General features: G+C 35.4%; 1 non-coding gene and 1 pseudogene across 1 annotated transcript; both read right to left on the bottom strand.

Moving 5' to 3' along the window:
* Window positions 1–140,680: 140,680 nt before the first annotated feature.
* Window positions 140,681–241,263, bottom strand: LOC128108751 (phosducin-like protein 3; annotated as a pseudogene).
* A 4,110-nt stretch (window positions 241,264–245,373) lies between these two features.
* On the bottom strand, window positions 245,374–245,533 carry LOC128109212 (U1 spliceosomal RNA). Its single transcript, XR_008217749.1, has one exon. It is a non-coding gene; the product is annotated as a U1 spliceosomal RNA (small nuclear RNA).
* Between the last annotated feature and the right edge of the window lie 42,825 nt (window positions 245,534–288,358).

Here is a 288,358-nt window from a genome sequence, read left to right as displayed (position 1 = left end):
GAATTCTGGGGAGTCAGTTCTTCTCTTCTACCTTCACTTGAGAAGTTCACATTCAGCTAGTCAGGCTTACTCAGCAAGCACCTCTACCCACTCCATCTCACCAGTCCTTAATAACATGTTTCCTGATACCACTTGAAACTAAAAACAACACTTTGTATAAGTACCCAGTGGTGATCAATGACAGAAATCTAAATTGTTCTTAGTATACTGCCCTCAGTCAAGAGTCAAGGAAAATCAATGGATGTCACTAGTCTAATAGTAGAAAGGTTTTATGATGGACATTCTCTTGACAAAGGCAAACAACAAGTATAACAGCAACAACAATTTCATCTTGCATACACAGAAAAATATACCTAAAATATTATTTGTTTGCCGTAATGTTTTCGAGGGATTTCTTATGTAGCTTCAAACTGCTTTGCTTCTATTCTGGAACTACTGAGAGGTTACTAAGTGCCATGGTTCTGTAATATCAATAAATTGTACTCAAACTTGACAGGATTGAGATTTCACTTCTTCTTTTCCCTTTGATACTGGGAAACAGTAGTCTCTGCTTTTGGCAATATTCCCTGTCCCCTAAAGAACAAGTTATATGTCCCTTCACATGAACATTTCTCATGTTAGTTCAACTAGTAGCAAGAGTAACAGAGAGACCATAGATAACAGAAGTGATAGTCTTGGAAGCATTTTATTGGATTGAAAGTAATTCAGTGGAATTTAGATATTAACTAAAGATGCTCAATGTTATAGAGCTAGAGAGATGACTCAAACATTAAGGTCCCTGGTTTCTCTTGTGAAAGTCCTGGATTTGATACCAATTATTCACATGATGATTTATATAATATCATCCATAATGCCAATTCTAGTATATCTAAATCCTTTTTCTGACCTCTGCAGGGACCAGCCATGCACACACATGATACACAAACACACTTGCAGTTAAAGTGTTGACATGTAAAATAAAATTAATACATCTAAATTTAAATTTATTTTATTTTATTATTTTTGTATGAGTGTTTTTCTTGCATATATGTCTATGAACCACAGGTATGCAATGATTTGGAGGCCAGAAGAGGTCATTGGATCCCCTGGAAACTGGAGCTATGGGTGATTATAAGCCATCATGTGGGTAGTAGTAGTGGGAATCTAACCTAGTCCTCCACAAGATTTAAAAATTCTCTTAACCTCTGAGTCATGTCTACAACTACTCTAATTCTTTTAAAGATGCTTAATATTGAACCACTAGTTCATCAGACTTTTTGTATTAGCAATTACTTTAGGGTTTATTGAAACTTCACTCAGACATCTCCATTTGTTAATTCTTATTAGTACTGCAAAAGACATGATGTTATCAGTTATACTGAAGTTTCTGAACCATAGATTTTAATTGCATATGTACTTAATGGGCTCTGTAAAATTATTTTACTATTATGTTGCAATATGCAGTGACAACCTTATTTAAATATCCATGCATCATTTTCTGACAAAATGAAATTAACTTTTCTAGAAAACTAATCAAAATTGCTACATGTAAAACAATGATGTAACACCTCTTCTGATTCCCACATACTTCTCTATTTTCAAACTAGAAAGAGCATGCTAACTGATCCCTCTATTATTTTCTTTATCTCAGCCACTCTGAAATGAACTTGAAGAAGCTGTTCACATTCCTCATTGGTTATATTAACATGGTCCAGCAGTAGATATTTGTTTCTACAGGTCATGCTTGTCTTAATAATAAAACAACAGTAGAATACACCATGTTTCTTTCACTTCCCCTGTACAGAAGTAGGACAAGGTAGAATTTTGTGACTGACCTACTTACAGACACCTTGTTCAGAATTTCTCATAAAATTACATACAATGTACTTTCTGTTTGAAACCTGGCTGATACAAACTGGAAGTTATTTGAATAATATTTACTTTGACTTCCATCATATAATATTTATACTAAAATACCATGAGCTCTTTCTTCGTGTTTTCTGTCTTTAGTTTTTACAGATTATGACTCCTTTTTATTTATTCCATTAGTTATCTTCTTTTTAAAAAGTTAAATAATATTAATCTAATCTAACATTATTATTTTGAAGTACATAATTTCCCAGCACTATTACCTGGGGCAATGGTGACATCCAGATACGTCTGCATGAGGACCATGTCTGGGTCCAAGGTCCTACTGTGGCTGAAGAATGTGCTGAAGTCTGGGATTCACATTGTCACTAAAGTTCACAAAGAAGCCCAGATTTGGAGCCACAACCTGAGTCTTTGGTGGTATCCCGAGGCCATGCTACCACCATAACCATCCTACCCAGAGTGGTCAGTCCTTCCATCCAGAGCCAGGATGCTCTCCAGATCCAAATTCCTGCCAAGGTCCATGGCACACTTCCTCCAACTAGATCACATCTACTCTAGGAAGACCACAGCTCCTAATAGTGCCACTGTCTGTGATCCTGTGGGGGCTTTTTTTTTTATTCAAACAACCATATCTGTGCTTCAATTACTAACCCAATTCTTACAATGATGCACTGTGATCTATATAAGTTGAAGTAAAATCCTTCTTCCTCAAGTCGCCTTTTGTCAGAGTATTTTATCCCAGCACCCAAGTGAAATTAGGATGGATACTGGAGTTTGGCATGTGGAATGTTGCTGTGATGTTACTCCCCCCACCTTTTTTTTAGAATTGTGAAAATGTTCAGACCTTTAAACTGGAAAAGCCACTGAATATTCAATCAAAGCTTAAATGGAAGAATATTTGGAACTTAATGTTCTGTGGGGGCTTGGAATATGTGTGTGTGCCTCTCTCTCTCTCTCTCTCTCTCTCTCTCTCTCTCTCTCTCTCTCTCTCTCTCTCTCTCTGTGTGTGTGTGTGTGTGTGTGTGTGTGTGTGTGTGTGCATCTGAATTATAGAAGAAATGGTAATTCTAGAGGGAGGGGAAAAGATAGGAAATAAAATTGAAGGTGGAGAAAGAGAAATGACCTAACTAGAGGGTACTAGTGTATGAACTTGAAGCTTGAAAATTTTAAATTAGAAAACAATGTTGAGAAAAATGCAGAAAACAGAGGTAGTATATGAAGGTACATAGAGAAGTACATGATTTAATAAGTTGGGAGAAGTTGGAAGTGAAAGATTAATGTAGGAGAAGTTAGGATAAAGAGTAGCGTATCATACAATCAAAATACAATGTAACCATCATCTCAGAATTATCAAATTTATTATATTTAGAAAACAGTGTGATGTTGTTTCTCATCTGGAACTGAAAAATCATCTATAACTAATAAGAAACCAGCATCACTTAATTGAAACTTTCTGTGCTTTTCTAGAACAGTGGGTACTGAGAATGTGATGAATGCGAGAATAACATTATTGAGGTAGAAATTTCTATGATTCAATGTGTTAATATGTGTGGGGAAGTGTTTTCTAAGGATCAGCACACAGAAGCTGTGGTCCAAGGGGGCACTAATGGTCCACACTGAACTGGTAGCAAGGTGTGGTAAAGAATGCAGAGCTGTGTCCCATGTCCTGCTGGTTTTGAAGGAATAAAAGTACTATGGGAAAGCATATAAGGCACAGCACCTTATGGTAGGGTTGCAGTTTTTGTAGATAGGGGCCTATGTGGTCATTGTGAAAGTGGAGACTAAACTACATTGGAGAACTCATTATACTGGAGATGGTAGGCCTGTGGAATGGCTGTCAAGGGCAGTGATGCGTGTGGAGTAGAGCTGGCTTAAGCTAAATATCCAGGATGTGTTCTGAGAATGGCAGACATAGCGAGAGGAGCACACCAAAGATATTGGAACTCTGAGGATCCACAGTGAGTTCTCTATGTTAACTAGTGAGTTATTTTCAGTGCTTGTTTTTGGCAGTGCTTTGTTCCGAATGAAAGTATAATTTGGTAATTTTTTCCTAAAATAATAAAATATATTTGATTTCTAACGACTCAAAACACTTCAGTCAAGAGACCATAAACTTTTAAAAGAATGTTAAACTTTTCTATTAGCACTTTTGAAAAACTGAGACGTTTTTAAGTTGTTCTATGCTTATAATATTATAATAACAACAAGATATTTGGAGGACAATAAATGAAAAGTCATGGTTTAAAGTGATTTGCTTATGTGTCCATTGGACAGGGAGTAGGGTGTCCAGGTTAACTTCACTGTCAACTTGAAATAGTCTAGAGTCTTATAAGGAGTCTCAATTGAGGGAATGTCTGGATATGATTGGCCTATTGCCATGTCTGTGAGCAATTATCTTGATTTGGAGGGCATGGCTCACTATGGACAGCACCATAACTCACATTCCAGGGGATCTGATGTCTTCTTTTGGCATCTGTAGGTACAAAGTAAACATATGGTACAGATACAAACTTGAAAAAAAATACTCATACACATGAAAGAAAATCTTTTTTGAAATGTCTTCTATAGCTCAATAAATAATAGGTTAGTATCTAGAAATTAAAAGAAGTAAACAAAAAAGGAACAAAAAGAAAAATGAAACCTAAACACCTAGAAAGTAAATAACCTTGGTCTCATCAATTCTCGCTCATATAAACCCTCCTCATTCTCGCTAATTGGACTCCCAGAGATTCACCCGGGGCCTCGTCATGGATCTCTGCATCCAGATCCCTCAGTAGTTGGATGAGGTTTCTAGCACAACAGTTAGGGTGTTTGGCCATCCCATCACCAGAGTAGGTCAGTTCAGGCTGTCTCTCGACCATTGCCAGCAGTCTGTTGTGTGGGTATCTTTGTGGATTTCTGTGGGCCTCTCTAGCACTTTGCTTCTTCCTATTCTCATGTGGTCTTCATTTACCATGGTCTCCTATTCCTTGTTCTCCCTCTCTGTTGTTGATCCAGCTGGGATCTCCCGCTCCCCCAAGCTCTCTTTCCCTCAACCCTCGCCTTTCATTACCCCCACTCATGTCCAGGCTGTTCATGTAGATCTCATTCCATTTCTCTGAGGAGGGTTTATATGAGCGAGAATTGTTGAGACCAAGGTTGGATAAAGCACAGGGACAAATAGCCAAATGAATGGAAACACATGAACTATGAACCAATGGCTGAGGGGTCCCCAGTGGATCAGGCCCTCTGAATGGGTGAGACAGTTGATTGGCTTGATCTGTTTGGGAGGCATCCAGGCAGTGGGACCAGATCTTGTGCTCATTGCATGAGTTGGCTGTTTTTTTTTTTTTTTTTTTTTTGGTTTTTCGAGACAGGGTAAATATAAGAGTTGGCTGTTTGAAACCTGGGGCCTATGCAGGATTGTTTGGCTCGGCCTGGGAGGAGGGGACTAGACCTACCTGGACTGAGTCTACCAGGTTGACCTCAGTCTGTGGGGAAGGCTTTGCCCTGGAGGAGATGGGAATGGGGGGGGGGTTTGGGGGGAAGGTGAGGGGGACGGGAGGGGGGAGAACAAGGGAATCCGTGGCTGATATGTAGAACTGAATTGTATTGCAAAATAAATTAAAATAAATTAAAAAAAAAGAAAGTAAATAACTCAGAATTGGGTCATGGAATAAAACAAAATTCTCAAAAGAAAACTAAATGACTGAGAAATATCTTCAAAAATGTTCACTAGTTATAGCTATCAGCAAAATTCAAATTAAAACTACTTTGAGCTTTAATGTAATGCCAGTCAGAATGCTTAAGATATGTATTTAATAGTAAAGAAAAATTATAAAATATAAAATTGAAGCTTAATGAAAAAAATCAAAATATTCTGAGTGAAATACCCAGATCCAGGAAGACAAATACCACATACTCTCAGTTTTAGGTAGATGCCAGTGTTGAAACTCGAGATACATGTGTTTAAATAGGAGTTTCCATAGAGGCCCAGAAATGGCCATGGAGTAGTGGAATCTCCAGGAAAGGAGGATGAAATACAGTATGAAGGAAGAATAGGGAATATTGGAATGAGAAATGTTAAATGGAATAAGTGATGGAATGGTACCACAAAGAAGGGAGTAATCCTGAGCTTAATGTACAGCTGAGATTGTCCTCAAAAAGAGGCTTCCAACTCTGAACTGGGACAATGGGAATGGTTTCCTCAAGACAAGGCAACAAACAGATGGACTTTGAAGTTCTGAAAGGAAATCACCTAGGGAGTTTACTGCTTCTTGAAAACAAGAGCGTACAAGCCTGCTGAAAACGTAATTCACAGGTGTGATTGTCCTTCCCAAGATGGCTGTAGAGTTTGCTAGTGTTGTGCACATGCTATTGGCTTGGGAAGCATGAAAGATGAAAAGCAGAGGTGGCATTTTGTTTTCCTCTGCAGTTTCAGAGAACCACTGAAGCCATCTAAGTGTGGCAGGGGAGTCCTTGCAAAGCCATTAGAAACCAAAATGTGAAGCTATAGAGGTGAACCCTGGATTTCAATGCAGATCCCAAGTTGTTGGAAATCCCAGAGCCATGAAACATCCACTAAAGAGAACAAGCAATCCAAAAGATGCATGTTGCAAGCAGAATAGCTGAAGGTGCAAAGTGATATAAGTACTTTGAAATTAAAAGGAAGATACTGTATATGGTGCTACAAGAGTTGGTTATTGTCCTGCTATCTTTTGGTCTTGCTTCTAACATAATGGAATAGATTATTCTGTGACTTTTAATGATGAATGACCGTGTTTTGTGTTCACATCTACAAGAGTTAACAGTTAAGAGATTATCTTTAAATTCAAAAAAGACTGGACTTTTAATCAGTGATGAAACTGCTAATGGTTATGGAGACTTTCGAAGTTAGACTAAATGCATTTTTACAATAAAATGTGGTCACCAGCCCATGAGAGCAGGGGATTAGACAGTGAAGATTTAATAATAAATGTCCCACATATGTTCAGGCATTTCAACAATTTGTTTGCAGTTGGAGATGTTCTTTGAGGTTATGGATCCTTTAGGAGCTGTAACTTTGCTAGAAGAAGTGTGTCAACTGGCACAGGCCTTGCACATTTATAGCCTCATCCCATTAACTGTTTACTCTTTCTGCTCCTTGAATGTGTGAGGAAATATGTTTTATCAGATTCTTACTCTTGCTGCCTATTACCATGTTTCCTCCACCATTATGGACTCTCCCCCAGGACAGTAACTCAAAATAAACTCTCTTATCCATTAGTTTTCTTTGAGTATGTTGCTTTTTCATAGCAACAACAAAAAAAAATACAGGAAGTAGCCAACTACATTCTGAATATATTTAAAGTCTTATCCACAAGACACAGCTCATCCCTGGAACTGATAGATGAGACCAAATCCCATGACTGTCTAGGTCTTAGACTTTAAGCAAGAACTTATTCTACTAAATTAACATATTACTAAACTGACCACTACATTACAATCATCATATACATACATATACATATATTGCTGTATCTTGTAACCTTTTTAAGGGAAATGTCATTTTTTCCACAGAAAATTATTATAAAGGCCCACAACTTGTCTTGATGCAAAGAATAAGAGGCAAGTAGATAAGAGAATAAATAGAGTGCTCATCTCTAAATGGAATTTCTACATCATACCACCCCTTCTGGTGTCATTGAAGAACAGAGGAAAGCAAGATTCTAGAAGCCAGAAGTAATGGAAAGCTGCAAGTCAACATTATTTTGGACATGACAGGGCCATTGCACATAGCAGCTGTGACTCTATCTATGACCAAGAGCTGTACAAGATCAAACCAATCAAAAAATTCAGCATGATCCAGCAATGGGCTCATAGTATCCCACCACAAGACAATAGCAAAATGGGACTGATGTTTGATAGAAGAGGGAGAGTAATTTTTCTTCAGAGACATGGACCTGAAAGACTACTCCTGCTCCAGGAGATGGTCCTGCATACAAGCAGTTCTAAGTAGACTTAGTCAAAAACAGACAGACAGACAGGAAGGGAGATCACAATTAATTGGGGAGTGATATATGGTAAGGGATAGAGAAGGAATTGGAGGAGAGAAAATATGGCATAGATTTGATTAAAGTACTTTATAGCCATATATGAAGTTCTCAATTAAAAAAATAACTCTGTTTGTCTTTCTGAGTCTGGGTTACCTCACTCAGGATGATTTTTTCTAGATCCATCCATTTGTCTGCAAACCACATGATGTCATTGTTTTTCACTGCTGAGTAGTATTCCATTGTGTATATGTACCACATTTTATTTATCCATTCTTCAGTTGAAGGGCATCTAGGTTGTTTCCAGGTTCTGGCTATTACAAACAATGCTGATATGAACATAACTGAACAAGTGCTCTTATGGTGTGGTTGAGCATTTCTTGGGTATATGCCCAAGAGTAGTATAGATGGATCTTGGGGGAGATGGATTCCCAATTTTCTAAGAAAGTGCCATATTGATTTCCATAGTGGTTGTACAAGCTTGCATTCCCACCAGCAGTGGAGGAGAGTTCCCCTAGCTCCACATCCTCTCCAGCATAAGCTGTCTTTAGTGTTTTTGATCTTAGCTATTCTGACAGGCGTAAGGTGGTATCTCAGAGTTGTTTTGATTTGTATTTCCCTGATGATTAGGGATGTTGAGCAATTCCTTAAATGTCTTTCAGCCATTTGAGTTTCCTCTGTTGAGAATTCTCTGTTTAGTTCTATAGCCCATTTCTTAATTGGACTGTTGGGCATTTTGATGTCTAATTTCTTGAGTTCCTTATACATTCTGGATATCAGTCCTCTGTCAGATGTGGGGTTGGTGAAGATCTTTTCCCATTCTGTAGGCTGTCGCTTTGCCTTGTTGACCGTATCATATCCTTTGCTCTACAAAAGCTTCTCAGTTTCAAGAGGTCCCATTGATTGATTGTTTTTCTCAGTGTCTGTGCTACTGGTGTTATATTTAGGAAGTGATCTCCTATGCCAAAGCATTCAAGACTACTTCCTACTTTCTCTTCTAGCAGGTTCAGAGTAGCTGGATTTATGTTGAGGTCCTTGATCCACTTGGACTTAAGTTTTGTGCATGGTGATAGATATGGATCTATTTGCAGCCTTCTACATGCTGATATCCAGTTATGCCAGCACCATTTTTTGAAGATGCTTCCTTTTTTCCATTGTGCACTTTTGGCTTCTTTGTCAAAAATTATATGTTCATAGGTGTGTGGATTAATGTCAGGGTCTTCAATTCGATTCCATTGGTCCACATGTCGGTTTTTATGCCAGTACCAAGCTGTTTTTATTACTGTAGCTCTATAGTAGAGCTTGAAGTCAGGGATCGTGATGCCTCCAGCGGTTGTGTTATTGTACAGGATTCCTTTGGCTATCCTGGGTTTTTTGTTTTTCCATATGAAGTTGAGTATTATTCTTTCCAGGTCTGTGAAGAATTGTGTTGGTATTTTGATGGGGATTGCATTGAATCTGTAGATTGCTTTTGGTAAGATTGCCATTTTTACTATGTTAGCCTATCCATGAGCATGGGAGATCTTTCCATTTTCTGACATCTTCTTCAATTTCTTTTTTCAGGGACTTAAAGTTCTTGTCATATAGGTCCTTCACTTGCTTGGTTAGTGTTACCCCAAGGTATTTTATGTCATTTGTGGCTATTGTAAAGGGTGATTTATCTCTGATTTCCTTCTCAGCTTCTTTGTCCATTGTATATAGGAGGGCTACTGATTTTTTTTGAGTTGATCTTGTATCCTGCTATGTTGCTGAAAGCGTTTATAAGCTGTATCAGTTCCTTGGTGGAATCTTTGGGGTCGCTCAAGTATACTATCATGTCATCTGCAAATAGGGAAAGCTTTTGTATACCCTTAATTTCCTTATGTTGTCTTATTGCTCTGGCTAGAACTTCAAGTACTATATTGAATAAGTATGGGGAGAGCGGACAGCCTTGCCTCGTTCCTGATTTTAGTGGAATTGCTTTGAGTTTCTCTCCATTTAATTTGATGTTGACTGTTGGCTTGCTGTAAATTGCCTTTATTATGTTTAGGTATGTTCCCTGTATTCCTAATCGCTCCAAGGCCTTTATCATGAAGGGGTGTTGGATTTTGTCAAATGCCTTTTCTGCATCTAGTGAGATGATCATGTTTTTTTTCTTTGAGTTTGTTTATATGGTGTATTACATTGACGGACTTTTGTATGTTGAACCACCCTTGCATCCCTGGGATGAAGTCTACTTGATCATGGTGGATAATTGTTTTGATGTGTTCTTGGAGTCTGTTTGCCAGTATTTTATTGAGTATTTTTGCATCAATGTTAATGAGGGAGATTGGTCTGTAGTTCTCTTTCTTTGTTGTATCCTTGTTTGGTTTAGGAATCAGGGTAATTGGATACTAGATGTGGAACAAGGATGACTGGACTGCTACTCACATCACCAGGGAGGCTACCTGGAAAACAGGACACCAAGAAAGACACGAGGATCACCCAATGATGGAGAAATGGAAGAGATCTACATGAACAGCCTGGACATGAGTGGGGGTAATGAAGGGTGAGGGTCGAGGGAAAGAGAGCTTGGGGGAGCGGGAGATCCCAGCTGGATCAACAACAGAGAGGGAAAACAAGGAATAGGAGACCATGGTAAATGAAGACCACATGAGAATAGGAAGAAGCAAAGTGCTAGAGAGGCCCACAGAAATCCACAAAGATAACCACACAACAGACTGCTGGCAATGGTCGAGAGACAGCCCAAACTGACCTACTCTGGTGATGGGATGGCCAAACACCCTAATTGTCATGCTAGAAACCCCATCCAACTACTGAGGGATCTGGATGCAGAAATCCATGGCTAGGCCCCGGGTGGATCTCTGGGAGTCCAATTAGCGAGAATGAGGAGGGTTTATATGAGTGAGAATTGTTGAGACCAAGGTTGGATAAAGCACAGGGATAAATAGCCAAATGAATGGAAACACATGAACTATGAACCAATGGCTGAGGGGTCAACAACTTGATCAGGCCCTCTGAATGGGTGAGACAGTTGATTGGCTTGATCTGTTTGGGAGGCATCCAGGCAGTGGGACCGGGTCCTGTGCTCAGTGCATGAGTTGGCTGTTTGAAACCTGGGGCCTATGCAGGGTGGCTTGGCTCGGCCTGGGAGGAGGGGACTGGACCTACCTGGACTGAGTCTATCAGGTTGATCTCAGTCCGTGGGGGAGGCTTTGCCCTGAAGGAGGTGGGAATAGGGGGTGGTCTGGGGGAAAGGTGAGGGGGGCCGGAGGGGGGAGAACAAGGTAATCTGTGGCTGATATGTAGAACTGAATTGTATTGCAAAATAAAAAAAAAACTGTACTACTGAAACTATTTAATATTCTGTGAGCTTCTGCAATTACATTCAAATTATTGATAAACCTTTAATTTAGATTTCATTGGTCTTATACTTGGATTAATAAAAGAGCTTCCTATTTTCTTTAGAAAATCATTACTCTTTCATCTGTATATTTTGCTAATAAGAATTCTGTGAAAATGAAAAGATGTTTGCATCATTCACCTAAGTGACAGTTGAACTAATTAGGACATTTTGCAGTATTTCATTCTGATCTCAAATACAGTGCTCTAAAATTGTGTCTCTATTATTTTTTTACTCAGACTCCATTAATTGCTTCTCTGGCAATTGTACATAGTTCTAGACTTCCATCAATGTCTATATCTTACTAGCCTATAAAAACATGGGCATTTTTATTAGTCAAATTCCTATAAATCAACAGCTTCCTAATTTCGTTATTGTCACATATTCTGGCTTAAGTAGTTATCCACTCTAACATTTACCAGAACGGTAGAGTCTAACTCTTGTTACTCTTTTGTGAACATATGTATTTACTTATTTTTGTTCATTAAAGTTTGCCTTTCTTACTATATTCAGGGTTCATATAAAGAAAAATTATATTAGAATCCAAGAACTATTCAACATTAAAGACAAAATAGTTTAACAGGTAATTGAAAGAACCTGAATGATGCTGATATTCATTAAATTACAGATATCCAAACACCATCTACTATTTCATGTTTAAGAGTGGTGTATACATAATATGATTGACAATTTGAGAGTATGAGCTTACTAATATGCATATTAGAAAGAAAACAAGGATAAGAAGACTAAATAATGTATTTGGCAATGTTATTACTCTTTTTCTGAGAGTCCTTCTTGACCTCATCAATTCATGTTTTGTATTGAATCTGCTTCAAGGGTTTATGTGTAGCATTTTCACTGAATAAAAGAAAAAGAATCACTATTCCACAGAATGCTACAAATCTCTCCCCCTCCTTTCTTACTGTGTGTTTCTCCCCTCTCCATTCCACTTCTTTTTTCTCTCTTTTAGTCCTGCCTAGCATTCATTTTTTTAAAATGCTATTAAGAAAAAAATAGAGGGTTGGGGATTTTGTTCAGTGGTAGAGCACTTGCCTAGCAAGTGCAAGACCCTGGGTTTGGTCCTCAGCTCTAATAATAATAATAATAATAATAATAATAATAATAGTTAATTAGCTAGAGAGTTGATTTTTTGATATGGGAGGTGTGGCTCACAAAGTTAAGTTTAAGGATAGAAAATGTGAACCTATCTCAGAAATAATTTGTTGTAATACATCAAACTAACCATCCTGCTCACCATAGCTTTTTTTTTAAGTTAAGATAATTCTCCATGGTTAATAACATAGATTGAAAGTGAATAGTATTCTCACTAAAAACTTCATGTGATTTGCATTTTCCTTAATCACAATATTAATACCTTATAAATAGTTCTGTTAAGTGAATATTCATATTAAAATGACCAATAAAGATAAACATATGAAAAATAAATATCATAAAAATGATACTTTTCTGAATAGGGTATCCTTGAGTCTTTATATATTGTGAAGAATGTATGCAACGAAGAATCATGGATGAAATGCTGTTTCACACAAATTAAAATTACAAATTTTTAATAAATCAGTATAGACTCCTATCCATTGCAGCCACAGATGTAGGCCAGCAGGCAGGACTCTTGCAGGCAGGCCTGACTACCACCACCCTTCCACTGGACCCTGTAACCTACAAGCCCCAAGCCATGGCCCAAATCCACCCATCCCCTGAGTTGGCAGTAGTTCCTTGAGACACAACCTCTACCAGCTCTGACTGGACCAAGAGCTCCAATTGGACCGGGAGTGCCATTTGGACCAAGAGTGGCTCCATGACACTATTTGCACCAATTAGAGGAAGAGATGGGTAGATGCCAGTGCAAGAATACATTCAACAACATAAGAAGGAATATGGCACCACCAGAATCTAGTGGTCTACATAATCAAGAATTGAACATCCCAACATAGAAGAAACAGTAGAAAATGACCTTAAAAATGATTTTGTGGAGATGATAGAGGTCTTTAAAGAGGAAATGAAAAATCCCCTTTAAAAAAATTGAGGAAAAGACAAAAAAAGTTGGAAGAAATCAATAAATCCCTTAATGGAATCCAAGAAAAAACAATCAAACAGGTAAAGAAAACAGTTCAAGACTTGAAAACTGAAATAGAGGAAATAAAGAAGACACAAACTAAGAGAATGCTGGAAATACAAAATTTGAGTAAATGAATAGGAACTACAGATGCAAGCATAACCAACAGAATGCAAAAGATGGAAGAGAGAATCTCTGGCATTGAAGATATGATAAAGGAAATAGATTTGTCAGTCAAAGAACACATTAAAGCCAACAAAGCCATAACACAAAATGTCCAGGAAATCTGGGACACCATGGAAACACCAAACCTAAGAATAATAAAGACAGAAGAGAGAGAACAATACCAACTCAAATGTGCAGAGAATATATTCAACAAAATCACAGAAAAAAATTTTCCTAACATAAAGAAGGAAATGCCTATGAAGATACAAGAAGCTTACAGAACACCAAATAGACTGGACGACCCCCAAAAAAAGTCTTTTTGCCACATAATAATCAAACCACTAAACATACAGAATAAAGAAAAATTATTAAGAGCTGCAAAAGGAAAAAAGAACAAGTAACATATAAAGGCATAGTCATCAGAATAACACCTGACTTCTCAATAGAGAACCTGAAAGCCAGAAAATCCTGGATAGACATTATGCAGATACTAAGAGACCATGGATACCACCCATACTATTATACTCATCAAAACTCTCAATCACCATAGAGAAAGTAAACAAAATACTCCATGATAAAACCAGATTTAAACAATACTTATCCACAAATCCAGTCCTACAGAAAGCACTAGAAGGAAAATTCCAACCTAAGGAAGTTAGATGCACCCATGAAAACACAGACAATAGATAATCGCACAACAACATAGCCCAAAGAAGGGAAACACACAACATTATCACCAAAAAATAACAAGAATTAACAATCACTGGTCATTAATATCTCTTAATATCAATGGACTCAATTCACCTATAAAAAGACACAGGCTAACAGAATGGATACAAAGACCAGATCCATACTTCTCCTGCATACAAGAGACATACCTCAACCTCAAAGACAGGCACTACCTCAGAGTAAAGGGCTGGGAAAAGTCTTTCCAGTCAAATGGACTTAAGAAGTAAGCTGGTACAGCCATCCTAATATTTAGCAAAATAGACTTCCAACTAAAATTATCAAAAGAGATTGATAAGGATATTACATATTCATCACAGGAAAAGTAACATCAAGATGAAGTCTCAAATCTGAACATTTATGACCCAAATACCAAGGCAATCACAAATGTAAAAGAAATATTACTAAAGAATAAATTGCACATCAAACCCCACACACTAAGAATGGGAGACTTCAACATCTCATTCTCACCAATGGACAGATCTGCCAGTCAGAAACTTAAGAAAGAAATAAGGGAACTAACAGAAATTATGACTCAAATGGACTTAATAGACATCTACAGAACATTCCACCCAAACACAAGAGAATATACCTTTTTCTCGGTACCCCATGAAACCTTCTCTAAAATTGACCACATACTCAGTCACAAAGCAAATCTGGACAAATACAAAAAAAAAAAAAAAAAAAAAAAAATGGAATAGCCTCCTGTATTTTATCAGACCACTATGGTTTAAAGTCAGAAATCAACAATGACAAAAATTACAGAAAGCCTACAAACTCATGGAAATTGAATAATGCTCAACTGAGTTACACCTGGGTCAAGAAAGAAATAAAGAAATTAAAGACTTTCTAGAATTCAATGAAACAAGTGTACAACATACCCAACTTATGGGACATTGTGAAAGCAGTACTAAAAGGAAAGTTCATAGCTCCAAATGCCTACATAAAAAAGTTGGCCGGGCAGTGGTGGCGCACGCCTTTAATCCCAGCACTCGGGAGGCAGAGGCAGGCGGATCTCTGTGAGTTCGAGGCCAGCCTGGTCTACAGCGCGAGATCCAGGAAAAGCGCAAAGCTACACAGAGAAACCCTGTCTCGAAAAGAAAAAAAAAAAAAAAAAAGTTGAAGAAATTTCACACTAGCGACTTAACAGCACCTGCAAGCTCTAGAACAAGAAGCAAACTCACCCAGGAGGAGAAGATGAAAGGAAATAAATCAATAAAATAGAAACAAAGAGAACAGGACAAAGAATCAATGAAGCAAAGATTTGGTTCTTTGAGAAAATAAACAAGGTAGAAAAACTGTTATTGAAACTAACTAAAAGGCAGAGAGAATATTCATAATAACAAACTCAGAAACGCAAAGGGAGGCTTAACAACTGAAAAGAGGAAATCCAGATAATCATCAGATCATACTTCAAAAACCTGTACTTCACAAAATTGGAAAATCTAAAAGAAATGGACAATTTTCTAGATAGGTACCATATACCCAAATTATACCAAGACCAGATAAACAATTTAAATAGACCTATAACTCCTATGGAAATAGAAGCAGTCATTAAAAGTCTCCCAGCCAAAAGAAATCCCAGGGTCCCATGGTTTCAGTGCAGAATTTTATGAAAATTTCAAAGAAGAGTTAATAACCATACTCCTCAAATTGTTCCATGCAAGAGAAACAGAAGAAACATTGCCAAACTCTTTCTGTGAGGCTACAGTTACCCTGATACGCAAATCACACAAAGATGCGACAAAGAAAAGAAATTAGAGATCAATCTCCCTTATGAACATTGATGCAAAAATACTTAATAAAATACTGGCAAATAGAATCCAAGAACATATCAAAAAAATCATCCACTATGACTAACTAGGTTTCATCCTAGAGATGAATGGATGGTTCGACATATGAAAAGCTATCAATGTAATCTTTCATATAAACAAAGTGAAAGAAAAAAAAAACATGATTATCCCATTAGATGCTGAAAAAGCCTTTGACAAAATCCAATACACCTTCATGATAAAAGTCTTGAAAAGATCAGGAATACAAAGAACATACCTAAACATAATAAAGGCAATTTACAGCAAGCTGAGAGCCAACATCAAATTCAATGGAGGGAAACTCAAAGCAATTGCAGTATAATTAGGAACAAGACAAGGCTCTCCACTCTCACCATATCTATTCAATATAGTACTCAAAGTCCTAGCTAGAGCAATAAGACAACAAAAGGAAATTAAGGGGATACAAATTGGAAAAGAAGAAGTCAAACTTTCCCTATTTGCAGATGATATGATAGCATACATATGTGACCCCAAAAATTTGACCACAGTACTCCTACAGCTGATAAACATCTTCAGTAATGTGGCAGGATACAAGATTAAAAAAAAAATCAGCCGGGCGGTGGTGGCGCACGCCTTTAATCCCAGCACTCGGGAGGCAGAGGCAGGCGGATCTCTGTGAGTTCGAAGCCAGCCTGGGCTACCAAGTGAGTCCCAGGAAACGCGCAAAGCTACAGAGAAACCCTGTCTCGAAAAACCAAAAAAAAAAAAAAAGAAAAAAAAAATCAGTAGCCCTTCTATGCACAAATGATAAATGGGCCGAGAAATAAATCAAAGAAACATCACCCTTTATAATAGCCACAAGATGTAGCAGGGTCCTTGCTGTTGTTCCCTTTGGGGGCAGGGGCCAAGTAGGGGCAGAATCAAACCACACAGACTCTGGGAGAATGTCAAAACCACAAGCTCAGTTTATTTAGGAAGAGGCAAGCCTTATAGACCCTCCACCCCACCCTGGGGGAAGGTCTGATGAATATGCATCTACTGGTGTGACATGGCTGCCTCTCATTGGTCCAGGTCATCTCCAGATCATGTTTCAGCTGCTGTTGCTAAGACCCTAGGCAGACCCAGGCTGGCTCTCAGAAAGTATCTTTTTTACTTGTTTGGATGGTCTGGCCCTCAAGCCCGTTAGGGATGAGTCATCCCACAACAAATAATGTAAAATATCCTGGGGTTACTCTAACCAAACAAGTAAAAGACCTTTATGACAAGAACTTTAAGTCTTTGAAGAAAAAAACTGAAGAAGATATCAGGAAACAGAACGATTTCTCATGCTCATGGATAGATAAGATTAACATAGTAAAAATGGCAATCATAATGAAAGCAATCTACAGATTCAGTGCAATCTCTTTTAAAATCCCAACACGGTTCTTCACAGACCTCAAAAGAATAATACTCAACTTCATATGGAAAAAAAAACAAAAACAAAAACAAAAACAGAAAACCTAAAATATCTAAAACAACCATTTACATTAAAGCAACTTCTGGAGGCATCACCATTCCTAACTTTAAGCTCTACTATAGGGTTATAGTAATAAAAACAGTTTAGTATTGACATAAAAATAGACATGTGGACCAATGGATTCTAATTGAAGATCCTAACATTAGTCCACACACCTATGAACACCTGATTTTTTTTTTATTAAGGAATTTTTTATTCATTTTACATACCAATCACAGATCCCCCTCTCCTCCTTCCTCCTGCCCCTCCTACATCCCTCCCCAAACCTGCCCCCATTCCTTCCTCTAACAAGGAAACGTCTCCCATAGGGGAGTCTGCAGAACTTGGTGCATTCAGTAGAGGCAGGTCCAAGCCCTTCCTCCGGCATCAAGTCTGTGCAAGTTGTCTCACCATAGTGGACTCCAAAAAGCTAGCTCATGCACCAGGGATGGATCCTGACCCTACTGTCAGGGAACACCTGGTTTTTGATAAAGAAGCCAAAACTGTACAATAGAAAAAGTACAGCATCTTCAAAAAAACGGTGCTGGTATGACTGGATGTCAACATGTAGAAGACTGCAAATTGATCCATTTCTATCACCATGCACAAAACTCAGATCCAAGTGTATGGTGATATTTTATTTGTATTAAAATGTTATTTGTAGGTTAATAAATAAAGTTTCCTGGGGGTCAGAGCTATTAGCAAGCCATAGGAAAGCAGGGCAGTGGTGGCATACTCTTGTAATCTCAGCACTTGGTAGGCAGAGCTGGGTAAGTCTCTGTGTGTTCAGGGATACAGCCATTATTGGATACACATGCCTTTAATCAATACCAAGCATGGAAAACCTGGAGGCCTATACAGACAGGCCGTGAGGAGGCAGTCATGTGGTTGGGTTTACAACCATTGAGAAGGCAGAACAGGAACTCTATATAAAGACTTTAACACAGGGGTAGCTCTGGTTCAGAGAGGTAGGACCACCGCAGGAGGAAGGGTAAGGTTTTAGCTCTTAGCTCTGACCTCTTGGCTTTCTTCTTTGCATTGGTTCTGTGTTTCTTATTTAATAAGAAGGTTGGTTACATCTACACAAGTGGATCAAAGACCTCAACATAAATCCAGCTAAATTGAAACTGATAGAGGAGAAAGTAGGAGGTAGCCTAGAATACATTGGCACAGGAAACTACTTTCTAAACATAATACCAGTACCATAGACACTGAGGTCAACAATTAATAAATGGGACCCTCTGAAACTGAGAAGCTTCTGTAAGGAAAGAACATGGTAAATAAGATAAAATGACAGCCTACTGAATGGGAAAAGATCTTCACCAACCCCACACCTGACAGAGGGCTGATCTCCAAAATATAAAATGAACTCAAGAAACTAGACAGCAAAATGTGAAACCATCCATTTAAAAAAAAATAGGCTACAGAAATAAACAGAGAATTGTCAACAGAAGAATCCCAAATGGCCAAAAGACATTTAAGGAATTTTTCGACATCCTTAGTCATCAGGGAAATGCAAATCAAAATGACTCTCAGATACCATCTTATACCTGCCAGAAGGTCTAAGATCAAAAACATTAATGACAGCTTATGTTGGAGAGGATGTAGAACAAGGGGAACACTCCTCCACTGGTGGTAAGAGTGCAAACTTGTACAGCCTCTCTAGAAATCAGTATGGCTACTTCTCAGAAAGTTGGGAATCAATCTACCTTATTACCCAATGATACCATTCTTGGGCATATACATAAAGGATATTTAATCATACAACAAAGACATTTGCTAAATTATGTTCATAGTAGCATTTTCCATAATATCCAGAACCTGGAAGCAACCTAAATGCCTTCAACCAAAGACTGGATAAAGAAAATGTGGTACATATACACAATGGAGTATTACTCAGCTGTAAAAAAAAAAAAAAAAAAAACCAATCACATCAAGAAATTTGCAGGTAAATGGATGGAAGTAGAAAATATCATCCTGAGTGAGGTAACCCAGACTTAGAAAGACAAACATGGTATGTACTCACTCATAAGTAGATAATATATATAAAAAAAGGATAATAATACTGCAATGCACAGCTCTAAAGAAGTTAGGAAACAAGGAGAACCCTAAGAGGTTCATATGTATCATACAGATCACCTTAGGAAGGGGAAACAGAGGTCTCTATGAATTAACTGGGGATGGGGGGCAATAGAAGGGAGGGGATGGGGCCTGAGAACATAAGGGAACAGGGTGGTTGAGCTGGTAGAGGGATAGAATTGGAGAGCAATGAAAGAGATGCCTTGATAGAGGAAGACATTATGGGGTAAGCGAGAAACCTGGGAAATTCCCAGGAATCCACAAGGACGACCCTAGATTAGACTACTAGCAATAGTGGTGAGGGTGCCTGAACTGTTGTACCTTGGTAACACCTTAACTGTCACCGTAGAGCCTTCATCCAGTAACTGATGAAAGCAGATGCAGAGATCCACAACCAAGCACCAGGCTGAGCTCCAGGAGTCCAACTGAAGAGAGGGAAGAGGGATTATATGAGCAAGGGGGGTCAAGATCTTGATGGGGAAATCTACAGAGACAACTGAACCAAGCTCAAAGGAACTCATGAACTTTAGACCGACAGCTGTGGAACCTGCATGCTACTGAACTAGACCTCTGCATAAGGGAGACAGTAGTGTAGCTGGATCTGTATGAGGGGCCCCTGGCAGTATGATTAGGATCTATCCCTGGTACATGAGCTAGATTTCTGGATCCCACTACCTATGGTTGGACACCTTGCTCACCCTTAAGGCAGGGGATAGGGGCTGGGTCCTGCCTCAACTGAATGTACCATACTATACTGTCCCCCCATGGGAGAACTTACCCTTTTGAAGGAAGGGATGTGGGGTGGAGGGGGCTTGGCAAGCAGGAAGCAGGAGGAGGGATGGGGAGTCTGTAGTTGACATGTAAAATAAATAATAAATTTTTTAAATAAAAAATAAATCAGTATATAAAAAGCAGTAAATATGTAATAATTGTACTACCAAGAAAGACACAGGGATCGCCCAATGACAGAGAAATGGGTGAGATCTACATGTACTCTTTCCTAATAATGGATGATAAAGTTATTTTCAAGGCTGAACCACGGAAGTACCAATCCTAGAGTCTCACCCTTCTGAAAGGCAAGATTATATAGTATAGGTACATACAGCTATACCCACCTATTTGTATCTAAGTATTAATGGTAACAAACTATTCTATAAGTAAGCTCTAGAAGAATTCCTGAAGTTCCATCCACTCTCCCTCCTTTTTTGAGACAAGGCTTTTCACTGTACTTGGCACTCACTGATGGACACTCACTGGTGGCTGACAAGTGAGTCTTAGGGGGTCTTCCTGTAACCTTTTGTTCACTCTCTGGCCCAAACTCCCCCATTCCCTCTGTATGCTTGGATTTACAGCATCAACTACCCTACCCTTCCCTGCTTTTATGTGAAGCCTGGGTATCCCAACTAAGGTCCTAGTTTGTATGCATCAAGGACATTATCCATTAAATCGCCTCCCCAGTTTTATTTCTTTTAAGAAAGTTTATTTGTAGCTTTTACTGTTCTCAAAGTTGCTATAAAGCTAAAAATGGTCTTGTAGACCTGGTCTTCCAGGTTTTGCCTCCTAAATGTTAGGGTTACAGGAATGTAGTACAGTGACAGTGACTGGATCACTTTTTAAATTGTATATCCTCTAAGGTCTGTATTGTTTTGTTTTGTTTATACTTAAAATGATAACTATTCTTTCACAAGATGTATTTATGAGGTATTTCTAGGCATTGTGATCTGTCTTCTAAGGTACACATGCTGAATCTTCTGAGAAATAGACATATCACAGTTTGAAACTAAACCAAAGCATTATCTGCTCCTGAAAGTTGTCCCTGTGACTTTGGACCACAGCCTCTCTTTATGGAATTCTGTATGAACTTTTTTAGCTTGCATGGCTTCTTCTCTATTTATGTCTTACTTTAACCACATTGTATGTTTTAACTCCTGTAAGAAATATTTAAGCATGCCAATTGAATATGAAATCTGAATTTCCATTTCAGACTTTTAATGTAGAGAAATCAACACTACAAAATGAGTGTGTTTATATGAAGGCATGATAGGTGTGGTAGAAAGCAGTGATTCACCATCTCATTAGTGAAGTATCCTCAAAAACATTCAGAGGAGAGGCAAAGTGAGTTCACTAGTTTGGATGCCATGATGAGTAAGGGAAGTCACTAAAGAATCTGAACTGGTTACTTGAGGATTAGAGATCAGATTTTCTTTTCCTCTTGCTTTTGATATTTCTTTGAGTGTATGGGAGTGTTTGTTTATTTTCTTTTCTTACAGAAAAAGTTTACATTAAAATGAAATAATGGCAGTGATTGGATTATGAATGACATTCAAATAAAAGAATTCAGCAAACTAAAGCAGCCTTGTTGATAAAGAGAAGAAATTGAATGCAAGGAATTGATCATTGATCAGACGTTATAGAGCAGAGAAGTTTAATGAGGGTTGCATTGGCATTTTAACATTATGAGGACCTAAGTAGAATTTTTTGATTCTCAAAATCTTGTTTCTTTTTTGGGTAACATATATCATTATCGATAATGTTCCTTCACAATAGTTTGTAAAGATGGTAAAAATATTTGCAGCTTTTGGCCAAGTATCTATCACATAATAAACACATAATAAATGTTAATATAAGATAAAAATACAGGACCCAAGAGTCTAACAAAAAAATGCTCTTGACGATTTTGGTTTAGCCAAACTGACCCATAAATAATTACAGAAGATTCAGAACTTGAGGTGGTTCAAGTTAGAAATTTTCACATTTACAAAGATGTAAATGTGATAATAACTTCTTTTTAGGAATTTGATGCTGAATATTTATCCTTCTCAAGGATCTTGTCTTGAGATAAAATGCTATTTGTAGTCCATAGTGGTTATAGGATTTGTAGGTCATATCAGACAACTGATTATGAGTGTAAAGAAAAATTAAAACCTGCTATGCTGATAAGCTATTATGCTCAGAAGATTTAGTTGTGTTTAAGGCATTTCCTAATTATAGTATATTTAGTATACTGAAATTGAGGTGAATAAGACATAACCCACTGTAAATAGCAGGCCACCTGCATAAAAACTTGGGGATGAGCTTCTTCATCATTCCAAACATGGCATTTTCACAATCTCTGCATCATTCTTTTATTTGCTTTGCTCTCCACATCTGGTGATCTTTTATAAAACCCATCAGCCTTCAACTTGGAGCTGAGCCCAAAACAAGTTTATCTGATTTAATCACTGAGAATAAAAGATAGGTGAATTAGAAAATTCTCCCTGATAAAGAAACTCTAATAATTGTCACTTCTGAATAACACTGATTACAAGATGTAATATATGAAATAAATATGCTGTCAAGGTTGTTGAAGAATGACTATTAGGAGATACCTGTGGATTCTGACGCACACAATTAATATAATTTTACAATATGATTCATATGTGATTGCCAGTAATAAAGACGCAAATGCTTTGAAAGTTAGTTTTGTAATGGAGCATTAGAAGGGAATGTCATTCCTTCAGTGGTTTCTCTGACAAGTAATTGCTTTGTGTAGACCTATCAACATTGCTCAATAGTATTCTTGCTGCAGTGTCTGTCAAAGGCACATCACACTTCTTTGCAATAAACTCTATTTCCAAGACACCTATGCATTGGTCAGACAAGTAAATAGTGGCATGACATTTTTCTTGCAGAATATGGTCTTGTTCTGAAAGCAATTTTCCTTGTATAATTTCTGTTTGAAAACCCATTCATTTGTGACAGCAGTGTAAAGAGAACATTAATTTTAGTACATTCAGGATTGCTTTCCTTCATGGTCAATGTGACATTGTCAAAGAGAGTAAAGGAAGTAAAATTGGCAGCCTACTGGCCGTCTTGCAGGAAGAAGACCCTCCAAGAAACTGAGAAAGGAGTTTCATGCAAGTTGAATATGTCTACTTTGAGGCTCTACATATCAGAAAGTAAATATGCTTAAAGTTACACTCCTCCCATGATAGAAATGCCACATCTGTACTCCTATTGAGAGTGGCCAACTTTTTTTTTCTCAGTTTGAAGGAGTTTCTGAATGAAATTTACAGATTTAAAAGAATGAAAATAATGGATACATCATCCCTTTCAGATTCAGTTACTTGAAGTTTCAAGCCAATAAAATTTCACTTTTCCTGGTTTATGCAGACAATACTGAATAAGGTGAATGGTTCAAACCTGTCTGTGCGTAAGATTTACCCATAGTGATGGTTAAGTATAGACCAGAAGCTGCCAACCTAAGGACCCTATGAGATTAGGCTTACTTTTAAATTTATATGTTGTATATACCTTATATGTTGTTTGTAGTAATATGATGTTGCAAATAATAACAGTGTGGTGGTTAAAATTCCCAGAGTCTGAAGTATTTGCTGAAGAATGTAGGCAGACCTTCAAATTTCAATATGTCTCCTGAAACATCAAGAATAAATAAAAACTTACAGACCATGGTTTTGCTCATTGAGGTCCATTTTCTACCTTTGACCCTAGACCTTTAAGTGGTGATTTTTTTTTTTGGTGTTTTAAGCTATTTAGCTTGTGGTTATTTGCTAGATCTTTAATAGAATATTACCAGGGAGTAAATTGAAATGAGTATGTGGCATATTTATAATGTCAGCCACAGGTCATATTTTTCTCCCCTTGTGTATGATTCATATATATATATATATATATATATATATATATATATATATATATATTCTTTTACAGAAAATAGATTTGTTTTCCTCACACAGTATATACTGATTACGTTTTCCCATCCCTCTGCTCTTCCTAGTTCCTCTCCACCTCTGGATTCAATCTCTGTTTCCCAGTAGAGTACAAACTGGCTTGTAAGAATAATAAAATAAAATAAAATAAAATAAAATAAAATAAAATAAAATAAAATAAAATAAAATAAAATAAAATAAAATAAAGTAAAATAAAATAAAAATTAACACAGTCAGAATTGGACAAAACCAATAAACAGAAGGAAATGAGCACAATAGAAGGCACAGGGAACAGACCCACCCATTCACACCTTCAGAAATCTTATAAAAAAACACTAACATGGAAGCGATAATATATACATTAAGAATCTCTTGCAAACAAGGGCAAGCCCTGTGCATTCCCCTCCAGTATATCTGGGTTCATATGAGGTTTGATAATGCTGATTTGGATTTTCTTGTTTTCTGTGTGTCCTCTGTTCCCAATTGCTAATAACTCTTTCTCCTTCTTCTGCAAGGTTCTTTATCCCTGAGGGGAAAGATTTGAAGAAGATATCCCATTTAGTGTTGAGTGTTCCAAGGTGATTCATTGTCTGCCTAATGTCTATCTGTGAGTCTCGGTATTTGTTCCTATCTGCTGCAGTGATCTATGACAGTGATCTATAAGTATAGCAGAATGACATTAGGAGTCATTTTACTGCCACCATTTATTATTTATTTATTTACTTGTTTATTTATTATTTTTATTATTTTGTAGAATAGTAATATTTTCTTTTACCCTAGCTCCATATGCTGTTTAGTCTCTGTTTCTTATTCACCTTAGCGGTGTTGGGTATTGGTTCTATCTCATGGAGTGGGCCTTAAGTCAAATCAGATAACAGTTGTTTATTCCCACAAGCTTGGTAATACCATCTCCCTAGCCTATCTTTCAGGCAGGACATCCTTGTAAATCCAAGGGTTTGTTGCTTGGTTGGTGTTTCCATTTATCTTTTTTTTTTTTTTTTTTTAGTCTAAGAATGTATTGCTCAAGAATTAGTAGACAATCATCTGTTCTCACACTTCTCTGCTCTTCATAACTCCTCCTTCAGGCTTGGCACACATTCTTCTGACTTCCTAATCATCAAGAACTTACTATTGTTCAGTAAGCATACTTAAACACTTGAGTCCAGATTATTCATAGTAAAATGAGTAATGTTCTTTGTTGATCCTTTACTTAATTGGACATAGATAAATAAAAGACTAGGAGGCCTGATAGAACTGGATTACACATTAAATAGTAGTTTTTAATCGAAACAAACAACTTTTTGTTTGTTTTGGAGGACTGCCAGCTCAGTCACATGGCAGACCTCCAACTTTGAAACCTGGAAGTTGCTTCAGGATGATCCTCAGGACAATCCACCCCTTATATAAGATGAACTGTTTGGGTCAAGAGCTGTTAGCTCTTTACTGGTGGTTACAGGAGCCCAGACAATGTTTGCACTCTTTCCTGATGCGACTTGAGAGAGTAAAGACAAAGTGATGGTAAACGAAGTCCTAACAACAGAACAAGTCAATGTGACCATTTCTTCTGCACTACACACTACCGTATTGCTCAGGGGGCCTTTTGTTTTTTCAAATTTTAATATTTATTTACAAAGATTACTACATGAGTTTAGCTCCTTGTGGTAGAAGGGAACTAAAGTAGAAAAAAATAACTCTCAATAAGATCTTGGGAAATTTTTCTTACCATTTAATTTTATGCTTTAATTGAAAGGTTTGACCGAGTGGTTTATGATGTTGAGGTTCAATTTAAGGCTACGTATAATAGGAGATTAATGTTTATGGAAGGTATGTGTCTATGGTCCATGGGTGGGAGCATTAATTTCTACCTAAATGTACTGATTAAATGGAATTTTTAATCTTAGTAAATGTCAAATTCCAGAATATTACAAAGCTGTTTGTTTTGATTAAAAACTACTATTTAATGTGTAATCCAGTTCTATCAGGCCTCCTAGTCTTTTATTTATCTATGTCCAATTAAGTAAAGGATCAACAAAGAACATTACCCATTTTACTATGAATAATCTGGACTCAAGTGTTTAAGTATGCTTTCTGAGCAGTAGGACACTGCTTATTTTGAAGTAATTTGATAAAAATAATTTATATGTTCTTGTAAACTGTATATAAGTTCTTTTTCTTAGTAAAAATGTACATACACATTTCATATAAAAATCATCTTTGATCTCTGATGAATATTTTGGTTTATTCTCCACATTTCTTCTTGGGTTGTCTGTCTTTCCAAAACACAAAGCTGCTGTTCAATTGATATACCTTTTCAAATATAGGTGAAGTTTCACATGTATTTAAATTTTGTTTCACCCCATCTTCTGTGAATTGACACACAGAACTAAATACAAATAGATTGTTACCTCTACCAGTATCTTTAAACTTCCAGTTTCCAATAATCTCTAATATTATATTTCTATTGTAAATGAGAGAAAGAACAAAATAATTGTTCTTTAAATTAATATTGGAATGTCAATGGAAGGTCTAAAAACAAACAATCTGGCTTACCTCTCACTCTGAAGTTATCTAAAACCACAGTTTCTAGATCTAATGAAAGCAGGAGATGTCCATCCCTCTCCCTACTTTCTACTACAAAACTGACTCTCATACTCCACATGACATGGTGTGTTCTCCTGTACCCTCAAATACCATAGTGGCATTTGGAAGCATCAAATTCAACTGCTTTTACAATTAAAAAAAAACCCACATTCTATGGTAGATTCAAGATACTGTCACTGTTTTTTATTAATATGGAATTGTCTGATTTTTCTTTTCATAAAGTTTTATACATTTCAGTTTTCTTCATTTTTCTATTTCTTTTCTAAGACAACAAGCATTATCAAAAATTATCAAGGAACTGTGTTGCTTTCCCCCCTCCCCTAGCTTTACTAAGATATGAGGAAACATAAAATACTTGTAAATTTTGTACATATAACTTAATGTCCTTATGGGTCTACACATTATAAAATCATTGCCACAATAAAAAACCTATAGTCCTCCATGTAATGCTTAAGCTTCCTTTGTTGGTAGTTAGACACTTAAGCCCAATTCTCTTCGATAATAAAGTGCTATCCTTTAAAACTACAGTTACTTTAGAATATACTCACTCAACATAACTAAACAACAGCAGGCCAGTTTCTTTCCATTTTTCCAACCCTTAGTGTTTGGCAAGAACCTTTTAGTTCCGTCCTTCTGTGATTGCGGCTCATTTAGATTCCACTTAAAATTGAGATCATAAATCTATTGTTCTTTGTTCTCTGCATTATGCATCTGTATCTGGTCATCTGGTAATGGACATTTATGTTGTTTCCCTATCTTCATGATTGTGAATAGTGTTGCCATAAGTTTAGATTTATAGATGATTCCCCCTATATATAAATTTAATTCCCTTTGGATGGTATCCCAGAAATGGGATTTCTGGATCTTACATTAGTTCTGCTTGTACTTTTTCCACTGACATCATTCTGTTTTGCTCAGTGTACCATTTGTGTTTATATAAACAATATATGAATCTGATTTTCTCAATGTTATCAGCATTTGATATCATTTTAATATATAAGGTGTTCTATCAAAGATGCAATGACATCTCATTGTGGTTATTATTTGATTTTTCTAGACAATCAATTGATGATGAAGCCCTTTTCCTGATCTGTTGGCCAAATTTCATTATTTCTTTCTTTGATAAATGCCTGTGTACATTCTTATCATTTGTAAATCACTGTCCCTGATGTTTTTGTTTATTTGCTTGGTTGTTGTTTGTTTTATGTGCCTTCAAATTGCCTTAATGGTACAGACAGATAGAAAGATACAACTTCCTCCTCAGAAGTGTGGTTTGCAAATATTTATTTTATTAAATTGTTTTACTTTTTACCCTGTTGCTCTTATGGAAAAGACTTATGCATGGACATTTCCGTTTTTAAGATCTAAGCAGAAAGTCAATCAGGACATATCCTAATGATACCATTGTATACTATACATAGATAGGTGCAGATGTTTTCATAAGTCACTCAAGAACACATCATTTTTTTCCTCAAAGAAGTATGGAACATTTTACAAGATAAATCCCATGTTAGTTAACAAAGTTTTAAGAAATTCAGGAAGAGCGGGAAGTGGCTCTTACCCCTTTCGAAGCCCTCTTAGAAAAGAAGTTATTATTATCATTATCTCCCTTTTTACTTTCTAAATCCCCAGTTAGATGGTGATTTGGAGCTTCTACAAAATTCTGTTTTTTATGTAATGGCTATTAATTTGTCTAATTAATTATATAAAACATCAAAGCATTAAGGTAAATTAAATTATCAGAGATTACTCAGAACTGAGCATTGGTTCATTGGCTCTAATAAAATGAGGTATAAATGTAACTCTAACCACACAACTGGGTTTGGAGAATGTTGCTGTAGAGAAAAATAACTTACAGCTATAATTATTAAATTGCCAACCACCTATAATTTAAACACTCATATTGAAAATGAATAGCATTGTGAGACTAGATATCAATTCTTGAAGCCATTGTGGTAATTCAGAGAAGGCCTTAGTCTCTTAAAAAATGGATTTTAGAAATTATAGGAATGGATGTGTTTTCTTTTTACTTGGGTCTAAATTTAGTTACAAGAAGAACTCAATCTTAACAAAGAAAAACAGAGAAGTAGTGTCTTAATCAGAATTAAGAGAAAATAGGAGTTATAATAGTATCCAGAAGACTGGGCATAGCGGCATACTCTGGTGGCATAGGCAGACTGTTATCTGTGAATTTGAGGCTAGCTTGGTTTACATAGTGAGTTCTAAGTCAGCTAGGGCTATATAGGCATACTACCAAACCAAAATGGAGCTAGAGTATCTTTTGTGTTTATATGTCTTTATACACATAAGTGTATGTGCTTGTGGTCTTCTGAAGGCCAGAAAATGATATCCAGTGTCCTATTATTTTATTGTTCATTATTCCAACAATGGTCTCTCACAAAACCTACAGATGAGCTGACATCTAGGAAATATAAGACATTCTCCTGTCCTGTACCCCAGTTCTCCAGTACTAGGCTTACATGCACATAGACATGTTTGAGATTTATGTGGGTGTTAGGTTCTGTACCTTGGTTCCTCATACCTGCAGAGTAAGCCCTCTGTTCACTCACCCATCTTCAGCTTCACTGAAATAATTTTGTACTGATTGTAGAACTCTGTAGTTTTCTTTCTTGATTGTGACAAGTTGGACACCTCTAGATGCTGCAAGTAGACTTCCAATAGTAGATGTGAACAGAGATATGGTTTTGAAATTGTTTGCTCCAGAGCATCCCTTGACAACTAGAACTGTGCCTCTACCTGTCCAGTACCCTGCCAAGCTCACAGTCAGCAAAAAGAGGATCTACACAAGGATCCTCTTATATTTTACAAAGAATAAAACTTGAGTCAGTACCATATTTGTAGGCACTGAGTCGAAATTTCCAGAGTCTGACCTCAGGGTTTCTGCTTCTTCTTCTTCTTCTTCTTCTTCTTCTTCTTCTTCTTCTTCTTCTTCTTCTTCTTCTTCTTCTTCTTCTTCTTCTTCTTCTTCTTCTTCTTCTTTTTCTTCTTCTTCTTCTCCTCCTCCTCCTCCTCCTCCTCCTCCTCCTCCTCCTCCTCCTCCTCCTCCTCCTCCTTCTCCTTCTCCTCTTCTGTCTCCTCCTCCTCCTCCTCCTCTTCTTCCTCCTTCTTTTGATTTACTTATTTATTATATATAGTGTTCTGCCTGCATGTATGTCTTCAGGCCAGAAAAGGACACCAGATCTCCCTTTATAGATGATTATGAGCCACCATGTGATTGCTGGGAATTGAATGCAATACTTCAGAAAAAGCAGCCAATGCTCTTATCCACTGAGTAATCTCTCCAGTCCAGGTTTGTTCTTCTTGCACATTGAAGCAAGTAAAACTTGGGGAAAAGGTTTCCACATGACAATTATCACAACAAAGATTTAGGCAAAGGTACATAGATATTCCTTAGCAAAGTAGCAAATCACCTGTGATCTTTGCAATAAGGAAGCATCTATGATAAGCATCAGGGTAGATTCTATTTGTGTAGGATGCAAAGAAGATGGGGGCCTCTTTCAGAAAGATGGTTTTATTCACTGAGAGTCAGAGCTAAGGCTTAGGGCCTAAAAAAGGCTCACAATATTGTGGGAATTCAGGTGGAGTTTGGCTCCTAATAGAATAGCAAAGGATCAGCGGGGCGGTGGTGGCCGATGCCTTTAATCCCAGCACTTGGGAGGCAGAGGCAGGTGGATCTTTGTGAGTTCGAGGCCAGCCTGGTCTACAGAGCGAGATCCAGGAAAGGCACAAAACTACATAGAGAAACCGTGTCTCGAAAAACCAAAAAAAAAAAAAAAAAAGAATAGCAAAAGATCACCAGGTTATCTCACCACTTTCACTCTGGCATTCCAGGTGACCAGCCATCATTCATTTCCTTCCATTGAAGAATACAGGCCCATGTGACTGACAATCCTGGTTTCTCCAATGTTTACTCAAAGAAGTGCTTCCTATATCTACCAGACTAATAATTAGTAAAGTTAAAATATAGTTGACCTCACCATTAGAGCAGACACTAGATCAAACCATTGGTGAGCTAAAGAATTCAGTAGAAAAAAAAAAGTTTCTGGGCAGTGGTGGCACACGTCTTTAATCCCAGCACTCAGGAGGTAGAGGCAGGCAGATCTCTGTGAGTTCAAGGCCAGCCTGGTCTACAACTCGAGTTCCAGGAAAGGCACAAAGCTACATAGCGAAACCCTGTCTTGAAAAACCAAAAATAATAATAATAATAATAATAATAATAGTAATAATAATAATAATTATAATAATAAAAGTTAAGAATTGCCGTATCTGCATGGCAATTGAGCCCAAAATCTGGTGAGGGAAGTCAGAATGAACACAGCACACACCAGTCAAGTTGCAAGCATCAGGACAATGTTTATTCTTTCTTCCCCATCTTATATACCCTTTCAGGAGGAAGAAACAAAATTGATTATCAAGCACCCAGGGTCAAGGAATGGTCAGTATGCCCCAGGAAGCCACAGCTGCCAAACCAGGAGATATACCAAACAGCAAAACATCTGCAGAACAGCCTGACAGCGCATTCATAACAGTGGAGTTGGGGGCAATCTTAGAGGGGTCAGAGCCATTCTGATCCCAACAAAGAATGAAATAATTTACCCCTCATTAGATAATTCATGATTTGTCTCCTTTATTTTTCTCTGGCTTTGTTCTTTCTCTCCTTCCTTCTTTCCTTTCTTCATCCTTCCCTTCCTTTCTTCTTTTCCATTTGTAATGTATGTTCAAATTATGGACTTTGAAATATTCATTTTCTGTAACTCCTCGATTACCAGAGTTTCATTTATGAGAGCATCTTAAAGGAGATAAAAATGATGCCCTCTAATGAAGATAGTTGGGTAGATTGCTGTAGAGATTTTTGACACTTCCTCTTCCAAGAAGAAATATAAGATGATAATAAGAAGCTCCTTACAATTAGGACAATCACATTGAAAATAGCATTTTTACCTTGGAAACCCCAATTTTGTTTTACTGTGACATATAAGAGAATGATGTCAGGACATTAAGTAGAAGCTGGTTGATGATGGGCTACACCCATTGTGGAAAATTGTTATAGAGACAATTGACACTCAAGATATGTGCAGTCCAACTCTAAGCTAACCAATGACTTCTGAAAGGACTGTAGCTGACACTGAATTCCAACATGAAGCCTATAGAGATGAGGAAACTGTTTATCCACCTTGTCATGTTTAGTTTGGGAGGTGAGGAGGTGAGAAATTGGAGCTGCCAACAGTGACAAGTGACAAGTTATTTCGTTTTTAATCTCAAGTGTGTATGTGGTTAGCTGCACTGTCAGTGATGTGATCTCTCCTGTCATTGTAATAGAACTGAGTTTCATTCATCACCATGTGGATTCACTTTGACTTGAAATAAGTCAATGAGTTACAATCAGCCACTATTATCCCCCATTCTGGACATTGTACGGAAATATTGCAGGTGTCAAGAATATTTAAGTTTCTGAGGACAACAAAACATTTTGATATTATTTTTAAATGTTATTTCATTTTTTAAGATTTTAATACAATTATTTTCTTCTACTCTTTACTTCCTCTAATCCCTCCCATATACCCCTAGAGAAAACTAAAATAATGGCAGGTTAATTTTGCTAAGAATGGTAAATACCTTAGTTGCTACTTGTAACCCAATGAAAATTAAAGGGATATTTTGATCTCTTTTTTTCCCACATGTTAGTACATTCCATCTTAAGTCAACATTTCTGGAAGACAGTTTGGAAAACTTTTGTCACAATCCCAGGGCAGCAAACTACAACATCTGGAGAAATACACTATATTGTAAAATATGAAGAAACTTTGCTCAGGATGTGTGGTGTATTGGCCGAATGTTTCCAAACCTACATTTTTTATGTATTTTTCCTTTTCATAATTCCCTTCTTTTCATGACTCTCATCCAGTAGTATGTCAGCAGTAAGTAATCTTGGTTTGGTCATGTTGATGCTCCTTTGTAAATAGACACAAAATTTCCAGTTTAGGTTCATAGTTTTGTTAAAATATTTTAAAAATAAATTTAAAAGGAACATGGGGAGATATTTATTAGAGTATAAAGTGGCCAGCAAGGTACTAATCTTGTCTGCTGCCTTAAGGAGGAAAGCAGAGAAGAGATAGAGAGAGAAAGCCTTGCCTTCTGCAATGCAATTTGACAAACAGCAGCAAGAGAGAGTGGAAACAGGGCTACAGAGAAAGAGAGAGAAAAGTCACAGTGCTTCGAACAGCATGCCCAGGCTTTGCCCTGTACCTGAAAGAAAAAAGTACATAGAAGTAAGGAAAGGAAAAGTTACCCTTTCCTTAGGATGTCAAAGTACAGGCAGTTTGGCTGGAAGAGTGTCTGTCATCTGCTGCCTTCATAGCTCCATTATTGGATCACCAATAAAGGGCCTCCTTGGAAAGGTAAGTGTATTATCTCTTTAAGGGATAGTTAGTCCTCCCATATTCTTAGCATGTTCTATTGAATCATAGCAAGGAAAGTGATAGACTCCTGACCAAGCTGCATTAACTCTTAAAAAGAGGTAACATTATTTGAGTAGCTTAGAATGTCAATTCTCTTCCCAGGCCCCAAGTATAAATGCAGATGCTTTAGACCAACATCTCTGATGCCTGTGTCCTTTTAAGTGACAATTTGACCCTTAAGAGAGCACACTCTTCCAAGTTTTACCTAGGAAACCTAAGGTAAGATCCATCCTTAATCAATGACTTTCATGTCTACAAAACTTTCTTAGCAAGTTGACAATAATTATTCCAAAATTGTAGCACAAATCCTGATTGATCTTCAAAAAAAATTGAGCCAGATATCAGGGTAGATGCTGAAAGATCAGAGAGCAAAGGAACAAACACAGCCACCTCACCATCTCCTCAGCCTAAAGGACCTGAGCTCCTGTCTCCTCAGGCCTTATATTCCTTTCTCTGCCCAGCCATACCACACTTCCTGTCTCAACCTCCCAAGTACTGGGAGCAAAGGCAAAAGATCCCAAGTGCTGGGATTAAAGGTGTGTTACCACCACAGCCTGGCCTTTATGGTTAACTATTGGCTGACTTTGCCCTCTGATCTTCAGGTAAGATTTATTTGTTAGATCATACAAAAAATTTCATCACGCATAATAAAGCATAGCTATAAGTGGCATGAAATAACTATGCAATTATAAAAGGAATGTGTGTTTAAAGGAAAGGAGGTCAGCTGAGGTGTATGGTTATCCTCCTGATTAATTATCTATTTGAACTTCCTCTACATTCTTTCCTGTTGTGTTATCATTGTTGTTGACACTGTTGCTCTTCCTTCAATGTATACTCTCACGTCTGTAACTTGAACATGAAATTTGAAATATTTGAGTTTCAATTTGGTCTTTGTTTGTTGTTTTCTCAGTTGAAAAATGTTTTCCAGACACCTTATCTGAATATCCAACAATCTCATATAGAAAAGATGCCTTTCTGGAGCAACACAGGTAAGTTTTTCCAAGAGAAATATGTAGGTTCAGACGCATATTCATAATAATCTTTAAGTTCACTGCCTGAATTTCAATATCCTTGCTTCAACTATCTCATTCAATTTCATCCTAGAAAATGTTTGTGTTTAAGAACAGGGGACTGTGATTGCTAATTGTGTCTTCTTGTCAGAATTACAAAGGAGACAAGCATCAGCCAGCCATGTCTGTGAGGGTTTGAGAAGGCCCACCTTAACTGTGAGCAGCATCACTCCATAGGCTGAATAAAAGGAAAAAGCAAGCTGACTATGAGAATTCACCCCTGTCTTATTCCTGACTGGGAACAATGTGAAAAGCTAACTCCTTCTCCAAACATTGACCAAACATTCTTCTCTATGACATAGTGTATTCCTTGGAATTGTAAGAAGATGAATGAAAGACAAAGATATATGTAAACTGAAGTTTCTGCCCCACCAGCAACTCCCAAATATCCAGCAGCCACTTCTTAAAGTGTCACACAGTGGCTTATATTAATGATAAATATTTGCCCAATGGCTCAGGCTTATTATTAACTAGCTCTTACACTTAAATTAACCCATAATTTTTTATCTATGTTTAGCCACATGGCTTGGAACCTTTTCTCAGTATGACATTCTCATCTTGCTTCCTCCACATCTGACTGACATCTCCTGACTCCACCCTTCCTCTTCCCAGCATTCTTAGTTTGGTTGCCTTGCCTAATCTTCCTGCCTGGCTACTGACCAATCAGCATTTTATTAAACCAATTCGAGTGACAAATCTTTACACTGTATAAGAGGATTATTCCACAGCAGGTAGATCCCAGGAAGAAACATAATCACTAAAATGTAATCCAGAGAAGAATAGCTATCATTTTACTGCAGAACGCCCTTTGTATATTAGAAGACAAGCTGTTTATTCTCATATTGTTTCTTTGCCCCCTGCTTCAGGAAGAAAGAGAAAAATCAATTGGTAAAACAGTGAACTACAGGCATCAGGAAACTCTGTGTCAGCTACAAATTAAGGATATTGAGGTTCTAGTTCCTCTTCAAGACTCATGTTGCATGAGAACCTAGAAGATTGAGGGATAAAGAGTCAATGATGAGAACTAGTGTATTCCAAAGGAAGTTCTAAAGTTTTATTCTGCTTGACACATCTTTATTGATAATAACGCAGAAGGGAGACTAGAAAAATGAAGGCGAAGAGTCAAGAGGGTAATGAATAGGAGAAAGTAAAAAGCATTGGGGCCGAATATGGTAAATACGCATGGTTTATAGGATGAAATCTAGCACCATATAATGAATATGTTAATTAAAAGGGGTATCTATATACATAAGTTACAGATAAATACAAACTGACATTAATGTTATATGTTTATTAGGGGGTTCAGTAATAAACTAAGAGATGCACCCTTTAGGATTGATATCATCAACCTGTGACGGTACAAATTTTATTTGATTGGTCCCATACCTTTATCTTTATTTCGTGATTTCTTTTTTCTTACTGAAAAAACTTTTTACTGGGTTCTACCCCTCAACTGTCCTATTTTAATGCCCTTTTTCAAAGAGCTACTTGCACATAACTGGCAAGTAGTGAGCCACATTGGGTTTGTATATTTATCAAAATAATTATAAAACTAGGTATTGGGACCCAGTCAAGAAGATTTTCTAGTTACCTGAAATTGAAGCTCAAATTGTGGATGCAATTAAATAAAACTTGATGAGGTAAAAATAAGACTTCATCATCTCATTTAAAAAAAAAAAAGACATTTCTTATCATTGTTTCTCCTATCTTCAATTTTACAGGGTTCCAGGGTTACTGAAAGCAGAAAATGGGAATAGTCCACAAAGAGAATTGTAAGAAAATTCTAAGCACAAGCTTATTTGTTATTCATCTTATTGTTGTAATTTGTAAAATTAAAATTAGATAATCCCTAAGAGTATTTACTTAGATGCCAATAAGTTGTCCATCATTATAAAATTGGAAAGTTTTTTTTTTCCATAGACTTGACAGTGGTTTCTCATCGAATATCATGTCTTACACTGCAGCTGCTATTTACAGTCAAGTATCCTACTATTACCCTAGCGATTTCATGTGACTTTCAGGAATTCCTAGATAAATAGCAATTCATCCTGATAAGGAGAAGTAGTAAAACATTGTCCTGAATTAAGTTATAATTCTACTTTAATTTTTATTAACTATATACTTTATATAAATATATTGAGTACTCAGGCATATGAAATCCAAATTTTAATAGATTAGATGCAAATTTATGTCCTATGTTACTTCTAGATGAATACAGCTGTATAGTTTGCGTTATATTGTATTTCAAATGTTTCTTTGAGTTATGACTTTTTATGGCATATCATATGATTTTTTAAAAATTTTATTCTTTTTTACAGATAATTAAAATTTGCTATACCAACCACAGATCTCCCTGTCTTCCCTCCTCCAGCCCCTCCATCCTCTCCCCCAACCCCCACCAACACACCACTCATTTCCTCCTCCAACAAGGTAAGGCCTCTCATGGGGAGTAAGCAGAGTCTGGTACATTCAGGAGAGATAGGTCCAAGCACCTCCCCCTGCATCAAGGCTGTGAAAGGTGCCCCACCATAGGTATTTGAGATCTCCATGAGTAAACTGGGGGTGAGGGTGGCAATGGAGGACAGGAGGAGGGGGATGAGAAAATAAGAGTATGGGATGGTCAAGAAAGAACAATGATGGAGTGGGAGAACAAAAAAAGAGATCCCATGATAGAAGGAGACATCATGGGGATAGGGAGAAACTAGATGCTAGAGAAGTTCCCAGAAATCCACAAGAATGACCCCAGCTTAGACTGCTATCGATAGTGGAGAGGGTGCCTGAAGTGGCTTACCCCAGTAATCAGATCGCTGGATACTCTGAATGTCATCATGGAGCATTTCTCCACTAACTGATGGAAGCATGTAGCTAGAGTTTTCTTGCCTGGCCCACAGTCAGGACAAATCTCTCTCACCTGCCAGTCCCACAGCCGCTGAGACCCAACCAAGTAAACACAGAGACTTATGTTGCTTACAAACTGTATGGCCATGGCAGGCTTCTTACTAACTGTTCTTATGGCTTAAATTAATCCATTTCTGTAAATCTATACCTTGTCACATGGCTCGTGGCTTACCGGCATCTTCACATGCTGTTTGTCATCATGGCGGCTGGCAGTGTCTCTGACTCAGCCTTCCACTTCCCAGAATTCTTCTCCTCCTTGTCCCACCTATACTTCCTCCTTCCAGACTACTGGCTAATCAGTGTTTTATTTACTAACCAATCAGAGTAACACATTAGCCATACAGAACATCCCACAGCAGAAGCAGATGCAGAGATCTACAGCCAAAGAGCAAGCCGAGCTCCAGGAGTCCAGTTGAAGAGAGAGAAGTGAGTTTCTGTGAGCAAGGGGCATCAAGTTCGTGATGGGGAAACTTTCAGAGACAACAAAACCAAACTAGTGAGAACTCATGAACTTCAGATCAACAGCTATAGAGCCTCCATGGGACTGGACTAGGCCCTCTGCATATTCAAGACAGTTGTGTAGCCTGATCTGCTTAAGGGGCCCCCTGGCAATAGGATCAGGATCTATCTCTGGTAGGTGAGCTGGTTTTTTGAAGTCTTATGATGTTTTATCCTAATTCAAGTATCTGTTCCCAAACTTTGTTATTTGATTTTAGCAACCATTTAATAATGATGATGATGATGATGATAATGAAAAAATAAGAAAATGGTGACTTGTCCTCAGAAGGAAAATCATAACCTGGGAGATTAGACAAATAAATCCATGAATTTCAGCTAAAAATAAGCTAAAGCTAAAAGCATTGACAGATGAAATTATATTGTAGCGGCAATATGGTCCACCTGTGGACTAAAGTTGAATGATAATTGCTAATGCTTCTAAACCGAAGTCATTTGTGCGTGGCTCTGGACATGTCTGCAACATGCTGTAAAACATTGTTTGTCATACAGCCACTTAAAGGCATAATTACCCTTGAGGGAACAGGGCACACGGTGTTTCAGAATCAATGACGTTATATGAGAGAAGTTTGAGGATATTGGACTTATTCATCCTAAGAAATGAACATTAGCCTTTTTTGACCTTATCAAAACCATAGAATTCTGAGAGTAATAGATAAAGTTGATTTATTTCTTCTCTCTACTCTAAAAATCAATAGGAGGATGAAATGATCTTGAAATTGAGAAACCAAGATTAGCAACAAAACTCAGATGTAGGCTTTCCATTCACAGTGTGGGACAAACTGTAACCATGATTGAACCTGCCAGATCAGTAGAGCTGTGCCATGCCAGTATGCATGTGTGTGCTTTGTGTGTGTGTGTGTGTGTGTGTGTGTGTGTGTGTGTGTGTGTGTGTGTGTTTGTGTGTGTGTGTGTGTAAGTATGAAGGACTAAGAATTAGACAGATCCCTGAAACTCAGACAGATATGAATAGGGGCCATAGATAAATAGTCACCTTCCAGTGCTATGACAACGACCTGGAAACCTGAGACAGTGGTGTGGCATGTTTTTCTCCCTCCAGTTGGACCTTTTTCTCCTCCTGCCTGCTAGTTCTGCTTGTCTGATAAACTCAAAGCCAGACATGGATATGTTAGCTCAAATCTGTGATCCTGACTGCTCCCCTTAATATGTCACAGTTTACCTAAATAAATTAGGGAAGGTAGATTCCATTCCAGGCCACCAAAGGCCATAAAGTAACATGCCCTCCAGAAAAGTATGGACGTAAGGCAACCAGAGTCCCTGTAAACTATTCCAGAGTGTCTATTCTCTGTGTGCTTTTTTATATGTGTTTTGCCTCACCTTTAATGAAAGTACATTTCATCTGTTCATCACCTTTAATGAAAGTACATTTTATCTGTTCATACATTTGACTGTGTTTGAGATTTGCCATGATGTTATTTGTTGATTTGAGTTTTTTAACCTATCTTTTAATTTTTTAACAATCAGAGAAAGCAAAGCCAATCCAGATCCCTAGGTGATAATAAGGGTATGTACGTTGTTGTAGAATATTATTTTAAGGTGTGTTACATTTGTTTATGCTGTGGAACATTTGTTTAATGATAGAAAGATGTGTTGCATTCTTTTATGTTGCATTTGTTAATCTCAGTGAAGCTGTGTTATGTTGCCTGTCTAAAACACCTGATGGTCTAAAAAAGAGCTGAACAGCCAGCCAATAGTGAGGCAGTAGAAAGGATAGGTGGGGCTGGCAGACAGAAAGAATAAATAGAAGGAGAAATCTGGGGGAAAAGGAAGAAAAAGCTAGAGAAGAAGGAGAAGAGGACTTCAGGGGCCATCCACCAAGCCACCCAGCTACACAGTCAAACGTGGAGTAAGAAGGAAATAAAAGGTATACAGAAATAGAGAAACATAGAAGCCCAGAGGCAAACGATAGATGGTGATAATTTAAGAAAAGCTGGCTAGAAATGAGCCAAGCTTAGGCCGAGCATTTACAATTAAGAATAAGCTTCCATGTTGGTTTATTTGTGAGCTGGGTGGTGGTCCCCCAAAAGAACAAGAATCAAAGAGTAAAAACAACCAAAAACAGTTCATGTATGTGTTTATGTGAAAGTGTGTATGTGTATGTGACAGAATGGCCATGGGTCTGAGAATGCATATGAGTACATGTGTGAATGTATGTTTGTATATGGGTAAGTATAAGTCTCTGTTTATGTGTATGTATATTTGTGAATTGAATATATGTGTGTGTGTATGTGTTTGAAATGCAATTAGATGAAGACATGATGATTGACTCATAAACCCTTACAAATAGGGATACTACTTTTTTATTGTACAAAATTAATAAAACAAAAGATTTCTCTTGTGATGATAACCCCTCGGTTTGCCCTATAGCAAGTGTCTTGCCTATTATTCTCTCCTAATATCAATTGTGGAGTCATAAAACATCAGTGCCATGCCACTATTTCCCTGCATTTTAAGTTCAATATCATGTCTAAAGTTATTAAACCTAAACTTGATTTTATGGTAAAACATTGTAGAATTTGATATTGAAATATGATTTCTGTAGCTTCTCTGCTTCAATGTGTAGAAAGGTGTATTTTCAAACAATCAGCTCCAGGAAACAAACTTTACAATTACTGAAACTAGGTCTCCAAAATGAAAGTATACTATACATAGCATCACAAATTTATTTGGCAATATAATTTTGCTATGGAGTAGAATAAGGGAACATACACAGACCTGCTTTCCTAGGTACATTATGGTAAATGATCACTTATTACATAATTCCAGATCAATGCTCTGTTAATAACCTGTTTTTGTGTCCCACAGACAAAACTAAATTTCAAGAAACAATGAACTATATTATCAAATGCTTATTTTTATGAAACATAGCAAAATTCACAGATGCTCTAGTAACTGCCCAGTTTATAATTTTTCATGTTTCAGTTTGATAATTACTTTTAAAAAAGTAAACAGCAAACAAATAAATTCTGAGGAAAAAAATTAACTTCATAATGTATTACGTAATCTAAAGAGTGATTAATCTTGTCTGAAATAGCAAAGGATGATGACAGGTAGGATTTTTGGAAAGCAGTAAGGTAAAATAACACTGATATGTGAATTCAGCTATGAAGAAATATGTAGCTGGAGATTTTCTCTCCAGTTCCTGCCAAGCCCCAGCAGTGCCACAGCCCACTTATAAAATAAACACACAGACGATTATATTATTCATACTGTATGGCCTAATGGCTCAGGCTTCTTGCTATCTAGTTCCTATATCTTCAATTAACTCATTTCTATTAGTCTATAAGTTGCCATGTGGCTCGTGGCTTACCTGTATGGTGCCTTACAGCTCGCTTTTCATGGCGGTGGCTGGCAGCATCTCTCCACCTCAGCCTTGCATTCCCAGGCTTCTCCTCTCTCTTTGTCCCACCTATACTTCCTACCTGGCTACTGACCAATCAGCGTTTTATTTATCAATCATCCACAGCAGAAATATGTACATTAAACTATATGTCTTGACGAATGTAATTAAAATTTGATCTTTTTTAAAAAATGAAATTCTTTATGAAGAGATCTCATTCCACAAGATGGCATCTATACCAGGCACCCTTATTAGTGTCATGAAACTACAGCTTTGTTAAGTGGTAGGCCCTGGTGGAGAACTTACTACTATTACTCTATTAAACATAGAATTAAAATGACTCTTTCTGATTAATCACTATACCCATAGGTTAGTGGATCTCTTAACACTCATCATAGAAGCTCTTTTTCACATTGGGTGTCAATTAAAACATGGAAATACTAGTTAAGTGAAGAAAATAAGGGACTATGTAGGCTCAGTCCCCTGTGGGCAGTATATATGACACCCAAAGACTCTGGGATACTTGTGGAAAAAGAGACAGAAAGACTGAATGTAAGTACCACAGGCAGTGGATGACTACAACCAGGGTTTTCAAAAAAAATAACAGGGCAGTTGAATGTGTGAACTGTCAGTAGTTGTGATAACATGTACAAGACTTTCACAAAGTCAGGTCAGACAAAACCCAAGCATTGCATGGAGATAGTCATGAAGTGTCAACACTAATTAAGGATCTGTTGATGATTGACTGATACTGTGAGAGGGAGAGACAATTTTCTTTAAGGATGTATCTTGAGGTAGGTGAAACATACTCCAATGAACTGGACTCTAGTAATTTGACTGGATTTTATTTTAAAAAAATATTTAAAATAAGGATATAAAGTTGAGTCTCTATGGAATGGAGGGTAGACCTGGAAGAAGTTGTTGGATAGGATGAATATAATAAAAATGCATTGTAAGAGATTCTCTAAAAATATAAATATAACTTTGAAAATAAAATAAAAATACAACATTAAATTCTTAGTTATATGTTTTTGAATAATGTGTATCATTAGAAAATAAATATAATTAATTTTAACTATTCCGATTAAAAATTCAGCTCCAAATTCGATATGGTAAAGGTAAATTCATTACAACATTTTTTTGAAGATGAGTCAATGATATTTCTATTGTTAAAATTTTAAATTCATTTAATATCTATAATATCCATACTTAAAAGGTCCACAACTATGGATTGCTAGAATGTTTTGATTAGAAGGTATTTCATTCAAACTGAAAGCCCCTGGTAGATCCTGATGATCTCAAATAATCTGCCAGCCTTCTAGAATGTGTGTTAACTGTAACCCTGACTAGACTAGATTAATAATTACGTAAAAACATGTATTTTTCTAAAGCTCTGTTGGATGCATCGAAATAAATGGCTTTAAAAACCCCTGAAACTATTAACCTTATTCTCACAAAGATGAATTTGACAAGTTGAGCTTCTATTGATTTAAAAACATTTCTCTCAGAATCCATCCTGCTGATAGCTTTTAGATATTATTATGGCTCAAGGAATAATCAATATTGGTGAGACTGTGTGCTAAATCTGTTTGTGACTTTCTTTAATATTCCTCTGATACTAGATAGAAATCAAATTTTTACTTCAGAATATGATAGTCCTCAGGACAATAAAAAGATGGTATTGTCAATATAACTGAGTTTTAACTTGGATTGCTGTTGTCTTTTCTAATTCTTATTTACTTGCTTCTATATAAAGCTGAATAGTTTTTATAGTTTTAAATTTTTTTTCAAATTTTTAAAGTATTCTAACACAACACCCTGCAAACATTTTTACTAACATATATTTATTGTATCATGTTTCTCATTTAAATATACTAACAGTAAAATTGTTTTCCTAATAAGTCTGTACTTCATGTATCAACTCTCTGCAACATCAAGAAAGAGTGTACACTGCAGCTGGACCTTCACTTCAGGTGTGGGATGAGTTCACTGTAATGAGCCTGACCGGCAACACAATCATCCAGAGGTGGAGCCCAAAGATACTAATGCAAAGTCGAACAGCAGAAAGAGGGATAGACTCTCTCACACTACAATATCTAGAGAGGACCCTGTTGTTCATGTGCTTGAAGGGAGATGTTTCTGCTCATTAGCGGAGTAAAGTCATAACGGGACTGGGTCATTGCAAGAGCATTAATACCACAGGGGAGTTCAACACTTTGTCTTTCATGGTATACCTTACCATATATTACCTTACAATTTGTTGGGATCATAACTGTACCACATACATGTGATAAACCTTGCTTACCCTGTCCTTTTTCAAGATAAAAAAAGCAGTTCAATTTGCCTTCACCTGGCATTTGGTATTATATTTTTGAAACAGAGCATGAATTAGGGCAAAGTACAGGTAAACAGTCACAAATATACACACAAAACTATATTGTTAACATTAGCATATATACACAAATTATGTGTGTGTTTGTGTTGTGGCTATAGAAATAAAAATTTGCATTTCTACTATGAAATTTATTTAATAATCATTAATAAATGTATAATGGCTTCCTTGACGTCCTTCATGAAAACAATAACACTCAACTTGTTCCCTACAATTCAAAAGCAGCACAACTTTCCTTGGAGTGGTCCCTATGCTCTGAGAAAGCTTCATCCTAACTTTGTGTCACAAAGTTCTCGGGGGAAGAGAAAGTACCTACTGGCATCCTCATGGGGCATGATCACGGCAAAAGTCAAATAAAGGTGCACTTACTGTGTGAATTTAAGAATTTAAGCAGTCAGTCAACTGGATGTAAGGCACTGGATATAACAATGGTCTGCTTACAACCCCTGGCATGCACTGAGCCAAACATTTAAAGTCAAGAGGGATGAGCTTCAGTATTTTAGAGTTTTCCAAGACACACATCAATATTATTATTTCTCCAACCATCTCAAAGTATACACATCCCATGAGTAATTTTTAATCTGTATTCTGTGAATTCTACTTGTTAGACTATGATTTGGGCAAGATTTTATTATGACATTATTCTCCATTCACTTTTTGCTTTCTTGTTTTAGTAAAACCAAAACATATTCAATCTCAAACAGTATACTTCGTTTGAAACGTTAAAAATTATTTTGAAATAATTTGAATTTAAATGTACAGATGACCTGTATTTGTGAAAACTTTGTATTTTGAACATGTAGAATATCAGTTTTGTGATCATCTTAGCAATTTTCACCAACAATAAAATCATTCCTCAACATTTGAAGACAATTACTTCCAGGACTCCTCAGAGATACCAAAACTTATAGATGCTCAAATTCTGTGCATGAAATGGAACAGTATTTTCATATAACCTCCATAAAACCTCTACTGTCCTTTAAATTGTCTCTATGTTACTTGCATTATCTAATACAAAGAAAATGGTATGCAAGTAATTGTTTGGCAAAAATTACAAAAAAATCTGTACAATGTATACAGAACAGATATGACCAATGTTGGACTGAATGTGGTAGTCCAGGTCAGCAGCCAAGTAGCAGCATTCAGTGGGTAGCTGAATCCACAAAAGCAGACTCTGAAGGTATAAAGGGTCAATTCTAATATACTATGAATTAAATTAATGTTTCATCTATTTCTCTAATGAAGGTATAAGCTTTTGAGATTGAAACAACTCCACATCTTTATTCTGCTTGTTTTGTTTATTCACTTGATGAATCAACATTTTACATCTGAGCTTCAAAACAAATAACTGAATGATAAGTGGATACATATATTACTCATACTTGCCTTAACTAGCCATTTTGAAAGGCTTATAAATGTTCACATAAGGAGTAAAAATTAATCGGAATTGAAAGTCTGATGAAATTGACTTTTATTTATAAGTTCTGACTTTGTAGATAATTTTTATACATTTCATGTGAGTTTATTTTCATATGAATGAGAAATGAAATAGAAGTGTCATAGGTCAAGCCTTAAAGTTTTGGTTCTACCTGGTTTAAAATTAGAATAAAATTTAAGACCATATTTTCAAATTATAATTTTATCATAGGAATTTAAATTGGCAGCAAAATTTGTAAATATTTAAGTTTATGTGTATAAAATCGACATCTATCACCTGGAATGGACATAGGTCTTGGGGATCTATTGTGTAAGACATTGGTATCTCAGTTTATAAATCACAAAATGCTCTTGAGAAGGAACAAATTGTGACAAGTTCGTAATACAGACTCAAGGTGGCCACTAATAATACCCAAAAGAGAAAACAAAGGTCTAAATGTCATGGGTATATATACTTTAAATAATACTAATAATACATATGTAAGAGCCAGTGGAAAGTGGGGAGTGTTTTAGAATATTACTTTAAGGTGTGTTACTTTTTTTTAAGCTCTGAAACATTTGTTAATGTTAATGATGCAAAATGTGTTGTATTTGTATGATTAAATAAAATTCACCTGTGGTCAGGAGGCTGAGTCAACAACTGCCTGACAGGAAGGGGTAGTAAGGACCAAGGTGGAGAAGGTCTTTTAAGTGGGAGGAAGGAGAAAGATGAGGGCCTTTTGGGAGAGGAGAGAACAAAGAGAGTAGGATATTAGGGGGCCAGCTGCCCAGCTACATAGCAAGTCACAGAATAAGAAACAAAGAAAGTTATAGAGGAATAGAGAAAGAAAAGCCCAGAGGCAAATGGGAGATGAAATAAGTTAAGAAAAGCTGACTAGAAACAAGCCAAGATAAGGCTGGACATTTATAATTAAGGATAAACCTACGAGTATGATTTATTTGGGAGCTAGGTGGCTGGCCCCACAAAAGAGACAAAGAGCAAAAACAAACAACAACAGAAGAATGCTATAAAATATCCTCTGGATATGAACTTGCCAAAAACACACACGAACTTACAGCTGCTCTTATGACCTGAACAAGGTCAAGCTAGCTAAAAATCACAGAATAGATGTTGCAGATGTTTGCCAGGCCACACCCACTACTGAGGAGCTGTGATTTCCAATAGCACTGCTAGGGAAAGGAATCTCAAGGATGATGTGGTGTTCCTGCAGTCCAGTGGATGGTCTCACACCCATAAACTTATAGACAGCACTAATTGCACTTAGTATGTTATCAAAACAACAACAATGACAAAGCAAAACCAAACAAACTTGGAGTCGAATGGAAGGTGTGTGAGAGAGATTGGAGGAATTAGAGGGAGTAATGGGAGGATGATATTATATTTCATTCTATACATTCAAGGATTGTTTTCAAAAATAAAAAAATTCAAAAATCATCTTTAAATAATTAAGTAAATACTATAAGTGATTGTAGTTATTTCTAGCTGTTATTTTAAAGAATTGAGAATGAGGACTATCCTTATATATTTTTATTTTATTTAACAAAATGGCAGTAATATGTGGGCAACAGTTATGAAGTACTTGTGTATGTCTTGTGTATGAAGGAGACCATGATTTTAACACATTTGAAAACACAAAATTTCATAGCTTAAGAGGAAGACATGAAGTTTGCACCCACTTTGGGTAATATGAAGAGATCTTGTTAACAAAAAAGAAATAAGAGAGTAAGGAGGCTGAGGAGGAGAAAAGGGAGGAGGAGGAGAAAGCAGAGGAGGAAGGAGATGAAATGGTTTTACATGAAGATTTTAGTGTTTAACTTTAGCTATAGTCTAAAATTCTGAACTAAAAAATCTGAAAGTTTGACATTATGGTGTATAACTAAGATATTGCTGTTTATGGTTTGCACACACACAAAAAAACCTGCCATATAATTACATTAAGGAAATATTGCTGTTATTTTACAAAGACAAATTTCACTAAGGACACACAAACTTCTATCTGCTTACATATTTTCATGAAAGTATCCTTACATCTTGAACTAAAATCAAGGGATATCCATTTTCATTTATTGAATGAAAACAAAGATAAATACTTTCCACCAGATTATTATTCTAGGAAATGTAGTTGTTATTTGACAAACCCAGCCTATGTACTCCATGTTTGTTACAGTCCAATAACTATGGTAATGTTCATAAATTAGTGTTATTTAAATTGATGTTAGTATTGTTTTCATACAATGTGAATACATGATCCAGAATATCACAATATCTGTGATTTATAAACATTGAATGGTAAACAATTTCCCACACTCTGATCTCTTTCTAATTAGAAATCATATTAATCTTAAATGTCAAGAATTCAATTAAGACAGAAATATTCCAGCCAAGTACTTTCAGCTACCTCTTTATTTCAGGCATTATTGATTCTTCTAATTATCAAATTCTTTAGAAAGTTATTCTGTTATCAAAATGTATCCTTGAAGTTGTCTGTGCATTATTGAATGAATGGACTGATTAATTTAACTTTAGAATCTCAATGGCAAACACAGTGGTCTAAACAAAAAAAAAAATAATAAAGGACTTTTAACAGAAGCATTTTAATTAAGTTTATAATATAATAGTACTAAGTCCAGAGAGCCTGTCATGGAAATAATTTTATCATTTCCCAAGCTATGAAATAAGGCTGAGTCTTCACACAGATCACTAAATAATGTTCAATTTAAAACTAATAGCACTTTTGTAACAGTTGCATTTGGTTATATAGTTATGAAATTAATTTCAAGGTTACAGAAAATTTATTTATACTTAGTTTTATAATGGTGTCACCTTAGCATTTTAATGTAAATATGTGATAAAGTGAAGAGAATACAAAAATATTCCAGTGAGAACACATTCTGCATAAGAATGTGTTCCATTTGTTATTCATTTTAATGCACAGTAATTTTGAACATTTTATAGAAAAAGAAAAGTAATATTTGAATGAATATTGATGAATTCCTTATGCCTCTATCAATTATTTTGGCAGTCATCATACAACGGAGAGTGTTTGCCCTCTGGTTCAAATCAATATATTTTTGTTGTAAAATACAACATACCAAGTAGTTAAGTGTTAGTTTCAAATCTCTAGAATCATTAGTTTACAAAAATATTGAGGTAGGGATTCAATATGAGTATAGACATTGCTCCCTAGGAAAAACATGTATCTATTTCACAATAAAGGATGTAACAAAAAAAAAGTTATAAAAGAAGTATTGATGGACTTACTGGGCAAGAATATGTGATTTTAATTTGATGGATTTATTTAGAAAGCAGATTCAAGTGATGGCTGAAATAAAATAAGAGAAATGTAGAACATTTGTATTCATCCATAAAATGTTGACAGCTCAAACTTTTAATATCAAATAAGTTTATGGATCTCAGATATTTTTCTATGAAGGGTGATAATGCTGGCATGATGGTGAGGGGATCATAACATTTGATATGTGTTTGACATGTTTGCAAGTTTGTATTGGTTTGTAGAGGCCCAGGTTTTATTTCAATATACCCAATATTGGCAAAATTTTTATCTGATAATTTAGGTTTCTTGAATGAATATGCTATTAACATTTTCTGAATAATTTGTCTCCTTTGTGCCACGTGGGATAGAGAAGGGAATAAAGGGTTAGATTTTTGCAAATGAGTTTTCCCTTCCATGTACTCACTGTTAAAGAAAAATGAATGATAATCTAGTTCTGACTGAGAAGATATAGGATCTTAGTTACTTTCTTCTTGCTGTGGCAAAACCCCATGATCCAGGAAACTAATAAAACACGGCATTTAATGTGGTCTTAGAGTTGCAGAGGGTGAGTCCATGAGCACCATGGTGGGGAGCATGGTAGTACGCAGGCAGATTCATAGTAGAAGCAGTAGCTGATAACTTACATTTGATACACAATCAGGAGACACAGAGAGTTGAGTGCTAAGAACTTGGACTTTTGACCTCAAAGCCTATTCCCAGTGACACACCTCTTCCATTAATGCCTCTTGATAATTCTCAAAAATTCCATCAACCAAGCATTCAAATATATAAGCTTATAAGTGCCATTGTAATTCAAACTATCACACATACCTTTGTCAGTAACAAAAAGATGCCATAATTCATAATTAATTTGGAAAATTGCATAAATATTGAATTACAGATTAATTAAACTACAGAACTTCATAAAAGCATAAATTAGTCAAATATTTATTTTAGTAATAATCCAAGAGATGAATAGCTCTGAGAATGAAGTTCCCATCTTATCAACTCCCATCTGTAAGATTATATTCATGTCACATTAAATGAAACTTTACTTTATATCTGAGAATAAGGTCCTTTATAAAAGTAATTTCCCATACTTTATTATAATGATAATATCACAGGTGATGATAAGATGAATTAACTTACAATGGTGCAGAGGAAATGTAATTTGAACAGTAGCACTGTGCACAGGGCACTTCCTGCTCTAGGAGAGGACCAGATCAGGAGCATCCATATCTGGTTATCCATCCACAGATGACTGTAATTCTATCTCCGGGAGTTCTGGTTTCCTCTTCCAACCTCTGAGGGCATCTGCATGAACCTATGTGGATACGTGGACACACACACACACACACACACACACACACACACACACACAGGTATGTGCACACTTGTAGCTAAAGTTTTCTCCAGTCCTTCCTGGCCCAGGGTCAGGACAAATCTCTCTCACCCGCCAGTCCTGCAGCTGCTGAGACCCAACCAAGTAAACACACAGAGACTTATATTAACTTATAAACTGTATGGCCGTGGCAGGCTTCTTGCTAACTATTCTTATGTCTTAAATCAACCCATTTCTATTAATCTATAAGTTGCCATGTAGCCCGTGGCTTACCGGTATCTTAACATCTTCTCATGGTGGCAGCTGGAAGAGTTTCTCTGAATCAGCCTTCTACTTCCCAGAATTTTCCTCTCTGCTTGTTCGGCCTATACTTCTTGCCTGACTACCGGCCAATCAGGGTTTTATTCATTAACCAATCAGAGCAACACATTTAACATCCAGAACATCCTATGGCACACACACATACAAATAAATATAAATATTAAGAGTAATGTATAGAAGCAAAACTATTTTGTCAATGACTAGAATGATGTGAATTTGTATTTTATCACATCATATTGAATGATGTGAATTAGGTGGAAGGCACCAATTACTTGTTAAAAATACATTTAGCTTTAGTTCTAGAAACATATTTTAAAAAGCAAGTCTATGAAACCTGAGGCACATGGGTAAATGTGACAGAACAGTGCACTTTACTTCAGGTGTATACAATAACATCCCAGTGTCAAAGAACTTTGCGATCAACTGCAATATGTGTGTAGTAATCAGGTGGCATTCAACTCCTAACTAATTAAGTATTCTTCGATAATTAAACTATGCTCATTGTTTTTGCAAGTAGCCACATGGCACTGATGACCTAGGATGATGGTCTAGTTTTCTCCCCATGATGAAATTCTTCTAGAATGGCACTTGCCTCAGAGCTCTTTGTTCACATGGTCAAAACTCCTTTTGAGCTGCCATCTGATGGTCTTTCCTCCTTTCCCCCATTTTTATTTAAGAGTCATCAGATTGTGTTGCTTTTTAGCAAACGTATTCTGTGCATCTCCTTCCATTCCTTTTGTATTTCATAGGTATCACAAGCAATATATTCTTCCCTTTTAAATTCCTCTTCATATATACTTTAAAGACGACTCAACTGATCTGAATGTGCTCCTGCTAGTAATAGAAAAGTTGAAATGTGGCCTCTTAATCTGTTGAGTAAATTTTAATATTCTTCAGGCACGTTGGATTCATTGAAGTGTTCCATGGAGACTGACAATGGGGAATAGTGTATACACTTAAAGTTTGTGTAAAATTGTGTAGTAGTTTTCTCTGAGATTAACATTAAAAACACTAAGCTACAAGGTTATGACTTCAGAGTCATGGCATGTACACCCCAGCAACATCTTTTCTTTCTCTTTCACCATGGCATAAGTTCATACTGTACCACAGTAGCTCTACAAAGAAACATTCTACAGGCAGAGAGTTCAGTTTATTTTGTTAAATCTGGATTATATAGTTGCCTCATATTTAGAAAGTGCTCAACTGCTCTTCAATGAATATAGATTTTTTTGAATGGGATGTGAAACACTGGGGAAGTCCTATTGGTTTGAACATGGTGTTTTATATGAGGTACATTTTAGAAGTCCTAAACTTCTTTGTACAAGAGACTGAGAAAATATACAGAGTGGAAAGTTCATTGATAGGTAGATAAAGAATGCTGAACAAGCATGGCTGGGAACACAGTCATCCTTTGAGTATAAGATAAACAGTATGAGAGACAGATAGAAAACCTATAAGATTGTGTCTGCAAGCATATATTTTTGCCTTTAATTTGTCAACCTTTTTCTAAGTTATTAATTATACAAAATATTTCATGAGTTTTGTTTTTATCACGACATGCAAGATAGTATAGACTCTACTCTGTACCATTCTTTTAATAGTATTAATTTATTAATTATTTGAGGATTTCATACATTTACATTGTGTACTTTGACCTTAAATAGTTGTTTGTGTGGGAGCTCCTCCTCAACACGTGACATCCCTATACCCAAAGAGTCTGGTATGTTCTGGTGAAAGATCCACCTCACGTCCCCTCCCCAATCTCTTCCCCTAAACCCGCCCCTTCAAAGCCCACCAAACACAGCTCCTTCCCCAGAGAGGCTCAAGACCACTCCCACAGGGTATATAAGCTACATCCCAGAAAACAAACACTTGGCTCTTCTGGTTTCTCATCCCTGTGTCCTCTCTTCTGGGCTGAGAGGGTTGGAATCACCTGGAACACTTTACCCATTAAACTGGGCCTTTTCCTAATTTGGTCTGATTTGGATTGCTGCATTAGCAGCAAGGCCTATCAGGGTGCCAAAAAAAAAAAAAAAAAAAAAAAAAACCTTATCAATAGTATGTAAATTTAATAGAATTAAGTGGAAATATATAGCTATGTATATTATTTTGAGAAAATGAACAGAATATTTTGTTAATTGTATTAATTTCTCCTTACATGTTAGATTCCACTTATTATGAGCAAAGAATCCTCAGAGCACAAGGAATAACAAAAGCAATCTGAATGGAAACCTTTCAAAGTCATGCATTTTAGAGCAAGAAGAAAAAAAAATAAGCACCAAGATTTTACTAAAATTTCACCCTGGTGCTAAACCAAGGAAATAAATGAAACAAATTAAAAAGTGAAAGAGTTTGATAATGACTGGAGGCACTTTATGTAAATAATCATCAAAGAGCAATGGAAAGAGGTCGTTCAATGGCTGAGATATGAGATTGGAGGCTACTCATGGGGGAGAAACATTTATTTACCAGAGATTTGCACTTAATTAGTGCAAAATCATTACACAAGTTTGGAAATAAATATTTGACAACAAAAATCAATGCATACTGAATTAAGGATAAGGTTCTAAATATTTCAATATAATATAACATATCAACTGAATTTTGCTCATTAGAATAGTGAGATAACATGTCACAAAGAAGGAAACAATTGTGAAATTGCCTGGCCTAATGCAAAACTAAACCACTGAAAACGGCCTGGAGAACTGGCTCTTCGGTAGAGATATAACAGAGATGAGCACAGGTTTGTATCCCTAGCATCACAACAGAAAACAAAATCAAAATAAAATTGATCTCTTTCCTGATTATACATATTAGGTTTATAGTCTGGTAGAAGCATCCTTGAACTGACTTTTCTGAAACAGTTTGAAAGTTAACACCAGAAACAAGAAATAAAAAGATGCACTTACGAAAAGAGAAGAAATAAGTACAATCAGGCGAAATGTGAGGCATCACGCCAGATGTGGGTCAACTTTGAATTTTAGATGAATACTTGAACCACAATTCATCTGAATTAGGTCACCCATCCCTGGTGACACATGTATTTCAGAAATTAACATTGACTTTCATGTCATTGAAATATTTCTTTTTTTCATTATTTCTTTTTTTTCATAAGATTAAATTATAATCACATCAGTTAACCCTCCATTTCTCCCTCCAAATCCTCCTAGATACCCCTCTTTGCTCTCTTTGAAATTTATGTCTTTTCCATCAATTGTCATTACACACACACACACACACACACACACACACACACACACACACACTCCTAAATACATAAATAAAATCTGATTTGTCTGTACAATGTTACTTGTATGCATATTTGAGGGCTGACTCTGATATCGACCAGCCAGGACACAGAAAAACTTCAACTACAGCTGACTATTTGGTTTCCCTTAACCCTTTGGGTTGCTCTTCCCGGGGGGAAGACTACTTTTCTTGCTTTCAGCATTCCGTGGTTGTTTGTAGATCTTTGTGTAGGGTTGAAACCCCTCTTGTGTAGCAGTTTTCTCCCATATTGCAACATTCCATCCTGCAGAGAAGCTTCTCAAGGCAGAAGATAAACAACTCAAACTAGCATTAGGAAGTCCTCGAAACTGATCAGATTCTCTTGGTCTGCCTCCTGCCACCAGAGTAAGCAATAAAGATGGCTGAGAGTCACTGTTAGACAAACCTGCGACCCGCCCAGCCATCTGGAAGACATAGAAAGCAGAGGTGCCTGGGCTGAGTCAGCTGGAAAGGGCACTCTCAAACTTCTTGAGCTACAGCGTAGTGTGTACTAGGTTCCCAGCTTTTACTTCATTAAACATAAATATTAGCATTAAATCATGGAAGTACAGGGTAAATATTTCTATGATATGGATTTCTCTTGGGGCTGAAGACTTGGAGACTGTCTTTGAAGGGTTTAAAGATAACGTATTCCTATATATATTTGCTAGACACTAGATTTTTTATTATTTTTTTTTCTCGGTAATCTCCCTTTCCTCAATTTGACCCTATAGGTTTATTTCTCCGAGTGCCGATGTCAAAGTGCAAAGAGGAGATAGTATGAACTGTTTTTAAATCTCCATGAATGTGAGCCATTGTAGAGAGCAATTACCTGTTTTAAAATCTAAGTTTTTGTGAATTCAATATTAAATTACTTATGCAAGAAGTACTTTAAAAGTTCACTTGCAAGAATTTTATGAAGACTGAAGATGTTGGAGATACATTTTGCAAGACAAAGAAGGCTTTAAATTAATGTTATTAATCATTAGATTTCATGTTAATAATATATTCAAAATTAATTGAAAGCTATGATGTGGCTGGTTAAAGATTCTCTTTGAGACCAGAAGATAGTACCTGCCATTTCTCCTTTGTAATTTTATCATGAATTCTTTTTAATGTTTTAGGAAACCCTATTGCTATTACATTATGAAGTGAATTAATGAACTTTATTTCAGGTTATAGAATCATTACAAAATCCAGTTTTTAATTAGATTTGGATATTATATACACAACTTAATGATCATAGGCTAAAAACATTATCTACTTAATTTTGCTCTTAATCTGCTGTGAAATTTTTCTTACCTTGTAGTGTTTCTTTCAACTCTGCATTTTTATCATCATGTAGAAGTTACCAATGTGTATGTCATCACTTCTCAAAATACATCTGCTCTGCTTCTCAGAATGGAGACATTATAAGGGAGGTCTGTTACTCATCATTCCTCAAGGAGGGATGGAAATTCTTGAAATAAAGGGCAAACAAAGACAGTGAATCACGTTGCTTTACAATGTGTGACACTGCGAAAGTGCTATCTTTTTTGTTTGTTTGTTTGTTTGTTTTGTTTTTTTTTTTGTTTTTCGAGACAGGGTTTCTCTGTGTAGCTTTGCGCCTTTCCTGGATCTCGCTCTGTAGACCAGGCTGGCCTTGAACTCACAAAGATCCGCCTGCCTCTGCCTCCCAAGTGCTGGGATTAAAGGCGTGCGCCACCACCGCCCGGCGAAAGTGCTATCTTAATAGTTAGAAGCCCTGCATACTACAGCTAGCCTCTCACATTTCATCTTCCTTCACTTGTACAGTAAGACTTGAAAGCAAATGATGGACTGATGAAATCCCTGGTTTTTATTAGACAATAAATTGATGTTGTCCATGTATCACCTATATGCCAAATTGAAGAGTAAGCTACAAAGATTTTTATTTATCCCATTCTTCTCATTGAACATATCAGAAGGTTTCAATGCTTGACACAGTGCTGAAAATTTCCTCTACTACTTAGCATATATATGCTAAGTAGTTCTTGGAATAAAGCCATTAATGTCCTTCTTGCTGAATTTAAGGGCTTCTTTACTTTGGGTCCTAGGTGCTCATTTATACTTTCTCCTGAATGAACTATATGATCCAGAATGTGACTGGAAAATAATCATGCCATACTAATATTTAACACATATCCTCCTCCTTCTTTCCTGTCTGCGTTCCAGCTTTAGAAAATGTCTTTCTGGTAAATTAAACTTTCTTTACTTTAAACAAAATAACATCTTTGCATTTTCATTGAGTCCATTCTGCCCTTCTTTTCTCTTGTTTAGCCAATAACCCTTTTGATGCAATGATTATATCTATCAATAGTGTCTAATCCTGCATGCATGTATTTACCTGTCTCTTTACTCTTCTTCACTCTCCATCATTGTGACAAAAGTTACATATAAAGTAGACCCAGTTCTCATATAACTGTGGTTTTACAAAAGAAATTACTTAAGGATTTTAACCTTAAAATTAAATCTCCAAATTTCGTGTGGATAATGAATAGCAACTTTTCTTTTACAATAAAATTTGGAAATAATAAAATATTCTTTGCATTTAGGTGGAGAGAAATAACATTGTTTTTAGGATGCTGGAGAGAGGGGGATATGAGATTGTGATGCCCTTGGCTCTAAAACTGTAACAGGCTTCCTGAAGTCTTCTGCCACACAGCCATTCCAGTTTCTGTTCTGTTTCTTTGCAGACCTCAGTGCTTCTTCCACTCTAAGTCTCTTCCCTCCTCCAGCAGCCAGGCTCCAGTAGCATTTCTGCAGCCTGGCAAACCTCTCAGCTGTCACTGCTGTTGCTGATCATCTGCCTCTGCCTTCACTGCTGTTTTTTCCTTTTTGTTACTTCTTCCTTTCTGTTAACAACTCGAACTGCATTGCTCATAATAAGAAAGAAATGTTGGTGCGTCCCTCTCTTTCCTTTCGCTCCTTCCTTACATCTGTCCTCTCTCCCCTCTTCTCTTTCCGCTCTCTCCTTCTGTCTGTCCTCTCTCTCTCTTTCCCTCCCCCCCAATAAAGCTCTAAAAAGGTAAAAAAAAAAGAAAACAAAACAAAAAAAAAAAAAAAAGAAAGAAATGTTCTCCGGAGGGAATCTTTTTTGCTGGGACTAATATGCAAAACTAGGAAACATAACCAAGAGCTTTTTACCAAACTGACTCCAGCGTTAAATTAACAGTACATGTCACATGCAACTGAAGGTGTGTGTTTAGATCAAGCACAGCATTGTGTCCTTACTAACAGTCACTAGATGACTGAGTGAGAGAGCAAGGAAAGAGATACCATGATAGATGGAGACATCAAGGGAACAGGGTGCTAGGGAAGTTCCCAGAAATCCACAAGGATGACCCCAACTTAGACTACTAGCAATAGTGGAGAAGGTGCCTGAACTGGCCTACTCCAGTAATCACATTAGTGAATACCCTGTCACCACAGAGCCTTTCTCCAGTAACTGATGAAAGCAGATGCAGAGATCCAGGTCGAGCTCTAGGAGTCCAGTCAAAGAGAGAGAAGAGAGATTCTATGACCTAGGGGCATCAAGACCATGATGGGGAAGCTACAGAGACAACCAAACCAAACTAGTAGGAACTCATGAACTGTGGACCAATAGCTGTGGAGCCTCTATGGGACTGGACTAAGCCCTCTGCACAGGCAAGAGAGCTATATAGCTTGACCTGCTTAAAGGGCCCCCTGACAATAATATCAGGATCCATCCCTGGTGCATGAGCAGGGTTTTTGGAGCCCACTACCTATGGTGGGACACCTTACACAGCCATGGTTCAGGGGGAGGGGCTTGGACCTGCCTCAATTGAACGTACCACACTCTGCTGACTCCCCATGGGAAGCCTTGCCTTGGATGAGGTGTAATAGGGGGTGGGTGGCAGGGGAAGGCTGGGGAGTGGGAGAAAGGAAGAGGGGTATCTGTGGTTGATATGTAAAATGAATAGAAAATTTCTTAATAATAAAAATGTAAAATAAAGTAAAATATCCACTCTTAAAAAAAAAGAAAAACAATTCAACAGAACCTTTAAAACATCATTGGCTGACATTTCACCTTCAGGAGCCAGTGACTGTACAACTTTTTAAGGCAAATGTCTACTACCAAAATGATGATGTTGGAGTAAAAGCAGTCTATCTGCCTGTTTAACCAACAGTCAGTTTACTCAACACATATGGGGAAAACAAAACCAAAACAAACAAACAAACAAAGAGTCCAACAGCTGCAGATTAAGGAGTCAGCTTGCCCCATCACACACTGTCCTTGCTTATTTACAGGAAAATAAATCTCTCAATAATGCTTCTGATAAGAATTAAAAACTTGATCATTAAAACAAATTGAACTGAGTTTATAAACTTTATAAAATCTTGTGTGGGATTTATATTTCAGAACACATTTAGGGTTATAAATGTAACTGGAACAATTGAGCACTCTCCTATAGGTCTTTATGTTGTTCTGGTATGTTCTAAAACATCACCTCATTCCTACTAGTGAATGCTTCATTGCACCTGGTATATAACTAATTGTAAACAAACAAAAATCACCCTAACTGCTGAAAGCTGTCATCATTATTTTTTAGAGTATGGCTATAATAGCTTTGCATTTCTCTTTAATTACATCAGAGATTGCATAAGCAAGAGCAGTTTTTTAGTTCTCTCACTCATGATTTTGATTTTACTATTCATCATGAATCCTGTTCCATTTTTTTCTAATTTACTATTTTTAGACTTTTCTCATCCCTATCTATTCTAAATTGTTTCAAGTATTTCTTCTAAACAACAAGTAGATTCTCTTGTATTGTTTTAAGTTGGGGAGGTCAGAGAAAAAAAAAAGGACAGTATGAATAAAAGTTGTTGGAATACTATTAGTTTTTAGTGAAGAGCCAGAGAAACTGTTCTAACATTTTTTTTTCTCAAGACAAAAGTATGTTTTTTCAACCATGTTGTGCATGTTGTTTTCCCAGACCAGTTGGCCAGTTCTCTCCAACAACAACAGGGTATTCAGCAAGTTAATTGAATTCTGACACCATGTCAAGTTAGCAACTTAATGCTGACCTATCAGATAAGGGTCAGTCCCTCCAGACTGCTGCCACTTCAAAGGTCAGTCACAGGGGGAGTCTAGGATGCTCTTTTACTTCTCATTGGCTGGCACACAGAATTCAAGGAAATGTTCTTGAGAAATATGACAATATTCATTTATTGCAAAGGATACAGCCTAAGAATGTTCAAATTGCAGAGGTGTATGAGTCAGTTTTTATGCTCTCTCCAACACCTTAATGTGTTAACCAAGAAGGAGCTTCTCAGATGCTGCCCATCGGAGCTCCTGGACATGATTAGATTAAATGGGCATGGTGGATTCGGTCATTGGCCAGCTATGATTGTGGTCAGTCTCTATCCCTCCCCCTATTAAATTTATTTTATTTTTAAAAATCAGTTAGTTGGTCTGAAAGTTCCAGCTTTCTAATTGTGTGTTAGGTTCTCTATAAAGCAGCTCCATTATGAAAATGTGCATGGGTTTTGCCGAGAGTCACTTGATACCGTGAAAGAAGATATGCCTAAAATTAATTTATTATTAATAATAAGGGATGTTGTCAGTGTTCAGAAGCTTCCAAGTGTTTTATGATGTTCATTCACACCAGGAACCAAGCAGGGCACAGAAACAAGTACATATAATGTGCTCCAAAGGTAAGGGCTAAGATTTGTGACCCCTATCTGGACCAATTCCTGTCCCCTATCTGGTAATTTCTCCTTCCTTAAATATGAAAGATATGAGTTCTAGGTGAGCCTTTAATACTGAAAATGGGAAGATAACAGGGATTATTTAACTCTCTAATTTCTTCCTTCCCTTCAGCTTATGATACTGATAGTGTGGCACCTTGGCCTCACTCCCAGATGCTAGAGATGAACAGTATTTTAAATTCAATGATTACAAAGCATAGGCAAGGAAAGCATGGAAATTCTCTCTTTGTTCTGTTGGATTGCTCAATCTGGTAACAGTCTGCTCTATAGTAGCTATGACAGGAGGACATTCACTTTGCCCAAGAAGAGCTCCTATACTCTGAATCATATGAAGGCTACCCACCAGTAGCTAATGATAATTTGCAGGAGTATGAGAGAGCAACCTTAAAAACACTTAATATGTCTGCATCTCCAGTTCATATCTGAATACAGTCTCTTTAGAAATCCTGAGTCAGAAATCTGCCAGGATTCTCTTAAATTTATTACCCGCATGATGAATAATAATTGCTTTTTTAAGCCATCAAATCTCTAGATACTGTCTGATGGTAACACATAAATTCATTTAAATTATTAATATTTGAAAATAGCAATAAATTTAAAACAAACTTTGTACCCTTTTCTTGGTCTAAAATTCACTGTAAAATATTTGATTTCGTATATAATAGATGACTACTTATTTTTAGGTCTGTCTGTGTGACAAATTTGCTGGCAGAAAACATACAGAAGGAAGAATCTATTTTGATGCTGGTTCGTTGTTCCAGTCAATCATTGTATAGTTGGGGGGAGAGACATCTAGATAGAAGAGTATATTAACTCAAACTTTAGTAGAGAGGGAGGGGAGGGTCTGTGATACACCATAGCCACAAGAACAGCAAACTGTGGCCTTTTTCCTCTTTTTCTTAATCATTAATTTTCATTTTGTCTTGATATGGCAAGTGCTTTATCAGTAAGCTATCTTCTTAGGCAATGTTTTCTTAAATGTTTTTAGGATCAGATTATTCTATATAACTTAGAATAGTCTTGAACCCACTATGGAGCCCTAACTTGTCTTGAGTTCAAGATCTCTCTGCCTTAGTTTCTCACATTGTGAAGTTACAGATGTGTAGCACCATTCCTTGCTTAAAATAGTTTCTTAAAATAAAACATAATAATCTTGGTACAATTAAGTAGCTAGTCTGAAGCTTCTATTCTGCCTGTCTTTACTTTCTCAAACATCTCCCTGGCCTTTTTCATGCATACCTGGAATGTATCCACTATTGGACTTTTCCCTTGGCACTGGCTAAGCTCAGCAGTCAAGACAGGATATTCAGCATGTTTAATGATAACCTGGACCTCCACTGAATTCTTGGATAGCTCTCATAGTCATTTACATAGGGTATAACGGATATTTTGTTTGTTTTTGTTAGTCGCATGTCTGTGATCACAGCACATTGCAGGCCTACATTAGTCACCTTTCATAAAGAGGGGAGTCATGCATATCTCTGCATTGGAGGTCATGTCCAATGATCATGGATCCAAGCACCTTAGAGAGCCAGCAGAGAGTATGCAAGCTACTGTAGCAAAATTGACCATTACGCTGCTATTCCTTAATAGTGATGACATGAATAACAACTCTGAATTCAAAGATCTATTGAAAATTATTGCTTTCCTCTGTGAGAGGTAATTTAGAAATTACAAAAAAAAGACAGAAACAAAATGAATGTGAAAACACTACAAAGTATGTATAATTTTCCTCTACATGAAAGAGGAAGCAAAGACACATACACTTCACTTCTGTTAGGCATAAACAGTCATACTTCATTTTATGTGTCAATTTGACTATACCTAAGAGTGGCCAGAAACACTTTATTTCTCTACATTTCTCTGAGAATTTTCCATATTAACTTAGCATCTGAGTCATTGTATCACGTAGAAGAAGAGGGCTAGCTGTTCAAATCATGAAGAGACTACAAGAATAGAAAGGCAAGGGGGCAAAGGATCACATGATTTCACCTCTTTTGATTTGCTTTGCTCTTATTAAGCTAAGAAATTTACATTTTCCTATCTTGATATGGAAACTTCTGGTTCTCTGCCTTTCGATTATGGATTAAACCTTTGATCCTCCAGCTTCTTAATCCTTGAATTTGCCCTAGAACCACACTTTTTTTTTCTATTTCCCTGACAGACGTAGCCATGAAAAACAATATTCATAATGAATCATATTCTAATTGTTTTTCTTCCCAAGTAATTGGGAAGCATTGCAATGAGATCATCCAAGTTAATTGCCTTTGACAAATGCAAGGTATTTGAACAAAACAGCATAAATATCCTCTTCTTTGAATTGTAATTTCCTTTAAAATTATTTGTTTGTGATGGTAAGATTCTTCAGGCATGGGAATAAATGTGTTTTGAATTTTAATGTGTGCATAAAGGACCATATGACAGTACAAATAACCACAAAAATATAAATTTAAGGTAGACCATTTTTTAAGTTTTACCAAATAATGAATTTCTCATAAGCTCAAAAGAGGCTATGTATAAGGTTTGTTTGTATTATATTAAATGTTTTTTCTATATAAATAAATTATTTATAATTTATAGCACAGATAAATGTTTATAAATGGAAACTGACTTATTTGGAGTTTTATGCAGCAAAGAAAGTGTTTTCCATGCTATAAAGAACACATGTGAGAAAAATATACATTATATATTTTAGGGCTTTGTAGAAAAGCAGAATAATACATATTCCATTCCTACTGATGTAAAAATATATTATTATTCAGTCAAAAGAAATAAATTTTACTGGTCTTCAAATGAAGGATGACATCAAAAGGAAAGCAAGTGGTGATAAAGGACACAAAAACCTAGTGAGTAAAAGCTGGAGTGAATCAACAGATTCTAAAGGAGGTCATGGGTTAGTCACTTGAGTAGTTCCCTTTATAGAAATATGAATTTTTCATTTCCAGGGACTTATTTTTTCCTATTCATGATGTAAAATGAATTGAAATGGTGATTTCTGTAAAGGAAAGATCCAGGAAGTTATTTTGATATGTTTATGCTATATTTCTGTCTTATTGTTTCTTTTCCTGTAGGTGTCTGCTTCTTTACCCTTCCTCAGTTTGAGTTTCATTCATTTGGCTCCTTTCTCAAGAATGATCTCAGTGTTTGGTGCCAAGTTGGATGGCAATGGCTACATTTTACCAAATCTAGAATTGAGAGAGTTTCAATAAATACTTGCCTTGTCTCTTTGAAAAAAAAAAAAAAAAAAACATAGTCATTTTTCAACTTATATTGAATGGTTGACTATGAGGATGGAACACCTCAGATCGTGCTGTATCTTGTAGAACACTGGCAGCCCAGCTGTGTATCGGGGGTCAACTCATTGTAAACCATTTGGAGTTAGATGTAGGGTAGCTTGTTTTCCATGACGTGTTGTATTTATATATGTGTATATGTATGCATAAAAAGAAAGAACAAATAACAAATATTTGGAGAAAACAGCAGCAACTAAAATTTTTTATTGACTGTGCTTTCAGTGTTCCTAGAATAAGTGCTATTTTTAGAAAAACACATGTGGTTTCTCTCTCTCTCTCTTTCTCTCTGTCCCTCTCCCTCCTTCCTCCCTCTCTCTCCCTCCCTTTCTCTCCTCCCCCATTCTGTGTCTTTCTGTATCTCACTCTCTGTCACACATGCATGCACGCACGCACGCGCACACACGCACATGCACACACTAGGGCTTTCTTGTGGTGTATGCTTAATTTGAAAATGTTGCTAAAATTACAGAGTTTTCATTTTTTTACAAACTAACCATTGGTTGAATAAATATTAATAAATAACATCTTCCTTTCATGTATAGACAAGATTTTGAATCCACTTATGTCTCAGATGCATGTCATGATTTCTCCTACATCTAATTCTAGGTAACCTAGCAAAACTAGTAGCTGACAAAAGCGTTTTGCATGGAAGTTAAAAATGCAAGTTTCAAGGTCAGAGCAAAGTAATATGTAACATTTTCAGAAATAATATATGCTGAGTCGCTCCTGACAATATTGTTTTTCTAGGGCATTTGTAATTTATCTTTTCTCAAACATGTGCTTTTAATAATTACCATCTTAATACTTCATCCACTCACACACAAGGGTGGTTTAATATTGGTCTGCTTTTCTTAAGTCAACTAGGAGGTGTGTGGATAATAGTTCAAGTAGGCAACAGCAATAGGAAACAGTAAAGAGACTTTTTTTTCCTGGAAAAAAAAAAGCTTTTAAATTTTGGTGGCAATCTCTCTCTCTCTATCCAGTATTAATCTCCCTTTCACATTTCGAAATGTCAGCACTGTCTGTTTTAAGAGCTGATCCTCCACTTAAAAATATTTATTATATAGTTATTCCTCAGTTTACTTGGTCACTGTATGAGAAAAATTTTAAGGCTTTCAATAGGAAACTGTTTATTTGCATAAATAATTCCTATCTCTGTATTTCTGACATTTGATATATGGTGGAAAACAAAATTTGCTGGGCTTAAATTTATTCTTTCAATTACTTTGCTTCTCTTTTATTATAAATAGAGAAAAATAAGGATTTTTATTCAGATCCTGAACAGCCCTTCCAGCATGTGTTCAAATAAGGTTTTCATATACAAAATGGAATTAGATGATATGGAAAATAAAGAGATATAAATGATAGGAGCTAAGGATGAGAGAACATCAGAATGATACGTGAAATATTTTTATTAAAGGAAATAAAATCATCTGAGTCTATTGCACTAATAGCTATCATTTCAAAGTTAGAAAATTTGCTATATAAATGTATAGAAATATTTGACATTGATAAACCCAAGGCTTAAATTCAAATTCATCCTCCAGTAGAAAAACAAAAACAAGCAATAACAACAACAACAAAATGACTCTGTGATGTCTAATATACACTATTTAACAATGCTGTTTTAGAAAATGCTATATGTTTTAGACAAATTAGAGCCAACTCTCAACCTAGGTCCTGTTAGATAAGATTTGAATTGCTGGAATCAGGAATTCAAATGCCCAATATGACCGGTTAATAATTTGAAAGAATTATCAGGAATCCAGAGTCTCAGTGTTGTAGCCAATGAACCATATAGTTTCATTCAATTCTCTAAGTAGAGTTCTGTAATCATCATGTACCATTTTAGAAATGATTCTTTGTGAAATAGATTTGGGAAATTACTGGGTTTAAATATCATCAGAGATTCTGTTGTTCCTATGTAAAAGTGACTGAGAATCTAGCAGCTTGCATCTGAATACCATGGATTTCATCTTGCACCTGGACTTTCTGAATATATTCCTAAGGATTCTGTTGTCTGAGTTTACCAGATATTTTCTTGACCTGATGTGATGATGTTCTTCTACTTGAGTCAGAGTGATCTTTCTTATAAATGCTTAGGAATGCATTAACATCATCTTGAGGGTATTTTTTCAGCTACAAATACCAACTGGCTAAGAGCAGCCATATTCCCATTTACATGTAACAGAAGGAAGTGAATAGCATTTATACACTTAAGAAGGCACTTGTTTTAAATATTTCTTATCTTATTTTTCACAGTAATATGTACTTAAACTACCCAATTAATATACTGTTTCCCCCTCCCTGTAGGCTTTTTTAAATGGGTAATTTTATTTTTGTGTGTGAGGGCACCTGTGTGTCCTTCTAGATACTCTCCCATCCACTCAACATTTCTTTCTTAAAATAAATAAATGAATACAGAAACAAACCCCACAAACTAAGTAAGCAAAATAAAACAACATCTCAAAAGAATAAAGCAGAATAAAAAACAAAACAAAAACTGTAACCAGATAAACACACACACACACACACACACACACACACACACAAACACACACTAGAAAACACTGTGGTTGATATACCCAGTGTCACTCACCCTTATGGCTGGCTAGCTTTTCATTCATTAATTTTTTAAAATGTAACAAAATAAAATAAATAAGACAATTAGGGTGTTTGGCCATCCCATCACCAGAGTAGGTCAGTTCGGGCTGTATCTCGACCATTGCTAGCAGTCTGTTGTGGGGGGTATCTTTGTGGATTTCTGTGGGCCTCTCTAGCACTTTGCTTCTTCCTATTCTCATGTGGTCTTCATTTACCATGGTCTCCTATTCCTTGTTCTCCCTCTCTGTTGTTGATCCAGCTGGGATCTCCCGCTCCCCCAAGCTCTGCCAAACACCCTAATTGTCGTGCTAGAAACCCCATCCAACTACTGAGGGATCTGAATGCAGAGATCCATGGCTAGGCCCCGGGTGGATCTCTGGGAGTCCAATTAGCAAGAATGAGGAGGGTTTATATGAGCGAGAATTGTTGAGACCAAGGTTGGATAAAGCACAGGGACAAATGGCCAAACGAATGGAAACACATAAACTATGAACCAATGGCTGAGGGGCCCCCAACTGGATCAGGCCCTCTGAATGGGTGAGACAGTTGATTGGCTTGATCTGTTTGGGAGGCATCCAGGCAGTGGGACCAGGTCCTGTGCTCATTGCATGAGTTGGCTGTTTGAAACCTGGGGCCTATGCAGGATCGCTTGGCTCATCCTGGGAGGAGGGAACTGGACCTACCTGGACTGAGTCTACCAGGTTGATCTCAGTCCTTGGGGGAGGCTTTGGCCTGGAGGAGGTGGGAATGGGGGGTGGGATGGGGGGAAGGTGAGGGGGGTCGGAGGGGGGAAAACAAGGGAATCCGTGGCTGATATGTAGAACTGAATTGTATTGCAAAATAAAAATAAAAAAATTAAATAAAAAAAAATAAGACAAAACTTTCACATGAAAGTTGGAGAAAACAAACCAACAGAAAGAAAAGAGAAGGCACAAGAATCAAAATCCCACTCATTTGCACACACAGGAATCCCTTAAAAAGATGTTGTTCAGATGCAGAAGCAGATGTTGGATGGCTTTGGAAGAGACAGACACAGCTTTAGACGATTTTGATTCTTGACTTTGCATCTAGTTACAATTACAAGGTTCCTCCATGGATGTCCAACAGTTTATAGGGACCTTACTCTTCACCTACTTCAGAGAATATCAGCTGAAAACAACTGTATGTGCTGGAAGTAAACTACACCTTGTGTTTTTAAAAGAAATAATATCATAATCTTGGTGGATTTTTATCCTAATGCAAAGTACACACTGAACATAAAATTTCAAAAAAGACTATAATGAGAACAGTTTTTTTTTCTTCTATCTAAAATCAAATATCTTTCTCTCCGGTGATGTATAAAATTTCAGAATGCACAGTACACTTTTACAACCTCCACTATTCTCTCTACGCGGTGGTTATTTTTACCAATTACATTGAAGAGACTGATACAACCACTGTAGATTTAAGGACTTTGTCTCTTTTGGGAGTATCTACATTCACATTACTGAAAAACTTACCTTTCAAAAATGTCTGAATTTCTACATCTTAAGAGATAAAATATGAATAAAAACAAACATTCTGCTTATCTTTCTGTACCTCCATATCATAGAAGCATAAAACAACATATTGGAATATTTTTAATTTAATTTTAAATATAACAATTAAAATATTCTTAAATTTAAATTAATTTACAAGTTTCACATATTTTAAACTTACACCTATGTGTTATCATATTTAACTAAAATAGATATGGAGACTTGGAAAATAGGGCAATGTTTTTTTTAATGAAATAAACTGCTTTTAACAAAATTGTTAGGCTTATAGATGATTCCAGTTGTTTCTCAGCCTGCTTTCTATTTTGTAAACGTCGAATATGTCATTTGTATAAGAATTGTCAATGTTATTTTGTAGGGTGGTGAAAAAGGCATAAAGTGGGGATGCAAAGGGGAATATGTTTTGAAAATATAAAGTAACATTTTTTTTATTTATTAACCTAATTGGATAAATAACAGAATTTCAACATAGAAATAAGTTACTTAAACTGACTAATGTTCAGTTTAATTACTTCTGAGGTTAAGGGTACTGTAATCTCATCATTGGATATTACACTAAGCCTGAACGGAGCATTGTAAAAACAACTCAGCTGTGCCACGGTATGTGGAATTTCAGATGCAAACTGGTTAATGCTACAAAAGCAGCCTGAATACTAATAGAGCTGTTTTGGTGACATCAAGCTATATTACCAAAGAAAATCTTCAACATTTCATAAATAAATACCTGTTCCTTTTGGAAATTCTTTTAGTCTGGTATTTCACTTGTTTAGAAACCATCACCCTCAAAAACCTAAATCAGTTTTCCTGGACACATTTGATTGTTTATTGTTTATCAACCAGCAACAAGATGTTTCACTGAAATCCTATGGTGTAGCTGCAAAAAAAAAAAAAAAAAAAAAAAAAAAACTGTGTACCATGTAATATTTTTCCACATTCTTAAACAAAATTTTGCTTGATTCCTTCATTAGAAAAGGAAGCGGGTGATTGTCGTGCTAGAAACCCCATCCAACTACTGAAGGATCTGGATGCAGAGATCCATGGCTAGGCCCTGGGTGGAGCTCTGGGAGTCCAATTAGTGAGAATGAGGAGGGTTTATATGAGCAAGAATTGTTGAGACCAAGGTTGGATAAAGCACAGGGACAAATAGCCAAACGAATGGAAACACATGAACTATGAACCAATGGCTGAGGGGTCCCCAACTGGATCAGGCCCTCTGAGTGGGTGAGACAGTTGATTGGCTTGGTCTGTTTGGGAGGCATCCAGGCAGTGGGACCGGGTCCTGTGCTCATTGCATGAGTTGGCTGTTTGAAACCTGGGGCCTATGCAGGATCGCTTGGCTCGTCCTGGGAGGAGGGGACTGGACCTGCCTGGACTGAGTCTACCAGATTGATCTCAGTTTGCCCTGCAGGAGTTGGGAATGGGGGGGGGGGTGGGCTGGGGGGAAGGTGAGAGGGGCCGGAGGGGGGAGAACAAGGGAATCCGTGGCTGATATGTAGAACTGAATTGTACTGCAAAATAAATAATGAAAAAAAAAAAAAAAAAAAAAAAAGAAGTGGGAGGTAGTGGGGCACGCCTTCAATCCCAGCATTCGGAAGCCAGAGCCAGGCGGATCTCTGTGAGTTCAAAGCCAGCTTGGTCTACAGAGCGAGATCCAGGACAGGCACCCAAGCTACATAGAGAAACCCTGTCTTGAAAAAAAAGACAAGAAAAGAAAAAGAAGAAAGAGGATTAAAGTGAGTTTATGAGTTAAGCAATAACTTCAACCTAACACAAAGGATTGTTCTTATCCTTCATGGAGTATTTGGGAGTCAGGATAATTAGAAACCAGGAATAATGATTTTCTTCTATAAGTTAATAACAGTCTAAATTTGGAATGACGGTTGTTATTTATCATTGATAGAATACGTGAGAATTCGTAAAATTTTTGCAATTTAAAAAATTATCTTAAAGTTAAATGTAATCACATTTTATAAATACAAATAAGTTATTTTTTAATATAATTTCTCCACTCAGCAATTTTTACATAAGGATGCCAAATATGACAGATGTCAGAAGTAATTAGCAGCCTCTGCTGACTGAATACATACCCTACTTATCAGCCATTTCTCCTTCCTCATTAACCAAATTGTGTTCGGGTCATATATCACATCTCTGACAATAATACCACTTTTATGCTTGATTGTTTAGATAAATATGTAATTTTAGATCTATACTGACACTCTATAATAAATTCTTGTAACTATAGCCTTTGTTTGATGTAGGTTCAGATATATTTGATTTTCTGTAAAATATACTAGCACTAAGACTTCATGTAGTATTTGTTCAAAGCCAGTGAAGATACTTCCAAGTAGTTAATAATATTTGAGAAATAATCTAACAATATCAGTCGATTTTATTCTCAACAGTCCACTAAGTGCCAGAATCATAAATTTTAAAGAAAATATCTCTAGCACAAAGCCTTAAAAATGCAAATGATAACTTGTTACTAACAAGGAGACCAAAAAATTGACATATGGTAATTAGTAGAATTTATATCTTGGTGAGAAGTATTTACAATAATGACTATATTCTCAGAATAGTTTTGGATCATAGAAAATGTGAGCTCATTGAAAAAAAACAGGAAAATTATCTTAAAGGAAAAGAAAGGATATTAATAATTGTAAAATTTTTTTAACAAGTTCTCCTTCTAATTAACACTCCTTTAATGAGTGTGAAGAATATGATACTTGGACATACATTTTTTCCAAAAATAATGTCCTTCAATCCCCCCAAAGAGTAAAAAAAAAGACATATGGCAAAATATTAGTATAGTAATATTTTGAGTATGTTAGTATTGAGAATAAATTTCTATTTAAAATGTGAGAAGTGGAGTCATCTAGAATTCATTTTTTTAATCATTGAAGGCTCATTTAACTAAATTCATGTATCTAGTGAATTAGTCACTTCAGCTTGCTGTGACAAAATCCCTGGGGAGGTGTCTTAGACTGGATGAATTTATTTTGGCTCACTGTTTCAGTAAATATTCACAGGATCCATTGTTGTTAGAATTATGGAGAGCTCAGATATTGGAGTAGAAGGATGGGGTTGGAGTAGACCTGCTCACCTGTCACCTTTCTAAAGCAAATACAATGAATCACTTCCTTCAACATGATAACACCTTCTATAGTTCTATTACCTGCCTAAAGTGTATATGATTTTAAAGGTATGGTTATTCATATGTATTTGTATGTGCCTCTTTGTCCATATGTGTACAATGTGTGTGCAGTTGTCCAAGGAGGCCAGAAGAGGATATCAGATTTCTTGGAACTGGAATTATAGGCTCTTCAGTGCAATCAGTATGAGAGCTGGGAACAGAATCTAGGTTTTCTTCAGGAGCAGCAAAGGCTCTTAACTTTTGAGCCATTTCACTATCCCCATTATCTATTTGAATTTTGAATATAGTAATTGATTTAAAATGATGGTATCAGAGCACTCATGGTTTGAAAACATCTGGAATAGCTCCTACTGGCACAACTAGAGATGTGTTTTACTAGTGTGTGACGCATTCCAGTTTAAAGAAGTTGACAGTCATAACTGAAAATCACATATGCACATACACACACACTTACAAAAAGAAAAGCTGTGGCACAAACAAAGAAGATGAGTGTTTCTGTTTCATGTGAAAGAATTCAGGAACTTAGTAACTCAGTCCTAGCACAGAACTTTTCAGCTACCAAAGACACTGTAACAGAAAGTCAGTCATTTTTTATATTCTATTTCTTGTTTTAGATCAAGGAAACAAAACTTGAGGGGCCAGACAAGAAATAAATTAATATTTGCAGACCATTAAGCTTCTCTATCACACTATTCAACACTTTTTTTTAAAGAAGTACAGTTGCCTGGAGTGCCAGCCTCCACACAGCACTCAAGATATGCAAAAACATTCAGGAATGTGGAGAGGGCTAGACTTTTTCTATCTGAGGAGTATTAAAAAAGGAAACACACACTTTATGATGGTAATTTTCTTTTACTTCATCTTGAAAAATCTTTCTAAAAATTTCTCTGTTTCCACACAGCACATTTCTTTCTTCTACACTCTCTGTCCACACAAATCTCCTCTACACAGCTACATATCTCTCTTTACATACACACATCTCTTTCCTGCACAGTCACACATCTCTACACAGTTACATTTCTTTTCACGTGGCTATGTATTTCTCTCTACACACCTTTCTCTTCTACATGTCTTCTCTACATAGCTACACAAACTCTGTCTTCTACATAGCTACTCATCTTCTACACAGTTCTCTCTGCACACACATACCTTCTACACACAGCTCTACACAGCTCTTTAACACAGGTCTACATAGCTCTTTACATAGCTCTCTCTACATAGCTCTATACAGCTCTTTACATAGCTCTCTATATGGCTCTACACAACTCTTTCATATAGCTCTCTCTTATATACTTTCTGCCACACACACTTCTCTCTATGTTGCTACATTCCTTCATAAATTACTACATCATTCATTCATTTTTCATTCATTTACTTTCTCATTCATCCACTCTTATATTACTCACTCTCCTCTATATACACATCTCTGCTCTACATACACATCTCTTTCTCCACAGCAAAAACTCTGGAAAAATATGAGCTACATTTTTAGGATCACAAACCATTTCCTTAATGAACAATAAGAGATAGAGCCATTCTGATACATGTGAGGAATCACACGGTTTCTCTCAGACTTGGAATGTCACACTCACCATCTAGCAATGTTAGTCCATGGAGGTAGGAGGCTCATAGCCTGACAGATATCACAGAGAGAGACATTGAAATCCAAGATTTAAACAATAAACAGTTAGTTGGCTGAAACTTGAGACTTGTATTATAAACTAAGTTTAGAAGTACATGCAGAAAGTCAACTGCTGAGAGAATTATATCTTCTAAAGTTGCTTCATGCCTAACTTTGGTTCCATAAATACATACCTAGGAATCTATCCTTCACCATTTCATCTGCAGGGGCAACTAGTCTGTTTTGAATTTGTTTTGAGGTCTAAAATCAACCAAATGTGTAAAAGTCTGCTTTTGTAGTTGAGAGCATTGCTGTATTCCTACATCAGTCTGAGCCATGAAAAACATCCCAGTATTATTTTTATTCATTTGTACAGCTTAAGCAAAAAATATCTTCCTGACAACCCACAGCTATATGTGTACCCAGTAGATGGAATATATTCACAAGATAGACACACAAGCAGTGGAGAAAATACCCATGGCTGTTTTTAGGGAAGACATATAATGGCACATGAGAAAAATTACAAACAGAAACAACCAGTCATTCACAGTCTGTAACCACACAGTCTTTGCCAAATGGGGCTCCACATCATTTATCTGGTGGGTCAACACCAGAACTATCAATTGCATTTGCTGTATATTCCCAGCAAAGAAGTCAATTTGCCTTTATAGCATGGCAGTAGCCTTAGATTATGTTGATGTGTACATAGTGTACATAATGACATTACATTGAAACACTTTCAAAGAAAACTCTTGAGTTTAACTAATGGTCAATTTTAAGGCAATTTCTTGTGTGGGTTTCTATTGTTGAGGTCATTTCTTTATCTAGCATAACTGCTAGAGTTCCAATTCTAATATGTAAGATGGAACCCTGTCCACACAAGAACAATCACAAAAATAAGGAGAGAGAGAGAGAGAGAGAGAGAGAGAGAGAGAGAGAGAGGTGAGAGAGGGGTTCTTGAGATCAGTTGAGGTTGTGCATGGTGTACATATATGGAGGCCAGATAAACTTGTGGAAGTTGGTTTTCTCATTCCACCATGTGAATTCTGGTGATCAAAATCAGGATTTTTGCTTAGTGGCTGGCTGTGCCTTTATCTGTTGAGCCATCTTGCTGGTTCCAAAATTAATGCTTTAAAATTGATATACAAGGAGAACCACACAGCATTTTAAAACCTCTATGTGACACATTTTTATGTCATTTGTACATGGATTGTTGAGAGTTCATTATTAAGCCAGATGGGCTAAAACTTTTGTCAAACCTGGGTCCCTGATATTTTAAGAAAAGAGCATTCATCTTCTTTCAATTTTGTGAATGATAAGAGTACTTTATTAATCTTTCCAGAACTCATGGAATTTAACTTGGCATTTTTGATTAGTGTGATGATTCACGATTGGATCTTAGATTTTTATATGAAAACAAAATTACTGGGAATGAGGGCTATTGCTGATTGACTGTGAGTAAAGAGTCATGGCTTTGATCCATATCAACAGACAAATTTCTCAAGAGACATAAGAAGTACAGATTAAGCTAAAGGCACAATTGAATGATGACTCAATCAATAATCATGTTGTATGACACCAATTAAAAATTGAGACACTAGATGTTAGTTAAGTTTCCTGGAGGCAAATACCAGCAAATTGTTACCCAAAATGTGGCAGAACGATAGTACATGCTCAAAATCAGGAAGCAGCCTATTTGAAGTCATCATAGACCATGCCCAGGACATCTAGCCATTGGATGGATACTGATTTGTCTTTTTCTGTTATGATATAACGTTTTATCATAAGCAATCATGGGGCTCTTCTCAGAGGACTCATTTCTCCCACTCTAAGTATTCCTTAATTCATTGAGGTCAAGCCTTCATGAGCACCTCCCTTCCATTGGTTATTCTTGTTCAGCTCTTGTTTCAGCAACCATCTTGAAAAGATTTCATCTATATAACTTCCCTGATATTTCTACAAGATACAATCTTTCATAGAGGACATTCTGTCTCTGGTTCTCACAATCACTCTGCTCCCACTTTGACAATTACACCTCAATCTTAGGCTCAGGATTTATATTGCAAATATATTAGTTGGGACTGGGCACCACAAAATCTCTTGTCCTTAACCTTTTGATTCATTGCAGTTTTCTGTAAAGCTCTGTCTGTTACAAATGGAAGTTCGTTTGATAAGCATTGAGAACTACACTTATCTGTGATTATAAGGTTAAATATTTATATTGTAGTTAGGGATTATGCCATTCATTTCTGAAATCACATACATTCAAGTAACATTATATGGACTAAGCTATTTGTATTTACATATTTAGGAACATAATACATATATAAAACAATAATTAAAGAAAAAGAGGCCAAAAATTTGAAGGAGTAAAAGGAGACATGGCCTAGGGGGTTATAAGGATGGAACAGAAGTGGAAAATGATATGAGTTCAAAAAGTTAAAAAAAAGTATAATAAGCTTTTCTCATCCTTATAATATTGTCCTTGGTTTTGAAAATACTTCCAGAAACTTTCAAAGTTGAATAGGTAGTCAGACCCCAGAATTTGTTGTCAGCTTGGACTTCATAAGCCCTAAGTTGGGTTGATGAAGGCAATGTGAAAAGCCTACAAAATTTAGTCCAGTCACAAGTGCTTAATTACAATGATAATTATAATCTCATTTACCAGAATTTAGATATTTGGCTCTATCTGGAATCAAATAAAGTCTAAACTAATATGTGCCATAATATCATCACCTAAAAAGAAATGTAGCCAAAATGTCAAACAACTTTGAGCTATGCATTTTTTACTCCAGGAAAAAAAAATAACCTAGTTGTCATCATCTTCTAGATGGATAACATTTAAAAAGAAAAATTGCAGTGCTCCACAATTTAGCTTACTTGGATTGCTACTGGAAGTGGTACCTCCAAGGTAATTCAGCATCTTACTGACATTTACCTGTCTTCATGAGAGAGATAAAAAATAAGAAATCTTTGATCTTGTGTCTGTTAGATAGATTTACATGTAAGACATTGCTGCTAAGATGACAACCTGAGTTTAATCCCTAGGGCATGTATGGTGGAAGGAGATACTATATTTGAACTCCACACACACACTAGTGGCTCATGTGTACACACACATATGCACATGCATACAAACTCAAGAAAAGTGTAATGAAAAATACAGATTTTAAAGGAAACAAATCCTACATCTTCCTATCACAGTGTCAAAACATTCTTTCTCTTTATTTGTTTATTGATGCTTCTTTTATAAAGAAGCCTTTGAAACCTCTAGTTTGTAAAATAGTGTCATCTTAGTTTCTGGATCCCATCATATGTCAGTTTTAAGGGACTTTGCTCTGCAATGGATACACGCATCTTCTGTATTACAATAATATACTTCTGGCAAAGAAATCACTTCTCTTAAAACACACCAGACAAAATAAAATTAAACAAAACTTTGATCTTTGATCCTAACATTTTGACCCAGTCATTAGGCTATTAGTCATGTCTTCTGCTTATTAAAAGTCTGTCAATACATTTGCTTGGATTTAGTTGCTTTTGTTTCTGTATTACCAGTTTACCATGGTTCTAATGCCTAATGATGGATCAAGAAACTCTTTGTACTATAATCACTTATCTTATACTATAGGAAAGTTAGTCTTTGTCTTTTACACCAATTCATAATGCTGTTAACAAAGTCCCCAAACTCACTAAAAAGTTATCATCTCCATAATGAGATACCATATATACACCCTGGGTTTGTTTATTTTAGTTAGTTTATGTAGATACACTCTTCTTGTTGTCTCTGAGTTTAGTGCATTCGAGAGGAATGATATTGATTGATTATTGACATCTTATATATTTTTTTCTCTGCATATATTTACTATGGAGTTTCATTCAGGTTTCCACTTTGACTATAGTTTCAGGCCACATGATCAATAAATTTCTTCTGTACTTCTGGCTCAGCTAAGAAATTTACCTTTATTCCACAATTTTCACTTAGCACATTATTAGATAGCTAACAGATTACTGAGCTTATTGTTTTCAAGGACTCTGTTCATATTTCTTAATAACCATGCACCCAACCTATTTCCTTCTTGCATTCTTTTCAGGGAGACCAGGGCCACCTGACCAGAGGAATAACTTGAAACTTAAAGTTGTAATTCAGCCATATCCTTCCCTCTTTCTTCTATTATTCCAATTCTTGTTGAAATAATTTACAAAATGTTGATTATTTCTAGTTCTCTTTAACATTGGTATGACTGCTGAAGTCAAGGGCAGTTTGATCTCTTCTAAGGGTAAGGAGATGGATTCCCACTTTTCAGTCTCTGTGTCTCATTTTCTGGTTCTCACAATTCATCTTGCTAATGTTAATCTTAAAAGTTTCTGATCTAAGAGTTCTACCACTTGTAGTTAGTATAAATTACTAGTCCCTTGTCAAGAAGTAGACACACCCACGTATCAGCTTCATGAATATCTTTTCTGACCTGTTCATTTTCTCTTTAGTACCTACATTAAAGTCACAGCAGCTTTTTTTATTATCTGACCAAGTTAACACATTCCTATAACAGACTCTTTGTGGTTGGAAGATCTACTGAAATAGTTAACAAATTTCAAATTTTTTGGCATGCCATCTTCAATCCAAATGTTCAGCCGTCTTAGAACACTGCCTTGATAAACATGCTGAAAGTTGAAAAAAATCCCATTTACTTTCTAAAACTCATTTTGTTCTTCCTTAGTAGTTATCAATAAAATGTATTTCATTATTTTTCTGTCTTTCAGATTTAACTACCATATATACTTTGTTAAAATTGAATGTCTACGGGTGGATCTCTGGGAGTCCAATTAGCGAGAATGAGGAGGGTTTATATGAGCGAGAATTGTTGAGACCAAGGTTGGATAAAGCACAGGGACAAATAGCCAAATGAATGGAAACACATGAACTATGAACCAATGGCTGAGGGGTCCCCACTGGATCAGGCCCTCTGAACGGATGAGACAGTTGATTGGCTTGATCTGTTTGGGAGGCATCCAGGCAGTGGGACCGGGTCCTGTGCTCAGTGCATGAGTTGGCTGTTTGAAACCTGGGGCCTATGCAGGGTTGCTTGGCTCGGCCTGGGAGGAGGGGACTGGACCTACCTGGACTGAGTCTATCAGGTTGATCTCAGTCCGTGGGGGAGGCTTTGCCCTGGAGGAGGTGGGAATAGGGGGTGGTCTGGGGGGAAAGTGAGGGGGGCTGGAGGGGGGAGAACAAGGTAATCTGTGGCTGATATGTAGAACTGAATTGTATTGTATTCACATATTACTTTGATATTTGCTAAATATAATAAATTATGTATTTCTAATAAACATTCAGACTCTTTTGTTCCAATTTGATAATAATGCATAGATACCAGTAATGACTTCTTGAAGTTGCTTCAAAGGTATAATGGAAGGGAATATCCAAACACTATTATCGTGGCACCTGGGAAAAGCTGATGCTCCTTTGCTACTACTGAAACAGAAGGTACCACTCTGCATGTTCTACAGAATGGTGTCAATTATAGCTCCTTTATTTGCAACCTGAAAATAAATGTTACATATCCTTTTTCTGTACTTGGTTCAATTCAGATCCAAGACTTCATACATGTGTCAAAATCATGTTCAAATCCCTAGTGGCAAAGGAGTCAGAAATATAAACTTTAATTTTTTTCTGTTCTACTGATACTTTTAGAGACATGTCAAGACAGAGTAAATATAGAAGGGGTTAATCTAAGTTTAGCTACACAAAGTAGCACCCAAAGTGTGGCAGTCATGCTCCAGGGATATAATATTACTTCCATTTAATCATCCCTTACAATTCTGATTTATAATAACTCCATGTTTCTCCCTTGAGTTTGCATAGACAGAAATAATATTTTAATAGAGAATATTTAGTTATCTGAGACTAATAACTTAGTATAAAAGATGCTGCTGTCCTGTGAGTATCTGTTTTCAACAATTTGAAAACTCAGTATTTCACTATTGGAGTGAATTATATCATTAGATGGTTGTCCACTTGTTCATCTGGCTATGAACATACACATGATAGTCAATGCAAATTTAAATGCCCTATACAGTGAGTTAGGAAAACTACCATTTGAGGAAAATGTTCTCCAATATGAGATACCTGCATTTAAAAAAAATCTGTGAGTTCTCACATTTACCAAAGCCCTATGTATCATTTCATCTGGGTAAACATTCAAGGGTTGTTCCTACAGCTACTATCATATTCAATAATTTATTAGAATAACTCAATAAATGACTAGAAGTCTATATTTACAATGATAGAGTTGTAAATATATTATTATTGTTATACTTTTATTATTTAAAACATTTATTTGTATTTTCATCATATTCTTCCCTCCCCCTCAAGTCCTTCCAGATCTTCCCCTCCCTAACCATGCAACTTTAATTACTCTCCCAAGAAACAAACAAAACCAATACTACAATAATCCTCCCTGCAAAAAAAGACTAAGAAAACAATACCCAAGAAGAAACTACTACAGAATCCTTTATATATTAGTCAATTGCTCTTGAACATGAAGCCTGAACTAGAGTTGTTGATAGTGTCATTCCATTGGATAAAACTGATTTCTCTTCTCCCAGCAGATAGAGATAACAGTTCAGTTGTTAACCTTTACCCTAGTGACTAGCTTTTCATTGCTTCATTGCTTCATTCAACCATTTTTTAATACAGGAAGATAAAACAAAAACTATCACAATAAAGTTGAACACGACAGACCACCAGAAAGAAAAAGCCCAAGAGAAGGACAAGAATTGGAAACACATTTATTCATACACCCAGGAATCTGATTAAAATATAAAGCTGGAAAATATTATATAAATCTCAGATGACCTGGTGCCTACCCATGCATGCCCTATGCGTGCTGCCTCAGTCTCTGTAAGCTCATATGAGCTTTGTTCATGTTAATTTTGAGGACTTTGTCTTCTTGGTGTCTTCCATCTCTGGCTCTTACACTCTTTCCACCACAGGGTTGCAAGGTTCTTTGAAGACATCCCATTTAGAGCAGTGTGTTCCCATTTTATCATTACAACTTTTTTCTATTTTTAAACCAGCAGTATTTCATCTTACATTTTAATTAAAATAGAATTACATTATATTTCCCTTTCCTAGTTCTTCCCCCAGCATCTCCAAGGTACCCTCTAATCAACCCTTCTCTTGCCCCTTCCTACTTTTAAATTGATGGCATCTGTATTTGATTACTATTGTTATATAGATACATACATTCACAAGTATATAAATGCAAGCTAGTAAGTCCATTTCTGTTGTTTATATGTATATATTTTTTAGATTTGACCATGCTGTATTGGATAATAAATAAGGGAATTCATTTGTGGATGAGGAGAACTTCTCCGTCTCCAGAAAGTCTTTATTTTTTACTAGAAAAATGATTTCTTGGAGGCATGTAGTCCATAGGTTAAGTCTATGACCATCAAGGTATGGAATATGTTAGTAGTCAGGATAGTGTGGTACTAGGAGAAGTAGCTGAGAGGTTACATCCTAAGATAACAACCATGAGACAGAGAGATAGATGACTCAGATTGGCATTGGCTTTTGAATTCTGAAATCCCACCCCTAGTGAATGTCCTCCAGCAAGACCACAGTTCCTAATCTTTCCCAAATAGTTTCACCAACTGGTGACCAGATCAACACCCAGACCTATAGTCATCCCAAACCCAGATGTGTTAACACCAGTGTGTGAATACATTCAACAACAGAAAGGGCAATATGGCATGGCCAGAACCCAGTGATCCTACAGCAAAACCTGAACATTCCAATGCAGCTGAAGCACAAGAAAACAACTTTAAAAATAACTTTACGAATGTGATAAAGGCCCTCAAAAAGGAAATTAAAAATTCCTTTGGAGAAATAGCGGAAAAGACCAAAAAATGGAAGAAATCAATAAATCCCTTATAGAAAGCTAAGAAGGGTGTTAAGTGGGTGATATTGGAAGAGTTCCTCCGCTCTTTCTCTGCAAGAAATATTCACACCGTGGCCTCACATTTGTTATTGTTCTTCAATTCTAACCCCCCAATACACAGACTCTCTACATGCAAGAAAGATTCTAGTGTGATCTCAGCGATTTTATAAATCTCACATTGAGTAAAATAACTTAAAGACTAATCTTTGTTAATAGACAATTATGAAATAATTTTATGTAGAAAAAGACAATGCATTCTTTGTGAAAGTTGTCAAAATTTCAATGACATATTTGTTTCAGGTTTTAAGGTGGTTTCCTTTCTTTCTGAAGAGACTGAAGAAATGAAAATTAGATACAGCAGACAGAGTCAAAAGTAGAAGTTCAGATGGGCGAGTGAGAACAGTACATTCCTGCAGCTTACTGACAGAGACTCTGAAGTGATCAAAGCAGGTGCAATGTGCCTCCTCAGTGCCCTCTAAACAAAGTTGTCCTTTCCGTGCAAAACTTAACCAATATAATTGACTTACTACGATATGTTTTTATCTGCAAATTGAGCGAGCCCTTCTGTAATTGTCTTTCATGCAGCCATAAAAAGGGAGGTGGAAACTTTCTTTAAAGTTGACTAGAAAAAGTACTAATGCAGTAAATGGCACATTTGAGGCCCCTATTAAAGCTCTTTGTTTAAATAGAAATTGACTATATAAATGTGTTTTCACAGTCTGGATATTTTAACATTTGAGGAGGAACAAGGAAAACAAGATTCTGCACAATGAGACGTTATGGAAATAGAACACTTTCCGTTCAAACACCACAATTTCTATAAATGGGAATTTAATTACAATAAGATTATGCCAACAACTTTCATAGCGTTGTGACTATGAAAAAACAATCCATGCCTAATGTATGGAGAATCTTTTAAATTTCAGTACAAATATCCACAGGCAAACTAAGATGTTTTACTCTTTACAGAGGATTTACAGTTTACTATCTATTTTAACATTAGGATCATTCATCATAATGCGTTCTATACCACACAACATTTTCAGCTTTTACTCTCATATTTTCTTATTATAAATAACCTTAAGAAAAATGTTTAAGAGGCAATCTGTGGATTGAACCATTTTTTCCTGAGAATTCACCCTGAAGCTGAACAGAACTCTTTTAGAGAAACAAGCACATCTCTTTTTACTGTGTTTTGTGATACAGAATAGTTTTATTAATTGCATATTTATGGTAACTCTTTAACAAGAAAGACTACTGGCCTTATCTTTCCATTTGAACGTCTTAGTGCCATGCCTCCAGTGATCTATAATCTGTGATTTTTTCCATGGCAATTGTGTTTGTGTTGCCACAATCTCATAAAAGGAAACTTAATAGGTGTATATGCTGTAATGTTCTATAATGCACCATTATCACATAATTTTCCTTCTATTTAAGCCTCCCTAAACTCCAAGACACTGAAATATTGAAAATAGGTAGCTTAATAAGTAATCATATCTCCTGGTTTGTTTGTTTTGTTTTGTTTTTCATTTGTTTGGTTGGTTTTTTTATTTTTCTTTTTTTTTTCTTTTCATCTCCTAGTAATTTTATTTCCTTTTCTTTCCCCCAAGAAAGTGCTTCTCAGTGCAACAGGCCTCTCTGTCCTGGAACTTGCTTTGTACACCACCAGGCTGGTCTCAAACTCAGTGTTCTGTCTGCCCCTGACTCTTAGTGCTGAGATTAAAGGTGTGTGCAAATATGTCTGCCTGTGTTAGTTTTATTTTCAAATTTGCACAACCAATATTCAACTGAAAAGAGAGAGTTTCAATTGAGGATTGTCCTAATGGGTGTGTCTGGTGCCATGTGGATGAGGAATTGCCTTGATTAATGATTAGTGTGGGATAGTTCATCCCATTATAGAAGGTAATGCTCTAGGCACACTGGACTGGACTCTATAAAAAAAGAAAACAGAGAACAAAACATAGAGAGGCAGAGAGTAAACCAGTAAAGTGTTTATCCAAGGTCTCTGCTTCTGTTCCTGGTTCCATGTTCTTGCCATGAGTTCCTGCCATAACTCCTTCAAGTGTTGAAAGTGTTGGCTAAAATAAATTTTCACCCCAATCCAGGTATCTTGTGGCAACAATGTTTTATCACATCAACAGAAAAGCAAACTAAAGCACCCAACAATACCTTCTGACCATTCACAGGAAAATCATGCCATTATCAGTTGAAAATGGATACTAGAAACAGTTAGTGAGGAAGTTTTGTTACATCCTGAGACAGGTTGAATGTTGGTGTCTTGTGTCAGTCAAGTTGTGAATATAAAGAAAAAAAATATGTTTTCTTCCAGTGAACTTTAATTGATAAGAATGCAAAATTGCCTATTGACATCTACCTGAAAAAATATTTAATTGTGTGGATTGTAGGCAATATATTTACTTGAACATCCTTTATTGAATCATTAAAGTTTCTTAAAGTTATAAAGAATAGTGAAACCTTTCTAGCTACAACATTCCCTTATCCCAAAATGTAATGTGGAACACAGCTCTTGTGACTCACCTGAATCAGATATGAGAGAGGGGAAAAGAACTGAAGCTAACAGAGCTTACTCAGTGAAGTTTAATGAGAAAAGCCATCCCTATAACACAAATCTGAAAGATAAATCCAAGCACGAATTTAGAAGCTGCAACAAACCATACCATATATCTGGCTATGATCATTGTTGACTACACTAAGGATAACTTGAGTGTAAACCACACAGCTTTATACTGAAAGAAAATTCTACATAGAACTTCCATTAACAGAGCTAAGTCTATGACTCAGATCAATAGAATTCCTTATAAGATAATGCAGATGCTATATTTAAGTGGAAATCAAGCTGATTCACCATTCAAAAATGGCAGATTCTTTAAATCTTGTACCAAATTGACTCTTTGCATTTTAAATGGAGGAAAAAACCTTGTCTACTACCACAGCATGTATTTATAGCATGTATTTCTGAGTATTTTAAACTCACTATTGAGACATACTTATCATTAAAATAAAGACTCCTTATGAAATATTACTGTTCCCTGACAGTGTACTTCCCAGTGGGAATGGAGATTATTATGAGATTGTTGTTTTCATGTGTAGCAATATAACAACCATTCTGCAGACTATGGATCAGAAGTTGATTTTAATTTAGTGTCTTATTATTTATAGAGTACTATTTTGTATTTTGACTAAAATACAATAAAGCTAAACTAAAGCTCTTATGACTGACTAATGTTACCAATAACAGTGATTCTTATAATAGATCAAGAACATGGAAAATCTGAACTGCCAGTAAGCCATTCACCATTTACTAAGCCATTAAAATATTCGTGATTCATTAGATTAAGTGTGTATACTTTAGTTTCCGATTTGGAGAACCTGGTTCCCACCTTTATTAATGGCATAGTAGAAGCCAAGTTTTCAGTGTAGGAAGCAACTGCACATGCTGTACAAACAGAGAGAGAACTAGAGTTGGAAACAGACTCTGCATATGCAGCTGGATGGTTGCCATTCCATAGCCAAGCTTTAATATAAGAGGAGTGGCTTCTTACTTACAAGTAGAAGAATATTTAATAGATATACTCTATTCTTGATTAATGCTCTGGGCCCTTTGTTTAAAAGACATCAGAACATTTAGAAAGGTACATAAACACTTTTCCAACATAGAATGTTTTATTTATTATTTGGAAATTTCATACAATAAACCCTAATCAAACTTAATTGATAAAATAATGAAGTGCTTTGAAAGAATTAAATCCAAAGACCACAGATAAGTTGCACCTCAGAATTATTTGGATGAAAATGATGCCATGCCTACAGAGAAATCTTTTGTAAAATACAAAATAAATATATTAAACTTTATTCTCTTAACACTTTATTTTTCATTCACTCCAATGTTCAGTTTCACTAGTTAGGAGCTCTTACTTGAGGCAAAGGATTACATCAGCAAAAGGACTGTGATAGATTGAAGCTTTTTTAGTGATAAAGTATTTAAATTATGATATATCCTCTTTTAGACGTAGTGTTAAGGCACTTTTAATGAACACAATATAAATTTATTTTAATTTTCTAGAAAATGAAAAAGTCACAAAACATACATTGTTTCAATCAACTGTTATTTAGGGAGTCTGGAAAAAAATCTATTAAATATGCAGGTAAATATTTCATAACACAATTAGATTCAGATTGTATATTAGTGTTAGGTTATATGCTTAAAATTACTTGTCAACATTAACATTAGAGTTTCAAGACATCTAAGATCCTGGTTAATTTTACTTGTGTGTGTCTATAAGGTCCTTTCCAGAGACCTTCAGATCATTAAGGCTCTAGTCTAATCAATGGTAACCCATTGACCAATCAAAACCTGAATACAATATTGGGAGACAGTTGGACCTTTGGAAGGTTCAGCCTTAGAAGAAGTACATCAACAGTGCTAGGTATATCAAGGACACTTGTTGGTCCTAACACCTTCCATTACTGTTTGCTACTTCCTAGCCATCAAGAAATGAGTGCTTTATTATTTCAGGTCCTCATATCACAATGTTCTCCCTCACCAAAGGCATAGAAAGAATGCAGCTAGTCAGTTTCTCAGTGACAGAAACCTCTGAAAACATGAGCCAAAATAAATATTTCTTCTCATGTCCTTCTGTGCCTTCGGTCAGGGGTTCCTAAAGGGGAAATTAAGAAAGGTCATACATTAAAGAAATGAAAGGTTCACAGACTCAGAAAAGCCGAGGTCTGGTGGAATTGACTTTCACATGGAAAAGGCCCAGCATTCCAGAATCTCAGCATGTTTACTGTAAACAGTTGATCAGAGAAATAGGGTTATTGCTTACAGACAGACATGAAGGGATTATGATACACAGTTAGACAAGGAGGCAGGTTTAGTTAACTTCAGTCATAACACTATCTGTAGTGGAGCAGATTTTATCCCATAAGCAACCAGGAAAAGAAAGCTACAGTGGACATTTTTTGCACACACTGTCAGCATTCACACTCAGACGATTCACACTCATTCAGGGAAGGCTTGGCCACTCCCATAGGTCTGAGGCATTCCTCCTTGAGATGGCCATACCCACGTCAAAAGTGTATTCATTAAAGATTTACTCCCTCCCTAGAAAAAACTTCAGAATCAATGAGAAAACAAAAGTCCTGTAGAAGCCCATGCTATTAAAGTAACTTATTATAAAGACAGTCTTCCTGTGGCTAGATTATGAGTTCTGTGAATTGGGGATAAACAACAGTGAACTCTGATAAATTATTAACCTATGGAGTTTTACCCAAAAAAGGACCCATATTGTTTTTAGTGTCCTTATAGAATTTTCCTTAAGAGAGTCATAGTTACTCCCACCATTTACCTGTGCTTCATTGAATTTCCTCACTTTGACATTCAGAGCAGTAGGTAGAAATCACATTGCATTAACAGCTGCTGTGCACCTCTGCAATGCTTTGTTTTAATTAAACTGTCGGATTCCCCTGGTCGGCACCAGTGCTAAGACGGCTGCTAGATTATGTATTAACCTATAGAAAAATGTCTGCTGTAAATCAAACAGTGAAGGGGAAGATGAATAGGAATCTCACTTACACAACTTAAGGAAAGCATAGCTCTCTGAACAGATGAAGATAGGTTTCTTCTGTATCTCAGAATCTAATCAATATTTATATGTATAATTCAGCTATTATTTGGCTTAAAAGGACTTATTGGGAAATGTTATTATTTTTACTGATTTCTACAGAGAAAATATTTTCCAGTTTCAAATAAAAAAATTTCCTTCTGACAAATTACAGCGACAGAAATAAAAATAGAAAAATTATATCACTCTACAGTGAGCTATCCACAAAAGAATGATGTCTACCCATCTGAAAACAGTGATCCAAGTTTCTTTTTTTGCAACTGACATATTTATTATATGTTTTACAGAAACATGGAAATGAGATATGCCTTCATATATAAGTGTGGCCTCTCTAACTGTCAAGATAAAGGTTTTAAACATAAAATGTTCACAGCCCATTCTAAATTCTAAGAAAGCAAAAATAAGATTCTATGAAATACCAGAAAATATAGTAAATTATTATGCTAGTAAAATTGAAAGGTTTACAGACTACCTTGTGTTCTATCTTCTCATTTCTATGAATGTAAAGTAGATTTATACTATTAGAAAGTTCTTTTGTATATGGCCATATTTTGAAGCAGATCTGCATTTATAGCATATAAATTATGGTAATATGTCTATTTTAATGCACAAATCTTTTTTGTTAAAACTTTCCAACCAAATGCTTATACCAGGTCCACGCTACTCCTACCGGTTTGCCAAGTAGTACCCAAACTGTTTTTGAAACTCACTGTGTTTGGAAATAGTACCATAATTAATGTCAAAAATATAGTGAGTAATGTTGAGGAAAAAATTTGCACAAAGAGCAAAAATTGGCAATAAGAACCATTTTGCTGGTATCGCAAAAAGTTGTAATAAATCATTCTGAACTGGCAGTGTTTGCTCATTTTCACCATGAGTAACAAACAATTTCCAACTGCAAACCTCTCCCAACGAATTACACCTGCATGCTCATTAGTGTGGTAAAGTCTCCAAAGGAAAATCAGACAGACTCACTTCCAACATTGTGAATCAGAGGACCTGAGCGGAAGAAGATGAACGAGGCGTCCTCACTCCTGGTGAACAAAAGACATAGAACAAGGCTAGAAAGAGGCCAGCATAAACTTTTATAACCACAGGTTAGAGCATATTGTGAATGATTACAGACTGGAAAAAAAGAACACAAAAACAAAATAATAATATATTTAATTGGTCAGAAATATCTTCCAAAAAATAGGAATTTCAAAGTCACAGCATTAATAAATGGCTTAAAGAACTTTGTGCTGATTATAGTTGTTTTTTATGTTCTGAATGTACTGATCTCATGGAAAAGGTAGTGAGTAATTTTATCTTTTCACTTGACCATAGGAATCCATACTTAGTTACCACATTATAGAGAAAATGCATTTCCTTGCTTTTCTTAGATATATCAAAGTTTTCTATAATCAAATACATACCTGATAGAGCCTTAATAGAATGGTTTATTTCTGTTAAATAAATGTATATCTAACTATAAGGAGAAAAATGTACTAAGAAATTTTATAAACATTTGAGAAAAAAACTGATTTTATGCAGTGAGATTGTCATTTTATTCACTTGTATTTAAACATAATTAGCTGCACAAAATTGAAACTGCATGTACGTGAGAATTTATGATGAGTTCTAACATTCACACAATTATACATTTTCATATGTATAGGAGTGTTTAACCATGCTTACTTATTAGAAGAGTGAATCCATCCACAATCAAGAGAAAACATTCATAAATCCAGAGGCATTTGTTCAGAGTTAAATGCAAGCATGAATATCATCTCTTCCACCATGCTCTCCTCTATCTATCTGTTTTTTTGTCAAAACATTTTACTACATAATTCAGAGTGGTCTGGGTCTATTTTCTCCAAGATTGGCTCAAGTTAAAAGTGTCTCCACCTTTTTTTTAAAGATAGCTGCTCTTGAATTTAAAACTCAAGACTGTAAATATGGTGTCATCTCTTTTCAGTGTTTTGTTGTTGTTTGAGACAGGGTCTAGCTATGTAGCTTTGGCTGTCCTGGAATTTGCTGTGTAGAACAGGCTGACTTGGAACTCACAGAGATCTGCCTGCCTCTGCCTCCAGAGTTCAGCAATGAAGGCATGCACCACCAAGCCAGGTTTCCAAGATTCTTCTTTAATGGTTAAAAATAATTCTGTTTTCCAACAGGTTTTTTTTTAACTGCTTCAGTATTCCTGACCCACCCTCCACATTTTTTCTTTTAAAAATTGGATCACTTGCCCCCTTTTCATTTTTTTTCCTGTCAATTTAAAATCTTGCATCTCTTTAGGCCAGCATCCTCTGCAATCTGTCTTTGGGCTCCATGTACACAAGCCTGGACACAAACTTCTCTGTAGTTCTGGGCTTTTTTTGTTGTTGTTGGTTAGTTTCAAAAACTTAGCCTTCTCTCTCTGCCTTTAGTATCCACTCGGCTTTGGATTGTAGTCCCGCTTTCCTCGGGTGTAGAGGGGATCCTGGCCCTTCTCATTCTTTGTCCCTTGGTGAGACTGATGCCTGTGGTGTTTGCTGCACTTCTTAGAGGGAAACTGTTCAAGGTTCAGGTATTCATTGACCAACTAGCAGTGCAGGTGTTTACAGCATGAAGATGAGAGATACAGTTACAGAGATGGCCAAAATGAACCCCTTGCATCCACCTGGAAAGCCTGTCTCAGTATTCTTATGCCATGTGTGGTTGCTCCTGCCTCTAATTCTAGTGCTTGGAAGGCTGAAGGAGGAGCATTGGCTTGATTTAAGGGCAGACTCGGCTACTTGAGACCTTGTCTCAAACAAAGCAAAATTCTCAAATACATCTACACAGACACTTTTTTCCAGAAAAGCTCCTTTCACAGATAATAGAGCTAAGAATTAGAGATTTTAATGTATATTTATTTGTTCATCTCCTCCCGGTCCCTGTCAATCACTATACTTTTGTATGTTTTTCTGGATGTGGTGACCTCAGATACCCCTTTTAATCACACAATGTGTATTGTCTGATGATTTTCTTATTTTACCACAACATTCAGTATTTATTTTCTATTTATTAACTTTATGGGAAAATTTTTTTCTTTCACTGTATCTTGGGGAGAATAAATACTCAAATAAGCTCTAGGATGAAAAAATACAGCTTCAGAAATTTTAGATACATAATTCGTGTAAGAACCCTTCCCTTTGGGTCATTTTTTAAAGAAATATGGCTTAGGCAGTTTAATAGACAGATTTTATAAACATAAAAAGCAAAATGCTACTTTCATAGTGGAACTTGCCATTCATTTGAAGCCTCAATACAATAGTGGAGATTAAGAACAAAGCAAACAGAAATTGGATACCAATTACACAGAATGAACAGAAGCAATTAGGGTGACATTTTAGAATTGAGAGCTCAAGTGCAACATGTTGGACTCAGTTGCACTTCAAGCATGGGCTCATAGGCACACATATACATGAATTTGCACATGTGCATGCACATACACCCACCTAAGAAATGTAATGAATGTAAGTAAATATAAAAGTAGCAATGTTTAATCTCCGGGGGGAAAAGCGTAGTAAGGAAATGAGTACAAATGCACAGTGCCTGCAAAATGGTAGGAAAATGAAGTCTGAATGTGTCTGCTGAAATGAGTGATGTTCTCTTTGTACGTTTCCTTCTTCTGTTGAATGATGAACTAATTAGTATTTCCAAAGACTGTTATGAAAACACATCCTACCTGATATTAAGGATTGAAGTTAAAGAAAAATTTGAAGTATCAAATCAATGATAGATTCATTAAGCATTGCAAGAAAATGTCCTCAATTTGTGAGAAATATAGCACTTGTACCAGCAAAACAAATACCATTGATGAGACTTTCATTGGAATTCTAGGTAGAGGACTCAAAGTTGAAAGTTCCTCTAAAATTGTGCTCATAAATAGAATCTCTGTCATGGCTCATGTCAGTTCTCTTGTTAGTTCCACTAGAACTCATAACATAACCTCCCTAATGACAGATTGATTCCTGGGATCTCACACAACAGTATTCCTTTTCTGACAGCGGTTTACTACTTTTGATCTCATGGTTTTCTTTGTTTGACTCTTGTTGAAATATGGTCATCAATACTCAATTAAATAAAAAAGAAAGGTATTGACACAATAATTTCATTAAAATGTATTTTAAGGCACTCAGCTATAATTTTAAAATTGATTCATGATATTTTTTTTAAACTGCAATGGTTGTATTTTTCAAACTATATTTTGAATCTATACAATTAAAGTTAGCTTAATCAGCAGAGAATAGGTGATGGGGGCAGGGCAGTTATTTGTGGCTTGTTCTTGGTCCCTCACAACAACAGCAAAAAAAAAAAAAAGTAATTCAAAGAAAATAGGAAGAACTGAGAATATGAGATTGCAAAAATAATGAGTTTCGCCTGGAAACAGAACAGTAGAACTCACTCCACTCTTATTCTTTCACATTTTACTAAATTTCAGACTCCTTCATTGATGCCTCTGGGGCTTTCCTTGTCTACTTTGGGTTTTTCTTGCTTTCCAACTCTAAGTCTGTTCATGCTATGGGGTGAAGGAGAGAACATAATTAGTCGGTTGCTTTAAGGGAAGTCTAATTTGCAGTGGATTCCAAAAAAAGAGAAAAATAATACCAGAACCTTTTCTCTAAAAAATGAGAATACAAGAAAAATAACCCGGAGTAAGAGTGCTCTGAGCACAAACTTCATTCTGGTCAAAGAATCTTTTTAAAATGGTGATAAAAGAGCTCTTGCTGGACAATCTTCATTCTTCAGAATTTGGCAGCAGAAAAGGTTGATATTTGTTATAATCAAAGCACCTAAACAGAAAACATTGTCTTATTAATTGTTTAGTTTATTGTTCTGTTTTATATCAAGAGGATGCCATCTAGGATGATTAAACATTATTGATGTAACTGCTTAAATTCTTGTGCATTTTGTTTCACTAACAATCCCAATGTTTCTATACCCTATTATTTCAGCATACAGAAATACAATAAAATGCATATGTTGTGTCACTCTTGCTCTGGAATCGCAACAGCGTTTTCTAGAGAGATGAGAAAGGCTCATAAAATATAAGAAGGGACATCATGATTCAACATAGCATATGAAACTTAAGAGACTCAAAAAGTTCAGAAAGTTCCAGGGTTTACAAGGTTCCCCCCGAAGGCTATATGATCAGTAGGCAACTACTCTAGAGAAGGTTTTTTCGAGTTGAGCTTCTGGAAGTTGGGCAGAAAGCTTTAGCTGTACATCTTTTGCAAGTCTTCATCCATGGTGAAGTGGCCTTTTTGGTGATACTCCTATGAGCAAGCCCAATAAATCTACTGATTCCTCAAACTAGTGGAGCTATCCCTTTGGTTTCTTGTCACTGCCATATCTTCAGTGAACAGATGTTTGGCCACTTCTCCCCAGGATAAGCCACAGGAGAGGAAAAGATTGCTTAAGAAAAAGAACAGTTCTGAAGGCTTGTAGCCAAGTGTGCAATAAGAACAAATTCAGGGAGGGTCTTCTTCTGTATTACAACCTGCTGATGTGTCCATGATTTATTATATTGCAAAGGCTGTAGAGCTATCTTGAATCACCTACTTAGGGCCCCAATCTCATTCAGAAGCATTCTATACTTTTTCTTCATCCCTAAAAGTACCTATCACTTCTTATTACTGTCCCATTCAGGGTTAGAATTTCAGTATGTTTATTTGGAGGGGACATGATTATTCAGATAGTAGTATATGAGTTATCAGTATAGTTGATGAAATCACTGTCTCAGAAATCTTTTAGTCTATTGCAATGTTTTTGTTAGTGTTTTTCATGTAGATTATTCTGTCCTTTGTTTTATAAGATAGTGACTGGATAGTTTACTGAAGTGTTAATGTGTGTTTTATTGTCCTGATAATTTCATATCCTCTCTTTCCAAGGAAGTAAAAAAAACTGTGTGTCTGCACTACAAGAGAAAACGGAAAATCAAACAAGAAACAAGATCCAAAATTACTGAAGATGGTTTTGTTAGTTCTTCAATACCCATTCCTGGGCACAATGACTCAGTTAATCATCTATGTTATTTCATCACCAAGCCCTATTTCATGCCCAACTTGCACAACTATTTTTGGGAATTCTAATTTTTCACTTACAGTCACCTATTTATAAGTGACAAAGTATTAAAAAATGACATGGGGAAATACAAAAATGAAGTATAATCTAAACGTACACATACCCATTGTGCATAGAAAATAAACATTGTCTTCCTAAAAGCAAAACAGATACTAAAGGAAATATTTAATATTAGTTTAGAAAATCTAAGTTTTCCAATGAGTACTAAAAAGCTTAATTTTTTCAAATTTTAAATATTTTGCAACTTTAATTGGAATATAATTACAAAGCTTCACCCTGCCCATTTTTTCCCTCTAGTGTGCTAAAACTAATAAAAATTAAACCATGGAAAATAAAATATATAGAAGAACTTAAGAATACATGATCTCAGTTTGTAACATCTGAAATTTCTTGATGGTATTCTTGTGACTCAAATTGTCCAAGAGAAACGTTGAGTGATTCTAAGTATAGAAATTATGTGGTGGAACTGGAGGCCTTTGCCTGAGGAAATTGAGAATCCAATAATGCCAAGAGAACTGCCTTAACCTACCTAGTTTTCCAAAGATAATATAGCAAAATGTGAGAGATTGTATAACTTAGCTGTAACCTGAAGTTTGAAAGTGAAGATGCCAGCAGTGTTGATTTAGTTAGTGACTTTACTTGGCTGTGGGTAGCCAACTTCTCAATGTTTTTACACATAATCTCTTAATCCTTTTAAAAATGTCACAATCATTATTTTCTATTATGCCCTTATGAGTTGATTTACACCGTGGATATTTCCAAGAGCTCTATATCCAGGTATAATCAGACCAAAGTTATAGAATTAGTTCATGGATAGGTGATTTAATTATAGACATAATATATGACAAATTATGGATTATATAGAACTTATTCACTTGACTATATCTAAGATATTTAAGAGATAATGCTAAAAAAATAAAAGCAAATGACAAAAAAAATCTTAAAGAACATATAATGCTATAGTAGTGATCCTGGTGAGTGACATGTAGGCAATACAAAACATCTTGAGCAATTCCATTAAAGAGTATAAAAATTGCCTTTGGGGTACTTTACAGTGGAATAATCCCTTTGAATACTATGAAGATTTGTCACTGTGATTGATTTAATAAACAAGCTGACTGGCCAATAGCTGAACAGAATAAAGTTAGGCTGGAGAGCTAAACTTAGAATGCTGGGAAGGAGAGGGGCAGAGTCAGCAGTTGCCAACAAATGTAGGGAGATGCAAGATGGGCATGCATAGATAATTAATATGGGTTAATTTAAAGGTAAGAGTTAGCTAGTAACAAGCCTGAGCTATTAACAAGCCAGAGCTATTGGCCAAGGTGTTATAAGCCTCAGTCATTGTGTTTATTTCAGAGCTGCTTGCAGGACAAAAAATTCCACCAACAAATGGCACCTAACCCAACGTCTAGTGGGAATTTCCATATAAGACCTGACAAAGTCTAAAAAAGGATTTTAAGCAAACAAAAATGGACTCCAATGTGGCTTCTTGGCAACCACTTTTTCTCAGGTAAACTCTATTTGCTAGCAACAAGCAGAGATGTGGCTTCTTTAAGAGACAACTTTCTGGTTCAGTGCTAAAGGCAAAAAACACACAGCTCTTTTAAAAGGTCCTACTAATCAAACACTTAAATGGAATTTGTGAGCAGTGGGCTGTGCTCTATTTAGTGACAGCATGGACACAAAAACTCCCAGGAGTTGGGGTGGTAAATGTGGCTCACTCCCATTGGTACCCCCACCAGCCATGAAGGTAGGCTGTTAGAGAACCAAGTGGGGAAAAACCAACAGCCAAACAGAGTTTTTGGTCCTCACCAAGCTACTTAACAATTTAAAGGCTCATATGGTCAGAAAAAGATTGCAGATATACACTAGAGATTCAGATGGAAAAAAAAATCTCTAAACAACAGAATATAAAAGATGAAAGAGAATATCTCAGATATTGAGGATATAATAGAGGAAATAGATTCATGGGTTAAAAAAATGTTAAATCCAACAAGTTCTTAACACAAACCATACAGGATACCAGGGACACCATGAAAAGACCAAACATAAGAATAATAGGGATAGAAGAAGGAGAAGAATTCTAGCTCAAAGATACAGTGTGTTTAAAATTATACATGTGCTTGGGGGGAAAAAAGGAAAACATAGACAGCCATAAAAAAGAAAATGAAATATATAATTATCCCACCCACCGAAGCCTGTTAACAGGCAACATCATCCCTCCTCTCCCCCCATCCCCCACCAACCAACCAATACCACATAAGGGATCATCAGAGCTACAGGCCCAACAGGTCCCACTTGCACTGATTGACAGAAAAGGTGAGTGTCTGAGCTTCAGCTGGACAGCACTGGCTCTCTAGGCTCTAGCTTCCTGGGGAACATCCCCTGTCCCTCCCCAAACCACCTGAACCCCAGCACTTGGGCACCATCGTCATCCCCCCCTAACCATTCCCCACCACATCAGTGAACACCAGAGTCACAGGCCCCACCTTTACAGATTGGAGGAAGAGATGGGTAGATGGCAGTGTAAGAATACATTCAACAATGTAAAGAGCAATATGGAACCACCAGAAACTAGTGGTTCTACAACAGCAAGACATGAACATTCCAGTGTAGATGAAGCAGAAGAAAACAACCTTAAAAATAACTTCATGTAGATGATAAAGCCTCTAAAAGAGGAAATGAAAAATTCTCTTGAAAAACAAACAAAAAAATGAAAGAAATCAATAAATCCCTTTAAGAAAGCCAAGAAAAAACAATCAAACAGGTGAAGGAAACAGTTCAAAACGTGAATGCTGTGGGATGTTCTGTATGGCAAATGTGTTGCTCTGATTGGTCAATAAATAAAACACTGATTGGCCAGTGGCTTGGCAGGAAGTATAGGCGGGACAAGGAGGAGAATAAAGCTGGGAAGTGGAAGGCTGAGTCGGAGAGACACTGCCAGCCGCCACGATGACAAACAGCATGTGAAGATGCCGGTAAGCCACGAGCTACGTGGCAAGGTATAGATTTATGGAAATGGATTAATTTAAGATGTAAGAACAGTTAGCAAGAAGCCTGCCACGGCCATACAGTTTGTAACCAATATAAGTCTCTGTGTTTACTTGGTCGGGTCTGAGCGGCTGTGGGACTGGAGGGTGAGAGAGATTTGTCCTGACTGTGGGCCAGGCAGGAAAACTCTAGCTACACTTGAAAATTAAAATAGAGGCAATAAAGAAAACACAAACCAAGGAATGCTGGAAATGGAAAATCTGGGTAAATGAACAGGAACTACAGATGCAAGCATAAACAACAGAATACAAGAGATGGAGGAGAGAATATCTCAGGCATTGAGGATATGATAGAGGAAATAGATTCATGGGTCAAAGAAAATGTTAAATCCAACAAATTCTTAACACAAAACATACAGGAAACTAGGGACACCATGAAAAGACCAAATATATATATGAATAATAGGGATAGAAGAAGGAGAAGAATTCCAGCTCAAAGACACAGAAAATATACTTAAAACTATCATCTAAGAAATCTTTCCCAATGTAAGGACATGCCTATGAAGGTACAAGAAGGTTACCAAACAACAAATAGGTGAACCAAAAAAAAGTCCCCTCCCCACATAATAATCAAAACACTAAACATAAGGAATAAAGAAGGTTCCAGGACAGCCAAAGCTACATAGCTAGACTCTGTCTCAAAAAAAAAAAAAAAAAAAAACATTGAAATGAGATCATGTCTGCAAAGGAAAAAGGCCAAGTAACATATAATAAAAGGTAAAATAGGTATAAAACTTTAGACTCACAAAGATAATACAGATAATAAAATAATTTTTCTAAATCCAAATAGACTAGATATTGCAACTGTAATTTTTACTTGATAATTGTTTTTGCTGTATATAATTTTACTATGTGAAAATTAAAATATTCCTTTTAAATTAGACAAAAAGGGGTAAATGCTGCTAAATAATCCCCTTGTACATCATGAAAATTTGTTGCTGTGACTGGTTTAATAAACAAGCTGACTGGTCAATAGCTGAGTAGAATAAGTTTAGGTAGGAGAGCCAAACTTAGAATGCTGGGAAAGAGAGGGAAAAAGTCAGCAGTCACCAGCAGATACATGGAGAAGCAAGATAAGCATGTGGTACTGAGAAAATGTACCAAGCCAAAAAGGTGGCAAAGCATGGATAAGAAACATGGGTCAATTTAAATGTAAGAGTTAGCTAATAACAATCTAGAGCTATTGGGTGATCATTGATAATTAGTGTAAGCCTCACTGTGTTTTTTGGGAGATTCTGGGGGGACAGAAACTTCTGTCAACAGTACATGATGTATTTGATATCTTCTTAATCAGAAATAACTTTTTAAAAATCTGTTTACCCCCTACTCAAATATAACTGAAGGGTTTCCCCACATTTGGCTGATGTCAGTATTGAGTTGTAGGATTATATTTTCCCCTAGATATCTCTTATAAAACAAAGAATTGGTTCATTTTCTAAATGGGCTTAATGTAAGGTTGTAGTGAATAGCATCAGATGATCTATAATTGTTGGGTTTTTTTTTATTTTTTTAAGGTGAACATTGTAAGAAACTATGCTCTCATTCAGCAGAATCCTCTCTTCCCTGAATGAACCAAGCCCTTGCCAGTGATAAAGAAGCAAAACTACAGTCATGAGCCAGTTACTTCTAAAACATCCAAAATGTCAATGGATAAGATACAGAAGAAGCCAGTAATTGGAAAGGATCAGATATTTACTTTAATTTTCTTTAAAGTTCAATTTTTAAGCATGAGAAAGTATAGCTAACACCTTGATTTCAGAAAGGTTTATTTAGTTGTACTTTCTAAATTGATTCTAGTGTTTTATTATTTTTTGATTCTCTGTGTATACTGGGAACAGAATAACAACAACTTTCAAGATTCTTCCTCTCTAGAATGCTGAAGTCCATCTCTGTTTCACTTCTAAGGGGGTGTGTTAGGCGAGTAACTTAAAGCACTCTAAACATCATAAGGGTGAATTTCCATATTGATGTACAGAGTTGAGCTGATGTTGTCTTATTCCTCTAGACAAATTTCCTAGAATTCCAAGACTGGGAACTATGTGACCAATTAGCATCTTCAAGCGTCACATAATCTGTTCTTCTAAAAGTTGCAAAAGCTTTATGAGTTTCTGGCATGAAGGGACCATTTACACAATTCAAGGTCCTATATTTTCATGGTCTTCCTCAAACTCCTTTGAAGGGACCCAGCAAAATGTTCCCAAAGAACTGGAAATGAGTAGATTTTGCAACATTAATTATTTTACCCTCAGTACTATTTTTCTTTGCAAACTGACTCCTTTATTGGTCAAAGGAACAAGCTGAAAATCCAAACACTTCACAACATATTAAAATCAGATATCCACTGGTGACATATGATGATCTGATTCTTAGGTATTGTGCTAAAAATCAGGGTGGGGCATTAAAATATGTATTATACCTGAGAGGACTATTTGCTTTTGTCTATAGTCTAATTCAGATTATAACTCATACCAGCACCTTAAACTATTCAATACTGTAGGAAACTGAATTAAAGAGAATCATAAAAAATTTTCACATTGGAATTTTATAGAATCATTTATAAGCAATTCGATGTAACCTATCGAACCAAAAATTTTATTTTTGAGGCTAGCTGTTAAGAAACATAAGCAGTTAAAAAGGGCTTTCTGCTCTTACAGAGAATCCAAGTTTAGTTCCCATAGCCCATATTGGGCAGCTCACAAGGGCCTATAACTCTAGTTTCAGGGGACCTAATGCTTCTGCTATTCACAAATACCAGATTACCCATGTTCATATGTATATATAAACTCTGACACAGAAACCTACACACAGAATAAATATCTTTAGATAACAAAAATGGCTGGAGGGTGGCAGCACATGCCTTTAATCCCAGCACTCGGGAGGCATAGCCAGGCAAATCTCTGTGACTTCAAGGCCAGCCTGGGCTACAGAGTGAGTTCCAGGAAAGGTGCAAAGCTACACAGAGAAACCCTGTCTTGAAAAATCCAAAAAAAAAAAAAAAAAAAAAGAAAGAAAGAAAAGAAAACAAAAATAATCTGGTGTCACATGTCTCTAATCACAGCACTTGGGAAGTACAGGCAGGCAGATCTCTGTAAGTTTGAGGACATCCTGGGCTACAGATAGAGTTCCGTGATAGCCAAAGCTACACAGAGAAATACTGTCTTGAAAAAACAACAACAATAATAATAAAAGAAAACAAAAATGATATTGTGGAGAGATACTTCATGCAATCCAAATGTGCATGCTCAGAAAACAGGTTACAGTCAATCATAAATACAGGAAAGAAAGAAATGTGTTATTTTTATTTCTATACATAATGTATCTTAAATTATTTCCATATTGCAGGAAAATGGAAATCAAATAGAAAAAATGAAAATGTCAATTCAATACACTATTATATCTATAAAAGTTGCTGGTTAATATATTTTACTATAAATTAAGAACCTGGTTCTATATAAATAAATATTCAGAAAATAAGAATTCTAAGAATAATCCATACAACAGAGATTTTTAGAGATTGAAAATGCAGAGAGTGGAAAAGAGAGTTTTAAAGACAGACTTGAAAAAAATTTTAAAAAATTGGAACATATTCAAAGGTTTCAATTAGAGAAAATTGATGAGGGAGTATTTGTACATGAAACTACATGTTCCACTAACCATTTATGTAATTTTCAAGAAAAAGAAATATTAGGTGATCAAAGAATGGTATGAATCAGTTAATTATCTCCAGTTTGGATTAGCAATCATTACCAGATTACAAAGGACTAAATGGTAGTTACTCTAAATTGAAACTAGAAAAAGAAGATATATTTCTAGAATAATCTAGACAATACATTTGGAAAATAATACACCTTTCTGGAAGGAGAAAGATGGCAGAAAGTCCATGATAATACTATTCTCTTTCTTCTGGACATGTAAATATTTTTTCCTTTGGAAGTTTATCAGAATTGCATCTTATATTTGAAGAGAAATATTGGATCATTATTTTTCCAAAATTTGAGACAAAAATTCACAAGCAAACATATTATATTTTCTCTATTACACACACACACACACACACACACACACACACACGAAAGAAATAAATGGGGTACGGATGAAGATGGATTGGGAAAGAGTATGAGTGAATATAATCAAAATACATTATATGAAATTTTCAAATATTAATATAAATGTATTATCAAAATGTAAAACAAGATACACTTAATTATTATCAGTTAACTAATTTTTTTTCAAACAACCATTTTAATTTTTGCAAGGCAAATCTTTGTCACAAAAAATGTCTTGATACTTCTTCCACAAATTTTAAATAGTAAAGATGTATTTTTCCATTTATTTTTCTATCACATATTGCATCCCAAGTACAGTTTCCCATTCCTCCTTTTCTCTCAGTCCTCCCACCAACTCCCCTCTCATCCAGATCTGCTCCTCCTCTGTCTCCCTTCAGAAACATACAGTCCTCCCAGGGATATCAACCAAATGTGGGTGGCATATAATGTTGCAACAAGACCAGGAACACCATATTAAGGCTGGACAAAGCAATCCAGGAGAAAAGGGACCAAATTCAGGCCAAAGAGTCAGAGACAGCCCTTGCTCCCACTGTTAGGAGTCTCCCAAGAACACCAAGCTACACAACTGTAACGTATTATACAGAGGACCTAGGTCAGACTCACACTGATTGTCAGTTCAGTTTCTGTGAGCTCCTATGAGCCCTAGTTAGTTGATTCTGTGGGTCATTTTCTTGTGTTGTCCTTGACCTCCTCCTCCCCTTCTTCTGCAGGATTTCTGGAACTCTGCCTAATGTTTGACTGTGGGTCTCTGTATCTGCTCCCATCAAGTGCTGGATGAAGCCTCTCTGATGACGATTCTGCTAGGCTCCTCTCTACAAGTACAGCAGAGTATCATTAGGAATCCTAGGATTCTGGGCTATCTAGCATCTATCTGGTTTCTTGCCCTCCAGACAGTGTCAAGCATAAGCTAAAAGACTGTTTAGATGCAATATAGTTTTTCAAACCAGAAGTGTGATGACATAGTCAAATGAGTCCAAAATATGTGAATTACTTTTTCTTTAAAAATTGCATATGGTATAAAAACAAATAATATTAATTTGGGAAAAAAAGTGTAAATATGGAGTTCTGAGGCTCTGGGAAATGGTAGAGCCAGTAGAGCCAGCATTAAAAGAAGAGATCAATGGCAACTTCTGTGATCACTGAACAGCCACTATCAAAACATGATCTGAGTGCAATGTTCTAGTGAATGAAAAACGTTCATATTATTTTATGTTATTTAATATTTTAATGAGTATATTAGGTTTCTATTACTATTATAACAAATTACCACAAACAAGTGAACCTCAAACGAGGGATTACAAACAAAAATTAATAGCTCACAATTTTCTCAATGTGTAGTGCTAGGCTTGGCTCTGACTTGGGGATATTACTGCTAAAATTAAGATGCTGTACTTGTCTTCCATTTGCTTTATACCAAGTCTGGGGTTTGAGTGGGTTTCTGAGTGGGAAAGCTCTACATCAAGACTCACTTAGATTCCCGGTAGAATTTGGCTCTGCAGTTTTTAGGAATGAAGTATTGATTTCCTTGATGGATGTTGGCAATGTCTACTCTCAGCTTCCTGCCTCTGCTTGTGGTTCTGCTAGTGGCCAAAGCCAACAGTGTAATGGTCTCCTTCTCCAGTGTCAGATCTCATCTCTTTAACTTCCAGTTCTGCCTCAGTTCTCTTGTTTCACTTTCTGCCACATCTGGATAAATGATTCTTCTGCTTTCACTTTCGGGTTTATTTAAAGTAAAGTAATTACATTATATCAGGGCAGATAATTCAGTGTAATTTCTATTTTAAGGTCTATTGCTTAGTAACTTTAATTTCTTCTGTAAAATCCATATAAAGAAATGGTTAGATTATCATTGGATTGGCTAACAACAACAACCAAAAAAAAAAAAAAAAAAAAAACCAGGGATCCTAAGTACAGTGCATTTATGACTACCAAAGGGAAAAACAGTTAAATTATCATAACTAAACAAACGATAACTATTGACTAAATATTATGTCTAGAAATCTTGAGATTGAATAGTGAGAAAGTTTTGAAAAATTTTAATAATTTACTTTTGTGAGGAAGAAAGCATAGAAGAGATAAAATACAGTTGCCTATAAAAAACAAAATTTAAGTTTGAAGGACATGAAAGAGAGTGAGTTATTTACATGCAATAGGGCAAATAATATTAAATTAGCCTAATGAGTTAAAAGTACATTGTTTTTTGATTATGACAGTAATGGTAAAAAATTGGAGATTGGGGCCAAATTTTTTCCTTATGAACAATATAACAATACTTTATTTTCATAAATTATTTACTTGTTTCACTTAGAGATAAAGATATATGAAATTAAAAGATGTGTTAAAAATGTGACAATTCTTTCCTTGAGTTTGTGGCACCATCTCCTTAAAGCATGAGACATGAGTCTCCCTTGGAAGTCAATAGGAACACTTTTTCTGCTTCATATCTGCTTTAATCACAAATGTAGAAACATAATAGTAGAAAATGAATGACAGGGATTAAGTTCATGTATAAAGTTACATCCTTGCTTCATTTCAGCTTGTGTTCTCCCCAATGTTTCCATATCTCAATTGACTTCAGTACAAACCCTCAATTACCTTGACCATTTCTTTCAGTCATGTATTTTTATTTTCATGGAAATAATTTAAACATCTTTTGTTGTCCTTTTGAACTCAAAGAATTGTTTTTTTTTTCTTTCAGGTTTTCTTTAATATCCATGAAGTCTTTGATAAAATATATGATTGTTCTTTTAAATTTTGTGTTCTGGGATTCATCTAGGTAGTTCTCATTTGTCACCGCTTCTGTAAGACTAGTCAATTGATTGGGAACTTGCTCTTCTTTTCATTCATATTGTTTTTGTTTTTGTAATTTGACCAGAGTAGATAGATATCTTTTTTTTTTTTTTTTTTTTTTGTGTGTGTGTGTGTGTGTGTGTGTGTGTGTGTGTGTGTGTGTGATAATATGGCCTTTTTTATTTAAGAAAATATTTTCATTCATTTTACACACCAATCAAAGATACCCCTCTTCTCTCTTCCTGCCCCCCCAAGTCTTCCCCTCCCAACCCACTCCCCACTCATCCCCATAAGAGGGAAGGCCTCCCATGGGAAGGTCATCCTGTGGAATCCTGGGAACTTCCCTAGCATCCGGTTTTTCTCTATTCCCATGATGTCTCCCTCTATCATGGTATCTCTTTCATTGCTTTCCCACTCCATTCCTGTTCCAGCTAGACCATCTCTATCCTTTATGTTCTCATCCTCTATCCCCTACTCTCCCTTGCCCTCCCTTCATCCCCAATTTACTCATGGAGATCTCATCTCCTTCCCCTTCCCAGGGCAGTCCATGCATCCCTCTTTGGGTCTTCCTTGTTGGCTAGCTTCTCTGGAGTTTTGGGATGTAGTCTGGTTATCCTTTGCTTTACATCTAATATCCACTTATGAGTGAGTGCATGCCATGTTTGTCCTGCTGAGTCTGGGATACCTCACTCAGGATGATACTTTCTAGTTCCACCCATGTGAATATGGCCTTCTTTAGACTGGTTTAGTACAGGAGCTGTGTAACCTGAGTTAAGTCAGGTAGAGCTGATGGACGAACTGTTATCTGGACCAGCCAAAAATGGCTCCCAAACCATGATCTGGAGTTAGGCCTGTGAGTGCAAAGATGGCAGTGCATGGAGGCAAAAAAGGGAGAGGAGTATCTCACCAGCTGAAGATTTCACTTGAACAAAGCAAGTTGGTTGAAAGGCCGCTGATTTTGACTCAGCCAATAGCTGTGAAGATGGCCACATCCAGGGAAAGAGGAGTATAAGGAGAGATGAGAAAGGGAGTAAGGAACTTACCTGGTGAAGGGGACTTTCAAACAAAAAAGGTTCTTGACTTTGGGACTGGAATTAGATTTATTGTCTTTCAGATGTAAATGCAAAATCCTATCCTCAAATAAGGAATTATATTTAACCTCATCAGCTTTCTGATAAATGAGCTATAATCTAAAATGGTTGACTGAGATTGGAAGAATTCAATTAATGATCCAAAAAGGTATATTACTTAAATAATATATTTTTTCTTAAAATACATTTGAAGAGATTCTTACCAACGATTAGCAAAATACTGAAGTTCTAGAACCTGTAGCTAGAGTTTTCCTGCCTGGCCCACAGTCAGGACATATCTCTGTCACCCGCCCATCCCACAGCCTCTCAGACCCAACCAAGTAAACACAGAGACTTATATTGCTTACAAACTGTATGGCCTTGGCGGACTTCTTGCTAACTGTTCTTATATCTTAAATTAATCCATTTCTATAAATCTATACCTTGCCACATGGCTCATGGCTTACCTGCATCTTCACATGCTGCTTGTCATGGCAGCAGCTGGTAGTGTCTCCCTCCGCCTTCCTGTGCTCTCAATTCTCCTCTTAGGAGTTAGTTCTGCCTATACTTCCTGCCTGGCCACTGGCCAATCAGTGTTTTATTTATTGACCAATCAGAGCAATTTGACATACAGACAATCCCACAGCAAGAACCAATTAGTATATTATATGTTAATGATCATTAAAAAGCTGTAATGAGAAAGGCACTTTCTGTTGAGAAAAAAGCAACAAAAAATCATGAAATTTCTTTACAATATTGAACATTACTTCTTAAGTAAAGATAATGACCATAATCCATATCTCAGAAAGAATAACTCTTAGTAATTTATTATTTCAGAAGTTAATCTCTTTCAACATTGAAGTTAATTTTTTAGAAAATATTTTTTTTTTTGACAGGGTTTCTCTGTGTAGCTTTGCGCCTTTCCTGGTACTTGCTTTGGAGACCAGGCTGGCCTCGAACTCACAGAGATCCACCTGGCTCTGCCTCCCGAGTGCTGGGATTAAAGGCATGCGCCACCACCGCCTGGCTGAAAATATTTGTTTTTTAAAGAAAATTAATTTCCTGAGATTATACAACAGTAGAATAATTTTAGACATTTAAAGTTTTAGTTTGATTAAATATTTTAAAATATTATTATATAAATTCATATATTCTGTACATTTAATTTTGTTTTTGAAAATTAAACAAAAATTATACATTTCTTCCTATTTACAGATGAGTAAATCCAAGTCATTCTAGAGTTTATTGGTGAAACAGGTAATTGTTATTCCTTGTTAAAGTGAAATTTAAATTACTAAATATACCAGAAATTCCTTAAGGTAAATTTTTTTAGTAAGTACTTAATGCTTATAAATGAACAATTAGTCATGTTTAGAAAAAGAAAAACAGATGCTATAATTATATTTCTAATAGGGATAAAATAAATAACTTAAATAATAGAGGAGTTCTTTTGTTTGGTATCTCTGTGATATAGGAACTATGAGAAATTCAGACTGAACATTAATCATTCATGGGACAATTAATTTTAATTAAGGTGAGAACAGAATCCCATATGGTTTTAGACACCATCTATTCATTAATGCACACAGTCTGATTGGAACCATTTGGAGTATCTTTGTTGACAATATTGGTGGACAGCTCTGTAGACACCTGGTTAAACAGCCTCTAATTTTGAATCCTGCTGAGCACCAGTGGGCAAGTATCCATGTTTAACAGTCTTGGCATGATGGGCTGTGTGAGTGGAATTGATTGTGCCTATTTTTTCTAGAAAATCTATATCATGCACAATGCATTCTGCTGGGAAGGTGGATGTGCTCATAATACACAATTTCTAGCATGTTTTCTCTTGATGGTGCTTTGCAACTGCATATATTTTTCTCTTTTCTACACATCCACATGCATATACACATACACAAACAAATTCAAATTCACAATAGTATCTTGAGACTGATTTAAGAAAATAGTTCCTTTTGCACACTGTAAGTATTCATTGGTATGTAATTGCCCTTGATATTTAGAGCCTTAATCCCACTGTTAGATATATTCATTCAGAATCATTCTATATCTCATGAATACAGAAACAATAAAATTGTGTGTTTCTAGTGGGATCTCTTCTGGTTTGAGGCAAAGATCTCCCTTGTTCCAGTCACCTAGAAGCTTTTGCAGGCCTCCAGTTGGTTAGAGGATCTTCTTCATGGTGCTTCCCTTACAGGCATACCAGTGGGATGATTCAGTGTTCTACTGACTATTGCTAGGAAGCCTCAAATCTTTACTATGCCAGACTTTGCTCACAATTTCAGTGGGTCAACAACGGGGTAATTATTGACTCCTACAAGTACTTCAAGAGACTAAGGTTAAAGTTGCAGTGTCTTTTCTGAAAATCTTGCTACACTCTACAGCTACAGCTATATAGTCCTTACAAAGATCAAACCTGCAAACATGAGCCTCCACAAATGCATGAACTTAGAAATTGAGAAATCAAGGAGTCCATGTAGAGGCTGATTGCAATCCTGCAAAAAAAAAAAAAAAAAAAAAAAAAAAAAAAAAAAAAAAAGAAGAAGAAAAAAAAAGAAAAGCAAGGACTTATAATTCAAGTCTAATATCCATGCCTCAGTGTGCTCCATTTCTCTATAGCTAAATATTACCACATTTAATGAAAGTGAAGATCATTTTACTAAGGAAATAAATCATGCTTGATCAAATAGACTCCTTCCATATTAAACATAGAACTCCAATTAAGCTTCATACTTTATTATAGTAATTTGGCCAAAAATTACAGTATGTAGGTGATAATCTATAGTAATTATTAGGATTTCAAAAAATTTGAGATCTATTAGTTGTTACTGAAGTTTTTTCAGAAGAAAGTTCATCTTGAACTGGTTTACTTCTATTCATAATAACTCCCAGGAGAAATGTTTACTGGTTTACTTCTATTCATAATAACTCCCAGGAGAAATGTTTACTGGTTTACTTCTATTCATAATAACTCCCAGGAGAAATGTTACGGATTTGTGAATGTTAGGTAAAAAATACTTCCATCTTTTTAACTATTTTGTTACTCATACCTTCAGAAACTTTATGCAACCTACCCTTCATGAAGTAAGTACTGTGAAACTGTCCCAATTGTTTAAAAATATTCAACTATAAAGTTCTATTAATGGTAGTTTTTATTAGGTATAAAAAGTATTACTTTATTTGTTCATTTTTTTCCTGCTGTTTTTGATATTATAATGTAATTAAATCATTTCCTTTATTCAGACTGTGTAAAATGATTACTTTTACATTAAATGAAAATAATGAAAAAATAAATTAATTCATCGAGATTAGATGGCATTTAAAGGTACTAACATTTTAGCCATTTTGGTGAATAATACTATTCTTACTAAAGTTTTCCTCTTTCAAATATTATTATGAAAATAATGAGGTAACAAATTAGAATGTAAAAAATGTAGTACTTAAGAGAAGAATTTTTTTTATTAATGACATTGACTGAAATATTTTGCCTGGGTTATATAGACAGATGGCATTGTGATTAATCAGACTGGTTAAGGGAAGGTAGCATTTTGTTAAAATTACTTCCCTCGATCTCTAGGTTAATTATCATTTTATATGGTATTTTTCACCCATTTCATTTTCTAAAATGTACTGCCCTTTGGAAAGTATATTAAAGAAGTAAAAAGTAATGCATATATCCAGTGTATGCTTATTAATTTTTCCTATGTCTAGAAATGTAAGTCTTCTTGGTTCTTAGAAAAAAAGGTACTCTTTAGTTCTTATAAGAATTTTTAAATTTAAATTCAGCTTCACTCTATCAATGTTTAACTTTTATACACATTAATACAAATCCTCAGCACTAAGAATACATTGAAATCCTCTCATTAATGTAAATCTGGGTAGTGTTTCTCTTTTACCATATAGTATTCTTACAATGCATTACTCAAAGTGCTAAATAAATGGTGTATATTGTCATACTTATGTGAATATGCTAGTTTAATGGATTCTAGTGAAAAGTAGCTTTATTTTTTTAACCTTCACTATTCATTGTTATAAAACAATGCTGACAGATACTATATTGATAATCCTTTCCTGCTTGAAGGAATAGCACAAACACTGAAACCTTAAATTTCAAGGAAATTCTTCATATGGCTCCAGGTGTTTCAAGGATCAACTTTTGAATGATCTATTTCAGAATTTATTCTGGTGCTTTTCAATTCCTCACACTTGTTAAGGATATTTTAGAGTTTAAAAATCTAGGTGGTTTGAAACTGAACCTGTCTTCTGCTTCTCAACTCATGGAGAGTTCATGCTGCAGCATGACATGTCCCCTAGTTTTATTACATCAAAGAGGAGAGCAGACCCAGAAAGAGGAGCTAACAGATGTCAGTGATCCAAAGATCAATCTTTAAGATGTTCTTTGCAAAGTAAATAGCAATTGCTGCAGTTTCCAAGCTCTAAAGCACTGCCAATGAGGAGATGCACATCTTCCATTTGGAATGTGGCACTGGTATCTCAACAGGAAGTCCTTCAGAATGGGCTAGCTGTCATTTCTCTCAGTAGAGAATTATGCCAGATTGGTCAACTATTTGAAAAATGGCACAGAACAATCAAATTATTTGAATGAAAATGTTTTTATACCTAAAATTTACTATGTTTTCAATATCCAACTGCCTAACGAATTTGTTATTTAAACTTTTCTTATTCATCTTCTGAACATTTTTTCTAATAATTAAGTTTGAAAAGTGAATAGACATCTACAATTATGTCAGAAAGTTAGATCTGTTTTTGACAACGTATTTAAAGAACTTCATATTATTTTCTAGATATAAAATTATTGCTAATGTTATATACATCCAGTTAGCTTTTTAATAAGAGACAACTCAAGAAAACGTATTTTTTTCCACAGGAATGCATACGACAGATTCTAAGAGTAGTTTCAAATCATAATAATATCAACCCTGAAGCCTTTCTTGTCGCGACCACCTCGACCAGCAAGGAAGACACAACACCGAGCTCTTCTTTCTGTAGTTTATTTAGGAACCTTGAACAATCTTCTGACCCGGGGAAAGCCAGCCCACGCCCTTTATAGCCATTGGGCAACCAACCCCGTAGTGCCATGTGGACAATGCCGATAGGGTCAGACATATGCAAGTAAGCCAGATTCTATGCCCAAGTCAAATAAGGAGTTGTTTATCCCAGAGAACACCCGCCTTCGGGAAGGCGGAAGCCGGACGCTGGCGCCATCTTTGAGGCGCTGCGCACGGCTCTCTACACTTTCTCTTAAACACAATACTATTTAACTTGCTTCCAAATGCTTGGGGGCCTTGTTGGTCAGAGGTTGCAGTCTACCATGGCCTGGAAGCTCTCTCTGAGCTTGGCAGCATGGATGACATCTTCCCTCTAGGGAAAAGTGTTGTGTTCTCTACCTGACCATTTTCGGAAACTGTCTGTATGCCCAGATGTCTGACTTATCTCTATTATGACCCTTTATGCAGTTCCCTGCAAAGGCTTTTTCCTGATGCCCATATGATAATTAGACATTATGCTATAGAGCGTAACAATAGGACTGCACTTCCACATATGATAACTAAGACATATACTAGGAGCTTTGTGATAGGAGCATGCTATCTAATGCAAACTAGGTGATTCCCCAGCCACTGGCCCCCATCCTTTATATCTCCACTCACTTTGGAAAAAAGTTGATCTGATTCACTGAAGTCATATCCCAGAGAGTTATGTCTGTCATGCTCACAGGCCTTACAAAGCTCTCTGTCACTGCTTCTGCCCTAGTCCTTGTGGACTGCTGACTAACAGGCCTCAAGGATAAAGGGGACACCCACATCAAAGTCAATATTGCACAATAGGAGAAAACACTATCCAAACAGATTAGCCTTGACATAGAGCACAATAGAACACATTATAGAAAATACACATTAACCTGAAGGAATAGGCTTGCATTAAAATTAAATCTCAATGAAGAGAATGAAAAAAAAAATATTTCTGTAGTGGAAGTCTTCATGTACACATACAGGTCCAGACTCATATTCATAAAAACTATTTTACAATTAAAGAGTTTAAATAAGACTACTTATTAGATTATAATAATATGAACCAGTTTGCAAGTGAAAATACATAAATATATAACTAAAAGCTATTAAATCTTTTATAACAAAACATAGATTAAAATTGCTGCTATTTGAAAGCAGAAGCAAGGGTATCAGGAATTCAAGGTTAGCCTCAACTACAAACTGAGTACAAGTTCAGGCTAGGCTGAATGAGATATTGCCTCAAAATCATGCATTCAATCCATCAATCAATCAATCATTCAATCAATTAAATAAGCAAACGATAAAAACGTAGTAATGAGATAATACTATGTACTTTCCATTCCCCCAAATGAAAATAATTGACAATAAATTTGCAATATTTGAGATTATTATGTAGAGCAGTGGTTCTCAACCTATGGGTCACAATCCCTTTGGCAAACCTCTATTTCCAAAAATATTTACATTGTGATACATAGCAGTAGCAAAATCAATGTTATAAAGTAGCAAGAAAAATAATTTTATGGTTGTGGGTCACCACAACATAAGGAACTGAAAGGGTCACAGCATTAGGAAAGTTGAGAACCACTGGCTTAGGGCAATTATTTCCACATTGAAAACCTTTTTGTAAATATCAATGAAAGCTGAGCAAATGTAAAATCTTTAAACAGCAGTTAGATTACTAACAAACTAAAAAAATAAAATCTTCAGAAAACCTGACTAGAGACATAAAAATTATGCATCATAATAGGTAATGATCTTTAGAAGTTTGAATATTAAACAACTCTAAATTATATATATATTTATTTATAGAAATAAGCAGTACATGCCAAGGAGCAAGGACATAAGTAAAAAAAAGGAACAAATTTATATATATATATATATATATATATATATATATATATATATATATATATATATATGTGAGTGAGTGTGTGTGTGTGTGTGTGTGTGTGTGTGTGTGTGTGTGTGTGTAGGGAAGAATTTTCTCAAATTTCATAATGTAAATATATCTACAAATTGTTGAATATACTGTCATAAAAGTGTACCAACTTCTGTGTCCCACCTAATCCCTGTCCTGCGTGACTTCTATATTATTTATAAGACAGACTAGTGCCGGGTGGTGGTGGTGCACACCTTTAATGCCAGCACTCGGGAGGCAGAGGCAGGCAGATCTCTGTGAGTTCGAGGCCAGCCTGGGCTACCAAGTGAGTTCCAGGAAAGGCGCAAAAGCTACACAGAGAAACCCTGTCTCGAAAAACCAAAAAAAAAAATAAAAAAAAGACAGACTAGTGTCTCATCATTTAATGTAGGTGTAATGTGTCCATTTATAAAACATTACACTTTTAATAAATAGTTCTTCATATAAACTATATGTTGACTTTGTAATAAATAAGCTGTTAAACAAACAGAGAAACAAAAAGAGCATAAGAATTGTTCACTTATATCAGAATGACTGCAAATTTGTGTAAAATCACATTATTGATTGATTATAAAGTGAGATATCAATTTGTATCATACAAAATAAGTAAAATATTAATGCTGAACTATATTATAAAGTTGTACAAAAGGCAAACATTAGATGAATTGAAGACATCAAGAGGCATACACAGGGGACAGAATAATAAAAAATCTTTTCAGTAGCTAAATGTATAACCACCTATTGCAAACTTTGTGACTTACAACTTTGATATGAGATCATGTTTCCAAGAGTTGGGCTTGAGCCATAGGCTAGTGAGAACTTGTGAGGAAATTCTTACAGATTGTGATCAATGTACTGTTCGGGCTCCAGTTGGTTTTCAACTAGAGTTCAAGGTGCTCTTGAGAGGTCATTCAGTTTGCTCATTAACATTGGGTTCCTTGCACTGAAGCCTCTGCTTTTTTAATAGCATCAGCTGAAACTGTCTTCACGTGGCAAAGATTACTCTGCAGCTTATGCTTTGTGGACTTTTACCCTCATAAAATAACCCATTTATTACTTCAATGCCAACTGGAGAACATCTTTTTGTTCTCCAAACAAAATTTACTTCGAATTTCATCCTTTTAAAGGAACTACAGGTTATTTATTCTGTGGCATACTGCAGCCCCAACTTAACATCAATTGATTAAAGACATATGTTATAACTAAAAAATTCTATAAAGTAAATTAAATGTACAGAAATCCATGTTTCCAATATCATAGCAACAACAGATGTCACTGTTTTTCATATCCATAAGTCTCACTCCTGTCCCTAGGAATGTTACAGCAGAAGTGCATCAAGAAAGGAGTCCTATATGACTCACACTCTAGGCAAATGTCAATTTATTTTTAAATGTTCAACTGCACTCTATCAAACAACCAATAATTTGAAATCTGAGCAGTTGATAGAATTACGGAAACAGTGTCTTTCCCTCATTCATTGTTTTGATATGTTATATATGTAAAAAACTTTATAATAATCACTATTCTCAAATAATCAGTGTATACATGCATGTGAATACACAGACACACACACACACACACACACATGCATATAATAACATACATATATACCTGGAAAATAACTTAGTGAAGATGCTGAACAGTTTGCATGAGACTAAAGAAGGAGAAAGTGAGGTTGAAAAGACATCCAAAGTTATGCAGGAACTCTAAAAATGTGCTGATTTGCAGATTACAATAATAGCTTCAGAATATATTAAAATTTCCATGTATCTTCCAGAGTAGTAAAGAGTTAGATTCTTAATTTTAGAACCTGTCACCATTCTAATTTACAGAGATGTCACAAATTTTTTTGTATTATTAATAAGAGATCTCATGCTGATGATGTACCTAACTTGAATGAATATGGTCTTCTAGGGGTGGTTTACAAAGGCTTTTGTAGATAGCAGACATTACCTGGTTAACAACTTGATATGTCAACAGAAAGAGCTGCAAGTTAGGTCCGAGTCAGGCCATCATTAAGAAAATATAAGATATCACGGGGTTCTTTTGAGCTCTTTCAAAGAAAACCTTGCTTTTTCCTATTAAATATGTTATTCCCTGTATCCTAAACAATCACAAAAGTTACATTTGTTACTGTAGTCATCTGACGTTATGCTATTCCTCCTGTCACTGTCTCTTCTACAGAATTTGCCAGTGTTTGCTTTCAGAACAACTAGTTCATGCTAGTAAAACTGCCTATATTCTCTACATAGTTCTCTAACTACATACATTTGGGGGAAAAAATCAATGTACCAAGAATTACATGGTAAAATTAGTAATTCCACAGTTTCTCCCCTAAGATAATGCCACCTTAACACAATATCTGTTTGAAACTCACTGGACTATTTTTTTTAAATGATGAATTCAAGGAAAATTTGAACCAAAGAACACTAATTAAAAGGGCTTTACAGGCCCTTTAGCTTCAGACATATCAGCCATTCCCTCAAGCCAGCAGATCTTATGACTAGGAGAAAGAATGCAAATCAGAGTCACCTTTGGAAATGCTTTTATTAACATATATTAATTATACATAATTGGTTTCATTATGTTTTTATATATACATATAATAGAGTTAGATTGTATTCAGTGGTCATTCACTGTTTTGTCCTCTTTTCTTGTCTTGTTGAACTTGTCAATAAATTCCCGCTATACATTTGTCTTTTTTTTATGACCCAATGAGTTTTAAACATTTTGCTTAGAGGAGCAAAGGTGAGGCACGTTTGATGATGACAGTGCATGGACACTTAAATAGTGGCCACATCACTGAAGAAATGCCTCTCCCTTTCCCATAATAAACTGCCTGCTAATAAAGCTTTAAGGAAGGGTTGAGCCTCATGAGCTGATCTGTATGCCCACTACTGGTAAAATCTAGTTCAGGTAATCATAATTGCCATAAATTTATGACTTCCACAGACACATGGTACTCCAAAATCAATGATCCACATTACTATCACCTTCTTGACTTTTTACAACATTGTTTTGTACTCCTCTACCTTAATGTTCCCTGTGCCTTAGAGAAACTGCTATGTATTTCACATATATGATTGAGCATTCAGTCATCACCTATTTTTTCTGTTTTCCCTCATTATATTTCTCTGTAGTCATCAGTGTACATATGATGCCTAAAAGATGGTTAATAAGTCAATTAATTAACTGACAACAATGTAAAATAAAATTTTCACATATATTTTCTTTTTAGTACTAATTTTTAAAAGATTTTTTTTTCATAATCTATTACATTAATTTTTTTAGACTTGACTGAGCACCCATACATAAAGCTGAACCCAAAGTCCTTTGAAATAGTATTTAGCTACACTACCTAAATGCATCACTGACTCCAACTCCTCTTTCTCCTTCATTTCTGAGACCTCTCCTTTCTGTCCCTCTTTCTCTCTCTGCCCACAAGGTCTTACTATGAAATCCAAGTTGGCTCAGGAGACATAGGCTTTTGTTTTGTTGTTGTTGTTTGCTTGTTTTTAATTGAGATAAAATTACCTCATCTAAAGAAGGCTAAAAGGTAGCATAAAGAAAAAAGTAACCACAAAGCATATGACATGTTTTTAAATGGCAATGTAACATTATTTCTTTTCAATAATTACTTTAAATTGAAAGTGGTTTGATGTTAGTAATTAAAATATGTCTGAGCTGATAAGACCAATATACATTTGAATAAGCAAAATTTATTACACACAAATTTTAAAAATAAGGGCATACGTAATTTGAAATTGAAAGACAGAAGAAACATCCTATAAATACTTTAATCAAAAGAGAACATGAATTACCACATGATAAAATATAATTCACATGTACAATAAAGTTTAAAAAGACATTATGTTATGATGAAGATTATTCACCTAACATCAGCTTCATGAAATAATTGAAAAAATTTTAATGAAAATGAAAAAGAAAAAAGGATAGGGAAACCAAATTTGTGGGAGATTTCATATCATTTTTTTTTATCAATGGGAATCATCCAGGCAGTTAAACAATGAAGTATGAACTGAAGATTACAATATAATAGATAAATATTTTTGTTGTTTTTAATTTGTTACTGATTTTTTATAAAGGTCTTTGTATATGGCTCAAGTTCATACATAACTTTAAAGCCTTCTTTTCCCAAGTGCTAGTATTGTTGTTATCTAGCATTATGCTTTTCAGGATCAATTTGAAACAGAAAATATATGCATAATATTATCCCAAATAATATTGAAGTGTCTCAAGCACACAGGGAAATTCTCTGGAGTAAATCACATATCACAACATTGGAATTCACTTGGGCAGATCTAATATTATACTTCAAACAAGTTCATACAAATGGACAAAGTACTAAAATTATTTTAATTTTTTAAAAATTATTTAACTGTTCTATGGAGGTGAGATGAACCTGTATTCCACAAGCATATGCAAGCTAGAAATTAATAAATGTGGTCCCATAATACAAGTTTTGACATCTAAATTGTCAAAGAAAAATGCAAAAAATAAAAATAAAAATTATCTTGAGGCAAGAAAACAAGACACCAAGCATCAAAATTTATAGAATTTAACAAAACTAACAGCATGATTTTACTTCTCCAGAACTAAAATCACTATAATTAGTTAGATTAGAAGTCAGCAGAAGGAAAGAAATTAACAGTGTAATCACACATTTACACAGTAGTAGTTCTCAATGAAATCCATGCTTAACATTTAAAATAGCAACACAATTGAAAAAAGTCTCTGCTGTAGAAAGACACATACAAACATTAAATTAAAAATTAGGGGAAATGGTATAACAACGATAACAGAAATAAAAATGTTTTTAACATATTTCCTGTGAACATTCATGTGCCAAGAAATTATATAAATTAGCATAAAAGTAATATTTTACAAACATAGAATTTACCAAGAAAGAATCACGAAGAGGTTGAAAACCTGAACCAATTACGATTAAGATTGTGTCATTAGATGAATTCATCACAAGATAATGAAACTCAGAAGCAAATGGCTGCCCAAGGAACTTCTATGATACATTTAAGAATTAAATCCAAAAGAACTTAAGCTGTAAAGAAATATATAAAGACCCTGGAATACTTCTAAATTCAGTGTTTTGAAAGAAGCTATATTCCTAGAAAAAATGCAGGATAAGAAAACATAAGGAAGGAAAATGTAGACGATATCTCTGGTAAATATTTATGTCCACATTTTCAACATCATACTAGTGACCTAGAATCAACTGTGTGTTAAAAGATCCAGGTGCTATGTTTCTGGAAGTTTCATTGATGAATTGAAAACGTAATTAAGCATAAGTATCAATCAGTATTTCATACCACAGCAACACAATAAAAGAATAGAAGTGATTTTTTTAATTGATGCATGAAAAACACTTGGTAAATCAAATACATTGTTTTCATGAACTAGAGATTGCAGTTGATAGAGACAGACTTATGTAATGTCATGCCATCCAAGAAGAATACAAGGCTGCACAATGAGGGAATTGTTTAGTCCACAATGTTGTCATTAACTTTATAGTCATATAAAAATAATAGAGTTGTATTTTTACTACAAATCATATAAAGTTAATCTGAATGGGTGATTTTAATGTTAAGACTCCTAGAAGATAATACAAGAAATAGTAGTATTGGATTTGGCAATGGATTATTGGAGATAAGGCCAAAAATTAGAGGTAAAGAAAGTAAAAGCGAAGAAATACAAAAGGACTTCAGCAAACATATAGCCTTCTTCAAAATAAAGAAAACAAACAGAAGCAAAAGAAAACACACAGATTGGAAGGAAATATTTGCAAATTATGTACCTACAAGGAAGTTAATATCACAAATAAAAACAGATTCACTCATGAATTCTCCAAATGAACACAACCTGAAGCTACAAGAACAGCTGTTGCAGGCAACCATTCACCTTGAGAATTTAAAAATTGAATGTTTATTCACACAATAAGTCCTCTCCTTGTTGTAGAGAGAAGAAAAGAACATAAAGTGTTGTAGTTAGGCAGACGTGGGAATCTTGGAGGTATTGGGTTAGAGAAAAGGCATGAGCAAATTGTATTGCATGAAACATTACTTTCAATTAAAAAACAAATACAACAAAACAAACATGCAAAAGAACCCTTAAAACCCAACAAAAAGTAAAAGGTATTAGTTAGAAAAGACACTTTCTCAAAGAATATGGACATTTGATCAGGGAGCATGTAAAATGATGCTTAAATTGGTAGAGGAAAAGAAAGTTAGGGCAGGGGAGGTTGTGTGAGGATTGAAAACATTAATGATTTTTAAAGAAACTATAGGGAAAGGTACTACTATATGATATATATATATATATATATATATATATATATATATACTTATTAATTATCAGAGACAGATTTCAAGTTCATGATTCATGGCAAAAATACAAGAAACTTACAGAACAATAACATCTTATTAATAATCAAATGTTACACAAATCACAATTGTAATCAAATAGCATCTCTGTGAGGAAATGTTTTCAAAAAGAAAAATAAAACCAATTAAAATCAGAAAAAATTTTAAAGTGTTAACACGAATCCAGAAATATTGAAACAATTAAAGACTGTGAGGCAGTGTGAAGCAGCCATACAACAGTAGAGATAGTGTGGAAAATGTACGGAGTTTTCTCAAAAAAAAAAAATGTAGCTTGGTGGACAGAAAGTAGCTCCCATTTGGAAGCCGTAGGGTTGGTGAGGTAAGACTGGCTGGTGGCTATTCCTATTTCCCTGATCTCTAAGGCTTTAACCCCTATATTTGGCTCTGTTTTTTTTTTTTAACCTATGCCTGTATATGCCTTGCTTTTCTGCCCTCTCATTGGCTCTTAGCCCAGCTACCACACTTCCTTGTCACTGTCTGTCTGTACAGACCTCTAGGTCTCTATGGTTGGTACTGGGATTAAAGGCATGTGTCACCACACTTGGCTCTGCTCCCTAGTATGGCCTTGAACACACAGAGACCCTGCCTGCTTAGTGATTGGATTTAGAGCATGTGCTGCTTCACTTTATTTACATAAAATGGCTGGCCTTTTCACCCTGATCTCCAGGCAAGCTTTATCAAATTTATCAAAGTACAAATAACATATCACTACATTTCAGCACAAATAAAATATCATCACATCCTTACAGTAATTAAATGTACTAACTAATTTTACTTTTAAAAGTATTGGGCTTTTATTTAAAAGTATGTTGTTTTTAAAGTTGAAATGATAAAATTATATAAAATGATTTAAATGACCTGTAACTCTAATAGTCAAGATTATCCCAGAAGAAAAATTTTGACACATATTGGGGCAGATTCTGTTTCAATGTCTAGTTTATGATTTTAAAATTTTAGCATTTTTTAAATTTGACTTAGTCTCTTGAGGGTCTAATTTTTACATTCCATGAATCCTCTCCCAATACTGTCTAATTACTGACTTACTATATAATGTTAGCATGATTTATTTGATCCGTCTCTTAATGTTTGATACTTAATGTATCTAGAAATTGTGTTTTTAATTCTTGAAATACAAAACCTTTTAAAAATTTATTTATTATGTTGACCACTTCTCAGTAAAAAATGGTAAATACTATCAAATTTAAGTAAGAATTAAAAAAAAGATGTAGCTTGTAACATGCTTTCTGGACAAGCACTTGAGTTCCATCCCCAGAAACCACATTAAAAAAGCCAGACATGGTAGCACAAGCTCTTGGAATTCTAACACTCTAACATGGAAACAGGCTGACCACGTTGTCCTACTGAACAGCCCAGACTACTCAGTGGCTCAGACCAATTAGAGACTCCTCAAAAGGAAGGTGGTGTTTCTGAAAAAGAGCATCTTAGGTTGACCTCTAGCATAGTTGGACACACACACACACACACACACACACACACACACACACACACACGAACACACACACACCTGAATCCACACGTGCATCCAATCACACACAAACCTACACCGACACATTCACAACCAAGCCAAAACCATGTGATTTCAGTTTTATGAGAAATAGTATAAAGTAATCTACAGCAGTAACCGTGTAGACAGTGAACAGAAATTATTGGTGAAATTATTAAGGCCCCTCCACGTAGTTAAAAGGGAGGTTTATTTAGTGACGTAACTTACAAGTGAAGGGATAGGTAGGTTGCAGGGTCTGGGAAAGGCATAGTTCAGTCTGGCAGTGTTCTCTGGAGAACTCTGCTTGGTCGACCTCCAGCATCCAGGGTCCGCGAACCAAGAGAGGCCCTGCATCTGGAACTCGGGTCTTCAGCGTCCTCTCTCAGCCCCGCCTTGTAGGCCTGACCATTACTGAAGCCTCAGTGGGGGCTGGAACTTCCAGGTCAAAGCTGGAATGGCTACTCACTACAAGAAATTTGCCAAGATCACAGGAAAACTATGCCTGTGTAAACTAAAGGATAACATTATTTAATAAAGTATACAATTTCAGTGCTTAAAGAAAATTTCAACAGTGTAATTTAAAGTACCAAGGTAATACATCTAAAATTTTGAGCATATAGTATATCACTTAAAAAAATAACAAATTAGCAGCACTTTATTTTGTGGTTCCTATATGCTTTTTTTGTTAATTATTATCTTGGATACAATGAATTTCAGGTGTGTCAGATTTTAGCAAACAACTGCACTTGCTTGAGTTTCCAACCATTTCAAATGGATAACTCAAAATATAATTTATAACCAGGCTGTGGTGGCACACGCCTTTAATCCAGCACTCGGGAGGCAGAGGCAGGCAGATCTCTGTGAGTTCGAGGTCAGCCTGGTTTCCAAAGCGAGTTCCAGGAAAGGCGCAAAGCTACACAGAGAAACTCTGTCTCGAAAAACCAAATATATATATATAATTTATCAATAAGGAAGTTAAATAATTTTGCTAAGTATTTAGTGCAAATCACAAACCATGTAGATTTGAGTCAATACACTTGTCCTTAAATTTCATGGCTTTAAAGTATAATGAATGTATATTCTTTTTATAAACAGAAATTATTACTATCAATTATTAATGATGATGTTATTGCTTAAATAAGAAGAAAAGAAATCAAATTTTGGAGGGGGACACTTTTATATTTACACAGGAGAGATTTGTGCTTTTGTGTGTGATGCAAGTATTTACCAAAATGGTATTTTGTGTTAGCTGTGTATGGATTATTTTCTCCTGAAATGATGTGATTTTTTAAAAATTATACCATTAATTACTTCACTCATATTTGCGAAATAAAAAGTAGATCTTAAAGCATCCTATGCACTAAAAGGCATAAGCCTTTTTCATTTCTACATTACTTGTAGCCTTCAAATAAAGTTTTTCATACATTATATTTTTTCTGTTGCTTATTTGTGTTAAAATTTTTAATGATAGGATAGTGAGATACATGAGCAGGAAAAAAGGACTTGCCATCGAGAATGAAGCCCTGAGTCTGATCCCTTGCAACCACTTTGAATAAAGAGAGCACAGAATCCTTATAGTTATTCCCTGACACTCCAAAAGAGCAACATAATAACAAGCTTGGACACACATACACACAAATATGCAACAAATGCAATAAGATGCACAAAAAGAATTAGGATGTTTTATCTTTACTTGGCTTAGTAGTAAAATAATATTTATGCAGGAAATTGGGGTTTTGATATTTGGGGTATTTTTATAATACTATTTAATGTTGTTTGGATGCAAATATATAACACTATTTATAGTTAGAGTGTTAAAGTAATATTTTCTAATTTGTTCCCTCATAATTAGTCAATGCATAGTTTCTGTGTAATGTTTTAAAATTAGTGATAAAATGAGATGTTTTATTGCCTTTACATTTCATATTTTACATGTTAATGAAGGTTAATGAAGGTAAAGTAATGATCTCCCTCTTTCAGTGGACTATTAGCATCACTTATATATTAAGGAATCATTAAGGGAAATCACCATGTGCTTTTAATTTTATGATCAGCATAAACAAATGTTCATAATGTTCAAAATGTCTAACAGCAGTATCTTAGTCAAAGTTCTATTGCTGTGAAGAGACACCATGACCACAGCAACTTTTATAAAAGAGAACATTTGATTGTGGATGGCTTATAGTCCAGAGGTTTAATTCATTACCATCATAGGAGTAAACATAGCAGCATGCAGGCAGACATGGTGCTGGAGAAGGAGCATGTCAGTAAAGAAGAGAGACAAGGTCTGACTTGAGCACTTGAAACTCCAAAGCCCACCCCCAGTGACATGTTTCCTCAAATAAGGCCATGGTTACTCCAAGAAAGCCATATCTATTAATCCTTTCAAATAGTGCCATCCTCTTTGAGTCTTTGGGGACCATTTTCATTCAAACCACCACTTTATTTGGATGATAGGAGAGATGAAGGAAAGTTGCAACCATGGTAAAGTCCATTAGATATGGTGGTATTTTATTTGTACTGAAATGTGATTTTATTTGTATGTTAATAAATAAAGTTGCCTGGGGGTCAGAGCTAATAGCAAGCCATAGCAGAGCTGGGCGTTCGTGGCACATGCCTTTAATCCCAGTACTTGGCAGGCAGAGCTAGGTAGATCTCTGTGTGGTCAAGGATACAGCCAGCATTGGAGACACACGCCTTTAATCTCAATACCATAGAAGACCTGGAGGGCTGTAAAACAGACAGTGACGAGGCATTCATGTGGTTGGTTTTACAACCAATGAGAAGGCAGAACAGAAAGTCTATATAAAGACAAACAGACAGGAAGTAGCTCTCTTTCGGAGAGGTCTCTTGGCTTAAGAGGCTATTTGAAGCAGGCAGGTAAGGCTCTTAGCTCTGATCTCTTGGCTTTCTTCTTTGCATTGGTTCTGTGTTTCTTATTTAATAAGACGGTTGGTTACATCTACAATTAGAAGCAGAAAAACCTATCTCTTCCTGTGACTCTCACTCTGTCCTCATATTTTCTAATCAGTCCTAGTATCTGGTCCCTCACTCTTATTTGTGATGATTGAATCAAATGGTCATTTATGAATCATTCAACACCACTGGAGCTATAATTAACAGTATTGGTTTAGATTAACCACTTTAGATGAAAATGCTGTCAGGGAGCCAAGCAGGACATTCACCAAAACACCCATTTCACAACATGCACAAACACACACACACACACACACACACACACACACACACACACACACACACACACACACACACACATTTAGCTACAGTTCTGTCTTCCTGCATTTGGTCACTTTTACCTCTACTAGGAACATTTTTCCATCATTCATATTAATTAGTAAGCTCAGTTTTTTAATTCGTGAAACATTGTGATTGCTTAATAACTCTATGCTACACACTGAGTTAACACATAAAAGTTGAGATAAAATGGCATTTTAAAGATTAAGCAATAAGCTTACTTGAACTTTCCCAGTAAGCACAGTCCAAAGCTATCACCAACTGAAATAGAAAACAAAAGGAGAACAATGGTCATTACGTCATTAGAAATGAGTAGGCACTGAATTTGTTGCCCAATTCCTAAATTTGACGTGCTACAGCAGATTTATAATCACTAACAAAAATAAAGATGGAAATATATTTCTAAGACTTAGGCAATGGAATAGATTTAAGTAAATGTTTAATAACCTCAGGACTGATTAGTATGTAACATGTCAACAAATAAGTGAAGCACTGTAAAAGTACAGAAAATCATTCCCAGAAAGAGCATGTAAAACTGTGGGATATATAGTGCATGCCACACACACACACAAAAATGTAAATAAATTATAAACTAGTTTCAGGATATGACAATCTAGAAATAAAATGGTAATAAAAGAGGGAAAAAACTTTAAATAGATTTATTTTAAATAATGAAAGCTGTAGAGAAGCAAGAACAACTTTTGCTTTCAGGAAATTTAATGTGGAAGGGCAGATGACATAAAAATGTATACGAATAGTGAATAGGAGAGAGGCAGTTTACTCACAAAATGAGAGTACGCGTGTTTACATTTCATAAGAGCTCTCTTGGAGAGCTCAGGCTAAAGTCTTAGGATGGAGACACATTGTCTGATGGATGCCTCTACCCAAGTCAAGGCAGGTGAAAGGTTAGAGCCCAAGTGGATGAGGATAGCTTCAGGAAGTAGGGAGGATGACACCTTCAGAAAGGATGGAGGTTTATTGAGAATGTCCCTTATTGGCTCACATTCTAGAAAACTTTGATTCAGAGTTGTTGCCATTGCTTTTGTATGTCTAGGAGGTGTGGTTTTGCTGAAGAAGTGTGTTACTGAGGACAGACTGTTAGGTTTTAAAGCAATGTGCCATTCCCCAAATCCCCCACTCTACTTCATGTTTACAGTTTGAGATGTAAGCTTCCAGGTGTTCCAGCTTCCATGATTCCTACCTCATATATCCCCTCTGCCATCATGGACTTTACCCCTCTTGGACTTTGACCCCATACAAACTTTCTTCCTTAGGTCGCATGCTCGTGACGATTTATCACGGAAGTAGAAAAGTAACTAATACAGAATGGAACCGAGGTGGAGACATGCATGGCTAAAAATATCTATTGAAAGTTCTTTGTAAAGAGAAGTATTGTTCAAGTATATGATTATAAAGAAATGTTTCTTATAAGGTGTTGTGCAAACTGTCCTCTTGCATTTATCCTGAAATAATGCAATGTTATAAAATTAGTAATGCTCATTTTGTAAGTGAGAAAGCTAAGACACTAACACCTGAAGTACCACAATCAAGGTCACACAGCCCAAGGTGACAAAGGCAGATTTGCAGTCAATAGCTTCACTTCAAGACGATTATTCTCACTTTATGGCAAAGTATTATATCAGCCAAATACAATGAATGAGCTGTGCCAAACCTTTCCTAGCCCAGAAAATCAAGATAATTTCATATATGGAAACTGCAATAACCATTGTGAATTTCACCTTATTGAGTACTTAATAATAAATGAATAAACAATTTCTACATACAGAATGTGAGACCAAGATCTGAGAACATATACTACTCAAAATTTGCATATTCATCCCATTATGAAAAAAAAACATGTTATTGGTAAATATCTCAAAACATTAAAATTTTGAAATCCAACCACAAAACGCAAATGAGAAAATATTGCAAGCTATGATGCTGGAAATTACTAAAAAGTGGAAGCAGCCAACACAATTCTGTCATGTTGATTGTGCTTCTTTTACTTCTTCTTGGGGCAATTCATTCAAATTGAAATAAAAATGAACCAATTAAAACTTAGAATGAAGTAAGTAGTGTATGAAAATTAGAGGATTGATATCCAGGAAACTTAAATAATAATGGAGGAATCTGGAACCGACTGCAAGATACAACTCTGGGTGTGTTAAAAAAGATGAACAGAAGGAGAAAGACACATTCTCAAAATGGGTGTTGGTTAGTATCTTCTAGTGCTGGCCCTGGTAAAGAAGTCTGAGAAAATACAGCCTTGCTTTCTGCCTTGGCTTCTTTCTGTCTGTTCCTGCTGCTACTGTCTTGGACTGAAATCAGACTACCACTCATCATCCTTGCAACGTGACCTGAATACTAGTGGCTCACCAGAATCTTCCAGGGCTTTAGTATCAAAGTACGACAAGAGAATAATCTAGTTTTAGAGACTGAGCAGCTACAGGGTTTCCAGTCTATACAGAATAAAAAATGGTCACTATTTAGATATCCAACAACTATCACATGAGCCAATCTAATAAATACCCTTTGGTAGCATACAGATTTTGCAACATATATAATGTTCTCTGCATTCTGTTCTCCAAAGAACAACTGATGATGGGGTCTTTATGAGACTTAAGAGGTAAAGAAGAATGGTTTTCTTCTTCTTTTATTTTGTTTTGCACTTAAACATGTGTGGGAGGCTGCTGTAATTGATTATTATTTTATGAATAAAAACTCCACAACTATTTTATGTTTCTGGAAGTCAATAATCAAACAGGAAGTTAACTCAATAATGTTAAACCATCATCTTTTTTGTCATAATTTTTTCTTGTTGCTTTATGGTAAAATCTCTGTTGTCCACTACATGTTTCAGAATATGTGAGCACTCCCCGGTTTATGAATATCATTTTATTTTCAAAATTAGTAATAGATGGCTGAGTATCTTGTTACATTCAATGAAAATCAACTTCTATTTCCACTATGACACCATGGGCCAATTGGTATAATCCAGCATGATTTTCCCACATAAATTTCAACTTATTTCCAAACTTTATTTGAACTATAGTCTTACCCTAGTACTTGCATGTAAACTAACTTATAAGTTTTAAATGTCAAATGTGCTCATCTTTTGGGGCCTGTTATTCCTTTAAAAAAGTTAGGCAAAGAAGTCAAATGAGCTGTTGAAACATTGAAATTGCATGTTGTTACTTCCTGAACATGCTGTTAAGACAAAGTATTAGACCAATGCAACTTAAGGAAGAGTCTAATGACTCACAGTTAGAAGTTTATGGAAGCAGAGAAGACATGGCAGCAGAAATGTGAGAAACCTTGTCACATTGTATTCCCAGTCAGGATGCACAAAGTGATGTATGCTGGTGCTCAGCTCTCTTTCTCCTTCCTAATTTACCTAGGGCTGTTGCCCATGGAATGCTATTATTCCAGGTTAAGTTGGATCTTCGAATATGATTGAACCTAATCTATATAATTCCACATAGGCATTCCCAGATTCTGAGATGTTCCAATCTTAGATGATTCTAGATCCTGTCAAACTGATGATATTAACCATTGCAAACATGTTAAGAAAGTACTGAAAACTAATTTGAAGTAAGAAAATGTGGATATTGTAACTTTAGAGGACTTTTTCTCTTCTTAATTTTTCTATTTTTTGTTTGTTTGTTTGTTTTCACAGGTCTGGGAATATAGAGATGGTCTGAGCAGATTTGGTAGTTTTGTGATTCATCAAGTAAAGTCAGTTCAGGAGCTACATATCAAGCCATTCACCATCTATATGAAAACTTAGAAAATTTTTAATTTCATGATTAGTGAATGGTGGGTTATCCCTTTTCTGTCATATTTAATTGAGAAAATATCTAAAAAGAGTTTTTAAGTATCATGTAGCCACTTCTGTATGAAATAGATTTGACAACCCACTCATTACTTGAGCACACTGACCTCATTACACAACATTTTAAATTTCATGAGTCATCTACCCCATACCACAAATTCAAAATCAAAAGCACATACTATTGATAATGCTAATATGCACACTCTAAATGTACAGAGGAAGAAAGTAATACTCAATGCAAATAGTCATTTTTAATTTTTAGGAAACCAAGGGAAAAAGAAAAAGAATAAATCAAGGACTGTTTCTGCATCAGGTAACATTGCCTCTCCTCAATGCCACATTTGCTTACCAGACTCCAGTTCACACTACAGTCAGAAATATATGATTTTTCACAGATTTTCCCCTTCCATTTCCTCTCTTCAAACCCTCTCTCCCATGTTTTGCTTGCACTCCTTATAAATCTCAGGGCTTATTTTCTTTGATTATTATTGTTCCATGCAATATGCATAGCACAGACACAAATATGCAACTAAAGCTCGATGAATCCTTTTCTGGTGTTTGTGTGCATATGATTTCAAGACTGACTATTCTATATGGATTACCAGTTAGCAGGCTCATCGCTGGGGAAGATTAATTCTTCTCCCAGATGTCATTAGTTGCCTATAGACCTCTTGTTCTTTGAATAGGGATAGCACCCAATGAGATGATCTCCCCTTATCTGTTGGCATAGCTCTTGATACAGTCATTGTTGAGGTCTTGCCTTGCAGAAGTTTCTAGGAGACAGTCACACAGGAAGTTTCCTGTTCCATGGCTCTTACAATTATGTCCCTATTCAGCATGTTTCCTGACCCTAAAGCACATCAATTGTGCATCAAATGTAAGCTATTTTAATATCTCAATATAATCACAAAATTTCAGAATTTGTATTCTAAGAGACAAATGATAGGAAAAAACTAAAATTAACTCATAAAACAAAAGACACCATATAAGCCTATATAAATCCTAGACACATACTGTTCCATATTCTCAGGCATCTGAAAAAAGTATCAATCTGGCCTTCTTTACTTCCTACTTCTAATTCTGCTGTTTGATACAACTATGAATCAATCACAGATATTTGTTTTTAATTCCGTCTTTTCTAAAAATAAGAATAACAAAATTAGCCGGGCGGTGGTGGCGCACGCCTTTAATCCCAGCACTCGGGAGGCAGAGCCAGGCGGATCTCTGTGAGTTCGAGGCCAGCCTGGGCTACCAAGTGAGTTCCAGGAGAGGCGCAAAGCTACACAGAGAAACCCTGTCTCGAAAAACCAAAAAAAAAAAAAAAAAAAAAAAAAAGAATAACAAAATTAAAGTTAATATTTTTCAAAAGAATATTTTTCTAGTATCTGAAACACAATTTAGTCATTAAACTGTTTTACTTTACAAAACAGGGGAGATTAGAATATTCTAAGATTTAAGAATCCATTACTTTGGAACACTTCAAACGCAATCACTTTGTCAAATGTACCAGAGCTGTAACAATAATATGACTAAATTAGAACATCAACATCTTTCAAAAAGTATTATTCTTATTATTTAAATAGTTTATCACATAAATAGAAGCAAACTAGGATAACATTCATGAGATAATATGCTCCTGTAACATGATGTTAATCAATGACTAAGCATGGATTCTTCACAATCTTAATGGCTCCCACAGATTCTCCCTTTAGAATAATTCACTATAATCAAATTTGGAGTATATACAACATGCTAACAACTCAGTTAACTCACTGTAGTAATTTTTTTAGTTTTTTCCAAATTGAAGATTTATGTGTTTAGCTATATATACAAATATATATATATATATATATACACATACATATGAGCTATATCATATATCTGTATCTATGTCTGTGGTCTCACATTTGTGCCTGCATCCCAGAAGGTACATAGGATAACAGACTATATATGAGGGTCTGGCATGAGAAATTCATAGGGAGGTAGGTCAGAGACAAGATTTATTTTAAGATTAACTGAGATATTTGGTGTATATATCTAACTGGCTCACCCAATTAGCAATTGAATGAGTTTAACTTTGTTACTTAAAAGAGGGCTTATTAAAGTTCAGAGAGAGAAAAAAATAGATAATATGAAGAGACTATTCTGCCAAAATCTTATTATTATGAAATTTCATGGGAATTGTAACTGCTACTTATGCACATGAAAGCTCACACATACATTCATATTACTATTAAGATACCAGGTTACAAAACACTAGGTTTCTAAGATGCTTCAGTGATGATAAAGGTCATATAATCATGTATCTTGGTAGCTATAGGTAGGCAAAAATTGGCTTGCATACCCTTTTCTTTGTCCAAATTCTATACTTTCCCCAAGAGAGATGAGTTCAGGATCTTTCCTTTCCTTATGATATTTCTTAGCCTTGAAGAATAAGTGTCTGAGGACTCCATTTCATATTGGGTTTGGTTAAGGCTCCTGGGATTAGGCTACAGGTAAGGAAACAGTAAAAATCACTCATGTTTTCCCCAGTCACACTAGAAGACCTGGGTTATTTGCTGCTTCTGATGTATGGAAGCCAACAATAATGATTTGGAAGGAATCACTTTTCACACTGGCTTCCTGGAAGGCACAAGTCCCATAGGCCTCCTGAATTGTATAGTGTAAGCCTGTGATTTGGTAGCTAATAGAAATGCAATATGACTCCAGGGACCCTAAGAAGGGCAAACTTTCCTGTGTGTAGCTCCAGTTGCTCATTATGGCTTGTAGAGATACAGTCATAAATAGTGGCTGGATGGTACTGTGGAATTGAGTAGTTGAGAGAATATTTGAGTTCATGTAAAACGTCATTAAAGAAAATCTTCATAAATTATATTTCCTCCTCTGTGTCAGTTGGGACAAAGCAAAATATTAACAGTGAGTAGGCTTCCGTACTCCTGGCAAAAATTAACTATGAAAAGTTTGCATTAAACAAAACATGACGTATTCTGCTCTGAGGTTCCAAAAGACAATGGTTATAGGAGAAAGTGCTGATTATTCAGGAGAAAAATGAAAATATTATCAACAGAAAATTGTATTTAATGTAAGCTTAATTTAAAAGTCAATTTACCAATTGCCTCAGCTACACTTCAAGTATTCAATACCCACATATGCATGGTGTTTTTCATACTAGGCTGTTGAGAATACATCATTCTCACTCTACTGCAGAAATTTCCGTTGGATAGAACTATATAAAATGTTAGCTGGCTAGGAAAACAAATCCAGTACATTAAGCCTTTAGAAATCCCTTGAATAATCCAATATCATGCACTAACTAGTTAGATGATCAATTATAAAACAGTGTGATAAAGTGGCAGAGAAGTATATTATGCTAACATGCATGAATATTTGAGATTGGAGTTTTGTTCATAATTAATATTGGATGTATTTTATCTGCATCAATGTCTGGTTACCCTACTATATTTAGAGTTCACATTGTTTCCTCTGATTAAAGTATTGTTTGATCTTTTAATTTATCATATCTCCAGTAGTCTGTAAGAAGTCAGTTTTCCTCATCTCACATTGAGATTCCATGGGAATTTTAATCAATTTCTGTATACATTGTATAAAATAATGTTATAATCCATTTTTATAATTTAATAAACTAATAATTCTCAGTTACACTATATTTAGATCTTGGTCATGCACAATTAGATGCTTTCTCTTTTTGATACAAAATTCATTTATTCTTATAGAAATTAGTGTTTGGCATTCTTTTTGGCTTTACCTCTATGAATTATTTTTATAAGCTTAATACCAAAAATCGAAGTACTTTCCTCTTTTTCAGTTTGCTGTCACAAGGGTAAGGTGTTTTTTTCAATTTGGAAGTTAAATGAGAACCTTCACAATACTCCAGAAATTTCACAGTGCTCTTCTTCATACCACCTTTTTTCACAAGAAAGACTTTGCAATTCTTTTATCACATGAAGTATTCGAATGCTCATACCTGTTCTTGACATGTGAGAAGACTTAGATATAGTTTTCAATCAACAAAAAACAGAACTGTCTACTAGAATGGCACAGGTGATTGCTCAGGAGGAACTTGGGCCACAAAACAATCACTGATAATAGAAACATTTGAGATTTAAAATAGATTAGGTTTCAAGAAAATGCAACAGAACTGCATATGAAATGGTATAACAGGATAAAATGTTATTTCTTATTCCAATTAAAGTCTTTAGCCAAATGAGTTTCATAATCTACAGTCTAAATTGAAGCACCAATCAATTATGACTGTCATGTCATAAACCAATCAGTTTGAATAAGTCCAGGGCAGGTCAAATGTTTATAATGATTATATTTCTAAGTCAAATGGCTCATACAATATCATTGTAGTAGTAAGAAGCTAGCCAAGAATTTTGTTGCACATAATTCTCTCCAACAAGGCAGGTGAAATTCTTCATATGGTGACACAGTAGCACACACAAAAAATGGAAGCCTGTAAGGACTCTGAATGGTTAGTCTTCAAATAATTCCTTTAGTGTACCTGACATTTATTTATGCAGTAACTCAAAGAACTTATAGCAATTCTTATCCTTTTGGGAAGACTTTACAAGTCCTTGTGGTATGCTTGAGTCCTTGGGTAAATGCCCAAGTGTGGTATCGTTAGTTCTTGAGGTAGATTGATTCCCAATTTTCTGAGATACTGCCATACTGATTTCCAAAGTGGCTGCACAAATTTGCACTTCCACCAACAGAGGAGCAGTATTCCCCTTGCACTATATCCACTCCAATATAAGCTGTTATCAGTGATTTTGGTCTTAGCCATTCTGACAGGTGTAAGATGGTATCTCAGAATCATTTTGATTTGCATTTCCCTGATGTCTAAGGATTTTAAGCAATTCCTTAAATATCTTTCAGCCATTTGGGATTCTTCTGTTGAGAATTCTGTTTAGATCTGTAGCCCATTTTTTAATTGGGTTGTTTGATATTTGCATTTGCTCAATTATGTTCATAACAGCATTATTCATAATAGCCAGAACCTAGAAGCAACCTAGATGCCCCTCTACCCAAGAATTGATAAAGAAAATGTGACACATATGCACAATAGAGTATTACTCAGCTGTAAAATACAATGACATCATTAAATTCACAGGCAAATGGATGCAACTAGAAAAATATCATCCTGAGTGAGTTCACCCAGAATCAGAAAGACAAACATGGTATGTACTCACTCATAAGTGGATACTAGATGTAAAGTAAAGAATCATCAGACTACAACCCACAGCCACAGAGAAGCTAGGAAACAAGGAGGATCCTAAGAGGGATGTATGGATCACCCTGGCAAGGGGAACCAGAGGAGATCCTGATGAGTAACTAGGGATTATGGGGGGGAGCTATAGAGGGTAGGAGATGGGGGATGAGAACATGAGGAACAGGTGGTTGAGCTGGGGGAGGGACAGAGAGGAAGAGCAATGAATGAGATATCTTGATAGAGGAAGATATGGGGTAAGGGAGAAACCTGGTGCTAGGGAAATTACCAGGAATTCACAAAGACAACCCCAGATTAGATTACTAGCATCAGTGGTGAGGGTGCCTGAACTGGCCTACCCTGGTAATCAAATTGGTGAATACCCTAAATGTCATCATAGAGCCTTCCTTCATCCAGTAACTGAGGGAAGCAGATGCAGAGATCCACAACCATGCACCAGACCAAGCTCTGGGAGTCCAGTTGAAGAGAGGGAAGAGGGATTACATGAGCAAGGGGGGTCAGATCATGATGTGGAAATCTACAGAGACAACTGAACCAAGCTCGAAGGAACTCATGAACTTTATAGTGAAAGCTGTGGAACCAGCATGGGACTGGATTAGATGCTCTATATATGGGAGACCACTTTGTAGCTGGGTAAACAGTTAAGGGGCCCCTGGTAGTGTGATCAGGATCTATCCCTGGTGCATGAGCCAGCTTTCTGGATCCCATTACCTATGGAGAGATAGCTTGCTCACCCCTGATAGAGCTGAGAGGGGCTTGGTCCTGCCTCAACTGAATGAACCAGGCTTAGCTGTCCAGCCATGGGAGAACTTACCCTACTGGAGAAGGGAATGAGGGGTGGGTGGGAAGGTGAGGGGAAGCAGGAGGAGGGATGAGAGGGGAATCTGTGGTTGGTATGTAAAATGGACAAAAAATAAATAAAAAAAATGATTTGATAAGTCATAGCAATAGTCTTGTTAAAGTGGATGCTAAGGGACATGTGTGAGACTAGCAAAAGAAGAATTCCTCATAAGATCCATGTCAATTACAGATATATAAAATCATGGAGGAAGGATATAGTTGTTGTGAGATGGTCCCAAGTCGAGGACTAGTTTGTTATAGAGGAAAATTAAATAATACAAATTCTCTTCCTGAGAATTCTATTCATTCAACTTCCAATGAAATGGTATTGTGAATGTGAGCTCTGTGCCAAGGAAGAGGAATTGCATTTTGGTAATTTTAATAGTTTGTCACAATGCAAAACATTTTGCCATCGTGAACCCTCATGCTGTGCATTAACCTAATGTGCATTTTCTTGCTCTGTTTCTAATTACTGAACACATCTCCAATGTCCAGAGTTTATTAATCTAGAACTATATTAATACTAGACTCTGTTCTTTAGAAATTATTGAAGCCATAGACTATAAAGACACTTTCACAGTCTCTGCTTTTGGTTTCATTGTTTTCTGCTACATGACAACTGATTGAAACACTGATCTCCACGTTCATCAGTGTAGGCTTGATGATAATACCATTTATATTAAAACCCCCAGTGAATCTTTGCAAAATAAATCCAATCTTCAGTTGCATAAGAGTCTGGAATAGTAGTGAAATGAGTGAAATAATTGCATTCCCATTTTCGGAGACTGGAAGGAGATGACCTGACATCTTTAACACATAGCTTTCCAGGTTGCCATGGTTTCCTGTATTCATGTAGTATAATATACAAGGTAACTTAGGTACTGATCATGGCATGATCTTTATTTTGATAGTGTGGAGATAGTGACCCTGTCCTCTCCTTTATTGTTGGCTAGATGAGAAGATCATGACCATATTTCAAGCTGGAGCAATAAAATCAAGTGTGTATCCAGAGTTAAGAGGAAGCAGAACTGATGATTGCTAGCAGTCTTAGATAGTTAGCCTTCTAAGCTAGTATTGGATAAACCTCATTAGTCCTTATTCATTTTCTTTTCTTTTTTTTTATTTTGCAATACAATTCAGTTCTACATATCAGCCACGGATTCCCTTGTTCTCCCCCCTCCCGTCCCCCTCATTTTCCCCCCAGCCCCGCCCCCCATTCCCATCTCCTCCAGGGCAAAGCCTTCCTCACAGACTGAGTTCAACCTGGTAGACTCAGTCCAGGTAGGTCTAGTCCCCTCCTCCCAGGCCGAGCCAAGCAATCCTGCATAGGCCCCAGGTTTCAAACAGCCAACTCATGCAATGAGCACAGGACCCGGACCCACTGCCTGGATGCCTCCCAAACAGATCAAGCCAATCAACTGTCTCACCCATTCAGTTCAATTAGCGAGAATGAAGAGGGTTTATATGAGCGAGAATTGTTGAGAACAAGGTTGGATAAAGCATAGGGACAAATAGCCAAATGAATGGAAACACATGAACTATGAACCAATGGCTGAGGGGTCCCTTATTCATTTTCAATGATAGTTGTTATATATTGCTTCGGAAGCTTGATGTTTCTGACCTGTGATCAAAGTTCTTTGGTCTGTTTCATTCTTATCTAAATGGGACATTTTCATCTTCTTTTCTTCTGTAATCATTATTAACTTCAATTATGTGATTTTTGAGGTGTTTTGGCTTAGACCGCAAAATGACTTGCAATAGTCTACGATATGGGTTTCCAACAGTGGATATATCCCTCTGATTGCTTTTCAGAGTACCTGAAATGTGTCTGTTGACTCTCAGCACATTGCTCTTTCCTTTCAGTGAATGCAGTGGTGTACTTACAGAGCAGATCATCCATCCATCCTTCCTCCACTATTATCCTCTCTGGACAAATGATTCATGTGCTAAGTGATGCCAATGTTAGCAAAAGTGAAGAAAGGTTTTACACACTTGAAATTTACTGGATACTCATAACACCCCATGTATCAACTCTTGAAAGGTTAAAACATATTTAAAACTGGCTGCTGAGATAAAGGAGACCAATGCAACTTTTTCTGTGGAAAATTTTCTACTTTGAAACTGTAAACTAGAATACTGACCAAAAGATAGTTTAAAAATAGACCAAAAAATAGAATTCGCAATATTTAAAAACCCAAAAAAGAAGGAAATTAGAGAGTGTTAGTATAGAACTGCAGAGGCAACCTTGACACCCAGATCCTCTATAACACCTAATAATTCTCCAGTCCATGGCTAACACTGTTATTTATGCTAATGGTTGGTAATGTAAGCTGAATCCACAAAGGGCAAGTATGAATTATTAGCATTTGTTTTGAAGTTTCTACAGAAAGGGAGTATGACTCTGAGCATACTTCTAGAGCTGATTAGAAATGGAAGAAAGAGAAAGTTATACAATTTTATTCAGGGAGTGACAACCCCTAAGTGGTATAATGATAGCTAAAGTCTTCAAACAATCCACACAAGTTAAACTGATCAAGCATTAAGGAACTAGCAACAGTGAGAATGGTGGCAAGAAGAAAACAGCAACCATTCACAGAAGCATCTTCAGTAATGGAAAAACAAAAACAAAAAACAAAACAAACAAAAAACAATAAGAATGATCGAAAATATCAAACTCAGAAAGATATATCCTTAAATTATTAGAAATCCTGGCTGTAGATGTAACTAACCGTCTTATTAAATAAGAAACACAGAACCAGTGCAAAGAAGAAAGCCAAGAGGTCAGAGCTAAGAGCTAAAACCTTACCCTTCCTCCTGCGGTGGTCCTATCTCTCCAAAAGAGAGCTACTTCCTGTGTTAAAGTTTTTATATAGACTTTCTGTTCTGCCTTCTCATTGGTTGTAAACCCAACCTTGTGACCGCCTCGTCACTGCCTGTCTGTAGAGACTTCCAGGTCTTCTATGGTTGGTATTGAGATTAAAGGCCTGTGCATCCAATGCTGGCTGTATCCCTGAACACACAGAGACTTACCTAGTTCTGCCTACCAAATGCTGGGATTACAAGTGTACGCCACCACTGCCCAGCTTTCCTATGGCTTGTTAATAGCTCTGACCCCTGGGCAACTTTATTTATTAACATACAAATAACATTTTAATACAAATAAAATATCACCATACCTGGCAGTAGTTTTTTTCTTTTTTTTATTATTAAGAAATTTCTGTTCATTTTGCATACCAACCACAGATGCCCCTCTCCCCACTCCTTCTCCTCCCCCCAGCCTTCTCCCCCAAAACACTCTCTATTTCCACCTCCTCCAAGGTTAGTCTTCCCATGGGGAGTCAGCAGAGCCTGGTACATTCAGTTGAGGTAGTTCCAAGACCTTCCTCCCTGCACCAAGGTTGTACTAGTGTCCTATCACAGGCAGTGGTCTCCAAAAAACCTGCTCATGCACCAGGGATGGATCCCCATCCCACTCCTGGCAGTAGTTTTATCTCCTTAAAGAGATAGTCATATCATCTGTGAAAACATAGAGTCCAACTGGACGGGCAGGAGGAGGGAAGAGGGGAATCTTTAATTGGTATGTAAAATGAATAAAACAAAATTATTCCTCATTAAAAAAAACAAAAACAAGAGTCCATTGTGTGTTTTTACAGAGTATGAAATCCATACCAGTGTGTTCCCACCACCCAGAAAACTAGAAAACTCATCTAAACATTGTAAGGACTAGAATTTCCAGTGAATTGACACTTCAGCTGAACTGGCACTATAGGGTGTGTACGACTGGTTGAGCTTTTGTTTAAGATGAATGTGCAAATTCTAGATTTTACACATTCACTGTCAGGGACCAAACATGAACCATGGAAAAGTACTAGCTAGGCCAGAGAACAAGCCACAGGCCCTAAACCAGATGCCCACAAAGATAAAGAACATCCCATGGTCAGGTAGCATAGCAACAGAACAATGGGCCCTGACTAGTGACCTTATCACCTAGCACAACATCCTGCAGCTTCACGACCCACACATCCCCCCTCAGCTACACATCCCCCCTCAGCTGCATGTCCTGCATGTCCTGCACCCCTTTCTTCCTTCCTGCCTCCTCCCCCTCCCATGCTATATAAGCTTTGCTGAGAAAAATAAAATTTGCATCTTGATCAGAATCCTGTCTTGCTGTCTTCCTTCGTGTCTCCCATCCTTTTCATTCTCTCCTGCAGGTGGGTTGCCCCCGGTTGAGACACCTCTGGTCGGGGCAATCTAGTTTTTAGGGAACTCAGCATCCTCATGTAATATTATCATTATCTTGAAAATTCTACCAGGAAGAGTAAAAAGGAAGCCCATATTTAAAATAATATTTATGCAATGTGAACACTCAATGTGTACATTTTCATACTAGCATATAGCGATTGTATTAATATTTCAAATAATACAATTTCACTGAACTAAAATTATAGAAATCTTCAAGTTTGTATATTGCAACAAGCTAAACTAGTAAATTATTTCACAATGTTGTCTCAGGAATGAGTAATATCTGTAAATTCAATAGATAAGGAAACTTTACTTTCTATATTATTAATTTTATGTAAGTAATATGGAATTATTTGGGGGCTTATAGATGGCCTGAATGTGAGAAAGTTTTATAATTACTAGTACAATTTTATACATACCTGAATCAAGATGTGTATCCTTTTACTGGTCAGAGGTCAATAAGTGGTTTATCTGGAGAATGGGTAAGTCTACATTTTTACTCTCTGTTATAAAACCCATTATACCTTGTGGCTTAGTGTAGATCAGAAAATAGTGGCTCCTTTTGCATATGAGTAGGACAAGTTATATATCTCAAAGGTTAATGTTGTCATTTTGTAGGAATATTACTCTGTGTAGTTTTGAACATCCTGTTTTACCTTTTAAATCATGTACAGTTTGCTATTCTCATCTCTGTCAAGGATTTGGGTATCATAGAACTAAGACGTCCATGTTTGACATCAGAAGACATTACTTTCTTTTTTGGCTTTCTTTTCTATTTTACTTTTTCATTCATCATACACATAAAAGAGACATGTTAAAAAAAAATAAGGTCATTGCTTTTTTTTTTTGAAGACCTTTCTATACCCTGATTTACATCATAGTGCTTTTATTAGAAGCATCTCAAATGATGTCTATGAAGTAGAACTGGATGCTTTACTTACTTTCAGTTTCCTGCTACAAGAAGGTAATAAAAATGGAATCAAGATACAGCAGTATAGGCCACATATTCTGATACTGTTTTTTGAAAATTCCTATTGTGAGTCTAATTTATCATGTTAAGAGAAAAAAAAACTAATAAATGCCCCTGAAAATGATGACTGATGCACTAGAGTGAGATTGTGCTCTTTCCTGGATGCACAGATTGCACTTGTTGACAGTCATACAAATACTAGCTTGTTCAATTAATATCCAACTTAGGAACGTATACTGTGAATTGTGCCACTCTAGCTTGGCATCTTCCATGAATAAATTCCTGCCAACCATTGTTGCATAGTAAAGTCTATGTTAGGTATCAGCTACAAAGGAGACCAAATGGCATTTCAGTTTAATATGTTGTTAAATTAGCAAGACACGGCCAATTTGCATTAGAAGTAAATAAGTCCTAGTCAATATTGTCAAACTAAGTCATACCTTACAGTTCTTTGTCTGATGTTTTTATACTGGTTCAATTTTCACTGATTTTTGTGAACATAGTAAAAAGTATGTTTTTCTGGAATTTTATTACATCTGATACTAGAAAGTAGTTTATGTATTTTTCTAAAGAACAGGAGACAATTAATATTTCATTACAGGAACTGTTAGGTTATTTTGTATTGACTTGTATTATCAATCTATTTAACTTAATGGTAAATGTAATTTAGTAATTTCTTTGGTGATTCTGTATTTTAATATACAAATCTGTGGAATAGTAGGTAGAAGAAGAGAATCAAATTTATAGAAGTTTCCTCTGACCATGCTTGTGCTTTGGCATATGCAGGTCTATATATACTACACACACACATACACACAAACACACACACACACACACACACACACACACACACACACACACACACAGGCACACACACATGTGCTCACAGAGAGATAAAGAACAATACACATCACACATACTCTACTATTACTACTGCTACTACTACCATTACTACTACTACTGGTGGGAATGGGGGGGGTAGATTGGGGTGGAAGGCTGGGGGTGGGAGGAGGGAGGACAGGGGAATCCTTGACTGATATGTAAAGTTAAAATAATTATAAAATAAAAATATTAAAAAAATAAAATAAAGACAAGTGTTGTGGGATATATGTACACTGTGTGAAAATGTATTGCTGTGATTGTATAATAAAAAGCTGAATGGCCAGTAGCTAGAAAAAGGTTAGATGTGACTTCCAGAGACAAAGAGGACTCTGAAAAGAAAAAAATGCAGAATAACCAGCTTGTTGGAAAGGAAACAGGAGGTGCAAGATGGAAGAGAGGTAATGCCACATAGCAGAACATAGGTTATTATAAATGGGTTAATTTAAGTTATAGGAGCTAGTTGAGACAAGCCTGAGATAAAGGCTGAACTTTCATAATTAATATAAGTCTATATGTTGTTAGTTGGGAGCTAGCTGGAGGGACAAAGAAGACTCAATACAGAAAAGAATTACTGAACGACCCTCTATGTCTACTACTTACAAGGTATTGTCACATGCTTCTCATAACAGAAGGAAACACGAATTAGTGATACAGGAAACAGTTATTTGAATTAATATGTAAGAATACTTTGTGATAAAGATACCTATCTTAAAGTAATATGACTTGATAGTATTTTCTACTCATGAGGAAAAATGAGTGCAGAAATGACTCACATGCATATTTCTAGCAACCATGCTTTGGCCAATACTAAATAACCCCGCTTCTTCAAATAGTTATTTATCCTCCTAAAGCTCTCTTAGATTTATTTTGTTAAACTTCAGATTATTCATATATGGCCTGTATGATACACAGAAGATAATTACCTAAAAATGGTACTTTGAAAATATTTTACTTGGGCTGGAAAGATGGCTCAGTGGGTTAAAAGGTGTCAGAAGCTGTTCTTCCAGAGGACCTGGGTTCTATTCTCAGTACCCCCACATGGCAACTCACAACTATCTGGGTTCTATGGATACCAGGCACTATGTGGTACATAGACTTACATGCCAGCAAAATACCCATATACATTTAAAAAAAGTCAAAAGAAAATGTTACAAACCCTTTTTTTCCTATTTCTTTTATTATTATTATTTTATCAATTATATGAGTGTGTCATATAATGGGTTTTGATCTTAGTTACCCTTCCACCAACTCCTCTGAAATCTTCTCCCTTCTCCTCTCATACAACCTTGTGTCACTTTTGTTTTGTTAATCTGTCAAGTCCAATTGGTGGTGCCCACTTTATTTATTTATTTATTTATTTATTTATTTAGATTTTTTGAGACAGGGTTTCTCTGTGTAGTTTTGGTACCTGCCCTGGATCTCGCTCTGTAAATCAGGCTAACCTCAAACTCACAGAGATCTACCTGGCTCTGCCTCTGGAGTGCTGGCATTAAAGGTGTGCACCACCAATTCCCGACTGCCCACATCTTCTTACAGGGGAGGTCTTCTACTGAAGCATGGTTTACTTGCCGGAAAGCTGACTCTCACTCTCCCAGCAGCTACCAGTTATCAATAGCTCGTTGGCTAGGAGTGGGATTCCATGCCCATCTTTCCACATAATGATAGAATTTGGTCTGGAATGAGCTTTTATAAGTTTTGTGCATGCTTTCACAATTACTGTGATTTCATATATACAGCTTCTTTACTGTGTAAAGAAGACACTGCTTCCTTGTAGTCAACCATGTGTAAAACCAAGTGAATGCCAGTTAACCATAAAAGCAGTTAAAATAAGGTTTCAGCATCAATGTTATCCAAAATATCTAATCTGAAAAAAACTTGATCTATATACAGCACCTAAAGTGGCCAATAGAGATCGACTGACTTTGTACATTTAGTGTACAGCAACTTAAGAGGTTATTGAATATGTTTTATGTATACTCACATACACAAATGTATAATTTTTCAAAGAAATAAAGGAAACCAATTCTAAAGAACTAAATAAGGAATGATGTTATTGTCTCAATAAATAGAGAATGTTAACAGTCACAAATTATAAAAGAAAGAGGCAATTCTGACTGCAAATTGGAAAATTCACTGGAGAAAAGCAACATTAACTTTGATGTGACAGAACACAAGGATTCAGAAAGATAGAGCAGTAGAAATTACATATTCAAAAAACTTCAAAAAGAAAGAATGAAGACAATGAGGTCTGTAAGAAGTGTGGGTATTCCGGCAACACAAAAACACATTTGCAATGTGAGTATTAAAGAAAGAGTGAGGAGATAAAAGAGAGAAAACATTTAAATAAATACTAGAAAATGTCTCAACCATGAAGAAAAGTTGTACTTTACACATGTACACTCTTTAGACAACATCAAATAGGATGAATTCAGAGATCTACCCAGGAATCATAGACAACATTTCTAAAGAAATAAGAACAAAATGATTCATCAGTTTCAAAAGTGGATAAACACCCAATCATGCATCTTCTCCACAGAGACAAGGGAAGGAGATCTACAACGTGCTATAAATAAGACAATCATCAACACCAATATGTTTGGCAAGACAATATTGTGCAAATCAGACTTAAGTAAAGTGACTTTCAGATGTACAAATAACTAATAAAATTCCTTTCTAAATTATTTGTCTTGTCAGAAGTACTAAAGGCACTTTCTGAGGGTGAAAGCTATTGACACCAAAATCTATACTATGTAAAAACTGCAGGTGAATAAATCCATGTCAGTAACAATATTAGAAATGTGAGTCTATGCCGGGCGGTAGTGGCGCACGCCTTTAATCCCAGCACTCGGGAGGCAGAGCCAGGCGGATCTCTGTGAGTTCGAGGCCAGCCTGGGCTACCAAGTGAGTTCCAGGAAAAGGTGCAAAGCTACACAGAGAAACCCTGTCTCGAAAAACCAAAAAAAAAAAAAAAAAAAAAAAAAAAAAAAGAAATGTGAGTCTATGCTTCTTCTTCTTCTTTATCTTCTCTAAAGCATTAATGAAAGCAAATTCATAAAACATTACACATATTCATAGAAAATATTCATATATATATATATATACATTCATGTAGAGGTATAGATTTGATATGTTAGGCCAATAACATTGAGAAATGAAATAAATTTGACAGTAACAACCCATAAGATGTGGGTTGAGATGAAATTTTAGTGAGGTGAGAAAAAAAACACCAGATGGTAACTGAATTCCATAGGAAGAAAGAAAAGGGGCCAAAATTGGTATGAAAATAGGTCTCTAAATGGTTATGTAGGACACTATAAATATGTACTTCTTGTTTCTCTTCTCAGCTCCTTTAGAATACACAGATTATATAAAGTAATTGAAACAATAGAATCTCAAATTGGTTCTCTGTGAGCATAAAACATATATAAAAATAATATAATTTAAAATTATTATGTAAAAGAAGGAGTCAATAGAAGAGTTTCTATGGTTTCTTAGAGCAAAGACACACCCAGAGGGCTTCACTGATGAATGACAATGACATTTTTAACTTTTTAAAATTATTTTATTTATTTATTTGAGAATTTAAACATGAATATTGTTTATATTATTCTCCCTGTCTCTCTACTTTACTCCCTTCTACTCCTTCCACATCCCTCCTATTCCATAGCCTCTTATTCCATAACTATACTTGATATATGTGTGTGTTACCTGTGCGTGTCTGCGTGTGTGTGTGTGTGTGTGTGTGTGTGTGTGTGTGTGTTGACAAATACAACATGATAAGATCATTAAATGTTTCTCATATGTGTTTAGAGCTCCTTTGTTGGGATTTGCTAACCTATCAGGGGCTATTTAATATAAAAGACTGATTACCCCTCTCAGAAATTATCAATGGCCTATATCTCTTCTCTTTTTCCAAGTATTAAACTTTGTGAGATTTCCTACATCAATTTGTATCTTCCCTTTTGGTATCTTACTTTAGAAATGATATTATGAGATTTCCTAGGCAACTCTATATAAATGGTATATAAATGGTTTATCCTCTAATTCACAACAGGAATACATTCTAGCCCCCTGTCTCAGTGCCTATGGGAAATCCTTTGAGTTGTTGGTCATTGGAGTCCAAGGTACTCAAAAAATAATGTACAGAGTTGCTGTTGCTATTGATTACCTCATATAAATTGAAGGTAATATCCTATTGCTGAAGAAACCATACGCTTCAGACAGAGGAAGTGAAAGAATCAAGCTGGGACTGAACTGGAGGCAAAAGTGCGAAGGCAAATACACTGAAGAAAGTGAACCTGGGAGCCAAGCAGAGCAGCCTCATCAGGCATAAGGAATGAGTCTGTAATGTACAGTGCTCAAGGAAGGTCTTAATCTAAATGGAAGGGTTTATAAACTTCTTTTCTGATGTATATTTTATAGTGAAGGTAAAATGAATTGATTTTCAACACACACACACACACATGCTCACATACACACACACAAACACACACCTTCTTTTTAGATAGAAATATACATTTTTAATGAAAATTATTTTCTATCATCATTGTAAACATTTGACTTAACATTATTTTTATTTCCTTCCCAGTATAAAATCTATCTGCATAAGTGTTCTTGAAATAAATCCTAGTACTAGCAACAGTGGTGAGGGTGCCTGAAACTGGCCTACCCTGGTGATCAAATTGGTTAATATCCTGTCATCATAGAGCCTTCTGTCTTGATTGCTCCTGACTCCAACAGTTTCCACTCCAACTCATCTCTCGTCAGGTTCATGCCGCCGAACACCAGAGGACCAATGAACTGGGCCTTTATGTCACCTTCCAGGTAGACGAACACTGTGGGCAGATTCCTATCGGGGTAATTGGGGATGCAGGTCGTTGAAATGGCTTTGATAAATTTCACATCGGTAAACTTCCTGGCCAGTCCATTCAAGCGCTGGTTTATCAAGGAACAGAGGGGAATCCCTTGCTTGTACAGGTATAAGATCACCCACAAGCCCTCGCCGGCTCTGGTGACTTCCTGAACATAGTCCTTTCCTGAGATCTCTAAAACTTCTCCAAATTTGTTCTTCAGCTGAGTCGCCTTCCACTCAGCCAGCCTTTGCTGCTGGTACATCTCGATGGCACGTTCATTCTCTTCGTTGAACTCATCCTCATTCTCCTCCAGCTCCTCCAAAGTCATGTCTTCATATGTTTTCACCACTGACTGCTGAAGGAGTCCTCCTTTTCTGCTTCTTCCTTTTCCAGTTCCTTCAGGCTCTCCTTCGGGGGCAGAATGCCCTTCTTGCATAAGATGTCATTCCACTCGGTGTCTGTATTGGGGTCCTGTATCTTGCCTCCAGTCACTTAGATCAGTGCAATGCCTCAAAACAGTATTTAAAGTTATCTATAGAACTAAATTTTCTATGAAACACATCAATATGTAGTAGCTTAAACTATCCTAAAATGTGATATATCTCAATATAATTTCCCCATACATCCAATGCTTTCCACATAGCCAGATCATCCTTTTAATTCTTAGTATAACAACTCTTTTATTCTTCCAATAGCTTCTCCCATAAAACAGTTGAATTTTACCAACTATTACTGAAGCAGAAAACATGTCAGAAGCAGGCTTATGTTTACTGATGTTAAATAGCATTCAGGGATGAGGGAAATGAATGGTAATTATGCGGAAGATGACTCTCTTGTATACTAATCATTTAAAATATTGATATGGGGGCTCACAGTAAGATGAGTAAGAAATATGATTAGTAAGCTAGAGCAGTCAGCAATTCAGCATGAGGATGAGAAATTAGATATAATTATTGTTGTATAACTCTAATGTACAGATGCTTTCTTGGCAATCAGCCTGGGACAGACAGTCAATGGGGTGTGAGTCATCCTTGAATGATGTATTATTTGGCCAAACATACAAGAGTAATTGCTGAAACCTAAGCTAGTCTGAGTTCCATTATATTCCCCCAAGAGGATCTTGGCACACTCCCCAACATTTTCTCTAGTGGTCAGCACGGTTAATGACTAAAATTACCATCTGAGTCACCTTGAGTCTGCAGAGTCTCTACTCTCAGTACCTCAGCATTCTCTCCCAGGATTTGCTGAAATTCTTTGTGCTGCTACACTGTATTAGCATCTCCTCTCCACCAAATTCTCACCTTCTGGTGCAAGGGAACTTCTTGCAGATAGTTTCCCTTTGGCTAGGAAAGAATAGTCATTCTTATTTCTTTTAAGGACAGAATTACTAAAGTATTTTTTCTTCTATAGCATGTTGGGACAAAATATGTTTCTTTCTATCTGTTCTCAACACTTCACTCTATCACCATATATCTCATTTCAAAAAAGGAATTGATGTATCCCATACTACGGCATTTTTCTTCTTGGTCTCCCTCTCAAGTTCTTATATATTGAATACTTTCATCTTCTCACAAACTCCTTCAGTAGACCCCAGATTGTGTACTTTCACTTATATTGCTGTCAATTACCTCATTCATCAGTGTTAACAGAATGTTTCAAAGGATATAATGTAAAGACTGTTCTATGTCACAAAGAAAATATTCAAACACTATATGGTATGTAGGCTGGTTAAAAAGTAGAAAACCTGGTTAGGAAGAGAAATGGATAAGTTGTGTAAAGATAAAGGACTTAAGAATTTCAAAGTCAATGCCCATTACATTTCTGACATGAAAATATTGGCTCTAGGTAAGAAATTTTTGAGACATCAGTACAACTTTTGTTGAAATTAAAATAAGAGCTCATAGATAGTAGAGGACTTTGAAATGATACAAATGAATTTTGCTGAGAGAGAAATCAGTACTAGAATACAAATAAAATTAGAGAAGAGGGATTGAATATCCCTTACTAACAGATACAATAAGCATTAACTACCTTTGCATTATTTATTAGTGTAAACTCTCAGCTGATGTCTGTATCCATGAATTTTTCCTATCACAACTCTGAAAGGTAGATAGATGATTTTCTAAATAATAATCATGCAACATCATTTTACTAACATTCGTATCCCAGGCTGTGTTAGTTACTTTCATAAAACAGAAACTCCTATTGTACTAAATTGGCATAGTTTGTCATTCTCCATGTATGAAAATGACCACACCTTTAAGCAAACTATGTGAAGTACTTTTTTTTTAAGAGGACAGAGTTTGAATCCCTTATTGATTGATTTTAACTCTTTCTTCTGTGTAAATCTTGCTTAGTGGGCACAGAGAATAGAATCATCCGTCCATCAGTCTGATGACTGGAGAGATGGAGTTTGTATGTGAAGTGGGTGGAGCCAAATAGAATATGAGTTCATACAGTCTGCTTATTGTCTCTTTCAGTTCTCTCCTTTAGCTAGAATATAAATTACAACTTCTTCCTCCTCTTCTTTCTCTTCTTCCTTTCTTCTCATCCTCTTCTTCTTCTCTTCATACATTTTCAATTTCATTGACTCTAATTCCCCAATTATTGATAATGATGATTCCTTCAATATATATATATATATATATATATATATATATATATATAAAAATTATACATTGAATATATATAGTAATAAAAGGAAACAAAAAATAAAGTACAAAAAGTATATTAAGCTCTGGGATCATTGTTGAAGACAGAATGAGAAATTTGTAAGAGCCAAAGGGTAAGGGTATTTGCAGTGAGATTGTGTCTCTTTGTAATGTCAGAGTATGTACCCATAATTCTCACCAACAAAACTGCTTAAAGAAGAGGTGTGCCGGGCGGTGGTGGCGCACGCCTTTAATCCCAGCACTCGGGAGGCAGAGTCAGGCAGATCTCTGTGAGTTCAAGGCCAGCCTGGGCTACCAAGTGAGTTCCAGGAAAGGCACAAAGCTACACAGAGAAACCCTGTCTCGAAAAACAAAAACAAAAAATAAATAAAAAAAATAAAATAAAAAAAAATAAAAGAGAAAAAGAGCTGAACAAGAACAATTAGACGTGTTAAGTTGATGAGGTCCAGGAGGCTTCAGCCCTGAACAAATAACTATAGGTAACTAAGGAACTATAATAGCACGAGAAATCATCTTCCTTAGGGAAGAACATACCAATTGGTCAACGAACAGAGAATGAGCAAACTTGAAAGCATGTATATAAGTAATGTTATAGACTGAGCATTCTGTATTTTCGTATTTAGGAGTACATATGTATATAAATGTATGTGTTCATATCTGTATTTAGTAACACACAATGAAAAAGAGGCCATGCATCTGAATGAGAGTAAGAAATGGTATAGAAAAGCATTTGGAGGAAGAAAATGAAAGAAGAAAGGATGTAATTCAATTGAAATCTCAGAAATTAGAAGAAATAACTTTTGAAAGTCAATGGAAGACTTGAAAATTACTCTTGGCCCTTTAAGCTTGCTTCATCTTATAATAGGAAACAGAAAGAAAATGTTTCTTTTCATATAACACTTTTTCTTTAGAAATATAAACTTGGTTATGAAGACAAAAATCTTATCTAAGCCTTATATGTTAATTCCATTTAATCCCTTCTAAAGCTTGATATTTAGGAAAAAAGAAAAAGCTAAACTACTGAGTTTCATATTCTTATGATGGTTGATTTTGATTTTGTTATACTTTGCATTGCTTCCAAGTACCTCCTATGAAATAATCTTTTATGAAAATTTCTGAAGGTATGATTAATATAAGGAGGTTCTTTTTTGAGAATAACATTTAAGATGCTCAAAAATTCAGTGGAGTACTAATCAGTTTTCTTCTGTTCCTCACAATCAGATTTTAGTGATGAATTTTAATATTTATAATCTAATTTCACCAAATACACCATAAAAAGAAACTGGGTTGAAAGTATAAAGTATACTATTTCAAAGAAATGCTGTCGTAAATACAATGTTTGAATTTGAATTATTAACCAATGGTAGAATTTGAATGGTGAGACAGCTTTAAACACTTCCAATTAAAATAAACTACAAGAGGCAATGATGAGAATTTCTCACCCTCTTGGGTTTGCCACTTGGGTTTGATGTCTGTTTTTGTTAAGGGACAGTCTTATGCATTGATGACCTCTCATTGCTAGATGCCTTATTGAAAATCTCTGTACAGTTTCAGTTGTTCCTTTTAGGAATCACTGACTTAAGGGGACTGAAAGACAGTAGAGGGTTAAGAGTGCTTGCTCCTCTTTCAGAGTACATAACATGATTCTCTGGGACTGTGGGGTATAGCTCGTAATTCACCCATAACCCAAGCTCCAGAGGACCTGACACCATCTTCTTGTTTCAAAGAACACTACATATATGTACCCATACTCATACAGACACACACACATTGAAATAAATAAAAATAAAATAATATAAAAATCACTAAACTGGATAAGATTGTGGCTGACTGCCTGACATCAAATTTGAAAAAGTATAAGTGAAAGAATTGTTCATTAGATATCAACTGTCAGTCATTCGTTGGGCTAAATATTTTGTATACAATAATTGAAATGAGAAAATGGCCTTGATATACCATTGACTCCTTAAAAGCTCTTCTGGAGGTACAGAACAGACACACAGGTCACATAAAATGATGCTTTTTCATATGTAATTAATTGAATATAAATAAGTAGGAGACAGGAAATGGCTTGAATTGCTAACAGACCTGATATGGGTCCAAGTGTGTGGAACTGAATCCATGATTATGTGTACTCCTGTGTTGTATTTTCCTCCCTAAACCCTAAGCTGTCCTGCTGGTAGTAGAGATAATGTGACCGAGAATAAATTGGACAGGGGTGTCACAGGTAAATGATAGTATGTGGTGAAAAAGACATAGTGGAAGATGCAACTCTCCAGTTAGTGCTGATAAAGTGTGGGGTTTCCACCCTGGAAGCTATGGTCACACAGCTGCCACTTAGACCTGCCATAGACAAGCTTTACCATTTTATCTTCTTCTATTGACAAATAAAAATATCAAGCTTTTCCCCATGAAATGGCATTCTCTATAAAGCATGCCTCTCAATTACTAATGTACTAATGATTTTTTTCTGTCATGACATACATTATTATTCATTATTAATAAATTATAAAAATTCAGTGTTTGGTTTATTTTAAGGAATTAACTACCTTATACATTCCTTAAATTTCATATAAATTTTGTTTATCAAACTGAAACTAAATCTGTATTATAATTTTAATAATTACTGAACTTAGTGAAGGAAGAAATTCAAAGAAATCCTTTCATGTAATGTAATAAAGTACCAAGTATATTTTGGAGAGATACTTCAAGTTTGTTCATGTCCCAATCAAAGAAATGTTTTTTTAATAAATTTTTCTTCCTCCTGCTCTTTATCTCTTCCACCTCCTCCTTCTCTTCCACTTCTTCCTCTTCCTCTTCCTCTTCCTCTTCCTCTTCCTCCTCCTCCTCCTCCTCCTCCTCCTCCTCCTCCTCCTTCTCTTCTTCTTCTCTTTCTATTAATCTACCACTTTTGATTCTGGAGTAAATCATTTACAAAAGTAAAATCATGGCAATAAAAAATACACAATATTAGAAAACTATAAGCCTGAATTTTGCTGTTATGTTTGCCATTCTATTTTGTGTATAAATATTCATTATGGCTATAACGTTCTATTTTTCTTTAACTTCATTAAATTTGGTATTAATATTATCATTAATGCAGTGAATACTAGGACTGTTTGCCTTCTGACTGTAGACTCTACTGACTGTAGACTATAACCTTCTCCTCTTGTCCCTCCTCCTCCTCCTCCTCCTCCTCCTCCTCCTCCTCTTCCTTGTCTTCTTCCTCCTCTTTTCTATCCTTCAAGACCCTTCATATTATGAAAGCAATACCTTATAACACCCCCACCTTTTTGGGACTCTGAAACTTTTACAATCATCTTACTACATTAAAACAAAAGTCTATTTTTTTCAAAGCCGTCTGCACTGAAATATAAAATTTCAGGAAAACACAACTTAAAATGGGCCATTTCTGTGAGAAGTAAGAAAACTAACATAGGGAACACATTTATGTAAATTGTAAAATTTAACAACCAAATCGTAGATATTAATACAGTTAACTAATGAAAAAAGTAAAGTTAATTTTTATATATATATATATGTATATGTATATATATATATATATATATATATATATATATATATATATATATATGAAATCTTTTAAGTAAGCAGAGGGTTTGTCTAAGATACTTTTACCCATCCCTAGTTTTGAAAAAAATCACCCAATACTTTATTTCAGTATATAACCTTGAAGATATTCTTCATTGCTTCAAGATTTCTACTACAGAGATGGTCACCTCCACTGGAGTAAAACTGTTTTGTGCAGTTATCTTGAGGATTTCCAGGTTGGATAAGTCTTGGACCAGTTCTCAAACAAACCAGAAAGCAGCAGTTCAGATTTCCCAGAGCCCATCTGAAGCACCATTAGTTTTTCTCCCTGATGTCTGTTTTGGCACTCTGAAGTATGATCCCAAAGCTTTCTTCCAGTGAATCATCATGAAGAAAGCTTAGAGACATTGGTTGAGATCACCCAAAGTTCAAAATTGTGATTGTCACACCTCAACCATCATTATCAACTGATTCTCGCCCACATAGACTCTCTGATACTAAGTTAAGTCTAGCTCCCTTGAAGAAAATTCTTTCTGGTTGTGCCCCACATAAACATCATCTTTGGTTTGTCTCTGAGATGTCACAATTTTTATTCAGACATACCTGCTTGTATACCTATGCCTATCCATATTGAGGGTCATCAACTTATAACCTATCTCACCCACCATAGTGTAGTTGCCATGGGAACATTTATCTAAAAGGAAGGCACTCCTACTGAAATACAATGACATGCCCTTATCTAAGTCCCATTTACTACTGGATGTCATGTTTAGAGTCCCTTTTTTTCTCAAGTTGAAATCAAGGCTCTAAACTACAAGGTCCAGAGCATCTTCTGATGTTGGAGTTATGTGAAGGGAGACATAAAACTAACACTGAGGAAATCCATTAAATCATCAGTTCATACTTCAAAAACCTCTACTTCACAAAACTGGAAATCTAAAAGAAATGGATAATTTTCTGGATAGGTACCACATCCCTAAGTTAAATCAAGACCAGATAAACTATTTAAATAGTCCAATAACTGCTAAGGAAATAGAATCAGTCATTAAAAGTCTCCCAACCAAAAAAAGCCCAGGACCAAAAGGTTTCAGTGCAGAATTCTTCCAGATCTTTAAAGAAGAGTTAATACCAATACTCTTTAAATTGTTCCACACAATAGAAACAGAAGGAATATTACCAAACTCCTTCTATGAGGCTACAATTACCCTGATTCCCAAGCCAAACAAAGATGCAACAAAGAAAGAGAACTACAGACCGATCTCCCTCATGAACATTGATACAAAAATACTCAATAAAATACTGGCAAACAGACTCCAAGAACACATCAAAACAATTATCCACCATGATCAAATAGACTTCATCCCAGGGATGCAAGGGTGGTTCAACATATGAAAGTCTGTCAATGTAATACACCATATAAACAAACTCAAAGAAAAAAACCACATGATCATCTCACTAGATGTTGAAAAGGCATTTGACAAAATCCAACACCCCTTCATGATAAAAGTCTTGGAGCGATCAGGAATACAGGGGACATACCTAAACATAATAAAGGCAATTTACAGCAAGCCAACAGCCAACATCAAATTAAATGGAGAGAAACTCAAAGCGATTCCACTAAAATTAGGAACAAGGCAAGGCTGTCCACTCTCCTCATACTTATTCAATATAGTACTTGAAGTTCTAGCCAGAGCAATAAGACAACATAAGGAGATTAAGGAGATACAAATTAGAAAGGAAGAAGTCAAGCTTTCCCTATTTGCAGATGACATGATAGTATATATAAGTGACCACAAAGATTCAACCAAGGACTGATACAGCATATAAAAACCTTCAGCAACATAGCAGGATACAAGATCAACTCAAAAAAGTCAGTAGCCCTCCTATATACAATTGACAAACAGGCTGAGAAGGAAATCAGAGATACATCACCCTTTACAATAGCCACAAATGATATAAAATACCTTGGGGTAACTCTAACTAAGCAAGTGAAGGACCTATACGAAAAAATATATTGAAGAAGATATCAGAAAATGGAAAGATCTTCCATGCTCATGGATAGACAGGATTAACATAGTAAAAATGGCAATCTTACCAAAAGCAGTCTACAGATTCAATGCAATCCCCATCAAAATACCAACACAATTCTTCACAGACTTGGAAAGAACAATACTCAACTTCATACGGAAAAACAAAAAAACGCAGGATGGTCAAAAGAATACTGTACAATAACACAACCTCTGGAGGCATCATGATTCCTGACCTCAAGATCTATTATAGAGCTACAGTAATAAAAACAGCTTGGTACTGGCATAAAAACCGACATGTGGACCAATGGAATCGAATTGAAGACCCTGACATTAATCTGCACACCTATGAACGTATAATTTTTGACAAAGAAGCCAAAAGTGCACAATGGAAAAAAGAAAGCATCTTCAACAAATGGTGCTGGCATAAATGGATGTCAACATGTAGAAGGCTACATGTTGATCCATATCTGTCACCATGCACAAAACTTAAGTCCAAGTGGATCAAAGACCTCAACACAAATCCAGTTACTCTGAATCTGATAGAAGAGAAAGTAGGATGTACTCTTGAATGCATTGGCACAGGAGATCACTTCCTAAATATAACACCAGTAGCACAGACACTGAGATAAACAATCAATCAATGGGATCTCTTGAAACTGAGAAGCTTTTGTAGAGCAAAGGACTCAGTCAACAAGACAAAGCAGCAGCCTACAGAATGGGAAAAGATCTTCATCAACCCTAATGAGGCTCATTTATAGAGTTTAATACTGTTTCTTTCTGATGCTTAATATTAAACCATGTCTTAGAAACATTTGCTATTGTCCTAAAATGAGTTATCTAAATAAAATATAGGTCAAACTCCAACAGTGAAATAATTCTGGAAAATCATTAATAGATTTTAAAAAACTTTATTATGCCTTTCTATCCTGTTTCCAACTATAAATGTACTATATCCTCAATTCACTGACTTGTAACTCTGTCCAGCATAAAGTTTAGGGCAGTACATAATTTCCAATATGTTACACCCTTAGGTTTGTTCAAAATAAAGATCTGTGGTATATGTCTTCCATAAAATAGAAAACAGTCATGTTACATCAATAATAATTATTTTCTATTTAGAACATTGAATCAATATACCTGACTACTTAATACTGTGATATATGCTAAACACTGGTGAGATGAGTAATATATATCCAACTTGAATAAGCTAAATCATCCTAATGGAACTCCTTTTCATAAAATGATTGTAACTGAGTTTATTGTAGGTGGACAACTCTGTTGTTTATAGCACTCAATCTAGTTTCACCTTTGGAAATTGTTAAATACACCCTCATATTTCTAAATCATAAGTTACACAAATTAAAAAATGACAGGAAGTAGAAGATACCATTGGTATCTTCCACAACAAGGGAAACGCAACACCATTGGTCCAATGCCTGAGAAGAGACAGGAGAAAGGTACTTAAGAAAGTAGAAATCACTCTGCCTTCTCCACAGAATGCTGAAATCTCATCCGTGGTCAAACAATTTATCACATATTTCCCCATTAACCTTCCAGGTAATTGCTTTCAACAGTGCCTTGAATATCGTAAGCAATGCAGAAAATATGTTGAGCTTAAAACAGAACTCAGGAAGCAAGATACCTATTTAATAATTAAATACACTTTTTCAGTCTGAAGTAGCACAGATATCAGTTTCAAGAAAACAGACATCAACATGCATTAAAATCATTTCTTAAGATAACACGGTTCTAGTAATGTGGAGCTTGGACTGGACTGAAGAGGCAAGATTCATTGAAGAGATACACACCTATAAGGAGACAGCAGATAAGTTCCTAGGAATAGATAGTGAAGGGCAGAACTAGGTCAATGGCAGTGAAAATGGGAGGTGGAGCTAGATTCAAGAGATTTACAAAGAAAGATTACTAAGGGAATGGCTGGCTGCATGAGTTGAGAGAGAAATAGGCTCTCAAGTTTCTACCTTTTGAAATGCAATGTCTGTGATGTTTCCAGAGATAAAAATCACCAAGTGACTCTCTTCAAGAAGTCTATGATGTTCAGGTTCTCGGGAGGATCAATTCTGTTTATAGGAAAAATTTAATCTGAAATGTCAACGAAGAAAGGTGAGATGTGTCCATCATGGCTAGACCAATGGGATCTGTCCAAGGCATCCAATTTAAAAGCATCAGAATATTTTTACAGTGCTGGAACTTGAGATGAGGTAGAAGAGGAGGCCTTCAGATTCATTCTCAGGAAACCTTTATATGTTATATCCTTTATTTCCCTGTCCATAGATGATTTTGTGTTCTTAATTATTTAAATAGATTTTGGATAATCATAGATGATATTAATGTGAAGCAATAGTACAATTGTAGAGCTAAAGTTACCTAACCATTTCTACTGAGAGGCTTGTATTAATTTTAAGGCTTGCTTTAAAGCTCAATAACGTTAATTTATCACAGTAAAGGATGTTACTTAAAAGTTGAGATAAAATATTAAGATTTCATTAAAATCTCAAATCACTGAAAATAAATTAAGTATATTTTGACCTTATTATGCATTCTTAAGCTACCTGAGACCTTGGATATTATGACTAGAATGATTAGAATCCACTGTAGCTCCAACTTTTCTGAATATTTTATCTTTGGATACTAAATGGAACCTGATTTTCCCAAGACACAGTGACTATAATACTAGAAATATTTGAGATCTGTTATATTACTCTTTGGATAGTTGTTAACTTATTTCTCTCTGTTGCTTTTAAATGATTCTACCGTATGCCCTATACCTCTTAGCAACTGCATTTTATTTTATCACAAAGAAGTATGACTTCCTGTAGCATGAATCTTAAAGAGTCTTATTAATAAAAACAAAACCAGAGCCAGGTATTGGGGTGAATGCTGGAAGATCAGAGAAGCAGAACAAGCCACAGCTACCTCACCTTGCCAATTCCTCAGCTGATCCTGTTTCTTCAGACTCAAAGCTTCTGAGTCCTCATCCAGAATGCATCTCAGCTGAACTGCTTCTTGAAAGCTTAACCAGCCTAGTTTCTGGTTTTCATGCCTTGTAAACCTTTCTGCTTTGTGTTTTCACTTCCTGGGATTAAAGGCTCTCTTCTTGGGATTAAAGGTGTGAGTCACCATGCCTGGCTGTTTCCAGTGTGGCTTTAAACTCACAGAGATCTGAATGGATCTTTGTCTCCCAAGTGATAGGATTAAAGGCATGTGTGCCACCATTTTCTGGTCTCTATATCTAGTGGCTGTTCTGTACTCTGACCCCAGATAAGTTTATTAGGGTACACAATGTTTTGGGGAACACAGTACTACCACAACTACCTCTTTCCTGCCTTCAGGATCTGTACCCAGGATCCATAATCTTCTTTGCTGCAGGAACATGTCCTCTGTTCTGCTTTAAACTGAAAGTAGCTGTGTAGCCCAGGAAGGTGTGAGACTGTCCATCATCCTGCATCATCCTATGGAATGCTGAGGTTTCAGTCGTCCACAACATGTCTCAGGCCTTTCTCTAGCTAGACCCTGGCAATCAACATGATGACTATTGAAATTCTTGGTGATCCAATAAAAAGCTGTTCTTCATTGTTACACCTAGTCATCAGTCAGTTTGCTTGAGGACTTGCTTGTTCAAACTAAGCAAGGGTACGATGGAGAATATTTCCTAGTTTCATCTACTATTGAAAGGTTTAGTTAACAAGAAAACATATTATTTGTTAAAATTTGTTAATTTATCGAGAAGGGTTCACAGAAATGCTAAAGAGGGTACCTGAATATGTTACCTTCTAGATTACAGCTCACTTGCCCTGTTTCAGGCAGAGTTGATGACTGAATTCTGAAGTTGCTTTGTTACATCAGACTTACATCTCCAACATTAAACACTTTGTTATAAATACAGTACTCTGGGAGCTGAATACCTTAAACACAGTATCCTTCAACATGAGGTGTGTTCAATAGACTATGGGATAGTCTGTTTAACAGTATTAGTACATGAAACAAAGTATGTCCCAGGTTCCTCAAGCTAAATACATTTCTAAGTGGACATTGAAGAATATGAAACCTGATGTGACTCTAGAGATTTATAATCTGTGACAGTAAGAAACACAACCATCTAAGAATCAACGCTGCCTCACAGATGCTCACTGCAGTCTGTGAGAAGAGATTGTTTCAGCTGTTTCTAGGGGTGAGCCCTATGAAAATTTGCAAGATTTTAAACAGGAACAGATGGAAAATTCATTAATTTCTTTGATCCCACCAGATGATACATAGTGAATCCTAACTTGTTCAAAGTGAATATGATGTAGAATGAGTCCATCATTGTGGTGATATTTTATCTTTGTAACCCAATAAAGTTTATCTGAGGATCAGAGGAAAAAACTAACCACTATAGTAAATGTAGAGATCAGGTAATGGTAGCACATGCCTTTAATCCTATCACTCAGAAGGCAGAGATCAATCTGGAACTCTGTGAGTTCAAGACCACACTGGGAACAGAGCCAGGCCTGGTGGTACATACCTTTAATACCAGCACTAACCATACAAGTCTGGAGGTCTGCACAGACAAACAGGAAGTGACAGAGATGGGCAGGAAGAGGAAGTAATGTAGCTGGGTGGAGAGAGGAAATGAGATGGCAGAACAGAAAAGCATTTAGGCATGGGTATACAGGAAGTAGGTCTCTTTGGCTGAGGTTCTAAAAGTGGTGAGAACATGGCTGGCTTCTTTCTGCTTTTCTGATCTCTCAATTTTAACCCCAATATTTGCCTCTGGGTTTTTTATTAATAAGACCATTTATCAATTCATCTTACACATCATATCTTCATCAGATGAATATTACCATAAAGGCCCTTTGGGGATCTACACAGAAATAAAAATAAATGTGAATGTGCCAATGTATCCTATGGAAATCTTAGAACTTCAGGGAAATTTTTGTTTATGTAGTTTTGCAAATTTCATTGATAATTATTTATACTTAAACATGGACAAATAATTTTACTTCACAAATGTCCATTTCCTGTACTAGAATTTTTGAATAGGTTACCTTGCAGAGGGGATTTAATTTATTTGTTAATTAGAACTATTGCTAATCAACAGAATTAAATAGTGAGATTACTCTGGATTAAACATTTTGGGCTCATGCAGTCTTATGGTTCTTAAAAATGAAAGGAAATGGTAGCAGAGGAAATAATAGATAAATGATTTCAGAAGATATGGACAACAGCAATGTAGTCTCTAGAATCTAGAAAAAAAAAGGAGAAATAAATTTTCATCAGGAGGCACTACAAATAACTAATCTCTCTTTATGTTTTGAGCTCATCCCAGTGAAATATATGTGAACATTCTAATTGGTATTATTTTAAAACTATTAATAGCTGTTTTTGTTTAAACCACTGATTTCATAATTTTTAAAAACAAATTGACACAACAATAAGACACTAATACATACCAAAGGTAGATATCATTGCAATGTGCATTATTATGCAGGTCAGTTATAATGTATTAAAACCAAAGTCAGATATGAACCTACCGCATGCATGGATGAATGTATCTGACTAAATGTTCCTTTCTTAAAAAAATGTGTCAACTCTTTCTCATTCTCAAATAGTGGGGCATGTAAAGAATAGTTATCACATGTATTCACTTTGCAATTGAAAGGACAAGCAATTAGGTCCATCTGTTGCTGAATATTCAATTTTGTTGACATTTTTGTTTTGTTTTGTTTTTAAGGAAGAAGCTGAGCCTCAAAAATCAGGTATAACACATATCCACCTGTCAGGTAAAGTTAGTTAACACAGAAAGTTTGTAAGCAAGTGTGACTATAGAGACTTTATAACTAGCAGAGTAGAAGAGAGAAAAATCATGATATTTTAGTTATTTTAAGTCCTTTTAATTGGTTTTGTGATAGTACACCTTGTAGGATAAAATCAATAATATTCACATGAAACAAATGTGAAGGCAGACACAAAGCCTGTTATTATGGGCAAGTATAGTATACCTTGTTTACAATCAGCCTTGATGGATCAATATAAATTGAGTTAGACAATATTGTCTTTATGAATTCACAAACTTAGAATTATTTCTAAAACACTGGCCTGATTCGGAACTTTCATAAAGTTCTTCAAACAGCGATTATAGAAAATCAAAGCTTTATTTAGTGCAAGGTAGATGTTAAATTTTACCAGCATGCCCTTCTCTGAGGATCAGGTAAAGGAGTAGAACATTCACGGCATGAATAGATTGTTATGCTATTTTAATTACTACATAGTAATTTTAAATATTCAGTGTTTACATGTCATTTACACTGTGGCTGCTTTGATTCTGGTTCTTATTCTAAGCAATAACCTTTTTGTATATGGACAAAGAAGTCAGCCAACAGCACATTTTTATAGAAGAAATGTTGGCAACAACACAAACATACTCACTTGGAGCAGCATAAGCGTATTCACTTATTCACAAACTTAAGTCCCTTGGGTGACTTCAGCAGGGAAACTAAATTGGTAATTATCAGGGTGTTCATTTTCGAGAACCCATAGGTGTTTAAGAAACAGGAGTGGTTATGGCATCACATCATATGCCAGGTTATATGGCTACACCTTGAGACAGGACTATAAATAATTTGAAGCTGCAAGACATTGTGGAACTTCCCTTAAGTTTGCCCTTATAAGTAGAGTATAGATAGTATATTCCAACACTGGTTATATTCTATACATACTCAGGGACTTCAAATTCTAAATCATTTCAAGGTGCCAAGAGATCATTAGAAAGTGCCATGGAGCCAGGCGGTGGTGGCGCACGCCTTTAATCCCAGCACTCGGGAGGCAGAGCCAGGCGGATCTCTGTGAGTTCGAGGCCAGCCTGGGCTACCAAGTGAGTTCCAGGAAAAGGCGCAAAGCTACACAGAGAAACCCTGTCTTGAAAAACCAAAAAAAAAAAAAAAAAAAAAAAAAGAAAGAAAGAAAGTGCCATGCAACTTTCATTTCTGAGTGGATAAGAGAGATAATTTTGGAGAGTTCTTAATGTCAGGATTTCTTCCCAGCTACCTTTTCTCCAGAACATATTTTAGATGTCTCTTACATGTTAAATCTGATATTTCCTTTTGGTAAAGTTAATGGGATGATATACTCCTTGCAGCGTTAAATTGGGCTATGAGTACACTTTTGATTAGACAACACATGCTTATGTTTGTTTTATTCTCCGTATCTCATAGCCACACACAGAATTGGACTAGAAATGAAACACAAAGAGAAAAACAAAAGTAGCGCCGCAACACTAAGTAACTCCCAGGGACAAAATGCATGAGCAGGTTGAAAATATATAAGAGGAGGAAGTTTCTAAAAGAATTGTTTTGAAAATTACTGGTTCAAATATCCCAGGACTCTTGAAAACATAAACCAACAATCCAAGAATTTCAGAAAAAGCAAACTTATAAAACAAAATAAAAATGTGATAAAGTACATACTGTTTAAATTGTTTAAAACTGGGGCAGGGAGGAATTTTAAACCAAGTATAAGTCATGTTTCGGCAATAGTGTTGGTAAGATTTTCTGGGTGCAGTGTGTCTTCCCCAGGGAAGAGCAGACCTGCGGAGTAATGCAATACCAGATGGTCAGCTTTGAAACTATACATACAAATAACATTATGCAGACTCAGTAGGTTATGTCTATAAATTTAAGAATATATATATATATTACTATATAGTAATGTATGTTGGCATATATTAATATAAAAATTAATGAACAAAGAAGCCGTGACTTTGAAGAAGAGAAAGGAGTGGTATATTAGAGGGCATAGAGGGAGGAACGAGAGGGAGGGAATGATGTAATTATATTATAATGTCAAAAAATAAGAAAATTATTAAAAGAATAAGTAGAAATATAGATAATTCTGTAAATGACCAAAGATTAGAAGATCAAGCTGGGTGGTGGTGGTGCATTCCTTTAATTCCAGCACTCGGGAGGCACAGGCAGGCGGGTCTCTGTGAGTTTGAGGCCAGCCTGGGCTACAGTGTGAGTTCCAGGAAAGGCTCCAAAGGTACACAGAGAAACACTCTCTCAAAAAAAAATTTAAAAAACAAACAAAAGAAAAATTAGAAGATCAACCTCTTCATCAGATGAAATGAGACAAGACAGTGGGGAGAGACCTAAAGGGAGGAAATCCAAACCAAACTAATCTGTTTGTCTAGTATTTTAATTCTCTTATAATTAATAATTTTAAAATGAATATGAATTACTTTTATACCTAGGAAAAATAAAATAACACAACTTACATTTCAAGCTAAAAGAAACTCTTCATAAATGCTAAATATTGCAAACACACACATATGTACATAATCCTCCCTCACACACACTTCAGTGTCTACCATAAAGACAATGGAAATTTGTCATTCTCAACTATGTGAATGAATAGGGAGAGCACTGGGTAAAGTGAAATAGTGAGCAAGATAAAACAAAAATGCAATATTTCACCCATCTCTATCAGCCTCAAATTCATTTAGTTGAAGTATAATAGAATAACGATCACTTAAAGTTAGAAGGGAAAGGAAGATGTGTAATTTGAAAGAAGTGAGTTGCAATGTATTATACATAATTTATGGATACCTAAAAGGCCTGTTCAAATGCTTACAGATGTGGAAATGCCAATGTCATTGACTTGATCTCTATGTATCCTGTGCAGGTTTCAAAACATCATTTTATCCCATAAGTGCCTATAATGATAAAATAAAATAATGATAAAATATTTCATATAAAATACAGAACAAAATGATTATTGATAGACAGCACCACTATATACCATAATGAAGAACGCTGAAATTTACAATGTGTATACATCTTTTTCACATTTCTATACTATTTTAAAATGTTAACTAAAACTTGAAAAAATACAATAAAATATCATGGAATGTCTTTAACATAAAAGATGTTTAAATGTTTGAGAAAATTAGCACAGTGACTAAATTTATACTAAATTTATACTCTGAACATTAAAGTATTATAAAAAGAATGAGAAAGCTAGTTAGTTTTCGAATTGGGTAAACAACACTTAAAATGTGAGAGCTTGTAAAGCTTATTGCTGAAAAGGAAAATAGTGGTGCAAAAACATTAAACAATGCTTCGCTGTCAATATTGCCTCCCAGTAAGCAGTCTAAAGACCCAAGCCACAGACTTACGCTGTTCTTCCTGTGCAATGGTATCAGCTCCACTTTTTCCTCTCGATCGGGAACCACTGTCTAATGAAGCTGCATCATTTCAAAAGCAGGAACTCAGCAGAGCATTGCCTTGGACTTCTTCAAGGTTGCTCGTCACATACACAACCACACTACTGTTATAGGACCAGTCATGACAAGAGATATCCAGTGATTTCATCAAACCAGGTTGACAGAATCAGTCTTTCTTTTATCAGTAATACTGAGAAGCTGGCACAAAAGCTCCAACATTGCTTCAGATCAAATGAAGAGGAAAAAATATATATATATGTACTGTCACACAGGACATTGTGTATGAATATTGATAGTATTATGCAGATATATTTCATCTTTAGTGAGAATGGTTTGAGCTCATTCCAGACTTCTTGAATAAACCTTCATTTCTCAATGGCATCAAGTCCACAGTAAGGGTCCGTCCGTCCGTCCGTGTGTGTGTGTGTGTGTGTGTGTGTGTGTGTGTATGGGTATGGATATGAGTGTGTGTTCATCATATATTATAATACATAATAATGGAGACAAATTTTAAAGTCGGTATCCTTTGTTGGCTTTAGTTTTCTTAACTAGACAAAAGAAATAGCAGCCTGGAACGATGAATCGGTATCTGAAGCTGAATTTGATGCCATTTGTCAATCTCAGTGAACTCAAAGAAAGATAAAAATATTGTATGATACAGACCCAAAATCTAATCTATCTACATATTGTTTTCCTACTCTACTTTTGTTTTGATCTCTAGATTGTTGCTAATATTGTATAAATACATATTCATAAGTAGAATAAAATGTTTGTTTATTTTAGATTAGATTCTGGGAAGTTTGAAAAAGCAAGTGATATTACCCCTTTATATTTTTGTTCCTACACAGTATATAAAATATTGGTGTGTGCACATGCACACACACACTCACATATTCATTAACAACTTAATTTATGGACTAGACAAAGTCATACCTATAGTAAAAGTTTCTCTTACTACCTGTGAGAGCTTATATTATATACATAATAATTTTTAAAACATTGCATAAGAAAAGATAAATTTGATGAGAAAAGTTCAGAAGTAAATAGGTTTCAATAATTGGCTAAAATTCACTTCCCTCAACCAAAATTGTATGTATGCCTGATTTCCATGCAGAGTATAAGATTAAATTAGCAGGAAATATGAAATTAGAGTTGGAGAAAATAATCCAGGTTGAAAAAATCCTCTACCTGAAATTTCTGTCACATTAGTATACCATTCTCTCAGAGATGTTTTTCATTTACTGTCTCATTGTACACTTCCTGTCTAAAGCTTAGAGCTTGTCACTCTTATAACTAGAAAGAAAGAGAATGGGTTTTGTGTCAAGGGAAATTCAGTGCATTAGGCATGAAATTCATTCATGGAAAAAAAATTTACTTAATAATTCAGAAATGCAAACATGATATAAAATGATTTTTTACATCAAATTAACGAATTAACTACATTTTTTTGTTTGTTTTTCAAGACAGGGTTTCTGCGTGTAGCTTTGCACCTTTCCTGGAACTTGCTTTGTAGACCAGGCTGGCCGCGAACTCACAGAGATCCGCTTGCCTCTGCCTCACGAGTGCTGGGATTAAAAGCGTGAGCCACCAACACCCAGCTACATTTTCAATGAGCAGTTTTTCTAAATCAGAAGTAATAAATGTATTTATGTATATAAAATGAACATAAAATTTCAGGTTAGTTATATGTGCATGTTGCATATATTGTAACATAATAGCTCTAATACATTGACAAAATATCCCTTTGATTTCCCCTTCAATAGGCAGGTATAGATATATGTATTTATATATTGTATATTGCATATATATATACATAATATATATTAAATACTCATACATGTACATGTGCATAATATTACACCAAACTTCTTTAGCTTTAAATAAGCTCAAGTTATATAAGAAGTTAAATTATTCTAAACAATTCATCATAATATTTCTAGTGGAGACCAAGCTTGACTTTGTTTTAGCATTCAGTAAATATGAGTTACTTAATAGGCATATGACTACAAAGATGACAGTAAATGTGTTGGTTTTAATCTTAGGTTTTTTTTGTTTGTTTGTTTGTTTTTTTTTTTTGTTTTTTTGTTTTTTGAGACAGGGTTTCTCTGTGTAGTTTTGCGCCTTTCCTGGAACTCACTCTGTAGTCCAGGCTGGCCTCGAACTCACAGAGATCCGCCTGGCTCTGCCTCCCGAGTGCTGGGATTAAAGGCGTGCACCACCACCGCCCGGCTAATCTTAGGTTTTATTAATGCTTCTATCACTTGAAATTTTTATAATAGGAATGATACTTTTACGAACTGAGTAATGACTCCTCAGTACCATCAATCAAGAAAGATGTCTCCCATCCAAGTACTAACCAGGCCCGACCCTGCTTAGCTTCCGAGATCTCCTCCACTGCTGGTGGGAATGCAAGCTTGTACAACCACTTTGGAAATCAATATGGCGCTTTCTTAGAAAATTGGGAATCAATCTCCCCCAAGATCCAGCTATACCACTCTTGGGCATATACCCAAGAAATGCTCAACCACACCATAAGAGCACTTGTTCAGCTATGTTCATATCAGCATTGTTTGTAATAGCCAGAACATGGAAACAACCCAGATGCCCTTCAACTGATGCCCTTCAAATGGATAAACAAAATGTGGTACATATACACAATGGAATACTACTCAGCAGAGAAAAACAATGGCATCATGAGGTTTGCAGACAAATGGATGGATCTAGAAAAAATCATCCTGAGTGAGGTAACCCAGACTCAGAAAGACAAACATGGTATGTACTCACTCATAGCAGGATACTAGACATGAAACAAGGATGACTTGTCTGCTACTCACATCACCAGGGAGGCTACCTGGAAAACAGGACCCCAAGAAAGACACAGGGATCGCCCAATGACAGAGAAATGGAAGGAGATCTACATGAACAGCCTGGACATGAGTGGGGGTAATGAAAGGCGAGGGTTGAGGGAAAGAGAGCTTGGGGGAGCGGGAGATCCCAGCTGGATCAACAACAGAGAGGGAGAACAAGGAATAGGAGACCATGGTAAATGAAGACCACATGAGAATAGGAAGAAGCGAAGTGCTACAGAGGCCCACAGAAATCCACAAAGATACCCACACAACAGACTGCTGGCAATGGTCGAGAGACAGCCCGATCTGACCTACTCTGGTGATGGGATGGCCAAACACCCTAATTGTTGTGCTAGAAACCTCATCCAACTACTGAGGGATCTGGATGCAGAGATCCATGACTAGGCCCCGGGTGGATCTCTGGGAGTCCAATTAGCGAGAATGAGGAGCGTTTATATGAGCGAGAATTGTTGAGACCAAGGTTGGATAAAGCACAGGGACAAATAGCCAAATGAATGGAAACACATGAACTATGAACCAATGGCTGAGGGGTCCCCACTGGATCAGGCCCTCCGAATGGGTGAGACAGTTGATTGGCTTGATCTGTTTGGGAGGCATCCAGGCAGTGGGACCAGATCTTGTGCTCATTGCATGAGTTGGCTGTTTGAAACCTGAGGCCTATGCAGGATTGTTTGGCTCGGCCTGGGAGGAGGGGACTAGACCTACCTGGACTGAGTCTACCAGGTTGACCTCAGTCTGTGGGGAAGGCTTTGCCATGGAGGAGATGGGAATGGGGGGGGGGGGGGGGGGTTGGGGGGAAGGTGAGGGGGACGGGAGGGGGGAGAACAAGGGAATCTGTGGCTGATATGTAGAACTGAATTGTATTGCAAAATAAATTAAAATAAATTTAAAAAAAAGAACATCTTATATATAAAAAAAAAAGAAAGATGTCTTCAGAGAACTCAAGGTCATATTCTGAGTGAGTGCTTAAATTAAGACTTGTAGCCGGGCGGTGGTGGCGCACGCCTTTAATCCCAGCACTCGGGAGGCAGAGCCAGGAGGATCTCTATGAGTTCGAGGCCAGCCTGGACTACCAAGTGAGTTCCAGGAAAGGCACAAAGCTACACAGAGAAACCCTGTCTCGAAAAATCCAAAAAAAAAAAAAAAACAAAAAAAAAAAGACTTGTAGAGATGGTGACTGCATTGGTGATATAAACAGCTTTATTTTGGATTTGTTCTGGAACTGTGGTGACTTTTCTACTTCAAGGTTTTGTCTTTAAGAAGGTAATGCCAGCAAGTTGGTGGTAGAACATGCCTTTAATCCAGGACTTGAGAGGCAGAAACAGGAAGATCTCTGTGAGATTGATGCCAGTCTGGTCTACAAAGTAAGTTCCAGGACAGCCAGAGCTGTTACACAGAAAAGCCCTGTCTCTAGAAACCAAGCAAACAAACCAACAAACAAAAATAACAAAAAGAGAGGAAAGTAATACTAGATCACACTCCTATTTTCACATAATAAGCTCATGATATTAACAACAACACAGACTTTTTTTTGGGGGGGGGTTCGAGACAGGGTTTCTCTGTGTAGCTTTGTGCCTTTCCTGGAACTCACTCTGTAGCCCAGGCTGGCCTTGAACTCACAGAGATCCGCCTGGCTCTGCCTCCCGTGTGCTGGGATTAAAGGCGTGGGCCACCACCGCCCGGCGAGAATATTTTTATATATCCATGTTTGACCTTAAAATACGGAACATGTTTCTAAAGAAGAAAGTGGATACATGGGAAACCTGATACATATTTATAAAAAATAGTAAGAATTGCTTTGAAAGTTATTTATCTCACATTGTAGAAATAGGGCAAGAGGACATTTTGTTTAAGTTGGGTTCCAAATACCTTCTTTATTCTGAAAACTCTTCTAATGCTGCCCACAGATGTATATTCAGAGGATGGAATGATGCTTCATAGGCACATGCAAGATATGGGAAATTTCAAAGGAAATGGAAAGAGAAAAATACAAACTACATAGTATCTACTCTTTTAAAGTCCCTTCGCCTCTCATTTTTACAGTGCCACAAGTGCATGCCAGAAACTGAAAAACTCATGCTTTTTGAGAGATAGAAGGTTTTAGACAGAAATCTGATTCTCACATTTGATGCAATGGGCTGCTGGAGTAGGTGCATAGTGTGGTGCAAGCAAAACCACCTCACATTTTCCAACTAAGTGGCATGGAGAAAAAAGATCACGCAGCTATCATATCCTTGTCTAGAAGCGTTGATAAAAGGAGAGTAATAACATAGTGTGGAAGATATCCATATACATTAATGTAGACATTCATCTTCACTGTACATGTTATGAAAGATATCACATCACACACATGTCTCATAACAAGAAAACACATGTAAACACAGCAGCAGAAGAGGAACACTATTACAAATGTATACGTTTCCAAGTGGTGAAGAGATCTGGAAAGGGAGAAAGCACAACAGCTAAAAATGGCTCTGATCTGCAAAGGTAGGCCTTATATTCCACACTGCATAAATCTTTGTCTGATTTGCAATATATAAGTTTTCCTAGGAACATATTATCTCTTACATGTGATTTTACTTACAACCTTATGCATTGCATATCTCAAAAGCATACTAAAAGTCCAAGTAAATGTGTCTATTATAGCATTCTAGTAAATAGTAGGTCACCTCTATACACTTTAATATGCCTCTGTATTGAATGAGGAGATTTCCAATCTGCCAACTAGATTTTTTTCATTAGCAAAATTTGAAGTCCTCGCTTTCCTGGACCTTAAGCCATGCCTTGTCTTACTCTCAAGGACAGCATCATCAAAGCAAATACAAAACAAAACAAAACTGTTCTGCACAATGTTCAGCTATTAATCAAAGGACATTTTATTGAGGGAGATGGCAATAGGGAATGAGACCAACACTCTTCAAATTCAGCTCTGCTAACTGAGGACAATATGAGTTTTTTGGTTCTGGAAGAAAGGAGGAAGCAACGTGGATGATGCTGCCATTGGGAAAGGAAAAGATAATTGTCTCAGTGTCTGTAAGAGGAGATGATTTAGCAAGCTGGAGAAATCACTACCGATATTGGATTTCTACCTCCCCACACATGAATGGAAAAGTAGTGATATGAAATCATCTGAGTACGGATTTTGGAGAAATGACCACCAAGTCTTTAGGAAAAACCTCTCTGGGGAGTAAAATCAAAAGGAGCTTCTTCTAAATTTACACATCAGAAAGGCAGAAAAGAAATTACGTTCGTAAGCTTCATGTTAAATGTTCTAAGAAAATGAAGGCCACTGCCTAGTGTAAGGAAACCAGCTCTGTAAGGTTTGGTAATCTGAGAGGAAGATGAAAGCCATTTTGCTTAAGGCTGTTATGGAGGACTGGGTTGCAGTGTTAACATGAAGTGCTCTGACATGACTGAATGTATAGATTGTGTGATTGCAGCGACAGCAGGAAAGAATACTGTAGACATCTTTGAACTGAGAGACTAGCAAACATACATGTGACGAAGCACTGTTTAAACACAAGATGAAAACTTGAAAACTGTTGGTATCTCTACCATTGAAAATGAGTTTATAGTCATTTCATAAACATAATCCAGAGACACCTGGAATACAAATAGGAAACTGAACTGTTCTAAGTTCTTTTATATAATAGTGTAAACTGAGTCCTGCTGTGGAATATCTCTTTATACTGTGTGAAGTTGCATCACTGTGATTGGTCTAATGAAGAGTTGAATGGCCAATACCTAGGCAGGAAGAGGTTAGGCAGGACTTCTGGGGCAGAGAGGTCTCAGGGAAGAAGGAAGTCAGACACAGAGGGAGCAAGACTTGCAGGAGGAGAGGTAAAAGCCACAAGCCATGTGACAGCACATAGAAGAATAGACATGGATTAACTTAAGTTATAAGAACTAATTAGAAACAAACCTAAGCAATAGGCCAAGCTTTCATAATTCATAATAAGTCTTTATGTTGTTGTTTTTTTTTGAGGGTTGGTGGCCCAAAGGAAAATCCAGCTACAGAGTCATTCTCAGTGAGGTTACGTCTTTACCTGTAAAACATCTCCAGCTGTGTTATCTTATTCACTCTTAGGTGGGTATTTACTTGTGTCTGTTAGACACAAGGGCAAGGTATCCCATAGAAAACTCCAGAGAATAGAAGATCCTTATAAACAGTATTTCTTCATCTTATTCTTCCTTTGTTTCCTCCAAAGTACTTGGCAGATGAAAAGAATAGCTTCTGTTTGCTATGGAAGCAAGAATTATACCATAATTAAAGAAAAACAATTGTTTTGCAGAGAAATAAGCCTTTCCTTGCATAAATGGCTTTTTGTTTAAGAATTGAACAGTCTTAAATTGCTTTCTTTCTCACTCTGGGATTTTCTGAGTATTTAACAGGGTATTTAAAAGTCTCCAAGAGGCATTTAACATGTAAACTTTTGTGCTTATCTGACTACAATATTTGTTGCTGTTGTTGTTAAAGTAAGTGTGCTATATTTTAGGACAAGGGCTGTACAGACTGAAGTGAGAAAAGTGAACTCTTTCAAATCCCTTAGTGTCATTCCACAGAGAGAACTAGCTGGGAAAGCTGATACAGCACATATCTTGCAAATACAGGAGTTGGGGCTAGAAGGTAAATCCTCGTCCCTCTCTCTGTGCTGAAGAAGCCAGTCTGCTTGGATTCTACAGCCTTAGTGCACAGCAGGGAGGGGAGAGGTTACACACCTTTAATACCAGCAGTGAGGAAGCAGGCTGATCTCTGTGACTAGGCCAGTGTGGTCTACAAATAGAATTCCAGGAAATCCTACAGGACTAAATAGTGAGACTCTGCCTCAAAAGGAAAAACAAAAAAACTTTAGTGTTTAAAAGGAAAGAAGCATGACTGAGGACCCAAAAGACCCATGGATGGCTGTGGTGATATTTTATTTGTGATGAGATGTGCCTAAAGATCAGAGGTAAAAGCGAGCCATTAAGCAGAAGTCCAGCGGTGGTAGCACATGCCCTTAATCCGATCACATGGCAGGCAGAGTCTCTGTATGGTCAAGGACACAGCCAAGCCTGGTGACACAAGCCTTTAATCCCAGTACCAATCATAGAGACCTGGAGGTTTGTATAGACAGGCAGTGACAAGAAAGTCATGTGGCTGGGCTTAGAGACAATGAGAAAAGCAGATCAGAAAGGCAATAAAAACACAAATCAGAGCCGGGCGGTGGTGGCGCACACCTTTAATCCCAGCACTCGGGAGGCAGAGGCAGGCGGATCTCTGTGAGTTCGAGGCCAGCCTGGACTACCAAGTGAGTTCCAGGAAAGGCGCAAAGCTACACAGCGAAACCCTGCCTCGAAAAAACCAAAAAAAAAAGAAAAAAAATAAAAAAACCCCACAAATCAGACAGGAAGAAGCTCTCTCTGGGGAAGCTACAGCAGCGAGGTGGTAAGATAAGCTAGTCCTGGCTCTCTGATCTCTTTGCTGTTACCTCTGTATTCGGCTCTCTGTGTTTCTTATTTACTAAGACTGTTTAGAATTTCGTCTACAGACAGCCATATTCCAAACCATGGAATGGAATTCTTTAATTGTTCTCCACATTGTCATTTTATATCTGAGCAGCAATACATAATTTTCCCATTTCCAAATGTTGATTTAATTTCTACTAGGAAATTGGAAAGCTTCTTTAACTCACATTGAATTATCATAATCTTTTAAGTCTTCTATTCTTGACCTTAAATGAATGTTACAGTATGATGTTGTGGATTTCAGGATACTCTGATAAACATTTTTCACACACACACACACACACACACACACACACACACACACACACACACACACACAAAATCCAACATTTCATTGATTTTTAAGATATATTCTTTTTTTATCAAATTCTAAAATATTGTTTGTTGGTTGGGTTGTGTCCTGATGATGGTGTTATGTAACAGCTTAGGCTACATTGTAGTTAAAATATACCTACATGCACAAATTTGTGAACCAAATAAATAAATAAATAAACCTTTGCTCTCAAATATTCAAGATGTTTTTTAAATGTTATGAAAAAAATGGAAAAAAGAATTCATTCCAGTAAGGTGTTAAATGTCCAAACGTCCACTGATGTCTAAAACAAGCGCTATGAAAAAGTGATGAATCAAACATTTTTATTAACTTGTGGGTCAAAGATAAAGAAGAATCAGGTGCTACAAGAGGCCAACCATCACAGATACATATCAGTGGCATTTAGACATTTTTGTGGTTTCAGAAAACATGTATATGAAAGTTATGAGTTTAAAAGGCATTCAGAAATTTATACTTTGTGCAAAGGATTTTAGAAGAGACTTAAGTGACTGTTGGCTTTAATATTTTTTCATATATGCAAGAGTTATGCATCTGAAATACATGTAACCAATATGAAAAGTGTTTTCCAGAATATAAAATAAAATTATATGCTATACTAGAGATTATTGCAACTTAGTAGCAGTATTTTCCTTTACTTTTTTAGCTAACTGTAATATATAATTCACTATTAAAATCTGTTACATTAAAGTCAATAGAATATACAAAATTATATTTGACATACACATTATGCTTATATTAATACAACATTAATATTTTAGAAGTTGTTTTCTGAGATTTAGATATTAGTCAAAATGAAAAAATGTATCAAACATACATTATAATATTTAATTGAAATACTGTAGGCTAAATAAGTATATTTCCATATTTAAGGAACATTAAATTTAAATTCAACAACAATCATGTCCTTAGAATTTCCATTTATCTGAAAAAAATCTAGACTTTGAAAAATATCCTTTTATTAACAAATAAACACCTAATAGTAAATATCTAAGAATGGCTAAAAGGACATTTTTTCCAAATGCAAAAATATAATATTCACTATATATTAATGGAATTGAATAGTGATTATAACAATAGCATAGAAATCTGTGACAAAACCATGAGAATGTAATTTGTATATTAGTTAGTAATTATGTGTAATATATACACATCTCTGTGTTATATAATTAATAATTAAAATCTTCTCATATCCAATAACTAGAAACCACTCAAGGTTAGAGAAGAATGTGTCTGTATTTTTTATTACTGTTTAAAAAAATTAAAAGAAAAAACAAACTTAAGTGTTAGGTCAAAATTTGTAAATATCCTAAATCTAATCTTAAGTCTTGTATGGAAACCAATGTTGAAAAAAATATTTTCACTATACAGCAGAAATTGTAGATTTAATTTTTATAGTACAAGAAGTAAAGAGACTTACTTAAATACTCGAACAACTTTTTTTTTTAAATTGGAGGAAATGCAAACAGCCAAAAGACACAGAAAACATAATCAAAATATTAATAAATTAAAATTACTAAATTAATAAAATTTTTTAAAAAGGTAAAACTGTGCCTCAGTAAAGTTAAAATATGTGCTAGTGATGTCAAATGTTCCCAGCATTATTCAACATGGACCTTCCTATATTCTTAAGGAATTTCAGTTTTCCAGGCTGTTTGGAGTTAATGGATCAGTGACTGTATTCACTTTTGGTGATGGCTATAATGAATAACCCAACGTTGTTGTCTTAAAATTACAAAAAAAAAAATTGACAGTACAGAGATACCAGAAAACCAGGTAAGCTGCCTGCAAATCTCTGCTCTCTGTTCACACAGACCAATTGCTCAGTCTGATCCCTAGCACTGCAAAAGAACACCAGCTGCAGCCTCCCTCCCCAACTTCCCACATCCCCTGTGGATCCCACAGACTATCTCCTCCTAATGTCCCTTGCTCCCACTCATCACTGTATTCCAGCCCCCAACTCAAGCAGGCCATGTCTGCCAAACATCAAGTGGTCTCTTCAGAGATCTTCTCCTCCCTTCCTCTTTCTCTGTTCCCCTAGACTCAATCCCTCCATTGCCTTCCTTGCACTGCAATCAGTCACAGCTGCAGCCTCCTTTCCAAGCTGCCTTCATCTCGGATGGGTTTTACAGACCATCTCCTCCTAGCCTCCACCCTGGAAACTCCTCGATGCATTGTAGCCTCCAACCTCAGCAGGCATTTGCTGTTAACCCACCAACTGAGCAGTCCAGGAAACTAGGCAACACACAGCTATGATAGTATGAAAATTCAGAGATGAAAGAGAAAACAGAAACAAAACACTTGCCCAATAAAAACAAATCCAGAAATCTGCACTTAGACCTATAATCATCCCCCAAAAAGATGCCTAGACACCAGCATAAGAACACAAACAATATACACAATGGAATACTACTCAGCAGAGAAAAACAATGGCATCATGAGGTTTGCAGACAAATGGATGGATCTAGAAAAAATCATCCTGAGTGAGGTAACCCAGATTCAGAAAGACAAACATGGTATGTACTCACTCATAGCAGGATACTAGACATGAAACAAGGATGACTTGTCTGCTACTCACATCACCAGGGAGGCTACCTGGAAAACAGGACCCCAAGAAAGACACAGGGATCGCCCAATGACAGAGAAATGGAAGGAGATCTACATGAACAGCCTGGACATGAGTGGGGGTAATGAAAGGCGAGGGTTGAGGGAAAGAGAGCTTGGGGGAGCGGGAGATCCCAGCTGGATCAACAACAGAGAGGGAGAACAAGGAATAGGAGACCATGGTAAATGAAGACCACATGAGAATAGGAAGAAGCGAAGTGCTACAGAGGCCCACAGAAATCCACAAAGATACCCACACAACAGACTGCTGGCAATGGTCGAGAGACAGCCCGATCTGACCTACTCTGGTGATGGGATGGCCAAACACCCTAATTGTTGTGCTAGAAACCTCATCCAACTACTGAGGGATCTGGATGCAGAGATCCATGACTAGGCCCCGGGTGGATCTCTGGGAGTCCAATTAGCGAGAATGAGGAGGGTTTATATGAGCGAGAATTGTTGAGACCAAGGTTGGATAAAGCACAGGGACAAATAGCCAAATGAATGGAAACACATGAACTATGAACCAATGGCTGAGGGGTCCCCACTGGATCAGGCCCTCCGAATGGGTGAGACAGCTGATTGGCTTGATCTGTTTGGGAGGCATCCAGGCAGTGGGACCAGATCTTGTGCTCATTGCATGAGTTGGCTGTTTGAAACCTGGGGCCTATGCAGGATTGTTTGGCTCGGCCTGGGAGGAGGGGACTAGACCTACCTGGACTGAGTCTACCAGGTTGACCTCAGTCTGTGGGGAAAGCTTTGCCCTGGAGGAGATGGGAATGGGGGGGGGGGGGGTTGGGGGGAAGGTGAGGGGGACGGGAGTGGGGAGAACAAGGGAATCTGTGGCTGATATGTAGAACTGAATTGTATTGCAAAATAAATTAAAATAAATTAAAAAAAAATGAGGTATGTGGTTTAAAGTTCACACCTAAAAAAAAAAAAAAAGAACACAAACAATAAAAGCCAGGGAAAAAAGTTTACACTAGATCCCAGCTCTTCTACCATAGCAGACTCAACGATTTCAACATAGCTGAAGTTGAAGAAAAAGACCTTAAAAACAACAAATGAAGATGATAGATGTTCCTAACGAGAAAAACGAATAAATATATTAAGAAATCCAGGAAAAAAAAACAAACCAACAATTGGCCAAACCTATGTTTGGTTTAACTTGAGGCCCATTCCACCTGAGTAAGTCCTTTCCCTACACTGCCGAGATGGACAGAAATTGGAAACTAGATAACCCAGAGACCTTGGGTAAAACCAAAAATGACTGGCAGAAAAAAATTGAATCCAAATGATTTTCTCCTGTACTCATCGATTAGTGCCTTATCCAGTCATCATCAGAGAGACTTTCTCTGGCAACGTTCGGGAGTGGTGCAGAGAGTTAGAGCCAGACACGCAGAGATAGTCTAAACTGGAAATCTACATTGGGTCCCTGCTCTAGGAGATTGGGGAATCCTAAGGAATAGTGGAAAGTAAGATTTTAGGATCAGATGGGATGGAGGATATCGGGATAATATGGCAGCACCTCATTAATGAAGTATATAATATAATGAAACGTCCTTGAAAAGTGTGTCTTGAGTATAGATCCTTGATATCTTGCTGTCGCAAACCATAAAAGGTCAGTTGTGCTCTGCTCCTGCTTGCTCTCATGATGTGCAGCTGTCCCTCTGTTGAAGCCTCTAAAGCCCAGCAAAAACAGAATCACTTCTTCCTTACTCATATTTTCAAGTATTCTGGAAGAGCACCAGAGAGCTGATCAACACACAGTAATTTTAGGCTTTATGGAATTTGTACTACATTTACTCTAATTTCTATCTGTATAAATTCACAATAATATTTGAAAAAGGATTACTGATCATGTTTGTCATGATTAAATGCTAATGTTTAAGTCCATAGTTTGATCTTCCAATCTGTCTCCCTTAGTATAGCTTCAAATATCCACAGAGATGTCTTCAGAATGTCATATTTTTTTCTGTTATTGAAAATAGATGTTTTCATACATTGTGTTCTGATTAAGGCTTTTCCCCCTACAACCACTCTGAGATCAATAGAGCCCTTCCCATCATAATCCATACCCTATCTGTCTTTCCTTAGGGGAAAAAACAGGTATCTAAAGAATAATGATAAAATAAAATAAGTTAAAATAAAGCCAATATTGTTTGTTTTAGAAAACAATACAGCCATGCTGTTATCTGTACTTTTCAGAGGGTTTTAGCAATGATCACCAGGTAGTAAGCATTCCCTCAGCATTCTAGAGCACCAATAGATAAGACATTTGGTTCACCAACAGAGTTTTAATTCTGTATCCCCATTGCTGCCAAAGACAGTCCATGTTTCACCTTCCATGAATAGTCTTAGTCTCCTTGCTCAGGAGCCAATATGAATTTGTTGTTTCATATACAACATCATTATTTTCATTGATAAATGATTCTCTGTATTTGTGAAGCCAAAAACCTTGGAACTTCCATAATTACTCCCAAATAGTCTCTTTGAGCCTTAGTCACTTAGAGCCTCCATGTGCTCCTGTCACTCATCTCAGGCTCTGAGGAAATGGTTCCAGGTGACCATCTGGAACCTCTGAAAATATAAACAGAGTATATATTTGCTATATTTGTTTAATTTTCTTGAGGATTGGATGACAGTTATAAAAAATATGGCTTATACACAGAAAGTAGAGGTTAAGAAAACTGTTGTTAGTTTATGTTGTTTCATGAATTCTACTGTTGATTCTGACAGCAAACAAATTCATCTCCTTTTCTTTAGACAGATTCTCTTATTCAATTACTATATACATTATCTAACATCTAACAGCAGATGCACTTTGAAATTTTTGTCAACTTAACTAAGTACATCTACACTTGACTATCAGCACACTGTCATTAGGAAAAGAACAAAATTCTTAACATACTAATATAAAAGTTTTGACTGTGTATGTTTTCTTCCCTAATATTGTCATTAAAATTATATTTTGTGTATTTTCTAATTATTCAGTATATTTAGGGATATGAGTAAACTGTTGTATATAAATATTGAGTATAGACATGTGCAAAGGTTTCACAATTAAATGTTGGGAGACACCTGAAATAGAAAATTCACATCAACTGAGAAATCTTATAGTAGATTTTTCTGTTATTATGCTAAAAGTATTATTATAAGCTTTGTGTAGAAACATGAAATAAGAATATAAATTAGAGAAATGACATTTAAATAGACCTTAAACTATGATTTTAATATAACTTTAAAGCTTGAGTCAAAGTCTAAGATAGTCCCTGGGAAAATCAAATTCACTAATCCCTTATTGCTGAGAAGATAAATATGGCTTGAAAGCTGAAATATGTCTGTTGGTAATGTTGACACATGGGCTCAGAAACAGAACTGTAGCAAGAAGTATCTGATTGTGAAACGAATCTGCTATGAAATCTTGTAATCTTTTTTCCTGTTTTAGAGATTTGGAAATATTCAAGGTGAAAATTGTAGTACCCATTAATTGTACATCTATTCTAGGTACAAGTATAATAATTATTTCTTTAAACATAAGTTTAATAATTGTTCATGACTGTCAGTCAAGTGATACTTTTTTCTAACATCAACAAAGAATTTTTTAAGTTTGAACAATGATGTTTTACATAAATTTGTCTTTTTTAAAACTGTATACTAATACCCAGTAATACTTAGAGTTAATTAAGACAATAAAATAAATCTCATGGAACCATTTATTTACTTGTGTTATTCAAGATATTTGGCACAGTGCTCAACATAAATAGGTCTGACAAATATTGCTATATGTCAATGTCTGAATGTTCTTTAGCATTTTCTAATAATTATGAAAGCTAGCTAGTAGAGAAAGCTTCATGAGAAAAGGAATTAAGACAATTAAGTAGATTTTTTATTGTAAAATATATGAATAGATATCATGTTAATTTATTCTTTCTCCCTCTCCCCGCCTTCTCCTGTCAGTTTAGTGATGTTATCATTTTGACAGCACACCCAGACCTTTCAGAGGAGCAATGCAGGATTAAACCAGTGCTCAACTTTGTTAGTTCTTAAACACACTGCATTTTACATCAAATGGTTATACCTCTTAAAATGTGTGAACTGAAACATTTTACTGTGCTCTTGTGATTCACAGAAGTTTCTGGCATGAAAGTCATAGAAGCAGTTGCTGGAGGGAGGCCACTGGGGATCGGGATAGAAACCCATACAACACTACTTTATTCAACTCTTTAAAAATGGTTCTGCAACTTATCAAAAAGGTGTTTTAAAAGCTTATGGGAAACCTTTTTTTTTTTTTAAATGTAGAAATCCTCTGCAAGAGGATCAAATAAATCAAGACACAGGGGAGGAAAGGCATGGTGAAAGAATCATTGACAAAGACACACAGGTAAGAGAATCATGACATCTCACCTGTCTGCAAGGCAGGGCGTAAAACGTTAATTCCAGCATAAAGATGGACATTCAGATACAGGCAAGAATGTAATTTGCCTTCATATACACAGAGATAACATCTGTATCTATAAATAAATTATCCTATACACACATATGTACATATACATCATTTGCATATATATATTATGATCATACAGAGAACAAATGTGTTATAGGCAAAGCATATGAGTAAAAACATTCATGTTGCAGGGCTGTGGAGGTGATTCAGTGGTAGAACACTTGCCTACCACTGAAAAACGCTCTTGTTTGGATCCTCAGCAACAATAAAAACAAAAGTAATATTATTCTTAAATATAAATTCTGCAGGGTATCAGTTGGAATACTCAAACAGGGTTAATATATACAGTTGAGTCAATTCATTTTCTCTATTGGAAACCTTAAAGTTTGTCCTTCAAGACAGTTTTAATTAAGTGCATTATGGATGCCTTCTTATTAAGATACCATTTCACCTCCCTTGATCACAAAATGTAGTGTAGCCATTCATATGAAATTTATATTACCTCACCATTGTGCATCCTAATTTAAAGATTTAGAATAAGGAAATGATTGACTTCATTTGGGACTGAAACTTAATCTTTTGACAGCACTCTGTTAAGTCCTGCAGCTGTCAGAATTCAGTCACAATATCAATACATCAGGAATGTTTGAGTTATAAATATCAAAGGTTTATTTTGTGCTCATAGTTGTTGACATTCCAGTAGAGGATATGGCAGATCATTGATTTTAAGATCTTGTAAGATTTTCAGATGCCATGTGAATAACATTTGCTCTATGAAACTACTGACCTCATAGCGAGGAAGCTAAAAGACAGAGACTGGGAGACAGGGCTCCCCTGATCTTATCTCATGCCATAACTCCAAATATCCCAAAACTCCATTTGTATTGTTTCAACTCCCTCTCAATAACAGCCCTGCCCTGTGGACCAAGCCTCAAATACTTGGTCCTTTAAGAAACACTCAAGTTCCAAGTCATAGGATATTCTGCATAAGTTATGTGAAAACTAGATTATATAAGCAGTCATCTTATTATGAAACCATACATAATAATGAAAAATAGTTCTGACTTTTGTCTTTCTTTCCATTCATCCATTTATTTACTCCTTCATTTCTTTATTCCTTTCTCCTTCCTGCATCCCTTATATCCTTCCTTCCTTTCCTTTTCTTCCTTCATGATGAAAATCCTTAGGCAGCCCAATGTATTAATTACTTTTCCTCACTTGCTATGAAATATCATCACTGTGGCAACATACAGAAGAAAGAAAATAATTTGAGTTAATGTTTCCAAATGGATAAAAGTCTATCATTGCTGGGGAGCATAGCATGGAGTTGGGAACTGAGAGTCATAAGCACAACATATATCCTCAGTAATAAGCACAATATAATATATCCTCAGTAATAAGCACAAAGCAAAGTGAATGAACTGAAAGTGGTGAGAGGCTTTAAAGTTTCTTTTTCTTTATTTTTTTTCATTTTACAGACCAACCCCTGTTCCTCCTCCCTCCCCTTCTCCCGCTCCCCCTTAGCTCCCCTCTTCCCACCTCTACCCCCTTCTCACACTGGGTAAAGCCTCCCATGGGTGGTCAACACAGGCTGGCATACCAAGTTGGGGCAGGACCAAGCCCCTCTCTCTGCATCATGGCTGAACAAGTCACCACACCATAGGGAATGGGTTCTAAAAAGCCAATTCGTGTATCTGAGATAAGTCCCGGTCCCGTTGTCAGGGTACCCGGAACACAACAAGCCACGCAACTGTCACCCACATTCAGCAGGCCTAATGCAGTCCCTTGCAGGCTTTAAAGTCTTAAAGGCCACCCTCAGTGCTGTGCTTTATCCAGCAGGGTTGCACTTCTTGAAAAAGCTGCCAGGCCATGATAGACTGCAACCTCTGACCAGGTAGCCAGGCTGGAGAATGTCTCTGTGCATGGAGGATTGACTTATGTGAAAGCTGTCTCCAAGCCAGATGCTTGGTTTATCTTTAGCTTGACCCTTGGCACAGATTTCTGCTAGAAGACTTGGGCTAGGAGCTCTGCTATAGGACCCTATCACCATATACAAAGCTTGGTGATAGGAGCATGCCACTTAATGCAAATTAAGGTTTGTCTCCAGGCCTCTCTATCCTATACATTTCCTTCACTGGGAATAAAGTTGAGCTGATTCACCAGTCTGTCACCCAGAGGGCTGTCTCTGCCATAGCACAGTCATGTGAACCCTGTCCCCTGCTTCAGCTCCCTCTGCCCTTGTGGACCACTGCAGCCAGCGATCCAGAAGAAGAAGCAGAGCCACACTACCTAACCCAGGTCCACTTTCAAAGCTCTATGCATTGGCCTCTCGAGATCTTTTACCCTCTTAGGACCTTTACAAATGTCATGAGTCGATCTCTGAAACTTCAGAGAAGAATCCCTGACTCCTTCATTTTACATCCTTCAAGCCTCTATAGCCAGAACCCTATATATAACACTGCCTAGTTCTGTTGTCCGATTGAGGTGAACCCCTTCTTCCCATGCACCTTAAGAGCAGAAGTTCCTGTTTGCAGTTGCTTTCTAGGTTTAGAAAACCCCTTAGACCCTTTCCTTTAAGAATTTGGATGTTTAGTTGGATGGAATTCTGCCCTGAATACAATTTTCCCCTTTGTTTCAGTATAACACAACCCTGTCCTTACAGCTGCTAATCTCTTTAACATTTATAGCCTCTGTTTCATCACATGCCTTGGCTGTAACATTAAGCATGTAGTTCTTCTCTTCTCCAAACTGTACATGTTATAATCTCTCTGAGGCACTTGCTCTTTTTCACTGTAGAGGAGCATGAATATGATGACTAGTAACTGTGCCACATACTCAACATTATGTTGTCTTGAAATTTCCTCTTGCAAATGAACTGATCCATTACTTTTTAATTTACCCTTAAGACTTTAGTCAAGTTCTTAGGCCATGGGTAAAAGGCAGCCATATGACTTGCCACAGTATCACAAGAGTGGCTTATAGTACAGTTACTAATGCTGTGGATCTCTGTGAGCTTGAGGGCATCCTGGTCTACAGAGTGAGTTCCAGGACAGTCAGACTATATAGTGAAACCCAGTCTAAAAAAAAATGGCCTTTTTATATATATACCTCAGCATTCAAGTATTCCTTTTGAGCAGTCCAAATGTCTGTCGCACAAAAGCATAGCCATCACAGCAAAGGAAACAGCAGACAGTTTATTTGAGAGCCAAATATGAGTAACCAATGTTTCAGGAACATAAATTTGGGTTAGCACAAATTCCACATTCTAATGCAGACATGGTTTTATGAAAATTTATAATAACATAACAAATAAATTTACAGGTCAGTCATTTAATCCAGGATGGGTTTTGTGAGTATCTTTTGTGATGATATTTTATTTAGGCTCCAATAAATAAAGCTTGCCTGGAGATCAGAGGGAAAAGCTAGCCACTATAGTCAACATAAAAGTCAGGCAATGGTAGCATATGCCTTTAATCCTATCATTCATGAGGCAGGGATCTGTCTGGAACTATGTGAGTTCAAGGCCACACTGGGAACAGCTAGGCATGGTAGCACATGCCTTAAATTCCAACACTAATTAACCATAAAGGTTCAGAGCTCTGTACAGACAGACAGGAAATGACAGAGGTGAGCAGGAAGAGGAAATGATTTAGCTGGACAGAGAGAGCAAATGAGCTAGCAGGACAGAAAGGCATAGAGGCCTGGGTATAGAGGAAATAGGTCTCTTTGGTAGCTGAGGTGTTGGTGAGGTGAGATTGGCTTGTAGCGTTTCCTATTTCTCTAATCTCTTGGGTTTTAACCCTTTTAACCCAGATATCTGGCTCTGGGTCTTTTATATTATAAGACCATTTAGCAATTTGTCTACAATTTTTATTGTGTTGAGAGCTTCAGAATGATAGAAGAGAAATAGAACGATACAGTAATATGAAAGGAGGAATGGAAAAAATGGTGAAGAAGGCTTCACTTGAGGAGTTAGGACAGAACATTGTTTTAGACACATTTCTTACTTTACGGATTGATATTTATGAAGATATTTGTAGTAAAGAATTAGTTTTCATTCTTATTTCTGTCAATCCTGAGTTCTTTGCTGCTTTCTTTCATGAGGCTGAATACAGATACTGAGTTAACACTGACTAACTTTCATAGTAACTTGGCAAGGTGACTTCATTATTTATAAATTTGTATTTATATTTCATTACATTATTAATAATTTTATATTTATATTTTAAATTAAATTTGTAAAATGAAAATTTATAATAAAATATATAATTTTGGTTTTTTGTTCATTTTTGTATTTCATAAACATATTTGAAAGGGCATTTTCAAAATCTTATGGTGGAAATTTCAAAGAGAAAATATGCAGTCAATCAGAGCAATCTCATCTATCAGCCTCAGATATTATCTGATAGTATTCTTAGCTCTTTGATTAACAGATAATAGGGTTTGTTACGTTAACACATTTATATATTTATCAGGATATTCGGTCTATTATAGATATGGGAAATGAGTGATCCTTTAGGGGGCTGAGGATCATAGAAGTAAAGTAATAGTTCCACTCTGGACCTGCCACATTCCAAACTCTACACAGTTAATGAAATTTTAATCAGTCAATCAGCCTTAGTAAACAGTTCCCTTTAGGGAATTCTCAATGAAGTTCCAATGTCATCCATAAACCTCCCAAAAAAGGCATTTCACAAAAACAACTTGCTCTCTGGTACCAACTTCTACATTAGAAACCTTTCTGTTACTGTGGTAAAACAACATAGTAAAGGCACCTTAAAAAGAAAAGTTCTATCTGAGTTTGTGGTACCAGAGGAATGAGTCCATCAAGGGAGAGGAGTGGGCAGCAAGCAGACATGGCAGAGGAGGGAAACTGGAAGTGGTGTATGGCTTTCCACTCTCAAAGCTCACCCACAGGGACACACTTCAAAAGACTTCACATCCCCATCAATTCCCCAAACATTGCCACCACCTGGTGACCAAGTATTTAATACCTGAACCTCTGGAAGGCATATTTCTTTCAAATCACAGCACACAAGATGGTCTCTTGTCACTACAGAGTTGAGGACAGTCATGAATTTTTGATCTTCTTGACACCATCTCCTAAATGCTGGTATTACAGGTCATGTACCCCTATGCCCTGTTTAGCTTCTATTAGGAATGGAAACCATTCTTTCCTTGCAAATGGTCTACTGACTGAGCCGTATCCTTTAACCCTGTACATCACTTTTAATTTGTGATATAATGACAGACTACTTCATAATCTTTCTGACAAGCTGAAAACTGTTCTTCTTTATGTGAGGGGTATAATTTATAAGTCTTTAGTTTAATAATGGAGACAAATAAGGCGGTAATTAAAAGTAATACAAGAGAATCCCATTATTACACACAAAGATAATGGTTCATTGTAAAAAATAAAACTTGGTCATCTATTTCTGTAACTCACTAGCCTGAGGCATGATGTTTGATCATGTAGGTATGTGCACCATTTGACCTACCCTAAAATGGCTGCTTCTTACTTTTTTCAAAAAAGACATACAACATATTATAATTTTCCACATAATCATTACTTTGAATGTTTTGCTCATATTGTAATTTTTTACCCACTCACAGAAAAAGAAGACAGAGGCAGAGTTGGAGTGAACAGCATTTTTGCATCTGAATTATGACAAACCCTTAGATTTTCCCACATAATTACATATTCAATTGTGTTCAATTTCAAGAAAAGTCATGAACAACAACTTTGTGCCTCTTGTGGTTTTACCAAACCATTCATTCTATAAAATCTTAAATATCAAACTTAAAAAAAAGAGTGTTACTGGGCAACACAATTTGGTATCTTCTACCCATAAAAAGTAAACAGTTTTTCCCCATCTGTGCTATCTCATCTCATTCCTCTACTTTGATTTTCAGCTAACTCAGACAGATTTCATGCAGCATCACTGTCAGGGAAATTAAAGGAGAGCACATTAAACAGAAACTACTGAATGGTCACCATAAATTGATGCTGGTGACTGAAAGCACAGATTTATATATTTAAATATGACTTCTAATGTTGTTAGTTTCAGGCTTCTCTTGAACAAGAAATATTTGACTCGCTTTGTTAGCCTCATCATTATTGGCAATATTGATATAGGCAATTCTTTATGTCAACGGAGAAGGCTGTTTATTAATACACCCCTTCCTTTAGGGTTCAAACTTCAACTGCATTATTTATTTTTCATGTTTGTGTGATAAATTACCCCGAGAACAGCAACGTAAGAAAGAAAGGTTTATTTAGCTCACAATTCAAGGCTTTCGTCTGTCATGGTGTGGGTGTTGGAGTGGCACATTAGCAGGAGCTGGGGGATGCTGGTCACATTAAATCTCCAGGAAAGGAGCAGCAGTCAATACAGACAGCTAGTGCTTAACACCTCTCATCCTTTCTGCTCAGTCCAGGATTCTAGCCCAGCAAATGGAAATGGTGCTGTGGACAATTGAGATCACTTTCCCATCTCAGTTAACTGATTCACAAAAAACCCTCACAATCATACGCAGGGGTTCACCTAACCTAGGTATGCCTGGAGGTTTCTAGATCCTGTCAAATTGGTAATGCTCAACACTACACACATGCTATCTTGTCTTCCAAAAGGCTCCAAAATTGGCTAAATATATTTCTTGAAGACACCATATAATCGAAGCTTGATTTTTAATCTAACAATTAATCTATATTGTTTTATTGTTGATTATAGGCCACTTACATTTAAGGTTGTTATAGGAATGGATTTCTATTGACTATTAAAGTGTTAGATGAGATTCTGTTAAATAGGATATTGGTATTTCTTTATCTTCTTCCTTGCTAGCTTTAAGGGCTGGCTTGGTGTGTGTGTGTTGGACATGCTCTTGTTTTTCAGAAGTTTATCTATATTTTTTATAATGTGTATACTTTCATGTATTTATACTAATGAGATTATTTTTCATCTTCCTCTTTATAAAACATTCCATTAAGACAGCTAAAACCATGTATAGACATTAACCTGTTCTACCTAGGGAACACAAATCAATCAATACATCTTAGAATCATTTCTTTAAAATACTTTCTAAACTATGCAGCAATTTTCAGCTTGTCAGTGTCTATGGAATAATAATACAATTTAAAAATCACACTTTAGTATTTACATAATGTGCCAGAATACCCAGACTTCTGATAATCTGCATTTATTAAGTTAGATGTGAACCCAATCCTAAAACTTATGTAAATCCTTGAAGGTCATCACAATAAAAATCAGAATTAATATGTATGGTCCCATTATATCAAAGGAAACACTCATAGACTTTGGTACATAAGCTTTGAATGTTACTTTTAGTCTAAACAAGCCTATAAAAATATCTCATGATACAAAATGTTACCTTTAGTCTAAAAAAGCCTGTAAAAATATATCAATAAAAAGTATATAGGTAGCCACATATTTTTCTCAGTATCCATTGATTTGAGGAAAAGCTGTCACAATATACTCTAATTATATCACTTAGCCACAAATTAAAGGATTTGTGGAGCCTGAAATTTTTCATTTTCTGCTTCATTCAGAGGGCAGTGGTTATATAATAATTATTTGAGTAACTTGAAACTATGATACAGAGTTATTTTTAATTATAAAACTGGACTTAAAAAACTAGTCCTAATAAAATTGTGTGCCCAAAGATTTTATAGAAAGTAAGTAGAAAACTTGCCCAGATATTATTTTAAATTCGTTATGTAATTCTCGTTATATCTACCCTTGGGATATCTAATGTTGACACCACATGGTAAAGCAGATGTTACATTTTTGTTTAACACAGTACTTTTGAATTTATTTCCTTTCCTAACAAAGTAACCTACCCAACCCAATAGGGAGTTAAGCTATTTCTAACTTAAGATATTAATTTATCAAATAAACAAGTTTTTCTTTTTAAAATCTGAGAGAGAGAGAGAGAGAGAGAGAGAGAGAGAGAGAGAGAGAGAGAGAGAGAGAGTTTTATTTTTTATATGTATGTATAATTTTCCTGAATGTATAGAGGCCAGAATAAGATGTCAGGTTCCCTAGAACTAGAGTTATAGATTGTTGTTAGCTACCCCAGGTGTGCTGGGTATCAACCTAGTGCTCTTAACCACTGAGCCGTTTCTTCCATCCTAAAAGGATCATTTCCTCAAGAATATGCATCCTTTGTTTAGTGTAAGCAATGATTTTAATGGCATAGACAAATAGTCCAGGAAAACACGGTACATCTTGTTTGATATATATTATTAGCGCTTGAGGAATCATTTTAAGCAAATCTAAGAATCATGACCTATTTATTTGACAATAACTGTCCAGATAAAGTAGGAAATCAGAATAGAATTTCCCCAAAGAACATATATTGCATATACTAATTTTTAATTTCCTTTATGCAAGTGATATTTCTTTTGTTAAGCTCTATGTAGGTCTTCTGGTGATGCTAGCAATGTAATTCAAATTAATTACAACTACAGACTCATTCAGTTAGTGAGAGCAGTGCCTAGAAGGTTCTATGCATGTGCTACTTAACCTATGATTAATGGTAGGAAATTACAACATAGGGACTGGTTATTAATTTCAGCCACTTCATACATCAAAATCACTTGCAACTAGAAGAAAAAAAAATCAGTTGTCACAGACAATCCTAGTACTATTGTCTTCGCACTGCAAATTCAGGGCTGCCAAGCCTTCACATAGATCTGGACCTATAATAAACAACCCCAGCTATTAATTTTGTAACGAGGTAGTTCTTTGAGAATTTTATACATGTATAGAATATTCTCATTACTCTCATCCCTGAATCTACTGTGAAAAAGAAAAGTAATCTATGTTAATGAGTAAATGTCTTTGTAGAAAGATATAAAGTATTTTGGGAATACAACCTGGGGTGGTATAGCCAGGTCATAATGTAGACCTAATAGGTTTTTTTTTTGTTGTTGTTTCTTTGTTTGTTTGTTTTTAAAACATACTATTTGACTTTCAGAGTGGCTTCACTAGTTTAACCGCCAACCAACATTGTGAACATTTTCCCATTTCCTACATCAAGGCCAGGATTGGATGACATTTGCATGTCCTGCTTAAACTATTCTGCCTGGCATGCGATGGAATTAAAATTTAGTTTTAATCTGCATTTCTGTGAAGCTTAAAGTTATTTAACACTTGTCAAGGTATTTAATAATCACTTGTATTTATTTTTTTGAGAACTTTTGGTTCAGTTCCATAGTCCATTTTTATTTGGGTTCTTCATTTACTTGATATTTAGTTTTCTGGGTTCTTTATCCATCCTAGCACTAGCCTCTGTCTGCTGTGTAGCTGGCAAATATTTTCTCCCAATCAGTGCTGCCTTTTCATTCACTTGATCATTTCTTTCCTCTACAGAAACTATTTAAGGTCCACCAGATCCCATTTGTGTATTATTTGTCTTATCCCCTGAGATACCAGACTCTATTTAAAAAATCCTTACCTGAGTCTACAATTTGAAGTATACTCCCTACTTTTTCTTCTAGAATTTTCAGGTTATCTACTCTTAGGTCCCTGCTGTACTTGGAATTGAGATAAGAGGTGACAGTATAATTTTATTTTTCTGCATGTTGAAACTCAGATTTCCTTAGCAATATTTGTTTTTGAAGATGATGTCTTTCTCCAATTTATATTTTCTGCAAAGATTAGTCAGTTTCTGTTGCTATGATAATTGTATCTGGATCCTCTATTCTATTCCACTCATCTGTATGTTTATTTTTGTGCTAGTATCATGCTGTTTATGATACATAACTATATAGTATAATTTACAGGTAGATATTATGATATATCGTGATTTTTAAGGATTATTTTGACTATCATTGATCTTCTGTGACTTCAAAAAAAATTTAATGACTTTATCTATGTTTGTGGAGAAAGGTCCTATTATTTTGAGATTACATTGTATCTATAGATATTTTTGGTAGAATAGCCATTTTCTGAATATTAATCTGCCAATCCATGACTGTGGGCAATCTGTACATCTTCTGGTGTTTTCCTCAATGTATTTCTTTGGAATCTTAAAGTTCTATTAGAAACTTCCTGTATTTTTGGTTAGGTTTACTCCAAGTTCTTTGACTGTGTGTTTAGATATTTTTCTCTTCTTCTTGTGTGTGTGTGTGTCCAATTTCAGTTGTTTGTTTGGAATGTCTACTGTTGTTGAGATTGTTTCTTAAAGGATACTGATATCGATACACAAGTGACTGAAAAATAATAATTAGCGCCAAGGTCTTGATGGTGCATGAATTTAATCCCAACACTTGTTAGGCAGAGGCAGGAGGATCTTTGTGAGTTTGAGTCCAGCCTCGTCTACAAAGCAAGTTTCAGGACAGCCAGGGCTACAAAGAGAAACACTGTCTTGAAAAAAGAACAATAACAATAACAAAATATTAATAATAATTGGCAAACATTTTCTGCAAAGGAATAGTCATATGGTCTGTGAGTTGCTCCAGCCTGCATTAATACAGATAGATATACACCTATACAAAAATTATTTCGTAATTATAAAATAAAAGTAAAGAATTGTTCCTGCTATATTTCAATAAACTCTTATAAAAATATATAACTTAAAATGCAAATTTTTAAGTTATCATAGTAACTGTATGAATTACTTTTTCTATGCTCTGATAAACAACCATGACCAAGGCAATATAAAAGGAAAAGTGTATTTGGGCTTCTGGTTGCAGAGGGATAAGAGTCCATCATCATCTTGGCAGTGAGTCGTCAAAGAGGGCTAACATGGTGCCTAGGAGAGCAAAGTGAGCTCACATCTAGAAGTATAAGCATGAAGCAGAGAGAGTAAACTGGGTATTGGATAAGGCCTTCAGTTCTCAAATGCCAGCCTCAGTGACATACTTCCTGCAGCAAGTCAAAACCCACTAGTATCCACTAAAAGAGTCACTACCTGGGACCGAATGCTCAAATGTCCTAGACTCTGGGGGATATTTTTCATTTAAGCCATTACAGGTGCTGACTCTGTAATATAGCATTAGGAAATATCCAGTAACTCTCTCTCAGTTATAATGCATGAAATCTTGTCTTTGAAACAGCTTTGGATTTTCATAAAATTCTTTTTATAAAAAGTCTTTAGAACCCTAGGAATAAATCAAACTTTTAATATTCATTTTTTTCTGAATTTAGCTGCTGTTTTTTTTAATTTTCCACCATCTGCTCTTGACCTAATAAATATCTAATAAATAAATAAGTACCTAGATGAATTTGTGGTATGTTTGCCTACCTTTCAGATATGGGAGATGATTGTTTACGGGATGTAGTTCAGTATTAAAGCTGTTACCTAGAATGAATGCAGTTCAATCTCTATTATCACCAAAATAAGCAAATAAATATAAACAAAACATGTTGACTTCTGTATAATCTTACAACTTGGGAGGTAGAAGCAGACAGATCAGGAGTTCAAGGCAAAGCTTGGCCACACAATGTGTTCAAGGTCAGTTTACAGTACATGAGATCCTATCTTAAGAATCAAAACAAGCTGGGTGGTGGTGGTGCATGCCTTTAATCCCAGCACTCAGTCAGGAGGCATCTCTGTGAGTCCCAGGCCATCCTGGTCTATAGAGGGAGATCCAGGACAGGCATTAAAACTACACAGAGAAACCCTGTCTCAAAAAAACAAAACAAGCAAAAAAGAAAACAAAACACAAGGAGAGATAGAAAAAAAAGATTAGAAAGAACTCAGGTGTGCTGTTTTACAATTTAATGTTAGTGCTTAGGAGGCTGAAAATATAGATGTTTCTGAGGTCAGCCTTGACAGCTTATCAAGAGCCTCTCTCGTAAGACCAGAACAAAACTTGTGCTTTACATTGTTTTGTATGGTATTTCACATATGTTATATAATGATTCCTCAAAACTTGAAGAAAATTGATAGAATTAACAATTGTAATTAAGTCAATCTTCAGGATGCACTCACATGAGATTTTTAACAAACTTAACTTAAAATAATATATAACTATGGTTAGTAGGAAAATATTTAATAATGTTATTTTATTAACTCAAATTATTTATTTTACACAAAATGTGAAAATTAGGAGTTGTTCTCTGTGATGCATAATGTAACTGTAGACAGTCAGGGAGTAGGGTAACAGGATCATGAGTTCAAGGCCAGCCTGAACAACTTAGCTAAATCCTGTCTCTGTGAAAAGGCATTTGCAGCTCAGTGATAAGGTGCTTGGATACCGTGAGAGATACATTAGTTTCAATCCCAGGAAAAAGAAAAAAAGTTAGTCAATATACACTTTTGAACTTAACATTACTGTTTTAACCCGTTGACTGTCTATCAACACTGTTGTACTTAATCTGATTTTCCTGGGTGAGCCTGAGTCGAAACTGATGAAAAAGTTAAATGTTTTTATTTATTTTTAACATTCTGTACAAACTAATACCACTGTACTACTAACTATACAACCTATAAATTTCTAAGCACTATTATTTTAAGATTTTTGACAACAAAACAAAAACAAACTAACAAACAAACAAAAAAACATACAGCATGCTTACTAGGATTCACACTGACACCAATATTGTAAATGCAAAATTTGATGTATTTGTTTTGACATTATTTGATATTTCCGAGATCATAGGAAAATACTCTTGTTTTAGTCACTTATTTGATATAATTATTAATTTTTAATTATTTGTGTGTGTGTGTTTCTATGATAATTACTGTATTTTAATTGTCACTGATGGAAAGCACTTTTTTCAAACTTTTCAACTGTACAGAAACAAAACAAAAAGAGCTTACAGTTAATCTAAACTGACTTAGACTACTTGATTTCCACGTTAAAGGCATTTTCCCAACTCAGAATACTCAGTTGACATGTTCAGGAATATGACTGTTGATGATGGAATCATTTCCACACAAAAGTTATAGTGATATTTGAGATCTTAATACCTTACTGTGCCTCTTGGTGATATTATCTGTGCTTCCTTGAATCTGTGGTGATTCAAATCCAGCTTCTAAATAATGGTGAGGAGTATCCAATTGTTTCCCATCGCTTCTCAAAGTTCACCAATTTCTCTACTTTACTTTTGGATACACAGTAGATGATGTTCCCTAAATGATTGTAAATTGATGGGACGGTTGGGTCATGGTCACAACTCTTAGTTCTCTTCAATTCAAACGTGGTCACTGGCAACTTATCCTGAAATTATGTAATCAGAAAAAAAAATCTTGGTTGGTGGATGAACATTGACACTGAATATCTATCTGCACTTCCAGGGCATACTAATTTAGTGAGAAATAACTTCTTATCATGTGTGTATTCTAAGATGTGGAAGCTTGTTGATATATTACATAGGAATAAAGTGGTATTATTTTTTATGAGCTATCTTATTATCTACCTTTTCAACTAATATTGCCTCCTTTCTATTTTCCAAGCTGTTATTTTTTTCTACAACCTATTTAGTGAATGCATATGATTAAAATTTACTCACATATTTCCGGTGCTTAGGCAAATTCATTCTCTAGAGTTTTCCCATTTTAAACTATGGTACACGAAATAATTTTATAAGAACTACCTTAAATAGATCCCAAACTACTGTGAAATAATGGATGATAAGTACAATTTATGTAATGGATGTTACAACATTTTAAAAACCTTCATGAAATTATTTGTCACAAATGTACCAATTATTTCACCATTAACATAAGTGACTTTTTTGTATTTAGTGATTTTAATAGCTCAAGTTTAAATTCTTTTTTTTTTTTTTTTTTTTTTTGGTTTTTTGAGACAGGGTTTCTCTGTGTAGCTTTGCGCCTTTCCTGGAACTCGCTTTGGAGACCAGGCTGGCCTCGAACTCACAGAGATCCGCCTGGCTCTGCCTCCCGAGTGCTGGGATTAAAGGCGTGCGCCACCACCGCCCGGCCAAGTTTAAATTCTTAATGGCATTATTTGTATTAGAATCCAAACATTTAATTTTCTGCTTAAATAGACATGTTCCAACATTACTTTTTACATATTAATTAAGTAAATCTGTCAAGGATGTTTTAGCAATATCATGATTACTAGGATTGTGTTCTATTAAATTCCCTCTGTCTTAAGCACCCATTGTGTATCTGGTCATCCGCAGTGTGTCTGATTAGTAGCTTTGAGTGTTCATTGGAATGTTCAATTCTTTAAGTAGCTGTTCTTAAAAAAAATCATATTTATTTTAAAACTTTTTTACTTCATTTTAAAAATTTATTTCTATACATTTTTGTTTGCATGTATTTCTGGGTATCATCTCTGTACAGTGCCCATGACAACCCAAAAAGTGTTAGATCCCGTGGTTGCAGATGTTTGTGAGCCACCCTGTGGGTGCTGGGAAGCAAAGCCTGCTTTCCAGAAGAGCAAGCACCCAGAGCTCTAGCTCCTGAGCCATATCTCTAGCCCTTAAAATTCATAACTATCAAAAATTGTGTGAACTATGTCATAAGTGATTTACAATTTCCGTCATAATTTTTCATTTTTTAGAAATTCTGCAAAGCCTTCAAGGTATAACTCTTATAAATGTGTCTTGAGGCAATTGTTTTCTTGAGCAGTATAATTAATTCCACAATTTCTGAAAATATCTTGCATCCACAAGCGCACCCCAACAAGTTAATTTACATAATAATTATTTCTAATTCATATGTGTAGTGCATTCTGGGTATTAGGGATGGTAAAATAACTTTCATTGATGGCATTTAACATGCTTGCAATTGGATTATATTGTATGAACATATGTGTTTCCAATATAGTCTTGTCAATAAATCAACATATAAATCAAGTAAGGTGTAAAACTGAGTGAATGGTGTCATATTTCACAAAGCTGTAAGAGTAAGTATGCCTTGGGAGCAACGTTCGAGGTAAATTTCTGGCTTTGACCGATACCATACAACTTCCTGTGCAACTTTCCTAACATTAATTATGTATTTGAGGTAATCCTATATCACTATATTATTTACTAATATATCTCTGAAGCCAAGCATAGGATCTGACACATATGAGTTTGAATGTTTAGTTACTGTTAAACATTATGGTCACAGGATGTGGTATATAGATCACTAGCACTTATTATTTCTACCTATTATGTATATGAGTACCTAATGTTGTTACCTCTTTTATCCACCCACTCTAGTCATTTTTGGCCCTGTGACTACTATTCCATTTTTATCTATTTGTACGTAACAAATATTTTAGCTCCCTACCTATGAATGAGTACCTCTACAACATAGTAATTCCACTAAAAATCATAGGAATTCATTTCATATCTTGTAAACAACTAGAAGAATTTGAAGCTTTCCAAAAGGAAGAAATGATAAACATTTATGTCTTGGAAAATATTAAACAATAGAATTTAATTCTACATATTATATGCATCTATTGAATATTTGTAATTTACTCTATAAGTAGAAAAAAATAATATAATTAAAAATTAATATCACATAAGTAGGTGTCAGCCTTTATTTTAAAGAACTTAGAGCTTAGAGGTTCTTTTAAGCAAATTTCCATCATGTGAGCCTAAGGAAATGTGAAAGAAGATGTGATCAATGAGGAAGATAGGCTGAAGAAAAGCATCTAACTCAAGAGCAGTGTGTGCAAGGCATGTGGCCATTATAATATTAATTAAAGTATATTATTTCAATGGGTCAATCAACTGTCAGTTATTTGTGGTGGAGCTGAACAGGAAAAGTGACATGTTAAACACAATCTTGGTATTTTTTTGTTATTGTTTTTATTTTCACATCTTGCACAATAGTTATTTTTATGGTTTTGTATTTAAACTCTTAAGACCTAAAAACCATTATACCCTACTAATATTTTCTACAAATCACTGCTGTAAGAAATGAGTTAGTCTGAGCAAGATTGCATTCACATCTCATTCTACTGTGTGAAAGCAATATCATCAAAAGTCTGAGGATATATAATCCTGAGTTTAGTATAATAAAAATGTCTTTGAAATAGTGTATACATAATACTGTTAATTTTTTTTTTTTTTTTTTTTTTTTTTTTGGTTTTTCGAGACAGGGTTTCTCTGTGTAGCTTTGCGCCTTTCCTGGAACTCACTTGGTAGTCCAGGCTGGCCTCGAACTCACAGAGATCCGCCTGGCTCTGCCTCCCGAGTGCTGGGATTAAAGGCGTGCGCCACCACCGCCCGGCCATAATACTGTTAATTAAACCACATTTTGTAAGGAGAAGGGTCTTGTGTTTTGTTATTCTATGACATGTGTGTTGTAAGTTTAAGTTAATGAATGTTAGAAATATGTAGCCTTGTTACACTATACTGAGAAAGAAGGCTAGGCTGTGCTTTTAGCATCATCCAAAAAGAAAACCAGTTTTACTTTCCCAAGGCTGGATGTGAAATATTTATCAATTGTGTGCATAGCACTTAATATTCACAGCAAGAGCTGCAAGGACAAACTGTTGGATAGGAAGAGGTGCAGTTCAATACTGACAAAATTCTATAACACAGTAGAGAGCCTCTCTCCATATCCTTTTACCACAAATGTGAAATTTTGAGGTCAGAATATTAATATACTGATAGAATAGATTACTACTTCTTGAAAATGTTAAAATATTAATTTCAGGAACACTGTGATAAGGGTGTCCATAATTTTTTAACATATGAATCAATATTCTCTAGTACAACCAGAGAGATATGAATCAATACATATTAGTTTAATGTCAAAGTTAGACATGGAGTTTTAAAATAGGAAATTGCTTTCTGAGTGGAAAATAAAATGAGTTTTTCTTAAAGTGGAAGGTCCTTTTAAAGCCTGAGTTATCTCCTAGTGATTTTTTGTTGTTATTTTTTAGTTTAATGTATTTGTAAGCTACTATGTTGATATTTAAAGTCTGGAACCTTGTTTATCTATGTGTGACATTCTGATTACGAGTTTTACATTTTACTCAAAGTACAACTTTACCATAGGCTTCTTCCATTTTTAAAAACATTTAATTGTGTGTTGAAATAGTTGTATTGATTATGAAACAGTAAGTTTACTGGTTTTATAAACTTACTTTCATGTAAGATTATTTCTACTATGCATTATCACATATTTTATTATAATTATTGAAAGGTATGTCATAAAATTTTATGCAAATTTTGACCAATTATTTTGAAAGGAAGTAAAACTTCATTCAATGTTTAAGTGAGACTGCATTCACTTTTCAACATCTGTGCTATTTTCTTTTTTCTAATCATTACCAAAATGTGCAAAAGAGGACTTGAATACCATATATCACTATTGAATGCCCCATCATCCTGTTTATAGATGCATACAAGGTAGGTAAAGAGGAGTAAAATGGTAATAGTCTACTATTTCCTGCCCTGATATGTCTTGAGCTCAATTGTGCCCATTTCACAAACTACTTTAAGTAGTGATCAGCCTTCCTTACCATAGAAAAGTTAAAGAAAAATGTCACCTTGGATATAGCTCTCCACAATGTAGCACATACAGTACCTCAAGTTGATATATTTCAGGTTTATGAATGTCCACACATGGAATGCTACAGTTTCAGAAGCTAGTTCTGTAGGGCCATTTCACCTATGCCAAGACTCAGGAGCACTGTTGACTTGTGCCCAAGAGTCGAGGAAATATAGGGTGAGAGCTGATATCTGTAACTTTGGCATAGGTACCATGGGAAGTCCATAAAAAGGAATTGGTCAGAGTGACATTTTTCCAAAATATTGGAAGAGCTCAAACATATTTTCTGAAAAATGCGGTATTTGCATATTTGCTTTCTTGAAGTCACTGTTAATCATTATCCAGGGATTTAGAGAAAAGTGACGAAAGAAAATTTGAAAGAGTTCCAGTAAAAAAATGAAAGGTTTTTTTCTGAGAGTTGCTTATACCTTGTAGTCAGACCAAGTGCATAAAGACCTATAAATATGTTTAAACAAGGTAAGAATTGCAAAATAATATCCATTTTGTTTTTTCCTATTTTGGTAAATATACATTCAGAACAATAAAACTAAAAGATATTTGAATTAATAGCTCCATAAAGCAAAACGAAATTTAACTACTGTAAGAATATACATTGGCAAAAATGATTGAGTAAAGAAACCAATGTACAATTTACAATTTTTTTGTTTATTTTATATAACTATTTTATAATATTTCTGTCTTCAAATAGATTATTACAATCAAAATTCTAACATAATTTCTGATGAAAATGAGTAATAGAACAAAATTATCACTTAAAAACAATTAGAAATAGAATGAAGTATGCATTTTTCATAAATGTAAATATATTAAATGTAATACATATGCAAAATTTTTTCAAAAAGACATGCTTATTATAAATTATTCACAATGTCTTAACATTATAAGGCAAATGCAAATTAACCTCAGTGGTCTTGAAACAGAATTTTATTCAGAAATTATAAGATAAAGAGGCATTTTAAGTTTTCAAAAATACATTAAAAAATTTAAATTAATTTTTAATCTCATAATATGTTGTCGTCAGGTTAGTAAATTTGTATCTCATTAATAATGTTCATTATATTTAGACATGTATACACATGTATCATATTGTAGGAGTCCTGTGTGTCTCTGGATCTCTTCCCTGCTCTTAAGACTCTTTTTTTCTTCTGTTTGAGCTGCCTTGTTCTGCCCTGATAGGAGGACTTTTCTTTGTCTTATTGTATCTTGTTTTGTCATCTTTCATTGCTGTCTCTTGAAGATCTGATGTTTTCTGATAGTAAATAGAGGGTAAGGTGGATCTCAGGGAGAGATAAGGTGTAGGAGGGCATGGGAGGAGTTGACAGAGGAGAAACTTTGGTCATAATGTATTGTATGAGAGAAGAATCAGTTTTCAATAAATAATAATAAGTAACATATTTTAATGATAAAAATGTTTAGTATTTTTTTTGCCACTGTTAATGTTTGCTCACTAATTTTGAACTCAGACTGGAACACCTGGAGAAAATGACTCCTCCACCAAGCCACGCTTTCTCAAGCCCAACTCTCTTCAGCGCTGAAACCACAAGAGCAGAAGTGGTCAAGATGAGAAAAGGCTTGGCCTGTGCTTCTACCTTCATTTAGCCTGCTCTTGATTCCTTCATCAAGCATTAACTTGGAGAAGATAGAAACCTAAAACTGTATTGAAGTATAATGTCAATTTCTAAATTGTTCTAGGGTAAAATGTGAGACATTTTCAGAGTGTAAATGACATTAAGCTGTTTGCCCCACATATGATTAAGTTGAAGTGGAGACTTATTCCATGTTTGAATATAATTACAGGAAAATTATGTTTCATAACTGTGTACATAAAGACCAAATAAATCTTATAATATAGTTGCATATTTAGCAATTTCTATCTGCATTTCAATTTTTGTGATATCTTATTGCCATAATAATGATGTAATTAACAACTCTGTCAATTCATGTACTTTTATTGGTATTTTCTTGAGAACTATTTTTATAAGTGTGAGAATCATAGTGCCAAAATTTAATTCATTAAAATCCACATAATGATCTGCATTTTCAATTCCAATTATTTTTCAAACTTTAGAAACAAGTCCTTATCTAAATATAATTTCCATCTAAGGAAAATGAATACAATTTCAACATGTGTGAAGTCACAAACACGTGGGCTCAGAATAAAAATGGAAGTGTAACTCTAAAAACAAAACTGAATAGTTCAGAAATATCTTGTTACAAAAGAGCTCAAGAGATATGACACTCTAAAATTCTGAACGTTTATTAAAAAATAAATAACAGCCAGGCAATGGTGGCGCACACCTTTAATATCAGTACTCAGGAGGCAGAGTCAGGAGGATTTCTGTGAGTCTGAGGCCAGGCTAGTCTGCAGAGTGAGATCCAGGACAGGCACCACAACAACAAAGAGAAACCCTTTCTCGAAAAACCAAGTAATAATAATAATAATAATAATAATAATAATAATAATAATAATAATAGGCCAGGCGGTGGTGGTGCACGCCTTTAATCCCAGCACTCGGGAGGCAGAGCCAGGCGGATCTCTGTGAGTTCGAGGCCAGCCTGGGCTACCAAGTGAGTCCCAGAAAAGGCACAAAGCTACACAGAGAAACCCTGTCTCAAAAGAAAACCCCCCCCAAAAAAATAATAATATATAACATAGTACATCCAGTGTAGTTGGGCACCCAGTAGATGAGTATAGTCTCCTCTCTTTTTAGAGATGATTTCTATATGTTGTTTGTAGCTAAGAGAACATTGCATTGTAGTAAGTTGAGAAATTATTTTAGGTATGTTATGTTTTATCATAAGTGGAATGATTCTACTACCATTATTATCACCATCACCACCATCATGTTCATCATTATCTTATCTAGAGTAAGTATTCTTATAAATGTTTTATTATAAAAATCATACAAGAGTTTGATAAGGGGTATCATTTAGGTAATAAAATCTTGAATTTACTGAAGGCACTATTACTTTAAGAGTTAGGAAGAGAGCAAAACTATGAACCCAGAATATGCTTTGTGTGTCTTTCCATGCTTTGTTTCCAAATGGTAATGTTGAAATGGCTTTGTAATGTTGTAAGCTTAGCCATGATAAATTTTATTCCAAATACTTTCTTTCTTTGTATTTCCAGTTGATATTAAATATTTCCCCCTCTCTCTCATTTTACTCCACATAATATTGAAGGAAGTCAAACAATTCAGATTTTTTCATTATTAATATTATAGCCACTGGCATTCAGAATTTTTGGACTGACTAGGCTCTTCTGAGACAGACACACTGTACCTCTTTATTGACTTACTCTTCAGAGAGGCAAATGATCCAACATCATTAGATACTTCTTATCTTTTTGCCTTATGCATCTATTGTTACGGTCTTCTACAACTGTGCACTTTCTGGTTATTTTTTGTTTCTGACTAAAACTGCATTGACCTTTATTTTGAAATAAGAATACTGAAATCAAAAATAGCCTTTACAATACCAAAAGAGGGGTGAAAACATGACAGTATTAACTGCAGCCTTCTTAACTGTATCATCCCTTGGCTGATTTTTTTCCTACTTGCTTTTTCCCACTGCGTCTCCTACCTGCAACACAGCTGCCCTCACCAGGGCTGTCTCATTCCATGGTAGTGATAACTCATCTTCTGTCTTAGCATGTGACGATGACATCCAGTTTGGCTGGTAGCCCAGTAATTGCTGTCATATCAGCATTATCAAAATATTGATTTTATTTTTATTTGTACCTAAGAAATCCTTAAAGTAATAAATAAGTCTTTTAAGTTTGAAAATGTTAAAAAAAAAAAAGAACTAGGAAAGCATTGTCTAAATTTCTGTTCTTTGAATGAAGTTTAGATAAGGAATAACAATCAAATTCTGACTGCTTATGGAGCCCATTGCTTGCCTTCATTATCTTCCATTATGCATGACTCCTGTGTCCCTCTATTTCTCTGTACTTAAGATGTTTTGCATATCCCCTTGGGTATTCTTTATTTCATCTCTGAAACATTTTGTAAACTTCACTTTGCCCTTTGATATAAAACAATTAGGTTAACCTTATTTTTGGACTCTCATAAACTTCAAATTACACATTTTTACTATATTGTTAAAAAAACAAATCTTGATTTCTAATTGCTCCTATACAGTTGAACCCAATATTCTAAAGGGAAGGGAGACATGTCTTTCATTCAAATTAAATCAAGTGAACAATGAAATAAGATAAGGACTTTGTTTTTTGCAAAAGCAACTGAGCTGGATTTTCTGGATCAATGACAGTTCTCACTAACTGGTGGTAAGGTGGACATAACAACATAACATTCATCCTTCACTATGCATGCCATAGAGTGCAAATTTATAATAATGATGTTTATTACATTTTAAAATTGTGTTTTATCTAATGTTTGGCTATGGGTGCCTGCATCTGTTTCCATTAGTTGATGGGTCAAGTCTCTCTGATGACAGTTGGGAGAAACACCAATCTGTGAGTGTAGCAGATTATTATTAGGAATCATTTCATCATCATCATCATCATCATCATCATCATCATCATCATTAGTAGTAGTAGTAGTAGTAGTAGTAGTCAGTCTTGTTTGTTTCTATCCTCGGTTTCTAGCTTGGCTATCATCCTGGCTCTCAGGGGTCAGCTCCCTCTCATGGTATGGATCAGAAACTAGGCCAGTCATTGGTTGGCCACTCCCACAATTTCCATGCCACCTTTACACCAGCATGTCTTGTAGGCAGGACAAATTCTAGGTCTAAGTGTTTGTGGTTGGGTTGGTGTCCCAGACCCTCCACTGGAAGTCTTGCCTGGTTACAGATGGTTGGTTCAGGATCCATATCCCCCATTTCTAGGAATCTTAGCTAGGGTCACCCTCATAGATTCCAAGGAGTTTCCATTGCTCTAGGTTTCTAGCTTGTCCCAGAGCTGCCCTCTGATTCCAGTTGTCTCTCCCAATACTCTCTCCCTTCATTCTCCCCAACTAGATTCCTCCTGCTCTGTCCATACACCCCAGTCAAGATCCCTCCCTTGTTTACTGGCTATATCTATCCTATTTCCCCTTCACAGGTTACTTAGCTTCTCTATGTCTGTGCATTGTAGCATAGTTATTTTTATTTATTTATTTTTTTTTTTTTTTTGGTTTTTCGAGACAGGGTTTCTCTGTGTAGCTTTGCGCCTTTCCTGGTACTCGCTTTGGAGACCAGGCTGGCCTCGAACTCACAGAGATCCACCTGGCTCTGCCTCCCGAGTGCTGGGATTAAAGGCGTGCGCCACCACCGCCCGGCATAGTTATTTTTTACTTCAAAGAATCCTGTAGAAGAGGTGCAGGAAGGATTGTAGGTGCCAGAAGGGTAAAGGACACCACAAGAAAATCCACAGAATCAACTAACCTGGCCTCACAGGGGTCACAGATACTGAAATAACAACCAGGGAGCCTGCATCACAGTTTGTAGTTTGGTCTTCTCATGGACCTCCATACAGTGGGAGCAGGGGTTATCTCTGACTTGTGGGACCATTTCCTCCAACCAGATTTCATCATCCAGCCTTAATAGGAGAGGAGTTGCCTAGTTTCACTACAACTTGATATACCATGGCTGGTTGATATCCATGGGAGGCCTGCCCTTTTCTGAAGAGAAACTAAGAAGAAGAAGTGGATGGGTGGGGAGAGGGAACGTGATGGGAGGGACTGTGAGGAGAAGAGGGAGGGGCAACCAGTCAGCATGTAAAAAGATAAATAAATAGACAAAAATTATGTTTTATCTTTGTTATAAGAGTGTTGACATTGTGTATGTTAAACACAGTACAAAATCCAAAATAAAAATAAAAACAAAACAGGCTTATCTTTATGTAAGAGATATTGTATGACATTTCCTGGAGAGACATGAATAAACACCCATTTGCCCCATGTAGGGCACTAATGAAATACCTTAAAATAAAACAAAAACAAAACAAACAAACAAACAAAAAACCAATTCCTCTCAAGTGTGCCTTAGTGAACAGGTGAACTTTTGGAGTTACTTATAAACATATAGGGATGAGTTACCGAGAAGAATGTGGATGACTCTCAAGTAAGTACATCACTGGAAATCTCATGCAACAGGGATGCGGGCACGAAAGCTCCTTTGTTGGAGTTCTCTACACACACGCTTGGCAGCACCCAGAGAAGAATTCCCCTCTCAACAATAATTCTTTACTGCTTTTAAAATTTTAAAGAGGGACCTTGAGACTTTCATAACATATGTGGGTTTCTTTAGCTTTATATGTTTTCATTGCTTCTTGAGTCTTATGAACATCCTCTCACAGTTCAAGAAAGAATCCTTCAGTGCAGTGGAAATATTCTAGTTTAACTATGTTTTCCTTTTGACCTAACAGAATTAATGAGTGTGCATTGTCATCTCATAATTCAGGAATACTATGGAAATATCCAACATTATAACACCAGGTCATTTATAGGAAAATGCCTGGAAATGGGAAAAGTGATGTTATACAAAATTATCTGAACTCAGGGGGAAAAAAAAAAACATACTTTCTCTGCTATGCGTACTTTCATTTAGGGAAAAAAAAAGAAAAAGAAAAGTGATCATGGCAAAGAAAAGGGTTCAGCCAGGAGTGGAGACAGGAGACAAGGCATAGAATGTCAGGCAGTGAGTATGATTAAAAGTTGCGATATACATGCATGGGAATTTCTTTAAACATTTTTACTTTTATTTAAGTGTGTGTGTGTGTGTGTGTGTGTGTGTGTGTGTGTGTGTGTGTATGTGTGTGTGTCTGCCACTAGTATGCAGGTGCTGTGCAGGCCAAAAGAGGCTGTCTGAGTCATAGGCAACTGTGAGCCCATCTGATCCTGAAGCAGGAAACTGAGCTAGTGTCCTCCAGAAGAGTAGCTAGTATAACACTAACTGTGTCTCCAGCCTCACACCAAAATTTCTTGATGGAAAAAAATGGCACATTTAATGTAGCAAAGCCTAACAATGACATACTAAGGCCACATAGGTAAAAGAAATATACTTATTTGTTAGTGTTCCAAAATATAACAAACCAAAGTTTAAAACTCAAAATTTCAAAAAAAAAAAAAAAGGCAGATATGCAGCTCTCATTTTTTTTAATTTTTATTTTTATTTTGCAATACAATTCAGTTCTACATATTAGCCACGGATTTCCTTGTTCTCCCCCCCTCTGACCTCCCTCATCTTCCCCCCAGCCCACCCGTCATTCCCACCTCCTCCAGGGCAAAGCCTCCCCCACGAACTGAGATCAACCTGGTAGACTCAGTCCAGGTAGGTCCAGTCCCCTCCTCCCAGGCCGAGCCAAGCGATCCTGCACAGGCCCCAGGTTTCAAACAGCCCACTCATGCAATGAGCACAGGACCCGGTCCCACTGCCTGGATGCCTCCCAAACAGATCAAGCCAATCAACTGTCTCACCCATTCAGAGGGCCTGATCCAGTTGGTGACCCCTCAGCCATTGGTTCATAGTTCATGTGTTTCCATTCATTTGGTTATTTGTCCCTGTGCTTTATCCAACCTTGGTCTCAACAATTCTCGCTCATACAAACCCTCCTCATTCTTGCTAATTAGACTCCCAGAGATCCACCCGGGGCCTAGCCATGGATCTCTGCATCCAGATCCCTCAGTCCTTGGATGGGGTTTTCTAGCACGACAATTAGGGTGTTTGGCTATCCCATCTCCAGAGTAGGTCAGTTCGGGCTGTATCTCGACCATTGCCAGCAGTCTGTTGTGGGGGTATCTTTGTGGATTTCTGTGGGCCTCTCTAGCACTTTGCTTCTTCCTATTCTCATGTGGTCTTTATTTACCATGGTCTCCTATTCCTTGTTCTCCCTCTCTGTTGTTGATCCAGCTGGGATCTCCCGCTCCCCCAAGCTCTCTTTCCCTCGACCCTCGCCCTTCATTACCCCCACTCATGTCCAGGCTGTTCATGTAGATCTCTTCCATTTCTCCGTCATTGGGCAATCCCCGTGTCTTTCTTGGGGTCCTGTTTACCAGGTAGCCTCCTTGGTGATGTGAGTAGCAGTCCAATCATCCTTGTTCCACATCTAGTATCCTCCTATGAGTGATTACAAGCATCTCTCATCTTAATCTAGTTACCCTGTTAAGAACAAGAGGATTTACATCTCACACGGCTGAATTGAGCAAGACAATTAAACAAGAATCCAAACCTATTATGTCTGCTACAAAATCAGTAGATTGGAAGTAATAGTCACTGAATTATTAGTGGCATACCACTGCAATGCATAGTCTTTAAAGTGTCTTTACCTACATGACTCTCTGTAGCTTAAGTTTTCCTGCCTGGCCCACAGTCAGGACAAACTCTCTCATCTGCCAGTCCCATTGCCCCTCAGACCCGACCAAGTAAACACAGAGACTTATATTGGTTACAAACTGTATGGCTGTGGCAGGCTTCTTGCTAACTGTTTCTACAGCTCAAATTAATCCATTTCTATAAATCTATACCTTGCCACGTGGCTCGTGGCTTACTGGCATCTTCACATGCTCTTTCTCATCGTGGTGGCTGGCAGTGTCTCTCTGACTCAGCCTTCCACTTCCCAGCTTTATTCTCCTCCTTGTCCCGCCTATACTTCCTGCCTAGCCAATGGCCAATCAGTGTTTTATTTATTGACTAATTAGCAACACATTTGCCATACAGAACATCCCACAGCAACTCTCCTCATACTAAGTTATTCTGAAGTCACAGATTTAATACCCTGTCAGAAAATAAGATACCTTGATAGCAGATGCATTGCCTCTGACACTGTAGATTTGACTGGATCAGATAGCAGCAAGGACCATGCCTACTACGGTGTGTTCAATGATGGTTGATATCACAGTAACAGCAAATTTTTCCTATTAGATCTAAATTTAGACACCAAGTTTCAATTTTTTTCAAATTTCTACAAATATTTTGAGACTTAAACTATAAAGCCCATGAATGTTGATAACTTGACCACATATAAAATAAAATTTGATCCTGTGTTTGAACAACACAAATATAAATCTGGTAATTTATTCCATCAAGAAAACTTTATTGAGAAAAGGCATAAGAAGATCATAGCAACTAAATGATCTGTACATCATTTGCAGTATGACTAAAAGAAGGTGTGATCTCCTTGCCTTCCCTAGTGAGCCCTTCACAATGAAGGATTAAAATTCTTTCAGGATTAAAGGATAATATGCTTTCCTAAAAATATGAAAGGAAAATGAGAATGTGTAGTTAAGTGTAGAAGGAAAGGCATGTGCCTTCAGAATGAGAGCCATTGATGATCACTGTAAAAGAACATGGGAATGTTTGTTTTCTTGAAAAGCATATCCAAACCATGAAACAAGGATTATGAAAAGCATAAGTATTTTTATAACAATCGATTTTTATATGTAAGCTATCTATGCTACAGATTTCTAGAAGTAGAATTTCCAAGTATAAGTATATAAACCTGTTCAGTTCTGAATACTTTTAGAAGTCTTCTATTAACCCTTGAACGTTGTTTGTAAGCATCTTCCATGTGAACTCAAAGGAAAAGGTTTTCTAGGATTTACTGACATAAACCCCAAATTTAACCTTTTATTTGTGAAGTATGAAATCATTATATTGTTAATTTGTATCCCTACTTAACAAGTGTAAGTTTTTAAATCAAAACAGAAAAGATACTAAGTAAATTCACTGTTATATTTAAATGATGATGATAAAGCTACAATAAACAAATAGAAGATCTCTGTTATCCACAACTTTTTGCAAATAAATAAATAAATAAAAATAAAAAGCTTCACTGATGAGTGTTGAGAGATGAATTAATCCATGTATATAAAGTCAAGTCATTCGGAGCTGATTTCATACTATTTCTACTTTGCAGAATCATAGACCAAGTTCTCCTCTAGGCCCTATGTCCTATCTAGACATAGATTCATATCCTGATCATGAAGCCAGGTATGGGGTTCTTCTTGTGAAGTGAGACTTAAATCCTGTCAAAAAGTTGTTGATTGTTGCCATGATATTCACATCATTAAAGCACCAGACCAGGAATTATTGTAGCTAACAATGTTCGTATCTAGGCATGACTGAGAGATACTTTTCTGCTTCATCATCTTTCATAGTACATCCTACAAAATCTGATAGGGATGAAGATTTTAGAAAACTACCATCTTAATTTTAGTATGTTCTTTGACTCAAGTACTTGATATCTTTAGCAAGAGATTCTTACTTCTGAATTTTGGAGAGTAACCAGGAACATTGACAACAGACTATATTGCTTGTGGTTTATAGGAGGTCACTGGCCAACAACTCAAAAAGAAGTGATCCAATTCTGACACTGTAAATTTTATTTGCTAACCCATGGTGGATAGTCAGGGCATTGCTGCTCTGTTATAGGGTAACTCCAATGTCTTTATATCTATGCACTTGTTTGACTATGTGTATGCATATATGTATGTATATATGCATATATGTATGTTTGTATGTTTTTCTGTTTATCTATAAAATTTTTACAGCAGTGAAAAACCTTAACAAATGAATCTCCAATTTCAACTTGAATTTTCTCTTCTATTTATTCTCTTAAGGATTAAGGGTAGAGGAGGGAATATAGTTTAGCCTTAGGAATATAAGTGAAACCATTTTTGTGTAACCTGAAAACTTTTGAAAATATGTCTTGTTGTTTTAGAATAAAAATTTGTTTGAGAAAATGAACATAAACATTTTGAAAATATTTACAAACACTGGGAATGTAACATGTTTTGACTATAAAAAACATAAAAATATTCATGTTAAAATGTCCAAAAATATATGCTCAAAAATTCTCATGACAATCCTGAAAAACCATGTACTAACATGACTAATGAGTTTAAAACCTGAAAGTTGACAATGGCCCACAGGATGGTACTGCCATGTTCCCAAGATGCAGTGTTCAAGTCTCTACAATGATACTCATCAGCAGAGAAATTTGAGACTTTGAGTGTCAGTGTGGATCTGGAATTCTATACCTTTTGAGTTCACATATGCCCTCTTCTCAGTACTAGTCATTAGTCCACTCTCTTAAGGACCTCAACCAGTGACATCTTTCTAGTCTGCCACAGCTGAAGGATTTCAAAGCTCTCAAAGCATCCTACCTAGAGAAGATTAACCAGTGGGACCCTGTAGCTTTCTTGTCCAACTTTCCTATTTCCTGAGATGTTTGATTACCGTTGTCTTTAAATAACATGCCATTTGTAAGGAATGTTTGTGTGAATAAACCAAGCATATTTGAAAGATGAATCTTGAGAGTAATCCCAGTTGTTGAGGGTAGAACAGCACACTAGCTGTGACTGCCACACAGAGATGTGAATAATACTAAAAGACCTTTTCTAAAAAACGTATGGAAACCTCTATACTACCTTAAAAAGAAAATTAGTTGCATAAAAGTTGTTTTTGTTTATATACATATTTTTGAAACATGAAAACTAGAAACAAACAAAAAGCAATCAAATTCATGTTTATAATCTATTGAATGTGCTTCTCTCACTCTGTGTGTGTGTGTGTGTGTGTGTGTGTGTGTGTGTGTGTGTGTGTGTGTTTGTGTGTGTTTTGATTCCAATGTCTTGTATATCCTAAAAGAGAAGATCAAACATTTACAGGTATAAAGTTGGCCAGAGTTGGAAAAAATAGGTCAGAATTATGTGACTAGTTTCACTTGTTCAAGACTTCATTTTCTCTTCTATTTTAAGGTTTTCTTACTTACATCTTCATTTTCTTTCAAAAATTTATGGAGCTTTAACTTAAAGTCATTGCTCCAAATGCCTTCAAGGGGCTCTGAGAACATGCAGCTGGAAATCAAACACACTTTTAACCTGATGGATTTAACAGAGTGTAAATTGAAATATACACCACAGCCAACATTTCTGGAAGTGTGGAATTTGTTCATTTCTTAAAGATAGTTATTATAAGAAAAATCCAACACTGAGAAAAAGTAAATTCTTTGTTGATAGGGATGTCATTCTGTATGGTGTGAATATGTGTTGCTCTATTTGGTTGATAAATAAAGCTGTTTGGCCAAAGGTGAGGCAGAATCAGGTTAGGCAGGACATTCTAACTAGAGAGAGAGGAAGGAGAAAGGAGAACAGAAGAGATGCTGCTAACCGCCAGCAGAAGAAGCAAGATGTAAAAGTACTGGTAAGCCACAAGTCATGTGGCAAAGTATAGATTTATAGAAATAGGTTAATTTAAGATGTAAGAGCTAGCTAGTGAAAAGCCTTCCTTGGCCATAGTGTAAAAATAATATAAGCCTCTGTATGTTTACTTGGGTCTGAGCAGTTGCAGGACCAGGCAGAACACAGGAATTTTACAAGTGGCTGTAGGACCTTGGTGCCGGGCAAGCAAAGGAAAAAGTCCAACTACACTGTATAGATCAAGTAAGAATTAGACAGTTCTTTCTCTCAATATTCTTGACATTACACATACAAGCATACATATATAAGCACGCATACCTATGCACACACCCAAAAGTGTGTGTGTGTGTGTGTGTGTGTGTGTGTGTGTGTGTGTGTGTGTGTGGTCATATGGATGAATAAGGTGTCTGAATGTAGAAGTCATACCTCCCAACTCAGATATTTTTCCACAAACTATCTACCTGGTATCATGATGAGCATGTAGCTACTTAGTAGACTAAGCTGACTGGCCACCAAGCCCCCAGGAATCTGCCTATTTCTGCTCTAGCGTAGGATTACAATTACATAGTACCACAGCAGTCTGTTTCCTGTAGGTTCTGATGGTTGAACTCAAGAACTTTATTCTTCTCCAGTAAGCACTTTACCAACTGAGTCATCTCCCCATCCCTATAATTTTGATATGAACATTGACTATTTACTTATTCCATTTCTTTTCTAATACATCATTGGTAATTACCTGTAAGGCACATTGTTACATAGTTATGTGCATAGAAAGAAATATGTGTCCTTTGATTTTAACCTTATCAGTGAACTTTACATATATCTGATGTGTCCAGGCTTTGAAATGTCACTGTGTATTCAGAGGTCAGATTTTACAATACAGAACTGAATATTCACTTGTTTCTGACAAACAAAACAGGCTGGAATATGGACTTCTTGTGCCTATATTTTATATTTTCATTCAGGATTTCAAGGTCACTGAAGGATAGTTGTATTAGTTGCATTTCTCTTGCCACAGTAAAACACCATGACCAAGGCAACTTCCTAATGAGAGAGATTAATTTGGCTCAGGTTTCTGGAGAGTCAGAATCTATGATGGTAGAATGAAGGCATGGACACAAGGGCAGGAAAAGTTGTAGCATGAATTCTAATTAGTCTTAATAATAAAAACCCAGTGTCAGATATCAGGATGAAAGCTGAAAGGTCAGAGAAGCAGAGTAGCCAGTCACTAGAAAGACTTTTCTTTCTTTCTTTCTTTCTTTCTTTCTTTCTTTCTTTCTTTCTTTCTTTCTTTCTTTCTTTCTTTCTTTCTTTCTTTCTTTTTTTTTTTTTTTGATTTTTTTCAGACAGGGTTTCTCTGTGTAGTTTTGGTGCCTGTCCTGGATCTCACTCTATAGACCAGTCTGGCCTCGAACTAACAGAGATCCGCCTGGCTCTCCTGAGTGCTGGGATTAAAGGTGTGCACCACCGCTGCCCAGCCTAGAAAGCTTTCTTCAGTCTTGGAATCATCAGGCTGAAAGATCTTAGCTCCTATCTCCACCTTGCCTTATCACTTCCTCTCTCCCCTCAGCCATGTCACTTCCTGCTTCTGCCTCCCAAATGTTGGGATTAAAGGTGCCTCTAAAGTACTGGGATAAAAGAAAGGCATAAGATCCCAAGTATGAGGATCAAAGGCTTGAGAGCCCAAGTGCTGGAATTAAAGATGTGTGCTTTAACCATCTACTAAACACCACTGCTTGGTCTTCAGTGGCTAGCTCCACACTCTGATCTCCAGGTAAGCTTTTTTTCTTAGAGCACAAACAAAATATCACCACAAAAAGTGTCTGAGAGCTCACATCCAGATCCACAGAAAAGAGCTTCTCAGGATGCTTTTCAAACTTTAAATCCCACAACCAGTGAAAGACTCCATTAGGTAAGATAGAAAAAAATACTAGTTCTATTCAAACAATTCCATTAGTTAGGGACCAAGTATTCAAAGATGGGCCGAAATGGACTGTTCTATTTCAAAGCACAACAAAGGTGTTTGGAGGAGAGAATGTTAATCCAGAGAATCCTTATGAAACTTCTTCATCTATTCATGCATTCATATATTTGCAAAGAAAAGGAATCTCAGTGCAAAGAGAGTCTCCTTTCATTAGTAAGGTTGGCTTGAAAGCATGTTTTTGGAAGGAAACTCACTAAGACAAACTGAATAGTTCCCCCTTGTTGACTGATTACTGTGTAGAAATGTGACTACAATTGTGTTTTAGTAGTAGAGAGCTCAGTCACATTTCCATCATGCATTCTGTTCTGTACTATTAGAAAATTATTCATTGGATAATTATCTTGCATATATTTGTAAAGCCAAACAATAATCTTAATTTTAAAGTAATTTTCATAATAATATGAGGGCATAGCAAACAAAATGAGTTAACTTTCAAATGTCAACTTTCTTTGGTTCAGGATACTTGATCACTGTGAAGTTAATGGGCTAGACATCTTACCTAAGCAATAGATATATATGGTCCCAATCTAATTTTCCTTGCTAGATGCACATATAAGAATAGACAACTATATAAAGGGTCCTATTAAGCTGAGGAATTAAACACAAGTTAGCATTAAGATTCTGCTTATGTAGAAGGTTAAAGAATATCTTTTATATTCATTACTTTAACTATTGTCTCATTTTTTTTGGTAACTACATGTAAAAAGTTTAATTTATAGCTCAATAATTATGGTGAGTAAAAAGAATATATAATGGGTGTGAAATATACATAAGTTTCTACCATTTTAACAAAGAAATGGAATGATCAATTTATAGTATATATTTCTACATATTATTTACTTATGATTATGTCAACCTTTGTCTTTTCAAGTGTAAAAGATAATTATTTCCTCGATTCGTACTAAGTTTTCAGGAAGAAACAAAAAATAATTCTATTGTACAGAAAATCACTTATATCCTTTTCCTAATAAGGTGCCAAAAAAAATATGCCCTGCCTTATTCCACAATGAAAGAATGAAGCATCAAGTCTAAGATGGAGATGGACAAGGGGAAAGAAGGGAAAAGATGGATCAAAGACAGAGAAAGGTGGATTTACAAGGTTCAAAGTCTCTGAAAATATTCGGAACATATATTAATCTGGGAGAAACCTCATTGTCTAAAATAACAAATTATATTCAGGTACAAAGAAATGAACTATGCATTGAAAAAATATTGCTTTACTCATGAAAATCACTGTATTTACTTTCTATTCATATGAAATATATTTGTTATTTCAAAGTTCTTCATTACATGTTGAGCACACAATCCTATTTCAAAAGGAGAATTTACAAAGATATTACTTACACAACATTCCAATTAATCCAATTGACATATTCTTAATAAAATTCTGGGTGAGAATATTTAGGGCAGATAAGAAATATATTAAACTAAGAGTTTTATATAATCTTGTACAAAAATGCCAGATTTAAGAAGCCAAATGCTCCTTTCATAATTGAAATCAAGGTATTTCTGCAGAGAATCATTTATTAAAACTAAACTACTGTTTCAATAAAGCATTAAGATTGCTGCATAGGAGGCCCCTTGGGCAGCACTCTGGAATAATAGTGAATTGCTATGAGAATCCTCAATGGAACATTTTAATAAGTGTGATAAATGACTCACAGAGTGCTTCTGATTTCAATGTCAGTGGAGTTAGAATCAGACAAAGGCTGGCCCTGGTGATGGATGTGGAGGACTTTCCTGGTAAACACTTGGCAATGTCAGGACAATACCAGCTGATGGAACACTCAGAGGCAGAATTTATGTCCATTTTCAACACTCGACTGCAGAGTGAAAACATGTAGGCAGAAGACTCCTCTTTCCTTTACAAGTAATATACTCTCAAATAATATAGCCCTTCAGATGACATCAAACATGGAACTGAAAAGATATAATGTATAAAATAAAGAAACCTATATCCAGAGACATGATATTACATATTTAGGATTACTGGTAGAGTAGTTTCAATAGATATTAGCCATAAGTTGAAATTCTAAGCAATTTCTTCTTATTTTAGAAAAGTAGTTTTCTTATTAATTAGGATTACAAATTCAATGATGCTAAAATTATGTTTCTATATATACATACACACACACACACACACACACACACACACACACACACACACACACACATATATATATATATATATATATAATATTCCACAAGATATTTTTCAGATATTTTTAATTTAGCATACAGATTAAGATTTAATTGGAATATTAAGAATTTTGAAATCTGGGCAGTGGTGTAGCATGCCTTTTATCTCAAAACTTGGGAGACAGATGCAGACAGAACTCTGTGAGTTCTAGGCCAACCTGGTCAATAAAGTGAGTTCCAGGACAGCCAGGGTTACACAGAGAAATCTTATCTCAAGAAAACTAAGAAAAAAAAAGAAAATAAAGAAAACATAGAAGAAGAATTTTGACAAAATTTATGATACCATACAAGAAATTATTTAATAATAACATACAAATTAAAAACTTCTCCTGTGTATACTATCTCCATTGTTTTTTGGATGTTATTTTAATGGTTCAAAATAAAACAAGATTTTTATTGATTTATTTTTCGAGTTCCTATGTTATCATCTTCCTTCCTTTTTTTGAATGTGAACAGTCTATGGTAGAATCATCATGCTGATGTACATGAAACATTTTCTTAGAATATACTTAATTTTAATATAACTTAAAAAATCTAAAATCTAGAGAAAATATATAGGAACAATGAAAATAATTCCAAATAATCTCCTTAATTATTTTCTATGTAAAAGCATAAAACATTATAAATATCGAAAGTATTATGAATAAAGTATTTTATTATTATGCATAAATTACTCAAACAGAGTAAGCCTGAAATAACTTTATGTTTGTCAATAGTTTTCAATATTATCTACAGACATTGTTGATATTGTTTTGCAAATGTTAAAAGACACACTGAGAACCTCTTGAGATTTATAGCTCATGTGAAGTTTGTGATACACAGTGCCTTCAGGTGGGGCCTGAGTTTGCTACGTTTCTCATAAACTAACAGCTGAAGCTTTGCTACACCTTATACCTTGGTTGGCCTAGCAACAAACAGGAGAACCTTGTTCCCTCTCCCAGAAATAATGTATAAAAGAGTGTCTAAGGAATGAACATTAATGGCTACATGTTGATCAAAACATTAATGAAGCTTATACTAAATGGTTATTCTGTTTTTTTTTTTTTCCAACAGTTCCAAGAAGCAAAAGAGAGTGAATGGTGTTTTCCTCAGCATTAAAACACTTGAGTTGCATTTCAATCTTCATTCCCAGCCATCCGGACTTTGTGCATGTAATCCCCCACCTTTCACCCTCTGACAGCATTAAAACCACTTCCTTCAGTGTTTGTAATTTATATTAATGAAGTTATGCATGTGGGATATGGAGACTCATTGCTAGCACATGTCATGCCTTGAACAACTACTAATCTTAGGAAGATTTAGAAGTCAATGAAATGGATCTAGAAAATTCAGAATTGAATTTCAGCTCATGTATTTAACAATTAGTTGCCATTTAAACTTCTCATATCAATCATGTTATTTATATTTGAATGGTTATATACATTTCAAAAGCTGCTAATATTTCAGAATAATTCCAATGAGCACACAGTACAAATACTAAAGTTGTACAAATTAAAAAAATAGTTATAATTTTTGATTCTTTGGAGGTCTAACTGAAAATTTGCATTAAAGTTTACTGATTACAAGTAACACTTCAGCATCAAATGATTAACTGTACTGATTTATTTTTAAAATCTCATCCATATCGTAAGTTTTTTAATAAAATTTGTATGAAAGAGAAACCAGTGGTGTCTTCATATCCTTTAGTTATTGACTAGAAATAAAATAAAATGAAATGCATACAAGTAAATGTTTCCACTCTTTAAGATCACACAAAAATATCAAAGTGGCTTTATGTCTTTTTGTAGTTATAAAATATTCTATTCTGTTTTATTTTTTAAGTGAAAGAATTACTTTCTTTTTACTCTTGAGCCTTAGAAAAGGTATCAGATTAAATTTAAAAGTAGCTTATTCCTGTTTCTACTTCTCTCTTATGATGTTTAAAAAAATTGTAACAGGTATCTTTTTTTCTTAGACTCAATGTAAAATAAGACAGTTGACTAGAGGTTTCTACTTGGAGACTTTACAAGGATCTCTGAGAATTAACCAAAATAATGAAAGGCAAAGAAAGAGTCTACAGAAGCATAAACCTCTTCAGGCTGTGAAAGCACATTTTAAATTAAGGGTAGCTGAGAGGGAGGTTATCAGTAAGTAAAAAGAAGATCAGAATAAGGAAAGGCTGGAGATCAACAATTAAAGTTTTTTTCATTTCATTGAAGTAAAACATCAGGGAAGAACCCTGAACCATTTCTGGATACAGTAAAATATTTTGTTTAAGATGTCACTAGTCTCACAAAAAGGGGATTAACTCATTACATTTACTGAACACATACAACCAAGACTTATATGCCCAAAGATGTGGAGTTTGGATAGATAAGAAAGAAATACCTTAAAAAGAACATAAATGCACAAAATTATGGTAGACAAATAATCTACGGTGCAAAGTAATCAATGGTTATGATCACTTAAAGTCAAAATGCATTGTATTTCCAAATATTCAAAAACAATCGTGTTAATCTAAATATCAATTGAACCATACATAAAAAAGCCAAAAGACTGAAGAGAAAAAAAAAGCTATTCCTAATTAGAGATGTTGAATTTGGCAGTTAATTTCATTTCCAATATTGTAGTTGCTTATATCCACTGCTGGTCAAATTGATCAAGAATAGCCAGCTAATCAATGAAATAGAGTGTTGTTCAATTCAATGACCCATATGGCAAAGGGAAAAGAAAAAAACAAAAGCAGCAACAAAGTGACAATGGAGATGTGTAGGAAAGACTTCATTCAAAGCTGAGCAGAGGTCTTACTCTTGAATTCCTGTCTTCTTAATTTCCTAATAGCATGCTGGTATGGCACACTTTCAGAGTATTTCACTGACAATTTGTTAAAAGCAACAAAAAAGTGGTGATATTTTTAAAAGCATATTTACAAAGTATTTTACATGTGTTTTTTTCAGAGATTTTGAAATAGATTTGGTAAATTATGTCACAATTTTGATTTACATATATCTGACAGTGGAAGATGAATTCCAAGTAAATTCCATAAGTAATAATTTCCATAAGTGTAAAGCACATATCTGAGTATATTTAATATGATGTCTTTTAAATAATTAAAAGAATAGTTATTCAAATATGCCTTTCTATGAATTTTATGGTATTTTCATATTTATAGGGTATTGTTCATCAGGTGACAATATGCTATAATTTTGTGGCTTTTGAATCCACTGGGAAACACCAAAGATTTTGTTGCATCTCAAATTTAGATTAAATGAATTTATTCTTGCTGATAGCAGTAGAAAGGCAGTCTGAGAACCAAACAGCATGCTGCGCCAAAGGGATCTAAACAAAGGGTTTAGAAAGTTGGATGTCAGATGTATACATTACAGAATCCATACCTGGGCAAGAAAACTGTTTTACTCCCCTCAGTGGTTTATCTTTCTCCATCATATAATAATAAAAAGACCGCTTAGCCAGATGGGGGTAGTGCGTGCCTTTAATCTCAGCACTGGGGAGGAAGAGGCAGGTGGATCTCTGTGAGTTCAAGGCCAGCCTGGTCTACAGAGTGAGTTCCAAGAAAGTCAGGACTATACAAAGAAAATATGTCTTTAAAAACTGTAAATAAATAAATAAAAGTAAATTAATTAAATAGTACATAAAAGACCTCTTCCTCCCAGTCCCACAACATTAAGCAAGTTTACAAAAGCAGAAAGCAAGCAGTTTAATAGCTCACAGCAAGAACACCATTATCCTATTCTTATCTGACCTGTAGGCCACTATTATCTCACAAGCACTCCAGATCAAAGGTCAAAGGTATTTAAAGGATGTTTGGTACCATATTAAGTTTCTTTAGCCATCAGTTATGTGTAAATTATTAGGAAGGTCTGAGCACCCTGGGGAAAATGTCACTAATTGACTGTAATAGAACAGATAGCCACATCCCTGAAATACTGTCTTTTGTATGATACAGTGTCATGATGAATTTATAGGATAAAACCACAATATGATGCCACTATATACATGTTAAAATTGTTAAATGCCAAAATGAGGCTAAGACAAAAGACAGTAAGAATTTAGGACCTCAACAAGATAGAACAGTGCATATGTAGACTCATACAGAAATTAGAAATTATTTGCATTTTTAAAGTACTAAGTATTTTCTTACCATATTCTACAACTTACAAACACATATCCACATGAGTTAAAATGTGTATACAAAAAATCAGCACATTAGTTCAGAGCAACTTTATTCATAATCATGAAAATTGATACAAAATTGTGTATCAGTACATGGATGTATGAACAAATTGTGGCACATAACATAATTAAATACCATTTAATATGCTCTCAAGCCATTATCAAACATAGAGGAAATTAAATTGCACTTTGTTTAGTGAAATAAAAGAGTCTATAAGGGACAGATTTCAGCTGGAGAAAGAACAAGAAAAGAATACATAGACTCCATGAAAAATTTTAGGTCAGGACAAGCATTCTGAATGACCCTGTTATGGTAGAGTTGAGTGTACGTTCATATCAATAGAACTCTAAAACACAAGCGATGAAGTCTGAAATACAAAGAACTTTAGTATTAGCCATGAATTTGAATATCATCCATTGATGTCATTTCACTAAGTGGAACAAATACACCACTCTATCCCAGTTTATTGATAATAATGCAAGTCACTTCAGGAGGTTGAAAGCTTACAAAACTATTTTCCAGTCATTTCCTCAGCAGCAAACCTGAAAATGCTTTCCCAGTGAAGTCCTGTTATTTATGCCTTTCTACTTTTTTCTGTTATCCAGACTTTCAGATGCTAAACCATTGATCAGTTGATCTTAGTGTACACTTAGGCTCAGGCCGTTTTGCCGTCTTCAGAGTTCACGTTATATTTCCCTATGGTGAATGTGATTTCTTAAATATGTGTTTATTTATAACTGTTCTGATTTATATCTACTTTAAAGAGTATCTTAATATGTGCTTTCAAGTGCTTGTTTACTTTTACTTTTCGTTACAGAATTTACATTTTATTTTTTATCTTTTGATTTTTAAATTAACAAAGAAACCAGTTTCCTTTTGAAGTTCTCAACTATGTCACTTTCGTTTGCTTTTTGCCACTGTCGGGGAGACTGCTGTCATAGTTCTATTTCAGAGGATTTGTCAATTTTTCTTCAATGTTAATTTATTCTACCCATTGAATAACTCTTATATATCTTATCTTGTTTTTTGATTTTATTTTTGACATCTCAAAATATCTATGTAGGCTTTTGGATACTATAAAATGCAAGTTTTGATTTTCAAGTATGGAATTTATATTTGATTCTATTTGATTGCTTCTATCTTATTATTGATAGTAATTGTATATCTATTAATTAGTATAATATTGTAATAATATACTAAATTATTATAAATATTATAATAATATACTAAATATTAGTATAATCCAGTTCCTAAAAATTATCTCCTTTTGTTCTTTGTATATTTTGAAATAGTTGTTTTGAAGATTCTGGTAAATAATTAGAGATAATATATTTGGCTATATTTTATCTGAGATAGCTGGTACAATGTTATATTATTCTAGTATTTCATGTTTGTAGAATATTGACCATATTAAATAAAATGCTTATGTTCTGAACTGAATTCTTATCTCTCTGAATGGCATTGTTGATAGCTTTTTCTTTCTTTCTCTGTTAAGTAGTTTGTCTTGGCAAACTCACAACTTCTCATTCTTCAATGGTACAAGGTCACAATGTCTCTTGCCTCTGTTCAATGAGTTGGTTGTTGTAACCTGAAGATTGACTTCAATGAAAGTCTTCACTACTCCTCCTAAGATTAGACATCAGTTTAGGATTTGATAGATTATGTGTCTAACCACCTCTATACAGTAATGTGTATATCTGTTGATCTGGCAATAAAGGGTATGAAAAAGTTTTTGAGTGTTTTTGGCTCTATTTTGTCACCTTTCTGGGACTCTTAAAATTCTCCTGTTTCTATGTGAAACAAAACATCAATCAGGAGTAAGATGCTGACACTGGCCCTCCTTTCCCTGATGTTCAATGTCTTATCTTCTGGAAAAATATCTCTCAAGTTTAGCTGTTACCTCTGGGAAATTCAGGCAGTCTTCTTTCTTGTATCTGGAGATGGTCACAACCATCAGTAATGCTGCTGAAACACACTTTGTCAACTCTGATGTAAGCATGATCCCATCACATTTTCAAATATATGTACAAGGTGATTATCTGACTATGTATGTAAAAATATCTCTATGTCCAAGAAGAAAACAGTATTACCTGAGCAAACAGAAAGTACAAGCAAGCAACTTTCACAAAATGTGAGAAATGACAGAAACTGATGGCTGCCTGAACAGTCACCCAATTTTCCTCTGTAACATTGAGGTATCTGTCTTCTGCCTACTGGCCTAGCATATCTCACAGATTTTTCTGTGAAGCAGGATATTTGAAGGACTGTCCTATCTTGTCTTGGCAAAACTCACCAGTCACTTTCTTTTGTGGCCTGCTTGTCCAATTTGGACAGCATACTGTCAGCCATGGAGGAAAAACCACTTTCTTGCCCTTTGGCTAACTTGCCACCAAGAAAGGAAACTCCACATGGAGTTTCTTTGATGCCCATCACTTCTCCAAAGTAGCTTGGTGCTCCCAGGAGCAGACATGTCTCAATGTCATAAAACGAAAACAAAACAAAATAAAACCTATGTTATTAAAACATCTTAAATGCCATATTCTACAGATCACTGAAGTGTTCGAAGACCATTTGTCTGTCTAAATATATCTCTGTTTGACCTTGAAAACATACCTAACATGACTGCAAGTTTGATAGTAAGGGGTGATTAATTTCCTTCTTGGGTCTCTGATAGAGTTGAAGATTTCATACTTATGGTTTTCCTTGTTACCAGATTCAGAAGAGACCCTAACTAAAGAGGTGTAAAATTTATAAGTTTGAGAGACATTAAAAGATAGTTTTGGTAATACAAGTTAGAATAGAAAGTGAACTAGGTACAACCTTTTGGACTCACCATAATCGTATTTTCTCTGAATTTGTCAATTGTTTATAGACTAGACATTGTTGATGTAATTATTGCCTGTATATATTATATATGGTTATTGTACTTATTGTATATAGTTTTACTTATATTAGCTATGACTTTCTTTCTTTTTTAATTTTAGACAGAAAGGAGAAAAAATGGTGTAGCTGGAAGTTTCTCCAGTCCCACCCAGCTCCATAGTTCCACAGCCAATTATAAAATAATCACACAGAGGCTTATATTAATTACAAACTGTATGGCCAATGGATTAATTTTCTTGCTATCTAGCTCTATCATCTTAAGTTAACCCATTTCTAAGCTGGCATGTTGCTCCCTAGGCAGCGGTCAGGCATCTCTCCTGCCTCTGCCTTTCTTCTTCTTGTCTCTCTTTTGAGTTTCCTGTCTGGCTATAACCTGACTTACCATAGACCAGACCAGCTACTTTATTAACCAATCATAGCAACACATATTCACAGCATACAGAAAGACCATCCCACCTCAATGTGGTGATATTTTGTTTGTGTTCTGACAAATAAAGCTTGCCTGGAGTTCAGTGGGTGGAGCTAGGTACTAGTTAACCATAGAGGCCAGGCAGGGCTGGCATACACCTTTAATCCCAGCACTTGGGATCTCATGCCTTTGATCTCAGTACTTGGGAGGTACATGCTTGTAATCCCAGCACTAGGGAGGTGGGAACATGAAGTGATATGGCTGGGCAGAGAGAGAAATTAAGGTGGGAGGAGACAGGTTGAATTTTCATTGCTTTACCATCTTTTATTGGAAGCATGTGTTCTCAGTTGATTCAAGCTGCTGTATGAAAGTACCACGGTCTGAATGGCTTACAAGGAATATACTTTATTTTGCTTAGTTTTAGAGTCCAAATTGAGATATTCAAAATCATGATTCTGATAGATTTGCCATCAGTTCAAAGCTACTTCCTTCCTTTTAGAAGGCCATATTTTCTGCTGTATCTTCACACGATCTAAAGCAGTTTGGCATTTGAATGTCTTCCAAAGGCATTAGTAACAATTGCTAATACTATTCACTTGTGCCCTGTCTCCTCCTAAGAACCCCACTGCCCAGTACCATGGCATCATAGGAAGTATGAGAGGACATGGCATTTTATTAAATGACAGTTACTAAATTTTCTTTGTGGACAATGTTTTCTGATATTAGTTCAGACTGTTCTGTTGGATAAACTACCTTCAACCACAAGAGAGGATGAGTATTCTGAGTTGAGTTACTGAGGGTAGAGTTACACAGTTACTTTATTATACAACTAAGAAGAACAATGTTCCTCACTGCTCGGATTAGATAATTGATGATATTAAATCTTAATTGTCTTCATAGTCATCTTTTTCATTAGAGACTTTTTAAATAAATATTTTTATTTTATAATTAATTTAATTTTACACATCAGCCACGCATTCCCCTGTCCTCCCTCCGCCCACCCCCCAGCCTTCTCCCCAATCCACCCCCTATTCCCACCTCTTCTAAGGCATGGTCTCCCGTGGGGATTCAGCCCAGCCTGGTAGATTCAGTTGAGGCAGGTCCAGTCCCCTCCTGCCTGCACCAAGGCTGAGCAAAGTGTCTCAGCATAGGCCCGAGGTTCCCTAAAGCCAGCTCATGCACCAAGGACAGGTCCACGTCCCTCTGCCTCGGGGGCTCCTAAATAGTTCAAGCTCATCAACTGTCTCACATATCCAAAGGGTCTGGTCCAGTTACATCAGGGCTCCTCAGTTATTGGTTCACAGTTCATGTGTTTCCACTAGTTTGGCTATTTGTCCCTGTGCTTTTTCAAATCATGGTCTCAATATCTCTTGCTCATATATCCCTCCTCTCTCTCACTGGTTGGACTCCTGGAACTCCACCTGGGGTTTGACCATAGATCTCTGCATCTGCTTCCACCAGTCACTGGATGAGAGTTCTATCATGACAGTTAGGGTGTTTGGCCATCAGATCACGAGAGTAGGTCAGCTCAGGCACTCTCTCAACCATTGCCAGTAGTCTATAGTGAGGTATCTTTGTGGATTTCTGGGGACCGCTCTAGCACTCTGACTCTTCCTATTCCCATAGGGTCTTCATTTATCATGGTGTCTCTTTCCTTGTTCTCCCACTCTGCCCCTGATCCAGCTGGGATCTCCTGTTCCCCTCAGGTCTCTTTCCCCCAACCCTTGCCCTCCATTTCCACCCCCCCACCCCAGTTTGCTCATGTAGATCTCATCCATTTCTCTGTCATTGGGCAATTCCTGTGTCTTTCTTAGGGTCCTCTTTACTAGGTAGCCTCCATGGAGTTGTGAGTTGCAGTCTGGTTATCCTTTGTTTTACATCCAGTATCCACTTATGAGTGAGTACATACCATGTTTGTCTTTCTGAGGCTGGGTTACTTCACTCAGGGTGGTATTTTCTAGATTCACCCATTTGCCTGCAAACCTCATGATGTCATTGTTTTTCTCTGCTGAGTAGTACTCCATTGTGTATATGTACCACATTTTATATATCCATTCTTCAGTTGAAGGACATCAAGGTTGTTTCCAAGTTTTGTATATTACAATTAATGCTGCTATGAACATAGTTGAGCATGTGTCCTTGTGGTATGGTTGAGCATTCCTTGGGTATATGCCCAAGAGTGGTATAGCTGGGTCTTGAGAGAGGTTGATTCCCAGTTTTCTAAGAAAGTGCCATATTGATTTCCAAAGTGACTGTACAAGTTTGCATTCCCACCAACAGTGTAGGAGTGTTACCCATGCTCCACATTCTCTCCAACATAAGCTGTCTTCAGTGTTTTTGTTCTTAGCCATTCTGACAGGTGTAAGATGGTATCTCAGAGTCGTTTTGATTTGCTGATATGTGAAATTAAGTTAATTATAAAATAAAAATATCAAAAAAGGAAGGTTTTAACTTTCACATAGTAAAATTACACATAATAGAATTACATATAATAGTATAGTTATCAAGCAAGAATTATAGTTATAATATCAATATCTAGTCCATTTGTATTTGTCAAAAATAAAGAAAGTATTTTATCAGCTGTCCTATATTTGTGACTCTAAAGTTTCATTTCTAATTTATATTTTAACATAACCAAGGAAAATGATAACTGTCTAGTCTTCAACTACATCAAAAACCCCAGAAGAATATATTATTTAAGTAAACAAGAAGCGCTTTGTAAGCAACTTCAAAAAATCTAGAATGACAGAGACAGAATGCCTAGCAGTCTCCTCTGTGAAGCAGGAACCTAAAAGACTGTTTTGCCCTGTTTTGGAAAAATTCATTGGTCATTTTCCTATGGGTCCTGTATGTCCAGTTTATACAACATACTGTCAAGCAGTCCAGGCAAGAACTGTTTCTTGCCCAAACCACTAACTTTTGCCATAAAGAAAGCAAATTCCATATGGAGTTTCTTTGCTGCCCATCATCTTCTTTGAAGTAATTGGTGCTGCCAGGAACAGAGGTGTCTCATTGTCCAGAAAAGTCTAAGCTCTTAAAACATGTTAAATGACATATTCTCTATGTCTTTGAAGTGTTTGAGAATTACCTACCTAATTGAAATATATCTTCATATACCTAAAAAACTTAACTAGCATGACTATAAATTTGACTGTTGATTTGTATGTCTTAAATTAATTGCATAAACATAATACTTTAAACTAGAGTAAAAATATAAATGCAGTATAGCAAAATTAACTTTAAATTTGTATCAATAAACTAAAATCCATAGCAATGTAAAACATTTTCAGCAAGTTGTTGCTCATTAAAAGCAGATTCAATAGTCTACCCTTCCATCGTACCTTATCTATATCACATATTTCTATATCTTATCCCCCATTTTTCTTTTAGAAAGAGATTGACTATGACCAATAACAATTTGTAACCAACCCCCTAAACAAAGACAAACATCCATAATCCATTTTGGGAATGTGAGCATAATTTCACATACTACTTCCTGCTGGTTGGGGAACCTGGCAGTCTTATGGGGATCCTGAGAAAATTATGAATTATAGTTAGTCTTGGCTGTAGTAGTCTGTGAAGGATGGATCGTCTTCCAGGGGGTCTTGGTTGATGAAATCATATTAGCCTGCAAGCAATCCATAGGTTCTCATCTTCTGTTGAAACAAAAACAGAACCTCTTTTCAAAAGCAATATATCCTTAGACATAAATTTTGAAGTCAAGATACCTTTAAAATATAGATATAGGCTTAACTTAGTAGGCTTTATAATCAAATGTCTTTCTGCAGTTAAAAATCCCAAAGACAACATAATCCAGATTCTCTGTGTAATATCCATCTCTGACTATCTATATTCTTTCACTTCTGTCTCTCAAGCCTATGTACATTTTTGCACACAATGTAAACTGTTTAGAGATTTTTCCATTTGAATTTGCCTTATTGTGAATCTATAACGCTTTTCTGGCCAGGAGCGATTTTAAACTGTTAAGCTGCAAGGCTAGGATGAAAATCACAGCCCCGACTGCTTCCCAACATGATGGTATGTGTATCACCAGCTCTGGGATCCCTGCTCACCGCCAAATCTTGGAAGCAGTGGGTCTACGCCTCCATCAAGGAGCATGAAGCCCAGAAGCCTTTTTGGTTTGTTTGTTTGTTTGTACTAGGAAAAGCTAAATCCTCCATACAGTATGCTGCAAGGCTTAGAGATGCCACTATGTACCAAGGCAGGAATCCACCGTGCTGTGCTCAAGCCCGAATGCTGGCATCTCATGGCCCACATGAGACATGAAGTAGGAATCTGTTTTTTGGCTCTGCTTTAGAATCTCTTTTAAGTTCTCTCAGGTTTTAGGTGGAAAATCTTGTCAAACATTGGGCAGCCAAATGTAGTCCTGAGTTTTCTCAGGTCCCACCCAGCCTCGCAGTCCTATAATCACTTAGAGGCTTAATATTATTTACAAACTGTATGGCCTGTGGCAGGCCTCTTGTTAGCTAGCTCTTATATCTTAAATTAACCCATTTCTATTAATCTATGTTTTTCCATGTGTTCCATGGCTTTACTGGTCTGCTGGAACATTACTCCTTAGGTAGCTCGCTGGCCTCTCCCCAGACACTGCCTTTCTCTTTCCTGTCTCTCTCCTAGGATTACCTGCTTACCTCTAAGCTGCCTTACAATAGGCCAAAGCAGCTTATTCATTAACCAATGGGGACAACATATATCCACAGCATACAGAAATACTTCTCCCAGAAACACATCTGTTTGTCCATTAGTTAATTTTGAGTTTGATTCTATTTCTTTTTTTTTGTTTGTTTGTTTTTTTTTTGTTTTTTGTTTTTTTGAGACAGGGTTTCTCTGTGTAGCTTTGCACCTTTCATGGAACTCACTTGGTAGCCCAGGCTGGCCTCCAACTCACAGAGATACGCCTGGCTCTCCACCGCCCGGCTAGAGTTTGATTCTATTTCTTGTAAGTGGAAGATGCTTGAACAAAAGGGAATTTCAGAGCAAGTATCATGTGGGTAGAGGCTGTGAAAAGTGAAATTGTTTTAAAACTTAATTTCTTAACACCTTAAAATAGATGTGTCTGGTAAAAGAACCATTTTAACTCTTTAGGGGATGGAATTGCACTGTGCTTATATTGTAATTATACAATATAAAGGGTGCACTAAGACTTAGCTTCAAGTGAATATTGAACTGAGATGTTCAAATATGAGAAAATTATAAGGGCTTCTGGGAACTTAATTTGCCTGGAGGTAAAATAGAGAAACTTTTTAAAATCATTGTGGTTAACTTCAACTCAGAGTTAATTTCTAGATTTAATATCTTCATAATATGTGTCATATGTATTTCAGTAGTTGAGGTACTCTAGATTTCTCTAAATGTTGAGATGTAGATGATTTATGCAAAAATCAATGTTAACCTCTGAGCCATCTCTCCAGCCCAAGTTAAAGTCATTAAAGAGGGAGCCAAAGCATTTGTTTAGTATTCAAAGACCAGATTATCTTCATATAAATTTCCAAGTGTGAGTCTTCCCTATTAACTTAGAAGTAGGGACTTATTTCTTTAGGTAGTAAATAGCATTAGCTGGATTATCACTTATACTAATGGAACAAAGGCAGAGTATTCACTAAAAGAGACAAAAGTGACAGGGTAAAAGTACATTTTGGAAAATGCTATTAAAGTGGAAATTAAATGATTACACTAAATAAGTTATAGTAATTTGTGTTTGATCACCATGAATGACTAAAATGTTGTCCTTTACAGTGTTGCTATTTTCCACAATCAATTAAATATTTTCTAAAACAAACAAAGCTCTATTTATTTTTTTTAATAAAAACAGACATAAATCTCAGGCATAGAAATTAAAGTTTTCTATTTATGAATATATTAATGCTTGTATGTCTTGCAGTAAATTAAAATGTTTATAGTTTGCTTTTGGTATGAGCATTTTAATGTAATCTAAGGAAGAGGGTTTAAATAACCTGGGTACAATTAGTGAAAAGGCTAATATTTAAGTGATGGAAATGATACCCAAATCACACAAAGATGCAACAAAGAAAGAGAATTGCAGACCAATGACCCTCATGAACATTGATGCAAAAATACTCAATAAAATACTGGCCAACCAAATCCAAGAAGAGATTGAAAAAAGTTTTCCACCATGAACAAGTGCCTCCATACCAGATGCAAGGATGGTTCAATATATGAAAATCTGTCAATGTAATATACCATATAAACAAACTGAGAGAAAAATACCACATGATCATCTCTTTAGATGCTGAAAAAGCCTTTTACAAAATCCAACAACCCTTCATGATAAAGGTCTTGGAGAGATCAGGGATAAAAGGAACATACCTAAACATAATAAAGGCAATTTACAGCAAGCCTACTCCCAACATAAAATTAAATGGAGTGAAATTCAAAGCGATTCTACTAAAATCAGGAACAAGACCAAGCTTCCCACTCTCCCTATAGCTATTCAATATAGTACTCAAAGTCCTAGCTAGGGTACAAAGAAAACAAAAGGAGATCAAGGGGATACAAATTGGAAAGGAAGAACTTAAACTTTCGATATTTGCAGATGATATGATAGTATATATAAATGGCGCCAAAAATTCTACCAGGGAACTCCTACAGTTGATAAACACTTTCAGTAATGTGGCAGGTTACATGATTAACTCAAAAAATCATTAGATCTTCTATATACAAATAATAAACAAGCTGAGAAAAAAATCAGAGAAAGATCATCCTTTACCATAGTAACAAATAATATAAAATACCTAGGTGGAACACTAACTAAGCAAATGAAAGACCTGTATGACAAGAACTTTAATTCTCTGAAGAAAGAAATTGAAGAAGATGTCAGAAAATGGAAAGATCTCTCATGATCATGGATAGGTAGGATCAAAGTAGTAAAAATGACAATCTTACCAAAAGTAATCTACAGATTAAATGAGATCCCCATAAAAATCCCAACACAACTCTCCATAGACCTGGAAAGGACACTGGTCCCCTTCATATGGAAAAAAAAGGATAGCTAAAACAATCCTGTACAACAAAGCAACCTCTGGAGGCATCACCATTCCTGACCTCAAGCTCTACTATAGAACTATAGCAATAAAAACAGCTAGATATTTGCATAAAAATTGACACATGGACCAATCTAATTGAAGACCCTGACATTAACCCACACACCTATGAACACCTGAATTTTGACAAAGAAGACAAAACTGTACAATGGAAAAAAGAAAGCATCTACAACTAATGGTGCTGCCATAACTGGATGTCAAAATATAGAAGATTGCAAATAAATCCATATCTATTGCCATCCACAAAATCAAGTCCCAGTGGATCAAAGACCTCAACCTAAATCCAGTTACACTGAACCTGATAGAAGAGAAAGTAGGAAGTAGTCTTGAATGCATTGGCACAGGAGACCACTTCCTAAATATAACACCAGTAGCACAGACACTGAGAGCAACAATTAATAAATGGGACCTCCTGATACTGAGAAGCTTCTATAAGGCAAAGGACATGGTCATTAAGACAAAATGACAGCCTACAGAATGGGAAAATATCTTTACCAACCCCCAATCTAACAGAGGGCTGATCTCCAAAATTTTTATATATAAAGTCTTTTTATATTTATATATTTATATATTTTTTATATATAAAGTTTTTATATATAAAATCTTTATATATAAATAATTCAAGAAACTAGGCATCAAAACACCGAACAGTACAATTAAAAAATGGACTACAGAGCTAAACAGAGATTTCTCAACAGAAGAATCACAAATGGTTGAAAGACATTTAGTCATCAGGGAATTACAAATCAAAACAGCTCTGAGATACCATCTTATACCTGTCAGATTGGCTAAGATCAAAAACACTGATAACAGCTTATGTTGGAGAGGGTTTGGAACAAGGAGAACACTCCTCTACTGTTGGTGAGAGTGTAAACTTGTATAACCACTTTGAAAATCAGTATGGTGGTTTCTCAGAAAATTGGGAATCAATCAACCTCAAGTCCCAATGATACCATTCCTTGCACCCAAGGAATGCTCAATCATACCACAAGGACACATGCTCAACTAAGTTTAAAACAGCATTATTCATAATAGCCAGAACCTAGAAACAACCTAGATGCCCCGCAAATGAAGAATGGATAAGAAAATATGGTACATATACACAGTGGAGTATTACTCAGCATTAAAAAACAATGACATCACTGGGCAATGGTGGCTCACAGCTTTAATCCCAGCACTCGGGAGGTAGAGGCAGGTGGATCTCTATGAGTTCGAGGCCAGCCTGGGCTACAGAGTGAGTTTCAGGATAGGCTCCAAAGCTGCACGGAGAAACTCTGCCTTGAAAAACAAAACAAAACAAAAACAAACAAAAACAAAAACAAACAAACAAACAAAAACAAAAAACAATGACATCATGAAATTTGCAGGCCGATGGAACTAGGAAATAATATCCTGAGTGAAGTAACCCTGTAGCTAGAGTTTTCCTGCCTGGTCCACAGTCAGGACAAATCTTTGTCACCTGCCAGTCCCACAGCCACTTAGACATAACCAAGTAAGCACAGAGACTTATATTGCTTACAAACTGTATGACTGTGACAGGCTTCTTGCTAACTGTTCTTATAGCTTAAATTAATCCATTTCCACAAATCTATACCTTGCCACGTGGCTTGTGGCTTACCTGCATCTTCACATGCTGCTTGTCATGGTGGTGGCTGGCAGTGACTCCTTCTGCCTTCCTGTTCTTTCTTTTCTCCTCTCTGTTAGTCCCGCCTATACTTCCTGCCTAGCCACTGACCAATCAGTGTTTTATTTATTGGCCAATCAGAGCAATTTGACATACAGACCATCCCACAGCATAACCCAGATTCAAAAGGACAAACATGGTATGTATTCACTCATAAGTGGATACTAGATATAAAGCACAGGACAACCAGACTACAATTCACAGCTCCAGTGATGCTAGCTAACAAGGGGGACCCTAAGAGGGACACATGGATCTTCCTGGAAGGGGAAATATATGATATCTCAATGAGTAAACTGGGGATTAGAGGAGGCAATGGAGGGTAGTGGATGGGGGATGAGATCATAAGGGAATGGAAGGCCTTGCTGCAACAGGGATGAAATGGGAAAGCAATGAAAGAGATACCATAATAGAGGGAGACGTCATGGGGAGAGGAAGAAACTGGGTGATAGGGAAGTTCCCAGGAATCCACAGGATGACCTCGGCTTAGACTACTAGCACTAGTGAAGAGGGTCCCTGAACTGGATTACCCAGGGATCAAACTGGTGAATACACTAAATGTCATCATAAAGCCAGTAACTGAGAGAAGCAGATTCAGAGATCCATAGCCAAGCTCCAGACATAGCTCCAGCAGTCCAGTTGAAGAGAGAGAAGAGGAAATCTATGAGCAAGGAGCATCAAGATTATGATGGAGAAACCTCCAGAGACAACCAAACCAAGCTATTGGGAACTCATGAACTTTAGACCAACAGCTGTGGAGCCTCCATGTGACTGGACTAGGTCCTCTGCATAAGCAAGACAAATGTGTAGCTTGACTTGCTTAAGAGGCCTGCTGGCAGTAGGATTAGGGTCCCTCCCTGATGCATGAGCTGGCATTTTGGAGCCCACTACTTATGCTGGGACACTTTGCACAGCCTTGAAGCAGGGGAGGGCCTTGGACTGCCTCTACTGAATGTACCAGGCTCTCCTGACTCCCCATGGAAGGCCATACCTTGTTGGAGGAGGGAATTGGGGTGGGCTGTGGGGGCAAGCTGAGGGGGGCAGGAGGAGGGAAGAGAGGGGGATCTGTGCTTGGTATGTAAAAATGAACAAAAAATTCCTTAATAAATAGAATAAAATAAAGTGATGGAAACCGTACAGATTCTACAGCTGCCACACTAATCCCTCTCTGTGCCAGGAATGACACATTCAGTTTCCTTATACCCTGTATTGTTGTACAAGCCAGCCTTAGCTACATCTGATTATATGGCTTTAACATGTGTCTATCATACTCCTGAATATTGGAAGAGAGACAGTGTCTCTGATCCAAGAAATCAGTTGTTGCAAGATATTCAACAAAAATAAAGAAAACGTACATGGACATTAGTATCATAGAACTTATCTTGCCTTCTTGGTGAACTCACATTTTTACTGCCTATACTGGCCTTCCAAAGAAGAGTGTGTCAGCATGTTCTGATGTATAAATTACTTTTAGCAGATATTTAATTAATTGAAAATCACTAAAATAATAACAATAATTGCATGCCAGTAGACTATTTTCAAGGACAGGTAGGTGAAAGGAATACCTGATTAATTAATATCCATAAGAAATTCAGTGGTGAATTTTGGGATTCTTATTTAAGAAATGAAACTGTGAATTTCGAAACTATGCTCTTTCATTTGCATATTCACAGAAAATTAAAAGAACTGAAAAAACGACATATACTAAACATGTTTTTTTTTTCTTTAAGTTCCATAATTTCATTAGAAATAGAAGTTTCTTGAAAGGAAAAACTTGCTTGTCAGTTTTTTCATTTTCCTAGAAGATAAATGAAAATTTTAATTAAATATCTAATTTCAAAATGACATGACAGTTTATTTTAGCCCAACTAGCAATTTTCTGGAAAGTTTAAGATGAGCTTTTTTTCAACCTCAATATTTGAAATAGAAAAATTATAGTGAAGTTAATTTAGAAAAGTTGACCTAAAATTTTTTAACTGTTTCAGAGTATGTATTGCATATAGCTAGGCAAGAGTTAGACATATCCATTGTAACTACTGAAATGTAACAAACCACTTCCATTTCTTATCACCATAAATTATCTGAACAATACTCTTCTCAATCTACATTAATGATAATATATCTGTTATCAACACAGTGATGAAAATCTATGTTCTTTCTTAGTCTAATCATAGAGATGTTCATGGTCTTAGAAAAAGTGAGAAAAGTTACTATAGTCCATAATAATATTCTACTTATGCAAATGGAGCTTACAATACTTAGCCTTTAAATTTGTGTCATTCAATAGAATAAGAAGAATTAACTTGGAATTTATATAAATCAGACACAGGAGAAATGAGTAATTCTATAATATGAGGTTTACCAATCAGAGGAAAGAGAAGTTGAATGAAGCTAAGGGCCCCCTTTGAACATCCAAGACCTTCCATAGTCCAGCAAATTTTGTAATCAAAATCTATAAGCAGTCACTGTCTTCAAAAGATTATTATTTAGAACACTGTTTCTTATTGTGTGCTTATCTATTTGAACTAATTTTATCATCATACCTACAGAGCAGTTAAATTTTACTAAGAACAAATTTGAGGTTTTCAGTGTCCAAACCCTCTCTCTCTGGATCTCCACACACTGCCTCATAACCTGAGGTCTGGCACCTGCATTATTTTTTAAGTAAAGAAGGAGAGTAAAAATCAGAAGGAGAGGAAGAGAAGGAGACAAAAAGGGGACTGAGGAAAAAAGTGGAACATGAAATTGCAGGATATCCTAAGCAAAATTTAGACAGAAAGCAGGGGACGCACTGAAGCAAATGGAAATCTTTGGCTTTTATCCAAGCTTGCTACCCACAAGGGACTGCCTACTGCTCACAGTCTAGTCTACGCAGATGCATGACTGGCACATCAGACTTTAAATAACAGAAATGAAAGAGTGGAATATTCAAGAGAATATCCAGTTAGTTACTTTGTCTTATTCCCCATGATATAAATTACAAAACAGAACCAGAGTTGACATTGCACTTGTTGCAGATAGAGATAAAAAATGACAAATTTCATTTAGTACTTTACAATAACATTACAAATGATTTCTAATAACTGTTTTATAAGTATTTTAGAAATATCAATCGCTTTGTAACAGTCACTGAATCTGTTTATATAATGTTTACTTTTAGTCCCAAATATCAATGCTTTATATGATGATGTTATGTACTTTAATATATTAAGATTTACTAGCATTTTTTGTTAATATTTTGATCATATTTACATTCTTTTCCCCAATGTCCCTATTCTGTAATAGAGTCCATTTTAGATAGTCACATTGCATATGGGGGCATGGCTACTCAGCATCCTTCTACTGTGACAGAAGCTCAGTATTGCACGATCAGTTATGGTCAAATATTTCCTTTGTTGTCTTTGTTTCAGACTGTTGTAATATCTTCTTATGGTTACAGTAGGTCTAAAGACTTTGTGAGAGGAGTTAGTAGAGGTGAGCTGTTGTAATATCTTCTCATGGTTATAGTAGGTCTACAGACTTTGTTAAAGGAGTTAGCAGAGGTGAGAGTGGAATGCAATAATCTATTGTATGACTCTTGTTAGTAAGCTTGGCTAAGGTGGTTCCATCTGGCTTCATCATTATAGGGTATTGGTTTTACCTTTCTGTATGCAACTTAACTAAATCCTATACACTCTCAAGAAGAGAATCCGTAACTGCCTCTTATAAAAATTATTCAATAATTTTAGATCTATGAAATAACTATAACAGTGAGTTGGCATTTTAAGCATGCTTCCTTAAAGTGTTGAAAATACTTTCTTCTTTTTTATTATTTTTTTTCATTTTACATGCCAACCAGTTCCTCTTCCTCCCCTTCTCCCTCTCCCCTGCTTCTCTTCCCCCACCCCCCATTCCTTCCTTATAGGGCATAAGGCCTCCCTTGAGGAGTCAATACAGGCTGGCATATCAAGTTGGGGAAGGACCAAGTCCCTCCTCGCTGTACCAAGGCTGACAAGATATCCCACTATAGGGAATGGGCCCCAAAAAAGCTAGTTCATGTACACACGATAAGTCCTGGTCCCACTGCCAGGGGCCCCACAAACGGATTAAGCCACACGTCTGTCACCTAGATTCAGAGGGCCTAGTTCGATCCTATGCATGTTCCCTAACTGTCAGACCAGAGTCCGTGAGCTCCCACTGGCTCTGGTCAACTGTTTCCATGGATTTCCCCATCATCATCTTGACCCCCCCTGCTCCTATAATCCCTCCTCCCTCTCTTCAACTGAACTCCAGGAGCTCAGCCCAGTGCTTGGCTGCATCACTATATCTGCTTCCATCAGTTATTGGATGTAGGTTCTATGAGGACAATTAGGGTAATCACCAATCTGATTACAAGGAATGGCCAGTTCAGGTATCTTCTCCACTACTGCTAGGAGTCTTAGCTGGAGTCACCATTATGGGTTCCTGGGGATTTCCCTAGAATCAAATTTCTCCTTTAACCCATAATGGCTTCCTCTGTCAAGATATCTCTTTCCTTGCTCTCCCTCTCGGTCCCTCCCCCAACTCGGCCATCTCAATCCCTCATGTTTCCATACCAGATCCCCTTCCACCTACCCCTCCAAGTTTATCCAGGAGATCTTACTATTTCCCATTCCTGGGCCAATCTATGCTTACAGTTTCTTCTTAATGCCTTTACTTCTCTTTTCCTTCATTCCTTCCCATTAACTATTAGAATATGTCTGTTGTTTTACAAATAATAAATTTTACTCATGACTTTTGAATTCCACTTGTGATTACTAGAGTAAGAAATTTGACTAATGTAAATTTATATCAATAAAATATTTTTAACAAATAGTTGTCCTGGTTTATTCATTTTCCTCTCCATATATTAATTTGTTTATTATTTATTACTTATTTTGTGTAATGGCCATTCTTAATGCCAGAGAAGCTGAAAGACACTTTGAGGAATGAGTATGTGTTATATAATTCAATTTATGTAAATAGTGCATAGTACAAGTCATTGAAGTTATTTATCTTCTATGTGTTATATATAAAAATTGAAGATACTTATTTTCTATATAATACCTAAGAAGCTTAACAAAAAGGAGGGATTCCACTATGTATCATATTGTGTATTTGACTCCATATAAAGTAATGCCACTAAAAGCTTCATATTTCAGAAATGTAAAACATTTATATAGACAGTGCCCTAGTTTTTATACTTTCGTGATATTTTTATTACCTATTGCTGCAAGTATCCACACCCACATTTTGTCATAAATAAATCAGGATATTTTTTCTGAGAATCCAATCAATATCACCTCCTACAAAATGTTTGACTTTGAATCAATTTAAATGTTCTGTTTCATTGTGTTCTTTCAGAATAATGATGCATTTCAGAGAAGTGTGTTTATTGTGTATTCAGTACTTTATACAATATACAAATACAATAAATGTCTGAGAAATTCAATCTATATCTTCCCAATGGGAAGAAGAATTTCATACTGACAAAAACAACCAAGCACATTTTGCTTCCTGTGAACTCATATGCTATAAGAGTATAGGTAATGAGGAAAATGAGTTTAAGGGATGGAGAACACAGCAATTCTCCAGACTTGTTCAAGAAACGTATGATTTATGGAACAAAATGATTTTCTCAATTTCTTGTTTATTTAGTACAATTAAATTAGAACTGAAGTCTAATAGAAATTATCTTGATATAGGTCTGAAGTTAGTGCCTAGCACATTCAATGCTTAGGGATCTTGTATATGATAGAGTGTATGAAGATAAAAGTAAAAAATAAGCATAATCCTGTCCTTTAGGATTTTCTGCGTTATTGAAAAATCATCTTCCTGGTTGGGCATATAAATATTTAAGCAAAGAGTCTTGTGACACTTGCTTATCAAGTTAATTAATACACTTTGATATAAAGATAGCTCCATTTCTGACTTGCTCTGATCTCCCAGAGCTTCTCAGAATACTTGGCACAACATAAAATACATAGTATTTTCCTGTGAAGAGAAGAACAATCCCTAAAGATGGGTTCATCCTTGTTTCTGGAATATTTACATGTTTTATATGACAAAGAGGAATGAATATAGCAGATTTAACTAAGGTTTCTAATTAGCAGCTAGCTTACACTGAATTATTTGGAGATATCTGTAAAACAACAAAAATCTTGAAAAGTAAGTTGGAAATATCGAAAAGGGTGATAGTAGTATCCATGTAGGGTGATATTCGAAATAAGGGCCTTTCCACACATTTCTAATGCTGAATATAGAAGAGGCAGGTGCTATTATGTGTCAAAAGCCTTCAGAACAAAGAAAAATAATTGCTTAGAAAATTAAAAAGAAGCTTGGTATCACTATGAACTTGCTTTGAGTTTTTTGAGACTATTTGAAATTTTTTATTCCTGAAATGGCGAAACAATAAATTTGCACAATTTCAAGCCACTCAGCTTGTTTGATTTTCCCTGGAGAATTTCACCAAGGTGAAAAGAAGCTATTTTTTTTCTGTTTATTTTTGGCAAACATTTGATTAACATGTGCAAAATTAAAATAATGATATACTTATTAAAAATAATTTTTTTTCTGCTTATACTGAAATACAAGTCAATTATTTTTCGTATATATGTAGAGACAATTATGTACACATCCATAAGCCCTGCCAAACAGCAAGCGATTTTAGGGTTAGATGACTAGAAACACTTAAAATTGTCAGAAATTATGGTTGCCAAAATGCATTACAAATTTGTTAACAGGAAATTTGACAGTTGGAGATAACACAGTCAATGAAGAAACAAAAAAAAACAAAAAAACAAAAACAAAAACCCTCCAGCACATCACATTTTATTCTAAAGAAATTAAATGCTGATGGCAGTCATGGAAACAATTGAGAAGTATTCTTCCTTACTTTTGCCTCAAACAAATGATGTGAGCAATCAATATATAGTAAAAATTTCTCTCTTTGTCAAGAATAATAAACATGGGGAGACAAAGCTCGATGTGTTTATTTTAGCAGAGAAACATGATGGATCCTGACAGGCTAACTAAATTGCCTGATTCCCCTTCTACTCAAACTACAGATTTTTATAACTTTTTCCCCTTGCTGCTGACTGACAAAGGATAGAGCAAAGCCTGGCTTACATCGTACATGTCTCTTTTGTTTCTCTGACACAGTTCCATATTCTGTAGGTTTGATGGATTATTCTCCCACAGAAAACAACCCTGCCTCAAGAAACAAAACGTGATACATAAGGCTGAGCTTTACTTAGTTCGTGGATAGTAAAACTTCAAGGAAATGAGGTCAGATGGAAAAAAAAAATATGACAACTTTATACACTCAGGGATGAAATGAAAGGAAATGCATAATATTTAGGTGGCCTTGGGTGCTATTAAATTATTAAAAACATAATTTGTTTGAATATATAAACATGGTATGAAAATTCATAAGTCTTTTTATGTCTGGATTCCTTTGACAAGCTGATGAAAATTATGGAAACTCTCTTTGGAAATCACACTCAAAAACATACATATGCATGCTAGTCAAACATGTCAGTTTAGCAGACCATGTACAGGAATGCCTGAAATACCTGTTTATCTGCAGGTTACTTGATATTTAACAACATTTAAATATAATTACTAGTTTAAATGAGTGCTAGTTACTTTTGTATCTCTTAATTCTAAGATTGAATTAGTATATTAAATTTGAAATAAAGAGTACTCTCAAAATAACTAAACTTATATTAGTTATATTGTTCCGTCCCTACAAGTAAGTTTCACATATTTTTTTTTTAAACTTTGGCTTTTTTTTTGGAGGGGGGGGTTTGAGACATGGTTTCTCTGTGTAGCTTTGCGCCTCTCCTGAAACTCACTTGGTAGCCCAAGCTGGCCTTGAACTCATAGAGATCTGCCTGGCTCTGTCTCCCAAGTGCTGGGATTAAAGGCGTGAGCCACCACCACTCGGCAGTTTCACATATTTTTAAAGGAATATTTAAAGTCATGCAAAGATGACTCAAAATGTTGTTGTGCTCAGTGTTACCACAGTGCTTCAAGTTAGAGAGAAAGAGTGAACACTACAGATCTCCTGACTACAGACTAAGAACATGTGTATGAAGAGAAAGTAGTTATTGAAGAAAGACTAAGGTCATTACCACTGTGAGTTTAAAGATGTCTGTAATTTTTGATTCTTGGGATTTACAAGATTACACCCAAACAGTAAAATCAATTATCCTATGTCACTGCTTTAGAAGTGGTGGGATCTGAATGAAAGGAGCTGATAAATGAGGTCAACTGAAGTCTCATGCAATTGCCAATTTTATTCAGAGCCTCACATAATTTATACTCTGAGTGTTAAGAAAGGTCACATGAGTAAAGTTCTCATGAGTTCAAGCTGTATACAATCACAAGGTAAGTCATACATGGCAAACATATTTTAGAGGCATATAAACAAATAGCAATAGCCAATTATAATGATTATTCTGAAGTAAACTCATTCCTATCCATTCCACCTGTGAGGAGTATGAAACCATTTCAAGAACAATTCCATGTTTTGAAGAAACTGAGGTCATAAGATTCTTGTCTTGTTTTTGACACTCAGAATTCTCCTCATATATCCCATTCCTGTACTGTATTTAAGCAATCCTATACCTTGTGGTGAACAACAAAAATGTATACAAGGAATATTATACAGAGTGAGCAGGTTGTATTTAGGAATACTTGTGTATATATGTTAATGCATGCAAGAGCAGTTAATGAAAGAGGAGATGACATAGAAAAAAATGAGGAGGAGTCTACAGGAGAACATGAAGAGAGGAACAGGAAGGGGGAATGATGTAATTTTATTATGATATCAAAAAATCAAATAAAGAAAAATATCAGCACAATAAATGTGAACAGAGTGGTGAAATCTCTCCTTTGATGTGCAAAGCAAATGATCCAATCATCCTATTTTAAAAGCCCACATCACAACTTATCTGTTCTCCAATATAAATTATGTGACCAATCAAGACTATTATATTGACCCTTTTGACTAATGTATATTGGAGAACGTAACAAACCAAGAAGTTTTCCAAAGACTGTAGTTCAGAAAATTGGCATGGACAGCATGGTGACAATTGCTGCTTGAAATGTTCCAAGTAAATAATATCCTTAGCCCAAATCTTTCACTTTATTACATTTCAGAAGATAAATCATGAAATAAAAATATTCAGAGGTATATGATATAACATGGTTGTGAATAATATAAAGATTATGCATACAGATAGGGCTTGGAGACTAAGAGTTCTTGACAGTGGCATTTAGCTTAGAATTCTTTAAAGAAAGTAATTATGGCTTTTGGAGCAGAGGAAAAGTAAGGTCTGATATATTTCAAAAACACCACCTCTGGGTATTATGTTGAAACTTAAATATTAGTATGTTTGTTAGGTTAGTAATGGAAGATAACCTATGTGCTGTGGTGTATGTGAATGATAGAAGAAAATATCATGGAAATCAAATCTCAAAACAGAAATTGTTTTTTATTGTCTGATATGTTACATAAGAGATGGAGTGGTCTCAAAAATACATTTCTTTCACTTGGGAAATACAATCTTTACTCAATATTCAATATTGATAATGGCACATAGGCAATGAAAATAGAACACTAAAGTTATAAAAAAGAACATCCTTAATAACTTCATTAGGGCTGAAGTATCATAGTTAAATAGGGAAAATACAGGACAATTAGCTGAAAATAGTGTGATTCTTTGTAAAAATCATTCACATAGCTTACATAACAGCTATAGGACATATTTGTAATATAAGCCAGATCTTATCTAAGTACAGTTCCTTTACATGTGTTTGGAATGTAGATATTTTGCCTTTTAAAGACTTAGAATTCAAATAAGCTAATGGGACTGAAAATAGAGGTCACTTTCCCCATTTGTCAGATAAATCAGTTTGTATTTCTCCAGAGGTCAGAAAGTATGCATAACCTCAAATCATGAATAACTAGTATACTTAAACTTCCCTGTGGTAGATAAATGAGTGAAAATGATGCCTAGAAGAATTTACAAGGTGTGGGATAGATTGACTAAGAACAGACTGCCCGATTCAGTCCTGATAAATTTTAATTGCCAGATATTTTACAATAGGTTGTACAATGCAACCCTGAAATATCCGAGATCATCATTCCAATCCACTTTTTTCTTCACTGTATATTGTGAGTGAAAATAATCACACTTACATTTGGGAGGATTGGCCCCCAAATGCAGCTAAATGATTAGATTGTAAATATGCTTTTTGAGATCCAATAAAAAGCCATTGTTTACATCATCAGTGTTTAAAAGAAGACATATAGCATGTCCTATTTACCCTCTGATATTCTCATTTAATTAACTTTTCTTCTTTATATTTTATAGATTTTTATTTTCTAATTTCATAAACAAAACCCTGATTAAGCTTTAGTGTCTTCTGTTTAAATACTTCAAACTTCACCTACATTGAAAGTGTGAAGAGTATATTAAACAGAAATGTGTGTAGGAGCAAAAGATGTTTAAAGACCATCATTCCATCAAATGTACTGCTATTCTATTGTAGTAAGAAATATTTGGAACGCCTACTTGCTTCACATCCACAGTAAGTGTTTTATATAATTTGTGTGATCTAAATGGATTTTGAAAAACTGGAGTAGAAATGTTGGTATTTTTAGAATCTACAATTGCAAAGACAATAAATGTCTGATAGTATCAGGGAAGTTTAGCATTTAAATGAAAAAAATATTTCATAATGGAAACCTGGGAACATATACAGAGAATTGTCTGGGATCCCAGGGTTTCTGACCATATTTCTCTAACACACTTGCTTCTCTTCTCTGTGTTCAGAACTTTTCTCACATTCCTTAGCTGAGCATTTGCAAACTCAGTGTCTTTCAATATAATAATTTGTTTAGCTCCATACTATCATTTTCAGAGCATTGTACAATATCATCATTTTCCTCTCAGGAATATAGATAGCAAAATATATTAGGAGGCATGCATTTCACTACATAGTCTTGAAGTCTCTTCTAGGTTACCTAATAGTAAATGCAAAGCAGAGCGTTTTATTACTCATCAAATTATTAACAGACTCACAATAAAGACTATTTTAATTTATTTTCATTCATAAGCCAAAATGTGTATTCTTTGTACTTGTAGTGCTATACCTACATATTTATGCATGTATTTATAGTATTATATTATAAGAAAATAAATGAAGTTAAGTATGTGTGCCTGCTGTATGTGAGAAAAATAACACCAAGCAAACAATATTTTTCATCCTCCTATAATTTAATACCAGAATCCATCATTACAGTTGCATTAGTTTTTTGTGGTACCCATTTTTATGTCTATTATTCTGTTAACAAATCAAATGTCTTATTTCCATTTTTTTCAAAGGGCTATAGAGTTTTTGAGAAAACAGAGAACATTTGAAACATGCACCAGCCTGATGAACAAAAACAATTAATGACCATTCTCCTTGTGCAACAGCAGAATAACTAAGAAATAATAAATACAGTTCCTTTTTAAACAGATTTTTGCTTATTGTAATCATTTAAACCAATTCAATCATAAAAATCTTTAAATTTGTTTAATGTAAGAATGAGCATGCAAGTAATTCCTAATGTTTCATATTACTACAATTATTAAAATAATTTACTATCATTGATGTGTTGTCAATAGACACACTATGATGTCTTTGTGTTAGATATATTATAAGAATTCCAATGAGCACTTATGTCTGTAGCAGTGAGTTTTTGAGTAGTTCTATGATAGATGCTTTAAATTTATATTTTCACTTTTCATTTAGGTTATCCTAGAAAAAATATTAGTGTTTTGTTTTGTGAAAAAAAACATACTTGTGATTGGATTTGTTAAACTTACTATTTATCTTTGTCAAACTGATAAAATATATTAAAATATATAAATTTGGTTAACAAGTACTCACATAAATAGTGAAAGAAACCATGGCAAATCTGAATATCTTAGAAAACATCCAATTCAATCTTGTCATGGTGGCTCATGCCCATAATAATCTCTCATTTCTAGAAGTTGACTCAGGAAGGATTCAGATTTCTGAGGCAAGATTGAGGGCTACATAGGAAAACTCTACTTCATTAAAACAAAAAGCAATAATAAATAGTGCACAAGGGTATTATAAACATTTTGTTGTGGAACAAAACCAATAACATTGATATATATTAAAAGGGGATTCATTATTAGCTTACATGATTCAGCCTGGGTAGTTATACCACCGCTGTCCTTGCTCTCAAGAGGCTGAGAAGCAAGAGGGTACTCAGTCATAAGCCTAGTGCCTCTGCAGTTCCAACCTCATAATGCAAGTCAAGAAGATTCCAGGAGAGTGAATTATATTCAGTCTAGGTTAGGAGGCTGAAAATATTTCATTTTGATGTCAACAAAGAATGGCAGCTGTGGTATTATTAGTGGCAGAAGAGATGAATTTAACAGTAAAATGGAAAGGCATCTTCAAACAGGTAAAAGGCGGAGCTCCCACCTCAGAGCTTCTTTGATGGGCTGCCCCCAGAAAGGTCCATGTACATTTAGGGTAAGTCTTCACATTGCCTCCTCAAGAAAATCCTTTAGAGGTGCCCCAGCAGTTTATCTCTCATTTGATACCAGATCCCATCAAGTTGAGAAATAAAATTGACTTTATAACATAATTAATGAGACATAAGTAAGAATTGTGAGGACACTTTGTCAAGAAAGAGATATGATTAATTAATATGACTCATAGAAGTGGAAGCTTTCTTTCTCCTGTGACTTCCTGTCTCAGTTATGCATTCTCATACTATCAGGGAATACCAGATGAGTCACCGTTGGTCCAAATTCTTTAAACTAATAAACTTACACTTACAAAGTAGACAGCTATCATAGTTAATTATCTGCATTCATCTAGGCTAATTATTGGCCAAATAGTAGTGTGACTGTGAATGCAAAGATATTTCATTAAACATTATCGAGATTAAAACAAGCAAACAAACAGTGAATAAAGCAGAGTATTTTCCATACTTTTGGAGAGTCTAACTGTACATGGATGGACATACATACACAAGCAAATTCTTATATAAGAATAAGTAAATTTACACATAAATATGTTTTCCCCTGAGATTAAACCCAGGGCTCACACACACACCAGAAAAGTACTTTAAAACTCAGCTTTACCCTCAAAAACCTTTTGCTTTTTGTTTTGAAAAATTAGACCACTCCTGTGTTGTTGTAAAATAAAAAAATATTTTTAAAAGAAAAGAAAAGGAAAGAAGTATGAAGAGGAAGCAGTCACCCTAAGATAAAGTTGATTTTAACAAAATAGGAATCAAGTTTTACTAGGTAGTGAGAATACTGTTGAGATTAGGGAAGAGGACCAGGTGAGCATGCTTTAAAAATAAGAAGGATGGCAGGGTGCTTTGCAGACAGTCCAATTCTGTTGAGACAAAAATGTCTGATAGTCAAAATGCAAATTTCTTCATTTCAGTACCAAACATTCAATCTAAACCCAAATATTTTTTTTATTGAAATTCATTTTTCTATGCACAAATTAAACAGAACTACTTTTGCATTGACAGTCTGTTCTATATCAAAATTTAATAAACTAAATCCATAAATTTTGATTGCAAATTATTTTTAGTTTAACTTACTGAACAGTAACTGAATGAGTTGTACCTATCAAGTATCCATGCTGATCTTGTTTCTTGTCTTGTAGAGAGCCTGACCTTGCAGTATGTGTGACATAAGAAAGGGATAGCACATGAAAACTTCTTGTTGTGTTCCTATACTTTCATGAAAAGCCATCTAAGTGTTTCAAATCCACTCTGCAAAACATTTTAAATCATTACACTCTTTAACTGTAAAAGAATAGTTCTACTTAATTATAATCTTGAAAATGAACATGAAAGAAGAGAGAGAAATCAGTCTCCTGTTGCCTAGTGCCTACATGAAAGAATCAGAGATCGCTTTTCGCTTATTCACCTTGTGTTTTGATCATTGAGATGTGCTTCGGTTCCTGTAGCCACTAAATTTTATGTTCTCTTCTTTTATCTCTTGACCAGATGCTGTTTCTTTTAATATCAGTGAATCTCACATTACTTAAATTACCATTTTCACGGTTAACATTCACCCCATATTACCTGTAATATGTCAAATCTTCACAACTAGGATTATGTGGGAAATGGATTACAGGCAGACAACAGTTTCAAGACCTGTCATTCATCTTCTCTAGAGAGCTCATTAACCTTTAAAGGTTTGTACACGATTCCATAATTATCTTGCAATGAGATTTTTATTTCTCTTCTATTTTATCACTTTGGCCCTTTGTGCGGCAGACAGGCAAATGAAACTGACATTAACTCTTTGAACTGACAAAGTAGTTGGCAACCTGGAAAAAAGTATAAAAAGTAAAAATATTTCTTTAGCCATCATCCACAATGAGAGTATTTCCTTCTGACACAGAAGTGATTATTAGGACTTTTATATTAGAATAATATGAAAAAACACTTAAGATAATCAACGAAGTATTACATCCCTTGGCCCTAGTGATTTCTCAAGTATTTATTGAATGATTACTTCTCTTACTGAGGCCATCCATATTGCCTGGACTCATTTCCACTCTTATATATACACATATTATATTTTACCTGTCATAAACAATGATGATATCCAAAATTACTAAAACGAATATGAATATTTTAAATAAGATTAGAGTATCTGTTTTTAATTTCAAATGTTTATGTTGTTTATGATAATTGTTATAGGAAACCTTATTTATTTTAGATTTTGTAAAATATTCCAAAAGTGGTATCATTTAAAAATATTGTCAGGCATCATTTCCTTAACTTTTTAGAAAGTAATATGAATTGTAAATTACCAGTATCACCTAGATTGGGAGCATATATTCTGTTGGACTCATCTGCTTTGGTGTGACTATGATAGGGATTCCAGAAGCTCATCTATTAAGGGTGCGTTCTGCAGCCGAGACCTTGTCGTATGGTTCCTGCTTAGACACATGCACACGTGTTCCTTAGACACACATACACACTGCTGACCTCATGCTCTACCTTCATCAGAGACAAAACTTAGGTTCATCATTGCACCTTGGAGTGGAACTTCTAAAATCACGAGCCCACATTAACCTGAATGAAATCTTATATAGTCCCTGCCAGGTAGCATCTCATTAAGGTAGCTTGCCACCCATTCATTTATTTATATAAGCCTAACCTTAAATGGACATTAAACCAGATATAGATGACAAATGTGGTATTTCTTTTGTTTTTTCTCATATCACCTAATCTAATGTAGGACACTAATCTGATATATCAAGTAGTTCAACTATTAACTTACCAATGACAAATTTATTACTGAATTCTTCAACTAAGACATATGATAGAATGTCCTTCATGTTGACTCAAGTACATAATGTGGGAAAACTAAGTATCACATAATTCTTGATCAGTGAAACACATTTTGACTCATGAATCGCCTTATTTTGTATCTGCTTTTGCTGAATCAAGATACCCATTCAACAGTTTCAGGGATTTTTCTTATTTTTATTCATTCTTTTTGTATTTTATTTACTTTTCACTACCCAATGGCTTTTTTTAACTACTTTCGTTCAGTACAATGTAAAATAAATCATTCTGGGTACAATATTTACTTTGTTTCTCGAAACATTAAATTTGCAAGTTCTCACACCACCTGTGATCCCTTTGTATGATTACTGAGATTTTATCAATTTCTTTCTTTCTTTCTTTCTTTCTTTCTTTCTTTCTTTCTTTCTTTCTTTCTTTCTTTCTTTCCTTCCTTCCTTCCTTCCTTTCTTTCTTTCTTCCTTCCTTCCTTCCTTCCTTCCTTCCTTCCTTCCTTTCTTTCTTTCTTTCTTTCTTTCTTTCTTTCTTTCTTTCTTTCTTTCTTTCTTTTTTTTTTCAAGACAGGGTTTCTCTGTGTAGCTTTGCATCTATCCTGGAACTCACTCTGTAGCCCAGGCTGGCCTCGAACACATAGAGATCCACCTGCCTCTGCCTCCCAAATTCTGGGATTAGAGGCATGCACCACCACCACCTGGCACCGATTTCTTTTTAAATTTATCAAATTCTTCAGAACCAAGTCTTCTCTAATATTTAACACTCCACTCATCTCAAACCAACACATTTCCTGTATTACTACTGTGATGCTTAAGATTAATGACAACTAGATAGAATCTAAAATTACATTGGAGACTGGTATCATGGCATGCCTGTGAAGAGTAATATTTTATTACATTAATTAAATAATATCATTAATAATTAATTATGAGTGTCACAATTCAGTGCATAAGGTGTAAATCAGTTTATAATATGGAAAAAGTAAACAGAACACTAACATGTATTCCTTACTCTCTCTTTCCTTATTATGGATGTGATGTGGCCAGTTTCTTTGAGCATCTGTCTCTTTGACTTCTCTATCATATGGATTACATCTTAGAACTGGAAGCCAAATTAGATCCTTTCTCCTTTAAGTTGCTTTTGTGAGGGTGTTCTGTCACAAAATAGAAAAACAACTAAAACAATGACATTTCAATATTGAGGGTGTAAATGAATTTCATACCAATTGCCATTTCACCTTTCAAATGTGATTATTTTTCCACATTGATAACTTTAACACATCAAGAAAGAACAGTTGACCTTGGAAATTCTGAAATGTTGTTATTAAATACATAAATAATATAAACCAAAACCACAGAAAAGTATACTTATTGATAGAAATGCAATTTTCTGTTATTAAAACAAACTAATTTTGGATTCCAAAATAAAGCTTAATACAATTTTAGATTTTAGTAAAATTATTTTGATTATTATCTCATATTTTATGCCTCTCTCACATCTTCATCCTTTCTTGTTACAACAAACCCTAGTAGATTATGATTTTTCTTCTTCACAGGATATAGCTTTATTGGGAGGATAGAACTAACTTAAAAGAGGTAATTAGATTATAATAAGACTCTGACAGTTGGTTCTGCTCCAAACACTCATGATCATATAAGAAAAGTCATCATTTGCACAGAGGGCAACAGGGAAAAGATGATGTGATTACTAACATGGGGAGAAGTGAGCTATTTCCAAGCTAAGGAGAGAGGCCTGGACCAGAACCCATACCCACTTACCCTCATTAGGAATGACCACTTCTGGCACCTTCATGTTGGATTTATTTGCCAAAACTGTGAGAAGTTAAGTTTCTGGTGTTTGAGATACTTAGGCTTCGCTACTTGGTTATACAATACATGACAGATATAACAATATATTAGAGGAAAACTGCAGCAACTAAATAAAAGAAGGACGTAGGAAAAAAATTAATGTACTCCAGGGTGATAAAAAATACATAACAAGATACTTAATTTCAAAAAAATAGTGAGGTTCTTTGTCCTTAGGGTTAATATGTTCCAAATCAAAGTATTCAATTGAATATTCCATATAAGAGTCTTTGTCTCTGTTCTTTTTTTTATTAATAAGACCTTTTTTTTTTCTAAATTAAAACTTTATTGAATAAAGAACACTCTCCTGAGCACGTGATTGGGTGGACTAGGTCTACATTACATGCAATGAAGCTGAACACGACAGTAGTTTAACGTGGAATGTCAAACACAGTTTCTTCAAATGCCTTTTTTAAAAACTCGTTACATATGATTGGTGAAATGTTGAGTGTCATATTTTTCTTATTGCACGTCCGCTAAATCAATGGTTTTGTAAAATGAAAAACTAGCGTGTTTGTCTCTGTTCTTACTAAATTGAAATTCATTGCCATACTAGTCAAGGTTTATTCATTCAAATTGAATTAACTAAGAGTATTTTAGATAGGGTAGGATTTTCTGGAAGGAGTATGGATGCTTGTATAACTGAAAGAGCTTAAAGAACATAGATCACCAAAAACTTTAGTGTTCTAACAAACAAGAAAGTTGCAGAAATCACTGAAAGCCAATGGTGTTTTTTTCAGCTACGTTAGACTTTCTGATTAGAAGATGTCAAGTACATGTAAAACTTTATGCCTTGTATTTCTAGATACATTTCCTTTATCATTGTTTTTATTGATATTTCATTTTTGAATGTTTATTTTCAAACAATTTTCCTGTGTGTTATCCTATGGTAATAAAAATATGTCATATTTGCTTACCTATTTCAACAGTCTCCACTTAGATATCCAATCAGCTTTTCATTCGGACAATAGAATTACTTTGAGAAATCTTTATTTTCTTTTTTATTAAGAAATTTCTTATTCACTTTACATACCAACCACAGATGCCCCTCTCTTCCTTCCTTCTGACTCCCCCTGAGTCTTCTCCCCCAACCCACCTCTTATACCCTCTCCCGAAATGGTAAGGCCTCCTATGGGGAGTGAGCAGAGCCTGGTACATTCAGTTGAGGCAAGTCTAAGTCCTGCCTTAGTCTAACCCCTGTATGGCTGTGTAAGATGTCCCAGCACAAGTAGTAGGTTCCAAAAAGCCAGCTCATACACCAGGAATGGATTCTTATCCTACTGCCAGAGGGCCCCTGAAGTAGATCAAGTTACATAACTGTCATGCTTATGCAGAGAGCCTAGTCCAGTCACATGGAGGTTCCACAGCTGTTGGTCTAAAGTTCATGAGTTTCCACAAGCTTGGTTTGGTTGTCTCTGTAGGTTTCCTCATCGTGATCTTGATGCCCCTTGTTCATAGAATCCCTTTTCCCTCTTTTCGACTGGACTCCTGGAGCTCAGCCTTGTGCTTGGCTGTGGATCTCTCCATCTGCTTCCATCAGTTACTGGATGAAGGCTCTATGATGACAATTAGGACGTTCACTGATCTGATAACTGGAGTAGGCAACTTCAGGTACCCTTTCCACTATTATTAGTAGTCTAATCTGGGGTCATCCTTGTGGATTCCTGGGAACTTCCCTAGCACCAGGTTTCTCCCTATCCCCATGATGTCTCCCTCTATCATGGTATATCTTTCATTGCTCTCCCACTTCATCCCTTTTCCAGCTAGACCATTCCATTCTGTTATGTTCTCATCCCCCATCTCCTACCCTCTGTTGCCACCCCTCACTCCCATTTTACTCTGGAGATCTGATCTATTTACCCTTCCTAGGAAAGGGAAAATTCCATGCATCCAATTTAGGGTCCTCCTTGTTAGCTAGCTTCTCTGGAGCTGTATGTTGCAGTCTGGTTATCCTTATCCACTTATGAGTGAGTACATACCATATTTGTCTTCCTGAGCCTGGGTTACTTCACTCAGGATATTTTCTAGTTCCATCCATTTGCCTACAATATTCCATGATGTCATTGTTTTTTTACTGCTGAGTAATACTCCATTGTGTATATGTGCCACATTTTCTTACTCATTCTTTGGTTGAGGGACATCTAGATTATTTCTAGGTTCTGGTTATTAAGAATAATGCAAAAAAAGAATAATGCTGCTATGAACATAGTTGAGCAAGTGTCCATGTGTCATAATTAAGCATTCCTTGGGTCTATGCCCAAGAGTGGTATCATTGGGACTTGAGGTTAATTGATTCCCAGTTTTCTGAGAAATCACCATACTGATTTCCAAAGTGGCTGTACAAGTTTGCACTCCCACCAAGGTGGAGGAGTGTTCCCCTTGCTCCGCATTCTCTCCAACTTATGTCGTCTTCAGTAAATTTGATCTTAGCTAATCTGACAGGTGTAAAATGTAAGTTGTTTTGATTTGCATTTTCCTGATGACTAAGGATGTTGAGCAGTTCCTCTAATGTCTTTCAACCATTTGATATTCTTCTGTCAAATTTTCTGTTTATCTCTGTAGACCATTTTTTTAAATTGGATTGTTTGCTATTTTGATGTCTAGTTTCTTGAATTCTTTATATGTTTTGGAGATCAGTGTAGGGTTGGTGAAGATATTTTCCCATTCTGTAGGCTGTCATTTTGTCTTATTTACCATATTCTTTGATTTACAGAAGCTTTTCAGTTTCAAGAGGTCCCATTTAGTAATTGTTGCTCTCAGTGTCTATGCTACTGGTGTTATATTTAGGAAGTGCTCTGCTGTGTCAATGCATTCAAGACTACTTCCTACTTTCTCTTTTTTCAGGTTCAGTGTATCTGGATTTATGTTGTCATTGATCCACTTGGGATTGAGTTTTGTGCATGGTGATACAGATGTATTTATTTGAAATCTATATGTTGACATCCAGTTATGCTAGCACAATTTGTTGAAGATGCTTTTTTTTGCATTGTATAGTTTTGGCTTCTTTGTCAAAAATCAGATGTTTATAGGTGTGTGGATTAATGTCAAGGTCTTCAATGAGATTCTATTGGTCCACATATCAGTTTTTATGCCAATACCAAGCTGTTCTTATTACTATAGCTCTATAGTAGAGCTTGAGGTCAGGGATGGTGATTCTTCTAGAAGTTGCTTTATTGTAGAGGACTTCTTTAACTACCTGAGCTTTTTGTTTTTCTATATATAGTTGAGTATTGTTCTTCCCAGGTCTGTGAAGAATTGTGTTGGGATTTTTATGGTGATAGCATTGAATCTGTAGATTACTTTTGGTAAGATTGCCATTTTTACTACATTAATCCTACCTATCCATGAGCATGGGAGATCTTTCCATTTTCTGATATTGTCCTCAATTTCTTTCTTCAGAGACTTAAAAATTTTGTCATACAGGTCTTTGTCTTCTCTCTCTTTCTCGCTTGCTCTCTCTCATCTTTCTATCTATCTCTCTATCATCTATCTATCTTCTATTTATCTATCTATCTTTATATATCTTTCTCTCTTCTTTCAATCCTCCCTTCTCCCTCATTCTCTCTCTCTTCCTCTTCTTTCTCTGCTTTTCTCTCTGTCTATCTGACCCTCTCTTTTTCTCTCTCTCTGTGTCTGTGTTTGTGTGTTTATTAGTCTTTTATGTGCATGAGTGTTTGCATCATTTATATGTGCCATGTACAGGTAGTGTCTTTGGGGGCCAGAAGAAGACACTGGATCCTCCAGAGCTAAAGTTATAAGCTGTTGTAAGCTGCCCAACATAGGTGTTTGGAACTGAACCCAGGTCCTCTGTAAGAACAAGTGTTCTCAATTTCTGAGCCATCTCTCTAGAACCATAGAATACATTTTTTGATGAAAATAATACATGAGTTTTATTTTGTTCCCTATTGATTTCTTAAGATTTAAAATAAAAGTTTACATTTTATTGGAGTCCAACAGTATTTAATTCATGTTCCAATGACCATAAAGCTTTTATGCTAACACTGTCTTCCAAAAATCTGTATTTTTTGGTCTTTTGTTCCATCTCTTTTCTTTTCAGAGAAGAGTGCAAATGAGGTCCCCAGTACAAGAAATTATGCAATCAATTTCCCTGCATTTGAAGAAATTACAAGGGTCAATGCAATTTGAGTACAATGGATAAACCTTGCACTAGGAAAACCATCTTCATTGTCATGGCATCTCCCCTGCCAGGTAAGTGTTGTTGGTTGCTTTTACTCTTTTGGGGGGCCTGCCACCAAGCTCCCAAGTAAACGCACACAGAGGCTTGTTAGTACTTATGAATGCTTTTCTGGCCTTAACTTGGCTTATTTTTGCCAACTTTTATTAACTTAAATTATCCCATTTACCCTTTGCCTCTGGGATTTTCCCATTCTCTTACTTCTGTAAATCTGACTCTTACTCTGTGGCTTGCTGTGTAGCTGGGTGGCTGACCCCTGATGTCCTCCTTCTTCCCTGGGTCCTTGATCTCTTCTGCCAGATTTCACCTTCTATATATTTCCTCTGCCTGCCAGCCCCGCCTATCCTTTCTCCTGCCTTGCTATTGGTCAGTTCTTTATTAGACCATCAGGTGTTTTACACAGGCACAGTATCACAGTTTCACAGAATTAAACAAATACAACATAAACAAAAGTAACACACCTTAAAATAATACTCCATGGCAGGTAAGTTTGTTATTTTTCCCCCTTTTACCATCAAGAGCAGTATAGGATTGTCCCAAGGTAGCTCTTTAGTCAGGTGTTAATAGGTTGCTTAGCATACAATGTAATCATGTTCCTATTCTGATCGAAACAGACCACTACTAATATTAAAACAATAGCTCAAATGTTAATTATGATGCTTTTTAAACCTCTTATGATCACAGATTTTATAGAATAATTCAAATATAAAGTAAATGAGGTTTAAAAATACTAATTGGCTAAAAAGTATGTGTCTCATCTGAAACTGTGTTGAAAGAACTAAGAAAATTTTTTGACAAAGGGAACATTCACAATATCATAGGAAAGACAGATGACAAACATGGACAATGCTGTATTAATTTTACCTTAAGCCCTTAGAAATATTGAATTTTTAATATGAATTACATTATGCCCAACATTATTTAGCTCATTATTTTTATTTAAATATAATTAATTAGATAATTTGGATCAAAATATAAAGGAAGTTTTATAATCCTTCAGAGAACAAGACATAATCTCTTTCTGGTATTTCCCAAGAATTAATGGAAATGAAGCCTCAGTAAATGGTTGGTTAATCATTTGGTTACTAATCACCTATAAATGCAGAACAATAATTAAAACTATGTTTATTTTATTCTAAATAATAAATAACTACACATCTATGATGTAATGCCCAGGGAAATGTATCATCAGGTGAAATACTTGATGCACAAGCATTAGGACCCAAAACCCATGTAAAGCTATGTGTGTTAATGCACATCTTAAAGAAAAAAGATTCTGGGTTCTCAATGAACAGTATTATAGATGAAAAGAAAAGTTCCAGGTGCAGTGAAAAACTCTGCCTCAAAAACCATGTTCAGAATTATTTTTAGAAATATTTGATTACTATTGCAAATAAAAACTATCAATGGACTATATTGATGGAATATAAGAAGGATACACCTGGGAAATGATACAGGTTAACAGAAATTGTAGTCTTAGCTAACTGGGAATGCATTATTCTCACTTTAGAGTGAGAAAGGAACAAGAGAAGATAGATAAATTGCCATATAAGCAATGGATACATAGATGATGATAGATACATGATAGATCAATTGGTATGATGTTCATACTCTATAAAAATACTGGAAAATAAATCAAGAGCATGGGGTATGTACACAGGAGGGACCCAATTTTCTTTTCCTACAGAATAAAATACATGAAAGTCTTTATGACAAGATACTTTTGGTGATACTTATGGAAGAATGGAATAGAAAAACCAAGGTTAAGTTTACATGCTGTGTGTATCAATTGACTAAATGAATATATGCTTAAGCACGAGTCATGTACCGTTGGTAAAATGTTAAAAGGAAGAACTGAACAAATGAAGAAATCTTAATTAGATTGTCAAGAATAATGACAAAGAGCTTTGCCCTCCAGATATATAATTCTGATGAAACTAATAAGATGTATGTAGTGGATGGGTTGACAGTAAAAGACTTTTAATGGGGTTATGATGAAAGTAAAACTTCTTTCATCTAAATTATTTAAAACATTTTTATTACCTAAAAAAATATGATTTCAAGGGTTGCCGATGATATTCAATAAATGGATTATGTTGCTGATATGATAAATAGAGATATAACAGAAATGTATATCAATGGCAAATAATTACAGTATTTAATATTTCATTAAGAACAAGAACCCAAGTAATCATGGACCTTAAGGAGAAAACGTAAATGTTCAATAGTCTTTGACAATGCTTGCTTTTTAAGACTTTGATAAAATTATTTTTAAAGAAGAAAACATAAGCAATGCAATTTTTCATACTGAAAAATGAAATAAAATATTTTGAAAAATATTTCTATGACATGTATAGATATGGAAACACACATTGTGATAAAAAGTGTACTGAGTCAGTTAGGTGATGTCTAAGGAAGATCAGAAAACTTGAACATGGAAGTGAAAACTACTGAAAATAAAGTATAAAGTAAAAAAAAAAAACTAGAATTACTTAACTGAGCATTTGGGCCATTGTAGAGTAATATAAAGTTGTTAAACAATTGTGTAATTAGAGTACAGGGAGAAGAGAGAGTGTGAAAGCAGAAAAAAAGTTATAGTAAATGCTAAATGTTTTCCAAATGTAATAGGAACCATAAACCAACAGATCCTCTAGCCCTACAGTCATACAACGCATTCAAACAACAATCTCCTATCTTTTCTCACCCACTGCTCTTCCCAATCCCCCACACCTCCATTCCTCTCAGTTCCCCCATCTTTCCTCTTCCGCAATCCAATGCACCTCTGTTTCCCTTCAGAAATGAGCAGACCTCCAGTAATATCAATGCAACTTGTCATGACAGGATGAAATAAGACTAGCCGTGTGCCCTGGTATCAAGCTTGTACAAGGCAACCCAGTAGGAGGAAATAGGGTCCAGGACCAGACAAAAGAGTGAGAGATACCAACACTCCCACTTTTAGGGATCCAACCAAAACCTCAAGCTAAATAACCACAGCATGCATGCAGAAATTCTTCATTGAAAAATGAAAATGTAGTTTATAATCCCAGCAGTCAGAAGGCTAAGGCAAAAATAAATGAGCTGAGGCCAGCCAGGGCTACATATTGAAGGACTATGTGTTATCAACCACATTAAAAAAAGATTCTCCCCATTACTGATGGCTCACATCTTTAATCCTAGCACAAGGGAAGTAAAGGAACACTGGTAACTGCATGTTCCTAGCCAGCCAGGGTGACATTGTGAGATCCAGATACTAAATAAGCAATGTAATTTTTAATTAAAAAAGTTGGAAGTTGTCTTTCAGAATATTTTAGGGTCTAATGAGACAACTGGAAACTTATAAAATGTGTTGAATCATTCCTCACATAGATGTATAAAGAAAATCATTAAATATACTAAATTTCAAATGTTTGCTTGTGTAGAGTGAAAATGTCAACAGAGACACTGCAAACTATCTTCCGGAGATAATAAACACAGAATGATTTCAAAGACGGTCCTCTGTCTGTCTGTGCACATCTTAAAGTCTTTACTTCCTTGAAAGGAAACCAAATATTGATCACCTTGTATCTAAGACTGTCCATCAAGCATGAAGAAAATTTGTATTTAAGATGCTTACTGAATAAAGGTGTGAATTAATTAATGTGAATATAATACCTTGTATGTGAAGAAAAATCTAGACTTCAAAGGTCTTTTTTTAAAAAAATTCATTCCTCTAGTTGTTTGTAATGATATCTCTTGTGTCAGGTTGGATGGTTTTCAAATGAAAACTGGTGTCTACTTTTCTCAAGTCAACAGTTTCTAATACTTACTGAAATAAAGAAGACTGACGAAGGCATTGGCGTGATATTTACACCTCGGATAAAGAAAGGGAAGTTTGAGCATTTGAGAAGTTGCCTTCTTGGAAAATTTCTAATGAGTTTTGAAGAAAAACATTTGGCTACCCTCAATTTCTGGAAATAAAATTATAACCTTCTATAAAGACAAGTATTCATTACGTTCACTCATTTTTAACATATATGCAATAGAGTAAAATCTAGTATTCATAAATGACTAGTGAATTCGATGTTCAATGTTAATTAGTGTGAATTATGGGGAAAAATACCCTGAAATTCAAGAACACAGTTTTATAAAGATAATTGGTACAAATATTATATCCGTGAATGGATAACTTAAGTTCATGCAACTACATGTCTCCAATAATTGCAGAGTAACTAAGTGATACAACACATTTTAAATTAAAGCTATTATAAAACGATTTTTAAAATGACACGAGCCTTTATTTTTACTTCAATATATAACATTTCTTTATGTGGTGGAGGAAGTTAAAACATAACATATAAATACATATGAATGAAAAAATAGTAATATATTTTCCATTGAAAGATGAATGGATGCTATACTTCAAAATAATTTCAAGTTTTGTCATAGAGCAAATCTCAATTTTATGTTTTACAATTATCTTAGCTTGGGTTTCTATTGCTGTGTAGAGACATTATAATCATGGCAACTCTTACAAAAGAAAACATTTAATTGGGGCTGTCTTACACCTTCAGAGATTTAGTCCATCCTCATCATGGCAAGAAATATGGCCATAGGAAGGCAGATGTGGTACTGGACAAAGATATGTGAGTTCTACATCTTTCTCCACAGGCAGAAGGAGACTGGGTACCACACTGGACATAGCTTGAACATATTAGACCTCAAAAAAAGTGTGGATAAAGTGTGTCACTGTGGGGGTAGGTTTTGAGGTCTCCTATGCTCAAGCTATGCCTAGTATGACAGTTCACTTCCTATTGCTTGCAGATCCAAATGTATGTATCTCAGCTCCTTGTCCAGACCATGTCCACCTGTATGCCACCATGTCCCACCATGAAGACAATATCCTAAACCTCTGAGGCTGTAATCCACCCCAATTAAATGTTATCCTTCATAAGATTTGATGTGATCATGGTGTCTCTTCATAGCAATAGAAGCCCTGACTAAGGCAGACAGTTAGATAAATGATAGATAGATAGATAGATAGATAGATAGATAGATAGATAGATAGATGATAGATAGATTGATAGTAGATGAATTACAATAGATGATAATCTAATAGGTAGACACATTAGATAGATGAAACATAAATAGATGGAGAGATGACAGAAGATAGATAGATAGATAGGTAGATAGATGATAGATAGATAGATGATAGATTATATAGATGATAGATGACATAGATAAAACATAGATACATAGATGCATAGATAAATACATAGATGTCAGAGACAGGTAGACAGATGATAGATGAATAGATGACAGATAGATAGATAGATAGATAGATAGATAGATAGATAGATAGATAGACAGAATGAACCAGGACATCTATAAATCCTAAAGTACGTACTTTGATTGTTTTACTGTTAGAAAAAAATGTATAATGTTCATTCATAATTGCATATTGTATAACCATGTTTGCTAGTACAAATTAGATAAATAAGTAGCTTAATATAGTGGATAGTCCATATAAGAGTTCAAAAACTAGGTAATTTATGTTGCTGTAATGGTTTTCATAATTAACATTAGTATCACATTGAGAAAAAATACATATTCTTTTAAGAATAACAAAAGGCCATAAAGTATGGAGGCAAAGAGGTGACTGGTAAAGAGAACAACTTCATTCTTTGAGGCCAAATATACTTTGCTAGGGAACAGAAAGATGATTCAATGATTAAGAGTACTCACTTCTCTTGCAGGGCACTAGGGTTCAGTTACCTATAGTCACATGATGGCTGCCAATGACCTCTGACTCATTTCCAGGGAATCTATAGCCTTATCTGCAACCTCAGAAGGCACCGGAATGCACAGGGTACACACATACACATGAGACAAACATTATAAACTTTGAAAAATTAATTGTACTTTGCTCAGGCACTGGCGAAAACATCTGCCCAAAATATCAGAATTTCCCACCCTTTATCTGTGCATAACTGCCAAATAAACTTTCGTGTTATTCCCATTAACAATTTATTTCTCTTACCCTTTATCCTGATTTACTCTATGGTTTTCAAGGCTTATAGAAAAAAAATACAAGAGAAATGTCAGGTTTTTCTTAGGTCTCAGAAATCAATAATATTTTTGGCAAGTAGTAGAGGCTATACTAGATATGAATGCAGAACACAGTCATGTCTTGGTTTCTAACTAAGGCAGTCTCAATTGCCAGACCTTCTGAGCAGCCTTTCAGATGACTCACTGTGATGCACACCTGTAATTTTATCACTCTCGACATATAGACAGAAAAGAGCACAAATCTATGACCACCCTTGGCTGCATAGCACATTTATGGTGAGTCTAAACTATGTAATGAATCTAACCTCCAAAATCCAAGCAAACCAGTTCTGGAGATGGTTTTCAGTTTCCCATACTTGCCTAGGAGAGTATATATTTGTCTCAAATACTATGGCTTGATAATTTATGGTCGGTTTAGATATGTTATCTAGCTCACAAGAGCTTACATTTATTTTGGTTTCTGAATTTGAAACAAAGGAAAAAGAGTTATCTTTAAAATCACTATGCACAAACCGATGGTATATGGCTCATCCTGCTTTCTAGCCAACCCCCCCCCCCACCACCACCACCACCTTTCCATGTAATTCTAATCATTACATGTGGATCTTACTCTTAAGATTTCTGCATTTCTCAGAGTAAGGAAGCCACAGGTTAATATGATTATTCTTTAACATAACAATAAAAACAAGGCAGAGTTCTGTGTCTGAGCAAATGAGCAAGAAGCTCCCTTGACCTGGTAGCAGAAGTCACTCATTAATCCTCCATGTTCACATTGTTGACTAGAGGCATGATAAATCTACCTACATTCTATAGTTGGAGAATTGTGCTCTACACAATATAGACATAGGAAACCTACAATGTGAAGAGCACGTGGGATGGAAGTCAGGCTACAATCTTCTCTGTAGAACACCGTCTGGCACAAGAAGCTGAGCACTGAATCCAAATACTGATAATAAATATCTTTTCTCTGCACTTCTCAAGTAGGAATTAATTCTCCCCCGAGTGCTTTGAATGGTACCCATGTTTAATATCCCAAACCTTCTCTTCAGTTAAATATTATTTACTTTCCAATTGTAATTTTACAGTAGATCTGTAAGGCTCCAAATAAAAGGGAGCTAATCAGGGTCTTATTTCAGTGTTCTCAAGCTTTAGACAGAACACTAGCAAATGAGCAAGCTTGTCACCAATGTTTACAATAATTCAGAACAAAAGACACAAGATACAAGGTAGATAATAAACATTTTATTGAAACAATGAATATTCCTCATATTTCAGTTGATTATGAAAATATACTTTATACTTGAGTGGAAAGTCTTATATTTGCTTTAGATATCAAAACCATTATTTTCATTTCAACATGAAAAATATTTATTATAATAGCCCTTTTTTAAATTTAAGAGCCATGAGAAATCCCAACAAACTAATATGGTATATGCAGTATGGTTTTATTTATGCCACCAATTTTAAAATTCCCTGTGAGGTAATAAACATGAAAGACGTCTATGCAGTAAACAATTTAAAATTTACTTTTCTCATCTTTTGTTCTAAGGAAAATATTAATCTTATATATGAAAAATTGTAGCTAGTCTATAAAAGTATAATTATCTGCATGCACATGCTATGCTCTGATTATGAAGATATTATTTTGTGAATAATTATCAGTATTATCTTAATACTGCTATTTCATATTGCTTAATATCAATGCTGCTTTCTATTTTTCTGAGAAGTAAATCACTATCATAAAAGGCACAAATACTTTTTGGGGGAAGTTTGGTTTTAAAATATTACAAATTATTCACCTTTTAAAAGCTCAAATAAGTGATGAAAGCAAGGATTTAAGCACATTTTCCCCCACCAGTGTTACCAACAAATAGAAGTTCCACAAATGAAAGTTATCTCTATTATTCCTTTATGAACCCAAGCACCTATTGCATCAGAAACACTGAAGAGTTCTGGAAGTATTTTCTGTCATATGTGATGTGGGATGTCCTTCTGTATGCTGTGAATATGTGTTGCTATTATTGGTTGATGAATAAAGCTGCTTTGGTCTATGGCAAGGCAGAATATAGTTAGAAAGGAAAGCCAAGCTGAATACAGGGAGAAAGAGAAGCAAAAAGATGACAGCAGACTTTAGTTGGAGTTTTCCTGCCTGGCCCACAATCAGGACAAATCTCTGTCACCCGCCAGTCCCACAGCCACTCAGACCCGACCAAGTAAACACAGAGACTTATACTGGTTACAAACTGTATGGCCGTGGCAGGCTTCTTGCTAACTGTTCTTACAGCTTAAATTAATCCATTTCCATTAATCTATACCTTGCCACATGGCTCGTGGCTTACCGGCATCTTCACCTGCTGTTTCTCATCATGGCGGCTGGCAGTGTCTCTCTGACTCAGCCTTCCACTTCCCAGCTTTATTCTCCTCCTTGTCCCGCCTACACTTCCTGCCTAGCCAATGGCCAATCAGTGTTTTATTTATTGACTAGTCAGCAACACATTTGCCATACAGAACATCCACAGCAGCAGACAGGTAACAAAATGGCTACGTGGCAATACATAGAATAATAGAAATGGGTTAACTTAGCTTGTAAGAGTTAGGAATAAACCTGAGCCATCAGCCAAATATTCATAATTAATATAGTTCTCTGAGTGATTATTTTATAAGTGGCTGTGGAACCGGGAGGGACACGAAAAAGTCTTCAGCTACACAGATGTCTGTAGGGTAGTTCTCCATCACCAGCAACCACATGGAATCTGGCAGACCAGGTTCCAGCCTTAATATCTTTTTGTAGGAATTTCTTACAGCCATTCACTGCCTTTCACAATAGTATACTTACAATCACCTCCCAACTCATTTACCAATAACCAATTTCAGGCCTTAGAGGGAATCTTGAATGGCAATTCTATGCTAGTCAATAATTTTACTGACAAAATGTAATCTGTTTATTTAGGAAAAGTTCAAATGAATAGGCACATTTACTTGGTTTTGTGCACAAAACTATTCACGGTGAGAATTCGATAACCAGCTGTGAAAAGTATTTCCCTTTGCTCTCTTGAGACAGATGGAAAAACCAGGTGTTGGAGAAAAGGCTAAGCTGGTGAAGCCCATGCTTTGCAAACATAAACAACAGAGCTTGATTCCTTAAACCACGAGAAACACATTGGCTACAGGGGGACACGCTCGTAATCCCATCACTGAGCAGGCAGAGACAGGTGAAACCATGGAATACATTGGCCATCTAGCTTGACCTGTGTGGTGTTTGAAGTTAGTGAAAGAGCATGTCTCAAAGATAAATTAATAAACAACATCAAACACATGAAAACAAATAGTCACTATTAATGATAGACAGCCTAGCTTGCACTCTGGCCAGCACTCATACTGTACACAAATAAATAAGAATGACATAAAGAATTTGAAGTCCTTTTTCTCAAAATTATTTAGTACAATGATATATCATATTAGTCAACTAGCACTGAATATAAACAGACAGTTTAATATCTTTTGGACAAATAGGAGAATAATCAATACATTTACATAGATATATTCTTTTTTTTTCTATTAAATATTGATCTCATTCTTTTCCATGTGTTGGTGAGGAGAGAGAGTAGTATTTAATCGTCAAGAAATGATGAGCAGATAACATAAATGTATAACATTTTCTTCACAAAAGTCTTACAAAAGTCTGAACTAATGATTTATATAATTCAAATCAATCAAATAGTTTTAAAAACAAAAGTCGGTGTGGTTGTTCTTAATTTATTCAAAACAAATCCTTGAAAAGTAGAACTTATTAGTCCACAGACAAACTCTATGTATGTTATTAGAATTTGGCTCATTATAGAAGAAATATACACAGAGGAAGTTTAATGAATTTAGATATAGATCACGGATTAAATTTAAACAAGTTATATTGACATAAGATGAGTAGGCAGTGAATCCAATTAAAAGAGATTTTTGATGAGACTAATTGAGTTCATACCTTCAAATAAGAGTTATGTTTCTAGAGAAATTTTTCCTCATTGGGAGAGTAGATTAATTCTATCATAATAAGTATTACTGGATTGTTTCCAAATCAAGATTTCATTGTTAAGAATTAACTTTTTACTGTACAGGAATCCATGAGGACGTAAGTTCATAACTGTACCATATTTATAAAACCTACAGCCAAACATTAGGCAGAGCCCAGAGAATCCTGCGGAAGAAGGGGAGGGAGCATTATAAGACCTAGAGGTGCCAAGGGCATCACGATAAAGATCACAGAATCAACTAACTTAGGCTCATCGGGACCCACCGAGAGTGAATTGATAGTAAGGAAACCTGCATGGGACTGGCAGAGGCCCTCTGCATATAGGTCACAGCTGTGTAACCTGGTCTTCCTGTGAGACTCCTGGCAGTGAGAGCAGTGAATCTCTCTGACTCTGTTGCCTGCTTTTGGGACCCACTCCTGCCAGATTGCCTCATCCAACCTTGGTGAAGGAGAGCATGCCTGGTCTCACTGCAGCTTGATATAGCCTGGCTGACTGATATCCATGGGATGCCCGCCTGTATCTGAAGGAAAATAGTGGAGGAAGAGTGGAAGGGCAGTGGTGGGGAGTTGGGGGAGGGGTAAGGTGGGGAAGATGAAAGAGAAGGGAAATTTTGTTTAGGATGTAAAAACAAGAAAATAAAAAAAGAAAGGAAATAAATACCCAGAATTTAGGCCACACTTGTGTCTATTATCTTGTCTTCATTTTTTATGACAGCTCATTTTATGACTTCTCCTTGGCTAGTATCAATGAATGGGAAATCCCCAAACTTATAAGGCAGTTTATTTCATTTGCACAAAAGTATTAAATATTGTAATCAATAATTTGAAGCTTTCATTATCTGCAACAGAAAAAAAAATCAGAGATGATTCCATTTGAAATGGATAGAATAGTTTATCAAAGTCCAGAATTAGTCTTTCCACTAATTATGCTGCTTTGTTTCTCATCATTTATAAAATCTTAGGTTAGTGATGGCTGAGTAGAGCAAGAAGAATATTAGATGTTAACATTTTCCATTACCTTTAATGTAATTATTATATAGTTATTTTTTGAATGGAAAATGTCTCCTCTTTCCTGCCCTTGACTAAGTGTCAGGTTAAATAGATACAGCCTTAAGTATAATATACAAGAGTGGTGGTTTGTATTCATAGATCATTTTCCAAAAGTAAATGTCTGTTTCATTGAGAACTAAAAATACATTAGAGGAAAGTATATTAATAAAAAGATTCTGATAACTATCTATCTATCATTGAATATATAATGCATATATAGCATTAAATATATATGTGCACTATGTATTTAATACAAAAAATTCAAGATACATTTATGTTCACAATATTGCACTGCTACATATGTTATATGATGGTGTTGTCATATGTCAGTGACCACTGTTCAGCTTTAAACAGACATTATATTATTTTAAATTTATTTTTCATTCTTTGTATGTATATGAGGCATAGAAATAAAAGCAACCACTTAAAAATAAAGAATAGCAAAAAAAGTTACTATAATAGTTTTTTGAAATCATGTTGAATTTTTATATAAGAAAATAACAAATTATGCTTTCTGAATTAGAATTGGTTTTTATTTATACAACCTGCTAGTTTATCTTCCTGCAAAAACCTAATTGAAGTAAATGAAGGTAAGTATTTTTTGTTGAAAAATATTGCTTGCTATATTAAAAATTGATGTAGCAGTATGACAATATTCTTCTATACTCTCTTCCCCTTTGTGTTTCTAGTTAATTATTAGGAGATATTGAATATTATTTTTGTGAACGTTTTCTTTTCTATCATTGTTCCTACTGAGCAAATCTCTTTTGAAAGCCATAGGAGGGTCAATAGCAGGAAAGATATATGGAAATATAGTAAGAAATAAAAACTTCCGGCATTTACTTTCAGTGGATAAATATTAAATAGTGATATGAGAAAGCCCTTTTACATAGTGTGTTATGTTAAGAATATCGTATGTTCCTTTTTAATATCTTTGTTGTGTACAATAGACTGATTAGAGTTTTCATTATCTCCGTCCTCTGAGTGTTGTGTGTCTGATTTTCAATTGCTCTGCCTATGTATGCTAAGCATTCCCTATATAACTTGTATTGTACCAGAGAGAGGAGCAAAAAACACTAGAGACTTAGCTGTTATCCTTAGGGACTCATCGGTAGGAAGATTCCTCATCATTATATGACTCTAAACAGGAGAAGCATTTCCTGTCTTGACTTTCGAGAGATGGATAAGAAACTGTAGGCTCCATTTGTCATTCAAATTCACTTATCTCTAGGGCTTGGGGTGTCATCATTCTAATTTTATTCACTGTAATAAAGCTAGTATAGTCATTTCCCCCAAACAAAATATGAGAAGGAAGAAAGAAAGGCCCAGAGTGCTGTCTTGTTGTTTTTGTTTTTAATTCATCATTTCTCCCTGTGACACCATAACAAAGTGTTGGAGTGTAGTGTGAAATTACACATGGACACAGACATACAATGATGCAATTAGCAAGTGCATATGTTTTTGTGTTTGTGTGTTTGTGTTTGTTTGAGTGTTTATTTGTGCATCGAGATAGACCAAAGGCAATCTTAGTACCTTCAAACCATACTCAGCATTTTGAATTATCAGAAAGTCTCCAAATAACTGAATGAAGCAAATTTATTTCTCATGGTAGGTGGCATCAGCAACAACTATCTTCCAACAGGTTTAATTGACAGGTCAGTTGTTAACTTTTACCCTAGTGGCTAAGTTTATATTCATTTACTCACTCATTCATTCATTTATTTTTTGTAAAAACAGAATCAAATAAAATATAAGACAATATAACACAAAATCTTATAATTATAATTATACAATGTAAAACCAAAATATAAAACAAAAATTATCACATTGAAATTGGACAAGAAAGCCAACAGAAGGAAAGGAAATCAAGAGAAAGCCCAAGAATAAGAAACCCACTCATTCACACCCTCAGGTGTCCCATAAAAACACTAAGCTGAAAGCCATAATGTATTTGCAGAAGACCTGGTGCGGATCCATGCATGCTGTGAATGCATCCTCAGCCTCTGAGTTCACTTGACCTTTGTTCATGTTGACTGAAAGGGACCTGTTCTCCATGCCCTCTGGTTCTTACATTCTTTATGCCTCCTCTTCTATGGGGATCCCTGTGCTCTGAGTGGAAAGATTTGATGGAGACATCTCATTTAGTGCTGTCTGTTCCAAGGAATCTCTCTCTGCTTAATGTCTGGCTGTGGGTCTCTGCAGCTGTTCACATCTGCTGCAAGAGGAGGCTCCTGTGATGATGACTAAATAATACACAGATCTGTGAATACAGAAGGATATCATTAGAAGGGTTTTTATTGCTACATATATTTTTTAAACCAGTAGTATTTGGTTTTCCCCTAGGTCTCTGAGTTATCTAGACTCAGGTTCCTGGTCTCCTAAGGAGTGTCAGGTATGGATTACAACTTGAGAAGCAGACCTTAAGTGAAAATCAATAGTAATTGAATAAGATGTTGTGAGTTTTCATTTTTTCTTTCTTCCTTTTTTTTTGAGGCAAGATTTTTTTGAAGCCTGTCCTGCAACTCACTCTGTAGACCAGGCTAGCTTCAAACTCAAAGAGATCTACCTGCCTCTGCCTCCTAAGTCCTTGAATTAAATCTGTGTGCCACTACCACCCAGCGATTGAGTTTTCTTACATGCTGAGCTTCAGAAGAACTTCTGTGATTCTTCTTATTTGCTCACTTTGATGGTATTTTAATTATTACTTCTTCTCTGAAAACAATATTAAGCATATTTGGATGGGAATTTATGATAAATAATACAGAATAACTTTAGATAAGTTTGAAAATTACATTGGGCAAAGAAGCAATAGATCATAATGCACATTTCATTTTTGTAATAACAGTGGGGTTTTGAGAAAATAGTCAATATCTAAATAGAAAACAAAAGTAATAAAAGTACTATAAGTTCTTTAAATTACATTTATGGTCTGTAATATTCAATTTTATGAAATGTATTCTTGGCCATCTTAACAACTTTATATTGGATAAACCAAAGAAAAGCCTTAGACAAAGGATTTCTAGGATGTGGTTTATGGGAAACTTGACCATGGTTTAAAGAATGAAACACAATGAAATATATAAGGAGTCTTATCCAGTTTCAACATACATCTGCTCATTTGCTTGAACATGTAAGTAATTAGTTCCTTTGTATCTTCTAAGGAGGCTAAAAGGTATATCGGGGGATTCACCAAGGAAAAGATAGAGTCATTTGTCCTTAGACTCTGGAAGTATTATATCTCATTGCCTTTTTCTTTCATTATTATTGATGTACACACAAATATATTATGCACAAATATCTAAAAATCAGCTCTCTCTGTCTACTTTGTTGTTTGTGTATACATTGTTTCAGTGGTTTCAGGCAGGGCTGACCACTCTGCATTGGACCACTAGCAGCCAGCCTGTAGTTCTATATCTAGGAGTGGGACCTCTTGATAGGTTACCTCTTCTGAGCTAATGTGTTTATTAAAGTTTCCATTTGTCCTGTCTTATATCTAGGAGAAACTGTTGCACTGCAGAACCCCTGTTACTCTGACTCTTAAAACCTTTTAGACATCTCTTCTGCAATATCCCCTGTGTTTCAGATGCAGAGGAGCTGTAATAAAGATGTATAAACTGGGACTGGGACCTCAGCAGTCTATTGACCACTGCATCACGTCCACTTTTGGTTTTTGTTGATACCCTTCTTTGGCTAAGGAGAGAGACTTCCTTGATGATGGGAAATCATTACATTTACTTGGGAAATACATCTTTGTGAGTAATTGATAAATTAAACCAAAATATATTGATTTTTTTTGTTTTAGTTTGTTTGAAATTAGACGCCCATTCTATTTTTTGGTTTTCTTCTATAATTCATCTAAAAGGAGGAAAAGTGGTAGATATGTTTAATTTCAAACTGTTCTGAATAATTTTTGTTTTAAGGACTTGAATTTTCAGTTAAGCATAAGATCTTTGTCTACAATTTTCTAAATTAGAATGATCACTTAGTTGAAAGATGAAAGAAATTTTTTTTAAATAGGTCACAAAGACCCAGTTAAAACCAAGCCATGTCACAGAAGAATGGTAAACACAAATATGTAAATATGTGTGTTAAGTTGAAAATAAAAGCTGATATTCTTACTGCACTTTGGACTACCGTCAAAACATTTGAGAAATATTTAAAATAATAAATATATCAGCTCATAATTCTTGAAACTGAAGTTCCCTCATGAGAAGGATGAGACGAATAAGAAAGCAAACTTGTAGGGTTGAGTCCTTTCTAATTAGCACTCATATATTTAGAAAGATGAGGCCCTCATAGTTTACAATCGTAGAAATATCTGTGGATATAACTAAATAAAGGAGCACTTATCCAGCAGACAAAAACATGCACAAGACCTACAATATCCAGTCAAAATCAAATTAAAACAAGCAAACATACAGAAAATTTAAATACTGCTACATCCTGGATAAAATGGCCAATCCAAGAAATATGAAGGACATATTTAAATCATAATAGTAACCAATAAAACTTGTGATAGGTGTCCAGCACCTGTCAGTAATTTTCTGTAACAGTGAACTAGGTAGCTGCTTCAATCTTGTCATATCTTAACATTCTATATGTGTGCAATGATTAGAAGCTAGTAGAAGGCTGGTGCTGTACTATAACATATTTCTATCATTGTCTTAGCTTTCTTAAGTTGCAAGTATAAATTGAATGAATGGAAGTAATTATATTTAGAAAAGTATGCAAATAGATGAACAAAGCCGCCTTATAAAGCAGAAATATAACATCCTTGATATATACCCTCTAGATATATCAGACTATCTATTCAGTGATAAAACATTTTTATTGTGGCAATCCACAGAAATTATTGTTTGAACTTCTCTGGAATACACACACACTATATCTATATTCGTGTGTGTTAGTGTGTGTGTGTGTGTGTGTGTGTGTGTGTGTGTGTGTGTGTGTGTGTGTGTGAAGAGAGAGAGAGAGAGAGAGAGAGAGAGAGAGAGAGAGAGAGAGAGAGAGAATGAAGGGGAGTATACTTTTCAAAATTTTCTCAAGGTTCTCAAAATTTTCTCCCTCAAATCAAACTTCTACTGAATCAGACATGAAGCTTTTATATTTCCCCATAGACAGACTATGGAGATATGAGCAACAAGATGGATGTTAGGAAACTAAAACTTATACACGTACAAGCTCCTTGATCATTTTCTTCTGAATTATATAGAAGACATACAAGGCTGGTAGTAAAAAAGCAAATTAAAAGGACGTCTTGCTTGGAGTTTAAGCATGTTATGCATAATAAATAACTATGCTAAAAGATTATATGTTAAGAAGGTTTTAAATATTTAATTGTATTTAAATGACGTCTTCAGTCAGACCACAGATTTTATGGAGGTGTGTGTACAGACAGATAGCAATGGCTGGAAAGATCACGCATGTCTTCTGAAGCTAGAAGCAAAAATCATTGAAGGCTGACTGTAGTGAAAGTGCATTCAAAGCTGAAAATATAAGAGATATTTACATGTCTTAAAAGAAGGAACATTAAGCCATAATCAAATCATGTCTTAAAATGTACATTCATAAGGACTTGAAGAAAATGCTTATATTTCATTTTTTAAATTACTTAAAGAACTTCAAGAGAATTAGTTCGAATAACTTCATTTATAAATTTACTCAACCTGAAAACCCAACGACTTTGTAAGAAATGGTACTATATAGATTCTATAAAGATTAATAAGAATTCATATATGTAGGATAACAATACATAACAAAAATAAAATCTGGCACAATGACTTTAAAACCTTAGAATATTTACCTGGAGTTATCCAGCGTATACATATAAATGGCTAGATTTACAATTTTGAATGTCACCTTTGTTATGATAAAGGATCACTAAAACCCTGCATCTTAAATTTAGACTACTCCACTGAAATAAAGAGACTAGAAGTAGCAGACTGTTTTGCAAGGGCAAGTGGTGTTCCAGGAATGAATCCTTTTAACTTTCTATTTCTAAAATAGATATTATATGATGAATAATCAATAGTCAAGTACTTTCTAAGTAATTATATAAATTCAAAGTTAAATTAAATGTCAGAAAATATTGTTGGATGTTACAGAAGTAGCATCCTTTTAAATACATAATGATAGGACAAAATACATGAAATTTTTTTATATATGAAGGTAAAAGAGGGAAGAAATAATAAGAGAACTTTGAATAGAAAAAATGTCATATAATCATGACAATATCCACTAAAAAACATGACTAATACAGTGATTCTTTATCATATAAACATATATCACTCACTATCTTTAAAATGCATACTGCACTTCAAGATTTAGTTACAAAATATCAGGTGAGGAGTTACTTTAAAAATACTAATTTTGAGCCGGGTGGCGGTGGTGCACGCCTTTAAACCCAGCACTCAGGAGGCAGAGCCAGGTGGATCTCTGTGAGTTCAAGGCCAGCCTAGGCTACAGAGTGAGATCCAGGAAAGGGGCAAAGCTACACAGAAAAACCCTGTCTTGAAAAAAAAATACTAATTTTGAAAAAATAATTTTATATTTGATGATATTTATAAAATGAGGAAAATATCATGACTTAATTTAAAACATGTACTTTCTGCTATATTTGAAGTTTGGAAATTACTGCATCAAAAACCTTTGCTATCCATTATGGTAATATAGCATGTCACCAACCTGTTTAACATTGCGATTATAATAAAAGTACTGAAAACCTATTTGGTAGGTTAAGAGAGGATTCTACTTACAGAGGTAACTACAGCAATGCCTTCCTATTTCTCAGAAGTCTGCATTGTTCTTTGCAAAGGTCAATCAATGACAGCGTGAACTTTTTCTTCTCCAATACTGAAAAATAGCAATAAATTGCTTCCAGTATTCATGGTAGAAGTGTATACTCTGGGATAAGTTTTAATTCCAAAATTCACACCAAGTGACCTTCTTTATAATATCACTAGTGTTTGCCTAGTTTCCAAGACAGACTCTGTGACAGTATCCTCAAGTTTTCACAATTTTGAGAGTTTTTTTTTAATTGTCAAATTGTCAGTCACATGGTGGTTTTATTTGAAGCAGATTTTTCTTCATGAACTTTGATTTAAAAGCTCAAATATAATCAGAAGTAACAGAGGGTTCCATAAAAATCCAAGTCATGTCATATTTTTGGTTTTCTTTAATCAGGGTGAGTAAATAGCTGAGAAATTTAGAGAAGCAAATATGTATTAAATACATTTAAACTCTACCAATTACAGTTGGTAATATTCTTTCAAATGGTCAGCATCACATAACCCTTCAAATAACACACAGAAAGGGTAATTTGTAAGATTGATATTGTCTACTCAGCACTATCTAGTAACAAATGCACAGGAAATTGCACACTCCCTAGGTCAGAGTTGATAATGAATTTAAAAAGGTAACTTCATTTATTTATTGGAAGATATATTGTCTTAAAAGAAAAGAGTATAAGCTGAAACCCCAACTAATCCAATGTGAGATAACTTTCCCTAATGTGAAATTGCCTGGGGGAGATTATGGTCAGATCATTGAAAAGTGAACCATGGTAATAGTTAAATGTGGGTTTTGTGTCAAAATAGTTTATAGAATCTTTGTTTATAAAATGGACTCTTGTCTCTCAAGGCTGAATTAATTAAGTTAAATCATTGGAATGGGAAGAAACACAAGTTTTCAGGGGGAAATGTCCTTGCTGACACTTGTCTGAGCAGCATAAAGAAGTTTCAAAATAATGCTATTAATTCAGTCAGTTGAATATTTATGACATGTATATGAATTAATATATGTAACATCATACAAAATATGCATAATATATTACATTGTCTATATTATATTACATTGTCATAAATAATATGTAATGTCATAAACATAATCTATGACATAGCATAATATATGATATAAATGTTATATGTATCATAAAATGTACATATAATATGCATGTTAGAAACAATTGAAGTAAGTATTTGAATTAATGCAGTCAGTATTATATATATTCATAAATATAATATGTGACAAAATGTAGTATATGATATAAGTATAATATATCACATAATATAAATAATGTATATAGATATATTTATAGTAGAACAATTGAAGTAAGCCTTTTTTATTGGATTTCATAACTATACTTTTCAGCTTATCAGAAATCTAGCTTATGGCCGCAAACAAATCAATGTAATTTTTTCTATGGAAGAACTACAAACAGAAGTAGTATTGGCTCTTGAGGTTGGGGTATTTGAATCTTGACAATTTTAGTCATTGAAACTCAATTTAATCTGGATAATCATTATGTTTTGTTAAGAGTTGTCATAGTGAGGCCAGGCAGCAATGGTGCATGCCTTTAATTCCAGCACTCAGGAGGCAGAACCAGGTGGATCTCTGTGAGTTCGAGGCCAGCCTGGTCTACAGAGTGAGATCCAGGACAGGCACCAAAACTACACAGAGAAACCCTGTCTTGAAAAACCAAAAAAAAAAAAATTGTCATAGTGAATAAATCAATAAATGCAAATCAAAGAGAGACTGCTACTCAGAAAATTTTATATTACAAGTTGTCTGTCCTTGTAAGAAAAGTTAATGAAGAATACCAAACTTAATATCAAAAGGCTCAATCATGATTATTATTGATTTCCTCCTGATATTTTGTTTGCTTTTTCACTTTAAACAGAAATGCTATTTAAAATCTTCTCCCTGTAATAAGAACTTCCTTAGTCACTTCTTCTAATGCAGAAGCCCTCCAACAGTTTCCCCTTGCTCTACAGATTATCTTTATCCATGTTTATCATTAAATAACATAGGATTTTACTTCAATATATACAATCCTGCATTTACATATGTGATATGAATGTATATGAAAAATATTCTGGGTTAAGAATGAGGACTTACTAGAGGTGGGCAGAAAAGGTGAGAAAAAAGGACTGAGAAAATAAACTCTATGTACGACATATACTTTTATTACAAGGTCTTTATGCAGCACAGAACCATGCACAATGAGAATGTATGAGGGAAAGTTAAAACTAAATTATGTGCTTAATTTTCCATTCTATGATATAAATTTCTTTCTCTGTATAACATCAGGTCAAGAATAAATGAGGGTATCCGTAACTTTCAGTACAGAATTTCAGAACCCAGAACAAAGCTTCAACATGAAAATTATTTGAAGATATCTGTTAAAAGAATACATTTGATCACTGAGTAGTACAAAGCATCAGAAATTGACAGCATAGAAACCAAACTCCTTTAGTTTCTACGGACACAGCAAGAGCATCCAAGAAAACAAAGATTTTTCAGTATTCATAGAGACATCTTCCTGAATAGGAAGCCTCTTATTGAACAACTTTTAGGTACCTCCAGAAATACTGTATTCTAATCAAGCAAAGTTTATTTAATTGTGTGGATTCCTGCACTTCCCTTTTAGTACTATTATAGATTTATCAAAGGGAATGCTAATGAATTGAGATTAGCAAGATAAAACTGAAGGTTAAAGACAACTATTGACTTTAAAACACCCCCCCCTCACCCCCCCCACACATGCACACTCAAATGTGAGTATACACACACACACACACACACACACACACACACACACACTACTGAGAATTTTCATATAAAAAGATAATCCACAGATCAGAAGAGGATGCTGGCATCTGTCGATCAGAAGTCTTTTGAATGATGGATATTGTCTTTAACATCTAGATCCCTGGAATTTAGGCAAATTTCTATCAGCAATACCTTATGATAGTCATTCCTCTGTTCCAGAGAGAAGCCTTACCATATGGAAAAGCTGAGGAGCTCTTCTTGGTTTTGATCCCAAGAACAAGAATGAGAAAATTATAATCAAACTTCAGTAGTCTTTCTTTCAACAAACATGATTCTATTCTAGTGAAACAGAAGACAAGTTGTGCCCCTAAAGAGAGAACTAAAATATGAAGTTTTAAGAATGGTTGTTATTGAACATTGTAAGAGTTACTTACCCTTCTTTACAGACTATCACCTGTAAGTCAATTGGAAGGTCAAATGTTTACACTTAAAGAACATAATGCTTCAACTTAATAATTTTAAAATAAAGGAAACAAAGCCTTCTTATTTTTCAAAATTTTGATATTCTGTTACCAGAATTGTTTTGAAGAGAGCTCAGTGATAGGGTAATTGAAAAAACATCTACTTTTTTCATTTTTTTGAAAAATAGTTATTGTTCATAAAACATATTATGATTAGATTTTTCCACCTCCAAATTCCTCCCTGTTCACACTCCATTCATATCTCTGATACACACCATTTCTGTCTCTACCTTGAAAACAAACAGGTATCTAAGGAAAAAAATTAAAATAAGGTAAAACAAAAGAAACAAATCAGAGTATGACAAAACAAACAGAAGAAAAATAGCAAAGGAAAAAGCCAAAAAAACATAGACACAGAGACAAACAGTAATTCCATAAAAACACAAAATTGGAAGGCATAATATATGCTGAAAGAACCTTAAGATTAAAAAAAATAACAATAAAAATAATTAAATAAAGCCACGGCACATTGTGAGAGAAAGAACCTCCAAAGATGGGGATTGAGTTTGTTTTGTGCTGGCCATCTACTGCTGGGCATGGGGCCTACCAATGAATTTGAAACCATTAAGACTGGTTTGTTTCCCAAGCAAGAATAAGTTGGAGAAAACTAACTTTTCATTTTCATGTGGTTATCAATTGGACACAGCTTCTAGATTTTAGTGTAGGGACCTGTATTCACTTCTCTTTTCAGCTCTAGGACCCATCTGGTGAAGATGCTTTCAGGCCCTGTGCAATCTACCTCAGTCTCTGTGAGTTCTTTATGGATTGTTCCTACTGTGTTTAGAAGGTGTCTCCTTGGTGGTCTCCATTCCCTCTGGCTCTAATACTCTTTGCATTTCCACTTCAGCAGAGTGCCATGATCCCTGAAGGGAGGGAATTAATGGAGACATCTCTTTTAGGTCTGAGGATTCCAAGGTCTCTCAATCACTGCACATTTTCTGACTGTATTTGTTTCCATTTGCTTCAGGACACTGATTCTCTAATGATGGGTAGGAAGGTATTGACCTTTGATTGTATCAGAGTGTCATTAAGAGTTATTTTACTGCTATGTTCCTTCAGCAGAACAGTAGAATTTGGTTGTTCACTACACCCCTTGTTTCTCTGATCTCAAATTATTGGTCATTGAAGAAATGTCAGAAAATGGTTCTATATCAGGGAGTGAGACTTACATCAAATCAATGATTAATTGGTTATTTCCACAGTTTTCTGCCACTGTTTCACCAGTGTAGCTTGAGGACAGGTCACCTTACCGAAGGGTTTATAGCTAGGTTATTTGCCTTTTTCCTTTGGTAGCATACAGAGTATTTTTTCAGTATGATGAACTGTAGCCCATAGGGTTGAAGGTAGGACCTAGCACTACTTCTCCACATTCAATGAGTTGTGCCATCTTACACCCTAATCTCTTACTCTATACATAATCTCTGTGGTTATATGGATGTAGCCTCTTAACACTGATTTAACAGCTAACATCCATGTAAAAGTGAACACATACCGTATTTGTCTTTCTGAATCTGGGTTACCTAACTTAGGAAGTTTTTTTTTTTTTTTCCCTACCTCCATGATTTTAACTGTGTTTCATAATTTATTTTTTTCTTAATGGTTGTGTAATGTTTCACTCTGCAAATATGCCACATTTATTTAATCCATTCTTCTTTTGACAGATATCTAGGTTGTTTCTGGCTGTTAAACATAAAGCAGCAATGAACATGGATGGGAAAGTGTCTCTGTGTAAGGATGAAGCATTCTTTGGTTATATGCCAAACAGTGGCATAGGTTTATCTTCTGATATATCAATTTCCAGTTTCATGAGGAACTGCCACACTGATTTCCATAGTGGATATAAAAATTTGCACTTCCAACAGTAATGGATGAATATTCCTCTTAACGTACATAATCCTCTGCATGAGTCGTCATTTGTTTATTGATCTTGGCCATTCTGATGGGTGTACGATAAATCTCAAAGTAGTTTTGATTTGCATTTCCCTGATGGCTAAGGAAGGTGAACATTATTAAGTGCTTTTCAGCCATTTGAGTTTCTGTGGTGTTTCCATTGGAGGCTTTACAGCAAGCAGTGTATAACTATAAGGCGAGATAAGAAGAAAGCTTGACTCAGCACAATTTTACTGTAATCGGTTCTAGATCAGGACTTCCAGAGTCTGACTCTGATCATTTTATTTTAGCCATATAAAAGCAGAGTACGGCCGGGCGGTGGTGGCGCACGCCTTTAATCCCAGCACTCGGGAGGCAGAGCCAGGCGGATCTCTGTGAGTTCGAGGCCAGCCTGGACTACCAAGTGAGTTCCAGGAAAGGTGCAAAGCTACACAGAGAAACCCTGTCTCGAAAAACCAAAAAAAAAAAAAAAAAAAAGCAGAGTACAATTTTGAAAAAAAAATAATTCAGATAACAATTAACTCAGTTCCAAGTGCATCACAGTTTAAGACATATTTACTTTGAGATTCATTACAAATTACATAGAGCTTCATTCATAAGATGGTTTCTAACAAGAAACATGTCTAACAAGAAACATGACTTAGAAAAAATGTCCAAGATAAGGCTTAGGAAGAAAGATTGAGGTAGATGCAATGATTGTCAGAGTCAGGATTGACCTGGCCCTGAGATAACACAGAAGTCACTTAGGCTGTTGTGCAGCCTAAGTGACATCACTCATAAGATGGATTTTGTGGCCTAGAAGAAATGCTCGAGATGTAGGAGCCAAGGCTCTGGTAAGAGTATAAACAACAGCTCTGCGAAACACGGGAAGGGCCTGTCTCATCATATGGCAAAGGATCACCAGTGTGTAAAACTACATCATTGCAAGCTTTCCAAGAAGAGAAGCCGCACACCTCATTCCACTTAAGTTGGAAGCTATGTGTTTAAATTTCTTGGCTTCTCCACTGCTTCTCTGTGTACACAAGGCCTTTTTATCCTCTACAAGTTTTCTTTTTTGATTATTCTTTGTTTAGATTTGTACCCCATTTTTAAATTGTGTTATTGTTTTCTTGATGTTCAATTTCTTATGTTTTTTAAATAATTTAGATGTTAGCCCTCTATTTGATAATTAGTTGTTAAAAATATGTTCACATTATTTAGCCTACTGCTCTGTGTGAATGGTGGTGCCCTTTACCAGACAGAAGCTTTTCAGTTTCATGTGTGTTCACTTATTAATTTTTGTTCTTAACCCTGTGCTAACAGGATTCTATTCAGAAAGTCTTATTGTGCTACAGAGTTCAAGATTATTCATTTATATAGAGAGAAGTGACAGATTTTTGTATGTTAATTCTGTATCCATCTAATTTGCTGGAAGTGTTTATAAGCTGTAGTAGTTTCTTGGTGGAATATTTAGGATCCCTTAAGTGCACTATCATATCTTATGCTAATAAAGATACTTTGAATTCTTCCTTTCCTATGTGTAGCCCCCTTGACATCCTATGATTGTTTTAGTGCTCTAGCTGAGACTTTCATTGCTGTTTTAAACAGGTATAGAAAGAGTGGGAAACCTTGTCTTATTCCTGGTTTTAGTGGAAATGCTTTGAATTTCTCTCCATTTAAAGTGATACTGGATATGGACTTGCTGTAGAGGGCCTCTTTTAGGATGAGGTATATCTCTTATATTCCTAATCTCTCTTAGACTTTTATCAAGAAGGGTGTTGAATTTTTGTCAAAGGCCTTTTCTTCATCAAATAAAATGATCATGTTGTTTTTGACCTATGCTTGCTTATACTATATATTACACTTATTGATTTATCCATGTTTAATAATTCTTGCATTTCTGAGATGAAGTCTACTTGAATGTCCCTTCTGGTTCTATATTGTGGAATAATTTGAGGAGTAGTGACTTTGTAGGACTATTTAAAATGCTTGTCTTCTTTAAACTTAACTCACGTAAGTCATGTATATTGAAATAACTATCTTCTTCTTTTAGCTTTTCCAATTTGGTGGAGTGCAGACTTTTAAACTGTCCTCATGGTTCTCTGGATTTCTTTTGTGTCTGCTGATATATCTTGCCTTTCATCTCAAATTTTGTTAATTTGGAAGCTCTCTCTCTCTGTATTACTTAATTTGACTAAGGGTTTGTTGATCTTACTGTTTTCTCAATGAACCATTTTTTTTGTTTCATTACTTCTTTATATGATTTTTTTTCCTGTTTATATTTTATTGATTTCAGCCTCAGTTTCATGATTTCTTGTCATCTACTCTTTTTTTGGTATGAATCCTGATTTCTTCTTACTGTAGAGCTATAATGTGTGCTGGCAATTTACTGGTATGATAAATCTCCATTTTTTTAAATGGAGACACCTAATGCTATGTTTGAACTTGACTTGTAACTTAAGGCCCAATTCATGAGAAGGTAGCCCATCCCCCACACTTCCATGGATGTCCAGGAATAAGAGACTGGATAGCCCAGAGACCTGAGGTAGAAACAAAGACAACTGAAAAAACAACAACAATATAATGATTTCTCCAGTTGTCATCGGAGAGGCTTCCTCTGACAATAGATGGGAGCAGATGTAGAAACCCACAGACAGACATTTTGCCGAGAAGATAGTCTAAAGTGGAGGTCTTCATCCAGTCCCTCCACTCAGAGATAAAGGAACCCTATGGAAGATGGGGAAGAAAGATTGTAGTAGTCATGGGGGTTGGAGAACACCAGAGCACGGCCCACACAATTAACTAAGCAGATTTCACATGAGCTCATAGAGGTTGAAGTGATAAGCACTATGCTTGCGTGGGTCTGCACCAGGCCATCTGAGTATATGGCATGGCTGTTAGCTTGGTGCTTTTTGGGACTCCTAACAGTGAGAGCAGTTATATTTCTGACTCTGGTCTGAAATTGGGACTCGTCCTTTTATTGTGTTGCCTTGGCCAGCCTCGATATGAGGGCTTTTACCTTGTTTTAGTGTATCTTGTTTGTGCCATGGCTGTCAGTCTGTGGAGGCCTGCTCTTTCTGGATAGGCAAAGGAGGGGGAGTGGATCTTGGGACAGGAAAGTGGTGGAGGACTAGAGGGAGGAGAAACTGTGGCTGGGATGTATTGCATGAGAGAAGAATCAATTTTCAATAAAAATTTAAAACAAAACAAAACAAAAAGAACCACCTTCATTGAGTCCCATAACTTTGGGTGTGTTGTGTCTTCATTTTCTTTAAATTCTAAAAATTTTAAAATGTCTTTCTAAGTATTTTCCTTGAACCACTTTTCCTTCAGTAGTGAGTTTTCAGTTTCCATGAATGTGTAAATTTTCTGTTGTTTCTGTTGCCATTAATATCCAGCTTTAATCTGTGGTAGTCAGATAGGATGCTGGGCATTGTTTTTTTTCTTATGTCTGTTGAGGCTTCTTTGTGTACTTTATAATCACTGATATTTGAAGTAGAAGGGATATCCATCAATAAGTCCGACTTTTCCGTTAAATATGTAGTTCCCTCTCTGCCAATTTGTTTTTCAAAATGATTGCTTTCAACTTTGGAGCTAATTTTAGGTCAAGAGGACAGGTGCATAGTCAACCTTTAAAGATCAAGCCACTTCATCTGCTAGTCAAACATTTCACTTAGGATGCTTTAAATCCAACAGAGATGTCTAACATTATATTTAGGCAATATCAAGGGTGAGTTTGTGTAATGTTCCAAATAAATAATATTCAACCAAATGACATACATATAGTAGCTATAAGGTAACACATAAATAGAGATAAGAGGCTCAGCTACACTCAAAATGTTATTACAAATTATCAAAAAGTAATTTTTTAGCACATATCATGTTTTCTAACTATATAAAAATAAATTTTTAATGTTGAAATCTACCATACTATTCCCTAGAGAATGATTTTTTTCCTCCCTTTAATTCATAACAAGAATCAGGGTGTTCAACTCCTTCTTTTATTTACTTGCTAACCAATACCCAAAATATACAGATTGGAACTGTAAGAAAATGAATTTGCCCAAACTTTTCAATGACGAAATCATCATTCCTTTTGCATTGTCTACAATGTTCTAAACATAAAAGTGAGGTTTTTTTTTTCTTATTAGCAGCAAGTTTCAAAGTCCTTGGACAACCCAGATATTTAACATTCCTTATGATATAATTATTTATAAAAGAACAATTAATCAAGTCTCTATAGTTCAGATATTCCCACTGATATCCCATTTTAAGCTTCTTTTATGACATTCTAGAAAAAACGATTGGTCTAACCCCTCTAAATATTTTCATTGACTAGCCTGTATAAGCAGAGGTGGTAATGGAGCTGGCTTCTATGTAGGGCTGTCTCCACTGCTAGCTTTTCAGTATCTTTTGCCTTCATTTGTGTAAACCTTCCTTTTTGAAAGCTTCGATGATTTTATGACTCTCTTTTATCAGACTCCCTCAGTGACAGTTTCAAACCAAAAATATTGTCTTTATCAAATTCTGTATAATTCTTGAAATACTGAAAAATAAATCACTGAATGTTGTCCTTAGAGCAATACACCTGCTTTATAACTTTCCCTATTTATTCACCTTATTGTTTATTTATTCATGTATTTAAATATTATCCAGGAGCAATAATACCTTCTGAGTTGATAGCAAATCCGGAACAATAGTTACAAAAAATGTTTTAAGATACTATTAACACTACCAGTCCTGAGTGATTTGTTCATTACATGACATTTATCATTTCTTCTGAGTGGAATTTATGATTATCACAACATGGCCCCTTTGACATATATTTTATCCAATATATTCATTAAAGTTTGCATATTTAACCATTAAACTGGATTAATATTTATACATATATAAGCCTACTTAATTGTCATGTGTGGTATAATTTTCAGTGTACATGCCACTTGTAATTTTGTATCCAGTTATGTTTTTACCACTCTGTCTATAAATGTTACTGGTAGAAATCTTAAACACATGCATATACAGAAATAAGTCAATCAAACTGACCCAGTTTTGATTATCAGAAAGTGCTCCAATGTAATATCAAACACAGCTTAATACTGATAGTGTGACTTTACTTCCATTTTCAATTAATTTTTCTGTATCTTCTTTAGACACCTTTTTAGAAATAAAAATGCCTACTTATAACTATGAAACCATAGTAAGTAATTACTGTAAATACCCTCATAGGTAAAATCAAAATATTCATCTCAATTTCATTTGTGATTTGGTATAAAACGGTTTGATAGTACCATATGGGAATCAGAGACACTGGCACATTTAATGTGTGCTTTATACAACATTTGATAGTCAGTTCTGACATAGTTATTTTTGAGTGTATCTTACTTTTTAATATGGTTTACATTAATAAACATTGCTCATGAATTCTGCTTTACTGTTCCAGGTTATTAGTTCATCAGAGAACTTTATAAAATTTAAGTACATAAAAATAGTAATTTTTTTTTTAGTTTTTACTGATGATGAAAATTTGTGTAAATTTTTTAAAGAATAAAATGCCATTTCATGTGTAATATAAACAACCACAAATATTGGCATCTGCATTTCACTTTAAATATTTAATTACCTAAGATGAAACAAGTGTAACTATTTTTCATGAAAGGAGACTAATTAATTTTGCATTGTAATATGGCACAAAATGATATTTTCTTTGTATTAACTGAAGAAGGAACAATGAAAAATGAAAAATGACTGTTCTGGGACTTATCTAATTAAAAATAATTAAGAAGTTGGACTCAAGAGTGTTATGAGTATTAAAACAATTGATTCAAAGTATACACATCACAGTAATTCATAGACATTGAAATCTGTTTTTTCTTTTTTTAACAAGCAGTTTAACAATGGCAAAATGAAGGTAGCGTTCCTAACAATTACGGAGACTCCTATTATATTGTTACATACTTGAGTCTATCTGCTGATGACTTCCAGCTGTTGCTAGTCATGGAAAAACACAGCAATTGTCGGTCACAATGCTTCCAAAACATCTCTGAAAATATAGAAGATAAAGGTAAGCGAGGAGAGTTGAAGCACGTCTTTGTACTATTCTGGCAATTCTGTCCTTTATCTAGTGTATAATCCCCAATAAAGAAAAATTAAAAGCCTGCACATCTTTTATTTTATTCATGATTCCATTACTTATCATTTTTAATTTTGTTGAGATTATTTTCTTAGCATTGTCAGACTCTTTGCTTAAGTATTTGCTGATTAGAGAGTTTTTAAAAGTTTGTGAAATAAAATAAATGTTGTATCTGAAGGTGTGTTTTTTATTATCTTTTTTAATTAAAAGGTTTTTTTCATCCTATATAACAACCACAGTTCCCCCTCCCTCCCCTCCTCCTGCTCATCTCCCATCTTCCCCCCATCCCAACCCCCCATCCACTCCTCAGAGAGGGTAAGGCCTCCCATAGGAAGTCAACAACATATTTTGTGCTAAAAATTTGCTTGATTTATCATTTTCTTTGACTGATGAAGCTTTTTTCTTTGTCGTATGTTCAACGCCTGAGATTCTCTCTTCCATTTCTTGTATTCTGTTGGTTATGCTTGTCTCTGTACTTTCTGTTCATTTACTCTGATTTTCCTTTTCCTGAATTCCCTCAGTTTGTGTTTTCTTTGTTGCTTCTATTTCAATTTACAAGTCTTGAACTGTTTCCTTCACCCATTTGATTGTTTTTTTTTCTTCTTGTGTTTCTTGACTTTCTTTAAGAGATTTCTTGACTTCCTCCAATTTTTTGTTTGTCTTTTCCTCCATTTCTTTAAGGGAATTCTTCATTTCCTCTTTTAGGTCTCCTATCATCTTCATAAAGTTGTTTTTAAGGTCATTTTCTTCTGAATCACCTGCTTTGGGATGTTCAGGTCTTGCTGTTGTAGGAACACTAGGATCTGGTGGTATTTATTGCTCTTTATGTTGTTTAATATGTTCTTACTCTGCTGTCTACACATTTTTTTCTTTTAATCTGAACAGGTGGGGCTCTAGGTCATTCTTCTTCCATTTGGTCCAGGTGAGTCCTCTGGCTCCTGTGGTTGTTCTTCTCAACTGGTCCAAGAGAGGGCTTATAGCTCTGGTGGTCACTGTTCCCAATTGGTGCAGTGTTGGCATATGACTCAGGTGGTCACTGGTGCTGCAGAGGATGGTTGGCTTGGTGAGGGGGAAGGGGAAGAGGCAGCTAGCTGCCTGGTCGCTGGGATTCCAATGACTGAGGGGTTGGACATGGAATGTGCCCCCTGAGGCCTATGGCCTAGAGAACTGGTCTGCCCAGTCCAGAATTTGAACCCTCAGATTCTCAAGGGTTTATCTCACCTGAGAAATTAGTATCCTTGAAATATGGCCCTTTTCATCTTTCACTGAAGAAAATTAATCCTTCAATGTCTGCTAAGCCAGCAATGACTTTTTCTGGAGGAAATGCCAGGCAAGACAACACAGATGTTCTTCAAGGCCTACCAATAGTTGCCTCTAGACCTATAACCAGATCAAGGCAAAGCAAGCTGTAGGGGGGATGTAGAAAGTGTAGTCCATGAAGAAGTATGCTACACTAGTAAGGAACTTAATATTTCTGCTAATTTTTTCCAACAGAAGTCTGAGGAACATTTGTGGGAATGTATTTTAAGTGTGTGGAATAATGGTGGAAGGAATATGTCTTAGGGTTTCTACTGCAGTAAAGAAATACCATGACCAAAAAGGAAATAGGGGAAGAAAAGGTTTATTTGGCTTACACTTCAGCATTGCTGTTCTGTCACTGAAAAAAGTCAGAACGCCGCTAAAATCAGGAACAAGATAAGGCTGTCCACTTTCCCCATATCTATTCAATATAGTACTTGAAGTTCTAGCTTAAGCAATAAGACAACAAAAGGAGATCAAGGGGATACAAATTGGAAGGACAGATGTCAAACTTTTGTTATTTGAAGATTATATGATAGTCTACATAAGTGATTCCAAAATTCTACCAGGGAACTCCTAAAGCTAATAAACACCTTCAGCAATGTGGCAGGATACAAGATTAACTCAAAAAAAAAAAAAATAAAAAACAAAATCAAAATAAAACAAAACAAAACAAAACAAAAACAGTAGCCCTCTCATACACAAATGATAAAGGGACTGAGAAAGAAATCAGAGAAACATCACCCTTTACAATAGCCACAAACAACATAAAATATCTTGAGGTAACTCTAACCAAACAAGTGAAAGATCTGTATGACAAGAACTTTAAATCTTTGAAGAAAGAAATTGAAGAAGATATTAGAAAATGGGAAGCCCTCCCATGCTCGTGGATAGGTAGAACCAACATAATCAAAATGGCAATCTTACCAAAAGCAATCTACAGATTCAATGCAATCTCCATCAAAATCTCAACACAGTTCTTCACAAACCTGGAAAGAACAATACCCAACTTCATATGGAAAAACAAAAGACCCAGAATAGCCAAAATAATCCTGTACAGTTAAGGAACTTCTGGAGGCATCACAATCCCTGACCTCAAGCTCTACTATAGAGCTACAGTAACAAAAACTGCTTGTAATTTGCTTAAAAACAGACATGTGGATCAAAATGGAATTGAATTTAAGTCACTGACATTAATCCAAACACCTATGAAGCCTAGATTTTTGATAAAGAAACTAAAATCATGATACGCCCACCCTGCACCGATTGGGAACATGTAAGGCTCAAACTCTGGACTGGGTAGAAGGTGTATTTTTATTTCAAAGAACTGATCCTGTTTTTATGTTCTTCTCCATCTATGAGTGGCTAAAACATGTACTTTCAGCTTTCCAAAATCATAATCTGATGCTAATACATCTTTTTTTTATTCTTCTCTCATATATTACATCTGAACTTCAATTCCCCTTCCTCCTCTCTGCCTGTCTCTCCCCACCTCCACCTCTCTTCTCCCTCAAATCCATGCCTGCCCTCTGTCTCCCATCAGAAAAAAGGAGACCTCGGAGGGACATCAACCAAACACAGCATAATATGCTACAATAAGCCCAGGTACATACCATCACATCAAAGCTGGATGAGGAAACGCAGTAGAAAGAAAAGTTTCCCATAAATAGCCAAAAGAGCCAGCAACCACCTGCTCCCACTGTTAGCTAATTCTTACGTCGTTCCATTACTCCTTTTTTTTCTTTTTCTTTTTTTTTTTTTTTTTTTTTTTGGTTTTTCGAGACAGGGTTTCTCTGTGTAGCTTTGCGCCTTTCCTGGGACTCACTTGGTAGTCCAGGCTGGCCTCGAACTCACAGAGATCCGCCTGGCTCTGCCTCCCGAGTGCTGGGATTAAAGGCGTGCGCCACCACCGCCCGGCCATTACTCCTTTTTTAATGACTACAATATTAGCATTCTAATCAGTAAGTTTTCATGGAACATTGCATTTGATACAATAGTGCCAAAGTTTTCTTTCAAATATAGTGCATATTATTTGAAAGAATATCATTTCCTTCCTCTTTATTTTATTTATTCCCTCTTCTATTCTTTCTTCCATCCATTCTTTATTTTCTCCTTTTATATGACTTTGTATTTCATGTCATCCAACACTAGCAGTAAGAAAAAGGAATTATTACCCAGAGATATCTTGGTTTGTTGTTCCTGTGTCACAGGAATTTAATAATCAAATTTCTTGAATCAAAATATTTAGTATAAAGTATTCTATGAATTGTTAATTTTATAATTGGATTTAAAATTTGTAAAAAAGTTAAGTATCTATATAGGATAAGGATATTGGCAGGAAGATATTTCAGATGGTTAATTTTCTATTTTTCAGACAAGACAATTAAAAACATCTGTTGAAAATTCTCCCAGACCTCAAAGTTATGAAATTAAAGAACCATAAGAATTAATTAAATATTGATTAGATTTAAAGAAAAAGCATAAAAACAATATATATGATTTTATTAAGTGGTGTGAAAGGAGATAACATCCATATAGACATTTTGTAAATAATGTATATCTATATCACTGCCTTACCATTTGGGATTGAACTCAGTTCCCGGAGAGTATTGGCTGAATTTAAGAACTTTATTCTCTGCTTCCAAATGGATTATGAAAAGGAGGAACAGTAACTTCACAATAGAAATGCCCCCACACACACACACACACTACATTTGCTGAAGTCCACCATGATCAAGACATAGTGTCCATATAACACCTCCCTGGATGATGCAAAAAAGCAACTCTACAGCTCTGATTTTCAGTGCAAACCGTATATGCCTGCTTCAAATGGAGAAATGGAGAAAACCACTAGAATGCAAGTATTAGATTGTTTAAATGTGCATATTAAAGTGTCTAAGGTACTAAGACATTGGTATAATCAGAGGAGAACATGATAATACAAAAGCTAAGTACAACTGTTATCGTGAATTGGATCCTGCAACAGTGAAACAATCTTCTTGGGAGGCTGGGTATATCTGAATGAAGTCCACAGATGAGCAGTGCTAATGGTCTAGCGGTTTTGTTTTTTGTTTTACTATATATAATACATATTATATCATATATAATATGTGTTATATATGGGAGATTATGTCATATATATATAGAGAGAGAGTTATGAGAGTTACAAATACATATACATGTATGTGATTATGTAAATGATTATGTAAAATGTTTGGGTATTTTGTGGAATATCAAGAACTCAGATTCTGTGGTATTTCTAGGTTACTAAAATTATTCTGAAATGCAAAACAAATCAAAAAAGTTTACAAATTCTCCCACATTCACATGTATATACATCCACTAATTTATATATATGCATATAATTTCACATAGGTCAATAACTTAAAATATCCCTCTTTATGCATTAGATAACTGTTGGTTTGGAAACTGTTGGAAGCAGACATTTCAAAAATAATTTCTTATATATACTATATTTGTGGTATGTTTATATAAATATATCTAAACATATGTATTTCTCAAACACACTCAGTTCTCTTAAGAAAAAGAGTGAACACACATGTGTATGTGTATACTTACATAATTAAGCTTAAGTATAAAAAATTTAGAGGAAGAGTTATGAATCAGACTTTTAGATCTTTAGTCTCTATTCCAGAACATCTTTATAATAGCAATGTTCTTATTAGTACATAATTTCTCTAAGCCCTTAGATTCATTGTCTGAGAATGGAGATAATACTGATGTCATACAGCATTTTCTAAGGTTTATTCATGATGATATATACAAAATGTTTTTCCCACTGGTCCATGTCCAGAGTTGTTCAACAGTCATTGATGATATTAATCTTTATTTTACCATGAACATACTATTATCTATGTATTACAGAGCAAGTGTTGCAAAAATGTGTGGATCAATTACTACACACCAGTTGGTTACAGTATAGTATACCCCACTGTTTTGATAAGGAAACGGTTGAAGTAATTTGTCCACATTTAAACACCTCCTAAAACAGCATCTGTCTGTTAAATAAGACCTAACTAGTTCCAAATTCTGCATTCCCTATTTTAAATCTCTTAGTTAATTTTCTTTGTTTGTGGGTTCAATGTAATTAAAACAAATGAAAATTAACCACAGACATAACATGACTAGCATATTGAATATCTTCTTAATAAAAGTCTATTTGTATTTTAATTTGTGTTTCAATTTTTAACAGTTAACTTAGCCTGAGGAAGAAGAAACAAATTATTCTACCTAAGACTTTATCTGATGCAATGCTTCCAGCTTTATTGAATTTCTTTTGGAAGTTCTTAATATTTCCCATTGTTTTCATAGTCCTAATAATTCCTGTGTTAATAAGTGCCTTTAGGGGTTTACAATATTGTCATTTACTGAACTATTTTTCTTTGTAAAATCTAATTATATTATCCATAACTGTACAGAACACATTTCAATAAACATAAAAGTATTAGATTAAATAATAATTAAATCTTGACAGATTATATATAGATCATATATATTATGACAGAAAATAGATTTGCCATTGAATAGATAATTTTTACTGCATTTGTTCCAAAATTAAGATAATTATTTAAAAATTGAGAGAAATAGGATAATGATAAATTTGAGTTACTTTGATAATGTGTTCAGTGGTTAGAGGATCATGAAGTAATTGTGGAAAACAGCAAGGAAGTTATTGGGTGACATTTACTCCCCTAGGACCTCTCTCTGAGCCACTTGTTCATGTATTGTTTATAGTTACTAGTTTATACCTTTTCCTCTCTCTGTTTTCTGGCAATTCAACCAGGCTAGTGATCATAATGGGCTAATCCATATCCCGTCCCCTTGCAGTGAACTGAAATAGGAGCAGAATACATTACACTCGAAATCAGGGACATCTCAAGGATAGTAGTAGGAAAAGTGTTTCTGACAATGTTTTGGATTATATTTAATCATGTAGTAATGCAGCTGATATTATATTATTTATTCTTCAACTATTAAATTAACTTTCTGGCAGTATTATATCTTCAACCACTATATATATATATTTTTTCAAATTTTAGTAAGAAATTCATTTTAAGTAAAATTTTTATCCCACTGCTTGTTTCATTCCTCTCTCCAATGTACCCTAGACCTCTGGAAATGGGTATGAGGGTAACATACATTATGGTCCTACTCTGATGGAATGCACTGTTATGTCAATATGTTTCCAGGGTTACAGTTTCTTCATTTGTATATTAGCGATGCAAAATTTCTATTTTTAGGTGAGATTATTTAATTCTATAGATTGTTTTAAACATTCCTTGTCAAAGTTCTAAAAATGTACTCCAAAATTTTAAAATTTACCTATCTGTTTACATAAGGATACTGGAGCCTATGCTGTCAGGTGGCTCATAATACCATACAAAGACTTATAAAAGTCATTTAAAGGGTTATGAATGTTAAAGTAGCAGTAGGGGCATCGACATATGACAGTAGACTTGTTTCTCCAGTCACAAGCTGCTTATTATTGAAGTCATTTACAGAAACATCAAGGGATAGGGCTGAGGACACACGTTAGAATTCAAAGCACTTGACATATAAACATGAGGGCCATATGAAAGCTTGATGGCTGTGGTGACCTACTAATAAATCCAGTGGTGAGAAGACAGAAAAGGATACCAGATCCAGCTGACTAGACAGAACAGCAAAACAGGCAAGCTGAGGCTTCATAGAAAGACTCTTTCTCAACATATAAGAAGAGATCCATGGAAGAACAATACGAAATGACAACCTACAGTCTGCAAAGACATATGCACATATGTACACTTATACCCCAACATATTTATGTATAAATAATATGCATTTAAGCACATTTGCATACAACAGAAAAATACATACAAAAAAATAAATGCCAAAGGACAGTGCCATCTTTTCCTTTTCATGTGTAATTCATCTATACTTGCTGATGTAGAGTAGATTTGAATGAATATTATTCTAATATCTTTGAAGAGATAGCCATGGATTTAGGTTAGTCACCGGATAGTATTTGAAACATAAAAAAATAAGAAATAATAATTTATTAATGCAGTAATATAGTCTCACAAATAAATTACTTAAACAAAGTCTACTTAGAAATGTTTTATAACAATATGTGATCACATGCCAAAATCAAAGAATGTGTATAATGTAAATAAGCCAGTATTAGATCATCCTTAAACATAAAGTCTTTAGCTGTTGCCTTTATATATGCAGAGTAATCATCTTTCCAACAGTTCTTAAAATATTAATGACCATTTTTATAGGTTTTCTTAAGCAATCATGGAAGCAAAGACAATGCAAAGTTAATGTACTGAGTAGGTCATCCATTCCCTCCTGGGAAACATTATTCCCTGCATTGCATTTGTTTAACTCTCCAGGGCTACATTTTTCTAATAATGTGCATGGATAGTTCCATTATCGCCCAACATAGTTGAACATTAATGAATCACTCAGCATAAGAAGAAGAATTTCCCACATTCTTCTGCAGTTTCTAGGAATTTATAGTAGCAGTGAAGTGTGCATTTGGGATTCTTTGGGAACAGTCATTCTTACTCTGATCTGGTGTGCTTTGTTGCATTCATGAACAAAGTACTATGTAACACAGAGGGTCTTGAGGTATTTTTCCTTCTAATAATGTGAATTTGAACAGACAATTTTTCTTTTCTCTCTCTTCTCTTCTCTTCTCTTCTCTTCTCTTCTCTTCTCTTCTCTTCTCTTCTCTTCTCTTCTCTTCTCTAATTTCCTTTTCATTAATTGAAAACAAATTCTTCTTTTATGAAAATACATTCTGACCACAGTTTCTCCTCCCTACACTCTTCCCAGCTTCTCTCACCTCACATATTTTCAAGATCCACACTACTCTGTTTCCCTCCAGAAAAGAGCAGGTCACCAAAAGACAGCAATTAAACAGGACAAAACAGGAAACAATAAGAAAAACAAAAGCCCTCATATTGATGCTGAACAATGCAAAACAGTAAGAGGGAAAAAGTCTCAAGAGCAGGTAAAATAGATACATGCCTGCTCTCACAGGTCCCCCCAAAACACCATGCTATCTGACATATACTTTACCTTTTCCTGTTCAACTACCCAATGTTTGTAGGAAACATAAAAGGAAACAACGTAAAACATCAGAAAGTTCATATGAATTTATCTAAGAAACCCGTCTGTATTAAAGAACTTGTCCAAATTCTTCAATTAAAGGTGTCCATAATAATTTGTGAGATAATTTGGGGAAATTAAACTTTGTAGTATAATTTTATTTTTGTTAGGCTATGATCATGAACTTTCTATGAACCAGGTGCACAAACATGCTCTTTGAAAGATGACATATGACATTTGGTAAGCCAATGGATGGAATTTCCTAATGCCTGCTTTTGTGAGCATATTGAGAGGCTCATAGCAATCAAGCTTTCATAAGGAAATTCCAAAACAGCTTCGGCTGTGAGAACATGTTTACAGACCTCTTGTTGTGGTATGAATTGAAAAAGATTCTCACTTACTGACAGTCACACCTGTGTGTTATTCCTTCCTTTGTTTAAAAGTGATACTGTAGTTTGTGTATATATATATGTATATATATATATATATATATATATATATATATATATATATATATATATACATAACTGCATCATTTCTCCATTCCCTTTCATTCCTTAAACCTCTCCAATTTACTCCTCTCTTATTTTCATTCAAATTCATGACCTCATTTACTTTAAGTGTGTATACATGTATGCATGTGTGCTTTTGTGTGTACAGGTGAGTGTGTATGTGATATATTTCTATTTATAAATGTGTACATAAAATCTGCTCGGTAAGTATAATATTGCCTACATGTCAGACAGAGATGAATAGAATTCCACTTTCATTTCCAGTGAACCTCTTTTTCCCTCACTTTATCTGTTTGATGAAATCTGTTGCCATATTAATTTTCACCCTCATGCAGAGAACTTAAAGCAGCCTACAGCCAACATTCAAACTAACCAGTAACTGAGCCCTGAAGTCAAAGTCATGCCAGAAGTCTGGGAAGTGGTATTAGAAGAGAGTGACCCCTAAACCCACCTCTCTGGAGAGTACAATGACTGTGATCTTTGCCAACAACACAACCCATGAGAATCTACTGTCAGAAGATAAAGTTCAAGCACACTCAGGCTTTTGACTCTCATAGTAATAAAGTCATAATTATTTACTACTTTTAGCCATTAAGATCTTAAACAATTTGTTGTTATCCACATAAAAAATATAACACCTATATTATTCGATAGACAAATGTTACAAAATCAGCAAATATCAATGATTTGTTTGTAATCTTGTTTTCAAATAAATGTTATTTCCAATTTAAAACAGACTGCATTTTCAAAAACCATCCATAGTTAGCACAATATTGGTACTCTCCTCCAATACAAATGGTGCTGAAGAATATTAAAGTAATAAAATTTAAGAAATTAAACCTCTTCTGCCAATTTATACTTTTTTCATATTTACTAAATTTTTATTGATATGAAAACTGACTATCCTGGGTTATAAAACTTGGATATATGGGCACTGGTAGAGACTTGAAGATAAATCAGATACCATATATTTATAAATTCTTTGCAATGTTTTATAACATTTTTAAGATATACAAATTCAATATTGTATTATAAGAATACAATAAATGTGTACTATTTATATTGAGACTCTTCCATATTTCCACTGTCACAAATATTACATTTTAAATATTTTATATGTCAGGAGAGTAATGAAAAATTATAAAAGTACTATTAAAAAAAACTAACAAGTTGAAAATAAACTTATGTATACAGAGGCAAATGGACTACTTAAAAATTATAAATATAATCTTTACCATTTTTCATGAGGGAAATTTTAAATTATTGAGCATTAGTGATTTCCTAAAGGGAACAACATCAAATTTTGGTTTTATTTATGATTTTTTAAAGTATTCTTCATTGTTGTTGCTGTTGTTTTTGAGACAGACTACTCTGTGTAGCCCTGGCTGTCCTGGAACTATGTAGACCAGGATGGCCTCAACTTCAGAGATCTGCCTGCCTTTGCCTTCTGATTGCTGCACTAAGGATGTGTGCCACCATGACAAGATAGTATTTTAATTATTCTTAAACATCTAGTTTATTTTTCTAAGAGACAACTAATTTCATTAATGTTTAAAAATAAAATTAGGGGTTGGGGATTTAGCTCAGTGGTAGAGCGCTTGCCTAGCAAGCACAAGGCCCTGGGTTCGGTCCTCAGCTCTGACAAAAAAAAAAATCTATTTAAATGTAAATCTAAATCTTGTTTTATTTAGGCTTGTTAATCTTAATTAAATACAATATTAAAAACTTTAAGTGATTTAACTATATAAATTATATAAAATAAAAATTAATAGAATGATTATTTATAAATTTTTAGACATAATCTAAGATGAACTAAGAAGAATCAACTATGATATCTACACAAAAGTAATCATAAATTTTGTTTGATGTTGCAAAACTATATTTTTGAATAAATAGCAACATTTTTAAAGGGAAACTACTTTGAACAGTGTATATAATTTCCACATTAGTGTATATAATACTAATAGTATGACTTCATTTGAAGCATATATATATATATATATATATATATGTAACTTTTAATGAGAACAAGGATCATTAATTTGAAAAATGGCAGTTAAATACAGATGGGAGGATGCTAGTGGAGGGAAAGAAAGGCAGATAATATAATTATCTCTAAATAAGCAATTTTTCAAGAGAACTGATATTTATTAATTTTTTCTTATCTAAAACAATTTTAAAAATTGAATATATTCTTCCCTTCTCCAGCACCCTTCTAGATCTTCTCCCCCTCCCTTGCTACCCAATTTTAGTTTTCTAAAAAAAGAGAAAAAACAAAAATACAACCAAGCCAAAATCTAATGCAATAGTAAAATCCCCCCAAAGAAAACAAAATAAAACCACACATCAGCAAGAAATAAAACAACAAATTGTAATCAAATAAAAGCTTACTAAAAGACAGTGGAGCCCTTTATATGTTGATCAAATACTCCTCAACATGAGGTCTGCCCTGCAGTAATTGATCAACAAAATGCACTCCATTGGAAAAAAAATGATTTTCCCTCTCCCAACATTTATAAATGCCAGTTCAGTTGTTTTCAACTACCTTAATGGCTAGGCTTTCATTCGTTTTTTTAATACAACAAAATAAAATATAATATGATAAAATAATAGCCTATCACACCAAAGTTGGACAAGAACAACCAACAGAAGGGAAAGAGCCCAAGAGATGGCACAAGAATCAGAGATCCACTCATTCTTACACTCAAGAATCCCATCAAAGCACTACACTGAAAGCCATAAGTGCAGAGGACCTGGTGCAAACTCATGAATGCCCTTTATTTGCTGCTCCAGTCTCTGTGAGTTCCTATGAGCTTTGCTCAGGTTGGTTTAGCAGGCCTTCTTTTCTTGGCATCCTCCATCCCCTCTAGCTCTAACACCCTTTTGCATCTTCTTCTTTAGGGTTTCCTGAGCCTTGAGGAGAGGGAATTGATGAAGGCCTCCCTTTTAAGGCTGAGTGTTCCAAAGTCTTTCACTCTCTGTGTAATGTCTGGCTGTGAATTTCTGTATTTGTTACCATGTGCTGCAGGAGAAAGCTTCTCCAGTGATGGCCGAATAAAACACGAATCTGTAAGCATAATAGAGTATCATTAGGAGTCATTTTATCACTACATTTTTGGAGAAATATTGTCTGGTTTTATGGTAGGACCCTAGGCTAGCTATTCTCCAGTTTGTCATCACACAAGCAGTTACTTTTTAAACGTTGCCAGTCAAATTTTAAATATCTGTCATTTTGGGACTATTTTGGACAATTTATGGAAGAGTCATTATTTCTTTTGCAAAACCCTTACTCTAAGTGATGATTGGCATGACAGAATTTCTTTCTTCTAGAGTTATTTACAGTAAATTGCATATTATTTTATTTAAAATGCAAATAAAATTTGTATTATTGATTTATACTATACTTTGTTTTTGAAATAAAGGTGTTAATAAGATATTTTGTTAAATAAACTGTGGGTCACATTATTGCAAGCAGCCAAAACGTGTGTTTTGTATCTCAAATATCATTGTATTATGCTAGTGTTTCCTAAAATGTAAAATTTTCACTTGTTAATATAAACATTAAGCTAAATTCCAGTATCTATGTGATTAACTAAAGTGTTATGTAAATGTTTCACTTATATGATTTGAATTTATGTAAAATCTAAACTTGATATTGAAAGTAAGATATTAAGATAAATTTTATTATATAGAAATAGAACTAAATTAAAGAACTTAGGCAGCTAAAGTTAGACTTTGATTATTTATTTCTTTATGTGATTTTCTCGATGTTAACTGGATAATTACATTTAAAATATTCAACAAAGTTGCGTAGTTCATGCTAATCTTCAACTTTAATTTTGACATTTATATCCCTAACTTCTCTTTGGCTCCTTCTTCGTGGATAGCTAGATGTTAATTTAATTAATGCATTATTTGACTTTTCCATATCATAAGTTAAAATTTAGCATCCAAATTCTAAATGTCTTCCCAATGGACAGCTCATTTTAGTTTGTAATTTATTAATGCCAATAGGCTGTGATCTCTTAAATATGTTAGAGTGTTTTATGATCATAAAAATTAATTCAGCTAGATATAGTAACATTTCTCTTAAATCACTTCATGGAAAAATAAAATATGTCTCAGTCCTTGTACTTTACCACCTACACTTTCTATTTATGAGATATACTATCCATTTTGATAATTCAGATTTCCAGTTTTTATATAATACCACTGCAGTAGTTTATCATTAAATGCTATTAGTTCATCCCAACAGTTCCCCTTATAAGCTTCTATACATGGAGAAAATAGGTAAGTGTGTACACACATACAACATGCATAATTAAATGAGACATTTCTGTGTGTACAAATACAACTCACAGATGGTCGAGTGATGGGTACAAGTAGACAGAACAAAAATATATAGTATTAGATGTTTATATAAGGTTCAGCTAAGGTATTTTTATCATAGTTTTCAAATGGCAGTGCCTCATTGCTGATATTGAATCATTAAGCCATTACAGAAAGATTTACTTATTTGATATTTACAGTATATTCTAATATACTTATGAAATATATGTATAAAATTATACATATATAATGTTTAAGAATTATGAAATAATTTTTGAAAGCACAGTAGAAAAGATAAGCTAATGAGATTTAAATATACCTTCAAAGGTATATGTGCATGAAACAGGCCACCCATTCTACTGCAGTTCTTGGATTATATCTTCGTGTTCACTGTGGT

The sequence above is a fragment of the Peromyscus californicus genome, unplaced genomic scaffold, assembly GCF_007827085.1.
Source record: "Peromyscus californicus insignis strain IS unplaced genomic scaffold, ASM782708v3 Scaffold_13__1_contigs__length_99412109, whole genome shotgun sequence".
In the NCBI taxonomy this organism is placed as follows: Eukaryota; Metazoa; Chordata; class Mammalia; order Rodentia; family Cricetidae; genus Peromyscus; species Peromyscus californicus.
The sequence above is the reverse complement of the archived record's forward strand: the minus strand, read 5'-3'. Positions and strand labels throughout refer to the sequence as shown.